General features: G+C 40.1%; 5 protein-coding genes, 1 long non-coding RNA gene and 2 pseudogenes across 14 annotated transcripts; 5 read left to right on the top strand and 3 right to left on the bottom strand.

The window, feature by feature from the left end:
- Positions 1 to 25,377: 25,377 nt before the first annotated feature.
- Positions 25,378 to 33,470, bottom strand: LOC107650036 (uncharacterized). The gene is made up of 2 exons (XR_001624651.2): positions 33,333 to 33,470; positions 25,378 to 27,583 (listed from the first exon to the last, which is right to left on the bottom strand). It is a non-coding gene; the product is annotated as an uncharacterized LOC107650036 (long non-coding RNA).
- Positions 25,822 to 29,763, top strand: PRPH (peripherin). 2 transcript variants are annotated; one of them, XM_001373874.5, is made up of 9 exons: positions 25,822 to 26,357; positions 26,758 to 26,818; positions 27,048 to 27,143; positions 27,452 to 27,616; positions 27,715 to 27,840; positions 27,946 to 28,166; positions 28,383 to 28,432; positions 28,973 to 29,052; positions 29,258 to 29,763. In XM_001373874.5, exons 1-9 carry the CDS (start codon positions 25,822 to 25,824, stop codon positions 29,321 to 29,323), a joined length of 1,401 nt encoding a protein of 466 aa, XP_001373911.2. In that variant the 3' UTR covers positions 29,324 to 29,763. The 2 variants fall into 2 exon arrangements, with proteins under 2 accessions (XP_001373911.2, XP_007502957.1); XM_007502895.3 differs by having other exon boundaries at positions 29,255 to 29,763.
- A 332-nt stretch (positions 33,471 to 33,802) lies between the features above and the next one.
- On the top strand, positions 33,803 to 39,580 carry TROAP (trophinin associated protein). The gene is made up of 12 exons (XM_007502896.3): positions 33,803 to 34,133; positions 34,251 to 34,536; positions 34,659 to 34,792; positions 36,104 to 36,183; positions 36,463 to 36,515; positions 37,048 to 37,166; positions 37,345 to 37,464; positions 37,559 to 37,642; positions 38,139 to 38,450; positions 38,535 to 38,892; positions 39,163 to 39,338; positions 39,458 to 39,580. Exons 1-12 carry the CDS (start codon positions 33,990 to 33,992, stop codon positions 39,488 to 39,490), a joined length of 1,899 nt encoding a protein of 632 aa, XP_007502958.2. The 5' UTR covers positions 33,803 to 33,989; the 3' UTR covers positions 39,491 to 39,580.
- Positions 39,581 to 40,393: 813 nt separating this feature from the next.
- Positions 40,394 to 44,597, bottom strand: C1QL4 (complement C1q like 4). Its single transcript, XM_001364334.4, has 2 exons — positions 43,403 to 44,597; positions 40,394 to 41,269 (listed from the first exon to the last, which is right to left on the bottom strand). The coding sequence occupies exons 1-2, from the start codon at positions 43,934 to 43,936 to the stop codon at positions 41,090 to 41,092; spliced, it is 714 nt and encodes a 237-aa protein (XP_001364371.1). The 5' UTR covers positions 43,937 to 44,597; the 3' UTR covers positions 40,394 to 41,089.
- Positions 44,598 to 61,416: 16,819 nt separating this feature from the next.
- Positions 61,417 to 74,065, top strand: DNAJC22 (DnaJ heat shock protein family (Hsp40) member C22). 2 transcript variants are annotated; one of them, XM_056798322.1, is made up of 4 exons: positions 61,417 to 61,480; positions 62,320 to 63,271; positions 70,583 to 70,614; positions 72,361 to 72,493. In XM_056798322.1, exons 2-3 carry the CDS (start codon positions 62,345 to 62,347, stop codon positions 70,601 to 70,603), a joined length of 948 nt encoding a protein of 315 aa, XP_056654300.1. In that variant the 5' UTR covers positions 61,417 to 61,480; positions 62,320 to 62,344; the 3' UTR covers positions 70,604 to 70,614; positions 72,361 to 72,493. The 2 variants fall into 2 exon arrangements, with proteins under 2 accessions (XP_056654300.1, XP_056654299.1); XM_056798321.1 differs by lacking the exon at positions 70,583 to 70,614 and having other exon boundaries at positions 72,361 to 74,065.
- Positions 74,066 to 82,229: 8,164 nt separating this feature from the next.
- Positions 82,230 to 255,698, top strand: SPATS2 (spermatogenesis associated serine rich 2). Of its 7 annotated transcripts, none has more exons than XM_056798314.1 (14): positions 82,555 to 83,189; positions 114,423 to 114,476; positions 154,571 to 154,883; positions 201,243 to 201,322; positions 216,488 to 216,596; positions 218,216 to 218,265; positions 220,242 to 220,503; positions 222,410 to 222,616; positions 224,896 to 225,031; positions 243,243 to 243,301; positions 244,082 to 244,191; positions 251,203 to 251,305; positions 253,024 to 253,238; positions 254,427 to 255,698. In XM_056798314.1, exons 3-14 carry the CDS (start codon positions 154,859 to 154,861, stop codon positions 254,766 to 254,768), a joined length of 1,698 nt encoding a protein of 565 aa, XP_056654292.1. In that variant the 5' UTR covers positions 82,555 to 83,189; positions 114,423 to 114,476; positions 154,571 to 154,858; the 3' UTR covers positions 254,769 to 255,698. The 7 variants fall into 7 exon arrangements, with proteins under 7 accessions (XP_056654294.1, XP_056654291.1, XP_056654297.1 ...); XM_056798318.1 differs by lacking the exon at positions 82,555 to 83,189 and adding an exon at positions 83,253 to 83,334; XM_056798316.1 differs by lacking the exons at positions 82,555 to 83,189; positions 114,423 to 114,476 and adding an exon at positions 82,230 to 82,330.
- LOC130454813 (U6 spliceosomal RNA) lies at positions 100,333 to 100,432 on the bottom strand (annotated as a pseudogene).
- On the top strand, positions 179,200 to 179,988 carry LOC100014348 (adenylate kinase isoenzyme 6-like; annotated as a pseudogene).
- Positions 255,699 to 288,358: the final 32,660 nt, after the last annotated feature.

Below are 288,358 nucleotides of genomic sequence, written 5' to 3'. Positions count from 1 at the left end.
TCCATACCGTCTCCCTCCCTTCTTCCCTTCCCTCTCCTGGAGATGACAAGCAATTCCCAGATCTATTCTTTTAAGAATAGAAATAAAATCAAGTGGGATAGCTTCTTGTAGAGATTGATACAAATTCAAAACATCAAAAGTTCCAAGGTGATTTCATGATGGTGAGCAACTGATAACAGACAGACAGACAAAAAAACAGACAGAGCACTTACTCTGTTCTGTTCAAGCAAGATAATCCAAGGATCTTGTATTATTTGAGGGGAAGAAAACACACAAAGGGGAGCTTCAAGGGCTGGGGACTTCCCAGCCCAATGGATATAGAACACTACAGAGGACACAAGAGAGGATAATATCAGGATGAACACAAAACAACATGGTATGGAAATAGCTAAAAGCATACTATTCCCAGACCAGTGGAATTCTGGGAATGTAGAGATACAGAGATACAGAGACCAAATAGTTAAATGTTACCTGCCCTCAAGGAGATTGATTCTACAGGAAAAAACTTGTAAATATTTAAGTATGTACAAGATAATTACCTAGTAATTGGAGGAAAGTCATTAACAGTTGGGAGAATGAGGAAAGAACTTTGAGAGACAAGTATGAGGAAAAATGGAGTAGAAGATAGAGAAAAGAATAGATAAGGCTGGGAGACTTGGAGACTATAGCAATAGTCTAGGTAAGAGATGATAGTGGTGGTGACTTGTGATTGAAAAGAGATTTTTAAATGGTGAGCAGGTAAAGAGTTACTGAGTGGTAGAGTAGATACAGCCTGGAGTCAGGAAGACCCAAGTTCAAATCTGACCTTAGACACTTACTAAGTTGTGTGACCTGGGCAAGTCACTTGACCCTGTCTGCCTCAGTTTCTTCTTGTGTATAATAATTGATAGAAGGAAATGGCAAAGAAAGTCCAAGAAAATTCTAAAAGGGATCAAAAATAGTTGGGCATGACTGAATACAGCAAGTAGACCAAAATTTGAAATTTTGACAATTGTGGGGTAAGTTTTATTGTAGCAGAGGGACACACATAGCAAAAACCCTTGGATAAAAAAAAAAACCTTCTTACTGAAAGACATACAAGTCAGCAGGGGCACCTCTCTGGGCAGAATCCTATTTAGTGCATTGCTTCCAATCCTGAACTGTGCTCTGAGTTTGATTGAAAATGTGGGCACATGGATCTGAGGACAAGGGAGGGCTTTAAGGTGTGATTCTACATTTGTTATTCAGTCATTTCCAACTCTTTGTGACCCCATCTGGGTTTTGGGGGACTTGTTTGTTTGTTTGGCAAAGATACTAAAGTGATTCACCATTTCCTTCTCCAACCGCAATAATAAGGACTATTAAGAGAATAGTGGAAAGAACAAGAGCCATGAATGTAGAAGCTGGTCATCCAGATTCCCTTCCAGCTTTTTCAAAGTGTCCTCTTCTATCATGCCTATGCCCAGGTCCTAGAGCAGTGATGGTGAACCTTTTAGAGATGGAATACCGGGTCTCCCCCTTCCCCCCACACACACATACTGGGTATGTCCCACTACAATCCCCCTTACCCTAGACAGGAGAGAGAGGAAGTGTTTCCATTGGGCTACTGGGCAGAGGGGTGGGTGAAGTGAGGAATGTCCTCAGGAACATGGAGAAGAGGAGTTGAACAGCTCTGCCCCAAGTACCTCTGGTTTCTAGTAACAAACTCTGGCAGGTGACTTCAGGCTTGCCCACAGAGAGGGCTCTGTGAGCCCTTATTGGCACATATGCCATAAGTTCACCATTATTGTCCTGGGGGTGCTGGTAAATGTTTAAAAACAGCCTTTCTGGGAGCAAAAAAATGCACATATGAATTAAGTTTCATTTAGATTGCTAACATTTCCTCTCTAACTTTCTTAAGTCCTAGACAATCAACACAATAAACCAAGCCCTGGTTTCTACCATTGGCTGGTTTTTGAGGTAAAAATGTTTACACTGAAAATTAAATTATCAGTTCTGCCAAGATTAGAGCTGGCTCTAGCACATCTCAGCTCAAGTATTTCACAGATCACATTAAACATTCTGAGCCTCAGTTTTCTTGTTGGTAAAATGAGTATTGGAATCCACGATCTCTAAAGCCCTTTCTACCTCTAAATCCCATGATCTTGTGATCTCTCCCTTTACCACTTTGTGCCTGTGTGTAACAGAAGGGGGAACTTTGAAAATGTTGGGAAAGATACAAGGGGACTTTCTTCCATCCTAATTTCTCTTATGACATCAAACAACTCACTCTATGTTAGCTGAGACCTTCTACTCCTCAACACAAACCATCAGTCAAATAATCTACATTAATGAGGATCTACTGGGTTTTCAGGCAATCAATAAACATACATTTAATAAGCACCTACTATGTGCCAGGTACTATGCTAAGCTCTGGGGATATAACAAGAGGCAAAACTCAGCAATCATAAGCAAACTTTGATCTCCTCATTTGTAAAAAAAAAAAAAAGAATATTACCCATAGAGCCTATTTCACAGAGTTCTTGGGAAATTGGATAAGAAATTCTTACAAAAACTCTGGAAAAACTATAAAGCATGGTTCCTGATACCTCCCAGAAATGACTAGGAAAACAGACAATGGGAAAGGAAAGAAAGTGGATGTAAGGTTACAGTTCCACAAATCTGAGTTTCTTTTGAGGAGAAGAGACTTTTAGCCTAGTGTTTCTTCATGAGCCAGGAGAAAAGAAAAGACTAGGACCTCTAAGTAGGACCCATAGGTCACCGTAATACTTTTGTAAAGCCAATGAAATCAGTTAGACTCATCAAAGGACATTATCATTTGTCTGTTAGTATGTGGCTAAGATGGGTACTGCCCATAAGGATGGGCAGGGCAGCTGATGAAACTGGAAGAGGACATTGAGACAGCAGCGACCAACTGGGACAATTCAACTGTCAGTGAAAATAGGTGCTTCAGGGGAAGATGGGAAGAGCCTGCCACTCTGCCAGGTGGGTAGTGGGTAAAGACACCATCTTCTCGAAGAAGCTTTGGATGTATCTCCTGAAAAATAGCTGGATAAGGAAGCAATTAATTACTAGCTGATAATTTAAATATAACAAATTATAATTGATTATAAATAGAATTATAATATAAATTATAATTGATTATAAATTGCAATATAAATTATAAATATAAAAATATGATTATAAAGAATATGTTATAAAATAGAAATTAAATAAACTTTTCCAGCTAGTAAAATTGTACTGTGACAAGGACAGGGAGGGCCCTTCTTACTCTGCCTCAACTCAAGGCTGTCCCTAAAATTTTTGCTGTACTTGGCAGTCCTGGGTTACCCAAGTTTCTATATTCAGACTGGAGAGATTTGGGGGTCAAATCCACCCAGGACCTATGAAGAAGTTCCCCTGAGGCTTAAGAATCAATCTAGCTGAAGGCTCATGAGTCACAGTGGTCTAAAAAGGAAATAAATTGCCAGATATATGAATGGGGCTTCAAGTGATCCCCAATGGCTACCTACTGGCACACTGGGTTCCATCAGGAGGTTTGGAGGGGCAGACTACCAGGAGAGAGGTCTCCTTACCAAGGTAAAAGTAGTTGAAAAAACTTCACTTGAGCCCCTCCCAGCTGTGGTGGCTAATAGGGTGGTTATATTATGGGAATGGACTTTATTGCTCTGGGAGTTTGTATTTACTCGTTCAGGCCCTTCCTGTAGCCTCTGTGTCAATTATTCTGAGTAAGGGACAAATGGAAAACCCCAGAGCAGGCTAAACCATCCTTTCTAGTTTATACCAATTAAAACTGGATCCCCAGAGAGGGATAAAAGGTATTTCCTTCCCAGTGAAGGAAATTAAGGAGATCAGAGTATTTTGCTATAGTATCTGACCCTATGTGATATTGAAATCACTTTAAAAGACTGATATATATTAATTTAAGATTGCCAAGGAATTTAGCTATGTAATTCCTAAATGAAACACTCAAGTCAGCTGCCAACTTTTTTTTATGGTGTTTTAATTACAAACAGGAGGAAGAAAGTATTAGAAGGAGAGAGAGAGAAGGAAAGGGGAGAGAAGGAAAGAGGATTTAAATACCCACTCTGCTCAGGCTGAGCCAAAGTGGGCTTAAGGCCCTGGATAGCCAAGGCAAGGAAAGAGATCAGTCCTTATCACTCATGTGACCAAACTGGAGAAAAAACAGTCCACTGGCTCCTCCAACTCCAAGTACCAGCCTCCAACTGACTCTAGCCCTCCTCACAGGAAGTTCTACAACCCCCAGAGGCTGTTCTCTACCTCACTTCCTGCGTCTCACATGTGCCAATGGTGGCTCTAGCTTGACCTAGGACCACCCAGAGGTCTGTCTTTTTTGCACATGTCTGTTGAAGGCCATATTCTCAAATAATTAAATCTTGAGTTTTGCTGCAGCCCTTCCTATTCTTGTTACCCTGAGTAGAGTGGAGATTGTTGTTTCCAAGACCTGATTCTGTTATTCCAAGTATCTCTATTGTTATTGATCAGGAAATAGCTAAATCCCATCTTCTAAAGAATGATCTGAATAGGGTGGAGTTTTGATATTCACAATCCCCCTGAGGCCCTAGGAAGACTAGTCTATCTGATGGGTCTTGTAAACATACCAGCTATGAAATTACAATACTTAGAGATAAGGGGGAAATAGGAGAGAGAGAGAGAGAGAGAGAGAGAGAGAGAGAGAGAGAGAGAGAGAGAGAGAGAGAGAGAGAGAGAGAGAGAGAGAGAGACAGCAAAACTAATGTTTTGCTGGGCACACTGACAAAAGCCAATTAGGGGGCAGTCCCCTTTGGCATAAGAGTGTACATTCAAAATAAATTCAATCAACCTTCAGTTCAAGCAACCACACCCCAAGGTTCATTCTTGATCTTGATGTAATGTAGGTTTTCTGGCATCTTTCTGCAACAGTTCATTCTCTGGATATAGGAGTTAGTAAGCTTCTTCCTTGAAGATCTTTCTCAAACAAAAAAAAAACTTTTCAAAATCTTGGATTTTTATTAAAATACAATCCCCCCCTGAAGTGGGTATTAAAAAAATCCAGTTCAGCTCAGGATGCATTGTTGAGTTATGGGGGTGTATAAGTCAGTTATTAAAAGAATTCAAAAACAATAAAAACAAAACAAACAAAAAACCAAAACAAAAATATATATAAAGGGAAAAAATATGGAAGAAAGTTAAACTTTTGGGAGAAAGGGAAGAAAAAAAATTCAAAATCAGAATCAAAATACCAAAATCTATGTATAAAATGTTGACTAAACAAGAATATCTTCATAATGGGCCCTTGTAAAGGTCCAATTTAAAGTAATTTCTATCCCACAAGTCTGTAGGACAGAATGCAGTAATATTTCACTTACCCATTTGTAGCCAAGACTACAGGAAGTTGTCATATTATAAGAAGGAAAGGAACTAGAATTCTATTTTGATAGGGAAGAGTCATTCCCTGGTCTAACTTTTTTCATTCTCAGGGATATAGGGAGACAGCATGATAGTCAAATTTTTGTACTTGTATGAGTACTTCATAGAGTGTAGATACAAGGAAGTCCTACAACTTAACGTATGTCAAGCGTTGCGACCTCGAGTCCACATTAGTATTTCCTGTGTGCTCTTTTGGCACTATTCAGGTTAAGTCTGTGCTCCTTGTTTTTATCCCATTTCCTGGAATCAGACACAAACATTAATCATAGTCCCAAAACATTTTATCAATAAATAGCAGATTCCCACAGTCTAAAGATGTTTGGGTATGTTTTAATAATATAGCAAGTATGTCTATTTAAACTTATATTACTGCAGAGAGAGAGAAAAAAAATTAATTGTATGTACCTTTTGTACAAGAAATGAGGAAAGGGGAAAAAATTCAAATATTCAAAAGAAAATCAATAATTAAAAATAAGGGAAAGAGAAGAAAAATCAGGAATTCAATGTGTTTTTGAAAAACAGCATCCACTTGTCAATGGATTATTATCTTCAATGCATGTGATAGGATACAGTCAATCAGTCTCAGCAGAAGATGCTCTCTTTATATGTGAGCAATAAATCTAAGAGTCCTTCTCTCCAACCTTTATAGATGTTGGAGTAGTTAACAATATTTGGAATGGTCCCTCCCGGGAAGGCTGAGTTGCTCCAGTATGCTGGAAATTCTTAATATACACCTTGTCTCCTGGGTTCAGGTCTTGAAGTGAAAAGTCTAGTGGTCCGACTTGTACTGCAGCTCCAGATTCATGAAATTCTCGCAGTTTATGCTGTAATTCCTGTTTATAGGAAGCAATAGTAGTATCTCCCCCTAATAGCGATGTATATGCAGGGGAGAAAGGCTTAGCCTGTATAGGCGGATGACAAAAAGCATCTCAAATGGTGAGATATGTAAGTCTCCTCTAGGCCTGCTTCTAAGATAAAATAGGGCCAGAGGGAGAATTTCAGGCCATTTAAAATGGGCATAATTTGCCAATCATAGTTTTAAGTTCTTTATTCATCCTTTCAACTTGGCCTGAGCTCTGGGGATGATATGGAACATGGAATTTGAGAGTTATCCCCAAACAAGAATATATTTGGTTTAAGACAGAATCAGTAAAATTACTTCCTCTATCTGAATCAATACGTGCTGGCAGGCCAAAGCGAGGAATAATTTTTTTTAAACATTATTTTATTAGGTCATTTCCAAACATTATTCACTGGAAACAAAGATCATTTTCTTTTCTTTCCTGCCCTCCCCCCCCCCCCCCACCTCTCCCATAGCTGATGTGCAATTTCACTGGGTATCACATGTGTTCTTGATTCGAACCCATTTCCATGTTGTTGGTATCTGCATTAGAGTATTCATTTGGAGTCTCTCCTCAGTCATATCCCCTTCACCCCTGCAGTAAAGCAGTTGCTTTTCATCAGTGTTTTTACTCCCACAGTTTATCCTCTGCTTGTGGATAGTATTTTTTAGATCCCTGCAGATTGTTCAGGGACACTGCATTGACACCAATGGAGAAGTCCATTACCTTCTATTGTACCACAGTGTATCAGTCTCTATGTACAATGTTTTCCTGGTTCTGCTCCTTTCGCTCTGCATCACTTCCTGGAGGTTGTTCCAGTCTCCATGGAATTCCTCCACTTTATTATTCCTTTGAGCACAATAGTATTCCATCACCAACATATACCACAATTTGTTCAGCCATTCTCCAATTGAAGGGCATCCCCTCATTTTCCAATTTTTGGCCACCACAAAGAGCACAGCCATGAATATTCTTGTACAAGTCTTTTTCCTTATTATCTCTTTGGGATACAAACCCAGCAGTGCTATGGCTGGATCAAAGGGCAGACAGTCTTTTATCGCCCTTTAGGCATAGTTCCAAATTGCCCTCCAGAATGGCTGGATCAATTCACAACTCCATCAGCAATGAATAAATGTCCCTACTTTGCCACGTCCCCTCCAGCATTCATTACTTTCTATTGCTGGCATGTTAGCCAATCTGCTAAGTGTGAGGTGATACCTCAGAGTTGTTTTGATTTGCATCTCTCTGATTATAAGAGATGCAGAACACTCTTTCATGTGCTTATTAATAGTTTTGATTTCTTTGGCTGAAAACTGCCTATTCATGTCCCTTGCCCATTTATCAATTGGAGAATGGCTTGATTTTTTGTACAATTGATTTAGCTCTTTGTAAATTTGAGTAATTAAACCTTTGTCAGAGGTTTTTATGAAGATTGTTTCCCAATTTGTTGCTACCCTTCTGATTTTAGTTACATTGGTTTTGTTTGTACAAAAACTTTCTAATTTGATGTAGTCAAAATTATTTATTTTACATTTTGTGACTCTTTCTAAGTCTTGCTTGGTTTTAAAATCTTTCCCTTCCCAAAGGTCTAACAGATATACTATTCTGTGTTCACCTAATTTACTGCTCACAAGGTAGACCCTGCAAACCAGCACCTTTGCCTGCTCAGAGGTTCCCACTGCTGCTGGGGGCTCAGCCCTCTAGGTTGTGGGGGAGGGGTCCTGGAACCTTCGCTCTGCCTTCCCCTTAGCCCTGAGTATTCTCGGATTCCAGCTTTTGGGGGGGCATACCTTTTGATTTGAGTCCAGAAGGAGGGTTCCCCGCTTCTGTCCTGTTGTTCAGATTGAATTTTGGTGCCCTAGGAGCATTCAGTCTGTATTGGTAAGGAAGGGTCTTCCACGAGGTCTGAACTTTTGGTGCTTGCTAAGCTGCCATCTTGACTCCACCCCCAGTTTTAAAGTCTTTCCCTTCCCCAAGGAATAATTTCTTTTAAAAGCACTTTAGCAACAAAAGCTGCTAGGGCTCAGGTCGCAAGAAATGCTTCCGGCCATCTGGTCAGTTGATCTACTATGACTAGACAAAATTTATAATGTCCGGCCTTTGGCATTGTTATGAAATCTATCTGTAGGTGCTCAAAAGGTGTGTAAGTCAGAGGATGCCCACCGAAAGCTTTGCCACGAAAGGCGTGTTGGTTATGTCTGGCAGGTAGAGCAGTCTGTACACAATTAAGAGGCTATGGTAGTTATACTGGGGGCTATCCATACTCTCTTAACAGAGTCCACGATACCTTGGGTACCAAAGTGACCATTTTTATGAACAGATTGGCAAATTTGGTGATAGAAACTTCTAGGGAGCAGGGGTATTCCTTCAGATGATACCCATACTCCATTAATCTGTTTTGCTTTAAATTTTTGTTTCCATTTTTCCACTTCCTTTTCATTATAGTAAAGTGATAAATTTAAATCATCAGTGGTTGTTAATATTAAAATTAATCCAGGTCCTTCTATGGCTGTTAGCTTTGCAGCAGCATCTGCTCAGTTATTTCCTCTAGAGACAGGGTCAGAGCCACCTGTATGGGCAGAGCAATGAACTACAACTAGGGCTTCAGGCAGTTTGAGAGCAGAAAGAACTTCATTAATAAGTTCTGCATTAGCTATGGATTTTCCAGTTGAGGTTAAAAATCCTCTCTGGAGCCATAGCATCCCGACTGAGTGACAAATGTCAAAAGCATATCTAGAATACATATAAATTGTTGCCTTTTTATGCTTGGCAATTATACAGGCATGTATCAGAGCTATGAGTTCTGCCCCTTGACTGCTAATGTTAGAGGGCAGTGAAGCTGACCACTCAGTGGCAAATTCTGTGACTACAGCAGCTCTAGTGTAGTGCATGCCATCTCTCATAAAAGAAGAACCATCAGTAAATAAGACCAGATCTGAGTTATTTAAGGGAATGCTCAAGAGATCATCTCGAGGCTTTTCTGCCATGGACACTAGTGTTTCACAACTATGTAATCGTTCGCCCGAAGTTGGTAAATCTGGAAGCAAGGTAGCAGGGTTAAGAATTGCACAGTGCTTCAAGGTAATGTTTTCATTGTTTAACAAGGTTATTTCATACCTTGTAATTCACTGATCAGAAAATGCCTGTGTTCTATGTCTTAGCAACAATGCTTCCACCTCATGTGGGCACATAATTGTTAATGGGCATCCCAATATTAGATCAATAGTTTTTGTCACTAGGAAGGCTATAGCAGCTACTCCTCTAAGACATGGTGGTGCTCCTGATGCTACTGTATCCAGTTGGGCAGAATAAAAAGCAATTGGGTGCTGAGAAGGTCCCAAAGTCTGAGTTAAAACACCTGAAGCTACCGCTCTTTGCTCATGTACATACAAAGTAAATAGCTTGTTGTAATCTGGGATGCCTAGAGTGGGTGCTGTAAAGATTAAAATTTAGGGGAGACTGAGGCAGGTAGAAATTAGTTTCTCTCTGCAAGGAGTATTATTTTTTAGAGGTTTATTTAAGATTGAGAACCTTAGAATATACAAGTAAGAAAAGCATGTGTCTAGCCCAGAGAGAGGCCTAGACACAACCACTCACATCTTGCCTGCTAGGTGGAGAGCCGCATGTGCTCCAAAGCAGAAGTAAAAAGAGGCCGAACCTATTCACAACCAGGTTTAAATACTAGCTTATAATTATTGACACACTGTCAGCTAAGAAAATATAGAATACAAAGCTTTCTCACCAAAAATGAGATCCATTTCCTCTTTATAAGTATGAGGAAATGAATTGAACAAGGTAACATTTTTCAATTTTAAAGAATAGTAGTACAAATATGTAGTTATCAATATCCCCAAAATTCTCAATAGCCCAATTAATTACAATAGCAAACAAACACACTATCATATTTCACATAAGTTGCTGTATGGCATTTTTAAAAACCCTATGAATTGATGGATATTTGTCACAAGTTTTTACAATCATAGCAAATCTTTCAACCTTGATAATTAAACATATTTTTAAGCAAAGTAAAATTCATCTTGGGTTAAGAACATCATGAAGAAATATCATTCTGGTGGAATTAAAATAGTGAACTGAAGAGTATAAATGAGAGGTGCTCCTTTTTTGGAGGCTTTTTAGGGGTACAAATGCCCTGAGATTAACTGCCCCAACTTCCATTCACATATTTATAAATGTGGGAAGGTTGGGGGTTATAATTGTATTTCACTTCAGCTAGAATTGGCCTTACACCTCATGTTAGGGGTAGGCAAAAATAACCAGAGATTGTTTTTAAAAATTACAAAAATCATGTCTAGAAAATCCTTAAAATCATTTGAGATATTTAGCACATTAAATTTTCCAAAGGTTGTTATAGCAATTGTAACCAGTTCTGAAGAAGTCATCTATCCTCTATGTGACAATTTAGAAAGGCAAAAATAGAAAATCTATTTAAAAAATTTTTTTTAAATATGGTCTTAATTACAATGATATTTGTTCAATAGTTATAGGGAAAAAGCAACAAAATTTTAAAACTCAGTATTGAATGCAGTAATATATGAACTTAAAATCACAAAGTTATATCTTAAATAAAACAATCAGGAAAATGCAATAGAATACAGAGTTTTTTAAATAAACCATTGGAGTCTGAAATGCCTTAAAATATATAACCTCCAGTCTCTTTAAAGTTCCTTAGGTGTGTTTTTTTTAATTATTAATTATCCATTTAGATGCCTATTGTCAGAAGGCAGAATGGTAAGGGCTAGGAAATGGGGGTTAAGGGATCCATCCAGGGCCCCACAGCTGGGAAGTATCTGAGGCCATATTTTAACCCAGGACTGCATGTCTTTAGGCCTGGCTCTCAGTTTGCTGAGCCACCCATTTGCCCCTTCAAAGTTGAATCTTTGGGCTGAATCTTTCTTCTGGCACGCAGGTGAAATCAATGAAATTACCAGAACAGTCAAAAGGTATCCTTTTAAATAGCCCATTGCTTTTAAGTTCCTGTTTGGAAAAATCTTTTTCTTCTCCTCTCCCTTTTCTCTCTCTCCTCCTATGATCCACCTACTTGGTCAATACCCCCATCCACGTGGAGGCTTAGCCTAAGGGAAAATTACCCATTCTCCTTTCCCTCTTGTCTCTCCCCTCCTACCACTCGCCCACATGGTCAATACCCCAGTTTTGTTACCAGCTGGTTAGAAATGAGTCCTGAGCGATCTGCTCCAAGGATCTGGGTGATGAGTCGGCTGGGGTCGTGCTCATGGGTCTGGGGTGCAGAAACAGGCAGGCAGGGCCGGGAGATCAGGCACCAGGTGAGAGGCCAGGAGCAGGAGCCAGAGCCCGAGCTGCCAGGGTGGGCAGGGCCGGGACCAGGTAAGGACGGAGAGAGGTCAGGATCCGCAGCAGGAAAAACAGGCAGCCAGAATGAAACAGCCAGGAACCAGGTGAGAGGCAAACAGCAAACAAGCAGTCAGGAAGAAGTGGCTGAGCCGGGTGGGGTGGGAAGGGTTCAAGAAAGTCTGAAAGCCGGCAGGAGCTGATCAAGATGGTTTTCTAAAAAAGAATCTTGGAGAAAACGTGGCTTAAAAAATCATTATCTAGGCTAAAAAATGTGAGAAGTTCTCATCCAATCTAGTGGTCGCCAAAACTGTAACAGTTAAAATTTTAGGGGAGACTGAGGCAGGAAGAAATTAGTTTCTCTCTGCAAGGAGTATTATTTTTTAGAGGTTTATTTAAGATTGAGAACCTAAGAATATACAAGTAAGAAAAGCATGTGTCTAGCCCAGAGAGAGGCCTAGACACAACCACTCACATCTTGCCTGCTAGGTGGAGAGCCACGTGTGCTCCAAAGCAGAAGTAAAAAGAGGCCAAACCTATTCACAACCAGGTTTAAATACCCCATCTCGCTCTCAGCCCAGGTGAGAATTCAGTGAGATTAGAGGGCACTCTGGGGAAGTGGAGCAAGGATTTCTGGGGATTGAAGTCCTGGATTCGAGTCAATTTTTACAGGACAGGCAGGATAGCCTTTTTTAGATCTGATAGAGCTGACAGATGTTCTGGTTCTAATTTGAGGGGTTCAGGGACCAAATCCTTTGTTAGTGCTTTTTAAGGGGGTTAGTAATTTCCCCATAGCAAGCATTGTCTACAAAACCCTGTTGCTCCCAAAATTGCTTTCAATTGTTTTGTAATGGTAGGAGTGCTTAAATTTTGAATATTCTCAATTTGCTTGGGAGAAATAAAGCGGGCACCTGCAGTCAGGATGAACCCCAAATATTCTACTTTAGGGAGGCACCACTGAACCTTATCCTACGAGATCTTATGCCCTCTTTTGTGCAGTTCCTAAAGAAGGTGTTTGCTATCTTCCCGACATGTTTCCACATCTGTTGAAGCCAAGAGTAGATCATCTACATACTTGATTAATTTGCTGTTTTTAAATTTTATATTATGTGTATCTTGGCTCAAAATTTGCGCAAATAAGCTTGGGCTGTCTACGAAACCTTGTGGCAGATGACTTCATGTATCTTTGAGCCCTTCCAGGGAAAGGAAAGATATGCCTCGAGTTCTCATGTATGGGTATGGAATAAAAGGCTGAGCACAAGTCTAGTACTGTAAAGTATGTAGCTGTGCTAGGAATAGAAGAAATAATAGTATTGATATTGGAAACTATGGAGCGTCTCTTTATAATGTGATTGTTCACAGCCCTCAAATCCTGCACGAATCTATAAAGGTGTTTGCCATTGGGCCCTCTTTTTGGTTTTTTAACGGGCAGGATGGGCGTGTTGTATTCAGATTTATTATTCCCTGTGCAATTAATGAGTTAATTACTGGGGTAATTCCCTCAATTGCCTCTTTTGAGAGGGGATACTGAGGAATGGAAGGAGGTGGGCTAGATTTAGTTTTTATCTGCACAGGAACAGCCAACTTAAGTAAGCCTACATTGGAAGAAGATGTGGCCCAAAGAGACTCCGGTATATCTTCAGGTATTGCAGAGGTGGGGTGCTCTTTTTCCTCCTGACTCTCTGAGTGAATTACAGGGAGTAAATTTAAAGATTCCTCAGGTACTTCCAATGATAAGGAAACATCTGGGGAGCAAGTTATTGTGACTCTGAGTTTGCATAGAAGGTCCCTCCCCAGCAAATTTAAAGGGGAGTCAGATATCAAAAGGAAGGAATGTTGTACCTCTAGGGGTCCTACAGACACCATTCTAGGGGGAGACACCATTCTAGGGGGGACTCTTTTAACTCTTTGGGGTATTCCTGATACTCCCATTACATTCTCTGAGTCAACAGAATAACATTGTAAATCAGGTGTTCTCTTTAATACAGACCAAGAAGCTCCAGTGTCTAATAGACAATCATAATAGGTGTTACCCACCTTTAAAGTAACATGGGGTTCATTAGTATGGGGGGTAGTGGATAGGGACAATGGGTAGTAGGACATCAGGGTCCATAAAATCAAAGGTTGTATCCTCTGTTTCCTGTACCCCAGCCCCCACACACACACCTTCATTGTGTTTGGGAAGTTCCTTGGGCACCCCCCTGAAAAGTGCCCCCCTGAAGGGCACCCCCCTGAAGGGCATTAGCACCTCAGGTATTTTTTGGATGAGCACCATTTTTTATATATTGTTGTGGAGTTATTTCATTTGAGTTATCATTTTCCTAATATATATTCCTATAGTCATCATTCCTAAAGTTGTGGTTTTCATTGTCATAATTATATTTATTTCTATAATTATTACTTCTGTAGTTGTTATTAAACTGAGTATTCCTTCCTATAAACTTGATAAAAGCTCTACACTGTACCGTATTCTGGCCCTTCTTCCCACAGAAGTGGCAGGTAATGGATTGATAATTAGAGTTCTGGAGAGGGGCAAGTGTCATTGGTTCATTATCATGTCCACTTTATAATTTAGCTATCTTTTACACATCTCATTTCTTTCTTCATTTCCTCCATGTCATCATTATTTTCTTCCTCCTTTTCTTTGTTTCCCTTTAAAACATATATAGCTGTTTTTCGCAATTCTTCAAGGTCCATCTTGGACAATGTGTTCTAAAATAATTCTTAATCGCTTTGCAAGAGTTATTGACAAAGATCCTTCTAAATTGTCTTAAGCTATTCTCTTTAGTTAGGTCCCAATCCAGGTATCTGTCCCCAAACTCGATTATTCTATCCCTGAATCTGGAGGGTGTTTCTTCCTCCTTTTGCTTAATTTTTTCAAGTTCCATCCACTTATCTGTACTGTCTGCACATTCCCTCATTGATGTAAGGATGGCCTCTCTACAACGGTATAGTTGTATATAATCCTCAGGGTTGTTATAGTCCCATTTGGGATCCTGAGATGGCCAATGTGCTGCAGTAAGCCCCCCGGGTTTTGTTGACAAGAGAAATTATTTTATTTTTCTTACATTCAGTTAAAAAGGCCTGTAGCAAGTTCTCAACATCCTTGTAAGATGGATTATACTGAAAAAATATGTCTCCCACCTTTTTTGTTACTAGAAAGGGATCTTGTTCATATGTGGGGATATTTCGTGTAAATTCATTTATTTCTTGGGGAATAAACAGTATCCTGTGTCTTAAAGTCACCACATCCCCATTCCGTCCTATTTCAGGTACTTCTCTTAGAGGAAACAGGCCTCTAATTGAATTTTGTACCTGTGGGTCAGTTTGACTAGGACAAGTTTCTCTAGGAGGATGAGACCTCCTTTGGGCTGGAATTTGGTTTTCTGTAGGAGAAGGAACATGAGAAACTGGGATTGCAGGGGAAGGGTTTTGGGGATTAAATTCAGTCAAAATTTACACTACACAAGAGAAGCAGTCTGTTAACAGAGCTATAGGGAAGGTGTTTTCCATCTCTATTTCAGGGAAGGAAAATTCCTCATTCAAAGGTTCTGAAACAGGTCTGTTTCTGGTAGGGTGAATGTTTGCCAATTAATCCTATAAAAAAAATTTTAAATTTTCTAATTGGGCTTGCATGTTCTCTTGCATTTTATCCTCAATTTTTTTGGCGTTTTTCTGAATTTCAGCTTCAAATGATCTTTTTATGTTAGCATCTCTAAACACAGTGCTGAGGAATATAAAAATGATATTACCTATTAATATAAAAAATTGGAGGTATTCTACATTCCTCAATGTCCCTAATTCTTCAACCACCATATAAGTGTCAAAGAATGTAGTATTCATTTATATATATATAAATTATTTTTCTAACAGTCTTCACAAAACACGTGGGGAGCAGGACAAAGCCAAAACTTTCCACAGGTTTTTTTTTCCCACTCCTAATCTATGGGAGAAACAGCTCTCCCAGCCAGGACCTCAGGGCCCTGTTGCTAAGATTTAAAATAGCTGTGTTCTATCTAACTATCAGAGTCACACAGCTGGGAAGTATCTGAGGTCTGATTTGAACCTAGAACCTTCTGTCTCTAGGCTTGGCTCTCAATCCACTGAGCCATCCAGCTGCCCCTTAAGATTAAAAGGAAGAAAAAGAAAAACTGCTGATTCCAATTTAACTTAAGGAGAACAGAGAAGAGAGAAGTTTTTTTATACTCACTTGTTCTAGCAGCTGTGTCTTTAAGCTGAGTTAGCTGTTAAAAAGGACTGACTGAATGGGGAGAAAATAGAGTAAAAAGGCAAGAAAATTCAGGAAGTTTGTTGAGGGAACTCATTAGACTTTAGTGGTCAGCCACACTGTGATATTGAAATCACTTTAAAAGACTGATATATATTAATTTAAGGTCACCAAGGAATTTAGCTATGTAATTCCTAAATGAAACACTCAAGTCAGCTGCCAACTTTTTTTTATGGTGTTTTAATTACAAACAGGAGGAAGAAAGTATTAGAAGGAGAGAGAGAGAAGGAAAGGGGAGAGAAGGAAAGAGGGTTTAAATACCCACTCTGCTCAGGCTGAGCCAAAGTGGGCTTAAGGCCCTGGATAGCCAAGGCAAGGAAAGAGATCAGTCCTTATCACTCACGTGACCAAACTGGAGAAAAAACAGTCCACTGGCTCCTCCAACTCCAAGCACCAGCCTCCAACTGACTCTAGCCCTCCTCACAGGAAGTTCTGAGACCCCCAGAGGCTGTTCTCTACCTCACTTCCTGTGTCTCACATGTGCCAATGGTGGCTCTAGCTTGACCTAGGACCACCCAGAGGTCTGTCTTTTTTGCACATGTCTGTTGAAGGCCATATTCTCAAATAATTAAATCTTGAGTTTTGCTGCAGCCCTTCCTATTCTTGTTACCCTGAGTAGAGTGGAGATTGTTGTTTCCAAGACCTGATTCTGTTATTCCAAGTATCTCTATTGTTATTGATCAGGAAATAGCTAAATCCCATCTTCTAAAGAATGGTCTGAATAGGGTGGAGTAGTTTTGAAATTCATACCTACAAAAATCCTGTGGGGCCACTGACTAAGGTAAATGCCACTGAGAAGCTTACAGAGAACTACAGTTGTACAAAGTCATCATTCTCATCTCTTGAGCTGTAGTGGTCCAAGTGGCCTCAGGCCAGGGAGAGTGGGACTGTGTTCTTTGCCAGTGCTTCCCTTCTTCCCACTCCCCTCTGTTTCTGTGACTGAGACTAATTGGCAGCAGGCTGTTTCTACCTGGTAAAGAGTTCAGTGTGTCTTCACTGCCCTCCTCAGGGATACTGATCTCTCCCTCACACTGCCACAGTCTGATGGTCAAGGACTTGCAAAGAGGTCCTACTTCCTAAAGGCAGGAAGGAGGGATGTGCATCACTGATTATTCAGGTTGGATGAAGTCCCATAGTGGCAGAGGTCCCAGATGTGACAATAGCCCATACAGAGGACAAGGGGTGGGGAAGTCCAAGATTCAGCTTTCTCAGTCAAGTGGGAGGGGAATACAGATGATTTTGGATCTAGGCCATAATGCAGCACAGAATAGTCGACTGACACTCATTTTTCCACAGTATAAAAAGAAAGGGCAGAGATTTGGGGGCTATTGGCCTTTAAGAAGAGCCACAACCCCCTCCTGGGTATCCAGAGGGCCATTATTCCCTGAGTTGCTTGCAAGCCCACCTGTGTCAAATAAATCCGAAGAACGGGATAAAACCCTGGAAAATCTAAAGTCTCTTTTGCTTGGCCCTGAGAATGCTATGGGGCCCATGTTTTTGGAAGCCTAACAATGAAGATAAAGATGAGGGGAGCCTTTGAAATGCATCTGTGGACAGCCAGACCAAATGACCATAAGGATTCTGGACCTTCAAACCCCTTTATGAAGTCATTCATTATAGCACTTTTTGAAGTTTCAGTTATAACAAGTCATGAAGGTATTAAAGCTGACTCTAATGAGCAAAGTGCTCATGGACCAGATTTATGGATATATTTCTAATGATTTCTGAAGCCTTAAAATGGGATGGGACTTCAAATTTAAGCCTCTATTATCTGCAGTCTGGAAGCTGGCAGACAATTTGTAAAGATCCTCCACTTACCATCTAAATAAGCTGGGACCGGTGGTCTGGGAAGGAGAAGATTTGGTCAGAGTTGGCAAGGACTTTGAGATGAGCTTCTTTCCTGGGCACCCTGCTGTACAATTGTGTTGATATCATTTCTTTATTGTGTATTTGGTTGTCAATATTATGTTATACTCCTGTTGTTTCACTTGTTTGATTGACATCCTGCACACACACACACACACACACACACACACACACACACACACACACACAACCATCTTTGAAGCCTGTAATAAACAGTGCAGCCTGCTCAGCCCGCTCTCTGGCTCTGGAGCACTGACCTGCTGGCACCACTAAAGTTTTGTCTTTGTGTTCCTTGTCTCTCTGCTCCTTCTATGGCTCACTCTCTCTAATTCTTCATCTTCATCCATTACTTTCCAGTCTTCAGCTTCCCTCCGCAGGCGACTCAAACCCACACAAGAAATCTAGGTAGAGCTGGACTCTACAGACGGCACTTCTGACAGGCTTAATATGGCACCAGGAGCCTCTCGTTAAATCTATGGGATCCATCCAAGACCGTGTTTGCTCAGATCCCTTAGTTAGCAGCAGTCTCTGTGAACGGGTTGCAGCTCTGCCAGAGACCAAAGATCCATTCCAAATCTAGAGCCCTGTTTTCTCTTGAATGAACCTGGAAAGTTGTCCCAGTAGGCTGAGCTGCTGATGTTGAGATGAGGGACAGAGCTGAAGTCTTTACATACATAATTCCTAGTCAGTAGCCATGGGCTTGGCCTGCTGCTTAAGCTGAAGATAAAAGGGCTGAACACCAAAGGCACTCCTCTTTGGGGTGAGGAAGTGGTGTGTATGCCAATGCCTAAGTAGCTAAATGGGGAGCTCAGTGGATTGAGAGCCAGGCCTGGAGATGAGAGGTCTTGGGTTCAAATTGGCCTCAGACACATCTTAACTGTGTTGACTTTGGGCAAGTCACTTAATTCTAAATGTCTAGCCCTTGGAATGGACACTTAGTAGTGATTCTAAGACAGAAGGTAAGGGTTTTATTTTTTAAAAACCAACGCTAAATAGAGGAGTTTATGGTTTATCCTCAGATATTAGGAGCCAGTGGAGTTGAGTAAGGGAGCAGCATTGCCAAACCCGCTTAAGGAAAATTTTGGCTGGACTTGAGTGAAGAGAGTTGAGACAAGGAGAACGACTGAAGCTGTTGCATTAGAAGTGATGAGGGCCTCACTATGGTGGTAGCTGGGTGAGTGGGAAGGGCTAGAAAGAGAGGGGAAAGGAGATGGAAATGGCAAGATTCACCAAAAGATTGGATACCTGGGACAAGGAAGAGAAAGGATAATGCTGAGGCTCCAAACCAGGGACCAGCTCAAGTTGGGGGATCTCAAAGGACTAATCTTCCATTTTGTTTCTACTCTTCCACTTTGAATCTGACCTTACCTGACCAGCTGCCAGCTGTGGGAGGGTGTACGGTCTGTCTGCAGACAAGCGAGATGCTATAACCCTTGCTAAAAACCCACACATGGGCATTAGTTGCCCTGATGAAACCCCTGCTCTGATGACTTGAATGCAGCTCCATCTAGTGGGTAGATGAGCTATTTTACTCCCTCACTGATGAATTTGCCTTTTTGTGCAGGAGCAAAAGAGAAGACAGAAATCTGGGGTGGGTTATAAATGCTGCTCTAAGGCACCTGGGACACCCAGTAGTGCCCTAGCTCAATTCACTACTCATACTAGGGTGCTTGCCTTCATTTGGGCTTCCTCTCTAAATTCACCAGTGTTTCCTCTTCTTTGCCCTCCCTTTCTCTTGTCCTACGACCCCTCATCATGATAAGGTTTTCTTTAAGGAGACAGTTAATCTGACCATCTCTTTGGCTCTAGTTTTTTTTTTGTTGTTGTTTTTGTTTTTTTTTAAACCCTTACCTTCCATCTTGAAGTCAATACTGTGTATTGGCTCCAAGGCAGAAGAGTGGTAAGGGCTAGGCAATGGGGGGTGGGGAGGTAAGTGACTTGCTCAAGGTCACACAGCTGGGAAGTGTCTGAGGCCAGATTTAAACCTAAGACCTCCCGTCTCTAGGGCTAGCTCTCAATCCACTGAGCTACCCAGCTGCCCCCTGGCTCTAGTTTTTGTTCTTCAGTCACATCTGACTCTCAGTGATCCTAGTTGGGGTTTTCTTGGCAAAGATATTGGAGTGGTTTGCCATTTCTTTCTCCAGTTCATTTTGGAGATGAGGCAAACAGTATGAGTCGGAGGTAAAATTTGAATTCAGGCTTCCTGACTTCTTAATGCTTTATCCACTGCCCCGTGACACCGAGCTGACACTGAATGCATGAGAAGCCCTGCAGACCTTATGCTGTTGGGTGTACAGCCAGCTGAAGGGGCTTTAATACTGCCACAAGGAGGATAGTGATCAAGAGTAGGGAAGCAGGGGAGCTGACCCCTGGCCCTGCCACAGCCTCCATTCCCTACCAGTGGACTTGGGAGTAGCTTTGGGAGAAGACGGTAAAACGGCTGCATTGGATTGTTGTCCAGCACCAACACTACTACAGCTGCTCCAACCAGGAGTGAGGTCTTGGTCAGGACTATAGCTGGACAAGAAGTAGGAGGCAGAATGACTGCAGGGCTTCCTGTCTCGCAAGAATGAAGATGCTCCTACCTAGCTCTCCATCCCTAACTTCACTTTAGTTCTCCCAGGGAGCCCATCATCCCCAATCTTCACTTCTGGGGCAATCCGTTCACTTTTCATCTTTTCCACTTTCAAAGGCAGCTAATTTATCTGCCACAGTGTTCATTGTGCATGCAGCCTTGGAGGACTAAATGCAGAAGAAAGGAAGGCCACAGCCAGCCAGGGACACGGAGGGAGAGAAATGGACTCACAAAAACGAATTTATGGATATACACCCATACACACATAAAGCCCTTGCTCACCAAGAGAAAAGAAGAACAAAGAGAATCTGAACCATACCCCCTAGAGCACAAGCCAGCAGTTTTCTGGTGGGAAGAGATTTGGTAAGGGGTGGGGGGGAGTGAGCCTTGTCCAAAGCCGCTTTCCTTCCCATTGCCTCTCCCTTGGCAAGTCCTGAGCACACCCTCCAGAGCTGGCTGAGCTGAGGGTGGTGACTAAAAAGAAAATCATACCTGAAGGGAGCTGCAGGGCTAAACTGAAGGATGTTGTGGCTGGTTCTCCTTAGCCCAAATCTCTCTGTCTCTGTTGCCCGCCCCCTAGCCTCACCTCCCACCCCAATCCAGGGCTAAGTGGACAAATCTGCTTCTCCCACCATCGCCAAGTGAGAAGTACTCAGCCAAGCCCTGAGCCAGAAGGGGAATGTACTGGTGGGCTTGAGTAGGAAGATAATATAGCCCCTTCCTACACAAGTCCACTGAGGCTCAGAAGTCAGGCCAGTGGGAGGAGCTGCCTGGTTGGGCCATAAATTCTCTGTGTCTCTCTCCCTCCATATATATGCAGATATGCATAATTTAGCTTTTTTTAAAAGTGGTATCCTGGGAATACTACCCAAAATATGACTCATCTCCCTTAAAAGATTAATGACCCTAGAACTAAAAAGCTGGCACAGTAATCGAGACATGGAATAAAGGACAAAATTAGGAAGATGACAATAAAAATGAGTTAAAGAAAATAAATGAATCTGAGAGGTATTCAAAGGAAAAATGACCAGGACTTAATGAGAGCCTGAATTTTTGTAGAAATCCAGAATCAAAAGGGATCTCAGAGGCCATCCAGTCTGAGGCTGACGTCACGTCAAAGGTCAGCCAGTTATGGTCATCCATAACAAGTAGGACTCTCCTCCATACTGTTTGTCAATTCAGATAACATTTGTGCAGTATTTAGCACAGAGCCTGGTTTGTAATGGGTGTCTAATAAAGGCTTGTTCCCCTTGTCAGAAGGCAGAAGTCCAAGATGACTTTATTCCCCTTAGAAGACTGGATGAGATGTCATAGACAGAAAAAGGGTGAAAGGGAAGCATGACAATTTTCTGGCCTTGCCCTATTTGTGCTGCATATGAAGAGATGTCCTAGATACAACTGAAAACAAAAATTAGAAGTTGGAGCTAGACATGGGATTTTGGGAGTGCACACATGTGAGTGGAAATGGATGGACTTTAAGCTCAAAGGAGTGGTATTATCAGGGTATGGATGTCTCATGCTCTCTTGAACCTTTCCTAGATTCATTATCTCTCGCCTAGATTACTATAGCATTCTCCTGATTGGTTTCCTACTTCAAATCTCTCCCCACACTGCTGCTAAAATGATTTTGCTTAGATATGACCATGTCATTCCCCTGCTCATTCAATTCCAGTGGCTCCCTGTAACCTGTAGGGCAAAAAAGAAATTCCTTTGTTTAGCTTTGAAACTAGGTGGCAAAGTATGGCACAGTAAGAAATCCACTTTCTGAGTTCAAGTCTGGTGTCAGACCCTTACTAGCTATGTGACCCTGGGCAAGTCACTTAACCCTGCTTGCCTCAGTTTCCTCATCTATACAGTGAGCTAGAGAAGGAAATGTTAAATCACTCCAGTAGCTTTGGCAAAAAAAACCCAAAATGAAGAGTTGGATACAACTAAAGAATAACTGCTTAGCTTTTTAAACACTTCACAATCTGTCCCCAAAACTCTTTCTAGCTCCACTGGACATTACTCCCTTGCCCCTTCAGTTTGATCCAGCAAAACTAGTCATCCATTCCCTCTCTGTGCTTTTGTATGTCTATCCCTCATGCCTGAAGTCAACCCCTTCTTCCTCCCTACCTTATAAAATCCTTCTTTTTCTTCTAGATGAAGGAGCTCAAGCACCACCTTCTAAGTGATGCCTTTCCTAATCCATAGAAGCCAGTACCTTCACTCCCCCAATGGTCTTGTCCTTTATTCCCTCACATTTATTCCGGATAGAGTTATAGATGCACATCTCCCTCACTTGCTCACTAGAAGGTAAATGCCATCAAAGTAGAGATTGTTTCCCTCTTTGTTTTTGTTCCCCCAGCACTTGGCACAGTAGCGGGTACAGAGTTTGCATTTCATAAATGCCTGTTGACTGTTGGATTTCCTGAGGCACAAGGCCTTTCATCTAGGGCTCAAAAAAGGTCAGAACCCACTTTATATACCACACCCATCTCAGCAGCCCCCAAGGTCAAATGTCCCCTTTGCTAGGGGTTACTTCCCTCCCCCAGGCAGTTGTGCCTACCTGATAGAGCAGAGAATTGATGGGAAGACAAGGTGGTGGTTAAGAATGTTCCATCTTCTTCACCCCCAAAGCTCAAGTCTCTCCCCATTTTTGTGCTGGTAGTGGGCTCTGTCCAAGGAGGAATGGACCAAGTAGTAGCCTAGCTCTTTGAAGTCTTTCTTGAGGTAATTAACAATCTGGTTTCTCCCTTCCTAATCTGGATGAATTTCCATTCCTGGTGTCTGAGGTCCCACCTGAGTTAACTGAGAGGCACAGAACCAGGCATCCCTATGGCTGCCATACCCAGCACTGTGACGAGAAGAGAAGTGCTATTTCTTGCCTCCCTCCTCACAGTATGGCTACCTCAGGAAAAAGCTGAGCCTGGGATGCTAGCTCCTTCTCCCTCAACTCTGCAGTCATGGAAGGTTTGGGGGAAAGGGACAAAAGGATTCAGGATGCCTCTCTCCCTTTCCATTTCCCTAGCAACAGAACCAGTCCCATAGTAGAGAGATGTCCATAGCAGCTGTACAGGGAGAGACTAATGCAGGAAAAGGGGGAGGGGGTGGGGACTTGGTGGGAGGGAGAGGGAGCAAGGGATGGAGGGCTGAGCAGAGCTGGGCGTTGGCCTGATCTCCAGGAAATGCAAAGAGCAGAGAGCAATCAGAAGCATCTCACTGTAGCTGGCTGACTTTGGACCATTGAGCCTTGGGATGCTGACCTCTCAGTGAACAAAGTCTATCATAAAACACACACAGAATGGAGAAAGGCCAGGGAGTGATTGGGATGTTTGAAAACCATGTACTTGGGAAAACATCAATCCAAAACCAAAGCTCACTCCTCCCTAAAAGGTTTGGCATTGAGGCCTCCTGGGCAGCCTCATTTGGTGGCATTGCCACAGAGAGTTTAGAGAGGATCTATTCCCAATGGAGGGTGGGGGGAGAGTCATGCCATTTTAGGGGCAGAGCCAGGACTGAGATCTCGGTCTTTGTTTCTTCTGTAGATACAGTACAGCTTGGTATTTAAAGTTGGAAAATCCAAGTTTGAATCCCGACTCCTCCCTCTCCTGGGTGACTCTGGTCCCATTTCTTCTATGTATAAAATGGAGAGAAGACTTTTTTACTGCCTCCTCCTCAGGTCCACTGGTGTAGTGAATACAGCACTGGACCTAGACCTAAATTCAAATCCTGCCTCAGACACTAGCTGTGACACTAGCAAGTCCCTTAACCTTTATTAACTGTTACATCATTTGTAAAATGTGCATAATATGTGGCTGGTACATGATAAAACATATATATGTATATATAAATGTTTTCTTCTGTCTTGTAGGAAAAGCACCATCTAAATTTGAGCTGATTTTATTTCTTTTTCTGTCCCATAATGCTCTTCTTGTTGGACTTAGTTTCTCAGGATTAGAGCTTTAGCAGGAAGGGACCCTAGAAGTCATTGAAACTAATCTGCTCATTTTGGGGGTGAGTAAACTCGGGCCCAGAATGGGGAAGGGACTTGGCTGAGGTCATACAGATGAGAAACAAATTCTGGATTCAAACCCAGGTCCTCTTCTTTAAAGCCAGCCCTCTTTCCCCTGTGTCATAATTATCCATCTGGGGACTTAGCCAGGTCCTTCTCTATTGTGAATGTATTACAAGTATATAAAATGGTCTTGTGGATTCGTGTAGGGATGGATCCTAGAGACATGCAGGGGGTCCCCAAAATCTCTGGGTAGCTCTTAGAGCTTCTGACTGCACCAAGACTTGGGGGATTCCTCCTGTGTGTGGTGTCTCCCTGTCAGCTCAGTCTTGCTCAGTCCCTCCTCTTTCCTGATCTCTGTCTCTGCCCATTTTCTCCCTGTCCAGTTTAGCCTCTTCCTATTGACTGCTCAAGACTGAAAATCAATCTCAACCTCTCTATCTCTTGATGAATGTTGGCAGGAGCTGCCTGCTCCCCTCCGGTTGGGAAGACAGCTGAGCAAGCCTTCCCCTCCCACCTCCCTCCACCCCTTCCCATCCCCGGAATCTCCTCCCATTCCAGTAAAGCCTGCACTCGCTGGCTCAGGGGGCTCAAGAGCAGAGGAGGGAGAGCCTTGGACAGCCTGACAAGAGCCCAATGAGCCCCTGGCTGACCAAAGGCAGCCCAAACCTTCCCTCCCCTCCCTCAGGAGTTTATGGGAATAGGGGCTCAGCTCCTGGGGCTAGACCCATAGAAAAGCAGTGACACAGACCAGGTGCAGCGGCTCTGCGGGGTCTGTGTCTTTAAGGCCCAGAGAGCTGGCTAGCAGCTATGACCAGGCCAGTCTAGTACCCGCAGTGGGAACTGGAGGGGGGGGGCTGGAGGGGTTTTATCCATTAGCAGTGGAGCTGGCGCCAGGCAGCAGGCTTTGACAGGGCCCTGGGGAGCCAGGAGACACCTGCCTGCCCCTCCCCCCACTTCTAATGACTTTACACATAGACACCGAATAGTAAAGGAGAGCTGGGGACCCTTGCACCTCACTCGGACTTAACTTGGACTGCAGAGGGGGAGGAAGGGGCCACCTAGAGCCGAGGTGTCCTGTTGGGGGGGGGGCGGCAGCAGCCCCTCCCATCTTTATTTCAGTGCCAGACACCTGTACAACATTTCAGGCTCATCCACCCACATGCCTTTTCCTTGAGGGCACACAACACAGTGCTGGGCACAGAGGAGCTGCTCAATGCATACTGAGTGGACCACTTTCACCATGAGAAACCCAGAACAAGTGGCTGAAGCTGCTTCTCCCACCAGCCCCGAGGGATAAGGCAAGCTGTGGGCCAGAAGCTGAAAGGAGACAGAGAAGCCCCCTGGCCACACAGCCTCAGCAGTCAGGCTAGTGGGAGGAGCTGCCCCCCCCCCCCCAGCCCAGCGCGGCTATAAAGCAGCCTCTGGATCCCTCTGCATCTCCTCCCCACCCCCCAGGCCTCTCTGGCTCTGCAGTCTTTCCCTGGCTGCCTGCGTGGACCCAGAGTGCTCAGCCATCATGAGCCACTTGTCAGGCCTTCGGACCAGCTCCACTTCCACCTCCTACCGCCGCACCTTTGGGGCACCAGCCTCCCTGTCCCCCGGCTCCTTCTCCTACTCGTCAGGTTCCCGCTTTTCCAGCCGCCTGCTCACCTCCCCATCCCCTGGCTCCTCGGTCCGGCTGGGGAGCTTCCGGGGCCCTCGGGCCGGGGTAGGTGCCCTGCGCCTACCCTCAGAACGCCTTGATTTCTCCCTGGCCGAGGCCCTGAACCAGGAGTTCCTCGCCACCAGAAGTAACGAAAAGCAGGAGCTTCAGGAGCTCAATGACCGCTTTGCCAGCTTCATTGAGAAGGTTCGGTTCCTGGAGCAGCAGAACGCAGCCCTGCGGGGGGAGCTGAGTCAGGTCCGAGGCCAGGAGCCGGCCCGGGCCGACCAGCTGTGCCAGCAGGAGCTTCGGGAGCTTCGGAGGGAGCTGGAGCTGTTGGGCCGAGATCGTGACCGAGTGCAGGTGGAGAGGGATGGGCTGGCAGAGGATCTGGCTGCTCTCAAGCAAAGGTCAGGGAAGAAGAGGGGCCCAGGAGCAGGCCAGGTGGGGAGGGAGAGGGGCTGGGAGTTAGGTGGCTTGGTCCTCTCTGCCACCGCCCTTAGTCCCCCTTTTCAGACGCTGGAGCTGGGAGGGGGAGCGCTCACCCCACCCCCGAGCTACCCCACCTGCACACTCAACCTTCCCTTGCCAGGTCTCCTAGGGCCATTCCTATTCTTTCTGTGCTTCAACCGCTCCTCCCTGCTCCTCCAGCCCTTCACAGACCCTTGAGCGGAACACTCCCATTTCCTCTAACTTTATGCTCCCGGGATCAGAACCCCAAGGCACTCCTGAGGGCCCGTAGCCTGGGGAATGGAGGGGAGGGTGTGTCTGTCTGTCCCTGGGATGCTTCCTCACTATTGTACTGGCCAGGCTGGAAGAGGAGATACACAAACGAGAGGACGCAGAGAATAACCTGGTGCTCTTCCGGAAGGTAGGTAGGGCGTGGCCCCAGGGCGGAGCCTCCAAGCCCATCTGAAATGCCCCAAGATGCTGGCATCACTGTGGGCACCTCTCCTCCTGGCCATTAGAAACGCCCCCCCCCAAAGAGGCAGGGGCTTCTGGGGATGGGGGGGGCGGATCTCTGAGGCAGTATGGGCTCCATCATACCGTTACTGGGTGTGACCGAGCCACTGCCCTGCCCCTGCCCCTGCCCCGCCCAGGATGTGGACGATGCGACCCTGTCCCGCCTGGAGCTGGAAAGGAAGATTGAGTCCTTGATGGATGAGATAGAATTCCTCAAGAAACTCCATGAGGAGGTACAGGGGCCAAGGAGAATGGGGGAAAGGAGAGAGAAGGTTCCCAGCGGGGGTGGGGCAGAAGGGGTCTAGTAGGCGGGAGGGGCCCTTCGGGGAGAAGCGCTCACTCACGCCCATGCACCCCCTGGTGGTGAACAGTAGAACCGCACCCCTGCAAGCCGGAGAGGCAAGGGCAGTTCTGTGCTGTTGGCGCCAGCTCTCCACTACCATGCCTGTGGCATGGGAGGGAAAGGACACAGAGCTGGACCTGCCTACCGTCTGGCGCTCGGGGCTTCCCTGTCTCACGTGGGTGTGGTCGTGGGGGGCAGGAGCTGAGGGACCTGCAGGTGAACCTGGAGAGCCAGCAAGTGCAGGTGGAGGTGGAGGCCACGGTGAAGCCGGAGCTGACAGCGGCGCTCCGAGATATCAGAACCCAGTACGAGAGCATAGCCGTGAAGAACCTGCAGGAGGCAGAAGAATGGTACAAGTCCAAGGTATGAGGCGAAGAGGACCCCGGGATGAGATGGGGGGGGGGGGATGGGGGGACGCGACAGTCTGAATCCTCACTGTGGCTTCTGCGCTCCCAACCCAGTACGCAGACCTGTCCGACGCGGCCAACAGGAACCACGAGGCCCTTCGGCAGGCCAAGCAAGAGATGAACGAGTCCCGGAGGCAGATCCAGAGTCTGACCTGCGAAGTGGACGGCCTACGGGGGACGGTAAGTGCCATTTCGAGGCTGGGGTTCCAGGGGGTTACCTAAACTTGGGCAGCGAGAGACAGCAGCCTACCGGGGAATAAGGAGCGGCTCTCCTGTACTCGGTAGAATGAGGCACTGCTGCGCCAACTTCGAGAGCTCGAGGAGCAGTTTGCCCTGGAGGCGGGGGGTTATCAAGCTGGGGCTGCCCGGCTAGAAGAAGAGCTCCGGCAGCTGAAGGAGGAGATGGCCCGCCACCTTCGCGAGTACCAGGAGCTGCTCAATGTCAAGATGGCCCTGGACATTGAGATCGCCACCTACAGGAAGCTGCTGGAGGGCGAGGAGAGCAGGTGGGAGCAGTGAGGGGCTAGGTGGGGACAGACAGGCAAGGGAGGAGGAAGCAGCTAGGTATTAGTGAAGATGGGAGGGAAGGGAGGATGGGAAAAAGGAAGGAAAGATAGAAGAGAAGATGAGAGGTTTGCTGAAGGACTAAAGAAGGAAGGGAAGGTATTTGGAGACTAGGCAGCCAGAGGAATGCTCTATCCCCAACCTCAATCTTTCCCCAGGATCTCTGTGCCCATCCACTCCTTTGCCTCCTTCAGCATGAAAACATCTGGTGAGTCTGACAGACACACATACATACACTGCCTTCTCCAGGCTCACCTCTATATACCTTCATTTTCCTACCCCAGCAGGTTATAGAATTCATAAGGGACCTTACATAATTGGACAGAAATTCCTCATGGAAGGGAAGTGATTTGCCCAAGATAACAAGGAATACCATCAAGATTCAAATCCAGTTGCTAACCTCAAATCTGAGTCTCCTCTAATTTTTCCAAGGAAACTGAGGCTGAAAGAGATTAAGTGACTTCCTCAGCCTAGTTACCTAGCCAGAAACAAAGCTATGATTCAAACCTGGTTCTCTCAGGACCAAGTTGTGCTCTTTCCACTGTAGCACATTAACTTTCCTCAGTCTCCTAACTTGCAAAACAGGGATAACTATATCTGCACTCTCTACCTCAGTCTTGGGTGGATCAAATGAGAATGTTTGTAAAGTACCTTATAAACCTAAAAATGCTGTGAAAATATAAATTATTATCATTTCCTTTTCCCGTCCCTTCCCCCTCCCCATCACCCAATACTCTGCCCTTTTAAGTGCCTGAGCCTGAACTTTCCTCAGACACCCACAGCCGAAAGATGGTTTTAATCAAGACCATAGAAACTAGGGATGGAGAGGTGAGTTGAGAGGGCTGTCAGGTCCTCAGTTTTATTAGCCTTTATTTCTGTGAATCACAACAACAGGGAGGTGGGGTGGTAGAGATATGGAGTAAAAGCTATTGTTCAATGGGGGGGGGGAGGGGTAAACCCCAGGCTGTAGGATATGGGTGGTAGAGGGAACTAATAGGCCCCCAAATCCCACTAAGCCTATTCTTCCCAGCAGGTGGTGACAGAGTCTCATAAGGAACAGAGGAGTGAAATAGATAAATCTTCTACTCACAGCTATTAAGCATTCAATGAATCCAAGATGCCTACTACCCTTTCCCCCAACTTCCAAATCAGGGGTCTCAACTGGCCCCTTCACCCTGCATGGTGCTTGGGGCCTAGTTCCCACCAAACCCCAAATCCCAAGTAATGTAATGACCCAAATCTGGGCCATCCCTTTAGCTGGTGCTGTGGACGCATCCTCCAATCTTCCTGGCATTCATCAAGCAGCCTCTTCTTCCCACAACATGGTTGTGGCCTCTTCTGGTCCTTTGGCATATCTGTGGCCTAGCATCCAACCTAACTGCAACCCCTACCCACAATGGGTGAGCCCATTGACCTAAAGATGACTTCACGGAGTCTACAACCTGGGAGTATATCAGTCCAGGATCCCTTCCCTTTTCTCTGCTAAATTCCTGCATTTTGCTTTTATCCAAAATAAAACAAAGGTCCAGTCAAAAGAAACTCTTAGCAGAGCCTGATGTGGAATGGGGTGGTGGGAGAGGGCTTTCTGTTCTCTGGTTATGCTACTACCACGCTGCAGAGGGAGTGTGGCTCTTCAACCCAGGGAGCCTGACACCATTCTGGGGTCACCTCCAGGCTAGATAACACCATTAGGGGGTCATAAGATTAACATTTAAAGTGGTCAGACCACAACTGCCCTGTCACTGCCACCACCACCACCACTGGTCAAGGGGAGGAATGCCACAAAAGAACCCTGTGCCAGGAACAACAAAAGGTCATCTGTTGCAATGCCTTCCATGATGTCTAGCCTCAGCAGCATTATGTTCCTATCATCCATGTGTTTCCTTGTGGAGGCTTTTGCAATTGCAAATGCCCATGTTTCTTTGTGAATGTCAACAGGGCAACACAGGAGGCACTGGTAAACAGATTTTTTTCCCCTCAATATTAGAAGCCAAGATCCTCCTACCACCAACCCCAATCTAGGTCAGGTCAATCATATATAGAATCCAAAGAAAAATATGTAACACCTTAAAGCTAAAGTTCTATAATCCTTCCTCTAGAAGAAAGCCCCAAAGCTATTTCACAAAGCAGAATGTCAAGTTAGTTAGCAAGAAAAATTCTTTGGTATCCAGACAGTTCTCCCTTTACCTAAATGGGCATTCTTCAGACTTCTGACTAACTTGAATTTGTCTGTGGACCTGGGGAAGGGAGAGAAGGAGGGAGGCAGAAAGGGGGCTGTCCCCTCCTGGAAAGAGGGGGTTGGCACACCATTGAAGAACAGATGGGGGTTGGGGGTAGAGAAGGGAAAGAGGGAGAGGAACACTGGGGCACTAGGGCCTACCCAAAGGGGAGGGTGCAGACACTTGGGGCTGGACAAGGGAGGATGGATGACAGGCAGGAACATGTGGGGACAGGATACTAGGCAATGGTTGGAGTGGAGGAAAGATCTCTGTTCTGGATGCAGGAGCCAGTCAGGTGGGACAGCTAAAGTAGAAGAGGTCTCTCTGGGTATCCATTTTTCTGCTTTCATGGGACTTTTTTGAGTTTTTTTCTGGGGGGAACAGAAAGTTAACATAGATGTTTGAGGGGAATTTTACATTTAGTCAAATTTTTCTCATGTGAATTTAAGTGAAAACTTCTGTTCTTTGTTTTCTACTTACCTGTGAAATCTCACTATTGTTTAGGTTAGGAAGATCTCTCCCCCTTTCCTAAATTGTGGCATTGCTAGCTCAGCCTAAGGGAAATTTTTTTTTTGTAGTATCCTAGTTCTTGTAGATAACAATTTGCATCATGGGGAGACAGAAGTATGTATCCCATTCCCATTTAGCCATTCACTGCCATAGGATACTTGGGAACTAGATAAATTGGGACCTCTTTTGTATGGACAAAAATGGGACCCTTTTTGTATAATACAGAAACATTTATGAGTCATTTTGGGAAAGGTTGGATGCTCACTCTACCTACCCCATCAGCAGATCTGAGTTAACAGAACTCTGCTGCCTCAGAAAGCAGAGCATAGCCATTCTTCAACACCCCTTCCCCACCAGCACCTTGGAAAGCCCCTTCCCTTCTCCCAATCCCCCCCCCCCCCAACCTGATCTGAAATGACAAGCTCTTACAGTCTTGGGATAGTTGATGGAGAGCCAACTCAGGACACAGACCAGAGAAGGATCTCATTCCTATCAATCCTGAGACCTCTCCTGGCTGCAAAGAACATCTTTCAATATATCTCTAAGATCTATACGTTTTTACAAATGAGACCTGTGTCTTTCTCCTCTCATGGTGGTTAGTTTATTTAAAACCATTCACTTAAAGGGAAATTGCCAATAAATGTAAAAAGTAACTTGACTAGAAGAATCTAATCAATCTTCTTCAGTTACTTTCTATTGACCCTAAAGGTGACCTTGACTCATGTGAGAAAAGGGTTGGACACCAAAATAAACCTCTGATCTTTGCTATAAACTCAGAGCCTTGGTACCCATCCCTTTTCTCTAAGCAGGGTAACTCATCTCTTGGACAGTTCAACTTATTTTTCCCACTCTGAATGGACAGTTCAGTGCTTCTTATCCTCAGCATCTAACCTCTTCATTCCTTTCCTCCTTCACTGTTCTCACAGTAACTCATCTTCTAGCAAGATTTAATCAACTCTGAAACTCACTCCTCCTGAGTATTCCCAGGCCTTGGAACCTCAACCTCCCTCTGACTGGAAAGGCCTGAGGGTAGATATAGAGTTCCCCTCAAATTCCCCATTTAAGGAAGAATCCCAGTGTGAGGACTTCATTATCCCCCTTTTCAGCTTCTTTTTGTTTGTCCCCCCCCCCCCAAATTGTGAGTTCCTTGAGAGCGCAGATGGTCTTTCATCTTTCTTTGGATCCCCAATGCCCTTTGCAGGCACTGAATAGATTTTGATTGACTGATTCTCCAAGGAAGAGCCAGTCTTTCTGCAGAGCTGACCATATGGACCACCCTCACCTGCCTTTTCCCCTGAAACTCTCAACCTTTTTCTCCCTGAGGTTATAAAGCTCGGAAATTATCCCAGGTTTTTCAGACAGCAAGCTCAACCAATGGAACCACCACTCATTTATTCATTCAACAAATGTGAGTGCACATTATGTATCTAGATAGGTGCTACTGGGTGATGTGTGGGACAATTTTACAAGGAATATGATTCTTAATTTCACAAGAGTCTAGTAGTGGAAATAAAACGGAGAGAAATAGCTATTTGTATTAAATACCATGAATGTTGGTATCTTTTGGCAAAGTGGAGAAAGTGCCAGGCCTGAAGTCAGGAAGACCTGAATTCAAATCTGACCTGACACAGAATTGCAGTGGGATCTTGGGCAATTCACTTAACCCTGTTTGTCTCTGTTTCTTCATCTGTAAAATGAGCTGCAGAAGCAAATGGCAAACCATTTCGGTTCTTTGCCAAAGAAACACCAAATGGAGTCAAAGAGTAGGCTCAACTGAACAAAATCCAGAAGGTATTCAGGACAATACAGCTCTGCCCCAGAGAGGATTAAAGCAGTCTTACAAATTCTTTTTCCCTTTGTGGAAAACTGCGGGGTGGGAAACAGCATTGCAAATACAATCACTATAGTTCTAATTCAAAATAGTATGTGGTGAGTATAAGAAGTTTGAACAAGCTGGGAACCCCAGAAAAGGCCAAGTTAAAGAGGTAAGTTAGGATTTTAATGGGAAGTGATAGGGGACAGGATAAAACGAGTTCTGGAAGGAGAAAGCTGATGGGAGGTCGGGTTAACTTTATATCCATGCTCACATCCCTAAAAACCGGCACGGGGCTGGCACAAGATGGTACCATTACTATTTCCCATTGAGGAAATTGGGGGTTTCCTTAAGGGAACTCCCTTAAGGAGTTAAGTAGCGGAGGCAAAGTAAGCCCAAGTATTTGTACAGACTCTTCTACCGCATCATGAAACTTCTCAATGACACAGATACAACATGGACTTTATTCAGTAAACAATAGGGAGCCATTGGATACTTCGGGGCAGGATTGGGACCAATTAGGGTGGTGCACACATGCCCGCGACCCCCAAAGGGCTCTCACTCACCCATTCCTCATTCTCTACTCAGCCCAGAAACCCGCCGGGGACATTTCAAAATGGCTCCAGAGATGATGACGTCAGCGAAGCCTGTAGTCACGCGGTCCGGTTTAGGTCGAACCTTGGCACATCACCCGCATCCCGGCCGCGGGATCTCGAGGGACTTACCCCTACCTCCTTCTTCCCACCGCGACGCCCTGCCCAGGCAGCTCCTTCTCGTTCCCTCCCGCTACCCCAGGCTCCAAGCCAGCGGATAAATCATTGGGATGCAACCGCTGTGGAAGCCGCCCATCCTCTCAGGGCGGGGAGGGGAAGGGAGAGAGGGAGAGCCACAGAGAGGAGGCTCGAGGCCGGGGGAAGCAGGGCAGAGTGCCCCACCCCTTTTCACGCCCACCGACTAGACCCCGCCCACTCGCTGTGGATTGGACGGCGGGGTTCCAGGCCACGCTTCGCACGAGTGAACAGACAGGCCAATCAGAAGCTTTGAATGAGTATTTTACAAACTGAAGAAGTGGCTGCTCTAGTTAGCGGCTGGGTTGGGAGGAGCCGGCAACCTCTCTTCCGTGCAGGGCTGGGGGAGTCGGCTCGTGGATCGTGTGTTGGCGAGGGGAGGAGGGCACCCGAAGGACCGAAGAAGGCCGTGACTTCGGTCCTCTGCCCCACGAGATGACGAGCAGCAGGAGCTTGATGGACACCCCCCTGCAAACTAGCTTTTCCACCCCCAGCAGGATTCCCGTGCTGGCCCGGAAATGCCTGCTTCTCTCTGATGGGAGGTCCCAAGCCTCGGACCAGGAGAACCGGGATCCCAAGGTGAGCATGAGCCAGGCTGGTCTTCTGGGGGCTGGGGAAGAATGGAGGTGCAGAGAGGTTACAACCTCTTCCCGGTGCTCATGCCGCAGCCCAGATTTCTCTTCTCTTTGCCTCAAGGAGAGGATGCAGAAGAAGTTTGGTGCTCAGCTTCCCCAGAGAGACCTAATCCGCCCTGGGCACAAGCTGAGACCGCAGACTCTGAGCCCGAAGGGAACCCCCCGACCCCGGGCCCCTCTGGAGGAAATTAGCCCGTGCCTTGTGAGACAAAATGGGGAGGTGGATTCCCCACCGAGGCCAGGTACTGCTTTGAGGTCCGGAAAGAAACCGTTCTTATCTGTGGACCACTGCTTAGACGGAAAAGAACCAGCCACAGCGAGATCGACTGGGAGAAAGGCAAGACTGAGTGAGTGCTTTGAGCTTCCTTTGAACGCTGTACTTGAGCACATGAGGACCACCCAGAGGCAGGGCACTTCTTCCCCCATGCCTAAACACTGTCACCCCTTTCTTTCACGTTTCTTTCTTCAGTGGACCCTGGAGATTTGGCTACCATGCTGTCAAGTGTGGAGGTGACAAGCAGTGGTCAGGGCTGCCAGGCTGGCCTGGCGCAAAGAGTGCGGATTCGGGAAAACAACCAAAAAGGTGCTTCTTATGGGGCGCAGGTGAGTAAGTAATGGAGGAGGAGGAAAAAAGGCCTTGGCCTTGTGAATACCTGTTGCTTCTGTTCCCAGGTTTTAAAGGCTCCCTCTAGAGTCCCAAAGACCTCTACGGACATAATGGATTCTGTCTAGTTTTCTGGACTCTCATAGCTGCCTCCGGGCCAGATAGTACATTCCCCTCAAGCATTAATTTAAATGTCAGTCTTTAGAGCAGGGGTTCTTAACCTTTTTCTGTCTCACAGATCTCCTTGGTAGTCTGGTGAAGCCCTGGTGGTCCCTTCTTAAGATAGTGATTTAAAATATATAAAATAAGAGGGGAGGGAGACAACATGAATCCTGTAACCTTGGAAAATGTAAATGCAGATTTGTTACTGGAATAAAATAAAGAAGTTTAAAAAAATAAAATGTATAAAATAAAATACATAGGATTACAAAAAAGTAAACCAGTTCTATTGAAATAAAAAGGTAATTTTTTTCCATCTAAATTCATGGACCCCCCCCACACACCTGAAATCCAGGTGAATTTAGTCTATGGATCCCAAGTTAAGAACCCCTACTCTAGAGCCTTAATAGGCCCTTAATATTAGAATCTGGTTCCATTCAATGTGTATTAAACATCTATTATGTTCAAGAGGGGTGGGGCAGCGAGGTGGCCTAATAGATAGAGCACCACATCTGAAGTGAGGAAAACTCATCTTCCTAAGTTCAGCTTTTACTACTACTAAGCTGCTATCTCGGTCCATCTTCTCAAGTTCAAATCTGGCCTCCGACACTTCCTAGCTGGGTGACCCTGGGCAAGTCACTTGACCCCCATTGCCTTGCCCTGACCACTCTTCTGCCTTGGAATCATCCAGTGACTGGGCAAGTCTGGTTCAAAGTGGCCTCAGACACTTCCTAGCTGGGTGACCTTGAGTAAGTCACTTGACCCCCATTGCCTTGCCCTGACCACTCTTCTGCCTTGGAATCATCCAGTGACTGGGCAAGTCTGGTTCAAAGTGGCCTCAGACACTTCCTAGCTGGGTGACCCTGAGTAAGTCACTTGACCCCCATCGTCTAGCCCATGTTGATTCTAAGACAGAAGAGTGGGAAGGATTTTTTTAAAAGTCACACCTCTTCCATCTCCTCCCTCTACCTTTCACTTGCCTCAAAGCCCACCCTTGAAAGGAAGCACATTTCCGTTTGGTCTTCGCATTCCCAGCACTTCAAACATAGTAAGGACTTTGTAAATGGTGAATGTGCTGGAGAGAATGAACTGGGGAGAGGCTTAGAGGTAGACGGTAGATGGGGCTCTTGGCCTGGATCGTTCTGCTCTAGGTCCAGACCTTGGGATGTGGTGCCAAATCTTCAGTCTTCCGCCGTCATCAAGAGTCAACAGAAAGCAATGTCCTCAGCCAGTAAGTAGGTGGGGGGCTGGGGGGCGGATTCCATACAGCAGTGGGGTCCCTGGAAGGAATTCCTCCATGAGTCTGCCCGTGGCCTGGACGTTCCAGTCATCGGAGGCCCTTGGGGAAAGGGTTTGCGGATTCAGAGGCCAGTAGAGGGTGGTCAGCGTCGTCCGACCCTTCCAGAGCGGGGCTGACCGGGGACCAGAAATCCCCTCCCGTGGCCCCGGGAACCTCGCCCGGTTTAGAGGCCGGGCAGTTCCTCAGCGCTCTTGTTCTCTCTGACGTCAGGACCCTGGTGAGCAGCGACTCAGGACGGCCCTGGGCAAGAGCGCATCTACCAGGTAAGGTGAAAATGGGAGCCCTCATTACAGGGGTGAAGTGTCTGAGGCCAAATTGGAGGGTCTTCATCCTGCCAGGCCTGGTGCTCTCTCCACTTCACCCCTAGCTGTCCCACAGCTTGAACCCAGGCCCACATTCAATCACGCTTCCCATCTTTAGTATGTGCGGAGCACTAAAGGAGCTCTGGGGGATCTGGGGAGGGGGATGTCCCTGCTCTCACGAAGCTTCTGTGTCAGCATTTTCGTCTCACGGTGTTGGTGCTCAACAGGTATTTGTTGTATCCATTCCTCCTCTGATCGTGCCGCTCCCTAGGGCTGAACGCCCTCCCCCAACGTCTCCCTCCTCCTCCAGGAGGCCTAGGAGACTCGGGCCGGTCCTGGGCCTTCCCTGATTCTCGGCCCGGCCTGAGGGGCGTCCTCTGTTGGGTGCTTGCAGCGCGTTGCCCCCTCTGTGAGGCCTGCTTGTACCTGCGAGGGCTCTGGCACCATCGAGGGCATAGAATGACTATTGGAGTGTGTGTCCTTCTTCACGTAGCGCCCCAGCCCTCAGGAGAGTCGGCCGGCCCCACCAGCTGCTCCCAAAGCGGACCAGAAGCCCCCAGTCTGGCTCAGCAGGTGCCGCACAAAGGAGCGCCTGAAGCCCCTCTCCCTGCGGTGAGATGGGGAGCCCGGGAAGGAGGCAGGAGCAGAGCATCCTGGGAAGGGAGGACACAAGCGTAGGCTGGGCGGGAGGTAGCTGCTGGAGGCTGGAGGAAACGCTTTCCTCTTTACCTTCACCTCTCCGGGCCATCTAAGGGGTTTTCCATCTTGTTTTCTTCATTCTCCCCCGCAGGATTGTCCTGGCTTCCCTCAGACCCATTCTCCTCTCATTCACGCCACCCCTGGCCACGGGGCCCGCGCCTCACCCTTCGGACTGGCTAGCCGTGTCCCCGTCGCCCATCCTCCGGCCAGGGTTCGTACCTGTTTGGGGTCGGGCTGAAGGAAGGAAGCCCCCCGAGCGGGGTTGTCCAGGCTAGCCGTTCTCTCTCCCTCCGATGTCTCCATAGGCCTCCTACTCTGTGCTGCGACACTTGGCGGTCTTCTCCAGGACCCCTCAGGCCGCCCCTGCTCCGACCCCCGGAGCTCGGCAGGTAAGAGGCCTGAAGAGGCCTGAAGACGGAGAAGCAGCCTCCTCCCTGCCTGGCTCCTGGGGCCAGAGTACTGCTGTGTGGTGGCGGCTGCCTGGACATGGGAGTTGGGTCTAGCCCAAAGTGCACTCTCTGCTTCTGGGCCTGATCTATCCAAAGACACGCTTCCTGGTTTTCTGAGCTGCATTCCTCACTTAACAAAATTCTACTAAAAGTGCCTTCCAACCTTTCCTCGGGAGACGCAACTCTTGGGGATCCTGGGTTGCCCTCTGTCCCCTAACCTGTATTTCAGTTTCCTAGTGAAGCCAATATTGGGGGACAAATGGGATCTCGGGCAGCTATTAGGAAGTGTTTTGGCTCAGAGAAGTGAACTCCCCTCCTCTCTGGCCCCTTTTGGCAGAGGACCCGGGCATCTTCCTAGCAAGTTCTGGGGGTTGGAAAGGTCCTCAGGGCCTCTTTCCATACCAGCGTGGGTTCCCAATTGTACCTTTCCCCCTAGGAGCAGAGTGTTGTCAAACGATTATATGAAGAGAGCTGGGAAAGTGTGGAGAGGGAGCCTGAGAAACCCTCCCCCATAGCTTCTCTCAACAGCATGGCCTTGGAGCAGAGCAGACCCAAGGAGGGGTCTGGGGATGTAGAGGGAGTGACCGTATCCAGCTCAGTGTCTCCGGAACTGAGCCCCACGGATGTCGGGGTAGCCGTTCCATCCAAAAAGATGTCCCTGGATCGGATGGGACCCAAAGAAGGCCTCAGAGATGTTGGGGTAGCCATCGCATCCAACAGGATGTCCCTGGAGCTGAGCAAACACGAGGTGGGTCCCATAGACATAGGGGTGGCAGTCCCCTCCTTCCAGAGGTTGAGAGGTCTCATGACTGCCTCTATGTCTGTCTTACAGCGTATCAGTATCTTGAAGCAGCTGCTGCAACAGGAGGTAGAAGGGCTGGCTACCCTAGAGGAGAGCCACCAGAGTGGCACGTCTCCCCTTAAAATGATGGAGCCCAAACTGGCGATGATTCCAGGCACCATGGAACCCTCAGACCATGGTTCTGAGCTTCCCAACCTCCAGGGACCTAAGCAGCACCCTGATGTTGGGGAACCCATCTCCCCTGGAGGCCCAGGCATTGGAGAACCCATACAGCAACCTAACCACAGTGTGTGCGCCCCAGCTTCCACCACCTTTTCTCAGTGCCCACTCTGTGGCAGTATTCCCCTCCAATCCCTTGGTTCCCTGAGGAGTCCCATGGGCACGATAGGTAAGGAACCAGACATAAGGAGATTGGGTAGGCAAAGGAAGTTTCTCCTGGATTCTTAGGTTGGAGTCCTTCCCTTGAACAAGAGGGTGTCTGGGGCAAATTTCCCTACTTTTCTGTCTGCATCCTACCTTAGTCTAGTCCACTCTACATTGGGAAATGGAAAGGGGGAAATGTTAGGCCAGAATCTGGGCCATCTTGCTTGTGGCCAGCTGTACCTTCCAACTGAAAAGTTGACAAGATCTCTTTTCCTCCATACTCCCCTGCCCCCAGGTCCTGCTGTCTTAGCCCTATGCCAGCAATTAAACGCATGGCTGGAAGCCATCAGACTCCTCTACGAAGGCTGCCTGGATGATGAGTGTGCCTTCTATACAGGTCGAGGCATTCCAGGCCCCCAGAGGATCTGTAAGGATCCTGTGGCCACGTGGCTCGAGAGGCAGGAAGCCATGGTAAGCCTCAGTGGAGGGGGGACTTGTCTAATGCCACAGGCTCTTTGGTTGGAGTGGAATAAGGAAACTGGCCCTGAGTTCAGGAGGTGTCGGACTAACGGGATCTCTTCTCTTTTCAGGATTTTGTTCCAATCTCTGCTCCAGCTCCCTAGGACCATGCCAAACCTCCCCACGCTTCATTTTTATTTATTACACACACACCCCCACTATTTTTTATCTTTCAATAAAATTTCATGCTCAGAGTTGAGCCTTTTCCCTTTCTTTTTAGGGCAGAAAGAAGAGTATTTTGAGCTTGGGACTTCCTGACAAAAATGCTGAAAGTAGTTTTAGGCTGTTGCTGTGTCAGTCATCCACGAGATGGCACTATCAACCTTCTCAAAAGACCTTTGTACTTCTTTTTCTGGCTTTCCCCCATCCCTAAGGGATGATATTTTTGTAGGTCGAAGGCAGTTTCAGGGTCTTTACTCTCTTTCTGGGTGATCTTCCTGGGACCAAAGACCCTCTCTCCAGACCCCATGTACCACCCCCACCATCTCTCCTTTACATCACTTTTCCTTCAGTGTTAGAGACACTGGCCTAGAGAGCAAGGGTTCTTAACTCTTGTGTGTGTCATTGACCTCTCCAGGGCCCCTTCTCAGAATAATGCTTTTAAGATTCATAAAACACATAGGATTACAAAGGAAACCAATTATATTTAAGTAAAATAGAATTTTTCCTCATTGAAGTACATGAACTCTTTGGGAGACCATGGACTCCAGGTTAAGAACCCTTATTCTGGAGGAAGAAACTGGGATCACATCCTGCTCACTCCCAAGTCAAAAGCTCTCTAACATACGGCCTCCATAGTGTTCAGCTGAAACATATATCCACCCACCTATTCCGTGCCAGAGCCTAGGTATCTCCTGGACTGATATTTCCGCTGAGGTTCTGTCCTTTTTCATCCCATAACCTTGTGCCCATTTCCTTAAATTGGTTTGGACTTGGGGATAGTAGGGGTATTTAGAGCGGTAGCTTTCTTTTCACTATTCCTTCTCAGTCCAAGTCACACTCAGCTATGCATGTCCCGAACCTTATTTTATTAGAAGAGAACAGTAACTGTAACCCCTGTCCAACTGTGGGATATGGTAGGGATGGGGCCACGCAATTTGGGTTTAAAATGCCAGAAAATAATTTCCTACTCCTTTAGTTCACTGACCAAAGCTGGATTCAGTTGTATAAGGACTGAAGTGCAGCTCTCCCCAGCTTCTGCCTTCTGGAGATGGGGAAATGGGTAGACAGGAGGGAGAAGACCAGCATCCCAGCCCAAGGCAGAGCCCCATCTTTGGAACACTTCACAGAATCCAGATCAGCTCTGGATTCCCTTCCCTGCACCAGATGCTGGTGCCCAGTAGCTGGTGTTTACTGAATGCATACCACTACCTCCTTTTCTGCCTGTCCTTTCTTTCTTTGGGGAAAATCAGGCTCCAAACCCTTGCCCTCCCTTCCAAGGTAGGGTCAAACCATCTCCAGGACCTTGATGGTCTCCTACCTCTGAGCTGCAATGCTCCAGTCGGCCTCTCTTCCAAAAGGATTACTCCCCAAATTATGCCACTCTGCCACCCCGAGGCTTAGCTGGTCCCCTAGAAGCTTTCATTCAGTCTGTTGGTTGATGTCTGGAGTTGGAAGGAGAAGCAGGGACTGTGACCTGGCAGTCTAAGCAAAAGGAAAAACATATGGGCATGGAACGGCTGAGGGTGGGGTTGGGAGAGGGCTCAGTCCGGGTAGATGATGAAGCCAGAGAAGGTGCTGTACTTGTTGGTGTTCCCTCCGTGGACCTTGCCGCCATCCAGCTTAATGAACACCTCGTCCCCCACGTCCAGGTGCAGGATGACGCTGTTGCTGGCGTAGTCGTAGTTCTGGTCCGCATCCTGGGCGATGGCACTGGCTCGGACCTGGGGTAAGGGGATCGATGTCGAGGACAACCTCAGAAGTCCGGGTTCCTGGCACCTGGCTCCCCCTCCCCCTCAGTTGGCAGGCTGAGGGGCTCAGATTCTTCCTGGGGACCCTTGGGGCCTCGGGTCCAGGCCCTAGCTCTCTCCCATTCCTACTCCCCAAAGCTAACCACACTGGGGACGGGGCAAGACCTCGTGAGTCCCCGGGGCACTGCGGTATCCGATTGGGTTGGCTGGCTCCCCTCCCTGCAACTTATGCTACATGTCAAGGACCTTCCCTTGGCCCAGGGATCGAGAATTTCGGGCTTCAGGGCTCTAACCAGCACTCTCTTCGCTTGGACCTGCCTGATATCCTGGAATTTAGGGCTAAAGCCCGGTGAGCTCAGGCTTAGGCGGCTCTCGCTCCCACCGCACCTCAGTTCTTGAATTGTCAACCACTCCTCCTCTTCCCATCCCCCCCTCCCCCCAGCATTTCTTTTCTAGTCCCGCAGGGGCTGGTTATTAACGCATTAATTATTCATCATTATTCTAATCACTATTTACCGTCCCCTGGGCCGCAGCCTGGGAGCCATCCGCCCAGAATACAGAGTGGGCACCGCCCCAGCCACACACACACACTTTTCCTCAGTTGAAGGGACTGGAAGCCCAGGGGAAGAGGGAGACCCAAAGAAACAGTCGCCAGGCGGTGTGAATGGACTGAAAGACACATGGGCACCAGACAGACCCCAGACAAACAGACACTGAGACAGGGAAACAGACAGCCACAGAACTGACTATGCAGACAGTGGGACGGGAATATGCGTGGCCAGAGACGGGAAGACAGGAACAAGCAAAGCAGACTTGAGGACCCCAAACCCAGGAGTCAGGGCACCCCTGCCAGAATGCTTCAGAGCCACAATCTCCCTTCCCTTGACCCTGTGTTTAAAAGGGGGACGCATCGAAATCCTCTCACATCCATAGGAGCCAGTTTGATGTTGGGAGCTTCTCGACCGAAGCGGAAGGCTCTCCTGCCCTCTCTAGCTCAGGACTCCCTTAGCTACAGACACTGGGAGAGCTGCACTTCCTAGTCCTTGACCGTTGTCCCCCGTGGGATTCTGGACAAAAGGAATCTAAGTTCCGGTTCCCTCAGATCAAAGGCGACAGCAGCCACAGGTACTGGCCACCAGGGTCCTTCCCACACCTCCTCTGCCCTTTTCGGACTCACCCCCTTTGCGGGAACCACGTAATACCGGGGTTCAAGCGGATCTGGGCGAGTTCCAACAGGTGCAGGTGTGTTTGGGGACTATTCGGAAGCGTTGGAACCTGAGGGATACGGGGGTAGTCAGAACCTTAGCCCTCCATACCGCTGGGTTCTTAAGGTCTGGGCGCTGCTCAGCACATCTCTCTCCTTCCTTCCTATTATTCTTCCTCCGAAACTCATTCCTTTGCCACCTCCTAGCCTCTGCCATCCTATCCCACCTCGGCGGCAGCCTCTGGGAAGCTCGCAGTGGCAATTAAGAAAAGGACCAGACCGCTGGCTTTGGCGGTTCTGGCAAAAAGGACCAGGGTGGGGGGCGGAGGAGGAGGGAAATAGTATTTTGTGTTTGAAGAATAAACAAGCAACCCTTTTCTTTGGAATCAGAGCCGAATCGGGTCCGAGCTGCAAACAGGCGCCCGCCGGGCTGCCAGCCGACTTCATTGGGATCTCTAGAGGCGAGCAGGGTCAGGAGCTGGGAGCTGGAACTGAGGAGACTCCGAAGGGATGCCGGCAGAAGGGAACCCAGGGAGTTTTGAGTAAGCAAAGACATTAAAGTACTGGAGTCTGCAGGGACCACCAGAAGGACCTAGGGACTCAGGGGTCGGAAGAAAGGGGGAGGGAAGGAGCCCCTCTGAGGGGAAAGGACCCGGCCCAAAGTCAAGGAAGGCAGGAACTGGATTGGGCAGAGAGACAACGGGTGGAGGACCCTATGTTCTGCCCGAGATCCAATCCAAGGCCTCGGACTCGGGGATGGAAAGAACAAGTGGATGGGGAGTCTCAAGTGGGGAGATTGGGAGTGTCCCTCCTGAGGAGGAGCTCAAGCTAGGATGGTGGAAATGGGAATGGGACGGGCAGGTCAGAGATATTGGGCGGTTGATTGGGGCCCGGTCCCTCACCTGCCCGTTCTTCATCAGATCTGCCCACATGCTGGTGCCGTCGCCGCCGCGCATCAGCACGTGGTAGGCAAAGAAGTACACACCCGGCATGGGACAGGTGAACTTGCCACTGGCCGCCTCGTAAGCGTTGCCTACGTTGGTCACCACGTCGTCGAAGCGCAGCACCTCGTAGCCCTCATGAGGCCGACGCAGCCCAGCGTAGAAGGCGATCCGCGGAGAGTAGGCGGCAGGCACCGCACCTCCCGGACCTGGGCCTGGGGGGCCTGGGGGCCCTTGTCGGCCGGGCTCTCCCGGGGGACCCCTCGGTCCCTGTGGTCCCGGGGGTCCTCGCAACCCGGCTTTGCCCCTCCTGCCAGTCTCGCCTTTGGCTCCTGGGGGAAATGGAGGCACCGAAGCAGGGGACCCATCGGGATCTGGACCGCGGGGCCCGTGCGGGTCGCAGACCATGCGGCAGCGGCCCAGCATCTCGTAGTGCGCGGGCCCGCGGGAGCTGTGCACGAGCAGCGGGATGGCCACAAGTAGCAGCAGCACCATGGCCACCCCGACGGCCGCGCCCACCACCCGCTTGCGGCGGCTCAGGCGGGATGCGGCCAGGGCCAAGAGGTCCTCCTCGCTTTTGGGCGCAATGGTTGCGGCGGCAGCTACCCCGGATTCTCCTCAAGCCCAGGACTCAGCTACCGGGACTGGGCTGGACCTACCCCTACCCGACGGTATTGTCTGGTCCCCCTGCCCCTCCGGGCAGCGGCTCGGAACCCGAGAGTGTCTCTCAAAGCAGCTGCCAAGCGGCTCAGTACCGGGGCAGTCCCCGACGGCTCGGTGCCCACGGATATGGAGACCCTCGGTTCTCAATTCGCTCCGACTACTCGGCACTCACGAATCCCAGATGCCTGGGTCACTGGTTCCTCGAACCACGGTGGATTGCTCACGATTCCTGGACTCCTGGGTTCCCGATTCCCTTGACGGTTCGGTCCCAGCCCGGGTGGGGGCTGCTCCCCGCAGGCCGGGCTCCCCGGGCTCTGCGCTTCGGGAGGCACGATCCCGATTCGAACTCTTCATAGGGCTCAATTGTCTAGTCTTGGGCTGGGCTGACCCCACTCCGGCCCTAGCCCTGACAGCGGCCCACGTCCCGCTCTCCTCTCTCTCACTCTCTTTCTCCTTCTAGCTCCCTCCCTCCCTCCCACCCTCCTGGGGTGGCTGAGCGGGTTGTGTGAGCAGCCGCGCGGCGGGAGCCGCTATAAGCGGCCGGAGGCGGAGCGACCCCTGCAGCTGAGAGCGGGGAGGGCGGGGGCGGGGCGGAGAACTGGCCCTCCCCTTAGGTCTTTTTCTCTCTTTCCTTACCCCAGGAAATAGCTCTAAGGGGAGGCCCAGTTACCCCGTCGCCCCTAACCTGCGAGGTCGGGGCTCCACCGAAAGGTAGCCAAGAGGACCCGGACAGAAGCTAGAAGCCGTATGAGATTTGAAAAAGGCAGAGATGCCGAGATATGTGGACAGAGACACCAGGAAAGAGAGGCAGATACATGAGAGACTTGGTGGAGAGAGAGAAAGGGGACAAAAAAGACAATGGAGGGGGCAAAAAACAATGAGAAAGAAAAAGAAAGGGAAGACGTTGTCCCCACGATGCCTGACTCTGTGCTAACCCAGGGCAGGTGCTCGACATGTACTTGTTGAATTGCATTGGGAAAAAGCAACAGACAGACAGACAGACCGAGTATGAAGCAGGCAGAGAGGTAGAGAAGAGACAAACAACCGGGCAATAAAGGACAAACAGATACCGCTGCAGAGACAGAGACAAAGAACCAGGGAGATACCAAAAGAAAGCATCGAGAGAAACGCAGAGAGGTAGAGACAGAGAGAGTGGGAGAGACAAGGAGCCGAGACAGGTTGACAGATCTAGAGAAATGTAAATGGCGAGCTGCAGAGAGACACCCAGGTCCGTGTGCGGACTCCAATGTGACATATCAACTCTCTGCGAAGGGAAGAGAGAGAATGGGACTGCGTGTGAGAGTCTGTGTGAGACTGTGGATGACTGTGTGAGTGAAGAGGTCTTTCTCTGTGTCTGACTTATGGGTCTGTGCCATGCTCTATGTTTATGTGCCTGCGTGTGAGTTTGCATAATTGTCTGCGATCGTGTGTATGTAAATATGTGGCAGCGTTTATGCATGGCTGTCGTGTGAGTCTGGAAGTGATTGCATTTGTATGGGACTGTAAAAGTATATGATGTCATTTGGAAACCACTGTGTGCTACTGTGTACCTGCATCTCTGTGTTACTCTGAATGTCTATTTCTGTGTGAAAGTGTGGAGGGGGAGAATGTCCTTCCTTTGTATCTATCTATCTATGGGTCTGCTGATTGGGGTACAGAGCATCAGGAGAAATTCATCAGGGTTGCAGAATGGGAGAAGAACAGGATAGAAAAGGTCTGTCTTTAATCCTATCTTCTTTATAAAGGCTTCAGCCCAGCCTAGTCCCACTACCCTTCCTGTCCCCAGTTCTCTCTGGCCTAGTCTCAGCAGTTGCCTGGCACATCTTCTCCTCACATAGTAGGACATAAGCTCTACTATTAACCCGGAAAAAGGAAAATTGTTACGCCTGATCTGAGTTTATCTGTCCCCCCCCCCCACTATCCTTTAAAACTGGTAGCATTTGCTATGCCAAAATGTAAATTAGCTTGTAGATTGAATGTCAGCCTTTGCCCTTCAGTGGTAGTTTATGCCTTTGATTTTTGGAAAACAATGGCAAGGGTGGGGGACTATATAGTTCCCTCCCAGATTAAGGGGTGGAAGTTCTAGAGGAAGGATATCAAACCCATATTTTCTAAAGTCCCAGGCCTGACAAGGGTGAGGTGTTAGGGCCGAGGATAGAGTCAGCAGCCTTGGGGAATAAGAATGGGATAATGAGAGGGAAGAAGGAACAGAGATGGAGTCAGATACTTGATGTCAGAGAGTAGGACACAGGATCTGAATTTTTGAAGATAGGCCTGAGGTAGGATCTGTGGTAGGTCATGAGGGGGTTCACATGTTGCTGTATCATTGGACCTGGGTGGAACAAACAGTCAACCAAGGGGGTAAGGTTTGTGGGACATCATGAGCTCCTTCTTAGGAGCTCAGGTCTTCTTGGGACAGATCTCTTTCTCTCCTCTGCCTTTCCCTTAGACCAGAAGGGAAGGATGGAGGAGGGAGGAGAAGTAAGGGGAGGCCTTGACAGAGGGTCGGGTGGTGGATAGAGACTGTTGATAGTGGAAGGAAAGGGAGGGGCTGGCTCTTCACACTATAAATACAAATTTTATTCCAAGGTCTTTGTCACCATTTGTCTTGGGATGGGGGAGGCTGAGGGCCTCCACAGCCCCTTGCATGTCTAATTCCAGAGCAGATTCCCCCAGGCTGGGATGATGGATGGATCAGAAGAGAGAGAAAGCAGGTCCATGCACATACTGCCTTCCCTACCCCAGCTTCCTCTGTCCTATTCTCTCTCTATCTTTCTCTCTCTGTCCCCCTCCCCTCTGTCTCTCTGCCTCTGTCTCTGTCTTCCCTCTCTTCCTTACTTCCCCTTTTCCATCTTACCCCCGTGCCCCTCTCCAATTCTTGAGTTCATCCCCGACTGACTAAACTGGTTCTTGGTTCTTGTCTTTCACTTCACATTTTCTTTCTCTCTTTCTCTGTCTTCTTGGTCTCTGCTGTCACCACAGAAAATCTGCCTTGGAAACCCCTTTTTCTTCCGGCTTTCTTGTCCTCAAAGCTCTCTTCTCAGTCCCTCTTACACAAACATTGCTCACAAACCTCCTCCTGCTCCCCTTTCTCAGTCTTTCCTTCTCTGTGCAGACATTCTCTCACCTTCTTGCTTCTCTGGGGGTGGGGAGCCAAGCGGTTGACTGTAGAGCTGTGGGAGCCCAGCAGGGCTGCAGCGGGGGAGGGGCATGGAGCACTGTGGAGGGAGCTAGGGGGCTAGCTCCATGAATTTATTCATGCTCTGTTGCACTTTCCCCCTCACTCTGGAATGATGCCTCCAGCTCACCAGGCACTTCTTTCTTCCCCTGCAGCTGTCACTTGACAGGGCTAGGAGGGCCAGGGCCCAGCAGCAGACCCTGGGACAACAAGGTTAAGAGGCTAGGTTCACAAGGGCATGAAGAGCAAGGGTGCAAAAGCAGGAGAGAGAGACAGAACTTGGTGTCAGCTGATCAAGTCAGTCAAAAAGAGGCCTAGCAGGGCTAAGAGATGATTTGTAAATGGTGACCAGGAAGAATCAGGTGAGATTTGGGAAAGGGGCTTAAGCAGTGGATCAGAACAGAAATGAAGAGCAGGGCTGAGACAGGGAGAAAAGGTGGAGGTCCAAGATGAGCGCCCAGGCCTCCTAATTTCAGTCCCAGCAGAATAGAGGCAAGGGGTAGAACCCCAACATTTATCCAGACCCTTTTGAATTCTGGCTCTACTTCTCATTCAAAATCTAGCCAGAACTATAGTAATTCCAATCCTTAACCTACTTCTAAATCGATTCCTAACCCTAACTCCACAGCCTTAACTTGATAACTTGAACCTCCAATGACATTCTCCCAGCCCTTACTTGAACCCAAGGGTTGACCCTAGAATTTTCCCCAGGGCTCCAGCCAGGTGTCACAGTAAGACCATGCTTTTGGTTAGCATATGATTAGCATATAATTTGCATGAAATATGTCTCACCTATTGTTCTCAAGAAGTTTCCATGTTAAAATTTTATGATATCTGCCTTTAAGGTCATCTTTCTTGATTAGTCTCTGTTCCTTCCACATCCTACTAACCTCTTAACAGAAGGAGAGGAACAAAAATCAAAACCAAACCAAAGAGCAGTGTTGGAGTAGTTTTGAGGGCCACCAGACTGTCCCTTGGCCTAATCTTGGAATACACAGCTCTAATTTATCCTTTCAAAACTCAAGGTAGATAGAGAGCTGAAGGGAAAACCCAAGATACTTCAGAACAGGAAAACAGAGAAGGTAAGGAAATGGTTGGGAGACTGAGGAAAGAATAGGAATAGGAGAGAAAGCCACAGGAAAAGCAGAGGGGACTTCAAGGGAAAAACAAAGACAGAAAAAAGGGGAGGGAGAAGCAATAAAAAGTGAGAAGGGAATGAATCCAAGTAGAAAAGGAACTAAGTAGGAAGGAGAAGGAGAAGATGGAAGAAAGTAGCAATGGAAAGAAGACACTGAGTTTGGTATACATGTAAAAAAAGTAAGTAGAACGATGGGAAGAAGGGATCATCTAACTCCACAGGGCCAAAGATTTAATGAGAAAAGCCAGAGAGAAAATAGATGGGGGGGGGGGAGTGTGAAGGAAAGAGACTAAAACCAGGAGGATTAAAAGAAAAGGAACCAAAAAGAGTAAGGTAGAGAAAGCTAAAAGGGATAAAGAAGAAAAAGAAAGGAGAGAAATCTCTAAGGTCCAGGGCATATGGGCCACATCCATGTGGGCCCAAGGCCCTAGCAAACCTAGGAGCAAGCAGAGTTGTGATGTCTTAGGGGTACCCAAAATAGTACATCTTAAAGATCCCAGTGTAAGGAACAGTCATTACCAGGTCCCACTAAGCCTCCAGCTGGCATTGTCCCCATCTACCAGTTGCATTCTCAACCCCAGGAAGAGCCAGAAGTGACAGACTGTCACTTCTGAAGGGAGTTGACCTGCACCTTCAGGGTGCTTTTGTTTCCTGAGCTGATTGGTCCATTGATGGCAAGCAATATCCCTTTCTTCAGCAGCCACTGAGGCTTGATTCTCTCTAGCCTTCCTGCACTTTCAAAGCAGATGAAGTTGTAGCAGATTGGTATGGAAAAGTCTGGTGGCTGTAGAGGCTTCCCATTCCCTCTAGGGAACAATTAGATCTAAGCCAGAAAACCATTTGAGACTGGAGAAAAGATTTCCAACAAGTCAACCCCCTTCCCAAGGCAGTAGAGGACCTAACCCTTGCCTGTTCCTGGGTCTCCTCTCTTCTTTCAACTTCAAAATCATCCAGAGCCCTCTCCCTCCCCACTCCTTACTCACTATTGACTCCCATTAATGAAATGTGCAGAGTAGTAAGTCACAGACAGCTGTCAGGCCCACTGGGCTAATAGATCCCAGAACTGACAGGTGAGCACATGAGGGGATGCTAGGAAGATAGGGCATAAATAGAAAATAGCAGCCTTGGAATGAGAAAGAGCATTTATGGGAGTTCTATTGACTTAAACTTGCCATGTTGTTCATGATCTCTGACCTGGGAAATAGAGGAGGATGTATTAGAAGAAGAGGGAATGCTTAGATGGAGGCGGAGTGGGTGGGTGGGGCAGACCGCAGTGAGACCAGAGGGGGACTCAACCTGCCCAGAGTAGAGCAGCAACAGAGGCTGGGCCCCTCCTGCCCTATGGGCTCTGGCCTCTCTCCCAGGGTCTCCAGGAATCAGTCCTAGGGAGCTGTGCATCCATGGTGGGCTCGAAGCATTGGTTGAAGGGGGAACTAGATACAGACCCATTTCCTTTCCCCTCTTTAATCTCCACCTGCTCGGAAGGCTGCAGGGATCTGGCCTGTTTGCTGCTCATCTATAACCCCGATCCAGCCCTGTTCTGGTCCTGGTCCCGACGCAGACTCTTGACTCCCTAGGCTCTCTTCACTAGGCAGGCTCCCCCCATCCTCCATCCATCCCTGTCAGCTGGGCGGCTCAGAGCCCCAGGGCCAGGGCCCGCCGGGTTCCTCCTCCTTCCATCTTTTCCACACACCCCCCCTTCCTCCTTCTCTCCCTCTCTGGCGGCCTCGGCCTTTATTAGGGATTCCGGGGCTGTCGGTCCAGCCATCCATCCTGTCCGCCGGCAATTAGGCGGCCAGACAAAGAGCAGCTTCGGATGGATGAGGGTCCCGGAGGATCGGAAATGTGAAGGGTCAGCGCTGCCGCCCGCGGGCCCCCCCCGCACCCCGCTCCCTCCTCCGCATAATCACCGCGCAGCCCGTCACTCACTCGGGGCCGTCCGGGGACCTGCTGAAGGCTGAAGAGAGGGGAGGAGGGAAGAATACTTTGGCCCTGGGCCCCAGAAGTCGCAGTCCGGGGGACTGCTGCCTCCCGCGCCTCCTGCGGGAAGCAGGTGGGACTGCGGTCCCGGGACTGCGATTCCCCGGCCCCCACCCCACCCCAGTTCTATAAAGTGAGACCGAATTGAATTGGAGCAAAGCAAGAACTGCCAGGCGTAGTTAGTCAGAGTGGGGCTCAGGGCGCAGCGCTGGAAAGGAGTAGAGGAAAGCCGGGTGGAGCTGAGCAGAGTCGGGGTTTCATTATGTCTTTTCCCCCCGCTGCCCCTCTGCGACCTGACAAATCGACATCTCAATCTGACAATTACCCGCGGTGGCCAGGGGAGGGGGCTCCCTGGTCCTGTCCCTGATCACCCGGCGGAGGGAGGTGGGCGATCCTGGCAGTGATGAACGAGGCGGGGATGGGGGGGGGGGCGCTGGGCCCTGAGCTCGCATTCATTACCCCGACTGACAGCTGGGGAGGGGGGCGCGGGGGCGTACGTGCCTAGAGTGAAGCCTGTAGTAGGAGATGGGGAGCTATGTGTGTGTGGAAGAGTGGTGGTCTGGGCTACAACTTCCTACATGGGTGGGAAGGCCTTTCCAGCTGCCTCTTCTGGGGTTTGACCCCTGTTTCTCCTGCTACCCTCCCCCTCAAACTCAACGCCTTTCCCGGCTACTGCCTAGTGCCTCTGGTTTTTCTGTTCCCTTTTAGGGCGCCCTCCGTCCATCCCCCTTTTCGTCTAGGCCCCGCTGAAGACTGTCTCTTCTCAGGAATCATGGTCAGAGCAGTGGGGTAGTAAAAGCTATTCGAGGGAGCTTCTTCGGGATAGAGCGCCCGAACCTCGGAGGCTGAGGAGGGAGCTCTGGGGCAAGCAGCTGTGTGGGGCACTGTTGCCGACTTCGGGAGAGGTGCCTGTGTGTGAGTACTTGGTCAGTGTGTGTATGTGTGTGTGTGTGTGTGCAAGGGTCAAGGTGATTCAATGTAAGAGCGTCAGGAATAGAGTCTGGGTGTGTATGTGCGATTGGGGCCTTGTAAGTGTGTGTCCCCATGTGTGTCGGTGTTTCTGTCAGTATAAGCCGCAGCCTCACAGTGTGATGGCCTCACCGCTCAGCTGTCAGATCCCTGTCTCTGACTCTGGAGGAAATGGCAGCACAAGTGGTGACAGCTGGGGGGTGGGGGTGGGCACTGAAGAAGGAGGGTCTGTTAACCGTCTGAGTGCTGGCCTAGACCATAGCTCCCATTCCACTCGCTGCCTATCAGGCAAACTTGGATCTCTGCTCGGTCCCTCCCTCCCCATAGCTCCTCTTCTCCGAGCTTCTCAGAGAGTGGAGGAGGTGCTCTGTAGACCCACTCAGAGATTTAGGATCGAAAGTAGCCATTCTCCCAGAACTGGAGAACTGCCATGACACTTCCCTTCCTTGTTGGGGGGAGGGGAGGGGTTTGGTTATAACGTTGGGGCTTAGCTCCAGTTCCTAGAGACAGCAAGAGACAAGGATTGATGGATTTACAGCATCTCAAAATTGGCCCATCTTGGCTAGCTCCTTCCTTTGAGGAAGGAAGAAACAGACTAAGGTCTCAGAGAGGGCTCTAGCCCACAACAGCTTAATGCAGGGAGTGGAGAGAAAGGGGTGCAGCTTGTAGGGAGAAGCAGAGTAAGAGTCTGGCCTGGGAGGAGTTGGGTTACTGGATTAGAAATTCCATCTCTGGAGAATGACCCTAGTCTGACTCTGGACTAGGCTAGATCCCATCACTGGCCCACTTATAAGGGGATGGATAATATAGCATTCCAGGCTAAACTCTCTGTGGAGTCAGTTCCACCCTTCCTAGTTTGCTTGAAGAGTTTGCATGGATCCTTGTGGGAGTGAGTCAGCCTGGCACGTTGGTATATAGAATCCCGGGTTCTGGAGTCAGAGGACCTGGGTTCTATTCTCAGCTGTGCCATTTCCTACCTCTATGACCTTGGGGAAATCACTTCAGCTCTCTGGATAATGTACATAATTTCTGAGATCCCTTTCAGCTCAATTTCATCCTGATTGTACTTCACATAGTGCTGTCTCAATTTTGCACATTTAGAAAAACAGTCTCCTAACAGGCCTTGCATCTCCGCTGGCGCTGGCGGTCTTACATAGCCTGCCTTCTCAGAGCGAGAGGTTTCTGTGCTCGGCCTCTTTTCCTCGGAGTCTCATCCCTTAGGGCCCTGAAAAAGGTGCCCCCGAGTCTCAACTATCCCTTTCCAAATTTCCACTCTTCTGCTTGTATCTCTCTCTCCCTCTGCTTGGGTATTTCAGATCTGCCTCCTACACCTGCCTGTATTTGTGTGGTTCTCTGGGTGCTTTTATGCCTCTGGATTTCGGCTGCCCCCCACGATGATCTTTATACCGGAGGTATCCCTTTTTGAAGATCCCTCAGCCTGGACCTGGGATCCGTTGTGATGGAGGTTGGGGGAGGGGGAGCGAAAAGAAGGGAAAGTGGGAAGCCGGAGATGTAGAACCTCTTTTCCTTATTTTATATCTTTGCCTCTGGCAATAGCCTGGATCTCCGACCCCCGCGACCCGGGGGAAGAGGATGTCAAGGCCGTGGCCAAGGCCGTGGCGGATTCTTATTCCTGGCATAGGCGGTGGGTCGATGCTCTGATGTCTTCTCCTCCTTCCCCTCGTGGGGTCCCCGCCCCCAGCTTGGAAAAGGCAAATTTGACATTTTTAAATCCCGAGCCTTAGAGGGATCGATGAGACCCGAGGGCCCCGCCCGGGGTCGATATTCCTGATTGGGAAGAGGCCGTAGAGCCAAGCCAGAGTGTAAATCACCAGGGCCCGGGGGTGGAGGGAGGATTAAAGGGGGCGGGAGAAGGAATCTGGAATTGGCCGGGAGAATCTGAGGAATCCTGAAGAGACACTGAGTGAAGAGAGAGCCAGAAAAGCAGACCCCGAGACCCCGAGAAAGAAACACAGAAACACGGAGCGAGACTCTCTCGGAGAGAGCAACCTAGGGAGGGGGTCGCTTCCTCCCTCCCTCCCCAGTCCTTCAGCCAGCCTTCGTTCTGCCAACTCCCGAGCTCTGGCTCTGGTCTCGCTTCAACAGCCTCCACCCTCCGCTGCCCCTGGAGCCGCCCTTGGGAGTCCGGTGTCGGAGCCAGCCAAGCAGCGGCCTCGACTCTGGCCGCTCCCGGAGGGGGGGGGGGGGGGGGTTCGGCTGTCACTGAACAGACAGGCAGGGTTGGGCTCTAGGGTGGAAGGTGGGGGTCGGAGTAGATTTGAGAGGGAGAAGGGGAGGCGGGAGGACTGGGGACTAGGGAGCGGATGGTGGAGACATTCGAGGAAGAAGTGCTGGGGCACAGGGGCCCTAACAGCTTTCGGAGGGAAGAGGAAGGTCCGCGAAAGACAGCAGCTGGAAGGCAGAGAGGGAGTCTCGGGGCAGAGAGGAAACCAGGATTGATTGAGTCAAAAGAGAAAAAACGAGTCGGGGAGAGGGCTTCGGATCCCGGGCCACCCTCCACTTCCACTCAGCCAGCTCAGGGAAGAGTTTCTCAGCTTGCGCTCTGCAGAGGAGCAGGGTCTTGCATTTGAACTCTCCTCAAGCTGAGCTAATGCCGAGAACCTGTGGAGGAAGCCAAATGCCTCCAAGCCCCCTAACTTTTAGGGTCCATTTCTCTTTGCAGCAACAACTAAAGGAATAGCAAAGAATTTGGCTTAATTCTTTCAGCGCTGCAGGTTTAACCCATTTTTTTTTTATGAGAAAGATCAGAGACTTCCAGCTTGAGAAGGTTGGGAGAAGCAGAGGCAAGTGCCTGGCACAGAGTAGACGCTTATAGGTGTATAGAAAAGACAAAGATTCATACAAAAGCCCCAAATAAGTGACTAAAATGGAGAAAGAACAGTGATGCATGTTTGTGGGAAAGGGTAAATGGAACTATGACCTTTCCCCAAATGTCTGCTTCCTAACCAAGATCCAAGCTGCCATTGCCCTCTTGATAACTGGATTTTTAATGACTACTGTTCCCTTTCCCTGACTGCTAGGTGGTGCAGTGGATAGAGTCAGGCGAGGCTTGGAATTAGGAAAAATCTAAATTTATCCAATCTTAGTTAAATCCAACCTCAGAGACTATGTGATCGGGGCAAGTTGTTTAAGTGGCTTTTGCCTCAGTTTCCTCCACTGTAAAATGGAGGCAATTAAAGCACCTACCTCAAAGGGGAGTCGAGGATCAAACTAGATATTTCTGAAGTGCCTGCACATAGATGCTAGCCATTATTACAATTCCTTCTAGTGCATTTCAGTATATTGGGGAAATTGAGGCAGGGAAGGAAGAGATGAACCAGGTGGTTTAAAGACAAACTCTATGGTAGGAAAAAGGCAGCACTCTAGTACATACAACTCTTTGAGACTACTCTAGAATCTCTTCCCTGTCTTTTTTCCCTCCCTCTCCCACCCCCGATAATATCCTAAAAAGCCGGAGCCTGGGTTCCCTTCCCAAATCCTGTATTTCTTGCTAGCAAAGTAGCTCCTAGTCTCTTCCCTTCCTCTTCTGTCATCCACCTCCCTCCTCCCTCAGGTGCCTGTTTATAGAACAATTTGGGGAAAACAATCCGAGCTTAGTGACGGGCCATAATTGTGACAAAGTGAGTGCGGGTGGAGAGAGCGAGTGTGAGGGGGAGAGAAGGGGGAGGGAGAGAGGGAGTGTGTGTGTGTGTGTGTGTGTGTGTGTGTGTGTGTGTGTGAGAGAGAGAGAGAGAGAGAGAGAGAGAGAGAGAGAGAGAATGAGAGAGAGAGAGAGAGAGAGAGAGAGAATGAGAGAGAGAGAGAGAGAGAGAGAGAGAGAGAGAGAGAGAGAGAGAGAGAGAGAGAGAGAGAGAGAGAGAGAATGAGAGAGAGAGAGAGAGAGAGAGAGAGAGATTGAGATTATCATAGCATCGCTTCCATCCTTTGGCCTCTCCATACCTCTTTTCTCATTCTGATCACCTCTCTCCCAGACTCTTACTCGCTTTTGATTTCTTTTCCTTCGGTCTATCTCCCATCTCTTCACTTGCTTTCTCATCTTTCATCGTTTTGCTTCTATTAACTACTTCCTTCTCTTCCCCCACACCCTTTCCCATTTGCATCCCAATTTCTCCCTTCTTATCTTTTTCTCTCCTTTGGAGCTCTAGCTTCCTCCTCACAGCCCCCCCCCCTCCTTCTCTACTCCATCTTTCACCAGTTTCTCCATCTTTCTCCCTCAACTGCCTCAGTCTCTGCTCACCCCTCCTCTCCTTTTCCTGATTTTGCTCTGAGACTGCTCCTTCTCTCTTTCCCAAAGATTGCTTAGTGCCTTTTGCCTCGGGTCTCCAGGCTCAGTTTCCCTAAATAGAGTTCCTCTATTGAGCTGGAAAATTCCGCAAGGAGGGATCTCTGAGGACCCTCAAAGAGTAGGGTTATCGCATCCCCCTGCCCATTTCCCCCACTCCCGAGTCCCACTGAGGCTGTGGATGACCAGACCAGGACTGTGGAGTGCAGGATCCGGGAGACCCCAAGCCCAGGTGGCTGCCAGCCTATGCCTAATTGGGTCTCACCCGGCAATTCACGCCCGAGACCAAGATCTCGGGTATCGGAGTGATCCCCAATCTACTTTCCCAGTCCTGCCTCAGTGCCCCCCTCCTCCCCCACCGCCTCAGCGGGTGCGTGCTGGGGCCGTGGTTGCAGAGTGTGAGGAGAGGGCTTGTTTGCCCAACTTCCACCGTCGCCGCCCGGCTTGTTTGCAGAGCTTAGAGCCGCGCTGCACCGCCTCGGCCGCCCAATTAGGGCTCATTCATTATTCAGCACCCTAGCCTCGCCGGCTGCCTCCTGCTACTTGGAATGTTTCTTCCCAGCTCCCTCACTCCTCCAGCTCCTGGCAACTTCGGCCCCTCTCCGAGGGGGAAGAAGAAAAGGGCTTAGATCGAGTCGATTTGGGACAGTGCGGAATTACGGGTTTCGAGTCCAAACATGGCTGCTGTGGTGGGGGCGCAAAGAGATAATAGATGGGACTGGAGAAGACGAGGATTGGCAGCTTTTTTCTTCTAGGCATCCTTGCACCCGAGGTCGGAGGAAAAGAACAGGTCCAAGCTGGCCCTTGTTTGTATTCCTTCAGTAGAGCAGGAGAGCTCGGGGTTGCGTGGACCACTTCTACTCCTGGCCCACGGTAGTGAAGGGGGCGGGGAGGGGGAATCAGGGGCTGCTTTTCCCTCGACTCTCCTTCCAGCATTTTTAGCAAGGTGAAATCAGGCTCAAATAACCAGCAAAGGCAGCCTTAAAGCGAAAAGGGAACTAATCAAAGAGCACCACGAAGCAGGGAGACATGTGCAAAGGTTAGAGGCATCATCAGCTTCGCCCTGTGCTCGGGGCTAGAGACTGGCAGCTGAAGGGCATGTATAGGCCGGCTCAATCAATCAAGCATTTGTTAAGCATTTAATACGGAGGGGTGCGGAGCACTACACGTCCTCGTATCCGTAAGTAGATGCGGTCAATATGCAAGGTGATTTCCGGCAGGAATTACTCTCTGGGGGCTTCGTGCCTTTTTCTCTTCTTAGAACATATTTCCTCCTCAATTGAGCCTTTCACTTCAGAGGTCAGATCAAATGAGGCCTCTTCTGGTTCTCTGTTTCCAATATCCTCTCCTCCCCGGGCCCTAAACAATTCTCGTGGGTTTATTGTATTGTCTATTGTATAGGCCTTGTATTTACGTTATTGTATATACTGTACTTACTGGGTTGGACATGCCCCTTGAGAGAGGAAAAGGGGATCGGCCTTCTGGTTGGTCCCGTGGTCCTTGTAACTAGATGGGGAAGCAGGGAGGGAGGAGGGAAAGGGGGAGAGAGAAGGAGCTGGAGGGTGGGTAGTGGGGGAGTATTGCATTGAAAGTGGTTGTCAAATGACCCAGAAAGAGCCGCCTACTCAGAAGGCTATATAAAGAGAAACATTCTATTCTCTTTATTGAGCATAATCCTGAGCACTGGACGGGATGCTTGGACTTCTGGGGCAGAAGGGGATTTCTCTCCAACCCCACCCTCATCAGTAATGGGGGCTACAGCTGCAGCACATGACCAGGATAATAGGTGCCTGCCTAGACGAGCCTGATATTGGACCTCTTCTGCCTTTCCCTCACCAGGTCACAGAATTCTGATTCTGAGAAATGACTTTCCAGTCTTGATGGCTGCTGCCTAATAAGCTTAAGGGTTCCTGAGTTCCTCAGTCAGTGCCGGCTGCGGCTGCCTGTTGGCTTGGGCTCCCTGCAGCCAAATCACTTCTGGGAGGAAATAGTCACCAACAAGAAGATGTTGCAGCTGAAAGGACTGAAAGCCTAAGCCATGCTCCCGCTAGCTGAACCTCAAACAGGCAGCTAGCTGGGAGTTGAAAGGAATATTCCTCTGCCTTGACATTCGTTTGACTCCCAGGGAGATATGCTAAATGTGCTGAGTTATTATTGTTATGTTTTAAGCATTTGCTAATGCTCACTTGTGAACCTTTTTGTTTTAAGCAGTCCCTTTGTGGTGAAAGAAAGAAATAGCTGTCCTATTCTTGATATCTACTTGGCTCTTTAAGCACATTTTCTGGAATGGACTTTATTCATCTCTTTTGGGGAAGACCCTGATGTGAACCATGTTGTAAAGACTTTCTTTAGGTTCCCAGGTTTGGAGGAGACATAATAATAGCACAGAGAAAGTTTGAGCCTCTCTCTTTGGGGATTAAATCTGTGAGTCCCAAACAGTCACTTTTCTGGGAGGAGACCACCCAACCACAGGTAATATATATATATGTATACATATATCCAGATATACATAAACATATTTTGTTATATTCCTATTCATAAACATATATTCTCCCCTAATTGAAGGTAAGCTCCTGGAGGGCAGATGAGGTTTCATTTTTACTTTTAATTCTCAGTGTCCAGCCCAGCTTAGGTCCCTTGTTGACAATGCTCATTAATAAAGTCAGGAAAAGCCTCCTAGAGGAGGCAGTCTAAGTACCATGTTTTAAAGGAGGCCAGGGACTCTGAGAGGCAGGATTGAAGAGGACATTGCAGTAGACTGCAAGAGAGGACAGCTTTGAAGAGGTAAGGGAGATGTAAGGTTGTATTGAGGAAAAGGAAGTGGGCCAGTCTGGTTGGACTAGGGCATATGTTGAGGGGATCATGGGTTTTAAATGCCACAAAGAGGAGTTTGTTTTTGATACAGAGGCAATGAGAAAGCACTGGAGCTTTATGAGCAGGGAAGGGACATAGTCAGACCAGTGCTTTAAAAATATCACATTAGCAACATGGGAAGAGGATGAATTGAAGAGGGAAGAAACTTGAGACAGGCAAACCAGTTAAGAGGCTATTGCCCAGGCCTGGAGATAGGAGGACCTGGGTTCAAATCTGGATTTAGTCATTTCCTAGCTTTGTGACCCTGTGCAAGTCACTTAACCCCAATTGCATAGTCCTTACTGCTTTTCTGCCTTGGAACAATACTTAATATCAATTCTAAGACAGAAGTTAAGGGTTAAAAAAAAAAAGAGGCCATTCCAAAACATTAAGGTAAGAGCTTATGAGAATGTGGGCTAGATCTGATGCCTTGTAAGTAAAAAGAGGGCATATTAAAGAGGTATGGTAGACAGAGATACAACAAGACTTGGCAACTCTCTCGGGAGGGAGGGGAGGAGGCAAAGAGGAGGTGGGGTGTCTCTAAGGTTGTATGCCTATGTATATGTATGTATATGTCTGCTCTTTTTTTTTTTTTTTTGCATGGCAGACTCACTTCCTTCTTGATTGGTTGCTCCCTTGAGTCACATTCCTGTCTAGCTTGGCTGGGGGTGATGACCCTGATTCACTAGGCACCCCTGGGATCTAGTGCAGGTGAAACTAGATGACCTACTTGTCACTTCAGCATTCAGCCTGTGCCAAGAAGAAGATTCAACCCCTCCGTGCTGGCATCTTTCAGCAAATGGGGCAATTAGTAAGAGGATATTCAGGTCCTCAAATTGGTGGCCCCCAAACATCCTTGATCTCAAACTCCTATCAGTTAAAAATAATTGAGTATATACCTAAGAGATATTTAATATTGCATATGACTATAACTGCTAATCTTTATATATGTAACATTTTAATGTTTGCAAAGGGCTCTACGCATGTTATCTCATGTGATCCTTTCAACAACCATGTGATGTAAGGTGCTATTAAAAGAAAGAACCCGAGGAAATGATATACATGTATTAATACATTAAGTACTTCAACAAACATGTAAAACAGACATTTAAAAAGATGAAATAAAAATTTAAATTTTATTTGGCATACAAAATCCCTTTGTTCTCACTACATTTTATTAAAACAATATTTTTAATGAGAGCAATGCAATTTCATATACCCCATTATTTTTTGAAAGCCTTAGTTATCAAGGCATTAGTACTTTGTGAAACAAGAATTCAAAGCTCGGATTCTGAATTCAGTTTAATATTTTGATGGCTGTCACAGCTTAAAAAACAAAACAAACCTCACCAAAATCTATGTATCCAAATGTAATATCCTTGCTTGTACTTACTAAATCTCGATATTTATTTTGGGGTTCCAACTACCGAGTATGCAAAAATTCAATCTTCCCTAATGTCGATCAGTTCTTGTAAACTAATTGAAAGGTGTTGCTTTTTTGGGGGTATCTATGAAAATTCTTCCCCCAGAAGATTTTGAAGCAGGTTAGAAAATTGTTCCTAAAATTTCAGTATGCAGTTTGGAGTTTTTCTAGGTGACCCCTCATTTGGGGGGGCAACAAATGCTTAGTTTTTAAATGTCTTTCTAACTGTGACGGCTTCATAGGAATGTTGGTTAATCGCTCGAGGCACCGTGTACAATTAGGCAGGGGTTCTTAACCTGGGATCTGTTCATTTGTTTTGTTGTTACTGGATTTCAATGTAATTTTTTCCCCACAATAATGCCAAAAGTCAATAGGCTTTTCCAGGCTGCCAAAAGAATCCATAACTCCAAAATGGATTCTGAACTTCAGACTTTGGTTCATTGTTAACAACAGAGGATAGAAATCCATATTTCAAATAATATTCTAATGAGAATTACAAATTTGGGGAACTGACTTTTTGTCAAATCTGATTAGATTATCATTGTTTTAACTGCGTAGCTAGCACAGAGCTCTCTCTAAAAGTGACAGCTTTGTCCATTTCTTGCCTTTACTAGTGCTTTTCAATATTAGTATTACAATAATTTTTCCAATAATCATTACAATAATAAAACACCTTTCTTTGAGCAAATCTTTTTAAGCTGCTTGTTCATTTCGTGAGGGTTAGTTTAGCTAAAACTAGATAATGTAATCAATAGACCCACTTAACTTAGCTGCAATACTGTACAAATGAAACACAATGAAATCAAATGAATGAGTGAGTGTGTCGCTGTCAACTGTTCTACCATGTGGAACTCTTTCTCTTCCCTTAGGATCATTCATTTACCATCTGTGGCACATGACCATCTGACATACTGGCTTAGTGAGGGCAATCAATAAACATTTATTAAGTGCCTACTAGGTGCCAGGCACAATGCTAAGGGCACCAGTGCCGATCCGGATCTGTTCATTATTAGTAAGGAATAATTTACTATTTTAAACTAGAACTTTTAACATTTTCTTCCCACACTCCCACAGTCAGCTTGCACACTCTGATTAGGTGAATTCTGAGCCTGTAGAGACCACTGCCTTAGATCAAGCTAACTGGCTGAGGTAGTGACAGGAAATTGGAGCAGAGGGAATTCAGAAAGAGAAAGGGAAGATAGGTTGCCAAGTCTTGAGGCAGGTGGGTAGATGGTCAGAGGAAACATGGAATATTTTCTTACATCAATTGGTTTGCAAGCACCCTGAAAAAAATTAAAAGAAGGCAGGAAGAGAAGGGAAGGGGGAGTTCTTAGAGCAAGAAGAGAATGTGGAAGAAGGATGGGAGAGGGAGAAAGGGCAAATTAGATCAGGCAAGAGCCAGGGAATCCAGGGGTAGCCGACCTTTGCCCATCATATCAATCGCCTGAGAGGTACAAAGTCCATCTAGATTGGAGATTTGTAGAGCTGGAGAGTGAATGGGCTGCCATTTCTGTGCCTCAGAAAACGGACTGGTAAGTTGAAGAGAGTCTCAACCTAGACTATGGAATCTTTTCTTGATATATTATATTTTTTACGCTTTTAGTGAAGTGAAGTAGGGAGAGTAGCAATACCTCATCCAGAGGTCTGTTTTCCTAGAGACTTTCTCAGCCTGTGTTTGGTGGGTCATAGCTGCCGGGAAAGGGTAGAGAACTTGAAATGGGGGTAAAGGTTGGAGAATGAGCATGAAGGTGAGCAGAGTGGATCTGGTGAACTGGGTCTAGGTAGAAATGTGGCCATAGTAGCACTACTTTTTCTTCCTACTTCTCAGAGTCCGATTGGACTTGAAGTGAAAGCTGACAAAACTTGTTTAGCCTTTTAACTCAGTTTGATGCTATTAGGTTAGGCCCAGAGTGTGGGAAAATATCCGAATCTGTGGGGAGAGGAACCATAGCCTTAACTATGAGTTAAGGCTTTTAAAGGTGTTTAGAATTTGGGGGAAAGCACTGAAAGATTTTCCTATGTTTGGTGAATGCTTTTGGAGGGTTAAGAAGGCCAAGAGGGAAAATTTAGCTTGGGAACCTGCCATTTAAACTTATTCTTCTTAAATGTGAGCCTTCCTTTACTGAATTGAATGAATTTTTAAATACTTGTGTCCTGGGGTTTGACCATGATATTCAAAACCAAGATTAATAAAAACGAGCTTAGTTTAAAGAATAATAATATGACATGAGGGAGAACGTGGCATTTGGAGAAGTTTAAGAAATCCCAAGCCTAGATTATGGTGGCACTAGTGTTGAGAGAAAAGTGATATGGGTACAGCAAAGAACCTGGTGTAGTCATCTAACTCTCCTACTACCTCTCTTTCTTTCAGAGACTGAGGATTCTTCTCGACTCAGATGGTACCATGTTTCTTTCTAAGAACTCAAACATTACCAACCTCTGAATTATATGAATGGACATGTGAAGTTTTGGAGATCCCTAAACAAATGGCCAAGAGGCTACTTGTAACCTATGCTCTTTGGGCAATAGGAGGTCCTGCTGGGCTCCATCATTTATACTTGAGACGTGATAGCCATGCCTTATTATGGATGCTTACCTTGGGAGGTGGTGGGTTGGGTTGGCTCTTGGAGTTCTGGAAGCTTCCCAGCTTTGTGGCACAAGCCAACCAAGTCCAAGGGCAAAAGAAAAGTCATGAAGAACTGATACCTAGCCTGAGTCCATTGCGCTTTATGGCCCAGATCCTAGTAGGCATCTATTTTGGTTTTATGGCCCTGATTGGCCTCTCTTTCATGACCAGCTTCTATATTGTAGGTCTTCCATTAGCTGTTGGTTTAGGGGTATTACTAGTTGCCACTGTGGGCAACCAGACTTCGGACTTTAAGAGTACTTTAGGGGCAGCATTTTTGACTTCTCCTCTTTTCTATGGACGCCCCATAGCCATTCTACCCATCAGCCTGGCTGCCAGCATCACAGCACAAAGACATCGTAGATACAAGGCCCCTTTGAAGACTGAGACTCTCACTTTAAGACTCTACCGCTTGGGACTTGCTTACCTGGCTTTCACTGGCCCCATAGCCTACAGCACCTTCTGCAACATGGCTAACACTATCCAGCTTGGAACAGAGACCCTTGGCTCCTTCTTGTACTGGTTTACCCTATTCCCGGTCTTCAGCCGTGTCATGGAGTCAATCCTTATCCTACCTTACCAGATCTGGCTTCTGGTGGGGAATCCTAATTCTGGCAGCTTCTCTTTCCAGGAGTGGGAGAAAATATTTGAGTTTGTCAGAAGCTTTCAGAATGAGAAACAGCAGCTAGCTTATCAGGTAAAATTTCTGGGTTATTTTGCTTTTTTTTAATTCACCTAAGTCTCTGCTCCAGAGCAAGGATTTGGATTACTTACTGTCTTTTTAGAGCTGATAATTTTTTTTTAATTTTAATTTTTTAAACCCTTACTTACTGTCTTAGAACCAATATTAGTTCTAAGGTAGAAGAGCAGTAAGGGATAGGCAATGGGAGTCAAGTGACTTGCCCAGGGTCACACAGCTAGGAAGTATCTGAGAGAGCTGATGATTTTTACATGGTAATGTCCTCACATCTGCCAAAATAATTCAGTTCAACAACATTTATTAAGTACCTTCTATGTGCATGGCACTACAAAAATGAAATAATCTTTGCCCTCTAGGATTAGTCTATTGAGGAAATAAAACATGTACACAGATAAGGAAAATAATTGAGAAAGGAAGGATCTTGGGACTTGGGACCTTGGAAGGAGATCAGAAAAGACTTCAGAGAAGAGGTGGCATCTGAGCTAAACCTTGAAGGATGACAAAGTTTGAGAAGTTAAAATGAGGAAAGAATACATTTCAGCAATGGGGTAGAACTTCGTGTGAATAAACCACAAAAGGTGTGTCTAATGAGGAATCTAGTTGAGGTGAGCTCCTAGGAGGGAAGGGTGATCAGTTGAATCTCCCCATTCACTGAATGAAATTGCAGAATGTGCTGGGTAGGTGTTAAGGTTTTGCCCCTTTTGGACTTTGGTTGTATTAATAGCTTATAAAGGGCACAAAATACTGAGGAGCTCACATCCTCATTGTTTTCACAGACTAAGGGTATAAAAGTAGAATTGGCCCATTTGAGCCTTGTAAAAGTTTCAGACTTGATGGGACAGTGCAAAGAACTGTTCCTTTAGGAGGAATAAAAAAAGTTCCACAATCAACTTGGTGGAATTATACAGCTGCTGTTTATTGGCCATCCTTATGATGGCCTTAAAAGCATGAACAAGGCACAACTAAGTGTATCAGTGGGGTGAGAGCCAGGTCCAGGGATGGGAGGTCCTGGATTAAAATCTGGCCTCAAACACTCCTAGCTATGTGACCCTGGGCAAGTCACTTAACTTCCATTACCTAACCCTTACCACTCTTTTGCTTTAGAACCAATATTCACACTATCGATTGAAGGTAAAGGTTTAAAAAAAGCATGAGCAAGAGCAAGAATTAGGAAGAATCCGTATTTGCAGAAGAGAGAAAACATAGTTCAGCTCTTGAAAAGGAAACATTTGTCTACTCTTCCCTCATACCTCTTTCAGACATGGAATAAAGAGAAGAGCTTTCTTTCTCCTTTCCTCATTCAGAGACAAGAGCATCTTATAATAATGCAACTTACTCAGTAGGAGCTGCTATGTACAGCAGAAAGCAGGTCCCAAGAATCTAGCTGGAGAGTCAGGTTGAGTTGTGGAGAGGGGCTGGTCCTTGGAGCCTAGGAGGGTGACCTACCCCAAAGACCATTAGAGGAGAAAAGATGCCAAGGATCGGCAGTGCCAATCAGAGGTGTGAGTTACCTTGGCTGCCTGTTTCTCTACTAGTGCAACGATAGAGATATGTCCACCTTTTTCACTGACATTATATACATTTTTGGTAGAATGTGCCTTAGGTTTATGAAGGATGGGGATGTTTTGTGGCTACTGTTCTTACTATTCTGTTTCAGAAAATGCATTTGTTCTGAGCTAATTATGTCTTCTGGCTGATTATTAAAGGTAGAGGCATTGGTGGGGACTTGTGAGCTATAGTTTTAGGAGTATAGATTAACAGAATACCCTGAACCTGACATCTCTCAGGGGATCCTAGTCTATGAGTGAGAGTTGGCAGATGAGATCATTATGAACTTAACCAATTAGTCAATTAATAAACATCTATTGCTCACTTACTAAGTGCCAGGCACTGTATATGCTCTGAGGATACAAAAAGAGGCAAAAGGCAGTCCTTGCTCTTTTTTTTTTGCTTGTTTTGTTTTAATTTTTTATTTAATTTTTTTTTGGTTGTCCTTGCTCTTAAGAAGTTTACAATTTAACTGGGAGACATCATGCAAACAATTATATACAAAACAAGCTGAGTGAGTGATAAGGCAGTGAGTGATTATTAGCTATAGATGGCTCAAAAGAGTTTAGAAATAAAAGAAATGGAGAAAGACAGAGAGAATAATAGCTTGAGGTAATACAGTATACATTGTAAATAAAGAACAGAGAGAAGGCTAAAAGGATATTCTTATAATGAACATGTTTCCTTATAGGGATGAACATCTCCCTTAATATCAGATTTGAGGAGTTATTGACATCAATGTTTCCCCAAAACAGCATTTTAGAGAGTATTTATTTCTGGATCAAAGTGTATGTGCTATTTTCTAGTCCTTTGGACATGGGTTCAAATTTTTCTCTAGAATGGTTATATCAGTTCACAATTCCCCCCCCAATAGTGTATTAGTGCCTCAATTTTCCCATATCCCCTCCACATTTTGTCATTTTCCTTTTCTGTTCATAATGCCTAATTTGATAGGCATGGGATAGTACCTCAGAATAGTTTTAATTTGTATTTTTTCTAACAGTGATTTGGTGTATTTTTTCACATGCTTATAGAGAGCTTTAATTACTGTCTGTTTATATCCTTTGGCCATTTATCAATTGGAGAATGACTTGTATTCCTATACATTTGACTAATTTTTTAAATGTATTTGACAAATGAAACCTTTATTAGAAAGACTTGTACAATTTTGTTTTCACCATTTTAATTAGCCTCCACCTTATTCTCTCTACTTTTATCCTTTTCTCTCTCCTTTCATTCTGTCTATCTTTAAAAATGTTTAGCTTCTGACCACCATAACCCCCGATTTACCCTCTTTTCTATCAGTCCCATTCCCTTCCTTATCCCCTTCCCTCCTACTTTCCTATAGGGTAAGATAAATTTTTATATCCAATTGATTGTGTATGTTCTTCCCTCTTTGAGTCAATTCCAATGAGACTAAGTTTCAAGTGCTTCTCCCTACTCCTCCCATATTTCCCTCCACTGTAAAAACTCATTCATGCTTCTTTAGGTGTGATTATTTACCCCATTCTATTTCTCCCTTTCCCCTTCTCCCAATTCATCCCTCTTTCTCAAATCTTAATTTTATTTTTTAAGCTATATTTCCATCATATTTAACTCACACTTGTGCCCTCTGTCTAAGTATTTTCCTTCTAATTGCTCTAATAAGTTATTGAATTGTTTTTTTTCCTTTACCTTCTTGTGCTTTTCTTGAGTCTTGTATTTGAGAGTCAAAGTTTCCATTCATTTCTGGTCTTTTCATCAGGAATGTTTGAAAGCCCTCTATTTCAATTGAATGTCCATTTTTCCCCCTTAAAGGATTATGCTCAGTTTTGCTGGATAGGTGATTCTTGTTTGAAGTCCCAGCTCCTTTGCTCTCTGGAATATCATATTCTTGGCCCAGTAGAAGCTGATAAATCCTGTGTTATCTTGACTGTGGTTCCATGATAATTGAATTGTTTCTTTTCAGCTGCTTACAATATCCTTGACCTGGGAGTTCTGGAATTTGACTATAATATTCCTTGGAGTTTTCCTTTTGGGATCTCTTCCAGGAAGAGATCAGTGAATTCTTTCAATTTCTATTTTACCTTCTGTTTCTAGACTATCAGAGAAGTTTCCCTTGATGATTTCTTCAAAAATAATATCTAAATGTTTGTTTGTTTTTTGTCATGCCTTTTAGGTAGCCCAATAATTCTTAGATTATTTCTCCTGGATCTATTTTCCAGGCCAGTTGTTTTTTCAATGAGATATTTCACATTTTCTTCTATTTCTTCTTTCCTTTGACTTTGTTTAATTGTTTCTTGATGTCTCATGGAATCATTATTTTCCATTTGCCCAATTCAATTTTTATGGAATTGTTTTCTTCAGTGAGCTTTCCATTTGGATAATTCTAAATTTTTATGAGGTTTTTTCTCAATGAATTTTTGTACCTCTTTTTCCATATATGCAATTCTTTATTTTAAAGAGTTCTTCTCTTCAGTCATTTTTTTATCCTCTTTTGCCAATTGGCTTATTCCAGTGTTGGTGAACTTTTTAGAGATCAAATGCCCAAACTGTACCTTCAAGCTGTCTGTGAGTCCCTCACATTACCACAGAAAGTGGAGGGAGGTAGTGCTCTCATTGGGCTACTGAATGGAGGGGCAGAGCTTGCAAAAAGTGTCCTCAGGTGTTGTAGAGAGAGGGAAGGGAGCAGCCCCTTCTGACACAAAGGGGCATGCATGCCTTTGCCAACACAAAACTATTCTGTTTTTTCTTCAGTATCTTTTGGGCCTCTTTTATACTGCCTATATGACTCTTTTTTTTAATCTTCCTATATCACTTTCATTTGTTTTCCCAGTTTTTCTTCTATATCTCTTTTTTTTAAAAGGGACTTTTAAAATTCCTTTTGAGTTCCTCTAGTGATTCTTTTTTTGGCTTAAGACCAAATCATATTTTTCTTGGAGACTTTTGATACAGAATTGACTTTATTATCTTCTTCTGAGTATGTTTTTTGGTTTTCCCTGTCACCAAAAATAATTTTCTGTATTGTTTTTTTTATTTGCTCATTTTCTAGCTCTTTTCTCATCTTTTAGCTTTAAAAAACCCCCAACTGTTAAAATTAGGCTCTGCAACTGTGGTGAAGAGAGCACTATTCCAAGTTTCAGGTTCTTCGTGTAGCTACCTTCAGAGTTAACTCTGTGGATATATCAGTTTTCACTTTTTCCAAGGTGGTGTAATCTAAGGAGCAGTGTGTTTAATATTCTTCTGGCCTGTACTGTGGTGTGTAGCACTCTTTTCCACCTTGGATCTGTGTCTAGGGTTGCCTGCTCCCCTGTATCAGCAAGTGCTAGTGTGTGCTAGTACTCCTCCTCATCCTGGGACTGTCACCCTGGACTATGGCCTGGATCTGCATATGAGCAATGCAAGTCCTGTACCCAGAGCCAGCAAAGGTACTTCTATAATTTTCTTCAAATCAGTTGTTTGATACCTCCTCCTCCCACCCCATTACCTTCTTAGTCTGAGTACTCCAGAAGCTATTGCTACTGATTCAGCTACCCCTAAGGCCTGTGCAAGTTTGTTGAGGTTGAACCTGCCTTAGTGAGCTGATCTATGCTCCACTTCTACCCCAGTGCAATAGGTCTTTTGTTCTGATCTTTTAAGTTATCTTGGACTGAAAAAATTGTTTCACTCCATTATTTTGTGGTTTCTGACACTCCAGAATTCATTTTGAGGCATAATATTAAAGTTATTTGGAGGGTAATCTGGTAGAGATTAGGTAGGTCCTTGTACTTTCTCCACCATCTTGGTTCCATCCCTCTCTGATTTTCAATGACTATAATTAATGCAATGATTGTAAATAATAGTGTAATTAATAGAGATCATGTTTTGATGACAACATTATAGTTCTTTTAGAAATTATTTATATTCTTTGGTCATTTATTTATTGAGAAATGGTTCTCGAAGCTATAAATTTATGTCAGTTATTTTGGATATCAGACTTGACAATTATGTAATTGTGAGGATTTTTTTTTTTTAAGGATGGAGGAACTGGACCATGTTAGTAGACAATGTGAAAGGAGCCAGTAAATAGGGAGAGACCAAAGATAAGAGAAGGAATGACCAATGAGATAAGCTCCTGAAGGAGATCTATTCAAAGACACAAGAGGAGGAGTTAACTTTGACAAGGAGAAGGACAAGGCAAGTGAAGATACAGAAGAGGGGTGTAAGGTGTTGTGTGAGGTACATAAAGGAGCACCCACTTGAAGGCCTTGATTCCCTCAATGAAGTAAGCAGAGTTTATCTGGTGAGAGACAGTAATAAGAAAGCAATAAAGAAAGAGAACAAGTTAGGAAGAGCCATTGTGGGACTCACAGTAGCATCAATCAGAGAAAAATAAGAAGATTGTTATGCATTGGTGAGGGCTCAGTTGAGATCAGATATACTAAATTTGTAGTATTTCCAGGTGACCTGACCATGACTTTCCTTCAGACCTAGAAGGAAAACCATTTCCCTATAGTTCCTGAACATAGCCTTAGGTGGAAAATTCCCTTGAGTCAGTTTATTCCTATGAGTATTTCTAATGGGAGCCAGCTTGGAGACTTGAAAAGGTCTATGATAGGACTCCCTTAAATGGTGGGATTGCAACTCATCCTTGCCACCTCCTCTTGTGGGTGAAGGATGAAGAGACTGAGAAGATAAAAGTTTGCTCTTCTGAGCCTATTGATTTATTGGGACCAGGCCCCTTTCTTAGCTTAGGGCTGTACCCCAAATATAGGGAGAGACAGACTTTTATACATTAAAAACATAATCAAACAAGGCCAGTTAACTAAAAAGAAATGGTACAATATTATGTGATCTGATTTCTAACTGGAGGAAAGATCAGGGACTTTTAAGGTAGGAGGGAGAGAGCAAACCAATGAAAGCCCCTAAATTCAGGAAAAGAAATGTCCCACTCCTCATAAGTGTCCATATACCATCAAAGGGACATAGAAACGGTCACTGTATTGGACCAATTTTCAAATAAGATATATGAGTTACTTGAGATGTACCATCATGAGAAAACTCCTGCCTCCATCTTAGGATCTGACTACTTTTCTGGTCAACATAACCTAGGTCCTTGCTTAAGGGTCTCTAAATAGCAGGTATAGTTTCCCAGGCACGTGGGGTGTGGGGCTATGTACAAACAATTTGATAGGTTTCTCCCAATTCCCACAATGGAAAAAAGTTTCTCACAAGATAAATTTGCACAAGACCCATAATAGAATAGAAAGAAAACTGAGCTTCAGAATTGGGTCACAAGATGGAGTCAATGGGATTCATTCAATACCGACAATTAGCCATTTGCTGTCATAATCACCTCGATTTCCTCAAAATCCTCAGAGTAGTTCCATTTAACATCCTTCTTCGACATCTCCTGACATTGTGTTCATAACGGCAAGGCACATAAACTGTCTAGCCCTTGTTCTCACTACATGACTGGAGCAGCCTCCCTCCCCTTTTTTGCAGTCATCCATGACTTCAGTGATCCTTTATGTCATATTTCAGTATACAACTTGTTAATTATCTATCTGGCATGTATTAGGTGCCTACTAAATGCTTGTTGATTGATAAGTGTGGTCTATTCATAAAGATGTTTTAAAATTTATTCTATTTTATTCATTAATAATTAATATTATAATAATTAATAATAATTACATCATTATATTTATTTATTATATATTATATATATCAACATTTCTCTGTTGACCTTTGGATGAACAGTATTAGAGATTCTATCTAGCATTCCATCTTCCACACCTCTAGGTCATCCCTGGGAAAATATGAAGACTGAAAAGGTGAGTCTTTGTTATGTGTCATTAAAAACACTGGTAGTTACCCAAATGCAATCCAGCTCATTCTCTTCTTCCCATTTAATCCTGGGTCCGGTTCTCAATCAAGGCATAACACGGGTCATTGCCTACTTGTTAAAGGTGTTTGCCATTGGCATGTGGGAAGTTCAGCAGAAAACTCACATGGAATAAAGCGAGGTTCTCCGATGCTCCTAATTGAAGGATAACATCTTGCTGATTATACCAGGCCCTGGAACACTGTAGCTTCTCTGAAATGAGCTTCATAATTATTCAAAAGAATTTGTTCACACTATCCACATAGGGAAAACCAAATGATGAAGAACAGCTATAGTCTAGACTGATAACATAGTTATATGGTTAGCCCATAGAACTAGAAACTTAGTATAATAATAATAGCTAATATTTATATATTATGTATCGTACTATGTACCAGGTACCATGAGGAAACTGGGGCTGAGTTAAGTGACTTGTCCTGGGTCACACAGCTAGTGTCTGAGGCCCAATTTAAACTTAATTCTTCCTGACTCCAGAACCAGGTATCTAAACTCTGTACCATCTAAATGCCCCTAAGCTTTCATTTGGGACCTCAATTTTGAGATTTAAGCCCCATCCTTTCCAGAGGTCAATAGCCTTAGGAAAATAAACTTCTAAGAACTAGGATTTTTTCTAGGTATTATCTTCTTATATTCTGACTTGGATATGTACATAGGGGTAGTCAGGTGGCATAGTCGATAGAGCATTGGACCTGGAATCAGGAATACCTACTTCCAAATTAGCTGTGTGGCTGTGGTCAAGTCATTTAACCTTGGTGTCCTCATCCGTAAAATGAGGATAATAGCACCTACCTCCCAGGGTTGTTGTGAGGATCAAAGGAGATAATAAGTTCAAATGATTAAATAAATAAATAAAATTATTAATAATAAATTTATTAATTAAATTTATTTAATAAATTAATAAAAATGATAACATTAATTATAAATTAATTAAATAATTAAATGACTTTAAAGCTCTTAGCACAGTGTCTGGCACATAGTAAGGACTAAATGAAGGTGAGCTAGAATTATCATTTCAAGCTCAAAAACTTTCAAAGGCCCTTCATTGTCCATTGAATAAATTACAGACTTCTTAGCGCAGCATGGAAGTCCCTCCAGCTTCTATCTCCAACCTGCCAGCTTTACTTCACACTCGCTTTCTATATTCTATGTTTCAGCCAAAGAGAACTACATCTTATGTTTTCTTCTTTGTAAGCCTTTGTTAATGCTGTTTCTAATTCTTGGAATTTCCTTCTTGCCCATTTCTCTATTGGTTGACATACTACGCATTCTTAAGGTTCAGCTTAAATGCTACCATCTCCATGAAGTCTTTCTGGATTTCCCCAAGCTGAAAGTAACACATCCAACCAATAGGTGTTTAGAATCAGATAGTTAATTCAGTGATTACTTCATAGTAATTTGATTGAAGCACCAAAAACCATACCAGGCAATCAGGAAACTTTCTAATTGGTTGATGATAACTCTGGGATTGTGGAATGTAGCAACAGGCTCCATCTAGAGAACCCAGGTGGACAAACACGTATTTAATGAAAGAGAAGGGGTTATCTGTCAAGTCTAACACCCACTGTCCACACAAGTGTACTTTGAGGTGTGATCCAAATCGGTCTGTGTGAAGGGATAACAACCATTGCCAACCCATGTGATTCTAGTTTGTCAGTTTCTTTTCTTTCCCCCCAAGGTTTTGGGTCTTAGTGATGGGGCGACATCTGATGAAATCAACAGGAGCTATCGGGAATTAGTGAAGATCTGGCACCCAGATCACAACCAGCACCAGGTGGAGGAAGCTGAGAGACATTTCTTAGAGATCCAGGCTGCTTATGAAATCCTCAGTAAGTCTAGGAAGTCCAGAGACTCATGACAAGCTGGAAAAAGGACGCAATGAAGTATCAAGAAGCCTGGCCTTTGCCATGAGCTCTTCCTGGGAAAATCCATCTCTGTAGGTTTGCTCACTGTGTTTCTCCTGAGAGAATCAAGGGAGGGACTGGTACATGAAGTGACTATTATTTGGGGAGGAAAAGGCTTTACTGGGATTGGGCATGTGGATGTGTGGCAAAATTTTTAATCTCATGGTATTTTTTTCATTATGTTTAAAGCCTAAATAACAATGGGATAAGAGGAATGCTATGAAACAAAGAAAATAATCTTTTTCATGATACATATCATCTACTTTGACCCCCTTCTCCATATTCTGGAGAAAGTAGTTTTCAAAAGGTAAACTCAAGGTATCTATTACCATTTATCCATTTAACAAATATTTATTGTCTATGTAGAGCACTGTATCAGGCACTTTTGGATATACAAAAACAGTTTATTTTCCTCCCAAAAAGTGTATACAAATAAATATGGTACAACACAGAAAATGCCATGTTCCACGAGAAAAATAGAGTGCTTTGGGAATTAGGAGGCAGAAATTAAATCTGTTTGGGAGGATTAGGGAAAGCTTTAGTAATCCCATTACTTCTATATTTCATCCGCCAAATAGAACTATTGATCAACCATTCAGCAAAGATTGATTAAGTGTTTAATATATGTCAGGCAATATATTAGGGGCTCAGGATACAAGGATAAGAATGAAACAATTCTGCCCACAAGAAGCTTACATATGGAAGGAAATACAAAATCCAGGACTATCAAAAGTAATTTTTGGTAGAGGGCTGAAGCCACTACCAGCTTGAGGGATCAATAAATGGACATAATTATGATTATGTAGGACCAGTGATGAAGCAGAGATGTGACAGTTAGGATGCAGAATGAAACACATGTTTTTGCACATGGGCAATGTAGGAATTGATTTTGCCTGATCACGCTTATTTATTACAAAGGTTTTCTTTTCCTTTGTTTTCCAATGGGGAAAGAGGTAGGGGGAAAAAAGAAATAAAAGCTTGTTGGTTTTTTTAAAGGCATTTTGGGAGAAATATCATGGAGTTAGGATCTTGAACAGGCTCTATTATCCTATGGAATTTCTAGGTTGCTTCCTTTCTCTTCCTTTCCTTATGTCTTATTTTTTAATATTGAAAAATATTGTTTTTACATGTAATATATATATATATATATACATATATATATAATACATTTAATATAACAGTAAGGGGCTATCCTATGCATTCCATGGAGCACACTCTGAATTGCCCTTCCTGGTTATGGCCACCTACATTGAGATCTGCTTTGTGCTATGTGCTGATGAAGAGTTAAAAGGCCTGGGTATTTTTCCATGTGTGGCAAACCTAGTCTTTGCCCTTTGCTTCCACCCTGCTCAGTTGTAAATACAAAATAGACACTTTTCAAAAAACACTTTTATAAATATCTCTTGAAAACTAGCATATTGGTTGTTAATAGAAAGATATGCACTTTAATTAAAATAATTGACCCACAATTTTTTGTCTCTCCATGTTTTCTCTGTTTTATTTTTAATCCAGAAAAATAGAATTTGATTCTGAGGTATTATGGTATTATACAATGAATGACCTCGAGAGGTAGTACGGTATTATTGTTGTTAGTCCTTCTTTTTCAGAGTGCCAATGATACCACCAGGCCATACCTTAACTTGCAAGTGAATTGGGATTTCAATGAGTCAGAGGTGTGCCAAGCCCTTGGACTCCTTTTCTCTTCCACAGTAAGGAAAGCCCAGTGGTAAAACAAAAGTCAAGATGGATTGGCAATGGCCCAGGAAGCAGTGGATGCCTGCTTCAACCCCTTTAATGGCCATTGGAATAGTGTTCTCATCTGCCCATTTCACTGGAGGAAGCCTTTACATGCCTGCGGTAGACATCCCACCTAACTCACCAATAGGTTTGGAGCCTGCCAGTCACTCTCAACCTGGTTTAGCTGAGTTGGTTTATCATGGTAAGAATAGAGGTCTAAGGATCGGGATTCAAATCTTGTCTCTACACTTACTAGTTCTACATAATGGGAATGAAGGTATTTGGCATGATGAAATTTGTCATTCAGCGGGACAATTCCCCAGAGAGTGTAAGGGTTAAAATTGGGAGTTTGACAAAATAAGAGAGCAGTTTTTGACAATTTTAGTTTTAATGAGACTATAGTAAAAGGAGAGAAATACAGGAAAGAGAGAGAGAAATTGCCTAACTAGCTACCCTATAGCTGCCATTAAAGAAAGTCCAGCTGATCATCCTTCAGCTCAAATCACCAGATAGAATATATATATATATATATATATATATATATATATATATATATATTATACATCTCTATGGTAAAAGGGCTTCTAGGTCCCCAGTTAAATTAGAATAAAGGGATTAAGAATTCCCTTTTATAGAGAGTAATTTGGATTCTTTCTGAGCTAGAAGTCTGATATGAGACACATATTATCATATAGTCTGCAAGAGAGTGAACTGAGAAGAAAGAGTGGGGCCCACAAGAACTGAGAAGGAATAGTGAGGGAGACTATGTTCCCTGTCCCACGCAAGACTTAAGAAGTGGGGCTAGAAAGAGTCAGTGATATAAGGGCAAGAGGTGAAAGAAGAAAATGAAAAGATTGCTAAGTTCTGATGGGTCTACAGGCATTTGAAACAGAAAACTCAGACTGAAGTTGCTGGTTGTAATCATCCCTTAGACGATTTAGGGAAGTTCTAAAAGGTCTTCTCTTCCTGCAATTTTCCCCTCCATGTGCCTGATCAGTAACAGAATTATAAAATAGGGCAGCTCAGTGGCTTGGTAGATGAAGTGTCAGACCTGGAGATGGGAGGTCCTGAATTCAAATTTGACCTCAGATACTTCCTAGCTGTATGACTCTGGGCAAGTCAGTTAATCCCAATTGCCTCATCCTTACTGTTCTACTTTGGAACTGATACTCAGAACCTAGGACAGCAGGTAAGAGTTTAAAGAAAAGTCACTTCTCTTACCTAATTATTTCCTGTATCTTGATTTTTGCCATAAATTTAAAGAAGCACCCAACTAGAAATGTATACAATTTAAAGTAGGGCAAAGATGTTGAAGTCCCCACTGAATGTTAGAGATTTTCCTAACTGCAGGCTCTCAGCTACTGTAATTGTATTAACAACTTTTTAGTCAGTCAATCAATAAACATTTAGTGTGATATAAAAATGGAATAGCAGAAGGGGGGGGGAAGCAAACCATTGCCCCATGCTAAAACTAATTAACAGTATATGGTTCTTATAGCTTCTGATGTTTGAAAAAGAAAAAGGGGGCAGTGTGGGGAAGGTGAGGATCAGTGAAATTCAGCCTTGCCCCTCCTAGAAGGTAAGAGGTGAGGGAATTGAGGGGCTTAGGACAGTAAGGGGTTAATTGTGGGAACTGAGTAAACCACATTGACTCCATCTTGTGACTCAATTCTGGAGCTAGGTTAGTTTCTAGTCAATTATGGATCTAGTCCAATTTCTGTCCAGTGAGAAAACCTAATTCAATTGGGATAATTGGGAGAAAACCATATTACTTTGTTTGAACCTATCCCCATGTGGTTGGGAATTTGTCCATCTCTATTTATTGCTTAGAGATCATTAAAGTATCTAGAAACCATGGCAGATATGAAGATTGATACAAGAAGTTTTCTCATTATTCATCTTAAGAAATTCATATGTATTATCTGAAAATTGACCCTATAATGATCAATCAGTTATTGTTTTTATGTTCCTTTGATTATTCACAGACTCTGGGGGAGTGAGATATCTCTTCTCTCTCTCTCTCTCTCTCTCTCTCTCTCTCTCTCTCTCTCTCTCTCTCTCTCTCTCTCTCTCTTTCTCTCTCTCTCTCTCTGTCTCTGTCTGTCTCTCTGTCTCTGTCTCTGACTCTCTGTCTCTCTGTCTCTGTCTCTGACTCTCTGTCTCTCTCTCTCTGTCTCTCTCTGTCTCTCTGTCTCTGTCTCTCTCTCTTTAATTTCAGGGAATTGTACCTATTTACTCTCTCCTTCCCAACTTGAAAAGTTTCTAATTTTTCCTCCAATTAGAAATTAAACTACCTAATGTTGTATCCTGGGTAATTGTTCCTTTTTAGTTAATTGATCTTATTTGGTTGTTTGTAATATATAAAAGCCTGTCTTCTCCTGTATTTGGGGTCCAACTATAAGCTGAGAAAGGGACTTAGCCCTGGTTAGTTAAGTGGTTGGCATGCATTGCTTCACAAATTGTAATGCTTAGAAGTTTGAGCCTTTGTTTCCTCAGTCATTTCATCTTTCACCTGTCACAGAGGAGGTAGAAAGAATCTAATGCTTTTATTCAAGGCCATCTACCTGCTATGTATATCACTCGGGCAAGTCATTTAATCTTTTTACACCTCATTTTCTTCATCTATACAATAGGATAATTCCTATAGTCACTGCTTCATGGTATTGTTTAGATCAAATGAAATAAAATATGGAATATTTATGACTAAATCTTAAAGTGCTATATAAATGCCAGCTAGTAGGATGGCTGTCATGAAAAAACAAACAAACCCTAAGGCCCCATTTTTTAAGATTGTCAGACTCTCTCCAGACTGGTTTAGAATACTTATTTATTTATTTGCATAAAACAGCTTATACTGCTGTAGTCTTCAAATTAGGTTTGTTTTTTCATCTGCAAAATCTGTAGGATCCTAAGGTCCCTTCTAGCTCTAATTTCTGTGAAAAAAGTTAATTTCCCCTATGGAGTATCTTTCCTTGTTTGACCCTTTCTCACCCATTCTGAGATAGAATCATTACCAAGTTAAACTATCCCATAAAGGGTATTTGCTCATAAATCTGATATCTTCTGCAACACACTGAACACTTCTGTAAGGAAAGAAAGAAGTTCATATTCAGATCATCTTGGATCTTATAAGGGATGTCTCAATTTCTTCTTTCCAACCGCGAATGCCAGAACTGGAAAGAGTGTTAGAGATCCTCATCATTTTGCAGATGATGAAACCAAGGCCCATAGTACACTAATAAAGCTCATAAACCTAGCTAGTGGCAGAGCTGGGGTCAGAGCCCAGGCCTCCTGAGATTGCTGTTTAAACTCTTTCCATTACACCATATTACCTCTATTTATTTTTTAGTGATAGGGGAAATTAATAATCCCCAGGACATGAACCTGAGGGCATTTTCTCTGAAGGGACCTGAAAATGATAGAAACTTTCCTGGTCTGTAAAGCAGGATCCAACTAAAGAAATATTTAACTCTGCAATTGAAATAAAAGATGCTGGTTCCTTCTTCATCCAATTTGGTTCAATAAGTGTCAGTGTTGATCTGTTGTTGTTTTTACTCAATATTCTTGAACATTAATTCATAATTTGCTTTGGTTGGCACAGGGTCTTGAAGGAAATGGAAATCATGTAAACTGAGGGCAAACTTCTTGAAATAATTGGCTCCACTTCCTTTATATGGGGCACATGCATGTGGGGTGCATTGCATTTCTAGGTAAGACCTGAAGGTGGCACCATAAGTCTGCCACAAATTGTAAAATAGGCAGCTTCACTCCACTGGGATTTGTTTTTTAATGGGCTTCATTTCTAGGATGAATTATTCCTCTTTTGGCTGAGAGAAGAGAGGTGTTGCTGTGAACAAGATTTAGATCTAGTCTGCTTGTCAAAGCAAGTTTCCACTACCTGTTTATTATTGTCATTTGATCAGATTTTGCCACCAATGAAGCTCTTTCTTCTTGGGAACTTTTGAGTCATTTGGCGATACCTTGGATTCTTTCTATTCTGCAATATGTTGATTTTTGCTCCTTGGGTTGGATTTGATTTTCTACCCAATTCCACGCTTCCTTCCTTTCCCTCCTTACAGTTTTGTTTTTAATGATGAGCGAAATTTCTTTGTGGAATAAGAGTGAAAAACAAAACAAAACATCAAAACTTGTCCAGGATGTGTATGCCTTGATCTAGGCAAGTGAAAGTTGTTTCAATTTTATCTCAATAATTATTTAATCTCCATATTTTCTTTTTTAATCACTTTCCACTCATTCCCATGCTTCTTGTTATTGTTGAGTTATGTAGGATTCTGGCCCCATTTGGAGTCTTCTTAGCAAAGATACTCGAGTAGTTTGCCGTTTCTTTCAGCTTATTTTATAAATTAGGAAATTAAGGCAAGCAGGGTTAAGTGATTTGCCCAGAGCCACACAACTAGTAGGGTCAATTTGAACTTAGGAAGATGGCCCTATCCACTGTGCCATGCTCACCTGTTGCCATAAGCAAGGACTTGGAACTCCCTGGTTCTGACAATCACTGGCTAGTTTACCCAGAATCAAATAACATTCTGATTAAGAAGTGACTTGTATAAGTTTAACCCTTTCCATGATCCCATTTTGGGATTTTAGTGGGCTATGGAAATGTGAGTGCCGGGCAGTGGCAGTAAGTTGGTCTGGTCCCTGGAAATAGCATCAAAAAGATATTTTGCTCCAAAGAAGAGAAGCTAAGCCCTTCTAAGAAGAAATGTTTCTATGAAAGAATAGGACCACAGAACAAAATGGCTAGTAGACTTCTCAGAGGCAGTGTAGCTGAAAGGATTAAACATTTCAGAGACTCTTTAATTGACTGTCAGGCTCATCTCCTTACCATTTTTCAACTTAGTTCCAACTTCCTTCCCCTCAACACCTGTTCATCCTGCCTCTACCCTTTACTAATGCTATTTTTCCTACCTAAAATGCCCTCTTCTTCCCTTTCTGTTCATTCAAATTTTATACTTAAGATCTGGCATCACTGAAGTACTTCCTGATCAACTCCACCCTGCAGTGATTGATTCACTAGTTTGTGAATTCCCTGTTTCCTTCCACTAACTTCTAGATTTTCATGTTGTCTTGGAATTGCTCATGAGTTGTTTCAAAGGGCACATCTTGTCTTCTCGTCTTGTCATTTTCTCTGAGTATCACAGAAGCCCTTCAAAACTCATCACTTAATGAATAATTGAATGAGAACATCTGCGAACTGAAATTCTATCAGAAATAGAATTACAACACTAACATCCTTCTTGGCCATTAGAAATGTCCTAGCAAAGGTCAAATGACAGAGACTAGGGTACTGCTAGTCCTAGCTGTACCACTGGCTAGCTATGTAGATGGATGGCAAGTCATTTAATTTTTCTGAGATTCTTTTCTTCTCTGCATAAAGCATATTATTTGGGGTAATAATGTTCTGGTGAGGACTAGTTTTTCCTTCCTTCTGGCTCCAGTTCTTCTATGGGAGGCATTATTCTTTTCCCATATACTCCTTTAACTTCTCTTCTTGGTCTTGGCTTTGTCTCTAGATAGTCCCTCAGTTCTAGTTCCCCAAAGGAATGACTTTCCTTTTAAGACCACTGTGGTAAGTAGTCAAAAGGCCACCTCTCATACCAACTCCAGCTCTTCACAGCTGTCTTCCTACCAAAATTGATGACTCACTTTCTAGGATTGATCCAGGTCTGCATTTTCTCCCTGGTATGGGAAGTTAAACCATATGAATCTACAATTCTTTTTGTTGTTTTTTTAACTGTTACATGCTGTCTTAGAATCAATACTAAGTATCAGCTCCAAAGCAAAAGAGCAGAAAAGGTGAGGCATGTCTATATATAGGCATACAAAGTTCCAGCTCTGGGACTTTTACCTCATTTTCATGTATATCACTCTATTGTATTTCACAAATATTGTTTTTTACAAATTGAAGGTTGTAATAACTCTGTATTGAATAAATCTTTTGGTGCCATTTTCCCAACAGCATGTACTCACATCTTGTCTCTGTGGCACATTTTGGTAATTCTCAAAATATCTTGAACTCTTTCATTATTTTTATATTTGTTTTGTTGATTTGTGAGCAAAGATCTTTGCTATTACTTATGGAATTGTTTTGGGGTGCTATGAAAGGCACCCATATAAAACTTTGACTTAATAGATCAATGTTGCATATATTTTGACTGCTCCACTGATCTCACTCCCTCTCGGAGGGTCTCCCTATTCCTTGGGACCCAATATCAAAATTAAGTCAATTAACCCTATGATGGTCTCTACGTGAAAAGAAGAGTTTATCTATGCAGCAAACTTCATTGTCTTATTTTAAGAAATTGCCATCCAACTACCTATTAACAGCTAGAGAGGCAAAATCAGTGACAAGATTATGACTGGCTTGGGTGATGGTTAGCAAAAAAGAGCTGCTATAAGTGTTTTTGTGCAAACAGGTCTTCCCCTTTTTTATTATAAAATATTTTTTAAATGAGGTATGTACATTTTTTTAGACATAATACTATTGCATACTTAATAGTCTACCTATAGTGTAAACATAGCTTTTATATGCACCAGGAAATCTTGACCTGCTTTAGCTTGAGGTTTGCTTTTATTGAGCCGGTCAGGAAGAGAACCTGCAATAAATATCTCTCAGGTATGCCTGTATGTATTCAGTGGGTGGAAGGTACAGATTCAGACTGGAGGACAGCAAAGGACACAGGACACTTGGGTTTCCACACAGTTTCCTAGTCTGTAAAGGAGCAAGTTATAAGGAGGCAAATTCCGGCTGGTGGCAGAAAAAAACTTCCAACAATCACAGCTAGTCAGAAGTGGAGGTCTTGAGGTCTGGAAGCAAGGATAGGATCTTCACTCTGTTAAGGTGTAGACTAATGTGTAGGGCGAGATCCTATTTAAGGTATCTGTGGTAGATGAATCACTTTGGAGCCCCTATCCAACCCTGAGCTTCCGAGATGCAGGGATTTAAAAACGAGTAAGTATCAAGGAAGTTTCTCATGTGTCTCCTCAAACTCAACTTCTTAGCTCTCGGCTTTTGGAGATTCTTTCCTAATAAGCCACTGACCATGACTCTCAGAACATAATTGTACCCACGGGGGTGGAAGGAAAAATATAAAATAATATAAAACATATTGTATTTTTTTTTCTTTCTCCCTCTACCCAGGGAGCCCAGACTTACTACAGGAAACACACAGAATAGAAACAAATGCTCTCCCTCCTCAGTTCCACTACTGACCTCTCTAGCTCCCTTTAAGTCCCAACTGAAATCCTACCTTTTACTATGAGCCTTCTCCAACTCCTCTTAATTCTAGTGCAGTCCCTGTGTTAATTCTTTCTTTTTCTTTTTTAACCCTTACCTTCCATCTTGGAGTCAATACTGTGTATTGGCTCCAAGGCAGAAGAGTGGTAAGGGCTAGGCAATGGGGGTTAAGTGACTTGCCCAGGGTCACACAGCTGGGAAGTGTCTGAGGCCTGATTTGAACCCAGGACCTCCCGTCTCTAGGCCTGACTCAATCCACTGAGCTACTCAGCTGCCCCCTGTTAATTATTTCTTAATTATTCTGTATAAAATTTGTCGTATATTTATATTTGCGTGTTGTCGCCTCCATTAGATTGTAAGTTCTTGAGGGCAGGGACTAACTTTTGTATCTTTTTTGTATCCCCAACGTTTAGCACTGCGCCGGGAACATTGGAGGCATTTAGTAAATGTTCACTTCGGCTTTACCCAGTTTAGCAGGCATTGATTTGGAAATCCCGCCGCGACAGGATGCCAGAGAGAGCGGAGCAGGAGATCTAGGTGCGGGTAGATTGACCATAGCGGTACCTGACCCACGTGGGGCCCCACGGGCCAGGCCACGCCCCCATCTTCCGGTTGCCGTGGGTTACCAAACATCTCTCTCTCTCTCTCTCTCTCTCTCTCTCTGTCTCGCGCGCTCTCTCTCTTCCCTTCCCTCTTCACCACAACGAGGTTTCAGAGTTAAAAATTGGAGAAGCAAATAAGAGTTGGAGGTAAAGAATGGAACTGTCTGAAGCGCAGGGGCAGTCGGAAGGGAGGAGAAGTCTTGTCGGCCGTAGACTTAGGGGTGGAGCCAGTCCATTCTGCTTCTCCCCGACTCCCGACTTCGGCTAGCTCCGGAGAAAGGTCGGCTTTTTCCGCCTGCCCGTTGGAACTCAGATCCCCGCGCCAGCCGGCGCGCGCCGCTACCGCCCGCTTTTGAGGGCAAAGACGGTTCTGCGCGTGCGCTCGCGACCCCTCCTGTCTCGGTTTTTTCCCTCTCGCCCCTCACTCTCCATCTTCACTGGACTTGGGGCTCCCCTGGCGTGGGGGGGGGTCGGGCTCGGTGCGGGCGGGTAGGGTGAAGTGGCGCCGGGGGTAGGGAAAGAAGGAGGTGGGGCTAAACGGGAGGCGCCCCGCGCCCCTCCCCCGCGAGGGTCTCCGGCGCCTCTCTCCCAGAGCCCCCTAGCCCGCCGCTTCCCCCACTTCCCCAACGGCCTCGAGCTCGGCGCTTCGGGTTCGCGCCGCCGCGGGCACGCGCCCGGCTCCCTGAGCACTGGGGGCGCACGCGCTGACTGAGGTTCTCGGGTGGGGCGGGCAGATATCCCCCCGGAGGGGGTCGGGTTGAATCCGCCGGAGCTCCTGCCCCCTCAGCCCCGGAGGTTATTCCCGGCCGGGCCTCACAGAGGTGGGAAGTGGGGGAGGCGGCAGCGGGTACGAGGAGAGCCGGGGAAGAGCGCGGCCGCTGAGTCGGAGAAGGAGGAGGAGGAGGAGGAGGGGGGAAAGACCCTTCTCTGGTCAGACCCCGGGGCTTCCCGGACGCGGAACCCCGAGCCCACAGCCTGCCGAAGCGAAAGCGGGCTTGGGGGGGAGGTGAGTCTGGAGGAGGGGAGAGAGGGAGGGGGAGGGGAACCCGCGGGGGCGGGTTTAAGGGGGACCATCCCTAGCCGGTAAGAAAATGAGAGCCTGGGGATGCTTCCTGGGAAGATGAGAGGCCCCGGCGGCCGGCGGCGACTGGGTGAGACGGTTAGGGGCCGCCCGAGGGTTTACCGAGGGGGCACCGGGCTGGGAAACAATGGAGTAATAGACTGACTCGGGAACTTGGAAAACTGACGGATAATATAATATAATAATAATAATGTCCATTAAGACACGAGGGAAGACTAGACGAGGGAAGTGAGAGCCTGGGTGACTATGGAAGACAATCAGGCTTGAGTGAGATAAGTTGGAGGTGTCTAAGGAAGTAAAAAGAATTTAAAGAAAATGCCGATAGCATTTTAAAAGAATAAGGGAAAGGAGAGGAAAGAGTGGGAACAAAGAATAAATGACGGGGAGCCAAGAAAAATCCTTAGCGTGGTATAGATGTGATGTGAAAAAGAGAGATAAGTCTAGGTGGTGAAGAAAGGCTATAGGGAGATTTTGGACCCTGGCTGCTTTTGATCTTTTAGGTCTTCCAGGATGTTTGAATCCAGATTTTTCTCAGGCCTTCTATCTCTAACGTGGGAACGCTTTTTTAGAATTTGATGATCATTTATTGTTTATTCTGATAATGAAGCAGTCACATAACATTTTTGCTCGGTAAATTATTACTCTGTGTAAATGACCTGTGGCTAGTGGAGCAGGAGTGGAGGGAAGAGCACTACAGATAAGTCTTTGGCTTTGACTTGAATCAGTTGCAATCCAGCAATCTTTAGCATTGGTGAAGGCCGAGAGTTTGTTTCATCTGTTGTATTTGTTTAAACTACTACCCTCTTAGAACTGTATTAGGCAGGTCTGCTAAAAAGCCAAGCTGGTTTTGCTTTGTTAAGATTATGTTTTCTCATTTCGCTATTGCCCCATTTATTTTATATACAAGATCGATTGATTTCTTGGTTACTTCTCTATGGTGATATTTTTCTTTACTTCCCCCACCAATTTTTCAAGATGCTTTGAAAAGATTATGGGAAAACAATTCTAGTGTAAAATTGATTGAATGGCTAATACTGTTTCTTGCAATCTTGGGTATGGTCAGATATTCATAAATTCAGTTTAAAGTTAAAAGTTTAATGCTTTTCCTCTTTGGGTATATGTGAGATTCTGCTACCTAAGATTGTTGGGAGAATATAAGTTTGTGTTTTAAAGACCAAACTAGTAGTATTAAGCTACTTTTCAACTGTCCTAAACTTCACTTTTATGTGGATCTTTAAAGCAAATTCAGTTGCGAATTTAATTTGCAGTGGCTTAATTAATGACAGTACATACAGCCTTGCTTATTACTGAGACTTGATTGCTTGCTTTATTTCTTATTAATCTATCTAAAAGTTGCAGAAGTAAATAAAGTGAACTGGTTGAAACTCAGGCCTGAGAAAATATTGATTTTGGTAAATTGGGGACATCTCTGAGTAACTGAGGGTTTTGAAAAAAGTCTGAGGTCCCAGACTTTTTTGCCTGTATCTGTGATGCTTAAATTTTTTTTAATCAATTCCTTTTGTTTTTACATGAGCTTCATTTAAGTCATCTCTTGTAACAGACTCTAAAAAAGAAAAAAAATTAGATAAGCAAAATAAACCAACATGTCACCCAAATCTGATAACCTATTAGTACATTAGTAGTACCTTTATAAAGAAGGGAGGAAGGTACATTTTCTCATCTCTACTTTCTAGGACAACTGTGCACATGATTTCATTGGTATTGGGAGATCTTTGGTGTAGAAACTGACTTTACCAATTCAGATCATAAACTGTTTTACAACTTTTAGTCTTAGAGAGTTGTTTGGGATGCTTAGAGGTTAGGTGACTTGACTGTGAACACAGAACTAGTATGACAGGTGGGACTTGAGCCCCAGGTCTGCCTGATTTATGAGGCTAACTCTATCTGCCAGTCTGCTTTGTCTTTTAGTTATCAGGGGCTACAGATATATTGGTTCATATGTTATTAGTGGCTTGCTCTGTTAGACACACCTATTGAATTGTTAGCCTTGTTTACCACTGAAAGGTGGGGTGTTCGTGGTACTTTTTAGGGTAAAGATAAGACTTCTGTGGGGCCAAAACCAATTACCTCAGAAAATAAGAGAAAACAGTGGAGTTTTCTTCATAGTACCTCTTGACTTTTAAATTTGGTACCTAACATTTACCCTAATAGAGAGCAACAGTTGAGGCCTGCAGGTAAAGGGACAGAACAGTTTGGGAATGGAAGGTTAATCTTAATGGATCAGAAGGCTTCTGATTATTTCTGATGAGCAAGAAAGCAATTATGAGCCCTGGGCCATTCTGTGGGAGCCATTTTACTTCAAAGAGGATAAAGTTGACCTATACCTATCCTATCCCACAGAAAGAAGTCAAGTAGCAACTGGAGATTTGATTCCCTTCCATCCCAGAGGACTGGCTTTACCTTTAGAAGGGTAGATCTCACCTTAGCTTCAAGCCTCTAATACATCTTGAGGGTATCTAATGAAATAGCATGCTTCCTATTCTGACTTCTCAGATTGCAAGAAGGGGTCCTAGAGAAGGAACCATACCTGTTATTGGTACTATTTTACAAACTTGAATACTTTTAGGTATGGCTTTTACTATAAAAGAGCCATGGACTTAGAGTGCAGAGGTTTAATCTTTCTGACACTAGTTGTAGAATTCTAGGGAATTTGCCTTTCTGAGCTTCAGCTTCTTCATCTGTAAAATGTGGACAGAGTAAAGTTCCAATGAAGGAATTTATGGAAAGTGCCCTTCGAAACTTAAGTTGTAATGTTGGTGTGTGTACCTGCTTGTATGTGTACATATAGAATAACATTTTCTTTTTCTTTTTAATTTGGTCAATTTCAAACGTTCCTTGGTTACAAGAATCATATTCTATTCCTCCCTCCCCTCTCCTCTCCCTTCCCTCAGCCAAAGTTCAATTCCCACTGGGTATTACATGTGTCCTTGATCAGCACCTATTTCCATGTTGATGTTTGCACTAGGATGTTCATTTAGGGTCTATATCCCCAGCCATATCCCCTCAACCCATGTGATCAAGCAGTTGTTTTTCTTCTGTGTTTCTGCTCCCACAGTTCTTTCTCTAGATGTGGATAGTGTTCTTTCTCATAGATCCCTCCAGGTTGTTCAGGATCACTGCATTGCCACTAATGGAGAAGCCCAGTACATTCAATTGTACCACAGTGTGTCAGTATCTGTGTATAATGTTCTCCTGGTTCTGCTCCTCTCACTCTGCATCACTTCCTGGAGGTTTTTCTAGTTCATGTGGAATTCCTCTAGTTCATCATTCCTTTCAGCCATCACCAACAGATGCCACAATTTGTTCAGTCATTCCCCTGTTGAAGGGCATCCCCTCATTTTCCAACTTTTTGCCACCACAAAGCGCACAGCTAAGAATATTCTTGTACAAGTCTTTTTCCTTATTATCTCTTTGGGGTACAAGCCCAGCAGTACTATGGCTGGATCAAACGGCAGACAATCTTTTAGCGCCCTTTGGTCATAGTTCCAAATTGCCCTCCAGAATGGTTGGATCCATTCAGAACTCCACCAGCAGTGCATTAATGTCCCAACTTTGCCACATCCCCTCCAGCATTCATTACTTTCCGTTGCTGTTAAAATAACATTTTCTAGGCAAGCTGTATCATTGAATACTCTTAACTCAAATCCTGAAATTCTGAAGAAACTCCTAGCAGCAGTACCATCTTCATATACATTATTCAAGAGCTGTTTTAATAACAGTGACTACCACATTTAGGTAGTGACTTAAGGTGGCAAAGCACTTTACATCTATTATTTCATGTAGAATATGCAGCATCCTGGTACAGCACTTAAAGAGCAGGAAGACCTAGGCACAGGTACTGGCTTTGAAACACATGCCTCTCTGACCCTGGACAATTCTCCTAACCTCTCAGGGCTTTGGACAACTTTCTAAGACTCTAAATTGCAAGAAGGGTATCACTTTATTGTTAGAGGGAGTTTATTCATGCAGTGTGTAAGGCATCTGCCAAGGGTTAAAATTCATTTTGACTTGAGTCTCCTTCTGAATCAGTTGGAAAATGTAGCTGGTGCAGTAGATGGAAGTTTCTGTTAAATATGCTGTTTCTCAGCTCAGATTTCACTTCACACCCAGCAAATTGGCAAAGACCTTAAAAGATATAAATGGCTAATATTGGAGGAATTGTGGACACACTAATGATTTGTTGGTGGGACCGTGAATTGGTCTAGTCATTTTGGAAAGCAACGTAGAATTATGTAGTGATATGACTAAAATGTCTGTATTTTTTGACCCAGAGATCCCACTGCTAAACATATAACCCAGGGAGGTCAGAAAAGAAAAGTCTTACATACCCCAGAATATTTATAGCATAACTCTTTGTAGTAGCAAAGAGAAAAAGTAAATGCCCACCATTTGGAGAATGACTAAACAAGTTGTGGTACATGAATGTAATAGGATAAATAAGAATACTAGGAGTGTGGAACCTGGCAAATAACATCAGACTTTTTTCAATATGTTAATTCTTTGGGAGGGGGAGGGTAGTGGGATACATTGGGAAATGTAAACAGTGTTAAAAAGATATAAAGATTTATTTTAACAAATTCATCATCTTTACACATGCTCAGTGTGGAAGGTCCTGTTTATCATACATTGAGCTTTTCAGCCACACCTGCAAATGTGGATACTCTTAGCAAAATCATTTGTATGTATATATTTGAAAAATGTATTGGCAATGTGGAGCAGTCTGTATCAGTAATATGCCTTTGAGGAAATTCAGGAAAGTTTATCCTTTTTCATAAAAAAAAAAAATTCATTGTGTTAGCTGGCTACCATTTCTAATGTGTTTCTCCTGTTCTAGGCAGATGGCTTCATACCGTGGGAAGAACAGGAAGGGAAGTTTGGGGATGTTAACTTGGTCTGTACTGGGCCAGTAACTCATTGCTAAAATCACTTGTTTGACCCTGTCATCTGTATAGCTAAAGTGAGTTATCACACATTGGCAGGCGTGAAATATGCTGAAATACTGTCACTGAAGAGTGACAAAAAATGGTCTCAAGTTGTGCCTAGCCTCCTACTTCATTTTTTTCAAATGCTATAAAAATAATGATCTCTGTTGATTGCTATAAATATAAAGACTTCCCGATGCATCTTCTACATTTTACAGTGTTTCTCTTGCCTCTGGGATGTCTTAAAGTTACTCTGAGATTTTTATTTAGGATCTCCCTAACTACAGTAGAATCTTGGAATTCTACAGTTATCCAGGTAGAGTTATCCTTGAGCCAACCATAGGCTCTCTTTGAGGCAGTGTGATCTCTTAAAGACTGGTTCTGAAATGCCCATTAAGATTCCAGCCAGTTTTTCTGGATTCCTAGGATTGAATACAGGATTAAAAATCATTTGATTCTGACACAAGTTCCTGATAAGATATTAAGTCCTAGAAACTATCTGTGAGTTTGTGGGTATAGCTTGGGTGCCCAGTGACCTAATTTTACCAGTTTGTTAATCAGTCTCTGGCTATACCACTTAGCTTAACAAGGTGAATAGAAATATCTGTTGTCTGCAGTCAGGTGGGCCATTTTATTGGAACATAAATAGTAGCCTTGCATTATTGGGAAGGGAGAGGAGTGTGGAAGCCTTTAATATAAAGTAATGATTATGAAAATGATTTAATTACATTATTTTAGAGGAAATAATAACCCCATCTTTGACAAGTAGGGCTTATAGTAAAGAGTGTATCAGTTAATTATGGAATGAATCAGAATAGATAGGTGAATCTATAATTGCCCCTTTGACTTGAAGATGGTCTAGAATAGACCAATTTATGAAACCTATCTTTTCTGCCTAAATACATAAAGAATAAACTTAGTAGCTAAAGCCAGTTTTGTTTTCAAGCTCCAGCTCAGGATAAAAACCCCAGTATTTTTCCTAAAATTATCCACACTCTCTCTGATTTCAACATGTACTAGTGTGTTACATTGATTTTGATTGTGTATTGTTTTTTTTTTAACCTTATCTTCCACCTTAAAATCAATACTTTTTATTGGTTCTAAGGCAGAGGAGTGGTAAGGGCTTGGCAGTGGGGGTCAAGTGACTTGCTCAGGGTCACACAGCTAGGAATTGTCTGTGGCCAGATTGAAACCTAGGACCTCCTGTCTCTAGGCCTGGCTCACAATCCACTGAGCCTCCCAGCTGCCATGATGTATTATTGTTTTATTGAAATATTTCTGTTGTCTCCAGTTAACCCTTTTTCAGCTCTTGAGCATATTGCCATATTAACTTCTGTTTCACTTTCTTCATGTGCCAGGTTTTGCTGGGGTAGTTGCAGCAAGACCTAGGTAATGGAACCTCTTTATTAAAGTTCTATCTTAATGTTTCATAGAATGTTCTTAAAAGTTGAATATGCCATTGAAAGATCCATGTCTCATAATTGAATTGTAGATCATCCCTTTGATTCTTTTAAGGTTCGATGACTTGTATTGATAGTTTGCCAAATAGCTATGTTTTCTGATGCTATTTTTCAGTTCCTACTGCTTTCATACTGTTTTTAAGTTGGCAATATGAGGTAAAGTTTTGATTTTTTTAGGTCTGTTGGATTCACAGTAATATACATGACTTTTGTTTATAGTCTGAGACCCTGTAATGTGCTGATATTGCAGATCCCTCTACTATGATATATTATGTTTTTGAGTTCTCAGGACACAGAAAACACAACCTGTAATTGCTAAATGTTGCCTTTCCTATAGCACGTGTTAGGAGGCTTTCAAATCCACATAAATAGAATAGGCCCTTCAAAGAAAAGAAATATTTGATAACAAGATCTTGGTTCCTTTGAATTTCAAATCTAGATGTTCAGAAAGTTAAGCAGAATTAGATTAAATTCATGATTTACTCCAATGATGATGGAAAATGGAAATTGGGGAGACAATCTTGGCTAGCTGCTCCATTGTGAAATAGCATTAGGATGACCAGTGTCATTTTAGCTTTTGAAATATTCTTAGTACTAATAGTATCTTTTTAGGATTTGCTTCCATGGACTAAGTTACTCTTGCATTTAATTTTTTTAAATTTAAATTAATTTGTTTAGTCAATTTAGAACATTATTCCTTGGTTACAAGAATGACATTATTTCCCTCCCTCCCCTCCCTCCACCCTTCCCATAGCTGACTTGCAATTCCACTGGGTATTACATGTGTCCTTGATCAAAACCTATTTTCATGTTGTTGGTGTTTGTATTAGGATGTTCATTCAGAGTCCCCAGCCATGTCCCCTTGACCCATGTATTCAAACAGTTGTTTTTTTCTTCTGTGTTTCTACTCCCACAGTTTTCCCTCTGAATGTGGATAGTGTTCTTTTTCATAGATCCCTCCAAGTTGTCCTGGATCACTGCATTGCCACTGATGGAGAAGTTCATTACATTCAGTTGTACCACAGTGTCTCAGTCTCTGTGTACAATGTTCTCCTGGTTCTGCTCCTCTCACTCTGCATCACTTCCTGGAGGTTGTTCCAGTCCCCATGGAATTCCTCCACTTTATTATTCCTTTGAGCACAATAGTATTCCATCACCAACATATTCTACAATTTGTTCAGCCATTCCTCAACTGGAGGGCATCCCCTCATTTTCCATTTTCTTGCCACCTCAAAGAGCCTTGAATTTAATTTTTAAAAAACGTTCAATTGCCAGAATCTGTATTGCCTAATGGCAGTTAAAATTGTTGTTACTCAATTGATCAAGGATTCTTTGTCCTATATTTAATAGTAGTGGGGGGGGGGGCGGGGAAAGATGGAATAAAAATTTCTTGTTGCCAATATAAAACTTTACTCTCTAATCTTTGAATCCTGTTAAAGTTGATAATATGCTATCTAATACACCACAAAGAAGTAAATAGACATCTCAGAAAAGTTGGTTTGTCTTTTTTCAGATGCCAAGGTTTAGGCCAAGTTAAAAATCTCTACATTAATGGTGCCACATAAACTGAAAGATTTAGATCTTTCTCTGTTTTGCCCTCACAAGAAGGTATTTTTCTATAAGTAATACATATCTTTTTTAGAAAACTTTATAGTGGAAGTCTGCTTCCTATAGTTAACGTAATAAAGATTATCGTGCATTTGATCAAGTATTGTTTTTATTCTGCTCATTGTGTATTGACTCTCCTGGGGGCAATCAAGAGAAGAGAGAGGGACTGAGAACAGATCAAAATAATTATCACTTGGAATTGTACCCACTGTCCCTCCAGGGAATTGCACCCAGACCATCTGTCCTATTTTTAGACCCACACACTTAACTGTGAACTAGACTATGAGGAAGCAGCTTTAAGTATAAGATTTTGCAGGAAACGTAAAAAAATGTATAATAGTATAGTTATTTGCCTGGAAATGGCAACAGCAGCATACTAATATGGAATAACTAGAAGTAAATCTCTAATTGAGAAAAAGTGTTGTGAAGTTCCCAAATAGATATTATGGCACACGTTGGCAAAAATCAGTAAACAATGTGTGGCAGCCTGGGGCTTCCAGAACAGGTTCTTGTTGGATCCTCAGTCTCTCAGAACTTTGTTTTTAAACTTTTTAGTTTATGATTCCCCTTACCTAAGTGACTTTTTGTCTAGTCTGTCAGAGGACACAATTAGTTCAAAACAAAAGCACTGAATGAAATAACATAGAAAGAAAATTCAAAATAGTACAGCTCCACCTAAACCCAGGGCATCCTTTCCCACAAATATACATATCAGTGGTGAGACTACATAGCATTAGAGAGTAAACCTATAGGACAGGCTAACCTACATGAAACTTTAGGGCAGTCTGAGGGAGCTGAACTCTACTGAATTTATAGAAAACTTGAGAAAAGCAAGTCAAGCCACCAATACCACATTGACCATTATCTCCTCTTGAACCCATATGTAAACAGCCCAGGACTTTGAACTGAAGAGTAGCAGTGCATCTAGTCTAGTATCAAGTGGTTCAACATCAGAAACTGGTAGGATTTTGTCAGTAAAAATAACATTAAAGAAGCCTTACTACCTGTTTTGTTATTGTACCCTAAGAACTATGAGACCTATTCTTTTGATTTGCAGCAGAAGCTTCCCATATGTATTGTCTTCTTGTTAGAATTGCTCCTTGAAAGCAGAGACAGTTACTTTTCTTTTTGTAGCTCCAACACTTAACATAATGCTTTATATATTGTAAGTGTTTATTAAATGCTTCATTCACACGTGGCCAGGACATTTGTAGGAAGAGGAACCTTTAATACTATAGGACCATTGATTCCTTATGGTGATGTTATTGTACTGCTTTGAGTGGGCCCTTCTCCCTCTCAGGGGTGCCACATCTCTGCTGGGCACATTATTCCACTGGTCTTTTGGTGACTGCTGTGCACATAGTCTCTGCTGGCATGTTGCTCTACTGGTCTCGTTCTTTGTTGGTTCCTGGTGGTCTTGAAGTCACTGCTGGGACTATTGTCTCCACTGGCATGTTCTGCTAGTCCCGTGTGTTTTGGGCACACTGCTTTGCTGCTCCCTGGTGGTTCTCTGGTAACTGCTGGGCATGAAGTCTCTGCTGAGTGTTGTTCTTATGGCTGCTGATTATGCTTCCTGTCACTCAGCTTTGGCCTCATCTGTTTAGTTCCAGCCAAACTGTGTCAGTTTGTCTACTAGGGTATTGTGGCTGAGACTTTTCTTTGGTAAGGCTAAGACAACAGCTGTCTTAGGCACTATATATATATATATATATATATATATATACACACACACACATATTATATATATATATATACACACACATATTATATATATATATACACACACACACATATTATATATATATATATACACACACATATTATATATATATATACACACACACACATATTATATATATATATATATATATACACACACACATATTATATATATATATATATATATACACACACATGCCTACAAATGCTAGACAGGGTCTCCTGTAGCTAAGATTGTATTTTCCTTTAGAACCTTGTGACTGGATGGAAACCAAAGCTGTTATAACTAGTTTAGGTTGACTAGGCTAAGTTTCTCTGATTTAGAATATACCCAAATTTGAGCTAGAACAAAAAGGCAAAGTCATTATTCTTAACCTACACTCTTGTCTTTATTATGTATATTTGTCAATTGCAAAGCCTGGTTGTTGTGGTGTATTGTTTTAGTCATCAATAAAACCTTAGTTTTCCTACAATTTGATTCCACTTTTAATCAAGAGCTAGGCTAAGTATTTCAATAAAGGTCTACAAGGCAAATTTTGAATCTTTAGCCACTTCATACATTGAGGAAGGCTGCATCACTATATAATGAAAAATAAAAAATAGTGTAAATGGGTCAGTAATATTTTTCTAAGCATTATTTCAATTTGTTTATTAGGGTCTCCTTAACCTAAACATTTCCTCATGAAAAAAATAACTGTCTAGATGCCATGCATAAAACTATAGGAACCCATCTGCTTCTGGAACTTGGTTTTGTAACCATCACTTAAGATTTCATAGCAGCAATACAAGAAGTGAAACTATCTTTTTGGGCTTCATTAATCCTTAAATCAGGAATGAGTAATTTGTGACTAAAATTGTTGGTTAGCATGATACCATTTCTTGAGAGAGATTTTTATGTGTGTGTACACATATATATATGTATGTTCATTTGCATGTACAGACATATGCATTTATTCACATATATTTATATATAACTCCTTTAACTTTATTTTTTCATCCCTCTTCTTATTTTTTCCATTACCTTTATATTTTTTCTTTTCTTTTTCTTTCTTCTTTAAAAAAAAAATAAAACTCATACCTTCCATCTTGGAGTCAATACTGTGTATTGGCTCCAAGGCAGAAGAGTGGTAAGGGCTAGGCAATGGGGGTCAAATGACTTGCCCAGGGTCACACAGCTGGGATGTGTCTGAGGCCCGATTTGAACCTAGGACCTCCTGTCTCTAGACCTGACTCAATCGACTGAGCCACCCAGCTGCCCCCTCATCACCTTTATTTTCAATTACTGGTCATAGAGGTCAGAAAAAGAATATTATAGTCCTTCTCTGTCTTGATTCCATCAGGGTTCTTTTGTTCACTTCTAGGAGCCACTTATCAAGAAGAATATGTACAAACTGGAGTGTGTCCAGCTTGATGAGAGGACTAGAGCCCATATCATATGATGATTAGTTGAATAGCCTGGAAAAGTGAAGATGATGGGGACATCTGTCGTCATGAATTTGAAGGTCTTTCATGTTGAAGAAAGATTAGATTTTTTTTTTTTTGGTTACAGAGATATACGTAGGAGCAATAAGGAATGTTTAAGAGAGGAAAACTTGTGCTTACTGTTGGGGAAAACCTTTCTAACAGAATTGTCCAGAAGTGGAATAGAGTACTTCAAGATTAAGTTTCCTATCACTGGAGGTCCATAGCTACTTGGGAATATTATAGAGAGGATTCCTATTTAAAGACAGGCTTGATTGGATGACCTCTGAGTTCTTTTCACACAGTTTCTTTAAATTTTCCTTCTCTCCTGTTGCTTTTTTTTTTATCACTATTGCTTACCTACTCTTATGTCCAGTGATTCTTAAATTATTCCCCTTTTTCTTGGAGAAAACTCAGATAAAACATAGGATCATAGATTTAGAGTTGGAGATCTCCTATTATTTTACATATGAAGAAATTTTACTACTCTCCTTAAACATTTGAAGGGATGTCATATAGAGTAAGGATTAGCCTAAAGGAAGATATTATAGATTATTATAAGAAATTATAGATGGATATTTTTGGCTAGCATAAGGGAAAACTTTCTAATAGTTTGAGTTTTGAAATAGTGAATGCTTTATCTAAAAGCAGAGGCTCAATGAGTATTTTTTAGGAATGTTGTGGAGATTAATGCATTGAGAAGTGGTTGGACCAGATGACCTTTAAGAACTCTTCCAACTCTTAAAATTCTATGACTAGAAGTCTCCTTGAGAGTTAGAGGTAGGTCTGGGGAACAGTAGACAGTAAGAGCCAACTTAACAGATGGTAGATTAGTTTGAGTGGAAAGCTCAAACAGTGACTAGGTTGACCGAGGAGGTATTGACTTGGCATTTACTTTCACATAATTGACATAGATCCCTGAGGGTTCTTGCTGTTATAGACTAAAGACCAAGCCTGACTCAGATCGGTCTGGTGGTTCTGTTTTGGGATTGGAAGGAAATGAAACTCGAAAACCATGTGAGAGTTAACAAAAGAAGGTTTACTTCATCAAAGCATGAAGATATTCAGCCAGGATATAGGGCCATTTCAGGTAGGCACAGAGGTAGGCATCTCCATAGAGAAATGTGTGGAGTCAGGACAGTGTTGATTTAAGGGTCAGACGTCAAGCCTGAAGGGCCCCTGATTCCTCAAGGGCAGGCTTTTTTATGCCTTTAACTTCTAGGGAAGGAAGTTACTTCAGCTGCTCAACTCTTGGCCCTCTGGAGAAATCTCACCTTGTAGGACAGTTTCTGAGTCTTTTAGGAGAAAGTAGCTCATCCTCCTTGACAGAGCCTTAGGAAGTATTACACCTACCCCAGGTTCACAGTCTTTATTTTTATTGGTACACAAGCCCAACTGTTACTGTTCATAGTCTTTTCCAAATAAGAATGGCAGACTATCATTTGGTATTTTATATGTATGTGTGGGTGCGTGTGTATAGTGAATAATCTGCCATATTACTTTTAAGTGCTCAGAACAACCTGGTAGATAGCATTATAATGTTCATATGTTATGTTAGCCAGGCCAGCAGGATCACTGAAATAACAATATTTTATATGTTCTTGTAGGTTTGCAAAATGCTTTCTTCATAATAGCTCTGTACAATGTTACAAGGGAATCACTTTAAAAGACTGATATATATTAATTTAAGGTCGCCAAGGAATCAGCTATGTAATTCCTAAATGAAAAACTCAAGTCAGCCGTCAGCCTTTTTTTGGAGTTTAATTACAATAGGAGCAAGAAAGGAATTAGAGATATATATATAGAGAGAAAGGGGAGAGAAGGGAATAGGGCTTAAATACCCCTTCTGTTTAGGCTGGGCCAAAAGGCCCAAGCCCTTAGATAGCTGGGGCAAAGAAAAGAGATCAGTCCCTTTCACTCACGTGTCCAAAATGGAGAAACAGTCTCAGGGGCCTCCACCTTCGGCTTCCTTCAGAGCAAGCTTCCTCAGAGACCAGAAACCACACCGCTCAAAAAACTCAATCCTCTCCCTCCAGACCCTCCTATCTTTAAGGACACCATCCAAGTTGCCTCCCCTCAGTCCTCACATCTACCAATCACTCTTCATCAATTTCCCTGTCAATGGAGGCTCTCGCTTAGCCCAGGACCGCCCAGAGGTTTCTGGCTTTTGCACATGTCTGTTGAAGGTCATATTTTCAAATGATTAAATCTATACTCCTTTGCTACAGCCCTTTCTAAATCCTGTTAACTTGAGTATGGTAGAGATTGGAATAATTAAAATTTGATCTAGGCTGCAGCCCTTACTCAATCCTATTAGGACTGAATAGGGTGGAGATTTATTCCAAGTATCTCCATTGTATCAATTCTAAAATCAATCAAGACTCAAAGAAATTCCTGTTCTATGCTTAAGCATAGATCAAAGTCCTTTCCATTGTTCAGCAAAGGGTCTCTGTCCTAAAGTAATCTTAAGAAGGGAAGAGAAAGAACCTCCCATGCCAATGGGGTTCCCATTCCAATAGACTATCAGTAAGAAATTTTCCAAGTATGAAATATCCCAATGGTGAAATTTTCAACAATTATAAGTCTAAGGAAATTTGAGGTTTACAACAAGTAGGTGGTAACATTTTTGGAGGAGGAACTGAACCAATGATTTTATTGTTAGGTGAAACTCCCAGTATGGAAACTCCTTTCACTGATCAGTTAAGCAACTTTAGAAAGCTGCCTTTGCCATTAAAAGATTAAAGCTCATGGTGACATGGTATGTGTCAAGTAAGACTTAAACCCAGGTCTTTCTTACTTCAAGAATTATCCTCATTTTACAGATGATAAAACTGAGGCACAGAAAAATTAACTGTGTAATACTGGATGGTACTTAAATAGTATTATATCTGTCACTCTAACTCAGTTCTTTTAGCACACCATGCTGTCAAATGCAACTTCTGTTATGTTATGACAAAACTATCTGTGGGTACATTATTCTTCTGAAACTTAATATTGTGTGGGTTGCCCTAGATAATTAGTTGGTATATACTATTAAGGGTGGGTTGGAAAAAAATTCACATTTGTATATTGTCTTGTGATTTAACATAGATGATTCCAGGAAGCTATGGATATGAAAAAGCTACTTACTGAAAGACTTAATTCCAATTCCAAAAGTTCCAACTAGGCTTAGGGTCAGTTATTCTTTCTCTTATCGTCAGAATCATTTGAAACTGTATTTTTTTTTTCTATGACGCCTAGAAAGAAGTATATGGGTAGGGGCATCTAGGTGGCTCAGTGGATTGAGAGCCATGACCAGAAATGGGAGGTCTTGGGTTCAAATTTGGCCTCAGATATTTCCTAACTATGTGACCCTGGGCAAGTCAGTTAACTCCCCATTGCTTAGCCCTTACCATTGTTCTGCTTTGGAATCAAAACAGTATTGATTCTACGGTGGAAGGCAAAGATTAAAAAAAACAGTATATGGGTATTGATAACTCAGTTTTTCTATAAGAACTATTGCAGTGTTCTTAAGAACTTGTTTTGTAGATTAAAAAAAAATCTGAACTTAACAAATAGAATGAGCATTTTCTTATACAGAATATGACATAAAAGGAAGATTGTACATTGGGACCACAGATCTCTTACACAGCTTGCTTTTTCTTTTACACAATAACTTTTTAACATATAACTTTCAAAGCTGCCCTGCTTGACCATGTTTTCTTCTTTTCTCATCTGTGAATTTAGAAATAATTCAGCAATCTTTTTTTTTAACCTTTGCTATCACATACTATCTCATTCTTTTATTTTTTTTTTAAACCCTTAACCTTCTGTTTTAGAATTAATACTGTGTATTGGTTCCAAGGCAAAAGAGCGATAAGGGCTAGGCAAGGGACTTGCACAGGGTCACATAGCCAGGAAGTGTCAGAGATTTGAACCCAGCCTGACTCTCAATCCACTGAACAACCCAGATGCCCCATCCCAATTAAAGAAAAGAAGACCATTGTAACAAATACAGACAAAACAATTTCCAATATTGTATGGCTCATTCTGTACCTCTAGTCTATCAGCTTTTTGTCAGAAGGTGGACAGCAACTTCATTATTGGTCTTCTGGAGTTGTGATTGTGTATCTAAAAGGTGTCATACTCTTACCCCAGATTACCATCCCCCCCCAACAAAACACCCTCTGGAATGGAGTTATTGGGAAATATATAACATAGATAATGTTAATTTATGGTTTTCTAAGTCTATGGCTTTCAGGAATAGGTTTCTATTCAAATTTGACACCACTGGTATGCAATGATAAAAATTCCTAAGTCTTTAAGTTGTTTTTCTTTACAATGTTGTTGTTATAAATTATTACAGTAAGTTTATTAATAAATTGTACTTTGTTGCAGTTATGTCATTAATAAATTATTTTTTGGGTTCTGCTTACTTTTCTTTGTGTCAATGTATACAAATCTTGAAACTATCCCTTCTTTAAAAAATCACATAAATAATATTCTATTCCATGCATATGCCTCTTTATATGATCAATGGATGATCAATGAGAGAGACATAGTTCTTGATTTTGCTGAGAATACTGATGTATATAAGATTTAACATGCAACATGGATAAAAAATAAGTGCATATTTGCCTGTTTACACTGGAACCTAGGAGAAGTTATTGGTACTTTTTGTTTTTATCTTTAACTACCTTTATGATATTTTATGTTGCTGACTTCTTCCTTGAAACCCTTCTGGGTTATATATGTGTTGTCATGTAAAATATTTCCATATTATCAATTTTTGTAAGTGAATAATCTTATAAAACCAAAACCCCAAAACATATACCCAAATAAACAAGTGACATGATTATATGCTTTCATCTGCATTCCTACTCCAATAATTCTTTCTCTGGAGGTAGATAACATTCTTTGTCATAAGTCCCTCATAGTTGTTATGGATCATTGTATTGCTGTTAGTAGCAAATCTATCACGTTTGATCATCCCACAGTATTGCAGTTACTGTGTATAATGTTCTCTTGGTTCTGCTTATTTCATTTTGCATCAGTTCATGTCGGTCTTTCCAGCTCTTTCTGAAATAATCCTGTTCATTCTTCCTTAGAGCACAATAATATTCTGTCACTATCATATACCACAATTTGTTCAGCCATTCTCCAGTTGATGGATATCCCTTTAGTTTCCAATTCTTTGGCACCACAAAAAGAACAACTATAAGTATTTTTGTTGAAATGGGTTCTTTCCTTTTTTTTCCCTTTTTTAATCTTGGGATTTAGACCTAGTAGTGGTATTATTGTATCAAAGGATATACTTTTTTTTTTTTAATAGCTCTTTGGGCATAATTCCACATTGCCTTCCAGAATTGTTGGATCAGTTCACATCTCCACCAGCAATGTATAGTGACCCAATTTTTCCACATTCTCGCCAATATTTATCATTTTTCCTTACTAGCCACTCTGATAGATGTGAGGTGATACCTCAGAATTGTTTTCATTTGCATTTCTCTAATCAAGAGTATTTAGAACATTTTTTCAATGATTATTGGTAACTTAATTTCTTCATCTGAAAATTGCCTATTCATATCCTTTGACTTTTTGTCAATTGGGAAATGATTTGTATTCTTGGAAATTTGATTTAGTTCTTTATGCATCTGAGAAATTACACCTTTCTCAGAGAAATTTTTCATAAAAATTTCCCCCCAGTTTGCTGTTTCCCTTCTAATCTTGATTGCATTGGTTTTGTTTATACAAATCCTTTTAATTTAATACAATCAAAATTAATCATTTTATATCTTGTAATGTTCTCTCTCTCTTGTTTGATCTTAAAATTCTTCCCTTTTTCATATATCTAACAGGTAAATTATTGTGTTCCCCTAATTTACTTATCATTCTTTTAAAAAAATGGAATGCTTCACAAAATTAGTGTGCAGAGGCCATGCTAATCTTCCTGTGGTCATTCCAATTTTAGTATATGTGCTGCTGCCATAGTGGGCACCCTTGGCTACTTTGAATATTATTCTCCTCCAATTACTCAGACCAGTTTCTTTATTTTCTTCTATAGTTGCTTATTTTGACCTCTAAAAGCGAACATTTCCCAAGATTTTGACCTTGACTTAAATTCTCTACCTGCTCATGGTCAAAGTTCTACATTCCTGTGAACCTCCAGGCTATATCATTAGTACTGACTTGCTGCCTATCTTGCATTTCCAATTAATTATGATATTTAAATTCTCTTATTGATGCCTTTTATTTTTTATATAATTTTCAAATGTAGTATGTCCCACCTGCACTAAGACTTTTGGGAGACCCTATATATATGTTTTTGCCCTCCCTACACACTGAGCTTTCCCTTTTGTCATTGATTAAAAGAAAAAAAAGTTCAGCAAGACCAACTTTTAGTTATTGCATTTAATAATATATGGAATATTCCATACCTCCCAGCTTTGTAATTGTCCAGGTTCCACAACTAGTGCAGACAGAGCCTTGAGGTTCGGATAATTTCTTGAATAAAAACATAGTCAACCTCCAGATATAAACAGCTTGTAAAAGTGGATCACAGGAAAAAATGCAGACAGATGTTGCTAGCAATGAAAAAAGCAATACAAAGAAAACTCTAAAAATGATCCCAGGAGATCCCTGTTACAGTCTTAAAACTGCTTTTTATAAGTTCTTTGCCCAAGGATACACAATTGAGTCTAAAGTCAATCTGCTTGGAGGCAGAGTTTACTAAAGTACTCCAGTTCACATCTAGAGTCTTGGCTTACAAAGGCCACTTGTTTGTGTGGAAATATGGGCATTAACTCAAACTGCCCCAAATATCCTGGCTTGCAACAGCAATGAAATGAAGTAGGAGAATTTTCTCTCTCCCTCTCCTCTCCTTCTTTCCCTATCTCCCTCCATCCCTCCTTTCTTTACCTCCAGGGCAGCTGGATTGATTAAAGCACTTGGCTTGGAATCAGGAAGACCTGAGTTCAAATGCATCAGACATTACTTGTGTGACCCTGGGCAAGTCACTTAACCCTGTTTGCCTCAGTTTCCTCATCTGTAAAATGAACTGGTAAAGAAATAGTAAACCATTGGTATCTTTGCTAAGAAAATGGGGTCACAAAGATTTAGACACAACACATGAAACAACAACAAAACTTTTCCTCCATCACTGTTGATCATATAAATCTTTCCATGTTTTTCTGAATTCTTTATTTTTGTTGCTTCTTGTGGTACAAAACTTAAATATTTTATACTACAGTTATAATATACTTTAAAATTAACCCATCTTGAACTAAATTTCTGTCCCCTCCCAAGCTCCACTTGCATTTCTTCATGATCATAGTTTGTTAGTCCTCAAACAGGGGCTCACTGTGTTCCAAGTTCCTGTGCTAAGTGCTGGGAATACAAATAAAGATGAGGAAAAACATCCCTGCATCCTAGGAACTTCTTAGAAGAGAACTTAGAAGGGATCTAGCATGAAGCCCTCATTTTACAAATGAGAAAATGGACATAGAGCGTCCTTATTTTTGTTAGTCATTTTTGCCCTTTGCCCAATTTCTGAGCCTGGAAATTGGAATCATCTTGGACTTGTCTGAATGTTCTGTTTGTCATTCAGCAAATACTTGGGCATAGTGAGCTATATGTAAGTCACTGTATGAATGTCCTTAGGGAGTTTATGTTCTACTGGACAGCTAAACCATACCCGTATTTAAGTAAAGATGGAGGAGGGAGGAAGGAGTAACCACTGTGGGGCAAAGAAGAAGTGATGGTTCAGAGCAGACTTTGTGTTGGGAAGAAGGGTAGAGGAGGAGGGTGTGCATCCTAGGGATGAGAATGCAGAGAATTAAAGCCCTTGGATTGTAGAGTTTGCGGAGCAGCAGATAGGTCAGTTAGCTAGAATATAGAGTGTATCCGGGGGAGTGGTAAGAATATATCTGGGAAGGTAGGTGGGAACCAGACTGAGGAGTCCTTTAGTAGTTTATCAAAAAAGAGGTATCCACTGGTATTTTTAAGTAGATGAGTGACAGAGCCAGTACTGTGCCTTAATGTCTTTTCTTGATGTCATCCTTGTTTGCATTTCTACTAGTCCTACCCTAATTTAGGCTCTGTTTCAGTATTGAACTATTATTTTCTTCTTTGTCTTTGTTCTTTTCTAGTCTGTTCTGGACACTATTGCTAGGTTAATCTGCTTAGACATTTTCATCATGTTTTTTATTAGAACACTTCAGTGGTTCCTCAGAGGTTAAACTAGCTGCTAGGGGGAAGGCATGATTTGGGTCCAGATCTGAAGGAAGCAAAAGGAACTTGAGACAGAGGTAAGGATGGATAGCATTTTAGGCATGGATGATAGTTGTATCAAATGTAGACTAGGATGAATCTGACCAGAAAGTTTGGTGGTAGTCATAAGCAGGACTGCTATTCAGTCTAGTTTTTCCGACTCTAGTTTTAACCTTGGCAGTGACTTTTTTTTAGGGATATGTGGTGAGAGCAATGCAGCTTTTCAGAATCCTTACCAACTGTCCCATATTTCAGGTTACCCATATGGGGTTCCATTTTCTTTCTTTGGATGACCCTCTTTTTGGCCAAGTTTCTATTTATACCATTCTAGCCACAAAATAAGCACCCTATTTATTAATATTTTTTGCTCACCCTCAGACTAGCACATGATTCTGGGACTTTTTCTCCCCATTTTCCAGAGAATGGCTTATTTTAAGTAATTTTTTCCTATGTTTTATTATAAATCATTATTTCTAGTGTTCTGGTCATCATGTTTATTGCTCTGGTTCTGTTTATTTCATTCCATCTTTTTATATATATCTTTCCATGTTGTTTTTTTTTTCCTAAAGTTCTTTTTTCATAGGATTAGAACTAGAAGAGACCTGAGGTTCCCTAGACTAGTCCCTTTATTTTACAGATGAAGAAACTGAGGCCTAGAGACAATAAGTGACTGAAATATGGAATAAGCGACAAAAGCTGGATTCAGCTTTTAATATAATAATTATTTTTAATATCATTTAACAAATATAATAATAACAAACAGCTTAGTTGCTATTCAGTTGTTTGCAGTCATATCTGACTTTTCGTGACCCTTTTTGGGTTTTTTTTGGCAAAGATATTGGAGTGATTTGCCATTTTCTTCTCCAGCTCATTTTATAGATGAGGAAAGTCAGACAAACAAGGATAAGTAACTTGCCCAGGGTCACACAACTAAGGAGTTTATGTATAGGTTTGAACTCAGGTCTTTCTGACTCTAGGCCTGGTGCTCCATCTACTGAGTCACCTTCCTGCTTGGTTCATATTATAAATTGTGTGTGAGTGAACGTGTTGTGTTATCTGGTTGGATTATATGTAGTAGCAGATTGTAAGAAAACATCTTTCACATGTTCTGCTAAATGATACTTGTCACCAAGTATTCAAATTCAAATACAATTCAGTTGAGAGTATTCATGATGATGAATTGTAGGTGTGTGAGTACAAGGATTTGATTCTCCTCATTGTGCCCCACTCCCAAGAGATAGTCTTTATTATTACCAGTGGTGATACATACCCCTTATCTTATTAACTTTAGTAAAATGTGAGAAAATTTCAGAGAATAAATTCTGAACTATTGTTTTTTATTACAAGCTCAGTTTACTCAGGCATTTTATATCAGGGTCCTTTGTTATGTTTTTATCACAGAAACCACATTTGTAACTATAAAGCTCTTGTACATTGGAGCCTCATAACAATCCCATGAAATAATTACTAATGATATTATCCCTGTTTTACAGATGAGGAAAGAGACTTAGGTTAATTGATTGATTTGTGATTATGCATCAGTGTCAGGGATTCAAATCCATGCCTATCATTTTCTAAAACCAAACTGCTTTTCCATCATCTATCAGTAGTACTACTAACGAATTTGATCAGGTTAGAAAGAAACATGTCTTCTTTTTCCAGATTATTGAAATTGACTTCTAACTAATCTTCATAATTTTTATGGGCAGCTAGGTGGCGTAGCAGAAAAGGATGGACTTGAAATCAGGAAAATTTGAGTTTAAAACCTGCCTTAACGCTTGCCTTTAAAGCCTGTCATTTGTTAGCTGTGTTGATCTTAATCTCCCAGCCTTAGTTTCTTGTAAAATGGGACAGTTATTCCACTTATCTCTTAGGGTTATAAGGATCAGATGAGATAATCAAACATTTTGTAATTAAATACATAATAATCACTACAATGAAAGCATTATGTAAATGTTTGCTACTATTATTATCTTTATTTTATTATTTTTATATATTATTGGACAAATTAGGCTTCTACATTGTCATCAAAGTAATCTTCCTAATACATTAGTATAATGGTATCTCTCCTCCACTCAAATACCTTTGATAGCTCCTCATTGCTTTTAAAAAAAAACTCTTGCCTTCCATCTTAGAATCAATGCTGTATATTGGCTCCAAGGCAGAACTGTAAGAGCCAGGCATTGGTGGTTAAGTGAATTGGCCCAGGGGTCATACTCCTAGGAAGTGTCTGAGACCAGGTTTGAACCCAAGACCTCTCTTCTCTAGGCCCAGTTCTCAATTCATTGAACTACCTAGTAACCCCCTCCCCTTTGCTTTTTTGAATAAATAGGAACTCTGAATATTAACATTCAAGCCCCCCATAACTGGTTTCTAACCTTTTTATCTTTATTTAATATTCCTCTTCAGATACCTTGTTCCAGTCAATCTTTATCACTTTCCAACCCTCAATTTCATTCTCCCTTTTCCCAATGCATCTTCTGCTTTTGTCCAGCGAAGGTCAAATATTACCCTTATTGATTTGTTTCAATTTCCTGGACTCAGATACTCAAATGTACCTTCAATCTCACTGATTTAGTTTCTTTCAAAAATGAGGATTATAACTCATCTATGGCGGCCAATCTCATGTAATTCACATCCATGTCCTCCTGTAAATATGCTACAAGATGTTTATGCAGCATCCCAAGGCCCTCTTTGTTTTCTGACATCTCAGTGGTTTCAGCCATGTATTTCATTTATTTGTTAACTTGTGCCTTTTGATTAGTTTATTTTCTTTTTCAAACATACATTTCCTTGGTGATATCTTTTGCTTCTGTTCCTCAAAGTTCCTCATTTGTTATATCTTATGGATTCCTTATACCCACCATGAATCTCTCCATTTTGGACTTGGTGTTGTTTTCAATTAAATTTTATTTTTATTGTTATGCAAAGCACACTTAATATTGGTCATTGTTGTAAGAGCAAACTCATACATAACCAAAACCCCAAAGTAAAAACCATAAATACACTGATGTGAAAGAGGACTCCAACAGTTCTTTCTCTAGAGGTAGATAGCCCAGAGTGAGACCAAAAGCCTATACCCAAGCCTGAGGCTAGAATTTGAGCTATCAGCATTCTCAGAAATCCAGAAATAAGGCTAAGGGTAGTGTCAAGGAAGGACTGAAGTTTAGAGGATGCCCCAACCTCTTGGAGAACAGAGCCTACCTTTAAAAAGACTGGGAAAATGAGCAGGCATTTAAAAAAAAAAGACAATACCTAACTAGAGAATTTTTATGGAGACAGAGCAAGGCATAGACATAGAAGGGGACAACAGAGCAAGGCATAGACATAGAACAGGACAGTGAAAACAAAGCAAATATACACAAAGTTCAAAAGAAAAATATGAATTGGACTCAGATTCTAGAAGAGCTCAAAAAAGGATTTGAAAAATAAATTAAGAGAGGCAGAGGAAAAATGGGGAAGAGAAATGAAAAAAAAATACAAAAAGAAGATTTCTAGGAGTTGAAGCCAAGATGGAGGAGTAACTAGAGAAAAGCACCGTTTCACTACAAAAATCCTTTCTGACCAAGAATCACCACAAAAATGAATACAGGAGTAAAGGAATCAACAGAGATAGTGAAACAACCCTCAAAAGAGGAGAAACCCAAAAGGTAGGCAGAGGCCGTCTGGGGAACTGGGGTGAGAGGGGAGCGGAGGTAGCAGGAGGCACAAGCAGTAAGTGAAGAGCAAGCCCCCTTCTCCCTTCAGTGCGTCCCCCTCCTACCCCCCCATCTACTTTCACAGGTACTGAGCTTAAGCCCTATCTAATGGGCAGGCCCTGAGATCCTGCTGGGGCAAGTAGTGGTCCAAGTCAACTCACACGCCGTGAAATTTAAAACCTGTGCAGAAGTCTGGAGTCCTAGCCCAGGGCAATATGGGCTGAAGGGGGCCTATCTGTGTGGGCCCAGAGCAAAGCCAGGAATCCTAGTTTGGGCTTGGGATAAGGACATAATCCATGGTTTGGGGTGAGGACATAGTTCTCAGGGGGAGCCTCCCCAGGATCTTTTTGCTCAAAACTAAGGGTAGAGCTCTAGGATAGGGTGTGCCTGATTGAATCAAGAACACCTTGAGATAAAAACAAACAAACAAAAAAACTTGAACCTAAGCCTGGGACTAGAATTTGATCAGCTAGAATTTGACCTGATCAAGTGCAGAGTAAGATCAAAAGCTTACACCCAAGCCTGAGGAAAGTCTTTAATATATCAGCATCTCAAAGGTCAAATGAATCAGATTGGGGAGGGTACTATCAGCATTCAGCCCTGCTAGTAACAACCCAGAAAAGAAACTGAAAATAGTATCAAGGAAGGACTGAAGTTTGAGAGGGTACTCCAACTTCCCAGAAAACAGAGCCTACCTATAATTAAATAGGAAAAGTGAGCAAACAATTAAAAAAGCACCGTTTTAAAGAAAAATAAAGGGAGGAGAGTTTTGTACCTCCAAGGAGAGACTTGGACCCTGAGGTATGGAGAGAGGGGGAAAGAGAGAACCCCCTTCTTTTCCACAAAGCGGGGTACAGGGGAGAGAGCAGATATAACAGGTTGGCTCAGAGAGAGGAGAGGGGGTTTGAAGATTTCCCCCTTCTGCCTTCCCTCCTTAGCTAATGCTGCTCTCCCCAAGTCACTCTTGTCCCTCTTGTCCCCCCTCCACTAATCGAGACCCAAAAGGTCTCCCCTAGATCCGTTCACTCACACTCAGCTTGGGGGAACAGGTAACTTCTAATGTTAACTCGGGTAAAACAAAAGGAATAATGGGCAGGGAAGAATGGGAAAAGGAAAGTGGGAAAATGGGGTCCCTGTCTCTATCTAAACCCTTTCCTCTCCCTTCTTGTATTTGGGGGGAAACTCAGGCCTTGGCAGCCTGAGTCCCCCAAGAGAAAGTCAGGTTGACTCACTCCTGAGCAATAGGAGCTGAGGGTAAAGTCTGCTCAGGTTTCTCTTCAGAAAGTCCCTTCAGTTGGGAAGTGTTAGGGGGAAAGATTTCCAGTCACCAGCAGGAAAAATGGGTAACCCTCAGGAGAAAGTCTTTTTCCACCTTCTCTCTTCAACGTCTCAGGATGGAGAGACCCTCACTGCTCTCCAAGCCAGAGTCTTCTCTCCTCAGGAAATTCACTCCTGGGACCCCTCTCCTGTCAAGGTGATCAATTTCACATACTCTTCAGTCTGGCACTTTTTCTCTAGAGCCAGCCTCTATCACAGCACCTAACTCTAAAGACTTATTATGGAGACAAAGAGCAAGGTGCAGACACAGAAGGGGACAGTGAAAGCAAAGGAAACACATGCAAAGTCTAATAGAAAAATATAGAATGGACACAGAGTCTGGAAGAGCTCAAAAAAGACTTCAAAAACCAATTAAGAGAGGTAGAGGAAAAGTGGGGAAGAGATGAAAGTGATGTAAGAAGAAAGGAAAGGAATGCAAGAAGAAATGGGCCAATTGAAAAAGGAGACTCAAAAACTAACAGGAAAACCAGGTCTTAAAAATCGGAATTGACCATCTTGAAACTAATGATTTAATGAGAAATCAGGAAACAATAAAGCAGAATCAAAGGAATGAAAAAAACAGAGGAAAACATGAAATATCTTATTGAAAGAACAGTACAAGACGAAATGGGCCAAATGAAAAAAGAGACTTAGAAGCTAATGGGAAAAATCATTTCTTAAAAATTAGAATTGGGCAACTAGAAGCTAATGACTTTATGAGACATCAAGAAACAATAAAAATAAAAAAAAAACAGAAGAAAACATGAAATATCTCATTGAAAAAACAACTATCTTATAAAATTGATCCAGGAGAGACAATTTAAGAATTATTGGACTATCTGAAAGCCATAATTTAAAAAAAAAAAGCCTGAACATCATAAAAACAAGAAATTATCAAAGAAAACTCTCTAGATATTCTTTTTTTAAAAATGAATTTATTTAGTCAATTTAGAACATTATTCCTTGGTTACAGTAATCACATTATTTCCTTCCCTCCCCTACACTCAGCCTTCCCGCAGCCAACATGCAATTTCATTGGGTATTACATGTGTCCTTGATCAAAACCTATTTCCATGTTGTTGGTATTTACATTAGAATGTTCATTTAGAGTCCCCAACCATATCCCCTTGACCCATGTAGTGAAGCAGTTATTTTTCTTCTGTGTTTCTACTCCCACAGTTTTTACTCTGAATGTAGAGAGTGTTCTTTCTCATAGATCCCTCCAGGTTGTTTAGGATCACTGCATTGCCACTAATGGAGAGTCCATTACATTCGATTGTACCACAGTGTATCAGTCTCTGTACATTGTTCTCCTGGTTCTGCTCCTCTCTCTCTGCATCACTTCCTGGAGGTTGTTCCAGTTCCCCTGGAATTCCTCCACTTTATTATCCCTTTGAGCACAATAGTATTCCATCACCAACATATACCACAATTTGTTCAGCCATTCCCCAATTGAAGGGCATCCCCTCATTTTCCAATTTTTTGCTACTACAAAGATGAATATTTTTGTAGAAGTCTTTTTTCCTTATCTCTTTGGGTTGCAAACCCAGCAGTGGTAATGCTGGATCAAAGGGGTATGCATTTTTTTTTAAACCCTTACCTTCCATCTTGGAGTCAATACTGTGTATTGGCTCCAAGGCAGAAGAGTGGTAAGGGCTAGGCGATGGGGGTCAAGTGACTTGCCCAGGGTCACACAGCTAGGAAGTGGCTGAGGCCAGATTTGAACCTAGGACCTCCCATCTCTAGGCCTGGCTCTCAATCCACTGAGCTACCCAGCTGCCCCCAGGGTATGCATTTTTTAAAGCCCTTTGTGTATAATTCCAAATTATTCCAGAGGCTGGAACTCCACCAGCAATGCATTAATATCCTGATTTTGCCACATCCCCTCCAACATTTATTATTTTCCTTTACTGTCATATTGGCCAATCTGAAAGGTATGAGGTGGTACCTCAGTGTTATTTTTATTTGCATTTCTCTAATTACTTATTTATAGTTTTGATTTCTTTATCCTAAAACTACCAATTCATATGCCTTGACCATTTGTCATTTGGGGAATGGCTTGATTTTTTGTATAATTGACTTAGTTCCTTATAAATTTGAGAAATGAGACTGTCAGAGCTTTTTGTTATAAAATATCCCCCCCCCCCCCAATTTGTTGCTTCCCTTCTAATTTTGGTTGCTTTGGTTTTGTTTGTACAGGAATTAAAAAAAGATTTATTTAGTCATTTTAGAACATTATTCCTTGGCTGCAAGAATCATATTCTTTCCCTTCCCCCACCCTTCCCATAGCTGATGCGTAATTTCACTGGGTATTACATGTGTCTTTGATGAAAACCTTTTTTCCATGTTGTTGATGTTTGCACTAGCATGTTCATTTAGAGTCTATATCCCCAATCATATCCCCTCGACCCATGTAATCAAGCAGTTGTTTTTCTTCTGTGTTTCTATTCCCACAGTTTTCCCTCTGAATGTGGATAGAGTTCTTTCTCATAGATCCCTCCGGGTTGTTCAGGATCACTGCATTGCCACAAATGGAGAAGTCCATTCATTCAATTGTGCCACAGTGTATCAGTCTCTGTGTATAATGTTCTGTGACAAGGAAATCATTTTAAAAGACTGATATATATTAATTTAAGGTCGCCAAGGAATTCAGCTATGTAATTCCTAAATGAAAACTCAAGTCAGCCGTCAGCCTTTTATAGAGTTTAATTACAAACAGGAGGAAGAAAGGAATTAGAGATAGAGAGAGAGAAGGGAATAGGGCTTAAATACCCCCTCTGTTTAGGCTGGGCCAAAAAGGCCCAAGCCCCTTAGATAGCTGGGGCAAAGAAATGAGATCAGTCCCTATTACTCACGTGACCAAAATGGAGAAACAGTCTCAAAGGCCCCCATCTTCAGCTTCCTTCAGAGCAAGCTTCTCAGAGCACACTCCAACCACTCAGACCAACTCCTCAACTCCACCCCCTGAGTCTTCAGACCCCTCTATCTTTAAGGAAACCATCCAAGTTCCCTCCCCTCAGTTCTCACATCTACCAATCACTGTCCATCAATTTCCCTGTGCCAATGGAGGCTCTAGCTTAACCCAGGACCGCCCAGAGGTCTCTGGCTTTGCACATGTCTGTTGAAGGTCATATTCTCAAATAATTAAATCTTTGATCCTTTGCTACAGCCCTTCCTAAATCCTGTTACCCTGAGTAGGGTAGAGATTGGAATAATTAAATTTTGATCTAGGCTGCAGCCCTTCCTAAATCCTGTTAGGACTGAGTAGGGTGGAGATTGATTCCAAGTATCTCCATTGTATCAATTCTAAAATCAATCACGACTCAAAGAAATTCCTGTTCTATGCTTAAGCATAGGTCAAAGTCCTTTCCATTGTTCATCAAAAGGTTTCTGTCCTAAAGTAATCTTAAGAAGGGAGGAGGAGGAACCTCCCATGCCAATGGGGTTCACATTCCAATAGACTATCAGTAAGAAATTTTCCAAGTATGAAATTTCCCAATGGTGAAATTTCCAACATTTATAAGTCTAAGGAATTTTAAGGTTTACAGTTCTCTTGGTTCTGCTCCTTTCATTTTGCATCACTTCCTGGAGGTTGTTCCAGTCTCCGTGGAATTCCTCCACTTTATTATTCCTTTTAGCACAATAGTATTCTATCACTAACATATACCACAATTTGTTCAGCCATTCCCCATTTGAAGAGCATCCCCTCAATTTCCAATTTTTTGCCACCATAAAGAGCGCAGCTATGAATATTCTTGTACGTCTTTTTCCTTATTATCTCTTTGGGGTACAAACCGAGCAGTGCTATGGCTGGATCAAAGGGCAGACAGTCTTAAGCACCCTTTGGGCATAGTTCCAAATTGCCCTCCAGAATGGTTGGATCAGTTCACAACTCCACCAGCAATGCATTAATGTCCCGACTTTGCCACATTCCCTCCAGCATTCATTACTTTCCTTTGCTGTCATGTTAGCCAATCTGCTAGGTGTGATGTGATACCTCAGAGTTGTTTTGATTTGCATCTCTCTGATTATAAGATATTTAGAACACTTTTCATGTGCTTATTGCTAGTATTTTATTTAAGACTTTTGCATCTATGTTCATTTAGGAGATTGGTTTGTAGTTTTCTTTTTCTGTTTTGGTCTACCTGGCTTTGGAATCAATACCATATTTGTGTCTTAAGAATTTGGTAAGACTCTTTCAAATAGTTTGTGTAGTATTTGGGATTAGTTGTTCTTTAAATGTTTGATAGAATTCACTTGTGAATCCATCTGGCCTTGGGGATTTTTTCCTGGGGAGTTCCTTGATAGCTCATTCAATTTCTTTTTCTGATATGGGATTATTTAAATATTCTATCTCCTGTTCTGTTAATCTAGGCAATTTGTATTTTTGTAAATATTCATCCATTTTACCTAGATTATCATTTATTGCCATATAATGGGGCAAAATAGTTCTTAATAATGACCTTAATTTCCTTTTCATTAGAGGTGAGATCACCCTTTTCATTTATGATACAGGTTCTCTTCTTTTTCTTAGCCAATACTTTAGCTATTTTAATGGTTTGTTTTTTTTAATACCATCTCCTAGTTCAGTAGGTTTTTTTTTTAACTTTCAATTTTATTATTTTCTCCTTTGATTTTAGGATTTCCAATTTGGTCTTTATCTGAGGGTTTTAAATTTGATCTTTTTCATTTTTTTAGTTGCATGCCCAATTCATTAATCTCCTCTTTCTCTTTTTTGTTAATATAGGCATTCAGGGATATACATTTTCCCCCATGTACTGCTTTTTCAGTATCCCCAAAATTTTGATATGTTGTTTCCTTATTGTCATTCTCTTCAATGAAATCATTAATTATTTCTATAATTTGTTCTTTAACCAACCAGTTTTGGAGAATCAAATAATTTAATTTCTAATTTTTGATTTGCCTTTCCATGTACCCTTACTAATTATAATTTTTATTGCATTATGATCTGAAAAAGTTACATTTATTATTTCTGCTTTTTTGCATTTGTTTGCAATGTTTTTATGCCCTAGTACATGGTTAGTCTTTGTGAATGTACCATGTGCTGCTGAATAAAAGATGCATTCATTTTTATCCCAATTTACTTTTCTTCATATATCTATTAACAATTTTCCCAATATTTCATTTCCATCTCTTCTTATTTATTTTTTGGTTTGATTTGTTTAGATCTGATAGAGGAAGATTGAGGTCTCCCACTAATATAGTTTTACTTTCTGTTTCCTCCTTAAGATCCAATAGTTTCACCTTTAAAAATCTGGATGCTATGGCATTTGGTACATAAATGTTGAATATTGATACTTCTTTATTGTCTATACTGCCTTTTATCAGTATGTAATTGCCTTCCTTATTTCTTTTAATCAGATCTAGTTTTACTTTGGCTTTGTCAGATACTATGATTGTGACTCCTGCCTTTTTCTCAGTTGTTGCCCAGTAAATTTTGCTCTAGCCTCTTACCTTTACACTGTGTATCTACCCGCTTCATGTGTGTTTCTTGTGGACAGAATATGGTTGGATTTTGCTTCCATTTATGGGTGAGTTTTTTCACAGTCAGAGTTATGATTACCACCTGTGTATTCCCCACCGTTTTATTTTCCGCTTTTAGTCCTGCCCTTCTTTCATTTCCTTTTACACCAATGTTTTGCTTTTATTCAATCCCTCTTTTCCTCATCCTTATTTTACTTTCCTTCCCACCCCCTCCCTTCTTATTCCCCCCCTTAGTTTTCTTTAAGGTCTATTAATTGCCCCCTCCAACCTTTCCCTCCCTTTTAATACCCCGACCCCAGTACTCCCCTTCATTATTCCCTCTCAACTTTCCTGTAGGGTAAGATAGAATTCTATATCCCAATATATGATTGCTCTTCCCTCTCAGAAGTGATTTCACTGAGAGTAAGGTTGAAGTATTAACTATTACCACTCTCTTCCTCCCCTTCTCATAATGGTATTCTTCTCCCCAAGCTTTTTTTTGTGATATAATTTATTCTATTCTTCTTTCAAGTTTCTCTTAGTACCATCCTCTTCCCCCCTTTTTACATATCATCTTAAATACTTAGTACCACAACCTTTGCCTATGAATAGTTTTTCTATCTGCTATGATAATGAAAACAATTTTTGAGTTACCCACATCATTTTTCCATATAAAAATATAATCAATTTAACTTTACTGAAGCCCTTAAATATTTTTCCTCCTTTCTTGTTCACCTTTTTATGGTTCTCTTGAATTTTGTATTTGGATGTCAAGTTTTTCTGGTCTTTTCTTTAGGAATACTTGGAAATCTTCTATTTTGTTAAATGCCCTACTTTCTCCTGAAAGTTTATAGTTGGTTTTGATGGACAGGTAGGTAATCCTTGGTTGTAGATCTAATTCTCTTGCCTTCCTGAATATCATATTCCAAGCCTTGAGGTCCTTTAGTGTGAAGGCTGCCAGATCCTGGCTAACCCTAACTTGGGCTCCTTGATATCTGAATTGTCTCTTTGTGTCTGCTCATAGTGTTTTCTCCTTGGCCTGGAAGCTCTTGAATTTGGCCATTATATTTCTGGGGGTTGTCTTTTGAGGATTCAATGTGTGTGGGGTGATCTGTGGTTTCTTTCAATGTCTATTTTGCCCTCTTGTTCAAGAATATCAGGGCAGTTTTTTGGGATAATTTCTTGTAATATAATGTCAAGGCTTTTTTTTTTCTTTTCCAGGCTTTCAAGGAGACCAATAATTCTCAAATTCGCTCTCCTGGATCTGTTTTCCAGGTCAGTTGTCTTTTCAATGAGATATTTTGTGTTTCCTTTTATTTTTTCATTCTTTTCGTTTTGATTTATTAATTCTTACTATCTTGTGAGATCATTAGCTTCTACTTTCCCAATTCTAGTCTTTAAAGACTGATTTTCAGTTGTTATCTTTTGATTTCCCTTTTCAGTTTGGTCTTTTCTGCTTTTCATGGCTTCCAGCAGGTCAATCTGTTCTCCAATTTGCTTATTACTTCATTTGATTCCAGTGTCTCTTTTTTCATGTGATCAATTTTGTCTTTTAAGCTGTTATTTTCTTTTTGCATTACTTTAACCCTACCCCCCCCCCCACACACACACACACTTTTCTTCCCATTTTCTTCTATCTTTCTTACTTGGTTCTTGAACTTCTTTTTTGAGTTCCTTGAGAGCTTGTTAGCAATTTCCGTTTTTTTTTTTTTTCAGTTTGGGTGTGTTTGATTGTTTTTCACTCTCTGCTGTTGCTTCTGTTTTTTTGCTTTTTCTCCATAGAAATTATCCAGGGTCAAAAGCATTTTTTGGTGCTGCTTATTCCTTTTGCTACTAGTGGTTTGGGGTCCTGCTTGATTGGTGGACATTGCTTTCTTAGCTTCTGTCTTGCAGGGCTGTGCTTTGGTAGTATCTCCCAGTCAGAAGTCTTTTATGTTCTTTGTATAGCATTGCTTTACACTATTTTTCCCTAAGGCTACTTTTCTAGTCCCTTCTGCCTCTGTTATGGATAGCCTTGTTTCTGCCCAGTCTCTGTGCTCTGCTGCCCAGGCTCTGTGCTTTCATTGAAAGTCTCGCTGCCATGGTTTTGCACTGCCCTCACAGTTAAGTCTGTTGGTGCTTTCAGCCAGCCCTTGAGAATTTAAAGATTGCCTGGGCCCTTGCTCTGACCATGCCAGTGTGTGGTAGGTGATATGGGGGAGCCTTAGAATATTTTTATGTGATTATTGATAGCCTTGATTTCTTCTACTGAAAATTGCTTGTTCATATCCTTTGACCATTTGAGGAATGGCTTGTCTTCCTATAAATTCGACTTAGTTATCTATAAATCTAATAAATTAGACCATTATCAGAGAAATTAGTTACAATTTTTTCCCTGTTTCTTTCCCTTTTCGTCTTGGTAGCATTGATTTTGTTAGTACAAAACCTTTTAAATTTAATATAATCAAAATTACTTATTTTGCATCTTATAATGCCCTCTTGTTTGGTCATAAATTCGTCTCTTCTCCAAAGATCTGCCAGGTAATCTATCCTAATGTTCCCTTAATTTAGTTATGGTATCACTTGTTATATCCAAATCATATATCTTCTGCCATACTGTTTTCAAATTTTCCCAGCAGTTTTTGTTAAAGAATGAGTTTTTATTCCAAAAGCTGGGATCTTTGGGTTAATCAAACATTATGTTGTTGTGGTCATTTTCTCTAATACAAGATTATTTTGATGATTGTTGCTTTATAGTAGTTTGATATCTGGTACTGCTAAGCTACCATCCTTCATATTTTTTTCATTAGTTCCCTAGAAATTCTTAGCCTTTTGTTCTTCTATATGAACCTTTTTATAATTTTTTCTAATTCTATCAAAAAGTTTTTTGGTAGTTTTATAGTTATGGCAATTCATGTTTTTCCAATTGTTTAGATCTAGTTTTATTTGTGTGAAAAGTGTTTTGTAGTTGTGTTCAGATAATTCCCAAGTTTGTCTTGGCAAATAGATTTCCAAATATTTTATATTGTCTAGAGGATCACCTAACTTCTTACAAAATATTGTGAAATATGTTGTAAGGTAGTTTGGTTAACCTTTTCCCAGTTCTAGTGCAAATTCAAACAGTCTGTCATCCCCTTATTATTAGAGAGAGTTGAGAGAAAGTGCTTGCTTTGGGAGTGTGTAATTAGAATTTTGTATCCCAGGATTCCATTTCCCAGAATCCCACTTTCATCTTCACATTACGTTCTTACATTTTGGGGATAAAAAAAGTTTCTGTAACCCTGCCCTGGTGCTCTCTTCTCCTGCTATTGAGGTCGGGAAAAACTTCTCTTTATGCAGCTTTACTTTTATCTTTTTATTTTTTCTACTTCAAGTGGTTTTTAATAAATCTTATATAATATTTTGTAGTTATTGGATATTAATTTTAATCTTACATTTCTGATGAACCATGAAGAGATAGAATCCTTGAATTTTTTTTTTTTTAAGAAAGCCTTTGAGTAAAGGATAGGGAGCAGATAAATTTTGCTCCTTGCTGATAAGCTGCTTTTCTCCCTGGTTTTTTTTTGTTTGTTTGTTTTTTGTGGGTTGTCCACAAGCTATTGCAGTGTGCAAGCTACTGCAGCTCGCACTGTCACTCCTTTCACTTCCGCCATGGCTTCCCTACCACTGTTGTTTGTCCAATGGTCTGAGAGCTGTTTGGAAGCACCCTCCTTATGCTGCCAGATGGGTGAGATCCAAATCCTTTTAGGCTATCCCCTTCTACACCCAGGAGATTTTCAAACCTTTGCTAGCCACTTTTCAGCAGGGGAACACAGCATGGAGCAGCCAATCCATGCTATCCACCCCAACCCCAGCTAACCCCAGGAGGGCTTCCATTCTCCTGGGTTTGGGGGTTGGAACTGTGGTATTACAAGGTTGCTGGTCTTACCCCTGTGGGGGGAAGGGATGGAACTCTTCCCCCAAACATTCCTTGTGAGACTTTTACTCTTAGTTGGTGCATACTAGGGTAGTGCCACCTATGGACAGGAAGTAGAGATTGCAAGCATGGCCCAGTTTCCTACCTATTTCAGACAGCTTCCATTTCCAGAGAGCCTTACTGAGCTCACACAACTTATAGCTTTAAGCTGTTTTCTTGCTACTGTTCCTGGGGATTCTTGTTTTGATAGGATACCTTGTAGTTGATAGCTTGAGTAAGCTTGAGATTCAGAGGGGAGATTCATCTGCCAACTGTAAGGATAATTTAGGGTCGTGACCTAATCTAAATTTAATTTTTGGTCACCAGGGGATATTCCAAATAAAAATACCCAAATTAGTTTGGAAATATATGGTGGTTTAATCAATACATAGGGAAGAAACCAAGGAGAAGAAAGAGGGAGAGGATATAGGATTTCTCCCATCTGGCCTGTGCAAGGGGGAATCCAAAATCCTCCGCCACAAGGTTTCTGAAGAAGATTAGAAGCTTCTAAGTGGATAGTGTTTGGAAGGTAAAAGAGAACGAATCAGCCTAAAACTTCGAGAGATCTCAGAGAAGGTGCCTCACCAAACTAGGTTACTAGGCTTCCTCCAGTATGGTATCAAGGAAAACTCACCACTAAAAACTGGACAATAGCAGCTGCCACACCAAGATGTCGAACTACTCAGCCAGCTGCCACCAGCCGTCAAAGAGGCCCAAGAGAGGGAGTGACATGAAATATATAGATGGTTTTACATCACTTTCCTGCGTCTCACATGTACCAATGATATCTTAGGCTTGACTTAGGACAGCCCAGGGGTCTGTCAGTTGTTTCTGATTTGCCATTTGCTAGCACATGTCTATCATAGGCCATCCTCCTAAATACTTAATCCTTAAGTATGGGTGTAGACATTCCTGATTTTGTTAGACTAGTAGGGTGGTGTAATCTAAAATCACAATTTCCTGATTTTTGTTAGACTGAGAATCTAAAGTTCACACTACACCCCCTTGCTATTTTGGCCTGCCCATTCTCTGCTACACATCTGATATGGAATTCATCTACACTATGTCCAGTGTGCGTATGGGTAACCCCAGAAGTGTGACTAAAGGAATCCAGATGGATGGTGATACTTGGGAGGGGAAGGAACCTTATGAATCTGGAGGTGAATTTTAAGCCTTTTCAGACCCCATTGTCTTATTGATGTTAATTGTGTCAGTTTGTTCCCCTCCAAATACTGAAGAAGGCTGTAATGCAGCTATCAGAATGGTAAAAAAAGGACTCTAGAATTCAGTGCCAGTGTCCTGTCACATATATTATATTTGCTGATTGTTTCAAGATTTAATTTTGTTAAATTCACATATTAATCTAATCTAATAGTCTGCTATTGTGTTTTGGCCATTAGCAATATGTGCTGTTACATTGTCTTTATTTCTACCCATCCCTATGACTGGTCTGGAGAAAATAACATTGTAAAATCCATATAAATGATTTTTTAGATATCTAGTAGCACCACTACCTCTGACTGATGAGTTGTTGGTAACAAAAGGTAAGGGTCCATTTAGTAGTTGAAGTGAAGTGCAATAGTACTATTGTATTCCCCACCTCCACATTTATTAAAAATGTAATGAATGAGACATCTGAAGTGTTTCTCACTATTGTAGTCCTCACCTCCACATTGCAATGGATGGGACATATAAATACATGACTTTTACAGTGTTATAGTCTCATACCATAGGAGGGAGGTTTCCTAAGGAGCTTGGTTATCCTGTGATGGGTTATAATTCCATCCTTGAGGTGGGAAGGATTTTCCAATGGAACCTAGTGGCTCCTGCATGATTTTTTATATTTGTAACTCTTCAGCTTACTCTACCCTTCCACCAGAATGACCTAGATTCTTTTTTCCCCCCTTTTAAACATTTTTTGGAATTAGTCATTTTCAAACATTATTCATTGGAAACAAAGATCTTTTTCTTTTCCTCCCCCTCCTCTCCTACCACCCCTCCCATAGCTGCCACGCAATTCCACTGGGTATCACATGTGTCCTTGATTTGAACCCATTTCCATGTTGTTGGTATTTGCATTAGGGTGTTCATTTAGAGGGTCTCTCCTTAATCATATCCCCTCAACCCCTGTAGTCAAGCAGTTGCTTTTCCTCGGTGTTTTTACTCCCACAGTTTGTCCTCTGCTTGTGGATAGTGTTTTTTCTCCTAGATCCCTGCAGATTGTTCAAGGACATTGCATTGACACTAATGGAGAAGTCCATTACGTTTGATTGTAGCACAGTGTATCAGTCTCTGTGTATAGTGTTTTCCTGGTTCTGCTCCTTTTGCTCTGCATCACTTCCTGGAGTTGTTCCTGGAGAATGTTCCAGTCTCCCTGGAATTCCTCCAGTTAATTATTCCTTTTTGCACAATAGTAGTCCATCACCAACATATACCACATTTTGTTCAGCCATTCCCCAATTGAAGGGCATCCCCTCATTTTCCAATTTTTTGCTACCACAAAGATGAATATTTTTGTATAAGTCTTTTTCCTTATTATCTCTTTGGGGTACAAACCGAGCACTCAATGGCTGGATCAAAGGGCAGACAGTCTTTTATTGCACTTTGGGCATAGTTCCAAATTGCCCTCCAGAATGGTTGGATCAATTCACAACCCCACCAGCAATGCATTAATATCCCGACTTTGCCACATCCCCTCCAGCATTCATTACTTTCCTTTGCTGTCATGTTAGCCAATCTGCTAGGTGTGAGGTGATACCTCAGAGTTGTTTTGATTTGCATCTCTCTGATTATAAGAGATTTAGAACACTTTTTCATGTGCTTATTAATATTTTTGTTTTCTTTATCTGAAAACTGCCTATTCATGTCCCTTGCCCTTTTATCAATTGGAGAATGGCTTGATTTTTTTGTACAATTGATTTAGCTCTTTGTAAATTTGAGTAATTAAACCTTTGTCAGAGGTTTTTATGAAGATTGTTTCCCAATTTGTTGCTTCCCTTCTGATTTTAGTTACATTGGTTTTGTTTGTACAAAACCTTTTTAATTTGATGTAGTCAAAAGTATTTATTTTACGTTTTGTGACTCTTTCTAAGTCTTGCTTGGTTTTAAAGTCTTTCCTTTCCCAAAGATCTGACAAGTATACTATTCTGTGTTCACCTAATTTACTTATAGTTTCCTTCTTTATGTTCAAGTCATTCACCCATTCTGAGTTTATCTTGGTGTAGGGTATGAGGTGTTGATCCAAACCTATTCTCTCCCACACTGTCTTCCAGTTTTCCCAGCAGTTTTTATTAAATATTGGATTTTTGTCCCAAAAGCTGGGGTCTTTGGGTTTGTCATAGACTGTCTTGCTGAGGTCATTTACCCCGAGTCTATTCTACTGATCCTCCTTTCTGTCTCTTAGCCAGTACCAAATTGTTTAGATGACCACTGCTTTATAGTATTGTTTGAGATCTGGGACAGAATGACCTAGATTCTTTGTGACATTTTAAACCCAAAAGGTTTTCATCAGCAGAACAGAGGCTTTCTGGGCTCTCCTACCAAATTTTGGAATGATAGAAGTATTAGACTTTGTTAAAAAATATCCCTACCAAGATTGAAAGATTAGCTAGATCTGGAGAACTTGTGGCAAGTATCTATGAGCTTCAAAGGTTTTTTTTTAAATGTCTTACAGCAACTCATTTGAATCATATGGCTCTTGTGATTTGGGAATTTTTGTACTTCTTTGAATGTGCATTACTCGTTATACTATTGTTTTATAAAGCTGTTATTTAGTGAAAATCATTTGCACTCACTGTGAATCATGGCCAAGTTAAAAAGGAAATGGATCTCATTTTTGGGTGAGAAACCTTTGTACTCTGCCTCTCTTTGGCTGACACAGTGTGTCATTGATTGTGAACTATATATATATATATGTATATATATATATTTGATTATTTAAAAAATATTATTTTTCCTTGTTATGTACATTACAGCATTTCAGTTTTCTTTTTTCTCTCATTTTTTGTACTTCAAGCACATGTTACCATTATTAATGGCTTTTTGATTTTCCAGTATTTAAAATGTCCATTAGCCCTAATGTCAACACCTACCCAAAATCTTTAGATTATGGAAAACTACCATTGACTGTTAAGTATTATGGAACTTGACTCAATAATTGTGTCTGATTCCAGGAGAAGGGATCACAGTGCTAATAAGGAGCACAAAGTTAACCTGCACAGTGCCAGTGAGCAAAAGGTCAAGGATACCAACCAATCCCGGTGGGATTGATGAGATTCTGTGCCAAGACAGGGGACTTGAACTTTGTTGGGGGTTTGAGGAAGTGGCTCTTTACAAGATCAGATGCAGGATTCCCTTGTGACAGATCAACACTTCTACCAAGTACCTCTGTCTAGCGGCCATTCTGTCTCCCATATCCCTAAGAGCAAAAGTAAAATCAGACCAGATAATGCTATTTCTCGCCCGCTTCGAAATCTAGTCTCTTTTCTTTCTTTCACAGTGTGGCAATTTTCTGTAGTCCTGGCTGCTGATTGAGTAAGTATATAATTGCTACTATAGGCTTGTGAGACATAAATCACTTTAATTGGCCCTGATTCAAGGACCTGTTATAGATTTATTTTTCCTTAGAGTTTTTACACATAAGACTTTGATATTTTATCCAGAAGTTATTTTTTTCTTTTTTCTTTGGATTTTTAAAAATGTTTTTTATTTCTATTGACAATTGATTCACTTACCTCATAACTCACCCATGTATCTCCGAGTGATCTGTGTGTTTGACAACACACTCCTGGGGGGCAAGGGGGGGACTATATTATTATCCTATAATGCAAAATTAAAAAATTTTTTTAGAGTAATTTTAGGATAAGAAACTTGCTATCTCCCAGAATCCAGAAAGTGAACTGTTTGGAGAAGGTGCCATGAAGATGCCTGCAGAAACCACACACTGCACAAAAAGATCCAGAATGAACTTTGGGATGTAGTGAAATTTGAACTGTGGGGGGTTGAATGCATTTGTTTTGAATGTACATCCTTATGCCAAATTAGGGGACTGCCCCCTAATTGTTTTTTTGTCCATGCACTTAACAATGGTTTCATTCTTTTTCTCTTTTATTTCTCTCTTATCCCCATATTATTATAATCTCCCCTTAGAGAGTGTAATATTGTATGTAGCTCTAGTTAAAAATCTATAGTTATAAGTTGGTTATGTGAAGTGATTCCATGGGGAAACTAGGCACAGGAGATTTCTACATGCTTGTTTTCCATTGGAATCATAGAGGGGATTGTGTAATTAGAATTTTGTACCCCAGGACTCCATTTACCAGAATCCTACTTTTGACTTCATGTTATGTCATTAAGGTTTGGAGATAAGAAGTTTCTGTAACTCCACCCTTGCACTTTCTTCTCCCGCTATTGAGGTTGGGAAAAACTTCTCTTTATGCAGCTTTACTTTTATTTTTTTATTTCCACTACTTCAAGTGATTATTAATAAATCTTTAAAATATAGTACTTGGAGTTATTGGATATTAATTTTAATCTTATAGCAGGCTAGACAGGGGTGGGGCATGCAAAAATGTCCTCAAACATTAGAAAGAAGGGGAACAAAAGTGCCAGCTGTGCAAACGTGCCACCAGTTTGCCAATGAGGGTGTAAAGTGTTAGTTCACTAATTTCTGCCAAATCGCTTTCCTGTTTTCCTAGCCATTCTTATCAAATAGGGAAGTATTCCCCTATTTATATTTTGAACTTTATCAAACATATCCTACCTTTACCAGCTTTGCTAGCTAATCAAGGGTAAAGGTATGTAATTTATTGAGTTTCCAAGTTCCTTGGGTATGGTTGCAGAAAAATAAGTTGAATAATTTTGGACCCTGTTATACCACCCTGCTTTGTTTTGTTAAACACTTTCAATTATATCACCTGTTACCAATACTTAATATTCAATAATAAAAAACTCTCTAGGTGGTATAGAGGGTAGACTGCTGAATTTCAAGTCAAGTAGACTGAATTTGAATCCTTCTTCAGACATAAACTCTGTGACTCTGGTCAAGTCACTTAATCTGTCTTTTAAAAATTAAAAACACCACCACCCTTACCTTCTGTCTTAGAATGGATACTAAATATCCATTCCAAGGCAGAAGAGTAAGAAGTAAATGGGATCAAGTGACTTGCCCAGAATTACATAACTAGGAAATGTCTGAGGCTAGATTTGAACCCAGCACTTCCTGTCTCCAGGACTCGCTCTCCATCCACAGAGCCACTTAGCTGTCTCTGCTGTTAACCTCTCGTTCTCAGTTTCCTCAGCTAAAATGAGGATAATAATAACACTTGCCTGTTGTGATAATCAAATGAAATAACATTTAAAGGACTTATAATCCTTAAAACACTATATAAATGGTAGCTATTATATTGTTATTGTTTCAAAATATACTCAACTAGCACTGAATTGGTGCTTACTGAAGTGTGACTTCACAGAATCATGGAGGAGTAATCAGCTGCTAAAAGATCAGTTTAATTAGCATGCTTTTAATAAGGAGGTTGAGCAAGAAGAAACTGATAGACTGAAATTCAGCTTTGAAACATTACAGCACTATTGTATGCCAAGAAATATTGGTCAGACTTATGATTCTGTGATTCCAAAATTTTATAGCTATGTGGGAGATGATAATGGAGGCAAGAGACTTGTTGAAATAGGCCAAACAAGATATAGACTTTGGGCTAGTGGATTAGCGGTATAATAAGCAACTGTTGCATAATGTGGGGTGAGACTGAAGAAAGAGGCGAAGGTCTTCATGACTGATTAAATGGTGGTGCCCTTGATAGAAATAAGGATGCTAATAAGAGAGGAGATTTTGAGGGTGTTATAGTGGAAAAAGCATTGAAGACATGAGGACGAAGTTCCATTCCAGACCCTTGGCAAGTCAAGTGGAGCAAGTTGCTGTCTCTGGGCCTCTGTTTTCTTATTTGTAAATATGTGGACTATTCTCTAAATCATTAGTCCAAGCAAATAGGCTCTGTTCACCTTCTTCTCAATCATCTGCCTCATCAGAGTTTTGGTAAAATGTGAATGATACAGATAGTTGGGGAGATTGTCTTGCTCAGCCTCCCAGAACTCCTGGTTTTCTCCTGCCTATTCCAGAAGAGATGAACAAGAATTCAATTGCACTGTACTACAAGAAAGAATACCTCAAAGAGTTTATAATTTGGTGAGAAGGGTGGGGTGTAAGAGGAAAATTCAGTACACTGTAGTGTTTTTTTGGGCTCTCTCTTGGTTTGTTTCCCCTTTTCTTCTTGCTGTTCTTTAATTTGCTGATCACTGCATTCTTCCCTTCTCTACTTTCACATGGAAGAAATAAAGTCAATAATGATGGGCATTATTTTTTTCTTTGTAGTAGACTACATATATAGAGGTATACATTTCAGAGTGTCAACCCACAACATCTCATGATAACATGGAGAATTAAACGGTAGCTTAGATGGTGGAAGGTTAGAGTTACCATCTACTTCCTCCCACTCTGAGAGAGTTTATTTTGGAATGGTGAATTTTTCCATGTAGTGATTCTGTTTTTCTCAATGTTCTTGCATCAGAGTCTTTTCTTGGTTTTCTTAAAACATTCTTGAGTTTAGGGCAATTAAAGAAGTCTACTGGCTGACAAGATTATTGCAGGTTTTTTTTTTTTTAATGTTGGAAAAATATCCATACATGAATAAGATCAGAACTTTTTAATAAAACTGTGCCAAATACTGTCATCTCTCTGATACTACCACTGGTTGCAATGCAGACCTGTATCACCTCACACCTGGACTAATGCAGTAACTTGTTGGTTGATCTTTCTGCCACAAGAAATCTATCATTTGGAATCCATTTCTCCACTCTGCTGCCTAAAAAATGTTGCTAAAGTTCAAGTTAACCATGTCTTCTTCTTCTTCTTCCCTGACCCTAATTACATAGATATCAGTGACACCTTTTCATTTTCAGGATCAAATATAAAATGCTCTGTTGAACATTCAAAGCCTTTCATAACTTCCTCTTTCCCTTGGAATTCTTTGATCCAGTGACTCTGGCCTCTTTGAACAAGACATTCTATCTCTTTAGTGGTAGTCTCTTTGGATGACCTAGAATGACAATTGTCTTTGTGCATTATCATCTATTGAGGTACCCTCATGTGGCTTTGAAGTCCAAAGGCTGAGGCGCACAGTTTGTGGCACATGGGGCATGGGACGCCAGTTGTTACAGGAGGTGCGGTTGTGGCCTGGTGTCGGCGTTCACGTGCAGCGGCAAGACTCTTTACTCTGAGTATTTTTACTGACTGTTCCTCATGCCTGGAATTCTCTCTTTCATCTCTGCCTCTTGGTTTCTTACAAGTCCCAGCTAAATTCATACATATAGGAATCCTTACCTGATCCCCTTAATTCTACTGCCTAAAATAAAATCTATTGTAATTCTAGGATGAAATGTTATGGTATTTGTAAAAAGCACTTAGTATTGATGCCTGGCATCTACTAGACACTTTATAAAACTTATTCCCTCCGCTGATTATTTCTAATTTGTCATCTAATCTGTCTATCTAGCATTTGTGTATAGTTGTTTGCATATTTTCTTCTCCATTAAACAAACAGTGCTTCTTGAGGACAGGGTCTATTTTTTGCCTTTCTTTGAATTTCCAATGTTGAAAATACAATGCCCTGCACATAGTAGGTGCTTAATAAATATTTATAGACTGATTTTATGGTGTGGTGTGACATTGGGAAGAACTAGGAAGAATTTAAAAAAAACAACAACCTAATTACGAGGGCAGCTAGGTGGCTCCATGGATTGAGAGCCAGACCCAGAGTTGGGAGGGCCTGGATTCAGATGTGGCCTCAGACACTTCCTAACTCTGTGACCCTCACAGACCCCATTGCCTAGCCCTTACCACTCTTTTGCCTTAGAACCAATACACAGTATTGATTCTGAGATGGAAGGTATGGGTTTAAATAAAAAAAAAAACCAACTAATTACAGTTACTGGAACCAAACTGTAATTGCCTGGACTTAGTAAAAATGGTGTATGGGATGTTCAGGGAGGGATAGGATAGTATCTCTGGTATGGAGGACTCATCGTGCCCTCTTAGGGCAGCTCTCCAGCCTCTGACCCTCACCTGACACCCAGCTGTCATTTGTGGCTCCCAGTAGCTGCTAGCAGGCGGCAGCGGCCACACCCCGGGCAATGGCTTCAACAGGCCGGCTAAACCTTGTGAGGGTAGCCATCAGGTTGTTGACCCCTGGTGAACCAGGGCTTTGCTCACCCAGCATGTGAAGACTGCTTCGGCGGAACAGGTGGAAGAAACCAATAAGAAGGTTCAATGGCTGAGAGGGCGACACAGCAAAGCACTGTGGAGTGCTTAGGGCATGTTGGAGCACAAAAGACAACATGGCCATCCAATGCAGCTGAGGAAGTCTCCAGGTGTAAAGACTTTTTGTACCACTGGACCCAGGCTTCCAATGCTGAGAGAGTGGGACTGTCTCTGTGCACTGACTTTTCCACTTAAATCTCCTTCACGCACAAGTATCTTTGTGCACACTCATCTATCCTAACCCCGTCCACCCTCTTCAAGACCTGTGGCGATGGGGGAGTGGCGACGCAACAGGTGGAGGTGACTACTGGCAGTTGTAGTCATGATCCTGCACGTAGGCGGCCCACAGACCAGTGGTCGCTCAGCCCTGTAGGGCAGCAGGGACGTTTGGCAGCATCCTGGGTGACTGAGCAGCCCTCTCTAGGACAGCACTGCTCACCCTAATCAAGGGAGGGGTCTAGAAAAGGTGTCCCAAACATTGCCTGCCCTACAAACACCTGGTCAGCACACCGAGGCTGGTGGGTCATCCCTTTAAGCGGTCGAAATCAAAGGAAACAAAATACAAGGAAACTCCTACTAGGAGCATGGAACATCAGAACATTACTTGATAGAGAGAATACCCCAAGACCTGAGAGAAGAACAGCTCTAATCGGTAAAGAACTGGCGTGATATAACATCAACATCACAGCATTAAGCAAAACACTCTTACCAGAAGAGGGATCACTCAGCGAACCCACCACTGGATACACCTTCTTCTGGAAAGGTAGAGCCACAAATGAAGACAGAATCCATGGTGTTGGCCTGGCTATCAAGACCAGTTTGCTCAAACAGCTGCCAGATTTGTCTGTGGGAATCAGCGAGAGGCTCATGAAGATCCGTTTACCTCTCAGCAAAGACCGGTATGCCACAATTATCAGCACATATGCCCCAACACTGACCAGCACAGAGGAGACCATCGAGCAGTTCTACTCTGACCTGAGTGCCGTCCTGCACTCAGTGCCCACAAATGACAAGCTGATACTACTGGGAGATTTTAACGCCTGTGTTGGCCAGGACCATGAAAGATGGAAAGGAGTGCTTGGCAAACATGGCGTGGGCAAAATGAACAACAACAGCCTACTGCTACTCAGCAAATGCTCAGAGTTCGAACTCACCATCACGAACACTGTGTTCAGAATGGCGAACGAATATAAAACAACATGGATGCACCCACGATCAAAACAGTGGCATCTCATTGACTACATCATTGTATGCCAGCGAGACATCCAGGATGTACAAATCACAAGAGCCATGAGAGGAGCTAAAGGCTGGACAGACCACCGATTGGTTAGAGTGACTCCTCAAATGCGCATTGTGCCTCGCCATCCAAAACACGCCCAGACAGTTTGTGCATTTTACAATGTGAGTCACCTAAGATATCCATCTTATTTGCAAACATTCCAGTCCTGCCTGGACAACAAGCTGTCTGCCAAGGGACCACTCACTGGAAGCTCAACTGAGAAATGGAACCAGTTCAGAGACACAGTGAAGGAAACATCAAAGGCAGTCCTAGGCCCCAAACAATGCAACTACCAGGACTGGTTTGACGAGAACAACACTGCTATTGAAGACCTATTGAGCAAAAAGAACAAAGCCTTTATGGAGTGGCAAAATAACCCAAACTCTGCTCCTAAAAAGTACAGATTCAAGTCTCTCCAAGCCACGGCGCAGCGTGAGATCAGGAAGATGCAAGACCGATGGTGGGGAAAAAAAGGCAGAAGAAATCCAGCGGTTTGCTGATATGAAAAACTACAAACAATTTTTCAGTGCCCTCAAGACTGTCTATGGGCCATTAAAACCCACCACCACTCCCTTGCTATCCTCTGACAGTGACACTCTCATAAAAGATAAAAAAGGCATCAGCAACGGGTGGAAAGAACACTTCAGTCAGCTAGCTTCTCAACTGACCCTCGTCAGTCGACCAAAGCGCCCTTGACCAGATCCCCCAAAACCGCACCATTGAACAACTTGACATCCCTCCTTCTATAGAGGAAGTCCAAAAAGCCATTCAACAAATGAGTGCAGGCAAGGCACCCAGTAAAGACGGGATCCCAACCGAGGTGTACAAGGCCTTAAATGGAAAGGAGCTCCAGGCATTCCACATAGTGCTGATCAGCATATGGGAAGAGGAAGACATGCCCCCAGAACTCAGAGATGCCTCCATTGTAGCCCTATACAAGAACAAAGGTGCACGAGCAGCCTGTGACAACTACAGAGGCATCTCATTACTCTCCACTGCTGGAAAGATCCTCGCCCATGTTATACTCAACAGACTCCTGTCATCTGTTTCAGAGCAGAACCTGCCTGAATCACAATGTGGCTTCCAACCAGATCGCAGCACCATTGACATGGTCTTCACGGTGAGGCAAATGCAGGAAAAATGCCTTGAGCAGAACCTGAGTGTCTACATAGTCTTCATAGACCTGATGAAGGCGTTCGACACAGTGAACAGGGACGCATTGTGGGTGATCCTCAGCAAGCTCGGTTGCCCAGCAAAATTCATCAAACTGATCCAGCTCTTTCATGTCGACATGACAGGGGAAGTCCTATCTGGTGGAGAGACTTTCGATCGCTTCAACATCTCCAAGGGCATGAAACAAGGCTGTGTCCTCGCTCTGGTACTATTAAATCTATTCTTCACCCAAAGATTACAATATGCTGTGATGGATCTAGACCTGGGCATCTACATCAAATACCGGCTAGATGGCTCACTATTCGACCTTTGCCGCCTGCCTGCAAAAACAAAGACAACAGAGAGACTCATCCTAGAAGCTCTCTTCGCAGATGACTGTGCTCTCATGGCCCACCAAGAAAATCATCTTCAAACCATTGTGGACAGGTTCTCTACCGCAACAAAACTGTTTGGTCTCACTATCAGCCTCAGCAAAACAGAGGTGCTGTTCCAACCTGCACCAGGGAGGCAACTAACCAGCCATGCATTACAATCGATGGCACACAGCTTTCTAATGTCAACACTTTCAAGTACCTGGGCAGCACCATTGCCAACAACGGGTCCCTAGACCACGAGATTAATGCCAGGATCCAAAAGGCCAGCTAGGCACTCGGGCAGCTGCGTTCCAAAGTCCTCCAACACAGAGGTGTAAGCACTGCGATGAAGCTCAAAGTGTACAATGCAGTGGTCCTCAGCTCGCTCCTGTACGGTTGCGAGACATGGACACTGTACCGGAAGCACATGAAACAGCTGGAGCAATTCCACCAACGCTCCCTCCGGTCAATCATGAGGATCCGATGGCAGGACCGAATCACCAACCAGGAAGTCCTCGACAGAGCCAACTCCACCAGCATCGAAGTCCTGGTCCTCAAAGCCCAGCTACGATGGTCTGGACACGTCATCCACATGGACCCACAGCGAATACCAAGACAGGTATTCTACGGTGAACTGTCAGCTGGACTCAGGAAACAAGGCCGACCAAAGAGAAGATTCAAGGATCAGCTAAAGTCCAACTTGAAGTGGGCTGGCATGACACCAAAACAACTAGAACTCGCTGCCTCTGACAGAAGCAGCTGGCAAACCCACATTCACCATGCCGCCACCACCTTTGAAGATGAGCGACGTCGACGTCTTGCCGCTGTGCGTGAACACCGACACCAGGCCACAACCGCACCTCCCGTAACAACTGGCGTCCCATGCCCCATGTGCCACAAACTCTGCGCCTCAGTCTTTGGACTTCAAAGCCACATGAGGGTACATCAAGATGATAACGCACAAAGACAATTGTCATTCTCGGTCACCGAGAGACTACTACTATACTATAGTGAAAATGGTGATTAATTCCGTAAAAAAAATTTTTTTCCTTAGCTCTAGGATAAGTCACCTAACTTCTTTGAAGCTCCTCTTTCTTCTGTAAAATATGGGAGTTTGACTAGATGACTTTCTAGCATTGAGGCTGTGACCATTTAAAAATGCTCCTTGGAAAAAAGATTTCCTTATATTTTATTTTTTCCCAGCTGTTTGTTCTACTTTGGGCTTATCCCAGAATGATGCATTAAACATGTCTATAAGGGGCTGTGTGGATAGAACAATGTTTTCATGGTCTAAAGTCTGATAATGTTATTTTATTCATCTCCCACTACCAGAGACTATGAAAAGTACAACATCTTTTAGAATATTTTAATGCATTGTTTGCTGCTTGCCTAATGCATTTTTGGAAGCATAATGATAGTACAGTAAAGTGAATTTATAAAAGACATAGACAAATTATCTCTGAATCTAAGTTGTCTCTTTGCTTTCATAAAAAATGATTACCTGTTTCAGAAGTATTTGTATGAAATGAGAAAAGCCTGAGAAAGATTTTGGAAGAATCCGAATGAATCCTCAGTATAGAGATTATTAGTAGTATAATTTTATCCTTTTCCTGATAGCATCAAGGGATTAAACTGATGCTGGAAAAAAAGCTTCCTTGCATAACCCAGAATTCCACTGGGGCGAGTAGTATTAAGAGATGTTTTCAATTTTGTGTTTAGTCAAGAAAGTTTTAACTTTGATATGTTCTGTTTCTCCATGTATTGATATTGAATGTGGTATTGTGTTTAAAACATATTATTGATTTAATCTTTAAAATGTTATTGTCTTCTGATTTAGTTTTTGGAGGGTTCATTGTACACATTCTAAAACAGCTTTTACACATTTAAAAAAATCCTTTGAAAAACAAAAAAGAAAAACCTTGTAACAAACATGTTACTGGAGCAAAACACATTTTCATATTGGCTATGTCCAAAATACATATGCTTCATTTTTTATTATAAGTCCATTGTGCCTTATGTATCAGGAGATGGGTACTATAGTTTACCATTGGTCCTTTGGAATCCTGGGACAATATGATATCATAATTTTAATTTATTACAAATTCCCTTTTTCATTTTTGATAATTACAAATTGGTTTTTCTTTTTTGTTCAAATGAAACAATTTACATTTAAAATTTTATTCAATTTTTATTTAAACCTTTACCTTCTGTCTTGGAACCAATACTGTGTATTGGTTCCAAGGCAGAAGAGTAGTAAGGGCCAGGCAATTGGGGGTTAAGTGACTTGCCCAGGGTCTCACAGCTAGGAAGTGTCTGAGGCCAGATTTGAACCTAGGACCTCCCTGCTCTAGACCTGGCTCTCAATCCACTGAACCACCCAGCTGCCCCCCCCCCATTTACATATTTTTAACTACTACATTTATTCCTCATTTCAGTGGGTTTTGTGTATTCTATTTTTCTCTTTGATTTTCAGAATTCCTATTTTTATGTTTGAGAATTTTTTATTTGTGGCTTTTCTGATTTTTAATACTTGAATGCCCATTATTACATTTATATGTTCTTTCTTTTTTGGAAGAAAATGTTTTAGGGTTGCATTTTTTTTCTCTTAAAGATTTCTTTGGCTAAGTCTTAAAATTTTTGGTTTATTTTCTCCTTGTTATTTTCTTTAATGTAATTATTTTTTGTTTGATCTCTTCTATAATTTTTTAAAAACTCTTACCTTCTGCCTTAGAACCAATATGTATATTGGTAAGAAGAGGGGTAAGGGCTAAGTGATGGGGGTTAAGTGACTTACCCAGGGTCAAAGTGTCTGAGGTCAGTTTTGAACTCAGCCCCTCCCATCTCTGGGCCTGATCCTCAATCCACTGAGCCACTCAACTGCCACCTCTTCTATGACTTAACAAGTTTTTTTTAGGTTTATTTACTTTTAAGTTTGAATCCATCTTTCAAAGGTCCTTTGAGTATAATTGTTATTGCAAAGTGGTCAGGAAAATAAATATTTAATATTTTATTTGTTTGAGGTTTTTTTGAGGTATATGGTCAGTTTTTGTAAAGTTATTATATACTACTGAGAATTTTATATAGATATACACCCACACATACACATTGTGTGGGTATGTATACATATATATATATATATATATATATATATATATATATGTATCCCCATATGTAACTTAAAAAATTTTATTCAAATCCATAACTTCTTAAAAAATTTTTGAGATTTGTCTATTTCTTAAAAGTCACATTAAGGGGTCAGCTGGATAGCTCAGTGGATTGAGAGCCAGACCTGGAGACAGGTTCAAATCTGGCCTCAGACACTTTCTAGTTGTATGACCCTAGGCAAGTCATTTAACCCCCTTTGCCTGATCCTTACCACTCTTCTGCCTTGGAGCCAATACACAGTATTGATTCCAAGATGGAAGGTATGGGTTTAAGAAAAAAAGTCACATTAAATTCTTTAACTATTTTCTGTTCTTTTCTCTCTGTAATTTGATTAACTTTCTCTTATATTGGTACTATTCTTATATATTAAGTATTTATGTTTGTTTTCTGTGGTGACTTGACATTTATTGAATTTTCTTTACTTATTTCTTTTGATCATGTTTATTTTTACTGTGGTTTGTCTGAGAACACTATTGCTATATCTGATTTTTAAAATTTGCCTCATTTAGAATAAAATTTGCTATAGCTCCTATTTTAATTTTTGTGTTTCAAGTGTGCTTTTTAGAAAACATTTTTGGATTCTGCTTTCCAATTTATCTGCTGCCCTCTATAGATAAATCTGGCCCATTTACCCCAAGTCATTTGTAACTGAAGTTGTGATTCTTACTTTCTTTCTCTTTTTAATCCTTCCCCTGAATTCCCCTTGTTTCCCCAAGATCCACTTTCCAAAGTTTGTGTTGCTTGTAACTATTCTCTTCCAGGCTCTATTCTCCCTCTTCTACTCCTCTTCGCCCTTTGTGTCACCGCCTGTTTCTCCAGTGAGTTTATGGTTTATTGAATGGGCCATTCTTCTTAGCTCATTGGTCAATCCCTTTTAATATAGATATCCCTTACTTCCATCACTAGCAACAAGGGACCAACAAAGAGATTGTTTCTTCATCTTTAAGTGCACATCCTTCTGTTCTGAGCCACGTGTATCACAAGAAGTGGTCAAGGGAACTCAGCTTTGCTTTCCCAGTCCAGATGAATTCATGGTGTTGGGCCTGAAGTCAGGAAGACCTGAATTCAAATACTGTGTGTCCCTGTGGAGGTTAATTCTGTCTGCTTCAGTTACCCAGCAGTAAAATGGGATAATGATAGAACCTACCTCCCAGGGTTGTTGTGAGGATCAAATGAGATAATATTTGTAAAGCACTTAGCACAGTGCCTGGCACATGTGGACACTTAATAAATACTTTTTTCCCTCTCTCCATCCCCTCCCACTACACATTATTAAAGCCTAAGTTGCAAGTAGGTTTACAGTTTATTATAATAACCAATACACATTTGTTTCCTGAGAATCATAAGCTTAATTCTTGATTGCCTTTTTGGTGAGTGTTGCCATCTTCTTAGTTGTCCATTTTGCTTCTCATCCTACTCCTGATTTCTAGGATTTGGCCCATTTATGGAGATGGCAAAGGAACCTAAAACAGTGCTTCTAGCAGAGTCTCATTAGGAGATCAGTTGGTATTCTGAATAGGAGGTGGATGAGAAAGTCTCAAATTACAGAAGCAGAACTGATGATAATCTTTTAAAAACATATTACTTATTTATTTTTAGCATTTTCTTTTTTAAGTTTGGGTTCTAAATTCTCGCCTTCCTTCCCACATTTACCCCACCCACTGAGAATGCAAATAGTATATCAAATATACATGTGAAATATGTAAAATTTATTTCCATATTAGCCATTTTTTTAAACCCTTACCTTCCATCTTAGACTCAATACTGGGTATTGGCTCTAAGGCAGAAGAGTGGTAAGGGCCAGGCAATGGGGGTTAAGTGACTTGCCCAGGGTCACATAGCTGGGAAGTGTCTGAGGCCAGATTTGAACCCAGGACCTCCCATCTCTGGGCCTGGCTCTCAATCCACTGAGCCATCCAGCTGCCCCCGGCCATTTTTTTAAAAGCAAGAAAAAGTAAGAGAAAAATTATACTTCTTTTTAGACCCAGGATTCATCATTTTTCTCTCTGGAGGTAGATAACATTTTTTCATCATGAATTTAGTTATTGTATTGAACAAAATAGCCCAATCTTCCACTATTGATCATCATTATAACATGACTATTTCTATGCATAATGATCCCTTGGATTCCATTTTTTCCGTCTTGAAGTCAATAATGTATATTGGCTCCAAGGCAGAAGAATGGTAAGGGCTAGGCAATGGGGGTTAAGTGACTTGACCAGGATCATGCAGCTGGGAAGTATCTGAGGCCAGATTTGAACCCGTCTCCAGTCCTGGCTCTCAATCCACTGAGCCACCCAGCTGCCCCTCTCCCCGGATTCCTTTTATTTAACTTTTCATCAGTTCAGATAGGCCTTGTCATGCTATTCTGAAGTCACTCTCCTCATCATAGCACACTCAGCCATTCCCCAGTTGATTCTTAAATTTCTTTGATATTTTTGGGGTACAGACTAGTAATGCTGGGTTAAAGGGTATGCAGAGTTTGTTAACTCTTTGGGCAGATTTCCAAACTGTTCTTCAGAATGGTTGAACCAGTACCCTATTTCACCTGCTATTCATAATTTGCCTGTTTTTCTTCATCTCCCCAACTTTATCAGCATTTGTCATTTCTGATAGATATGAGGTAAGTACCTCAGAGTTTGCTTTAGTTTGCTTTTTTCTAACCAGTAGTGATTTAGAACATTTTTTAATACTGTAGATAGCTTTTATTTCTTCTTCTGAAAACTACATTTATATCCTTTGACATTTATCCAGTGGGGAATGGCTCTTGTTTTTATAAAATTTATTTAGTTCTATACTTATATTTAAGAAATACGGTAAAGAAAGAATCACAGAAATTTATCTTTAACATTTTTTAATATTACTTCATTGTCTATGCTACTTTTTAGCAAAATGTAATTTCCTCAATTATCCCTTTTAATTATGTCTTGTTTTTGCTTTGTCTGAGATCGCTACCTCTATTAAATTAAATATCCATTCCACTATACCCACAAAGGATTACACTCAGTTTTGCTCAACAATTTATTCTTGGTTGTAATTCTAATTCCTTTGTCTTCCAGAATAATCATATTCTAAGCTCACCAACCCTTTAATGTGACAGCAGCTAAATCTTAAAGAGAAAATACTTTACAGTTAGCATTGTCACTCCACAATATTTGAATTGTTCTTTCTGGCTGTTTGAAGTATTTTCTCTTTAACCCATGAGCTCTAGAATCTTGACTATAAAGTTCCTAAAAGTTTTTATTTTGGTATCTTTTTCAGGAGATGATTATGGATACTTTCAATTTTTATTTTTTTTAACCTTTACCTTCCATCTTAGAATCAATATTATCAATTCTAAGACAGAAGACTGAATTGAACTTAAATGACTTGCCTAGGGTCACAGAACTAAGAAGTGCCCGGGACCAGAGTCGAACCCATGTCCTTCCAACTTTATGCTTGGCTTCCTATCCATTGTGATAGTTGCCCTTCCTAGATTATTTCTTCTTCTTTTTTTAATTCAAAGATTTTATTTACCCAATTACATTAAATAATAATTTTCAATGTATGTTTTCCAAAATTATAAGATCCAAACCATCTCCTTTCCTCTGTAATGGTAAGCAGTTTGCTCTGGACCATATATGTATTATCATGATAGCAAAATACACTTCCATTTTGGTCATTGCTGTAAGAGCACACTCATATAAACCATAAATAAACTGATGTGAAAGATAGTATCCTTTGATCCACATCCATCCAGCTCCTAACAGTTTTCTCTGGAGGTAGAATGCATTCCCCATTATAAATCCCTCAGAATTGTCCCAAATCATTGCATTGCTGAGAGTAACTAAATTTCTTTAGTTTATCATCATTCAATATTGTTGTCACTGTGTACAGTGTTCTCCCAGTTCTGCTTATTTTGTTCTATATTGGTTTATATAGCTCTTTCCAGCTTTTTCTGAAATCATCTTGCTCATAATTTCTTATAGCACAATAATATTCCATCAACAACATATGTCACAATTTCTTTAGCCATTCCCCAATTGATGGAGAGTCCCTCAATTTCTAATTCTTTGCCACTACAAAAAGAGCTGCTATAAATATTTTTGAACAAGTAGGTCCATTCCCCTTTTTTATGATCTTTTTTGGGGATACAGACCAAAGAATGGTATTACTGGATCAAAGGGTATTCACAGCTTTATAACTTATTGGGCATAGTTCCAAATAACCATCAAGAATAATTGGATCAGTTCACAGCTCCACCAACAATGCAATAGTATCTCAATTTTGCCTCCAACATTCCCTCCAACATTTATCACTTTCTCTTACTGTCATAGCTCATTTGATAGATGTGAGGTGGTACCTCAGTTGTTTTAATTTGTATTTCTCTAATCTAGATTATTTCTTAAAATATGATAGGTAGACTCCTTTGATCATATCTTTAAGGTAGTCCAATAATTTTTAAGTTATCTTTCCTTGATCATTATCTGTTTTTGTTTTTCCAATGAGATTTCACATTTTCTTTTTTTTTATTTTTTGACTATGATATTGTTTTTGTTGCTATTGTTGTTTCTTTATCTTTTGGAGTTGTTAACCTCCACTTCACCAATTCTAATTTTTAAGAAATTCTTTTGTTCAGTAAGATTTTGCACCTCTTCTCATTTGGTCTATTTTGCTTTTCAAGAAGTTCCTTTCTTCAGTGAATTTTTGTATCTTTTTAAAGGTTTTTTAAGTTGTATTTTCTTTGGTATTTTTTGGTTCTGTTTTTCTAAGTTTTTATCTTCCCCATCACAATAGCAGCTTTTTTTAATGGTCAAATTAATTCTTTTGTTGTTTGCTCTTTCTTTCAAAACAGTCTATTTCTTGACTTTACTTTATGTAAGAGTGGTGCTCTGCTCACCTGGCGTTGGAGAGGCTATTCAAGCTTTGTTGTGCTACTCTTTTCAGAGCTGATTCAGGTAGTTTGTCAGTTCTTCGTGCTTCCAAAGTGGTATGATTGGGTAAGCGGTGTGGTCTCTGCTCTGTAGGTCTGTGTCCTGGGAACCCAGGAAAGATCCCTGGTCCCCTGCAACCAGAAGAACTAATACCCCAGCTTTGGTACTGTGACTAGGTCCCCTGCTCCATTGTGATTGACCACCAGTACTCCTCTCTAATTGGCAATAGAGATACCAATCAGTGTCAGTTGTACTCAGTGTAATCCCTTTCTGACCAGATGTCCAACACCTCCTTACCATCTCTAAGCTGAGAGCTCCTAAAGCTTTTGTCATGGCTGCTGCTGCCACCACCCCAGACACCTTTGCCATTACCCCTGTGTGTGGGGGCTCCCAACAGATCTCCACCAGACCTCTTCCCCGGTATTATAGACTTCTTGTGCCTAATTCTTTTAAGTTTTCTTAAACTGGAAAAATTATCACTCTGACTTTTTGTTGGTTCTTAGCTCCAATATTGACTTAAGGCATAATTTTAAAGTTGTTTGAAGGGGAATGTTGGGAGATTTTGCCTGGATGGTTGCCCCATATCCACCATCTTGGTGCTGTCCATTTACAATTTATTAATAATTTTATTATTTTAATATTTCTTGTATTATTGAATCATTGTTTTCCACTTGATCCATTCTAATTTTCAAAGAGTTAAATTCTTAGCTAAAGTTTAATACTGTCTGTTCTAAGGTATTCATTCTCCTTGCCATTTTTTCTTCCTGGTTTCCATTTTGTTTAATCTTGTTTAATTTCTCCCAAGTATTCTTATAGTTCTATTGCCCAGAATGTTTTTTTTCTCTGAGACTGTACTTCTGGATTTGCTCTCTGGCATTCTTTTCAGTCCAAAATGTTTCTTTGCTGTGTTCTGTATTTTTCTTCATTTTACTCATATCTCTTAGTCTTTGATTCTGAGTTAGGGGCTTGTGCTCAGGTCCCTGCACTAAGAACTGCTTGATCTGGTTTAAAGTTCTGAGCAGTATCACCTAACAGATGCTAGAAAGGAAGTTTTTAAATTAGAAATTCAATGGACTTTGACAACACATGACCTCAAGTACCCTGCCTATAGTAAGGAGATTTATCCATGTCCTCAATAGAGAGCATGCTCTTGTGAGCAACTTTTGCAGTGACCTGTTTCTTGGACCCGTTATCACCCTTGGATTTAAGAATAGTTTGTGAAGTACAAGCCACATTCCCAAAAAGTTCTTATATATACACCACTTCTCTTTCTAGCTGTGGCCCTCATGCTGGAGAATGAGGGCAGCAGCAATTGTGAACAGAGTTGAAAAATTCATAACACTTTCTTGATGGAAAGAATCAGAACTGATAAGGAAAGCTATTGACTATAAATATATGAGGAATCTAGAGAATTAGTCAAAATAAAGTAGTCAAATCTCATAAAAACAAATATGATATAGTCAGTTTCATAATAGGAAATGATTTACTAATGTCAGATTCACTTCTGAATCTACTATGTACAGTCAGAGCATTGATGACTTAGAACAAAGCTCAAAATCAATAAAATTAATAAAGGTTAAAGATGAAAAGATACATATTTATTTTATATATATACACACATATCCTATGTGACCTGTTCATATAAACTATTGATTCTAGAAAGAGTGAAATGAATAAAGCAAAAAAATTAATGCAGACTGTTACTATTTCCTACAAAAAAAAATTTGATTGATGTAAACAACTTATTTTAACTTCTCTCCCCTTCTCTCTATTCATATATATACTACTCACTCTGCTTCAGGCCTTTGTCATATCTTGCCTGGACTATAACGATAACCTTTTGATTGGACTCTTAGCTTCCAATCTCTCTTCTTCAATCCATGCTCCTTGCAATTGCTAAAATAATCTTCCTTAGTTCTGACCATGCCCCTCTTGATGAAGAATATTTGTTTTTTTCTCTCTCTCATTCTCATTTCTCTTTCTCATTATATAGAATATCTCCAAAGTCCTACTGCCACTTTACATTTTATATGTATACATATACATACAGATTGCAATATGTATACATATACACACAGATTTCAAAGGAAATATTAATGTGATCCCTTCCTATCCCACTTTTGCAAAGAACTCATGTAATATTTGAATTGATTGTTCTTTAACAGTTGATAGAGTTCACTTGAAATTTCATCTAAATTTGTTTTTTTTTTCCTCCCCCATCCTATAGGAATTCCTTTATGGCCTGTTGAATTTGTTTTTTATGAGATTTGACTATTTTATTTTGACTAATTCTCTAGATTCCTCATATATTTGTAAATAGTCAGCCATTTCTAAGTTAACAGTTTTGTGGCATGTTAATTTAGAAAAAATAGTTTATTTCATCTTTGTTTGCTATAAATTCACCTTTATATTTTGCCAGTTGTCGGTATAAATTCGCAATTTAGTTCCCCTCTAATTAAATTAGCTAACTGCTTATTTACTTTATTAGTGCCATCACTCTCTTCCCACTCCCCCTCCCCCAACCAAACCCAGCTCTTTTATTTATCAATTCATTGGGGTTTTAGTTTTAACTTTGTTAATCCCTTTGATTTTCATAATTTTAATTTTAGTGTTTAGTTCAGGTTGTTTTATTTGTGGTTTTAATATATATTTTAGTTTCCCATCCAATTCATTGTTATGTTCTTTCTCACTTTTGTTGATGAAAATTTATAGAAATAGACATTTTTTTCCTAGGAGCTACTTTGGCTTAATTCCCAATGTTTTGGTTTATTGTTTAAATATTATAAGTTTTCCTTGTAATTATCTGCTTCAATGATTTGTTCTTAAAACTCACCTGATTTTAAGGGTTAAATTACTTGGTCTCCAATTAATTTTTAATGCTTTCTTTAAAGATACTATTGAAAATAACTTGTATTACATATAAAGGTACATTTAATATTTCCACATTTTTTGAATTTATGAGATTTTTATGGTCATTTTTTGTGTCATAGATATGTTAAGTAGTTTTATGAGAACTACTGTTTTGTTCCCTTGAATGCAGCATACTATGTAACATTGCAGAGAAAAACTAGAGCTTATGGAGAAAATTTGGGGCACAATCCTCAAAAACTTCATTAATCACACACACACACAAATATAGGAACCTAAAAAAATGGTCCCTCAGTTTTATACATGTTAAATAGTTAAGAAATATGCAATAAAAATGGTAGCTGACCTTGGACTTCAGTGAAACAGATTGGGTTAGTGGAAACTTAATGTCTAGGAGGGTAGGGAGGAGATTTTCCAAGATTCCAACCAGCCTTCCTCCATGTTATCACTCCTACTGCAACAGAAAATATACAAAAGTTATGACATTTTACTTTTATTTATTTATTAAGTTAATTTATTTAGAATATTTTTCTATGGTTACATGATTCATGAACTTTTCCACCCCTTTTCTCTCCCCTCTCCCAGACCTGACAAGCAATTCCACTGGGTTATACATGTATCATTGTTCAAAACCTATTTCCATATTATTAATATTTGCAATTTAAAGCCAACACCCCAATCATCCCCACTGAACCATGTAATTGATCATATGTTTTTCTTCTGCATTTCTTTTCCCTCAGTTCTTTCTCTTGATGTGGATAGCATTCTTTCTCATAAGTCCCTGCTACTAGTAGAAAAGTCTATTACATTTGATTGTTTCCATTTCTGTGAACAATGTTCTCCTGGTTCTGCTCTTTTCACTCTGCATCAATTCTTGGAGATCATTCCAGTTCATGTAGAAATCTTCCCGTTTATCATTCCTTTTAGCACAATAGTATTCCATCACTATCAGATACCATAATTTGTTCAGACATTCCCCAATCGAAGGACATCCCCTCATTTTCCAATTATTTTGCCACTGTAAAAAGCGTGGCTATAAATATTTTTGTATAAACATTTCTCCTTATTATCTCTTTGGGATACAAACCCAGCAGTGGCATGGCTGGACCAAAGGGCAGGCAGTCTTTTAAAGCCCTTTGGGCATAATTCCAAATTGCCTTCCAAAATGGTTGGATTAGTTCTCAACTCCACCAGAAATGCCTTAGTGTCCCAATTTTGCCACATCCCCTCCAACGTTTGTCATTTTCCTTTGCTGTCATATTGGTCAGTCTGCTAGGTGTGAGGTGGTACCCCAGCATTGTTTTGATTTGCATTTCTCTAATCAGGAGGGATTTAGAATACTTTTGCATGTGATTATTGATAGTTTTGATTTCTTCATCAGAAAACTGCTTATTCATATCCTTTGACCATTTGTCAATTGGGGAATGACTTGATAGTTCCTTATATATTTGGGAAATTAAATCTTTGTCAGAGGGTTGTAAAATTTTTTTCTCAGTTTGTTGCTTCCCTTCTAATTTTGGTTGCATTGGTTTTGTTTGTACAAACCCTTTTTAATTTTATGTAATCAAAATCATTTGTTTTACATTTTGTAATATTCACTATTTCTTGCTTGGTCTTAAATTACTTCCTTTCCCACAGATCTGACAAGTATACTACTCTTTGTTCACCTAATTTAGTTATGATTTCACTCCTTATATTTAAGTCATATACCCATTTTGAATTTATCTGGGCATAGGATGTGAGATGTTTATCTAAACCTGATTTTTCCCATACTGTTTTCCAATTTTCCTAGTAGTTTTTGTCAAATAGTAAGTCCTTGTCCTAAAAGCTGGATCTTTGGGTTTATCAAACACCATCTTGCTAAGGTCATTTACCCCTAGTCTATTCCATTGATCCTCCCTTCTGTCTCTTAGCCAGTAACATATGGTTTTGATGGCCACTGCTTTATGGTACAGTTTAAGATCTGGTACTGTTGGACCACCACTCTTCACATTTTGATTTTGTTTTTCATTATTTCCCTTGGTATTTTTGATCTTTCGTTCTTCCAGATGAACTTAAAGGTTTTTTTTTTCTAATTCTATCAAATCTTTCTTGATAGTTTGATAGGTATGGTACCGAGTAAGTAAATTCATCTGGGTAGGATTGCCATTTTTATCATATTAGCTCATCCTGCCTATGGAGCAATTAATGTTTTTCCAGTTGTTTAGATCTAGTTTTAATTGTGTGAAAAGTGTTTTGTATTTGTGTTCATTTAATTCCTATGTTTGTCTTGGCATATAGATTCCTAAATATTTTATATTGTCTAGAATGATTTTAAATGGAATTTCTCTTTCTAACTCTTGCTGCTGAGTTTTGTTGGAAATATATAGAAACACTGATGATTTATGTGGGTTTATTTTATACCCTGCAACTTTATTAAAGTTGTTAATAATTTCTACTAGCTTTTTAGTTGTTTTTTTAAGATTCTTTAAATATTCCATCATATCATCTGCAAAAAGTGATAGTTTAGTTTCTTCATTGCCTACTTTAATGCTTTCAATTTCTTTTTCTTTTCTAATTGCTATCACTAGCATTTCTAGTAATAGAGGGGATAATGGGCATTCTTGTGTCATTACTGATCATATTGGGAAGTCTTCTAACTTGTCCCCATTGCACATGATACTTGCCGATGGTTTTAAATATATACTATGTATTGTTTTGAGGAAGGACCCTTCTATTCCTGTACTTTCTAATGTTTTCAATAGGAATGGGTGTTGTATTTTATCAAAGGCTTTTCCTGTATCTATTGAGATAATAATTATGTGATTTCTATTCGTTTGCTTGTTGATATGGTCAATTATGCAGATGGTTTTCCTAATATTAAACTATCCTTGCATTCCTGGTATAAATCCTACCTGGTCAGAGTGGATAATCCTTGTCAATAACTTGCTGTAGTCTTTTTGCTAGTATTTTATTTAAGATTTTTGCATCTATGTTCATTGAGTAGATTGGGGGGTTTCCCTCCTGTTTTTGGTCTTTGGCATCAGTATTGTATTTGTTTCATGAAAAGAATTTGGTAAGATTCCTTTTTGCTTATATTGTAAAATAGTTTGTATAATATTGGGATTAGTTGTTCTTTAAATGTTTGATAGAATTTACTTGTGAATCTGTCTGACCTTGGGGATTTTTTCCTGGGGAGTTTCTTGATGGCTTGTTCAATTTCTTTTTCTGATATGGGATTATTTAAGTATTCTATTTCCTCTTCTGTTAATCTAGGCAATTTATATTTTTGTAAACATTCATCCATTTCACCTAGATTGTCATATAATTGGGCAAAGTAGTTCTTAATTGCTTTAATTTCCTCTTCATTAGAGGTGAGATCACCCTTTTCATTCATGATACTGTTAATTTGGTTCTCTTCTTTCTTTTTCTTAATTATATTAACTAATACTTTATCTATTCTATTTGTTTTTTGAACATGGCAACTCCTAGTCTTATTTATTAGTTCAATAATTCTTTTACTTTCAATTGTATTAATTTATCCTTTGATACTTAGGACTTCCAATTTAGTTTTTATCTAGGGATTTTTAATTTGTTCTTTTTCTAGCTTTTTAACCCAATTCATTGATCTCCTCCCTCTATTTTGTTGATATAGGCATAATAGGGATATAAATATTCCCCTGGGTATTGCTTTAGCTGTATCCAATAGATTTTGATATGTTGTTTTCTCATTGTCATTCTCTTCAATGAAATCAATGATTGTTTCAGTAATTTGTTCTTTGACCCACCAGTTTTGAAGAATTAGATTATTGTTTCCAATTAATTTTAAATTTGCCTCTCCATGAGCCCTTATTAATTATGATTTTTATCACATTATTATATGAAAAATTGTATTTATTAGTTCTGCTTTTCTATATTTGTTTGCAATGTTTTTATGCCCTAGTATATGATCAACTTTGTATATGTACTATGAGCTGCTGAAAAGAAGGTATATTCTTTTTTATCCCTATTCAATTTTCTCCAGATATCTATTAGCTCAAATTTTTCTAATAATTTATTCACTTCCTTTACTTTTTTATTTATTTTTTGGTTCAATTTATCTAGTTCTAATGGGGGAAGGTTGAGGTTTCCCACTAGTATAGTTTTCCTATCAGTTTCCTCCTTTAGCTCCTTTAAAAATCTGGATGCTATACCATTTGGTGCATATATGTTAAGTAGTGATATTTCTTCATTATTTATACTGCCTTTTATCAAGATGTTATTATCTTCCTTATCTCAATTAATAAAATCCATTTTTACTTTAGCTTTGTCTGATATTGCTACTCCTGCCTTCTTTGTCTCAGTTTCAGCCCAATAGATTCTGTTTTAGTCTCTTACCTTTACCGTTTTTATGCCTACCTACCTCAAGTGTGTTTCTTGTAGACAACATATGGTAGGATTCTGTTTTTTAATCCATTATATTATCTGCTTCCATTTTATGGGTCAGTTCATCCCATTCACAGTTATGATTACTGTCTGTGTATTCCCCTCCATTTTGACTTTCTCCTTTAAGCCTTTCCCTCTTACCTTCCCCTTTAGTGTTTTACTTTTAGTCAGTCTCCCCTCCCTTATAGTAGTCCCTCTCCCACCACCTCCCTTGTTATCCCCCTCACTATAGAGCCTTTTGAATGCCCCCAGCCTCTCCCTCCCTGGTATTACTCCCCTCCCACTGCCCCATTTCTTATTACTCTTCTGCTTCTCTATAGGGCAAGAGACAATTATGTACTCCAGTGGATCTAACTGTTCTTCCCTCTCTGAACCAAGTTCAGTCAGAGTAAGGTTTAAGTATTACCTGTCTCCAGCCTCTTCTTTCCATTGGTCTTCTCCCTCCACCCTAGCCATGTTTCTTTATGTGATATATTTTACTCCATTTTACCTCTTTTCCCATTTCTCTTAGTATTATCCTCTTTTTTTACCCCTTGTTTATATGTATATTATATATATATATTTTTTTTTTCTTTTTTAAACCCTTACCTTCCATCTTGGAATCAATACTGTCTATTGATTCCAAGGCAGAAAGAGTGGTAAGGGCTTGGCAATGGGGGGGGGGGTAAAGTGACTTGCCCAGGGTCACATAGTTGGGAAGTGTCTGAGGCCAGATTGAACCTATGACCTCCACCTCTAGGCCTGGCTCTCAATCCATTGAGCTACCCAGCTGTCCCCAGTTTTTATATTTTTTTGACATATCATCCTAAACAGCTTATCCCACTGCACCTTCTATGTATACTTTTTCTAGCTACTATGATAATGATAACTTTTTAGGAGTTACAGATATCATCTTTTCAAAGAGGAATACATGCCATTTGACCTTATTGAAGCCCTTACATTTTTTCTCTTATTTACTTTTTTATGTTCTCTTGAATTTTGTAATTTGGACATCAAATTTTCTGTTTAAGTCTGGTCTTTATTTTCAGGAATGTGTAGAAGTCTTCTGTTTCATTAAATGATCATACTTTCCCCTGAAAGATTATAGTCAGTTTTTCCTGAGTAGTTGATTCTTGGTTGTAGCCCCAGTTCCCTTGCCTTCCAGAATATTATATTCCTTGTCTTCTATCCTTTTAGTGTGGATGCTGCCACATCCTATGTAATCCTAATTGGGGCTCTATGATATCTGAATTGTTTCTTTCTAGCAGTTTGTAGTATCTTCTCCTTGGCCTGGGAGTTGTCAATTGGGGATTTAATGCCAGATTAATCTGTGGATTCTTTTGATCTCTATTTTACCCTCATGTTCAAGAATTTCAGGGCAGTTTTCTTGGATAATTTCCTGTAGTATGATGTCTAGGCTTTTTTTTTTCTTTTTTTGGGTCATGTTTTTCAGGTAGTCCAATAATTCTTAAATTTGTCTCTCCTTGATCTATTTTCCAGGTCAATTGTTTTCTCAATGAGGTGTCTCATATTATCTTCAATTTCTCATTCTTTTGATTTTTGTTTTAATGTGTCTTGGTGTCTTGTGAAGTCATTAGCTTCTAATTGCCCAATTCTAATTTTTAAAGACTGAATTTCATACACAATCTTTTGATTCTTTTTTTCCATTTGACCCATTCTTTCTTTCAAGTCATTCTTCTCTTCTAATTTTTTTGTGTCATTTTCCAGCAGGTCAATTCTGACTTTTAATGCCTGTGCCTCTGTTTCCAGATTGCCTATTTTGCTTTTTAAGCTACTATTTTCCTTTTGCAATTTTTCTTCAACCTGTCTTACTTGATTTTTAAATTCCTTTTTGAGCTCCTCCATACCCTACATCCAATTTCCAGTTTTTTTGAGGCTTTGCTTGATGTTTCCTGGATCTTGTCCTTGTCCATTGGTTCTGTTCTGTGGTCCTTTCAATTGTAGGGTCTTTTACTTTTACTTTTTTTTTACTATTTTTATATTTACTTTTTTCCCTTGCCCTATGGACTATATAAACTTGCCCTTCTTTTGATTCGTGGAACTAGTGTTTGAGCTGCTATACCCTGAGGCTGAATTTTCTCTTTTCTCAATTCTCTGTTGATATACCGGATTCAGTCAGTTCAGCTAACCTCCCAACCTGTCCTGCCCTGGGGCAAACTTTTCACTGGAGCCAGTGGGCTGAGGATGTCCAGCCAGCTGGTTTCCCTCCAGTTCCTCCCTGCCAACTGTTGTCTGAGCCCTGGACCCCATGTGGTGGGTCAGAGACAAACTCTCATGGCTGCAGTCTCTTCCGAGGACTCACACAGACAGCCTGGTCTTATCGCAGGTCTTAGTGCTTAGCACTGAGTGGGAAAGAGTGTTCAGCCAGCCTGTCTCTCCCTTATCCCAAGAAAATAGACCCAGTGCCTACCTTTCAAGTTGTTTTTGGTAGGAGAGTCTCGTGACTACTTCTTGTTGGGTTTGGATTTCTGTTTTCTTTGAAGTGAGATATAAATACTGGCTTTGAAGGATTGTTGGAGAGGTTAGGTACTTCTAAGCTGCTGTCTTGTCTCTGCCCTCTTATTTATTTATTTTTAAACCTTCTGTCTTATAATCAATACTATGTATTGATTCCAAGGAAGAAGAACCATAAGAACTAGGCAGTGGGGATTAAGTGACTTACCCAGGGTCAGTCACCCAACTAGGGAGTGTCTGAGGCCAGATTTGAACCTAGCAATTCCCATCTCTAGGCCTGGCTTAGAATCCACTGAACCACCCAGCTGCTCCTGGCACTTTACTTTTAAAAAGAACTGACATGTGGTTGTGGGAATAGACATTGAGAGGGTTGCTGTTTGCAAGTGATTGTGAAGTAATATATGCATATCTAACTTCCAAAAATTCTCTTCAGGTTCTTAATGTCTGTTTTGGTTGTCTTTTTGTGAAATTTGTTCAGGTTTGAGTTCTCTGTGTGTTCCCCAAACAATTTGTTTTTATTCAAAGGTATTATTTTCCCAATTACATGTAATACTAATTTTCAGCATACATTATCCAAAATTATAAGATCCAAACCATTTCCTTCCCTCCCTTCCCAGTCTCCACTCAGAGATGATAAGCATTTTGATCTGGTGATCCCCAGATATTAACATTTTACTCTCTAAGTTGCCCTTTAAATATTTAAATGCCACGCCATTCAGTATATGTATATCAAGTATTAATATAGATTGTTTAAGTAAACATAATGTGGTTTTCACTGTTTATTTCCTTTAATCTTGTCTCTTTATTCATGATTTATCTGAGACAAATTAGTTTAGTTTTTCAGTGAAAGATATCAAAAATGTCCTTCAGATTTAATTCACTTAGTGGACTAAGACTTGGGTCAGTGATGTAACTTCTTGTTCACCTGAGTATAAGAATAGCCAGGATGTGAGGGTCTAGAGCTAATCTCTTAAGCTTTTGGACTGAGACTGACAGAGGGGTCTTGCAGTAGAATAGAAGAATTTTGCTTAACTGAAATTACTTATCAAATAGCCCCAGTTCATTCTGATCATTAGCATTCTTGTGGCTATTTTTTCCAGCTTCATGCAACTGGTATTAATTTCCTGTTATTTTGCCTTCTAATTTCTCTACATTAAAATAAAATATCTAAGTTGATTGGTAAGTTCTTATGAATTCACACCTGTCCCTTTAAAAATAAACCCCATTTTTCCTCCTAATGGAATTATTTCCTTTTGTGTCTTCAGAATTTCATTCTTGAGTATCTCCTGTCTTTCCTCACCTATCTATAATATTTACTTTGTGGAGTTTAAAATCTGCTTTATTAAAAAACAAAAACAAGCAACCCCCCCCCAACTTTATCCATCCATTTATTTGCATGCTCTTACATGGACTATCCATCTGACTTTCCTATCCCCCCATGTAAACAATTTTTTAAAAAAATATGCATATTTTAGGGAATAAATTCCCACATTCACCATATCCAAAAAATATGTATCTTATTCTGCATTTCAAGTCCATTACTTAGGAGGTGGCAGGAGGTGGGTGTATTTCATCATTAATCCTCTGGCTCTATTGATTAAAGTTTTTTCTTTACAATGTTGTCATTGTGTAAATGTTTTCCTGGTTCTCCTCACTTTATTCTTTTATCACTTCATAGAGGTCTTTCCAGTTTCCTCTAAAAGGATCCATTTCATCATTTCTTATAATGCAATAATATTCTATTATATGCATATACTGTAACATTCTCCAGTAGTTGAACACCCTTTTATTTTTTTAGTTCTTTGCCACTCCAAAAAAGAGCTGTTATAAGTATTTTTATACATATAGGTCATTTTTCTCTTTCTTAGTAGTTTTGCTAAGTATGGAGTGACTTTTTGAGCATAGAGCCAAAGTGTTTTTCAGAATGTCTAGAACTATTCCCAGTTCCACTAGCAGTCCATTGTCTGTTTTCTAACAGTCACTCCAACATTTTTAATTATTCTCTGATTCTCTTTGACAAATCTAATGGATTTAAGGTAGAATTTCAGAGTTGCTTTAATTTGCATTTCTCTAATTACTGATTCGGAGTATTTTTTCATCTGGTTGTTGAAAGTATAGATTGAAATATGCTTTTACAAAATCTAAGGTTTAGGAATCAATGAACAAGAAATTATTATTTGCTGACTCATATGCCAAGGATTCTTTTAGATGCTGAGGACACCAATACTGTGATATGGAAATCACTTTAAAAGACTAATATATATTAATTTAAGGTCACCAAGGAATTCAGCTATGTAATTCCTAAATGAAAACTCAAGTCAGCTGTTAACCTTTTTAATGGTGTTTTAATTACAAACAGGAGGAAGAAAAGTATTAGAGGGAAAGAGAGGGGGGGGGGGAAAGGGAGAGAAGGGAATAGGGCTTAAATACCTACTCTGCTTAAGCTGAGTCAAAGGCCCAAGGCCCTGGATAGCCGAGGCAAAGAAAAGAGATCAGTCCCTATCACTCACGTGACCAAAATGGAGAAACAGTCTCAGGGCTCCTCCACAACAAGCACCAGGCTCCAACAACCACCTCTCCTCCACACTGGAAGTCCCCAGCACTCCTCAGCTGTCCTCTACCTTACTTCCTGTGTCTCCCCTGTGCCAATGGTGGCTCTAGCTTAACCCAGGACCACCAAGAGGTCTGTCCCCTTTGCACATGTCTGTTGAAGGCCATATTCTCAAATAATTAAATCTTGAGCTTTGCTGCAGCCCTTCCTAAATCCTGTTACCCTGAGTAGGGTGGAGATTGTAGTTTGCAAGACCTGATTCTGTCATTCCAAGTATCTATTGTTATTGATCAGGAAATAGCCAAATCCCATCCTCTAAAGAATGGTTTGAACAGGGTTGAGTAGTTTTGAAATTCACAATACAAAGCTAGAAGGGACCGTAGAGGTCATTTAGTCCAAACCCTACATTTGAGGAAACTGGATCAGAAAAGTTAAGTAACTTGCCCAAGACTCAGTTCTAGTAATGAGCCAGTATGTGAATCCAAGTCTTCTAGAAGATGTACATTGTATTGTACCATGTGATTTTTAAAAGTTTGGCATGTGGATGAAGGATTAGATTTCTGCTTGGCTCCACATGGTAGAGCTAGCATTAGTGACTGGAATTTGTAGGGGCAGATTTAGATTTGATGTGAAGGTAAAATTTCTTATTAGAATTAACCAAAGCTAGAGCCTTAGGACAGAAGTAACTTGGTTCCCTTTCACTTGAAATCACTAAAGTCAACATAGGCTTGTTGAGGATATTATGGTGGCTATGCCTGGTTAGGTTATGAGTTGGACAATTAGTAAACATTAAAAAAAATTTTTAACCGTTATCTTCTATCTTAGAATCAATACTGTGTATTGGTTTCAAGGCAGAAGAGTGGTAAGGGCTAGGCAATGGGGATTAAGTGATTTGCCCGGGATCACACAGCTAGGAAGTGTCTGAGGCCAGATTTGAACCTCGGACCTTCTAAGACCATTTCTAGGCCTGACTTTCAGTCCACATAGCTACCCAGCTGCCTCCAGTAAACATTTATTAATTAAGTGTTCTCTCAGTCCCTTCTATCTCTAATATTCAATGATTGCCTGGGAACAGGGAGTGCTCATGTTGTTCAAACATTATAAGAAACTTTCTTATATATTAAATGCTCAGCTATCAATATTTTGTTAATTTTCCTTAAATTGTTTCCTTTTATCTGTCCAGCTTTATAACATAATGAAATTTTCCCCTAGTCTTCTCCTTGCAATTATCTTTGATCAGCTTAAGAAGAAGGAAATTAAATAGAGAAATTTCTAGAGGGGGAAACCATATAGAGCTGTGTAAGGAATTAAATTAAGGATTTGACTAAAATATATGAGAATTCTAAATAATATAGTGGTCGCTGATTTAAAATATTTTATAGCTCAAGCCAAAATTACCTTTAGTAGCTTTCATTTACAAAATAAGTGAAAAGAGTAAAAGTAGAGAAATACATAAAGAGGGTAGAAGATGTCTAGCTTCCCATACTTAAATTTTGCTCTGGTCCTAGGCTCAGCCTGGCAGGGTTTGTTAACCCTTGACACCAAGGTGGCCTCCTCCAAGAAAGGAGGGCCTCTCTGGTACTAATCTGTCTCCAGAAGCCAGGAAAAGAAAGCCAGCTACTCATTCACACAAGAACCAGTCCAAGAGCCAAGGCCCTTAGTCGAAGCCCAGCTCCAAGCCGCAGGACCAGTCTAAGTTCCTCTAAGCCCCAGATTCAGGCTGAAGACTACCTTAAGCCAAAGCCTTTCTGTACTTTTTATAGTCACTTTTTGTCCCTTTCCCTCTTCACAGGTGCCAATCAAAGCTTCCAAATTGCCTAACTCTGCGGGGGGGGGGGGTGTCTGTGGAATCTACTCACCTCACCCTCTGAAGGTGTCAGCTCATATCAAGGGATTCACAAGTTTCTGATTGATTGGGTTAAAAGGGTGGAACTCTGAATTCTCTTATTTCTTCAAGTAAGTGACTTGTGAACTCTTTTACTTGATGGCTAACAAAGTATTAAATAGGGGTTAAGTATGGGTTAAGTAGATTGATTAAAAATGGACAAAGAGGATAAGGAATTCCCTTTCGCAGCTGGAACAAGGAGACTTATAGGCCAGGCAGTCCAACACCCTTGTTTTGTTAAAGAGAAAACAGAAGTTGAGAGTTGACCATGGTCACATTGCTAGTAAGTGGTGAGTGAGGTCAGGGTATAAATCCAGCTTCTCTACTGGCAAATCCAGTACTTTTTCCATTGTATAATGCTGAACTCTCTATATAGTATGTGGAAGAGGCATAGCTCAACCCTCCTTTTTCTGGCTTCATCTAAGCCATACTTGCTAACCGTGGGTGTTCCATAAGATTCTGTCCTTGACCTTCTGCTCTCCCTTTCCCTCCTTCTCTTTCTCTTACCCTCCCCTTTCCTTCTGTGCTCTTTCACTTGATTATCTTATCAGCTTCCATGGATTCAGTTATTTTTATACTGATGATCATCTAATTATCCAACCCTAACTTCTTTGCTGATCTCTAGTCTCATATCTTCAACCTGCTTATTGGATTTTCAAGCTTGATATTCGATAGACTGACAGACATTTAAACCCTTACCTTTTGTCTTAGTAATAATTCAAAGCTAGAAGAACCAAAAGGGTTAGGCAATCAATGGGGTTTAAGTGACTTACCTGGGTCACAGAGTTAGGAAGTGTCTGAGGTCAAATTTGAACCCAGTTTCTCCTGTCTCCAGGCCTGGAGCTCTATCCACTATGTTACCTAGCTCTCCCTGTCCCATAGATATCTTAGACTCAACATGACTCAAACTGAACTGATTATATTTTCTCCTAAATCCTCTCCTCTTCTTAACTTCCTTGTTCTTGTCCAGGGTTCCTCTGTCCTCCCAGTCAACCATGCTTTCAATCTAGGTGTGATTCATGACTTCTCACCCCTGTCCTTAACCAGTCTGTTGCTAAGGTCTTTCAGTTTTACCTTTGTAACATGGTTTTGTATATGTTCCTTCTTTCCTCTGACACCATCAGGGGGATAAATAAGATGCAGGCCCTCATAATTTCCTACCTGAACTGCAACATTAGCTTATTGACTGGTCTGCTTGGTGCCAGTCTCTTCCTACTAGAGTTCATTCTCCGCTTAGCTACTGTAAAGATAATTTTAGTGTTGTGACTTAAAATCTAAATTTAATTGGTCACTAGGGAAAATCCCAAATAATAAAATACCCAAGTCAGCTGGAAATTTTATGGTGATTTAATTGACATAGTGGAGGAGATTAAGAAGAAGGAAGAAGGAAAAAGAGTAGGATTTCTCCCACCAGGCTAGTACTGGGAGGGAAGATTAGGAGATCTAGAAAGTAAGGTTTTGGAGTGTGAAGGAGGAAGGAGTCAGCCTGAATTCCAAAAGGGCTTAGCCAAGATGCCTGAACATGAATCAGCTCAAGGGCAAACTCACCACCAAACCCAGACAAATAACTGCCACTGCTCCAAGATGTCAGAATGCCTAGTATGCTGCCAGCCAGAGTCGCCTCTCCAGGGAAAGAGGGTGAAGAGAGCCAGTGACATGCCTTATATAGATGGTTTTATGTCACTTTCCTGTGTCTCATCTATACCAATGATATCTTAGCTTGACTTGGGACAGCCCAGGGGTCTATCTGCTTTTTCTGCACATTCCTGTTGAAGGCCAATTCCTCAGATAATTAAATCTTTGATTATGGTGCAGGCATCCTGACCTTGTTAAACTGAGTAGGGTAGAGAAATATAGAGTTCCCAAAACTTGATTCTGTTAAACTAAGTATTATCTCCATTGTTACTGATCAGGAAATAGCTAAATCAGATCTTTTAAAGAATGGTCTGATTAGGGTGGAATAGTTTTAAAATTCACACTACCAAAGTGATCTTTTTTTTTTTAAACCCTTACCTTCCATCTTGGAATCAATACTGTGTATTGGTTCCAAGGCAGAAGAGCAGTAAGGGCTAGGCAATGGGGGTCAAGTGACTTGTCCAGGGTCACACAGCTGGGAAGTGTCTGAGACCAAATTTGAACCTAGGATCTTCCATCTCTAGGCCTGACTCTCAATCCACTGAGCCACCCAACTGCCCCCCAAAGTGATCTTTTTTAAGTGGGAGTCTGACCCTCAGTACACTCCCCTACTTCAATGAGCTCAGTGGCTCTCTTTCACTTCTAGGATCAAGTAGGAAACCCTCCCTTTTCAGTCTTCTTACATCTTACTTCCCTTCAAATAGTCTGTGAAGCATAGTCTGAAGCAGTGACACTAGACTCCTTGTTGTTTCTAACATGAAACACTCCATCTCCTGACTTGACATTTTTACTGATTGTCCCTGATATCTGGAATGCCCTTCCTCCTCATCTCTGCCTCCTGGCTTCCATAGCTTCTTTCAAGTCCCAGCTAAAATGCTGCCTTTAAAGCCTTTCCCAATCCCACTTAGTTCTAGTGTCTTCCCTCTCTTGATTATCTCCAACTTATTCTGTTTAAGCTCATTTTTACTTAGTTCTTTGGATTTGTTGGTTTTTTTTTTTCAACTATGTTTACATTAGACTGTGAGCTCCTTGAGAAGACTGTCTGTATATGCCCATGCTTAGTATGGTGCCTGGCACATAGACATTAAATAAATGTTTATTCACTGGCCAGATAGGTAAGGCCATGTGATGAGGGCAGTAAAATAGATCTGTAAAAAGTAGAGTGAAGTACGTTTCATTGAGATTGTCAATTGTGACCACGTGGTCTGAGAAATTATTTTTTTTTATAGGTGCATGACAATTAGTAAAAAGAAAAGCTGTGTAATGAGAATGAATGTAAAATGGTCTAAATATAAACTGTTTTCTTTTGGGGCAGTGGATGTGGGCAAGGAAGTCCCTTCATCATTTAGATTCTCATTTGTGGTCATTTTCTTTTGTTATTTTAGTTAATAAAGACTTATGAGCTCTCTTCTTTCTCCCTCTAGAATCTACCTAAGGGAAAAAAGACAGAAAAAAGAGACATGAACTTCTTCAGTCAAGCTTCCTGACAAGAAGTTGATATATAGAAGGACGGAGCAATAGGAGCCAGTGAGCAAAATTTCTGACAACTGTAGCCGTCTTTTCATTTGTGGCAAGTGGAACTTGCCATTTCCAACCACATATTCCTATTGTTTACTTTCAAATTGAAGACAAGAATCAAATTCTACAAACTAGACCTCATCCAAGGCAAAGGGATATTTTTCTACTCTCTTGTGGGAAGCAAAGAGACTACAATGTCTAAGAAACAAAATCAAAAGGGTAAGAATGCATTTGAGTATAACTTGTTCAGGGTATATTTGTGGAGTACTAACCACTAACAAATTCTGTAACTATTCAGGAACTATTCTTATTTGTTAATGCTTTTTATTTTAATAATTATGCTTTTATAGATCTCTAAGTTCATCTTTCTGTTATTACTGCTATGATTTTAGCAGAGTAAACTACCTATTAGCTCTCTGTGTGAAAATCAGATTATAGATCTTTGTTTTACTCTAATTGCCTGAAAATTATTGATTGGAATAGAATGTTCTAAGAAATTAGAGAAAATTCTAGTGTTGAGATTCAGTTTCATCAAAGTAAGAGTTATTTCTTTATTAAATTAGAATGTAAGCTGGGATGTAAGAATCATTGCATATTTTGAAAAATGTTTTTTAATCTGGAGGTAGGCCATAGGCACTTGTTGGAGGATGGAGACAGGACACACACACACACACGAAAAGTAGGAACTTATACTCATAGGTCTTTGAGGTCTCTTTGGAGACAGGCAATGGAGCAGGAAATGCATTTTTTTAATGTCCTTTTGCATTTCCTCTGGAATTGTCTTTCCTTTTGCACAGCAGGAGTCAGGCAATGTCAGGAGTAGGCTGTATATAGGGAGTGGAAAAGATTTTGATCATATGATCATATTACTAAAACTTTCCTTGAATATGTCATATACAAACTTTAAAGAGATTTTATATTGCAAATTAGGGTTATCTATTCATAAGAAGAAAAAGCGGGGATATATTAAATTATTGGAGTCTGTTTCTCATTCAACATTTGAACAACTTATTATTATTTGTAAGGTATTGTGGTGGTTTAATTCACAACACTGCTATGTACATCCAAGTCTTTTGTGTTGGGTGAGGAAGTATCTCTAAATGCTCGGTTTATTATGTAACCATTAAATTTTTTTCCCAAAAAGCTGATTTCATTTTGGAAGGAACCTAATAACTGAAATCTGTTTTTTCAGAAATAATAGAAATGATGAAAACAAACTGACTTCTCTTTTCTGATAGAATTTTTCCATATCAAATGTTGATTTTATTCAACATTTGGTTTCTCTTTGGTCATCAATAATTCCATTTTCTTTGTCAGTTATACTAGAAGCATTATGCAAGACACTTTTCTTCCTGCAAGTGGAAAAATGCCTTAAGCATTATTTCCTAGCCAAAATCCAATATAGTTAGTGGTTTTATTTTTTCCCCACATTTTACTTAGTATTTAAAAGCATTCGTTATTGGGAAATCTTATCAGCAGCAATGAATGTTTAAATTTTTTTAAAAACTTATGCCCTTTGTACAGATGGAAAATTTTCAACCCCTGAGCTACATTCCCAGCATCCTTTTAAGTTATGTCCTCATTTTATGTAAGGATGCTTAGGAGATAAATTTGACTGAGACCCATGCTGCGGGGCTCTTTTCGGAGCTTTTGCTTTTGGTAAAGTGCTGCAGGTGTGAGTCTGCCTCTCTTTGCTCACTTGACTAAAAGAACTTGTTTTTCCTCTCCCCTCTCTTTTGATTATTATTAAAAATCCTACACCTTGTAATTTCACACTCATTTCCAAATATATCCTTCTCTCTTCCTTTATGCAATAAGCCCAACCTTCAAAAAAATTTTAAGAAGAAAGTGAAAGAAAAAAGCATTTAACAAAACCAACCAATACACCAATTGTATTTGGCAGTATATGAAATAGTTCATATCTGCCTTTGTAGTGAAAGAAAGGAGATTAATTTTTTCATTTCTTTTCTAGGGTCATATAATAGCATTCAGTTTTGGTTTTTTTCTTTCCATTTACATTGTTGTCACATATATTATTTTTCTGATTTTTCTTACTTCAATCAGTATCAGTTCATATAAGCCCCCTCATATATCACTAAATTCTTCATATTCATTATTTCTTAGAGTTGAATGATGTTCTATTTTATTTATGCACCACAATTTGCTTGGCCATTCCTCAGATGATGGTCTTTGTTTCCAGTTCTTTGCTACCACATAAAAAGAAAAGCACCAAGTATTGATGTATTATTTTCTGGATGGGTACATTGTAAGCAGTATCTGTAAGGAAACCCCCTTAGTCTGCTTTGCTGCTTAAATCCAGATGGTCAGACAAGTTCCTCAAGGTGATTTTTTTTTAACCCATTGCTTGATTTCAATGTTTGACTAGCTCTCTTGGGAAGGTCAATTTTATTGGTATATTTATTTTTAAAGCTGAATAGGAATTATACACCATATCTAACAGAACAGGGGATAGAAAAAAGTATCAAAAACAATTATAAAACTAACACGTCTATACACATAAATTATTGCAATGCTTTATCTGAAAACCAAGAAGTATGATATTCCCTAGCACTTTCAAGGCTCCATTATCTCACAAGGTATATTTTCTCTTTGCTTCAAGGTATTCTTTTTCATTCTCTATGATGATTATCCCTGACTTCCAAAAGAAGTCTTTATTTATCTGCTAAAGACCTTCTTCTAGATCTTTTAACATTTTTTGGGTACCAGTGCAGAGTGGCTCATTTTCTTTTCTGGCCATATGTCTCCTGAAAAATGTCCATTACTTCATATCTTGAATTTGTTATCATTTTAAATTTGCTATAGCTTTTATACCCACTTTGTGCTTCCCTATTGCTCTTTGGATCACCAACAGTTTTGATTCTTCAAAGAATATGTTGTCCGTTATTCCCTCTGGGAAAATACCGATGTTTGTTAAAAGATAGTGTGTGTGTGTGTGTGTGTGTGTGTGTGTGTGTGTGTATGTGTCTGGGGTCATTGTAGTGACAATCTTGTCTATCCATTTATATAATTAGTAATTTACTCTCAGATTCTTTTAGAAACATCAGTTCTAGTCATTTTAGCATTAGCCAAATAGAACTATTAGATAAAATATCTATAAGTAGTTTGGTTAAATCCCTTTTTATATGATGACATTCTGAGATATTTTCATGTCTCCAGTAGACTCATGAATCCACATAACATAGGTTACTGAATATTTGAATACCTGATGTTTCCTCAGTAATGGTTTCTGTTGCAAAATAATTTTGCTGGAAATAATTCTATTTTAAAACCCTACCTCACCTTAATAATGAAAAATATTGTAAATAATATAAAATGATTTAATCTTTTCATTTAGATGTTTGAATTTTTACTGATATATATGTGTGTATATATATATCTTTATAGAACTAAGGCAGATACTTTGAAATTAATTGCTGCATGGTCTGGGGTTCAACTAAGTATTCATTCAGTATTGGTGAAGACATGGAACACCTGCCCTGGTGGCACAGAGGGGGCTGCTCTTTTTCCCCTTTCCACTGCACCTGAGGACATTTTTTGCATGCTGCGTTCCTCTGTCCAGCAGGCCAATGTTAGTACTTCCTCCCTCTGCTCTCTGGGATAGTGCAGGGGGCTCACAGGTGGCTTGAAGGTACAGTTTCGGCACACAGTCTCTAAAAGGTTTGCTAATGCTGTTCCAGATCATAGTTTTTTAAAAAGCAAATACATGAATCAGTTCTATATTCTGGTAGTTTTGGAAATGTTTGCCCTATGTAATTACATGTGTTCTATTTGCTTACTATCTAACAGTAGGCAAGAAGAAAGCTCAAACTATTAGTTTGGATAGAATTTAGTGTTTTAGTTGTGGGTAGCATGAATACAAATTTATTGTTACAGAGCTTCAGAGTGGAAAAGATCTCAGGGACCATTTAGTTGAACCCACCCCTGAAAAACTCAGTTATTATAACCTACCCCAAAAGTGATCAGTCCAGTCTTTGCTTTGAAGACCTTCAATGAGGGGCAACCCATAACTCCAACACAACAATCCTACTTTTGGATTCTTCTAATTGTTAGTAAGTTAATCCTGATATCAAGTCTAAATTTGCAACTAAAATTGTAGTTCAAAAAATGTTGGCTCTGGAGTTAGAGAATCTGGGTTCAAACCATGCCTCTGACATTTATACCTTTTTGACCTTGGACAAGTCATAATCTCCCTAAAACAATTTCTTCATCTATAAATTGAAGGGGTTGGATTAGATTACTTTTATTTTCTTTCTTTGGATGTATGAACTTCCTATCATTCTTGATCACACTTGATAGCCCTTCATAGAGTTGAAAGCAACTATCATGTTCTGGCCAAGTTACAGGAACATACAGTTTGGCTTGGGAAACAAGATATATGTGACAATTAAAGTACAATGTAAGACAGTATGTGATTTGCCAAAATGACAGAGTAGGTTCATAACAGAAAATAAATTTGGATTGAAGAGGATAAGACCTTTTATAGAAGTGCCATTTGGTTAGGATTTGAAAGGCAAATGACATGGAATGGTATTCTGCTTAAGGAAAGCAACATAAATGAAGCTTTAGAATCTGGAATAGGCATGGCATGTTTGGTATATATTGATACACCACTTAGAGTAGAAGATTCTTAAAGGGGGCTAGTGGAAGTTGAAGTTGTGAATTGGATAGCATTCTATATTATAGAAGGTCTGTAATGCCAAGCTTGAAAGTTTGATCTTTACCTTGTAAACAGGACAATCATTAAAAAATGCTCAGTAGGGGCATGCCATTGTCAACATGGAATCTAGGAATGCCAAACTTGTGGCCTAAATGGGATCTGATGATCAGATCCCATTAGGCCACAAGTTTGGCATTCCTAGATTCCATGCTGACAAAATGAAAAATTGTTATCTTAAAATCAGGCTGGGATGTACAGGATGAACTGTTAATTCATTGTTTTCTTTTCAGTTTGATTAATTCTTTTGATTTTTGGCAGTTCTGTTTTTCTGTTTAATTGAGGTTTTTTCTTGTTCAAGGATCTCTGGGCAGTTTTCTTTGATAATTTCTTGTAATAGGATGACCAAGGTTTTTTCTTGATCATATTTCAGGTAGTCCAACAATTCTCAATTTGTCTCTTCTAGATCTATTTTCTAGGTCAGTTGTTTTTTCAGTAAGATATTTCATGTTTTCCTCTCTTTTTTCATTCCTTTAATTCTGCTTTATTGTTTCTTGATTTCTCTCAGCCACTCCAAACTATGTACTATGTCCTTATCCCAAGCCCAGACTGGGATTCCTGGCTTCACTCTGGGCCCGCATAGATCAGCCCACTTCTGCCCAGACTACTCTGGGCTGGGACTCTGGACTTCTCCACAGGTTTGAAATTTCAAGGGCTGTTGGTTGGCTTGGACCACTATTTGCCCATGCAGGATCTCAGGATCTGAATGTTGGCTTTATCTTAGGTTCCAAACCTGGGACAGCAGATGTGGGGTAGGGGTTGTGTGGGGCTCTTCCCTCCTTGCTACAGCCTCTTGCTGATTCTGCTCTCCTTTCACCCCTGTTCCCCAGATGTTCTCTGCCTACCTTTGGGGTTTTTCTTTTCTTAAAAGTTGTTTTACTCTGTCTCCTTGTTGGTTCTTTCACTCCTGTATTCATTTTGTGGTGGTATTTTAATCTTGGTTGGGGAGGATTATCATGGTGACAGGGAGCTGTTCTGGTTTACTACTCCATCTTGGCTCCGCCTCCAGAAGTCTCAAATATCTTAATTGAGTTTTAAAATTTTGTTGATGAAGGAATAGAGAAGCACTCAGTCAAGCTCTCCAAAATTTCTGTCCAAACACTGCCTCATAATAAAAAATAATGCCTCAAATCTAATTCTGGAGTTTTATAACTAACAAAAGATTGTGTGGAACAATTTTCTCTCCCAAGACAATTGAGAAGATTGGCAAGAAAGATCTATCTCACAGGTTGGGAGTCAGGCCTGAAGTGTAGTGCAGACCTTGTACCACTAGGCCTTGGAGGCAGCTACTTTGGTGATGGCAGCAGTTTCAAGAACTTCTACCCCACAGGTAGGAGTGAGGGTTTAGACAACTAATCAGGAGATTACAGGGGACACTTTGCTAGGGCTCAGTTTAAGACCTTCTTGCATTGCCTATCTGTAGTTTCATGTCATAGTCCCGAGGCCAAAAGAAGCCATAGCACTTCTAGCTGCAGGGAATTAGGGACTCTAATCAGCGTTTGGGGGAAAAGAGGAATGGTTGTGATCACTCACTGGGAAATAGAGATCCTGGTCTCAATTCCTAGACAGAGGGGAACACTAGCAATTGAGGGTACTGCAGAGCAAGGGACCTGGTCACAGTCCCAGGGTCCAGAAGAGTGCTAGCTTTAGTGACTAGGTCCCTTCCTGAGTAAAGACCAGAGCACAGGCTATGAGAGCAGTGACCTCACCTCTCCTTATATCATAATGCTTTAGAAGTTTCAAAAAGCTACAAGCCCCCATAGCTAACTCTGAAAGAAATCAGCAGTACAAATGACCTGAAGCTTGGGACAGTGCTTCCTCCATCCCAAGAAAAGAATCTAACTTTGACATAAAATTAAAAGTCAAGAAATAGGCTGGAAAACTAAGCAAACAACAACAAAAAAGAACCTGACCATGACATGTTACTATGGTAATGGGAAAGATCAAGACACAAACCCAGAAGAAGACAAATGTCAAAGCAGCTATAAGCTAGGTCTCAAAGAAAATTGGATATAAACCCCACAAGAATTCTTAGAAGAGTTCATTAATAATTTTAAGTCAATTAACAGAACCAAAAGGAAAAATAGTGAAAAGAAAGGAGTGATATAAGAAAATTATGAAGAGTCAATAGTTTTGAAAAAGAGGCCCAGAAATCCACTGAAGAGAAGAATTCTTTAAAAAGAATTAGTTAAATGAAAAGAGATTTAAAAAGCTCACTGAAGAAAATAATTTGTTAAAAATTAGAATTGGGCAAATAGAAGTTAATGGCTCCATGAGAAACCAAGAAACAATAAAACAAACCCCACCATTTTTTAAAATAAATATGAAATATCTTATTTAAAAAACAACTGATTTGGAAAATAGATCTAGGAGAGATCATTTAAAAACTGTTGAACTACCTAAAACCCCAATCAAAAAAAGAACCTAGACATCATCTTTCAAGAAATTATCAAGAATAATTGCTCTGATAGCATAAATCCAAAGGGTAAAATAAAAATTGAAAGAATCCTTTGATTACTCCTTGAAAAAGATCCCCAAAATGAAAACTTCCAGGAATATTAAAGAATAGATGAAACTTGTGACTTCTAAGAACTTTGTCATTATTAGGGCAGTTAGGGTATACATACGCAGAGGACACAATTGTGAGTTAGCTATGTTAGAAAGATTTAAATTAGAGGTAAAAAAGAGGGATGCACTGGGAGAAAGGAGGAAGAGAGAAAGAAACAGGGAAAAATTTCTCACACATAAGACTACCTGAGGGGAAAGCTTTGGGACTTTTTGGGATGGCCCTGATATTGCCACTACATTTATTGAGCCATTGGAATCAGAATTAAAATCAAGTGTATTCATCAATACAGATCCAGAGGCTCCCATGTCCAAGAGACAATCATAATAAGTATTTCCAACTTTTTAGGGTTACATGAGGTTCATCACTATGGGTGGGGCAGTGGATAGGGTAACTGGCATTAAGACATCAAGATCTGGGAAATCAAAGGCTCTACCCTCTGATTATAGTGCCATAACCCACCTTTCATACCTTCATAAAGATCTTTGGGTATTACTTTGGGCTCCTCCATGCTGAGGGACATTTTCACCCTAATTATATTGTGGATGAGCTCCACTTTGTATATATTGTCATTGGGTATTTTGGTGTGAGTTATTGTTTACCTGATTTGGACTATTATTTCCATAATTGTTATTATGTCTAAAGCTGTTATTTCTAATTGCTTATTTCCAGTTCTTACAGTTCATCATTATGTGTCCCCTTTTTGCACAGAAGTGGCATATAAGTGATTGATTTTGGGATTCCTGCAAAGGGGCAATGGCCACTGCTTGACTTTCATTCTCCTTTTCTTTTTTGGTCAAATCTTTAAGTTAAAGATTTTTATTCCTTCTCTAATGTTTCTACAAAGTCATTGGCCTCCATATTTTTCTGTTCATGACCTTTTGATACATAAACTGTGACCCTCTTTAATTCCTCAAGGTACATATTAGGCCAGTTTGGGCAGTTTGTCTTAATTAATCTTGGACCACTTTGTAGCAGTTATTTACAAACTGTCTTCTAATTTGCCTGACATCTCTCTCTTTGGAACGGTCAAGGTCTATGTATTTTCCTCCTAGCTCAGTAAGTCTATCCATAAACTGGAAGGGTGTTTCATCATCTGATTGCTTAAGACTCTCATACTTGGTCCATGTACATGGCCTATCAGAGCAATCTCTCATTTCTTTTAGTAATGCGTCTCTAGCATGGCATAGTTGTGTAAAGATTAAAATTTAGGGGATACTGAGGCAGGAAGAAATTAGTTTCTCTCTGCAAGGAGTATTGTTTTTATGAGGTTTATTAAAGGTCAAGGGTTAAAGAAATTACAAGCAAGAGAAGCACGTGCTAATTTCACTCACATCATGAGATGCGTCTGTTTGCCAGCAGAGCCAGGAAAAGAAGAGAGCCTGCGGTGGGTGGAGACCCTTTAAATAATGATTTTGTTCTCAGCCCAGGTGAGAATTCAGTGAGATTACAAAGCATTTTGGGGAAGTGGAGCAAGGACTTCTGGGGATTAGAGTCCATTTTTACATCCCTCCGTTTGAGCCTCTTGGGAAGAAGGACTTCCCCAAAGGATCATAAAAACATAATCAATTTAAAGATTACAATAATTTGAGGATAAGAGGGGAAAAAAAACCAAAACCAATAATTGCTGGACACATTGACAAAAAGCCAGTTAGGGGGCGGTCCCCTTTGGCATGAAAATATTCATACAGATAAATGTTCAATCAACTACACCCAAAGTTCATTTTTGTGCAACTTGTGGTCTGGAGGCTTCTTCATGGTGTCTTCTCCAACAGTTTAGTTTCTGGATTCAGGGAAGTAGCATCTTTCTTTACCTAAAATTCTTCTCAAAAGGAATTTAAACTTTGCAATTTAAATAATGATATTTTTTACATTCCCCCTTTAAGAGGGTGATTGAAAAAATACAGGATCACTTAGGGATGCATGGCTGAGGTATGACCTATATGAATCAATTGGCAAGAGATATTAAAAAGACATCAGAAAATCCAAATAAAAAAGAAAATACTGATGAATATATAGACTATCAAAGTCTTATGTGTATAAAAATTCCAAGTAAAAGAAAAACAAATATATAAAAGGTCCTTGAATCAGGGCCCAATCAAAATGATCTAAACAATGATGCATTTACCCAGTCAATAGCCAGGACTACAGAAAGTTACCATACTATGAAAGGCAGAAAAGAAAGGGACCAGATTATAGAAGCCAAGTAGGAGCCAAGTTTGGGGATACTCATCTGTGAGTATTTTCAGAGTGAGTGTGGACACATGGAAAGCCTATTTCATAACAAATGTTAAGCACAGTAACCTCAAGTCTTCACACTAGGTTCAAGACCTTTGTATTGGCCTAGAAGTGCATCAATCCATCCTGGATTGGCTTTTCTTTGGCTCTGTGCAATGGCTCTTTTGTGTATATCTTGTCCTGGAATCAGACAGAATTATTAAGTAAAGTCCCATAATTTTTTAAATAATTAGTGGCATCATTTTTATAGTCTCTAGCTTTTTAGGGCATGCATTAGCAAATGTATCTTAAACTTATAGTACTGAAAAGTAAAAAAGTTAAAGAAAATCTTAATGCTGGTGACATGTGCTTCAAATATAAAAAAGAGAGAAAAAAATTTAAAAAACTGAAATAGTATATTGCACGTGCAAGAAAAATATAATAAAAGAGTTTTAAAAATTCAAAAATGTAGCTTATAATCATTGACACTCTGTGTCAGCTAAGAAAATATAGAATACAAGGCTTTCTCACCAAAAATGAGATCCATTTCCTCTTCATGTCTGGCCATGCTCCACTGTGAGTATAAGCAATGAATTGAACAAGGTAACATTTTTCATTTTTTAAGAATAGTAGTACAAATATGTAGTTATCAGAATCCCCAAAATTCTCAATAGCCCAATTAGTTACAATAGCAAACAAACACATTATCATATTTCACATAAGTTGCTGTATGGCATTTTAAAAACCTATGAATTGATGGATATTTGTCACAAGTTTTTACAATCATAGCAATCTTTCAACCTTGGTGAATAAACATAATTTTAAACAAAGTAAAATTCATTTTGGGTTAAGAACATAATCAAGAAATCTATATATCACTCTGGTGGAAGTAAAGTAGTGAGCTGAAGAGTATAAATGAGAGATGCTCCTTTTTTGGAGGCTTTTTTAGGGGTACAAATGCCCTGAGATTAACTTCCCCAACTTCCATTCACATATTTAGAAATGCGGGAAGGTTGGGGGTTATAATTGTATTTCACTTCAGCTACTAGAGTGAGCCTTACACCTCGTGATAGGGGCAGGCAAAATAACCAGAGATTGTTAAGAAAAAATTCCAAGAATCATATTTTAAAAACCCTTAAAATCATTTGAGATATTTAGCACATTAAATTTTTCCAAAGGTTGTTATAGCAATTGTAACCAGTTCTGAAGAAGTCCATCTATCCTCTATGTGACAATTTACAAAGGCAAGAATAGAAAGGCTGTTTTTTCATATATGGGCTTAATTACAATGATATTTTTTCAACATATGGTTATAGGGGAAAAGCAACAGAATTTTAAAACTCAGTACATTAAAATCATTCAGTGTAACAGAATAATATTGAATGCAGTAATATAAGAATTTAAAATCACAAAGTTATATCTTAAAGCAAGCAGCAAAATGCAATAGAATACAGAGATTTGTATAAACCATTGGAGTCTGAAATGCCTCAAAATTATAACCTCTAGTCTTTAAAGTTCCTTGGTTATTATCCATTTAAATGTCTACTGTCCGAAGGCAGAGTGATAAGGGGTAAGCAATGAGGTTCAGGCGATCTGCTCAGGGCCACACGGCCATGAAGTGTTCCAGGCCAGATTTCAACCAGAGACCTCCGGTCTCTGGGCCTGGCTCTCAGTCCACTGAGACACCCAGCTGCCTCCCCAAAGTTAGCTAAAATGAATGCAGGTGAAGTCAATAAAAGGATCAATGCAATTAAAAGATATTCTTATAAAATAGCCCGATCCGCCCCCGTGGAGCCCGATCCGCCCCCGTGGAGCCCATACCCCATTTGTTACCAGCTGGTAGAAATGAGTCTTTAGTGATGAGTGATCTACTCCAAGGCTAGAGTTTGTTGGACAGGCAGGTCACCAGGTGATCGAGATCTGTGTTAAACAGGGACCGGGTGGGCAACAGAGAATACCGGGGTGGGCAGGTGAACTGCAATCGGGTCAAACAGCAAACTGGTCTGGAGGGGAGGCTGCAGGCAGGCAGGGAGAAGCGGCTGAGCCAGTGGGAGGGAAGGGCTCAAGAAAGTCCGAAGTGGATGGCTGCCGGGAGGAGCTGATCAAGATGCTTTTCTAAAAAAGCATCTTGGAGAAATGTGGCTTAAAAAAATTTCTAGACTGTAGCTATTAAAGGCTGAACTAAAGATCAGTAAAGAAAAGAATCAGAAGATTGAGAGTATTTAGTTTTCCCGTTAGGTGCCAACTGTAAAGATTAAAATTTAGGGGATACTGAGGCAGGAAGAAATTAGTTTCTCTCTGCAAGGAGTATTATTTTTATGAGGTTTATTAAAGATCAAGGGTTAAAGAAAATACAAGCAAGAGAAGCACATGCTAGGTGGGCCATGAGGCCCACCCAAATTTCACTCACATCATGAGATGCGTCTGTTTGCCAGAGGAGCCAGGAAGAGAAGAGTGCCTGCCATGGGTGGAGACCCTTTAAATAATGATTTTGCTCTCAGCCCAGGTGAGAATTCAGTGAGATTACAAAGCATTTTGGGGAAGTGGAGCAAGGACTTCTGGGGATTGAAGTCCTGGATTAGAGTCCATTTTTACAGTTGTAAATATTCTCCTTCATCATTAACATCCTATTTTGGGTCTTGCTCAAGCCAGTGAATTGCATTCTTTTCCCGGTCTTTAATAACAAGAGAAATAATTTTATTTTTCTCCCTTTCTTTCAAAAAGGCTTGGAGCAAGTTTTGTACATCTTGGTATGCAGGATCATATGTATGAAATATATTGTCCAGGGTTTTAATGACCATGATAGATTCATCCTCAGGATAAGGGACATTTTGTTTGAATTTCTTGATATCTTGTTGAGTGCCTTAAGGTCAATACTTCCACAACTCTATTTAAGGTGGGCACTTCTCTTAAGAGGAAAAAACCTTTAACTGAATTGGTTGTGGTTCTTGTCTTGACTGGATGTCTGTGTTGATACAGAGAAAGTAAGGATAGGAGTGGGAAGAGGGGGAAGGGGAGGAGCTGGTGAGGTGAGAGGGCAGGGTTGGTCTGGGGATGGGCAGTACTGAGGGCTGGGACAAGGGACAGGAGAGGGCAGGGTGCTGGGAGAAGGGACAGGGGAGGAGGGCTGGATGGCCAGGAGCTGTAGAAGATGAGAGAGGAGAAATTCCATCTGAGGTATAGGTGGGGAGGGATCTTCCTTTTGCATCTGGAGACTAGGTAAGAATTTTTTTTAAATCATCCATTTGGGTCTGCATCTTCTTAAGAAGGCTAGCCTTTTGTTGTTTAATGTTGAGGGCAATGAAAATAAAGCCTCCTAGGAATATCAAGAGATAGAGCCAGTCTGAACCCCTAAGGTTTTCCAATTGTATAAAAACTGTTGAAGACAAAAAGCTTTCTTTTAAAGTTGTAAGCATGGTTTGCAACATCCTGTCTCCTCAGTTTTAGCTGAATGGCAAAAAAAAAAACTTTTACTTGTAGGCAAGGAATTTTAGGGTGGCACAGGAGACTCCCCTGTGTGTGCTGAGTTGTCAGACATAACCCCCCACCCCAGGCAGGAGCCTAGGGACAAGGTTGGGCAGTGGGTGGAGGAGGAAGGTAGAGGTTTAAACAGCAGGGGTGGAGAATGACATGACTGGGCTGTGTTCCCGCACAGGTTTGAAAACCCATGTGGGTGGGAGGTGGGATTGGCCACAGCCAGAAACAGGGGCAGTAGCAATGGTCACTCAGCTAGGGGGACCAGGAAAATAACTGATTGTGAGAGCACAGCAGCTGTAGAGAAAGCGCAAAAGCCACAGAGCTAGGGGGTAGGGGAAAGGATTAAAACTTCACCTTCTGAGTAGGACCTCTGGGGAGGCTGGTGTAGGCAGAAGCAGCTTGTTACTGGAGAGTGTGGAGCACAGGGAGCCAGGGGCCAGGTTTAGTATTTCTCTTTCTAATTCTTGCTGCTGAAATGGGTTAGAGATATATAGAAATGCTGGTGACTTCTGCAGGTTTATTTTGTATCCTGCAACTTTGCTAACGTTGTTGATTATTTCGAGTAACTTTTTGATTGATTCTCTAGGATTCCTTAAGTAAACCATCATATCATCTTCAAAGAGTGATAGCTTGGTCTCCTCGTTGCCAATTTTAATACCTTCAATTTCTTTTTCTTCTCTAATTGCTACTGCTAGTGTTTCTAGTACAATGTTAAATAATAGAGGTGATAATGGGCATCCTTGTTTTACTCCTGATCTTATTGGGAAAGTTTCGAGTTTATCCCCATTGCAGATGATGTTTGCTGATGGTTTTAGATATATACTGTTTATTATTTTTAGGAAAGGCCCTTCTATTCCTATACTTTCTAGTGTTTTCAATAGGAATGGGTGTTGTATTTTATCAAAGGCTTTTCCTGCATCTATTGAGATAATCATGTGATTTTTGTCAGTTTGCTTGTTAATATGGTCAATTATGTGGATGGTTTTCCTAATATTGAACCATCCTTGCATTCCTGGTATGAATCCTGCCTGGTCAGAGTGGATGACCCTTGTGATGACTTGCTGGAGTCTTTTTGCTAGTATCCTATTTAAGATTTTTGCATCTATATTCATTAGGGAGATTGGCCTATAGTTTTATTTCTCTGTTTTTAATCTGCCTGGCTTTGGGATCAGTACCATGTTTGTGTCGTAAAAAGAATTTGGTAGAACTCCTTCTTGGCTTATTCTGTCAAATAGTTTGGTTAATATTGGGATCAGTTGTTCTTTGAATGTTTGATAGAATTCATTTGTGAATCCATCTGGACCTGGGGATTTTTTCTTAGGGAGTTCTTTGATGGCTTGTTCAATTTCTTTTTCTGATAAGGGGTTGTTTACGTAATTTATTTCTTCCTCTTTTAGTCTAGGCAATTTATATTTTTGTAAGTATTCATCCATATCACCTAGATTGCCATATTTGTTTCCATATAATTGGGCATAGTAATTTTTAATGATTGCCTTAATTTCCTCTTCATTGGAGGTGAGGTCTCCCTTTTCATCTTGGATACTGTCAATTTGGTTTTTTTCTTTCCTTTTTTTAATTAGACTGACTAGTACTTTGTCTATTTTATTTGTTTTTTCAAAGTACCAGCTTCTAGTTTTATTTATTAAATCAATAGTTCTTTGACTTTCAATTTTATTGATTTCTCCTTTGATTTTTAGGGATCTCTAATTTAGTCTTCATCTGAGGATTTTTAATTTGTTCACTTTCTAGTTTTTTAATTTGTATGCCCAATTCATTGACCTCTGCCCTTCTTAATTTGTTAATGTATGAACTCAAGGATATAAATTACCCCCTGAGTACTGCTTTGGCTGCATCCCATAGATTTTGAAAGGATGTCTCACCATTGTAATTTCCTTCAATTAAGTTATTAATTGTTTCTACGATTTGTTCTTTAACTAGCTGGTTTTGGAGAATCATATTGTTTATTTTCCAGTTAATTTTTGATTTATCTCTCCATGTACCCTTACTAATTATTATTTCCATTGCATTGTGGTCTGAGAAGGTTACATTTATTATTTCTGCCCTTTTGCACTTGTTTGCAATGTTTTTGTGCCCTAATACATAGTCAATCTTTGTGAATGTGCCATATGGTGCTGAAAAGGAGGTGTATTCCTTTTTGTCCTTGTTTATTTTTCTCCACATGTCTACAAACTCTAATTTTTCTAAGATTTCATTCGTTCTCTTACGTCTTATTTTTTGGTTTGATTTATCTAGTTTGGATAGAGGAAGGTTCAGATCTCCCACTAGTATTGTTTTCCTATCTATTTCATCCTTGAGATCCTCTAGTTTCTCCTTTAGAAATCTGGATGTTATGACATTTGGTGCATACATATTGAATACAGATATTTCCGCATTGTCTATACTGCCTTTTATCAGGATGTAATTATCTTCCCTATCTCTTTTAAGTAGATTTATTTTTACTTTGGCTTTGTCAGATATCATGATTGCGATTCCTGCCTTCTTTTTATCAGTTGATGCCCAATAGATTTGGCTCCACCCTCTTATTTTCACCCTATGCATATCTACCTTCCTCATGTGTGTTTCTTGCAGACAGCATATGGTAGGGTTTTGGATTCTAATGCACTCTGCTATTCGCTTGCATTTTATGGATGAGTTCATTCCATTCACATTCAGAGTTATGATTACTAGCTGTGTATTTCCCAGCATTTTGATTTCTACTCCTGGTCCTGCCTTTTCTCCTTTCACTGTTTCCTTCTACACCAATGTTTGTTTATAATCAGTCCCACTAGTTCCCACTCTTATTTTACTTCCCTTTCTACTCACCTCCCTTCTTATTCCCCCCCCTCATTTTCCCCTGTAGTTTTTTTAAAACTGCCCCCCCTCCCTCCCTTGTACTTCTTCCTTCCTCACCAGTCCGTTTTTTTACCCTTCTACTACCCTATAGAGCGCAAATCTATTCTCTGCCCCAATGGATTGGATTGTTCTTCCCTCTTTGGGTCAGTTTCAAAGCACCTAAGAGCTGAGTTTCCTATCTCCAACCTCTTTACCCTTCCAGTGTATCGCTGTTCTCCCCCCTTCTGCCATGAGCTACTTTGTGACATATCAATTTACTCCCATTTGTTTCTTTTCCCATTTCTTTTAGTATTAATCTTTTTTTTTTAGCTCTGGTTGTTTGTGTGTATATATATATATATGTTTATGTGTGTGTGTGTGTGTATATGCACACACGGATATGTATTTATGCATGCATATATCTATATAACTATTTATGTCTTCTACTTTCATCCTATACAGTTTGTCACTGTTCCCTCTTAGTGTAATTCTTCTAGCTGCCCAGGTGATAATAACAATTTTTAAGAATTACCAGTGAACTCTTTTCTTATAGGGATACATATTATTTTAAATTATTGAGTCTCTTAAAAATTTTTGTTGTTGTTTTGTTTTGTTTTTCTTTTTTCCCTCTTTTTTAATTACCTTTTGATGATTCTCTTGAGTTCTGTGAGTGGACATCATATTTTCTGTTCAGGCCTGGTCTTTTCTTTACGAATGCTTAGAATTCTTCTATTATGTTGAATGACCATACTTTCCCCTGTAAGAATATAGTCAGTTTTGATGGGTATTTTATTCTTGGTTGTAGACCTAGTTCCCTTGCTTTCCGGAATATCATATTCCATGCCTTTTGGTCCTTTAGTGTGGATGCAGCCAGATCCTGTGTTATCCTCACTGTGTTTCCGTGGTATCTGAATGGCTTTTTCTTGGCAGCTTGTAATATCTTTTCTTTGGTCTGATAATTTTTGAATTTGGCTATAACTTTCCTGGGTGTTGTCAGTTGGGGAATTAAACACAGGAGGTGATCTGTGGATTCTTTCAATCTCCACTTTCCTCTCTTGTTCTAGGATATCAGAACAGTTTTCCTGAATAATTTGCTGTAGTATTATGTCCAGTCTTTTTCTTTTGTCATGGTCTTCTGGTAGACCAATGATTCTTAAATTGTCTCTTCTGGAACGATTTTCTAAATCGTCTGTTTTGTGAATGAGATGCTTCATATTTTCCTCAATTTTTTCATTCTTTTTGTTTTGTTTTATAGTCTCCTGCTGCCTTGTGAGGTCACTTAATTCCAGTTGTTGTATTCTGGTTCTTAAAGACTGGATTTCATCTCTGGCTTTTTGGTCATTTTCCTTCTGGTCTGATTTTCTTTGGAGGTCATCTTTCATCCTCTTTATCTCGTCTTTCATCTCCTTTGCCTCATTTTTCATTTCCTTTTTCTCAATTTCCAGCTGGTTGATTTTGGCTTTCAAGACACTATTTTCTCATTTTAGTTCAAATGCCTCTGCTTCCAGATGACTTATCTTAATTTTTAAGTTCTTTTCTCAATTGTCTTCAGCCTCCCTTAATTGTGTTTTGAGTTCTTCCACAGTCAGTATCCAGTTCGTTGGGATTTCTGATTTATCGTTTGCTGATCTGTCCCCCTCTCTTCTATTTGCTGAGTAGAAGCTGTCTATTGTAGTTTCTTTCTTCTTTTTCTGTTGTTTGCTCAAATTCACCCCTTCTTTACTCCCCATATTTGTCTGTGCTCTCCTCTCATTTTTTTGGGGGGGGGAAGGGAGCTTATGTCAGTCTGTCCTCTTGGAGCTTTAACAGGAGATCTCTTGGTATAGTATGTGGTGGAGGTTTGTTGGGGTTTGAGCTTCCCTGTTCTCTGGAGGCTTTTGATTGGATTAAAATCCAGCAGTCAATGAGTATGGGTGTGGAGCCTGGGCTTCCCTGAGTTCTGGAGACTTTTGATGGGATTAAATTCAGCTTAGTTGGGCTGGGTGTGCTGTGAGTCCAAAACTTCCTGGAAGGCTGGAGCAAATATGGAGGATCTCCACAGCTCTGGCCAGGCTGACAGGTCTATGCTCCCTCTCTAGCTCCTTCCCCGCCGTGTGTGTTAGACACTCTGAACTTATCACAGCCCTGGTTGCAATGTACACCCTCCAGACCAGCACCTTTGCCCTCCCAGAAGTTTCTGCTGCCGCTGGAGTCTGGAAGTCTTAGTGCTCTGGATGGGAGGGGGGGATTGGTCCTGGGACCTTCCTTCTGTCTTCTCCTTAAACCCAAGTGTTCTTGTATTCAGGCTTTTTGGGGGACGTACCTTTTGAATTAAGTCCAGGAAGAGGGTTCCTTGGCTCTGTCTTGTTGTTAAGTTTGTTCTTTAGTCCTCTGGGAGCAATCAGTTTATGATCGGTTAGGGAAGGGTATTCAGAAGTCTAAACTTCTGCTCCTTCTAGGCTGCCATCTTGACTCCCTGGAGTTTTCTTTATATAGAATTTTCCTTTCTATACTAGTGAGGGAAAAGATGTGTTTTATTTGTTCTTTGTTACTGCATTGTTTTAGATTTTGCATTTTGACTTTGTAGTTGTATCTGATTTGCATTTGGACTTCATACCTGTATTTGATTTGCATTTTGCAAAGATTTTTCTCTATTTTCTTTTCTTTCCTGACTATGAATAGATAAGTTTAGTTCAGTCTAAGAATAATTTAGGAAAGCTTATAATGCTATAAGTTTATGGTAATGGTTTTATTTGGGGTAATAGTATTAACTTAGGTATAAGAAAGTTGTCTTTATTTGGGGAGAAAATGAATTTTCTCCTAAATTTCACACAGGGGGATTGTAGTAGGATATTTGGTAATTAGGAGTTAATTAAGTAAGAATTCATTAAGACATGGAGATAAATAACATAAGTGATTTATAAATGCATAAAGAGAGGTAAGTTAGGTTTCTTTAAATGGAATTTTGAAGAGGAATTATGGGGGAGAGAATTTTCCCAGCATGCCTTTGGAGACAGTTACCCACCTGTCTTTGCATTTTGGGACTGATCCTGTGATGATAAAGAGATCTCAAAGGTGGCTTGACAAAACCTGGGAAATTCTCACTAACTTTGCTATAACGAAATTCATCTAGCAAACCCTACATCGAAGCAGATTGCATGTAGAAAAATCATTGCCAGCCCAACTGTTTGTAGCTAATAAGAAAGACTAACTTTTCTTTTGTGAATAAGTTAAAATTTAGTTTTCGATAAGATAAGAATAGGTTTTGGGGGAATTTAGATAGAGAAATATATAGAGTAGCTCCAACTTTGTTGGAGACTGAAGAGATCCTTGCAGATCAGAGGGGTTTGGGCTATTGGGTAAGATTATATTCTTTTCTACTTATTTCATTTTCCTTTCCCTTTTCCTTAGGTCTTTTTTTTACTCATAATAAATGTATTTTTATACATTCCTGCCTAATCCAGAATTCTTAAAACTGCTACAAGAAGCCATCTTGCTTCAACAGTCATAACATACAGCCTATCCATCAGGATAAACTATAGTGATACCGCACTATACAGATTATCCAGTAAGGGGTAATAACTCCTTAAAACAACATGACCTTTTCCCAACCATAAGTAGTCCAATCTTTGTGTTATGTTGCCTGTGATAAATGTTCTTTCTTCATAGTAACTATTATAAACTTTAAAACCAAACCAAAAAAAAACTGGTTTTCTTGTTGTTCTTCCAGCTCCTAGAATTCTCTTGACACACTGTAGAGAACTCTGTTAGAAGTCCTCCAAATGCCAGGTCTCTTGAAATTCTTTACTTGCTTAATTTTTTTTTAACCCATACCTTCTATCTTAGAATAGATACTAAGTATTGGTTCCAAGGCAGAAGAGAGTTGATAAGCAGCTGAGGTTAAGTGCCTTCCCTATGAAGTGTCTGAGATCAAATTTGAACCCAGAGGCCAGGCCCTCTATCCACTGAGCCACCTCGATGCCCTCCTGCTATTGTTTTTTTTTTTTCATTTTCATTCCCTTTTTACTCTACTCCTTATAGAGCCTGTTGCTGATTTCATCATGCTCATCAATGATCCTTTAAATGCTTGATTTCACCACACCAACAGCTTCTACAATATCATTATAATGTGCTCTTTAAAAGCCAAAATTTTTGTGCTTTTCTGTGAATCAATTATCAGTTCCTAAAAAACATATAATTAAAAACAGTAAAAGAGCAGTGAAGCAGATATGGCATGAAGTCTAGCACAGGTAGGGGGAAACATGCATTCTAGTTTCATCTGGTCAAGGTCAGGCTTAATGTTAGTAGAAACACACTGGCACGACTATTGCTGCCACAAAATAAATTCTTATGAAAATTATTACTTGTCCCGAGTAATTATGAAGTGCTCCAGAATTCTAGTCCTTTCTTTCTAGCAACCTTCTCTCAACAACTGATATTGTTTATAATGAAATAGTAAAACTGTAACACTATCACATTAGTACAAATCCAATTATTTTTATTAGGAAATCTTTGGTGGAAGAAAGGGTGATTTGAAGCAGTTTTTGAAAGAGGTATAGAAAAGAAATTGCGAATTTGATAGAAGTGAGAGGGGATCATAGAATCTTTCACCTTTTTATATGCTTTTCTTTTTCAGGGTTTATCATCACATCCTGAGAACTTTGTATGTTCTAGTAGCTAAGGGTATTAATTAAGACAAAAATTAAGCTTTAACGAGCACTTAGTTGATCATTATGTTGAGTGACATCTTTTTATTAATTTAGGTATAGAACTTTTTTTTCAAAAAAATGTCCATGTGGAGACATTTCAACAGGTGTCTGGAAAAATGTTGGTTATCCAGATAAGTTATTGGTCAGTATCAAATTAATTGATTTCTTAGAAGATTTAAACTAGCTAGACTGTGTTGTAAAAGCAAAGAGGAGAAGTATTAGAGAGAGGTTCAAACTATGTTTCCAACTAGAGTAGGGCCTCATTTTCACAACCAAAATGTTCCAAGATCCTTGTGTAAGTTGAAAATTGCACATAATAGTGAACCTCATTCATTAATAAGTATTTCTTATATGAATATACCTAAGCACTTAACTTTTCTTAAGCTTATCAGAGCTTCCAGCATCACTGTTCTTGTATTTTGGGGCTATTATTAATAACTAAATAGCATTAATGAAACAAAGAGAAAGAAAGACTACTTTCATATGAACAGAACTTGTTACAAGTGGGATAAAGACTGAGGAGGGAACTAATGTTTGATGTAAAACAGTGTGAAGATCCTAGTGCTTCTTAGAGCCAGAATGAGAATGACTGGGCAAATTGCTGAGAGACTTTACAACTCTTGAGAAAATAACTCAAATTTAGCATGTAATTAGCATGTAAATGTAAATTTTAAAAATTTATTTTACATATTTTTCTGCCTTTATATATTACTAAATAGCTGGCATTTTTATAGTGCTTTAAAAGTTTACAAAGTATTTCATTTGATTGTATAACCTTATGAGATTAATGTTACACATCTTATTATCCTCATTTTGTAAATGAAAAAAATGGAGGTTCAGTGAGATTGTAACTTGACTATATATTCACAAGCTCATATATGACAGAAAGTGTTATTTGGACCCAGGCCTCTCCAGACTACAACTCCACAACACATTTTGTTATTGCTCAGTATCTCCCTGAGGTTACAACAAAATTTCAAAGAACGAAATAAAAAATGGTAAGATGTTTTAGATCAATAAATGATCCGTGTTTATTGCAATAATTAAAGATGTATGAGGTTGTTTTTATTGTTGTTTTTAACAACCAATGACTTTCAGTATTTCCATTCTCTGCCTTATGGATTGTTGGGATTAAGTATTTCCCTTGAAACAGCTGATGAGATTCAGAAAAACCTGAAAGGAAAGGAAGTTAATTTTTTTTTATCTGTAAGGATCATTTCATATGTGGGAGAACTAACCCTTAGACTGATGAAAGATGGCACTGAGACAGAAGAGTTTGGACATTAAAATCAATACCATTGCCTCCTAGCTATTCTCTGGAGTCTATTACTGAGAAGGTTTGTAAGAAGTGGTCTGACTCTACTATCCAATCAGCAATCACAGAGGAATTGGCAGAATTAATGCTGGAACTAGCAAATCCTTTAAAACAGTGAGACCCTCAAGACTTCTTAGAGGTTAAATTTCTGCAATAAAGGCTAGCAGCTTATTCTGTTGCACACACTGGAAGCCCAGGGGAATCTTTTGGTGTGGTTGGACTGAGAAGAAGGGTAGGTAAGATAGTATTTAATTGCTTATCTGTATCCTTAATAAAATGCTTAGATGCTGGGAGGGGGAGGGGTGTCAGAATTCTATCCTAGAATTGGAAACTTCCCAGTGTAAATGCTAGTTTAAACCTGTCTGAAAAGCGAGAGAAATAACATCTTCCAAGATATATCCAGGGAGACACTGAAAGGAGCAAGAGCAAAGAAAAAAATCAATCATCAGTAAAGAATATGTGCCAGATGAAAGTAAAATTAACAGAAGAGCCAAAGACCCTTGACTGCCTGCATATCTGCATTTGTTGAAGATCCTTTTAAAAGATTGACTGTTGTCTTGGCCTAGTCTCCATTGCCATGCATTTGATATAGCTAGGGAAAACCAGTTTATAAAGACCTTACTTATAGAGAAACTAGTGGGTTCTACACTGGTTCTTTGTTACATTCCAGATCAAAAACAAAATCCTCTGTTTAGCTTTTAAATCTATTCATAAACTGTCCCTTCCTTCATGCCAATCATTTTGCCCCTTCATATTTTGCCTCCCAGTGAGATTAGCTTCTTCCTGTTGTTTAACAAAATATTCTGTCTCTGAAGTCTGCATTTTCATTTGCTATCTCCCATGCCTGGAATTGTCTCTCTCATTTTCCTGGTCTGATTCCTTAATTCTAGCTACTATAAGGCTTTCTTGAGCCCTCTTAATTACTGTGAGCTCCTGGAGAGCATAGAACTATTTGTTTTGTTTCATTTTTACTTCTTTGTATCCCCAGCACTGAGCCCAGCACCTGTGTCTATAGTACTGATGCTCAATGTTTGTTGACTGACTTCCATTTAGTCTAGGACTACACAAAAAGATGGCTAGAATCCTGCAGAAGTTCTGAGGAGAGGCATGCCAGGACTGATATAAAACAATTAAACAGTTAAAGAAGGCAGACCCAGCCAATTGTCTTGCTTTGAGTCAAATTGCTTTCCTGTTTTGTCGGTAGTTTTTCATTAATAATAAAACTCCAGCTCAATAGCTAAGATCTTAAGGTTTATCTAGTACTCTGCTACTATGTTCATTTATGGTTATGTATCTAATCTTTTTCACTCATTGACCTCTCTATTTTTTAACTAGAGCCAAATCATTTTGATGATTTCTCCTTTATAGTATAATTTGAGATTGGGTACCTCTAGGTTCCCTTTCTTCACACTTTTTTTTTTGCTTTGTTTCTCTTGAAGTTCTTTTCTTCTATAAAATAAAAAATGAATTTCATAATCATTTTTTCTAGTTTAATAAAGTAATCCTTTGGTAATTTGATTGGCATGACACTAAGTAAATTAGATATTGTTTATGTTATGTTGGCTTGTCTTTCCCATGAACAGTTAATTATTAATCTAATTATTTGGATCTCTTTATTTCTAAAAAGAGCATTTTGTAGCTGCATTTATATAGTTCCTCTGTGTGTCTTGGTAGATAGAGTCATGGAATTTTTATCCCCAGTTAACTATTTCCCTTTTAATTTTGACTGAATTGAGTTTGTGTAAAACTTTTCTACTTTATTCGCTTTGATCTGCTTTATCCCTTGCCTTGAGATGAACTTGCTGCTTTTCTGTCTTAGAATTGATAATAAAATAGAAGATAAAGGGTTTTTTAAAGACATCATGAAGAACTAGAGAAAAAATGTATATTAAAGAAATATGAGTGAAATAGGATGAGTTGGTCATATGGTAGAAGTGAGGTGTAACTGAGAGCTTATATATTCCTTTGGTGACCTTAATTACAATGTCATAAAAATGGAGAAAATCTCCAGCATGTTGGAGGAATGCTTTGTGGTAAATTTAATGGGAGGACATGGGCAAAAATTGAAAAAGATGAAATCTGCATTGTTAGGATTACTCACATTAGTGAGGTCAGAGATATGTTTGATTATCTCCCCCCAGAGCTAATATTGTTGCACATAGCATACATGTTTAAATGAGTGAATAAATTAGTAAATGAACAAAAGGTTATTCTTCCTGTAGACATAAGTGCATCCCATCTTTTTCCCTAAAGAGGTTTAAAAGGTTGATTCTCTAGCTTCTGAATTAGCCATGCTTCTTACATGATCTTACTTAAAGCAAATATCTCTTTGGGAGGGAAGTGAAAGTAAAATGTAGTCATTTGTTTCATTTAACTGTTCTTTAGTAATTTTGAAAGGGTTGGATGGGAAAATAGTTCCTAACATAAGATCTTAAATTATCTGGGATTTTCATTTACCCAAATTGTCTTTTTTTTTTTGGTATTAGTATGTAAAATTGGAAGTAAGCTGCATTATTTGAACCTCTAGGTCATAAGCTCTTAGCCTGGGGGATCCACAGAAAGATCCTAGAGAATCTGTAACTTGGCAGGAAAAATATTTTGTTAACTATATATCAAAACTGCATTTAAAAACATTGTAAGAAAAGCTTTACCAGATTGGGGAAAAAAAGACTAGCTAAATAAATAAATAAGGATTAAGAATCTTGTTCTGGACTGCGACCATGAGGCTGCCCAACATCCTGTTTACGGGTACACCAGGGGTTGGAAAGACCACACTCGGTAAAGAACTTGCATCAAGAACAGGACTGAAATACGTTAATGTGGGTGATTTAGCACAAGAAGGACAGTTATATGATGGCTTTGATGAAGAATATGTATGTCCCATTTTGGATGAAGACAGAGTAGTTGATGAGTTAGAAAATAAAATGAAAGAAGGTGGAGTTATCGTTGATTACCATGGCTGTGACTTCTTCCCCGAACGATGGTTTCATATAGTTTTTGTACTTCAAACAGATAATTCTGTATTATATACAAGACTTGAAAGAGGGAATACAGTATAAAGAAACTACAGGACAATGTTCAGTGTGAAATTTTCCAAATTCTTTATGAAGAAGCCATGGCCTCCTACAAGCCTGAAATAGTACACCGGCTGCCCAGCAATGTACCAGAAGAACTAGAGAGTAATTTAGATCAGATAATTAAATGGATTGAGGAGTGGATAAAAGATAATAATTGAACCTTGAGGGGAAAGCATGGATTCTCGAGGCTTTCCACATAATGGTTACAGATTTTCTTGATGATCTCTCCCTCCCTATACAATAGAAATTAAGACAACATACACCGGATTTTACTATCCAAGATTGTGTTGTGGAAGTAACAGGTGGGCAAAATATAAGGTTGAGTTATGGCTGAATTAATTTTTTTTTTCTCCATGAGAAAACTGAAAACCCTGAAATAAATGAATACGGCATTAAGGACTTTTTAAGTTTAGGAAATACCCAGCATTCTCATTTAATTTGGTAAACTACTTAAGAGTAAGTGAATTTGAGAAAATAGGTGAAAATCTTTACTTAACATGTAAAAGAAAATGAAGGTGAAGAACTGCTGCTGACTTAAAAGTAAAAAAAAAAAGTCTAAGAATAAAGCTATAAACATAACATATTAAGGGGCAGCTAGGTGGCACCATGGATGGAGCGCCAGGCCTGGAGTTCAAATCTAGCTTCAGACGCTTCCTTGCTGTGTGACTCTGGGCAAGTCACTTAACCCCAATTGCCTAGCCTTTGCCTTTCTGTCTTGGAGTCTTATTAAGACAGAAAGTAAGGCTTGTTTTTGTTTTTTTGATGACATTAAGTGTTCTTTTAGTGAATTGCTGGGGGTTTTTGTTTTTTTAATCTTGGAAGTTGGGTAAAATTAGGATAGTCACAAAGTAAATGGTGAGATTTTTGAGAAAATAGCATTTAATTTCTTTTTTTTTTTAAGTATAAGAGTTTACTGAGCTCTTTTGCCTATAAAGTCACTGCTGATCCTAGCACTGATATTTGTCTCTTTGGAAGAGTAAGCCAATCACATTTTCCATATGTAAACAGGAAATAGCACCCATGGAAACTGTAAATATTAATTTATTGGTTGACTAATTTCAATCTTGCTAAATTCCATGAAAATTCATGTGATAATGCTTTGCTACCTTATAGGTGGTGGTAATTAGATAAAATTTCAACATATAAAAAAAAAAAAAGAATCTTGTTCTGGTCTAGATGCTTCATACTTATTCAACACTGATTTTATGATTCTCTAACCTAACTTTTCATTTAAATGGTAGCCTCAAAACTAATATTATTATAAAAGATTTAGTCTAAATTAATTCATAGTTGATTGGTAACAGAGCATAATTCTCTTTTTTTTTTCCTCCAGTGTTAGCTCTCATGTTGCCATCATGCCATCACTTGAGCATTTAAACTTGTAAATTTTATAATTTATGAGTCTTTTTCCATAGCAACAAGGACACATTTACTTTTTTATTATTATTTTTTAAAACTCCCTACCTTCTGTCTTGTTTCCAAGACAGAAAAGTTGTAAGGGCTGGGCAACAAGAGTTAAGTAACCTGCCCAGGGTCACACAGCTAGGAAGTGTCTGAAGCAAGATTTGAACCCAAGATCTCCTATCTCTGGGCCTGACTCTCAATCCACTGAGCCATCTAGCTGCCTCTGACAAGGACACATTTAAAAATACAGATTAAAGAGTAAAGTGTTGAATGCAACTATGAAAGTCTTTAATGCAAAACACAACTTAAGTATTTTTAGTTATATTTTTCTTTAAAGACTCCAAGGATTAATGATTCCTTTGCTTTGGGTGTTTCCTTCATTAATCCAAATCAAAGTCTCTTTTATGACTTAGTAGATAGTTGTTTTGAGTTGCTATGGCTACAAAAAATTCATCACCTGGTAGCCAGCCCTCCAAACTTAGCTAGACTCAAAACTTTTCAGGTCTTTAAAACTTGGTATAGGGGGTTGGCTGGGTGGCTCAGTGGATTGAGAGCTAGGCCCAGAGATGGAAGGTCCTGGGTTCAAATTTGACCATAGACACTGCTTAGCTCTGTGACTGTGGGCAAGTCACTTGACTTCCATTGCCTAGCCCACACCACTCTTCTGAAAACTAAGGAATTAAAAAAAAAAAAACTTGGTGTAGGAACTGCCAGAACTTTGTATTGCCCTTGTATGACCTTTGAGAAGCCAAGGTCATCACTACAAGCATCAGATTTTTAGTTTTTTGAAGAAATTAAAGATATTTGTAACACTTGCAAAGAAATCTGAATAAGCAATAGAAAATTGCATGTGTTTTTAAACTCCCTCTCCCCACCAAGTTTCTTCTTTTAAAGTATCCTTGCCCTGCTAAAATGCTAATCCAGGAATTGGCAAACTACTGGCCAAACTGGCCAAACCCAGCATGCTGCCTATTTTGTATGATTCTGAGAGCTAACAATTCTTAATCTCAAAATTCTAATTCATTTCAGAGGAATTACGTTTAAAAAGAAAAATTCTTGTTGGTTTCACCTCCCTTCCCCCAAATATTGATATCCTAGAGATTTATTTTATGGTTTCATGTTTTAAATAGCCCTATCTTTACACCTGTAGAGAGGCAAACATATCTGTGTGAGACAGACTTTTCCCTGTTTTGAGGAGAGTTCAAGTACATGGGATTACATAGGGCAATGGTGTTGTTAAAGTTGTAAGATTAATTTGGAGTGTTGATAATTCTAATGCCACAGTGAAAATTGTATAACTTTCAGTATTTGAGAATGTTAATTTAGGGAATACACAGGTATGACAAAATCACATTTGCTTTTGTCTAAACCTCTTCCTGACCTTTCCAAAAGATCACAGGTTGAAAAGCATTTGTGGCATACCTATTGATGGTATGTCTTAATGTTAATATTTCTCTTTGCAGAACAAAATAAGGCTCTACTGTATACATAGCATTGTATAGTTAGAAAATGTTAGATGATCTGTAATTATGATCTAGTGTAAGAAATAAGACATCCTGGTCCTTGTGATATTCAGATTTTTATCTAAGATAACATTTAAGAAATCAACTCTAAAGTTATGTGAAAGGGAAGAAGCTAAGGGGAAAAATCTGAGACCTTTTTATTATCAAAAAAGAGGTGAATGAGTAAATATTAATAATTATTACTCTATATGACTACTTTTCCAATTTCTACAGAACTTTTACGAGGATAATCCACAAGCTCAGCAGGGACAGACATGCAAGTTTTTACAAATGATAGATATTCTAGAGCAACCTTCAATTTTATAATTAGCAGTTGACTGAATGGTGTAGAGAACTCAAAATACTACTGTGCTTGTTATTTGCTGGTCTTAAAATCCTTCCCTTCCCAAAGATCTGACATATGTATACTATTCTGTGTTCACCTAATTTACTTATAGTTTCCTTTTTTATATTCAGGTCATTCACCTATTCTGAGTTTATCTTGGTGTAGGGTGTGAGATGTTGATCCAACACCAATCTCTCCCATACTACCTTCCAATTTTCCCAGCAATTTTTATCAAATAGTGGATTTTGGTCCCAAAAGCTGGGATCTTTGGGCTTATTCATAGACTGTCTTGCTGAAGTCACTTAACCTAAGTCTAATTCACTGATCCTCCTTTCTGTCTCTCAGCCAGTACCATATTGTCTTGATGACCCCTGCTTTATTGTATACTTTGAGATCTGGTACTGCAAGACCCCTTTCCTTCGCATTTTTTTCATTATTTTCCTGGATGTCCTTGATCTTTTGTTCCTTCAAATGAACCTTGTTAGGGTTTTTTCTAATTCAGAAAAACAGTTTTTTGGTAGTTCGATGGGTATGGCACTAAATAAGTAAATAATTTTGGGTCAGATGGTCCATGAGCAGTTAATGTTTTTTCAATTGTTTAGATCCAGTTTTAATTGTATGGAAAGTGTTTTGTAGTTGTGTTCATATAGTTCCTGTGTTTGTTTTGGCAGATTTTATATTGTGTAGGTTAGTTTTAAATGTACTTTCTCTTTCTAATTCTTGCTGCTGAGATGTGTTGGAGATATGTAGAAATGCTGATGACTTATGTGGTTTATTTTGTATCCTGCTATTTTGCTAAAGTTGTTTATTATTTTGACTAGCTTTTTAGTTGATTCTCTAGGATTCTTTAAGTAGACCATCATATCACCCGCAAAGAGTGATAGTTTGGTCTCTTCATTGCCAATTTTAATACTTTCAATTTTTTTTCTTCTCTAATTGCTACTGCTAGTGTTTCTAGTACAATGTTAAATAATAGAGGTGATAATGGGCATCCTTGTTTCACTCCTGATCTTATTGGGATTGCATCTAGTTTATCCCCATTGCAGATGATGTTTGCTGATGGTTTTAGATATATACTGTTTATTATTTTTTGGAAAGGTCCTTCTATTCCTACACTTTCTAGTGTTTTCAATAGGAATGAGTGTTTTATCAAAGGCTTTTTCTGCATCTATTGAGATAATCATGTGATTTTTGTTGGTTTGCTTTTTGATATGGTCAATTATATGGATGGTTTTCCTAATATTGAACCATCTTTGCATTCCTGGTATAAATCCCACCTGATCATAGTGGATAAACCTTGTGATGACTTGCTGGAGTCTTTTTGCTAGTATTCTATTTAAGATTTTTTGCATCTATGTAGTGTTCTTTCTGTTTTTGACGTGCCTGGCTTTGGAATCAGTACAATATTTGTGTCATAATTTGGTAGAACTCCTTCTTTGCTTACTCTGTCAAATATTTGTATAATATTGGGATTAGTTGTTCTTTGAATGTTTGATAGAATTCACTTGTGAAATCCATCAAGCCCTGGGAATTTTTTTCTTAGAGAGTTCTTTAATAACTTGTTCAATTTCTTTTTCTGATATGGGATTATGTAAGAATTCTATTTCTTTTGTTAATCTAGGCAATTTATATTTTTGTAAATATTCATCTATATGACCTAGATTGCCATATTTGTCGCCATATAATTGGACAAAATAGTTTTTAATGATTACCTTAATTTCTTCTTCATTAGAGGGGAGGTCTCCCTTTTCATCTATGATACTGTTCATTTGGTTTTCTTCTTTCCTTTTTTTAAATTAGAGTGAGCAGTACTTTTTCTATTTTGTTTGTTTTTTCAAAATACCAGCTTCTAGTCTTATTTATTAATTCAATAGTTCTTTCACTTTCGATTTTATTAATTTCTCCCTTAAGTTTTAGGATCTCCAATTTAGTTTTCATCTGGGGGGCGGTAATTTGTTCTCTTTCAAGTTTTTTGACTTGCATCTCTTATTCATTGACCTCTGTCTTCCCTAATTTGTTAATATATGAACTCTAGGATATAAATTTCCCCCTGAGTACTGCTTTGGCTGCATCCCATAGATTTTGAAAGGATATCTCACCATTGTAATTTCCTTCAATGAAATTATTGTTTCTATGATTTATTCTTTAACCAATTTCATAGAATCATATTATTTACTTTCCAATTAATTTTTAATTGGCTCTCCATGTACCCTTACTGATCATTATTTTTATTGCATTATGATCTGAAAAGGTTGCATTTATTATTTCTGCTTTTCTGCATTTGTTTGCCATGTTTTTATGACCTAGTACATGGTCAATCTTTGTGAATGTACCATGTGCTGCTGAAAAGAAGGTGTATTCTTTTTGTCCTTGTTTATTTTTCTCCACATGTCTACTAACTCTAATTTTTCTAAGCTTTCATTCACTTCTCTTACCTCTTTCTTATTTATTTTTTGGTTTGATTTATCTAGTTTGGATAGAGGAAGGTTCAGGTCTCCCACTAGTATAGTTTTTCTGTCTCTTTCATCCTTGAGCTCCTCTAGTTTCTCCTTTAGAAATTTGGATGTATACACCATTTGGTGTATACATATTGAGTACAGGTATTTCCTCATTGTCTATACTGCCTTTTATCAGGATGTAATTACCTTCTCTATCTCTTTTAACTAGATTTATTTCTTTTGGCTTTGTCAGATATCATGATTGCGACTCCTGCCTTCTTTTTATCAGTTGATGCCCAATAGATTTGGCTCCACCCTCTTATTTTCACCCTATGCATATCTACCTTCCTCATGTGTGTTTCTTGCAGACAGCATATGGTAGGGTTTTGGATTCTAATCCACTCTGCTATTACGTTTTATGGGTGAGTTCATTCCATTCACATTCAGAGTTATGATTACTAGCTGTGTATTTCCCAGCATTTTGATTTCTACTCCTGGTCCTGCCTTTTCTTCTTTCACTTTTTCCTTCTACACCAGTTTTTGTTTATAATCAGTCCCACTAGTTCCCACCCTTATTTTACTTCCCTTTCTATCCCCCTCCCTTCTTATTCCCCCCCTTATTTTCCCCTATAGTCTTTTTATAATTCCCCCCCACCCTCTCCCTCCCTTGTACTTCTTCCTTCCCCACCAGTCCATTTTTTTTACCCTTCTACTCCCCTATAGAGCTCAAATCTATTCTCTGCCCCAATGGATTGGATTGTTCTTCCCTCTTTGGGTCAGTTTCAAAGCACATAAGAGCTGAGTATTTCCTATCTCCAACCTCTTTACCCTTCCAGTGTATCGCTATTCTCCCCCCTTCTGCCATGAGCTACTTTGTGACATATCAATTTACCTCCATTTGTTTCTTTTCCCATTTCATGTAGCATTAGCCTTTTTTTTTTAGTTCTGGTTGTGTGTATGTATATATATACACTGTTAGATTTAAAATAGTTTTGAGTGTTAAATAGTTGTAGATAAGAGAGTGGGAGCCACAAACTGATAATTAAAATGTTTTGGGAGCAAGAGAAATATATAACAATTATGACCGCTGAAATATGTTTTCTACTGTGTCTTGGTTTTATATAAATATAAGATGGTCGCCAGGGAATATATTCCCAATTTATGAATATGCCCAAGCCAACTGGGTTTTATAGAGAAATTTAATTTATAATACACTGATTAATCAATAGAAAAAGAGAGAAAGTAAGAAAGGAATAAGAATGAATAAATCAGTCAGTTGGTTTTATCACTTACCCAAGATTTCTCTAGGTAAGGCTTCTCATGCCAACCTCAGGCTCCACCTTCAAGAGAGCCTCCTTTCAAGAAATGTTTCCAGAGAATTCTCCTCCTGACTCCTCCTGAGTTCTCCTTCCACAGCCTCCTTCAAGACCTCTCCAGCAGCTCTCCCTCCAGGACCTCTCTCCTCTCAGCCCTCCTCCAGAGCATCAACCTCCTCAGAGCAAAAAACCTCCAGGATCTCTCTCCTCTCAGACCTCCTTCAGAGCAAAACCTCCTCAGTCCTCCTTCAGAGCAACTTCTCTCAGTCCTCAGACCCCTCTATCTTTAAGCAAACAATCCAAGTTCCCTCTTCTCAGTTCTCACATCTACCAATCACTGTCAATGTCTCCCCTGTGCCAGTGGTGGCTCTAGCTTAACCCAGGACCACCCAGAGGTCTGCCTCCTTTGCACATGTCTGTTGAAGGTCATATTCTCAAATAATTAAATCTTGATCTTTGCTGCAGCCCTTCCTAAATCCTGTTACTCTGAGTAGGGTGGAGATTGTAGTTTCCAAGACCTGGTTCTGTCATTCCAAGTATCTCTATTGTATCAATTCTAAAATCAATCATGACTCAAAGAACTTCCTGTTCTATGCTTAAGCATAGGTCAAAGCCCTTTCCATTGTTTAGCAAAAGGTTTCTGTCCTAAAGTAGTCTTAAGTAGGGAGGAGAAGGATCCTCCCATGCCAAGGAGTTCACATTCCAATAGAGTTCTTACTATCAGTAGAAAATTTTTTCAAGTATGAAATTTCCCAATGGGGAAATTTCCAAATTCATAAGTCTAAGAAATTTTAGGGTTTACAACACACACATACACACATTTATATATATATATACACATATGCATATGTATTTATGCATGCATATATCTCTATACCTATTTATGTCTTGTCCTTTCATCCTATACAGTTTGTCACTGTTCCCTCTAAGTATAATTCTTCTAGCTGCCCAGGTGATAGCAACAGTTTTTAAGCATTACCAATGACCTATTTTCTTATAGGGATACATATTTCAACTTATTGAGTCTCTTAAAAAATTATTTTTGTTGTTTTTTTTGTTTTGTTTTGTTTTTCCCCTCCTTTTTAATTACCTTTTGATGATTCTCTTGAGTTCTGTGAGTGGACATCAAATTTTCTGTTCAGGTCTGGTCTTTTCTTTACAAGTGCTTGGAATTCTTCTATTGTGTTGAATGACCATACTTTCCCCTTTAAGAATATAGTCAGTTTTGATGGGTATTTTATTCTTGGTTGTAGACCTAGTTCCCTTGCTTTCCAGAATATCCTATTCCATGCCTTTTGGTCCTTTGGTGTGGATGCAGCCAGATCCTGAGTTATCCTCACTGTGTTTCCATGGTATCTGAATGGCTTCTTCTTGACAGCTTGTAATATCTTTTCTTTGGTCTGATAGTTTTCGAGTTTGGCTATAACATTCCTGGGTGTTTTGTCAGTTGGGGATTAAATACAGGAGGTAATCTGTGGATTCTTTCAATCTCCACTTTCCCCTCTTGTTCTAGGATATCAGGACAGTTTTCCTGAATAATTTCCGGTAGTATTATGTCCAAGATTTTTCTTTTGTCATGGTCTTCTGGTAAACCTATGATTCTTAAATTGCCTCTTCTCGAACAATTTTCTAAATCATCGGTTTTGTGAATGAGATGCTTCATATTTTCCTCAATTTTTTCATTCTTTTTGTTTTATTTTATTGTTTCCTGCTGCCTTGTGAGGTCACTTAATTCCAATTGTTGTATTCTGGTTCTTAAAGACTGGATTTCATCCCTGGCTTTTTGGTCATCTCTCTCCTTCTGTTCTGATTTTCTTTGGAGGTCGTCTTTCATCCTCTTTACCTCGTCTTTCATCTCCTTTTTCTCATCTTTCATCTTCTTCACCTCATCTTTCATCTCCTTCACCTCATCTTTCATCTCCTTTTCCTCATTTTCCAGCTGGTTGATTTTGGCTTTCAAGACACTATTTTCTCATTTTAGTTCAAGTGCCTCTGTTTCCAGATGACTTGTCTTAATTTTTAAGTTCTTTTCCCAATTGTCTTCAGCCTCTCTTAATTATGTTTTGAGTTCTTCCACAGCCTGTATCCAATTCACTGGGATTTCTGATTTATCTTTTGCTGATCTGTCCCCCTCTGTTCCATTTGCTGAGTAGAAGTTGTCTATTGTAGTTTCTTTCTATTTTTTCTGTTGTTTGCTCAAATTCACCCCTTCTTTACTCTCCGTATTTGTTTGTGGTCTTGCTCCTCTCATTTTTTTTTGTTTGGGGACTTCTGTCAGTCTCCCCTCTTCGAGCTTTAATAGGAGATCTCCCAGTGTAGTCTCTGGTGGAGGTTTGTTGGGGTTTGAGCTTCCCTGTCCTCTGGAGGCTTTTGACTGGATTAAAGTCCAGTAGTCAATGAGGATGGGTGTGGAGCCTGGGCTTCCCTGAGTTTTGAAGACTTTTGATGGGATTAAGTTTAGCTTAGTTGGGCTGGGTGTGCTGTGAGTCCAAAACTTCCTGGAAGGCTGGAGCAAATATAGAGGATCTCCATAGCTCTGGCCAGGCTGATAGATCTATGCTCCCTCTCTAGCTCCTTCCCCCAGTCTGTGTTGGAGACTCTGAACTTATCACAGCTCTAGTTGCAATGTATGCCCTCCAGACCAGCACCTTTGCCCGCCCAGAAGTTCCGCTGGGGTCTGGGAGTCTCAGAGCTCTGGGTGGGAGGTGGGAAGGGTCCTGGGACCTTCCTTCTGTCTTCCCCTTAAACCTGAGTATTCTCGGATTCCGGCTTTTCTGGGGATTTACCTTTTGAATTAAGTTCAGCAGGAGGGTTCATTGGAACTGTCTTATTAAGTTTGATTTTCAGTCATCTGGGAGCATTTAGTTTAGGATTGATTAGGAAGGGTATTCAGAGGTCTGAACTTCTGCTCCTTCTAGGCCGCCATCTTGACTCTGCCTCCTCCAATTTAAATTCTTAAGGAGCTTGCAGCCAATTTCCATTTTTTTGGAAAGTTTTGATGCATTTATTTGTATTTTCTCTTCTACTATTTCCTGGATTTTTCCTCTGTAAAAATTATCCATGGTCAACCCCTTCTTGTTTTTCTTGGTATTGGGAAGTTGTTTCTGGGTACTGTTTGCCATCACTATGGTGGTTTTTCCTTCCCTTTCCAGTCAGAAATCTAAGTGAGGAATGTAGGTTCTCTGTGTATGGAGCTAAGGAGTGCAGTTTTTGCCTGAAGCCACCTCTCTAGTCTCTGCAGCTTTTGCTCTTTGCTGCCCTTCAGTCTGCACTTTTCAGCCTACTGGGATTTCAGGTTTAGTTACTCTCAGGGATAGGTCTTTGATGGTCTTAGTCAACTGCCAAGGACCTAGAGGTGCCCCTTGCTAACTCACAGATTCTAGCGTGTGCTGGCTCTGACTCTGGCTCCATAGGTGGGGTGGGGGAGGATTGATTAGCTCATGTTTTGGTGGAAGCTTTTTCAGCCCCTTATGATGTGGAAATGCCCAAATCCCACATACCTTCAATGCTTCACCCTACTGTAGAGTCCCTTCGTTCATATGAACTTGGTTTTTTTGGCCTTTTGATGTAGTCTATATAGGTAGGTGGTAAGGAGAGGAAGATTCCTGTGTCTAGACTGCCACCATGTTTACTTGTAAGTCTGCATGTATTTTTAATACACGGGAATGTAATTTATTTGGGTCAGTGATTTGAATTCATCAAAGGCATAACTAACTGCTCTTTTTTCTATTTCTTTCCTTGTCTTGGCTATTTCCTCTTCTTAGCTATTTCCTGCCATTTTCTTTGTACCCCCAGCACTTAATATAATGCTTGCCACATAGTATATATTTAACATTTGTTAACTGATTTGTTTGTTCTGATATTACTAGTTCTCCTTGGCAGAAAAAAATACTCAATGCCAAAGATGTCAAAAATCTATAAAAGTATCATTATATCTAGGTAAGTGGTTTAGATTCGAAAGAGAGATTACTGTGGACTGAAATGATTAGGGTTATCTTCTTGGGAGATGTGGGCATTAAGCTAAAGTTTGAAGGAAAGATTTGGTTAAGTGGAAAGAAGGGGGAAGACATTAGGTATTGAGCTAGACATAAGTAAGTCATGTACAGTAAAGTCTGCGTGACGAATCTGAGGATTTCTCAATCAGTTACCATTTATTAAGTACCTTCTATGTGCCAGACATTGTGCTAAGCTTTAGGAATAAAAAGAAGAGTAAAAGGTCATTTGTGCTGGCTAGGAGCTCATATTCAAATGGGAGAGATAGATAGCATGCAAACAACTACATAAGTATAAGATAGATGACCGACAGGATAAATGGGTAATTTCAGAGGGAAGGCCCTAGTAGTGTGGGGTTAAGGGGAGGGAGAGAAGAGATTGAGAATTGGAGCTGAATCTTAAAGGAAAACAGAGGGTACAAGTGAGGAGGAAGATCACTCCAGGCATGAAGAAAGATATGCATGGAGTCAGGTTTCTTGGAATAGCAAGGAACCCAGTATCACTGAGTCATCAGATATGTGGAGCAGGGAGTAAAGTGTAAGATTAGAAAGAAAGGAAGGGGCCATGTTGTAAAGGACCCTGGAAGCTGAACAGATTGTATATTTGATCCTGGACGTAATAGGGAGACACTGGAGTTTATTTAGTAGAGGCGTTGTTGACATGGTCAGACCTGCCCTTTTAGAAAGATCACTTTGGCAGTTGAATGGCAGGTAATCTAGGGTGTGAATGGAGTGAAATAAATGTATTTGAGAGTTGTCAGTACATGAGCAGTAAGGCTTGGCAACAGCTAGCCTGCATGTGAGGAGTGTGGGTGTGAACAGAGGAGTCAGGAATGACACTAAGGTTACAAGCTTGTGAGGATGGTGGTACCCTTTAACAGTGACCAGCACATTTTGAAGAGAGGATTTGGATGAAACACAAGTTCTATTTTAAACATGTGGAGTTTGGATATCTTTGGAACATCCTGTTCGAATTGTACAATAAGTGATTTTAGACTGGAGATGAGGTAAGAAGGTAGTGCTGGATTAATTGACCAAAAGATTGAATTCATGAATGATGATGATGAGATCACCAAGTAAGATAATGTAGAGGGAGAGAAGAAGGGGATCCAAGACAGATTTTTGGAAACACCTCTAGTTAGTTAGCATGACTTGGAGCAAGATCTAGTAAAAGGAGACAATCAGGAGAGAGCAAAGTCATGAAAACCCAACAGAGGTGGTGATCCACAATGTCACAGGCTGTGGGGAGGCCAGTAAGTTTGAAGTTTGAGAAAAGGCCATTATGAGGTCACTGGTAACTGGATAAAGTCATTTCAATTGAGTGATCTTTTTCTGTTTCATTTGAGATTTAGTAACCAAAAATGATTACATTTCTCACAAAGGTAAAATAAAACAAACAAAATTTGGCTAACTTCATTCTTTTCCCATACATTCCCATCTTCTCATATAGGCTATCATTACCACCTGCTCATTCTCTTGAAAAAGTTTCCCTTTCAGCTTCCATTCTTTGCACTGACCCTCCCAGATCAATTTACCCTTCACAGAAGTACTTCAGTAATCTTTCTTATACCTAAATCTCTCCTCCTATCAAAGCCCATCAGTGGTTCTCTGAAGACTATTGAGTAAAGGTCAAATTCCTGTGCCTGGTATCATTCCAGGCCTGAGTGATAACTTTTGAAACAAGACTGCGGAGGGTTTAGAAAAGAGAGAGAGGAGAAGAACTAGAGGCCTGAATGTAGATAACTTCCTCAAGTTTAGCCACAAAAAAAGATGAGAGATCTAGGAAAACAGCTAGTGGGGACAGTCAGGTTAAATGAGAATTTTTTAAGGACGGTGGGGACAGGAGGCATGTTTGTAGGCACCAGGGAAGTAGCCAGGAGAGAGGTCTTTGAAGATTGCTGTGACATTAGAGAAATTGGTGAGGGAAATCTGCTAGAGAATAAAGGCTACAGTGGGATTATATATGTAGAAGTTTTCGCCCTTAGCAAGGAGCAAGGTCATCTGTTCATGTGAGGCAGGGATGAAGGAAGAGACAGGAAGGGAAAGCGAATGATTTGAGATGAGGAGGAAGGAAATTCTTTAAGACTGGCCTCATTTTTTTGAAATATGAGGCAAAGTTTTTACTGAAAGTGTAGAGGTAAAATAAGAGATTGGAGGTATGTAGAGATTTCAGAATAACTAATATGAGAGAGAGAGAGATCAAGGAATTTCAGTTCATGAATGTGAAAGTGGAATATTTGTGGGTTTAGACAAGGTCAAGGGTATGGCCATTTCTGTGGAACTGCAGTGAAATGGAGACATATGTCATGGGAATTGAATAGATTCACTTGAGTTGTTTGAGGAGGTATGAATGTTGGAGTTCCCTAGTGTGAAAACTGGAGTTGGAGTGGACAAAGCTGAGCCAAGAGCTGAACTCATTAAGAAAGAGTGTCTTGGGGATTAATAATAGATAATCGTTTCTAAAATCTTGATTGTGTGGTAAATTTAGAATGCATGAACTTCTAAGGAGGAAGAGTTTGGGAGTGATGATGGAAGAAAGAATTTTTAAGTAAGTGTGGATAGCAAGAAATTCTTGAAGTGGAGTGACATTTGTTGGAATAGAACTGAGGGGAATAAGGAAGCAGCAGAGCAGAGATATTTTGAAAAATTGCAGTAGATAAGTTTTGGAAAGATAGATTAACCATTAGATGTCTGGCTAAGAGATTTGGACTTTAAAAGCCTATCAGCTTTTGGGAGCCTGAGCATTTTGACTTGTTGAAAATAATGTTTTAAAAAGATTAAGTAGTGTAAACCTTAAAATTCCTTAGACTTATAAATGTTGGAAATTTCACCATTGGGATATTTCATACTTGGAAAATTTCTTACTGATAGTCTATTGGAATGGGAACCCCATTGGCATGGGAGGTTCCTTCTCTTCCCTTCTTAAGATTACTTTAGGACAGAAACCTTTTGCTGAACAATGGAAAGGACTTTGACCTGTGCTTAAGCATAGAACAGGAATTTCTTTGAGTCATGATTGATTTTAGAATTGATACAATGGAGGTACTTGGAATCAATCTCCACCCTACTCAGTCCTAACAGGATTGAGTAAGGGCTGCAGCCTAGATCAAAATTTAATTATTCCAATCTCTACCCTACTCAGGTTAACAGGATTTAGAAAGGGCTGTAGCAAAGGAGCAAAGATTTAATCATTTGAAAATATGACCTTCAACAGACATGTGCAAAGCTTCTGGGCGGTCCTGGGTTAAGCTAGAGCCTCCATTGGCACAGGGAAATTGATGGACAGTGATTGGTAGAGGTGAGAACTGAGGGGAGGCAACTTGGATGGTTTCCTTAAAGATCAGGGGAGTCTAGGGTCTCGAGGTGGTTGAGGAGTTGATCGGAGTGGTGGCAGTGGACTCTGAGAAGCTTGCTCTGAAGGAAGCTGAAGGTGGGGGCCCCTGAGACTGTTTCTCCATTTTTGTCACGTGAGTAATAGGGACTGATCTCTTTTCTTTGCCCCAGCTATCTAAGGGCTTGGGCCTTTTGGCCCAGCCTAAACAGAAGGGGGTATTTAAGCCCTATTCCTTTCTCTCCCTTTTTCTCTCTCTCTATCTCTAATTCCTTTCTTCCTCCTATTGTAATTAAACTCCATAAAAGATTGACTGCAAACTTGAGTTTTCATTTAGGAATTACATAGCTGAATTCCTTGGCGACCTTAAATTAATATATATCAGTCTTTTAAAGTGATTCCCTTGTCACAGTAGCCAGTGATATGGACTTGAGACAGGACAACCATTTATAGTTGAGGGCCCTTCATGACAGTGTGGTTCCAGTTGAAATAAAGAATGATTAGGAAATAAAAAACAGTGGAAACAGGTGAGTCAAAGATGACTTGTATTTTGTTTACAGGTGATAAGGAGTACAAAAAGGAGCTGAAATCATTAGGTTCCATTTGATAGTGATGCATTGACTGGATTTGATCAGTGAGCAGTTGCAAAAACATGACTGGAGTTTCAGTGAAAAGACAGGACTGAAGATATAGATCTGGAAGTAATTAGCATAAAATGATTGTTCAAAACACTAAAATACCACATTGAGCTAGAGAAACAAAAGACCAACGAGATTTTAAGGAACTTTTAACCTGAAAAATGAGACTTAGTAGGAACAAATATTTTAAAGATTGCTGAGTAGCAGAGGGATTATAGACATCCTGTTCAGTCTCAGAGGACAGAATTAACACCATTGGATGAAAGTTACAAGCAAACACACTTTGGTTCAAAGTATAGAAAATCTTTCTAAAAATGAACTAACTGTTCAAAAGTCCAGTGGATTATTTTGGGTATTAGTAGCAAGACTATTATTTATCAATCACGTGTAACAGAAGATGTTTAAATGGAGGCTCCTTAACCAGTTGTTTGGGATATTGAAGATGTGATTCATTATTTGGGTAAGGGATGGAATAGATAACCTCTTTCTTTCCAATTCAGGCCTTATATGATTTCACAACCACCTTAATTTCAGGCTAGAGAGGAAAAAGCTATAACAAATAAAAATAAGAACAGTAGTGGTTTAGAGAGGGACAAGAAGCCCAAGCCTAATATTTGCTTACTAATATCTAATAGTCTAATGTCTGCTGACCTCATTAAAAATGTTATTATGAATTTAATTTACCTCTTCAGAACCATACCAATCAAACTATCTAAAAATTATTTCCTAGAACTAGAAAAAGCAATAGAATTCATCTGGAAGAACAAAAAGTCAAGAAAATCAAGAGAATTAATGAAAAAAATATGAAGGAAGTAGGCCCAGCTACACCAGATCTCAAACTATATTGTAAAGTAGTAAAAATCAAAACAGTTTGGCTAAGAAATAGAGTGGATTAATGGAATAGGTTAGGAAATCATCACACAGTAGTTAATGACCATAGTAGTGTTGGATAAACCCAAAGATCAAAGCTCTTGGGAGAAGAACTCACTATTTGACAAAAACTGCTAAGAAAACTGGAAAACAATATGGCAGAAATTAGGCATTGATTAACATGTCACACCATACACCAAAATAACATCAAAATGGATACTTGACCTAGAAATAAAAGGGCATTCCATAATCAAATTAGAAGAGCATGGAAAACTTTACCTATCAGGCTTTTGAATAAGAGCAGAATTTCTGATCAAGCAGGGCATAGAGAACATTACTAAAAAAGTTCATAATTTTGGTTACATTAAATTGAAAAGTTTCTGCACAAACAAAACCAATACACCCAAGATTAGAAGGAAAACAAGTTGGGAAGACATTGTTATAGCAAATGTCCCTAACACAGGCTCAATTTCTCAAGTACATAGAAAACTAAGCCAAATAAGAATATGAAGCATTCCCCAATTGATAAATGGTTAAAAGATTGAACAGATAAAGAAATTAAAACTGTAGTCATACGAAGAAATTCTCCAAATAATTTTTATTAGAATTAAAACAACTCTGAGATATCACCTCACACTTATCAGATTGGCTAATATTACCAAAAAGGAAAATGATAAATGATGGAAGGGAAAAGACAAAATTAGGACACTAATAAACTGTTGGTAGAATTGTGAATTGATACAATTATTCTAGAAAGCAATATGGAATCATGCCCAAAGGGCCATAAAACATTTAATCAAGCAATACCACTACTTTGTCTCTATCCAAAGAGATCTAAGATAAGAGGAAAGGACCTACTTATAAAAAAAAGTTTTGTTTTGTTTTTTAGCAGCCCTTTTGGGGATGGGAATGGGAAACTGACTGGGTGTCCATCAATTGGGGAATGACTGAACAAGCTGTGCGATATGCTTGTAATGGAAAACTATTGTGCCATAAGAAATGATGAACAGGATAAGTTCATGATACAAACATTCTGGAGGGCAATTTGGAACTATGCCCGAATGGCTATAAAACTGTGCATTTCCTTTGATCCTGTAATACCACTACTGAGTCTGTATCCCAAAAGGATTATAAAAAAAGGGGGAAGGATGAAACAAAAATATAGAAGCTCTTTTTGTGATGGTAAAAAATTGGAAATTATGGGGATGTTCATCAGTTGGGGAATGACTGAACAAATTGTGGCATATATTGGTGATGGAATATCATTGTGCTAAAAGAAATGAGAAACAAAATGGTATCAGAAAAAGCTGGAAACATCTACATGAATTGAAACAGTAGGATAATCAGAACTGGGAGAACTTTGTACACAATACCAGCAATATTGTACGATGATCCAGAAAGACTTAGCTACCCTCAGCAATACAGTGATCTGGGACAATTTTGAAGGGCTCATGACAAAGAATGCTATCCACCTCCTAGGAAAGAACTGTTGGGGTGAGATGCAGATGAAAGATTATGATCCTTTCACATTCGTTTATTTATGGTTTTATTTTTGGGGTATGGTTTTATGAGTATTCTTTTACAGAAGTGACCAATATGGAAGTATGTTTGGCTTGATAATAATACATAATCCAGGTCAAATTGTTTACCAAATATGAAAGGAGGGAGGGAAGGGACAGAGAAAGACAATTAGGATCTTCAGAAAACATTGAAAATTGTTATTGCATGTAATTGGGAAAATAAAATATCTTTGAATAAAATTTTTTTTAGAACAGGATGACATGTTCAAGGGACATGAATAGGCAGTTTCCACATGATGAAATCAAAACTGTCAATAAGCACATGAAAAAGTGTTCTAAATCCTTCGTGATTAGAGAAATGGAAATTAAAACAATGCTGAGGTACCACCTCACACCTAGCTGACTGACCAGTATGGCAGCAAAGGAAAGTAATAAATGTTGGAGGGGATGCAGCAAAATTAGGACACTAATACCCTGCTGGTGGAGTTGTGAATTGTTCCAACCATTCTGGAGGGCAATTTGGAATTATGCACAAAGGGCTTTAAAAGACTGCCTATTCCTTTGATCAAGCCATACCACTGCTGGGTTTGTACCCCCAAAGAGATAGTAAGGGAAAAGACTTGTACAAAAATATTCATAAGCCGCGCTCTTTGTGGTGGCAGAAAATTGGAAAATGGGGGGTGTTCCTTGATTGGGAAATGGCTGAACAAATTGTGGTATCTGTTGGTGATGGAATACTGTTGTGCTAAAAGAAATGATGAACTGGAGGAATTCCATGGGAACTGGAAAGACTTCCAAGAACTGATGCCGAGTGAAATGAACAGAACCAGGAGAACATTGTACACAGAGACTGATACACTATGACACAATTGAATGCAATTGACTTTGCTACTAGCAGCAGTACAGTGACCGAAAGCAATTATGAGAAACTATCCACATCCAGAGAAAGAATTGTGGGAGCAGAAATGCAGAAGAAAAATATATGATTGATCACGTGGTTCAGTGGGGATATGATTGGGGTTTTGATGTTAAAAGATCACTCTACTGTAAATATGAATAACATGGGAATGGGTTTTGAGCAATGATACATGTATAACCAAGTGGACCTGCTTGTCAGCTCTGGGATGGGGGACGGAAGAGGAGGTGGGAAAAATCATGAATCATGGAACCATTGAAAAATATTCTAAATAAATTTTAAAAAAATAAATAAAACAGGATGAGTTCAGAAAAACCTGGAAAGACTTGCATGAAGTGATACAAAGTGAAGTGAGTAGAATCAGGAGAATGTTATAAGCAGTAGTGGAAATATTGTACATTGATCAATTGGGAAGGGCTGTGAAGTATCATCAAAACAAAGTTACAAGATAACATCAAGGGACTCAGATTTTTTTTAAAAAATGCTATCCAGAGCCAAAGTAGGAATTGTTGGAATCTAATTGCCGATCAAAGCATGCCGTCCCTCACTTTATTTCCTTTGTGAATTTTTTATTATATATGTGATAAGTGTCTTCAGTCACAACATGAGGAATATGGAAATATGTATTGCATGAAAGCACTGATACAGCCTATATCAGACTATTTACTTCCTTGAGAAGGGCAGAGAGGGAGAGAGTCTGAACCAAAAAAGTCAGAAAATTATTATCAAAAATTGTTTCTACATGTAATTGAAAAAAGAGAATGTTCAATTAAAAAAAGAGAAAAGTTTTAATATATTTAAATGTTTATTGAATTGAGAAAAGTTATAAGTTGTTTACTTTTAGTACCAAGTCTAATTTGAAAATAAAAATAATTTCTAATATGCTAAGATCCCAAAACAAAAAACTTAAAAACCTTTAGATTGGAAATAAAATATGTTTGACTATTAAATAACATATGCAACCTAATTACCTTATCAAATTTTATGTAATTTTAGCAATTTGGTTTTTTTAATGTGAACTTTTTTTTTAGTTCTTAACTACTTTATAATTATGCCTTTGAGCTATTTTCACATTTTGTTCATTGCATTTGTATTGGAAAATTGTTTGCTTGCTTGCCACATTAAAATTTGACGCAATTGTTTTGAAGCATCTCATACCATATGCCAAGGTAAATTCAAAATGGATACGTGATTTAGAAATAATGGGAGATACCATAAGAAAATTATGGGAGGACAGAATATTTACCTGTCAGAACAATGGATAAGTGAAGGATTTATGACCAGATAAGACATAGAGAACATTACGAGATGTAAAATGGATAATTTTGGTTACATTAAATTAAAAAGATTTTACATAAACACACCAAGGTTGCCAAGATTAGAAGGGAAACAAAAAAACAGGAAAAGATTTTTATTTTACTCCTTTTTTTTTTTTACCAATCACATGTAATATCTATTTTCCATGCAAGTTTTCCTAAGTTATATAATTGACCTTAACTCACTCCCTTCCCTTCCCCTTCCTGGTGCTGGCAGGTGGATTGATCTGGGTTATGCAGGTATTATTATGCAAGACATATCTCCATATTCTTTTTCGTGAATAATCTTATAAAACCAAAAGTCCAGAATATAAATCTAAATAAACAATTAAAAAATGGTATATGCTTTGATCTGTATTTTGACTCCAGCAATTCTTTCACTGGAGGTGGATAAGCATTTTTTGTCCTAAGTCCCTCAGAGTTGTCCTGGATCATTGTATCACTGATAGTAGTTACATCTATTACAGTTGTTCATTCTACAATATTACTATTACTGTATACAGTGTTTTCCTGGTTCTGCTTATTTCACTTGTATCAGTCCATGAAGAAGGTCTTCCTAGCCCTTCCTAAAATCATCCTGCTTATAATTCCTTACAGCACCATAGTATTTCATCACCAATTTGCTTGTCCATTCCCCAATTGATGGACATCCCTTTAGTTTCCAATTCTTTGCCACCATAAAAAGATTGATTGATCTAAACTTTCTGGAGAGCAATGTGGAACTGTGCCCAAAGGTCTACAAAGTTTTACATACCCTTTGATACAGCAATACTTCTACGAGGTCTGTATCTCAAAAACCCTTTATACAAAAATATAGCAGCTTTGCCACCATTTTGTAGTTGGAAATTCAGAGGGAGTCCATCAACTGGGGAACGGCTGAATAAGTTTGTGGTATATAATTATAATGTGGTCCTGTTGTGGCATAATAATAAATGATGAGCAAAATGAGTTCTAAAAAACCTGGAAAGATTTACATGAACTGATGTAAAGTGAAGTAAGCAGAAACAGGAGAACACTGTAGAATGACAACTATTATCAGCTTTGCAAGGATCTACAATTCAAAGCAACTCATGATGCAAAATGCTATCCACAGCCATAGAAGAAACTGATGGGAGTCTGAATGTAAATCAACACATATCATTTTTCACTTTTAATTCCTTCATGAATTTTCTCTTGTATGTGGAATATGTGTCTTTTGCAATGTGACAAATACAGGGTGGGGTGAAGATTATTTTAAGCATCTGTTCCAGTAAGGCAGGTAAAATTAGAGATTTCAGGGCACATCAGACCAAAAAAAAAAATGGAGTAAACTGTTTAAGACATTATATTTAGTATTTCTCAACAACTTAAGAATATTTCTATCATAATCAAATTGTATAAGTTTATTCCTAAGTGTGCAGCTAGAAGTAGCTACTTAGTAGTTTTAGGCATATAATACAAATTTTAAAATGCAGTTTGTTTTAATAGGAGAGTAGCTGGGTTTTTTTTTCTTTTAAGTACTTTATTGATGCTTTCCCCCCTTTTTTAAATCACTGTCAATTCCCATTGACTTCTTTTTCTGCCCCACAGAACCTTTCTTTATAACAAATTAAGTAAAATCAAGCAAAACAAATCCATCGGCTATGTCTAAAAATGTATACCTTATTCTATATGTCAGAGGCATTAGACCTCTGAAATTATGATTTACTACATTGAACAGATTCTGAAGTCTTTAAATGTTTTCTTTTACATTGTTGTTAATCATTATATAATTTGTTATGGTTTTGCTTACTTTGCTCAAAAGCAGTCGACTAATTTTTAAAAATATATTGAAAAGTAATAACACTAGCATTTATGTAGCATTTTTAAGGTATTTTTAAGGTAATACCACTTTACAATGTAATTTTTCATTTAATCTTCTCCAGACCCTGTGAGGTAGGTGCTATTATTGTCCTCATTTTATAGGTAAGGAAATTGAGTCAGTTAGAGGTTAGGTTATAAGCCCAGGGTCACATAGCTAATAAATGCCTGGGGTTGGGTAAGGTCTAGCACTCTGTCCCTATGTACTAGCCTAATAAATTTTTCCTTTTCTCATTCTTACAGATCCATCAGGATTCATTTTTGATTTGCAGTCCAATACTGTACTGGCCCAGGGAGGAACTTTTGAGAACATGAAGGAGAAAGTAAGAGGGGAAACTGTATAATCAACTTAAATCCCTTTATCTGAGCAAACAGAAGGAAAAGTTAAAACATTAAACAAAGTTTCAACTATGTACCAACCAGTTTAATTACATTAGCCCTTGAAAAGGTAGCAGCCATTCTTCTAGAGTTAAAGTCACATTATCTCAGTCTTTCAGGGAACAAGCCAATGCTGGTAATCTGTGGAATATACTTGGTTTAGAAGCCAGGTCCTGAATAATTGTGGGTGTAGGGTGTTATGAAGCATGGATAAAATCTTAATGCTAGACATGGAATGATTGGCGGTCTTAGTTCTTTGCAGCATGACTGTTATGGAATTGACAAAGATAGATGAAAGGATATTTCTGAAGGGGATTCACTTTCATCAGAGATGCTGAAAAGTTCTATTAATAATCTCTTGCTTTAGGGAACCAAAGACACTCAAGGACCTGTCCAGAAATATATTCAGAATCACACAATCCCAGAATTGGAAGGTATCTCAGAGGTTCTTTAGTCCAACCCTTCCCTAAACAAGAATCCCCTTTATAGCTTGTCTGATGAGTGTTTGAATTTTTATTTGAAAACCCCTAGGGAGGAAGGGATTATTATTTCCCCTAGACAGTCCACTAAACTTTATAATTAGTAGGAAATATTTCCTTATATTCATCAAAATTTTACTTATAATTCCTACCCTTTGGGTCAAAAGAAACTTATTCCCTCTTTTATATATAATAGCTTTTTCATTCCTGACAGCTATTCCCCTTGTAGTCTGAAGACCTTTTTGCTGTCATGGTTGTCCTTTCCAGAATGCAGTTTCAAAAACTGAACACGGCATTCCATATGTGGTCTGATGGGGGTATAGTACAGTTGGACTATCACTACCTAGGCCTTGATGCCTCACTGAATGCAGCTAAAATTAAATTCGATTTTTTTCTTGCCATATCACATTGCTGACTCATTGAACTTACAGAGTTCACTAAAACTACATGATCTTTTATCATGAACTGTTATTGAGCCAAGGTCACTTTTTGGACCCAAGAAGAAGTCCAAACATCAGTTATTCATTCATCACCTACTATGTTCCAGAGTTTGTACTAGGTACTAGAGATACAAGAACAACAAAATTCTAATAGCTGATAATATAGCCCTTACTGTGTTCTAGGTATGCCAAGGCCTTTATAAATATTATCTCATTTGATCTTTAGAGCAATCCTGGGAGATAGACACTATTGTTATCCTCATTTTACAGATGAAGAAACTGAGCCAAACAGAGATTAAGTGATTTGCCCAGAGTCACATGGTTAGGAAGTATCTGAGGCTGGATTTGAACTTAGGTCTTCTTGACTCCAGGTCAATTGCTCACTTCACTCCACAGCACCAACAGCTGCCTAAGAAAGGAACAATCCCTGTCTCATGGAAAAAGTTTTCTATCCAGGGGGACTTATTTATGAGTATACTAAATAAATATAAAGGGAATAAATACAAAATAGTTGGAGGGGAGGGCACTAGTGTGGGGATCTGGAAAGACTTCATATAGAAGGTGATACTTGAACCATGTCTTGAAGAAAGAGAGAGAACCAATAAGGCAGATTACATTCTGTTCAGGGAAGCAGCAAGTATATATTCAAGTATATACATCATAAGCCTAAAGCAATTAAATGCAAATATATACAAATTAATTAAATACCAGCTGGTTTGGGAGGTATGGGATGTGTATGTATATGGTGTCAGGAAAGATTTCATGCAAAGATAGTGCTTGAGCTGCATCTTAAAGAAAATGGTGCTAGGAGTTGGAGTGCAGGAGGGAATGCATTCCAGGCGTAAGGGATGGCCAATGCAAATTCATGGAGTCTGGAGATAGAACATTGTGTTGATGAACTGTCAAAGGGCAGTTGGGCCATGTTGCAAGGTGCAGGGGTGAAGTAATTTCAGTTGAAGCTAGAGAGATAGCCTAGGGCAGTCATTTATTCAGTAAGGCTTTATTTAAAAGGCAGGGAGGCTATTGCCATGACTTAGGTGAGGGGTGCCTGACTCATAGTCTTGTCTCAACTCATATTTTAGGACTTTAATAAACATATTGATGTCCCCTTAACCGCCCTCCCCCCCGATCTTCTGATTCCTCAACTCTGAACTCCAGTGATCTACATCTTCACTTTACCATAGAATGCCGCTACTTTAGATCTGATAACTGTTTCACTTCTATGATCAGAAACCCTGAAATTCTCTTTTTTGGTCACATTCTCTTTTTTTTCCTTTCTTCTCTTTGCCTTAATGACATTACATTTGTTTTGTCTTGATGATCTTTTTTTCCTATTTTCTCTTTCTTTTCTTTCTCTTTATATAGAGGGTCATTTCAAGTAAAAACTATCTTCTCCTTTTAAATCCCCTTGAATCCTACCACCATTTGTGCCCTGGTTACCTCTACCATCTAATTTCTTTTTATTATTATACTACTGTCACCCAACTGTTAATAATGTGTATCCACTACAAATTCAGGTTATCTTTTTAAATCATATTTTTATTGATTGTTTTTGTTTTTAAATCACTTTCACTTAACAGATATTCCTTCCCACCCTCCTTCCTTAGGGAGTCATTCTTTGCCACAGATTTTTTTTTTTAAACCCTACATCTTAGAATCAATACTGTGTCTTGGTTCCAAGTCAGAAGAGTGGTACGGTCTAGGCAATGGGAGTTAAGCGACTTGCCCAGGGTCACACAACTAGGTTGTGTCCAAGGCCAGGTTTGAACCTAGGACCTCCTGTCTCTAGGCCTGGCTCTCAATCCACTGAACCATCCAGGTGCCCCCTGCCACAAGTTTTAAAAGAGAGGAAAAAAATAATTTAGGAAAAAACAAGTTAGTCCTATCTTAAGATGCATATAATATTCCAGATTGATAGCCTCCCATCTATGTGAAGTAGCTAAAGAGGTATGTTTTCCATTCTCCAGAACCAAATGCCTTGTTTATTAGAATTACACAGCACTTAGTTTGTTTTTCTTCCTATTTACATTGTTGTAATTATGGGTATTATTTTCCTATATACTTCATTCTGCATCATCTAATATGTTTTTATATATTTCAGTTCTTCATGGTCATAGCTTCTTCTAGTAGTGTTCTATTACATTTAAGTACCACAATTTATTTTAACCTTTATCTAGTAGATAGTTGAAAGACAATGATCTACTATTGATTTCAAGTTCTTTATGCCCAAGTTGCTATAAATATTTTGATGTGTATGACACCTTGCCCTCTATCCTTAAGCTTCTTGGCGTATATGTCAAGCATTGGGATCTCTGGATCAAAGAGTGTAGACATTTGTTACTTTTTATAGCAGCATAATTCCAAATTTTTTTCTGTGTGGTTGAACTTGTTCACAACTCTGCCAAAAATATAATTGTTAATATGTCAGGCTATCTACAGCTCTTCCATTATTGACAGTTTCTTTTCTCATTTGGCCAAATTGTCCTGAATGTAAAGTGAAATTTCAGTTACATTTTGTTTTTTGTTTTTTTTTGGTCAATAGTAACTTGGAACCTTCTTTTGTATGATTTTTGATAGTTTGCAATTCATATTTTGGGAATTATTTGTTCATATCTTTTTGCCATTTATCCATATAATATCAACGGGGACCTACCTAGAGCATTGCAGTCTTATTATAATTGTTCCCAGGTATACTTTTCTGAATAACTGTTCTTTATTTTCCCCTCAGTCTTCTATAGTTCCTTCAGCCCATACTTCTCAGCAGGCGACCTTGCCTACTACACTTTTTACCCATTTTATTTACTTTGTTCTAGCTTCCAAGGAAATGATGGCTCATCTTCTGAAGAAAATCGGTCCTTTTACTTAAGTCCTTTATTCTACCTTCCTCTCTCTTTGAGAATTTGAAATTCCTCCTTTTCTAAACTTCAACCTCTTCCTTTCTCTTTGCTTCTTTCTGGACTTTTATAAACATGCCTAGCTTTCTGCCATCCTTAAAGAACATTCCCCTCAAGCTGTCATCCTGTATCTTTCCAGCTCTAGTTAAGAGTTATTTATGGCTGCTGCCTCCAGCAGGCATTCCTTAAAATTAGGCTTCCAAGGCCATCTCTGAACTGAATCTATTTCCTCCAAAGTGGTACTAGTGACTTCTCTCAAAAAAAAAAAAATCCAACAACAATAACTTATTATTGCATTTTGTTTGCCTAAATTTTTCTCCTGTGCCCCTCTCCCAGAGAACCATCCCACAAAGCAATGATTTTTCATTTTTAATTTTATTTAGTCAATTTAGAACATTATCCCTTGGTTACAAGAATCATATTCTTTCTCTCCCCTCCTCCTATCCCTTCCCATAGTCAATGTGCAATTCCATTGGGTTTTACATGTGTCCTTGATCAGAACCCATTTCTTTGTTGTTGATGTTTGCACTAGGATGATCATTTAGCATTTACATCCCCAACCATATCCCCCTCGACCCATGCAATCAAGGAGTTGTTTTTCTTCTGTGTTTCTACTCACATAGTTTTTCCTCTGAATGTGGATAGTGTTCTTTCTCATAGATCCCTCCAAGTTGTTCATGATCACTGCATTGCCACTAATGGAGAAGTCCATTACATTCGACAGTGTGTCAGTATCTGTGTACAATGTTCTCCTGGTTCTGCTCCTTTCACTCTGCATCACTTCCTGGAGGTCGTTCCAGTCTCCATGGAATTCCTCCACTTTAGTATTCCTTTGAGCACAATAGTATCCCATCACCAACATATACCACAATTTGTTCAGCCATTCCCCAATTGAAGGGCATCCCCTCATTTTCCAGTTTTTTGCCACCACAAAGAACGTGGCTATGAATATTCTTGTACAGGTCTTTTTCCTTATTAGCTCATAAAGCAATGATTTAAAAAAGAACAACATAACCTATCAATACATAAAATAAAAGTCTGAAAATATATGCAGTGTTCCTTACCAATGGTCTTCTCACCTTACAAAGGAAAAGAGGATAAAAAGTACATAGTTTCTCATATCTCTTTTGGGACTGTGTTATTTTGTAGCGTACATTTTTGAGGGGTGCCGCTTTGAAGTTGTTCTTTGCATTGTTGTAGTCATTTTATATATTGTTGTCTTAGATTTGCTCAGTTCATTTTGTAACAATTCATGTAATAAGTTTTTCTATGCTTCTATATATTCATCATTTTCATTGTTTCTCATTACATATTACTCTTACCACATTCAGGTACAACAGTTTGTTTAGCCATTCTCCACATACTATCACTATTAAACTTTTTATTAATGGCCTTTGTTTAAGCTACTTAATTTCCCAGCACATGTTCAGTAAAACCAACCAAATTACCAACCATATTTTGACCTTATATGCAAGGTTCTACACCCATAGTTCCCTATCTTTGCCAAAATGGAAGGAAACAAACCCCAAAATCTGTTGATTACAAAAAAATACTTTTGAAATGCAGAAATTCACAGAATAGAAATGATGAATTGAGAAAAAATCATGAGAAAAATTCAAAACAGAAGGATTTGCAGTCATGCTAACAGACAAAGCAAAAACAAATTATCCAAACCATAAAAAGGGTGAATGGGAAAAGTTCATTATACTGAAAAGAATCATAGACAACAAGCCAATATCATTATTAAATATATGTGCTCCAAATGCCTTGGCATTTAATTTCATAAAGGAAACATTTACTGAAGAAAACATAGTAATACAATAGTGACAGGATATTTCAGTGTCCCTTTCTCACTTTTGGATAAATCTAACAAAGATAAACAAAAGAGAAAAATAACTAAAATTCCTGGAGAAACTAGAACTGAAAGACTTAATGATATCTTTTCTAAATGTGACTGCAAAAAAACAACTTTTATTTCTTAACACCTCATAAAAATTTACCATTTATTAGGGAATAGAAAGTTTTTAAATGCAAAAAAGGCAGAAATAATTACTACATCCCTTACAGACCACACAATAAAAATAGTAGTTTCTTCAGAGACCAAAGAACAAAATGGAGATATACCAATGAATGGAAACTTATCAGTAAAATCCTAAAGGAATGGATCAAAGAATAAATCTTGGAAACAATAACAGTTATGTGAAAGAAAATTATAATGATGAAACAACATAACAAAATTTTCTGGGATGCATCAAATGTCTTTTACTAATAAAATATAAAAAGAGAATTAATGAACCAAATAAACATTTTGAAAAAAATTAGAGCCAACAAACAAACCCAAAATAAATATAGAAACTGGAGGAGAAATAGATACGGTAGAAATTTTTTAAATCTTATAGAAATATTAAATAAAACTAAAATCTTTTTCTTTGAAAAGACTAATGGGGGAGAAAAAAGGGGAGAATCATGAATCATGGAACCGTGGAAAAGTATTTAAATTTAAAAAAAGAAAAAATAAAGAAAAGACCAATGAAATTGATAAACCTTTTAGCTAATCTGATTAAAAGGAAGACGAGAAGAAAGTTGAATCAACAAAATAGCAAATGAGCAAGGGAAAATCACAGCATAACTAGAATAATCAGAACTTATCCGTTATTTGTTTTAAAAAACAAAACTGAAAACATAGAAGAAATAGACAAATACTTTCAAAAATACTCAAACTGACTGAAGACCAGAGATGTTAGATAAGTGAATCTCAGAAAAGGAAAACAACTATATGTAAAAGAACTACCAAAGATGGTCCTGGTGAATTCATAGAAGAATTCTATACTTATATTACACAAAGTATTCTAAAAAAATTGAGAAAGCACCCAAATGTGTTTAAATGTATTTAGAATTAAAAATTCTAAGAGACTAGCTTCTAGGTAAGAATATCAGTTTATTGATTAGAATCTAGCATTAACCAGTTAATTAATTGGTTAGTGATCTCTTTTGGTGATCAAAGACCCCAAAGTTTTCTCTCACATTCATAAATAGACACTTTGAGAGTACATTATATAAGCCCCTCCCTTGGGCTTCCCAAGACCTCTCTAATTGGTAAATAACCAATGGGAAGGTGGTCCATTAAAACAGTTCACCCTCTCCTTGTCCCCTGGGGGATGATAGGCAGTCACATACATATGTTAATAATAATTCCTGGTCTAAACCAGTTCTTACTTACTGAGCAAGATGAGTTTTATTATCTCCCCTTTCTTTTTATTATCTGGGGAGAAAGGGGGAACATTCCTTAGAGTCCCAATGATGGGGGCAAGGCAGATGATTTGTTGGTCCAAACTGACTCCATTTCAAGGAAACAAACTTTATTATAAAAGAATAGTAACCGAGTAGCTGGTATAGTAAGTAAGATAATGTAAGAGGGTAATGCTTTTTATCTTGATTCATTACTAAGGAAGGGGTCATCTGTTTGGTCAGTTGTTGCCTTCTGATTCCAAAAAACTGATATCACTTTGCTCATAGACCCACTTTGGTCTTATTCAGTCTATTTCAGGGTAGAAAGGGGGGAGGAAGCCTCAATATAAATGAGATGCTAATGATAGGTCAAGTTTTACTCTTTTCTGGGCAGACTCTAGGGAAGGCAGTGATTGTAGAAATTGAGCTTTGTTTGAAACTAGTCCTGTGTGACTGGGAAATTGGACCTCTGAAATTACTGTTCAGAAACTCTAACCAATGGATTTTGTCATGTCTAAAGATTGTGAAGAGTTTTCTCATAATTATGAATCTAAGCAACTCATCTGTCTTTCTGAAAGGTAGCCCCATTCTAATCAACTAGTTATTGTTTCCATGTTCTTTTTTTTACTAATAGTTAACAAAACCAATTTCTAAATATTATATGTAGCATTTTAATTATTACATAGTACACTTATTGTCATTATTAAAGTATATTACATATATGTGTAATTTAAAAGTAAATTATTGGTTGGTCTCTGTGCCTGAAGGCTCTCCCTCCCAGTCTATTCTCACCTGTCAAACTGATCTTTCTAAAATAATGATCTGACCACATCTATCCCTCATTCAATAAACTCTAGTGGAACCCTGTCACATCCAGGACCAAAGTAAAACTGTCAGGAAACATTTCCTGGACCCTTTCTACCTTGAAGTCTTTTTACACCTTAAACCTACTTTGTGCTTCAATAATACTAGTTTCTTTGTTGTTCAGACTCCAGAAATTATTACTGTCTGTTTCTCATACCTAGAATGTTCTCCCTTCTCATACCTGTTTCCTGGATTCCCTGACATCTTTCATGACCTATTTAAAATCCTACTTTCTATGAGAAAATTTTCCTAACCCTCTTAATAAAAGTTCTTTTCCCCTAGATGTCCAATTCATTGTGTATATATCCTGTTTGTACATAATTGTTTATATGTTGCCTTCTAGCATTAGACTGAGATATCTAAGAACAGGGACTATCTTTTCTCTTTCTCTGTACCTCTAGAATTATTTTTTGTACTACTTTGTTTTTTTCCTTTTAAACATTATTTTATTTGGTCATTTTCAAACATTGGGAAAAAAAGATCATTTTCTTTTCCTCCCCCCCATGTTCTTTTGATTGTATATAGCATCATGGCAAGGTTTGTGGGACATTTCAGCCCACATCACTAAGAACAAAAGAAGTTGTACAAAGGTCAGAGAACTGATTCGAGCCTCTTAATTCAAAACCCAGATAATAGAAATAATTCATTCTATGTTAAAAATAAATTCTCTCACAATTAAGATTTTTTTAAATGAAACATAATGTAACTGGGGAATGATGAACTATAGGAGTACTATAAACCAATATCAGGGAGCAGCTAGATGGTTCAGTGGATTGAGAACCAAGCCTACAGATGGAAGGTTCTGGGTTCAAATTTGTCCTCAGAGACTTTCTACATGTGTGGTTCTGGGCAAGTTGCTTAACTTTTACTGCCTAGCCCTTACTGTTCTTCTGCCTTGAAACAAAATTTGGTATTGGTTTTAAGATAGAAGTTAAAGTTTTGGGGTTTTTCTTAATTAATGAATATCAATTTAGAAATTTTAAATGAAATCCTATCAAACAGATTTCTAAGAAATCATTCATTAGTATATTGGTCCCACCTATACCAAAATATTTATACCAGTATTTTTTATAGTAGCAAAGAATTGGAAAAGACTCCTTTGGGGCATATACCTTACCAGTGTGATCTCTGGATTAGAGTTATGGATAATTTTAGTCACTTTTTGAAAGCATTTTTCCAAATTACTTTCCAGAATGATTGGACCAATTCACAGCTCTATCAGTCATGACTTTCTTTTTGCAGCTTCTCCAATGCTGTTAGTAATCTCTTCCTCATACCAATTTTTGACATTGTTGACCACACTTTTCCTAAGTACTATCTTTTCTCCTGGTATCTGTTGTTTCTTTTTTTCTCCCTCCCTTATATTTTACCAATCCTTTTCAGTTTCCTTTGATGGTTCATTAGTCATCTCTTGCTCCCTAAATATGAATATCCCTCAAGGATATACCCTGGAACTTCTTTTCTTCTCCGTAGCCCCTCTCCTTGGTAATTTCATACTCTGCCATGAGTTCATTTATCATTTCCATGCATTTATTGTTGTTTCCACTATGTCTGACTCTTTGTGACCCCAGGCTAGATGCACCGCCTGACTGCCCCAAGATATTTATTAGTCGACTATATTTTTCTTGGGCAGCTAGTGGCTGGGAGTTAGGAAGATTCATCTTCTTGGATTCATAATTGGTCTCAGACACTTACTAAATGTGTGACCCTGGGCAAGTTGATTAACCCTGTTTGCCTTGGTTTCCTAATCTGTAAAACTAACTGGAGAAGAAAATAGCAAAACACATTGGAAGTTTTGGAAAGAAAACCCCAAATGGAGTCATGAAGAGTCAGACACAACTGAAAAATGACTGAACAACAATATTCTCCTTGGGGGAGAGATGTACTCTAAATTTTGTGCTTAAATTGAACAAATATTTTAAGTGCCTACTATGTGCCAGACACTGCTGAACACTAAGGATACAAATTTTTAAAAAAGGAAGCTAGCCCTTGACTTCAAGGATCTTAAAACTAATGGGCTCAGTGGCTCAATGGACAGAGCACACCAGACCTGGATATGGCAGCCCCTAGGTTCAAATCTGGTTCAGATATTTCCCAGATATGTGACCCCGGGCAAATCACAGAATCCCAACTGTCTAGCCCTTACTGCTCTTCTGCCTTGGAACTGATACTTTGTATCAGGCTTTAAAAAAATGTCATGGGGAAAGCAACACACAAAAGGAAGCTAAAAAAGAGATGAATATGATGTTCAAAGTTAAAACCAAGTTGAGCTGTAGATGGAAAATAGAGAGTGTGTATGTATAGGCTCATCTCTTTTCCTTTACTCCAGTCTTGAATTGTCAGCTGCCCATTAGGTATTGCCATTTGGATGTCTCATCAGTATCTCAAACTCAGTCATAGCCAAAGCAAAATTCAATATCTGCTCCATACCCCAAAACATGCTCTTCCCCACATTTCACTTTTCAACTTCAAATTGATGACAATGTAAAGATCCTTGCCAAGTCCACCAACCAAAAATTCAAAGGGGAACCAGATGAAACAATGAACAGAAATAGTTGAAGGAGAGCACTATTAAAAGGAGAGTAAAGTTGGGAGGGAATAATTATCACCAAAAACAAACAAACCCAAACAACAAATTTCAAATTCAAAGAGTGGGAAGTATGGATGTTTGGGAGAGGGGGGAGTGATTTTGAAACCAGTGCCTGGAGTATAGGTTAAGGTGCCTGGCAACATGGAAGATACTTCATAAAAGCTTATTTATTGATAGGTGCTGATTACATTCTTTTTCTTTCACTACTTTCTTCTTTATAAAGAAAGAAAAATTGTAAGAGGATGTTGTGGAAGGAGAAACATAATTAACAATCATATCCGCGAAGGACATAAAGATAGAGCTAAATATTTAGGGAAATATTAAATTGTTCATGATTAAGTAAAGCCAACAAAATAAAAATGACAATAATACCAAATTCTTCAATGCCAGACCAAATTACCAAAGTATTGTTTTATAGAACTAAGTAAAATAGGAATGAAATTCATCTGGAGGAACAAAACATAAAAAACCTTAAGGGTCATATTGAGAGAAAAATCAGTAATTCTCAAAATGATTTGGTATTCATTAAGAAATAAGTAGTCAGGGGAAAACTAGGTGGCTCAGTGGATTGAGAGCCAGGCTCTGAGATGAGAGGTCTTGGGTTCAAATATGGCCTCTGATACTTCTTAGCTGTGTGACCCTGGGCAAGTCACTTAATTCCCATTGCCTAGTCCAGTGATGGTGAACCTATGGCAAGGTGCCAAAGATGGCACACAAAGCGCTCTCTGTGGGCACTTGGCTGCCCACCCCCAAATTCAATACTAAAAAGGCAGAGGGACTCAGATGGATGGAGCTATTCCCCTCACCCCCTCTCCACCACATCTGATGGCATTTTTTCACATCACTCACCCCTTCACCCAGTAGCCTAGTGGCAGCACACAGGGGTTAAGATAGGCGGCTCATAGGTGGCAGAGCTGGAGGGAAGCAAAGCACTCGGGCCTCTCCTCTCCCCCTCTCCACACACTCTTCTCATTACCTACCCCTCTGCCCAGCAGCCCAATGGAAGCTCTTCCTCTCTCCCCTGTGTGGAATGAGGGGGAGGGGGACAGGGTTCTCATGGCTGCATGGAGGGGAAGCACAGCATGCAGTTGCTAGGGGGAGCTGGCACTGAGAGTGGGGGGGCAGGACCCAGCACTCCATCTCCAAAAGGTTCACCATCACTGGCCTAGTCCTTCTGATTTTCTGCCTTTCTGCCTTCTTCCAATACACAGTATTGATTCTAAGACAGAAAGTAAGGGTTGGGGGGAGAGATAGAGAGAGAATATACAGTGACCATCCATGATTCCAGACAACTCAAGATAAATAATGATAATAACAATAATAGTTATATGAGAGCTAGCCTTTATATAACCCTTTAGGGTTCACAAAGCATTTTACATAGGTCAATTGATTTGATCCTCACAACAACCCCTGTAGGTGCTATTATTGTTTCCATTTTACAGAATGAGGTTACTAATAAAATGCTACCTACTTCTTAATCAGAGAGGTGATGGGATTGATGGTTTTTTTTTTAGTCTGGCCAATTTGTTTGGTTTGAAAGTTCTCCAAGTTATTAATATTTAGAAAAATGGCAAAAGATGACAAACAAGGAATATGACATACTGTAGGTTCATTAATACCCTGTTGATGTAACTGTGAACTGGTCCAGCCATTTTGGAAAGTAATTCAAAACTATGCTCCCAAAGTTACTAAACTGTATGTTCCCTTTGATATAGTAATACTACTACTAGATCTGTACTCTCAAAGAAATATAAAGAGAAAAGGGACCATGTATACAAAGATCATTCTAGCAACCCATTGTGTGATGGCAAAGAACAAAGCTGAACAATTTCTGGCATATGGATTCAGTTGTGCTATAAAAAGGGATGAAGGGGACTTCTGGGTCATGTGATCACAAAATGTTAGACTGGACATTTTCTCTGATCCATTCCAAATTTTAGAATAAAGCTGTCTCTATGAAATCATGGATATCTACAATCCAAAAGAAGATGAAAATTTAAAAAAACCATATACTAACTAATGTACTGAGTTTTTTGGCACTCTATCTCTCAAGCCATTGGTACCAAGGCTGCACTAGCTAACCCAAGGATTTAATATATGACTATTTTTAATATAATATCTATCTAAAACAAAAAGCAAGCAAGGATGCCAACTCTCCCCATTAGTATTTGATACAGTTCTGGAAATGCTAGTAATAGTAATTAAGACAAAAATTAAAGGCATAAAGTTAAGTAAAGAGGAGATAAATTATTCTTTTGAAAAATCCTGAGGAATTAACAAAGATACTCATTGAGAAAGTTGCAGGCTACCAGATAACTTTCTACAAATAAATACAAAATACATAAAATATCTGGGCATTGACCTACCAAAGCACACAAAAGACTTGTATAGATTCAATTATAAGTGCTCCTTAATGAAATAAGGAACAACTTAAATAACTAGAGGAATATTCAGTGCTCTTGGCTAAGTCATGCCAATATAACAAAAATGATAATACTTCCAGTGTTAATTTTTACTTTTTATGATTTACCAATCAAATTACCAAGTAATTTATAGAATTTGATAAAATGAAGATTTCATATAACAAAGGAAATGATAAAGGAAATAGAAACAAAAGAGAAATTGCACTTTGAGACCTGAAACTCTATTATAAATAAAGTCATCAAATCCAGGCCTGTCAAACTCAAAGAGAAATAGGTCTTTGTTGAGCTTGTTGACTTAGAAAATCATACATCAAAATTATCCTTACATTGTATATTTTGTAAAACATTACCTAAATACGTTTTTAAAAAATAACTCTTACCTTCTGTTTTAGAATCAACACTAAGTTTCAATTCCAAGGTAGAAGAGTGGTAAGGGCTAGGCCAGTGGGGTCACTTGCCAGGGTCACATAGCTAGGAAGCGTCCAAGTTCAGATTTGAATCCAGGACCTCCTGACTTCAGACCTGGCTCTCCACTGAGCCACATAGCTGCTTTACCTTCTTACATTTTAATCTGCCTTGGACTTCATTAAGTTTTGCTGACCATTTTGACATCTCTGATCAAAAGCATCTCATGTTGGATAGAGAATAGATCAGTCAATGGAACTGACTAGTCACTTAATCCTATTTGCCTCAGTTTCTCATTTGTAAAATGAGCTGAAGAAGGAAAATGCAAACCATGCCAGTATTATTATCTAGAAGACCCCTTCCCCCAATGCATTCATTCCTATTAACTATTCTTCAATTCTCTTAACTTTTTAAACTTCTTTTGAGATTATCCAAACCTATTAGAATCATAGAATCAGAAAAGATATGTATCTTTTGTTTTGTTTTTTGCAGTTTTCTTTTTTCTTAAAAATAATTTTCATATGCTTCTATGTATATAAGCATGTACATATTTTCCTCTGTCTTAATTACTTTTCCTCTAAGACCCTCAATTATGATAAAGTTCTATAGAGTTACATGTCTCATCTCCTCCTTAAGGAACATAAACAATTTAACCTTGTTAAATTTATGATTTCTCACCCAGGTTTACCTTTTAGTGGGATGTCTAGCCCAAGGTTCTGTCCTTTTAAATCTTCCTGTTGCTTTCACAGCTCAGCTTAGTAGCCTATAATTTTTAGTGCTCTCAGATTGGTATGATCTAGGGAGATATGTTTACTTTCCTTCTGGTTTGAGCTCTGCAAGTTCCTGACTTAGCTTTGGCTCTATGCTAATTGAATTTAGATTACTGATGGACTCAGTCACTGATAGCGTGCTGGGAGATCTGCAAGTTTGGAGCCTCTGAACTACTGTCTCCCTTTTGGTCTGGGCCTTCTGCCCTGATTATTCCACAGCAGGATTAGACACTGGGCTAAAGACCAGAACTGAATCCCTGCTGCTCTGCTCCTAGGCTTAGAAACTTGGGCAATGAGTGAAAAATCTGAGAGACAGCTCCTATTCCTATACTCAGTGCTAGTTCAAGGATCCTTGGGTTTATCCTTCTGCCCAAGTGGTTTCTGCCTTTCTCAACTCTCTTTTTGTCCCTGGGCTCTAGCATGCTCCTGTCAGCTGCTGCCATGCAGTACTCCTTGGCAGCTCCTACCCAAATTTCTACAAACCTGTCTTTCTAAGCTTTCCTGGGCTGAAAAAATAGCCCACTGTGACTTTTACCTGGCCTTCTCCATCAGAATTCAGGTTGGTATGTTTCCTAAATTGTTGTGGAGAAGGTATACTAGGCAAACTAGACAAACATTTCTCACTTTTCTATCTTGATTCCTCCCTCTCCCCCCCAATCCCCATTCCTTAATGGTTATTACTAATATTTCTCAACTTCAACTTCTGAAAATTAGAAAAGTTATTGATACTGAACATTACTTGATTAAACTTGAGTTCCCTTCCTTTCAGAAAAGATATGTATCTTTTGTTTTTTGCAGTTTTCTTTTTTCTTAAAAATAATTTTCATATGCTTCTATGTGTATGAGCATGTACATATTTTCCTAACGAAATAATATGCACTTTAATGCTAAAGGATTATAAATATTAAGTAAGAAATGTCACTTTTTTTCCAGAACCCTAAGTAATTTGCTGTTACTCTTAGCAATTCAGCTTAAGAGGCTAATTAGCAAAATGACCACTTCCTAATGTTTTCATAGATCAATGCAGTACGTGCAATAGTCCCCAATCGGAGTAACAATGAAATCATCCTAGTCTTGCAGCATTTTGATAACTGTGTGGACAAAACAGTACAAGCATTCATGGAAGGTAAGCCTACTTCATGGTTTTTAAGTGTAATGAGGAGTTTCAGTCAGTCAATAAATATTTATTAAATTCTAGAGATACAAATATGAAAAAAAGAAAGACAAGTCCCTACCTTCAAAGAGCTTACATTTTCTAAGGGGAGAAGGTGACACAGAAAAGGAAGCTGAAAAGCAGGAGGTGTGGGGCAGGGCTGGGGAAGAAAGTACATAGAACCCCAGTCCATACCGTTGGGAAAGGAAAAGCTGACTGCTCTGGAAACCATCTTTAAATGGAAGCTTTAGAAGTCCTTTGCCATGCCTCCGGTCAGAAGGGCAAAAGGTACTGAGGGTACTGATATGAAATGAGTACAAAAGCTGATACAATCACTCCATATGAGGAGTTTCCTTGAGGGGTTTTCCTGTGGACCTGGAGTCCAATCTAAGGAACAGGCTTTTTTTTTTTTAAACATTCATTCAGATAGCTATATTTCATAGCTCATTTAGCAGAGCCTACTCTTAACTGTAGCATCTTTCTTCATATAAACTATCATATCATTTTATTTCCCCAGGAAGACTTATTTCTTTCTCTCAAAATATATCTTATTGCCATTTAAGAAAAAAAACACAGTGCCCATTTCCCAAGTATACAATCAATTTATGGGAACTACTCAGATTTGGCCTTGATCTCCTTCTTTGATCCTCAGTTTCTTCAATTGAAAAAAGAGTGAAATTAAATACTTCTCCATGCCCTCAAAGGAAATGCTAAAAGAAGCTAGCTAGCAAGACTTTTCTATCAGATCACATAACCATGTGGTTTTTTTTTTTCTGAAATTGTAGGAATGGGTTAGAAAAGTTAGGTCACTGGCAATTTTTCCTTTCCCATCTTCATTTATTTTCCAACTGAAATGAGTATTTAATTCATGTGACTTGGGATATGAAACTCCACAATAATGTGATGGAAGCTAACTGGAAGCATATGAAATAGCATGGACTGTGGATAAAACAAATAATCTTCACGTTTTGTTTAAGGTACAAAGTGAAAATATCTCCTAAATAGCTATAGCAGTAAGACTTGACTATATTAGGCTTTTTTTTTTTTCTTAGAAGAGTTTTCTGAAAAAAATTTAAAGGAGAATCATTTGAAAGAACTCTGCATATTTAACCCAGAAAGGGGAGACTTAACAGGACATGATAGTGCTCTTTAAGTATTTGAAAGGCTCTCATGTGGGAGAGGGATTAGATTTGTTTTATTTAGTCTCATGGGGCAGAACCAGAATCAGTAGGTAGGTGGAAGTTGAAAAGAATCTTGGTGTCAGGAAAAACTCATCACTTTTAGAGCTGCCCCAAAGGGGAATGGTGGGTTCTTCTCCTTGGAGAGTTTCAATCAGAGGCTAAATGACCCCTTGTCAGGTATGTTATACTGGAGATTCCTTTCATGTAAGAGTTGGAGTAGCTGTTTATTGAGGTTCCTTTTAGCTCTCAAATTCTGTGATTCTGTCAATCAGCAGGCTTCCCAAAGGCAATCATGTTGAAACTTAATCTTTCCCATTATAAGCTTTTGGAAATTCTCCAAATACTGCAAGGCATAACTATATTAGTTCCTAATTAATTGTAGGAGAAAAAAATGTTGTTTTCCTCTTGCAGGAAATGCCAGTGAAGTACTAAAAGAATGGACAATAACAGGCAAGAAAAAGGTAACTTGAATGAAATTTAGTATTGTGTTTTTGATCTTTATACTGCCAAAAAAATGACATGCCAATAAAAACTTACTGAAAAGATGGATCTGTGATCATTTTCATGAATAGTTTTAAATAATGTCCACTTTCTTCCACCAATGAGATGCAGCTATATCTAAAATGAGGTAGCAGATCCATGTGAATGCTATATAAAGGTTTAAAACAGGAAACAGATAGCTTTACTGTTTTGTATTTGCTATGGGGATATAGATTTTAGACAGAAAGTGAAATTGTAGAGCATGTCAGGGAAAGCAAAGCTGATCTCTCCAATGGTTTTCAGATCATTTGTGTCCTGGGTCAGTTAGAAGGTTTTTTTTTTTCTTTAGTAGCTGCTTCTACTACTCACCCATCATGTTGTGGATCCTGAAATTAGAGAACTAGAACTCAAAACTCTCTGAATGGTTTATATAGTGGTACCCAGAGAAGGCTTTCAGCATTATACCTCAGGGGATAATCAGTATATGGATCAAACAGGGCACCTTACAACCAAAAAACAAAGGTCCTTTTGGAAACTGGTCAGAATAGGTGAAAGGGTCATAAGCCATTATATTAATATCAATTCTAAAATATTGATATTAGTGGATCGTTTTGTAACTAGTTTATTATACCTTTAATTAAGCATTAATTTTAATTAGCTAGATAATTAACATCTTTGTGGCCTTCCATATCATTTTGAATTTATGGATCTGTTTTTGCATGTTAGTAGGCAGGATAGTCTGGTGGTTATGTATTAATATCAGCAGGTCTGTCTATATGGAGGAAATAGATCCATCTTGAACTTACTGAATGAATCAGTCAATCAATAAGTATTTATAATACACCTACATGTTAGGTGCTGAGGATAGCAACACAAAGAATGGCATATCCCTACTTGAAACGAGCTTACATTCTAATGATTATTCTAATAATCAGCACCTTAAAGAAGGAAACCAAACTACTTCTTTTTGTGCCCCTTTCTCTTCCCTCTCTGTGTTCTCTTTCTCAATTTATGACCATATCAGCTTCCTTGGATTTAGTTCTTATCTGTATGCCAATAACTGCCCCATTTGTCTGTCCTGACTTAGTCTGTCTCCAGACCTACATCATTGACTACTGGCTATTTCAAACTAAATGTCCCAGAGACATCTTAAAAGTCAATATGTTCAAAACAATTCATTCTCTTTCCCCAAAATCCACCCTTATTCCCAACTTTCCTGGACTCTTTTTATTGCTATCTTATTCAGATCCCCATTGTTTCCAATTCATTATACATATAACTGCCAAAGTGCTTTCCCCTTTTAATGTGTACATCTGACTGTGTTACTGGCAAACACCAGTGTCCCCCCTTTGCCTCTACAAACAAATATAAACTCATCTATCTGGCTGATTAAGGCCCTTTACAAACTGGCCCCAGACTACCTCTTCAGCCCAATTATATACACAAACTCTTTATTTCCTTTCTTGCATTCTACAGTTCAAACTGGTCTTTCTGTTCCTCACACATTATATATATTCCATTTTCCATTTCCATACCTTTGTACTGACTCTTCCACATTCCTGGAATGATCTCCCTCTTTACTACTACCTTTTAGAATTTTTTTTTAACTTCAAAATTATACTCCAGGCACCTACTACATGAAACCTCCCCAATCCCTTCCTAGATATTTGTGCCCCTACCCTGACAATGTACTTTCTAGTTATTTAGTATTTGTGCTATCTCTACTTAAATACATACATGTTATCTCCCCATTAGAATGTAAGCTCCTTAAGGGTACAGGGTTTTAATTTTTTTTTGTATTTTCAATCCCCACCTTAGTACCTGGCACTTAATAAATGCTTTATGATTGATTCAGTTTTATAAGTTGCTAAAGATTTTAGTAATTAAACTTTCTTTTTGCATTGTGGGGTGCCTTTTTCTCTTCCCACTCCTATCCTCCATCTTTAACAACCCTTAGAACAAAAAGAAGAAAAGCAAACCAAAACCTGCAGCAGAAGCAAGTAACAATCTTCCAGACACAAATAAGCTGGCATCCACTCAAGAGGAGCAGTCTGCAGCTTCTTTGGATAAAGGTGGGATTAATGGTTACCATGTCAATGGTGCAGCCAATGATACCGAGTCTGTGGACTCTCTCAGTGAAGGCTTGGAGATACTTTCAATAGATGCCAGAGAACTAGAAGATTCTGAATCTGCTATACCAGACATGTCTGATAGAACAGGTGAGCTATTTCAAGTGTTTGTTTTGTTTTTAAATAGAACTTGATTGAAAGACAGGGGCTGGTGTCTGAGGTAGTAGTTAAATAAATTTAATCTAGTTGGTTATCTTTTTGTAACTTCTTAAGTAAGAAGGCCTTATGGGGTATCTTGTAATAATGCAGGTTTCAAAGAAAATTCAAAACTCATCCTCAGAACTTATCTTTGTCTAATTTAAATGAGATAATATCCACAAAGTGCTTTGCACAGTACCTGGTACATAGCAGGTGCTTAATAAATGCTGGTTCCCTTCTTTTCTTCTCTTGCAGAAATCTTCTGGTTTCATAGCACATGATGTTAACTTATTAGTACCTAGATGCTGCTGCTAAGTGGTGGGAAGGAAGGCAGAGAGGAGGCAGTACATATAGGCTATTGTATAAAATAGAATTAAAATAAAATAACTTTGAAATGTGATTAAATTGATAATGCTGGGAAAGGGGGTAGGGGAAAAGAATCATATATAGGTATATATGTGTACCTATATGCTTTTTCATCTGTTTAATGCACAGTTCAGAATATAGAAACGAGCATAATAACCCTGAAACAATATCATATAACAGAAAGAGTCAGAACATGGAGTCAGAAGAGTTAAATTTGAAAACAGATTCTCATACTACCTATGTGACCACAGTCAAGTCATTTAAGCTTACTAAACTCAGTTTTCTGTGAAATAGATTATAATTCTGTTACCTCTACTTCACCCAGTTGTTTTGAGGTAGGCATGTTGTTAGAGCATCTCATGAATGTGAATCATTACTAATTTTCTTTTTCATCTAAACCACATTCTTGGTTTTTGCAAATCCCATGTGTTTTCTCTACTAGGATTCAGAACTAGGGTTCTTTCTTTTTGAATGATTTAGTTAAAAATTTTTTAATTAGTATTTTACTTTTTATATTGCCCTCATTTCCAAATAGATTCCCTTCCTCTTCCTCTACCCACAGAACCATCCCTTATAACAACAACAAATTTTAAATAGTTTAGCAAAACTATGTCATTAAATTTGTTGGTGCATGTTGTGGTTCCCCAACACTCCAAAGAAGAAAATAGTGTGAATTTTCTAAACTGTTCTCCAGGGCTAAGCTAAAACACTGTTGAGCTTCTATTTTTGTTCTTTCCTGTTATATCGTTGTAGCCATTGTATGTGTTGTTGTCTTGATTCTGCTTTCTATGTTTTCTTAAGCTTTTCTGAATTCTTCATGGAATAGTTTAATTTTTATCACTTTTATTAACCCATTTTCTCTTTCCCATCTATCAGTGGTTAGCAAATGTAATAAAAATAACAGAATTCTGTTTTCTATGAACATGTCTAAATTTGTTCTTTGTTGCTCTTTTATTGATTAACATGTTAGAAAAAGTTGAAGAAAACAGTGCTTTAAGTTAAACCCTTACTAAGCCATATGATCATAAAAAATTCTTATTTTCCTTGGGTTTCCTTTTCTTGTTAAAAACCAAATTTGGACTCTTTCAACTAGCAGATATGGTTCCTGTTTTTCTGGTTCAGTACAAACTTCTCCTTTCAAGATACCTTATAGAAGCTGGGAGGAGCTGGCAACATATTGGCTCACTCATTTCCTTACCACTCCCCTCCCCAGACAAGAGAATAAATGAAGTAGTTAGAAATTGGGCACCACATTCACCTGCTTTTTTTTTCCTTTAAGGGATCACTTATCATGGTAAATGGGGAAAGGAAGGACAGGAGCAACTCATAAGTATCTCTACCTAAGCCTACATTTGATTAGACCTCTTTATTTACAGCCATTTGAGACATTATTTTCCCCTTAACATTTTGACCTTTCCTGTTTTTCCTTAGAACAATTAAGCTAAATTTTCCCCAAACTTGATAATGTAACTTTCTCCCTTTTCTTTGGCAGTGTCAATGCTGGAGAATGGTGTTTCTGATTTTGAGTCCAAGTCTCTGATCATGAATGCCACTCAAACTTCTCAACAATCTCTGAAACATGAGTCCAGGAATCCTACCAAATCTCTGTCTAGACCCATCCCTGGCTCTCAGTTTTCAAGCCTGGGCTCTCTCTCTACAATAGAAGACGTTCCACTCTCCTCTACTAACAAAAAACTAGGTAAAGTAGAGCTTTTCTTTGAGAAAGAGATAAAAACAATGCCCTTGAGCAAGAGATGGAAAATTACCTTTATGGTTTTACTGATAGGATAGAAAAGCAGTTGGTAGTACAAACTTGACTCTCTTTTCTGTTCTTTAGTCAGTTACTACTAAGTCTCATTTCTCTGCTTCCTTGTGCACAGTTGGAGTCTGACAGCAGTTCAGATACGGTGTTTCACACTGTAGTCTTGTTGAAATGACAGTGAACCTTTTTCTGAAAAGCAGTCAGGCTCCACTGCTAGGATATCTTATATGCTAACATTAAGCAGCTCCTTTGATTTGCCTAACTACAAGACTTTTCAGCTCTTATGCTGTTTCCTTTGCATTTTTTCTTTTGGTTAACCATTAAAAGCCATAATTTATGTGATACCCAGTTTAAAAAGAAGCCTTTACAATTTTCTTCAAAATCTAGTTTTATCTACTTTTTAAAAAAAAAATTTTTTTTAACCCTTACCTTCCATCTTGGAATCAATACTGTATATTGGCTCCAAGGCAGAAGAGTGGTAAGGGCTAGGCAATGGGGGTCAAGTGACTTGCCCAGGGTCACACAGCTGGGAAGTGTCTGAGGCCAGATTTGAACCTAGGACCTCCCATCTCTAGGCCTGACTCCCAATCCACTGAGCCACCCAGCTGCCCCCGTTTTCTCTACTTTTAATAAATCTCTACCTTTAAGATTCCAGCTTTAGATACTGTTTTCTGAGAAGCAATCATTTGGTAGTGATGACTTTTTTACTTATAAGGATCATTATGACAATCAGCCAATAATTTAACATGGTAACATGACTGTTAGATATAGAAAACAAAACACTGAAAAACTGAAAATAAGTATCTGAAAGATAACATTGTAACTGTGTAGGATATATGTGAGTGAGCTATAACATACAACAAATAAAAAAAGAACAATAGTAAAGAGTGTCATCAGGACGGGAAGGTCACATAGTGAGGGTGAGAAATAACAGATGAAGAACCTGACTATTCCACTGTTATTTTAACAACATGAGAGGAAAATTTAAAAGGATTTTAGTTTGTTAGGTGGGCTTTCCTTCTGTGACTAACTTATGGGGGTACGTTGACAAGACTTGCAGGACGAATAGACATCAATGCCTTGCAATCTCTATAATTGGAGGGAGTATCTAAGCTAATGCGATGGCAGTAGAAGCATTTGATTAGTAACTGTGGTCACACTTTTTTTGTATGTGGTTGTCTACTTCAGTGTCAGGCTCAGAGAGAAACAGGGACCACCAAACTCTGTGTGTGTGTGTGTACACACATGTATGTATATAAAACCTACTGGCTGCATATTGACTTAGAAAACTACATATTAACATTATGAGTGCTCTATTGGATATTTATTTAGTTAAATATTCCCCATTACATTTAAATCTGGTTCAGGCTGCACTCAGAAATGTTGCAAGGTAACTTGTGTTTGATAGCTCTGGTCTTCTTTATACGAAGTGTTAAAAGGTACTTAGAATATGCAGAATATATTTCTTTAATTAAAGTGTATGTTTCCTTATCCTTAAATTGGGATTGGCTAGGTAGGCTACCTCGGTGGAGCTCTAACAGACACAGATTTGTTTCTTTTGATGGGAGTTTCCCTTCATCTATTGCAAATAAAGCAATAAGGGTAACTCATAATATGCATGTTTTATTTTTACTTTATAAATAAAACCGATCAGGCAAATTAACATAGATTCATTGGCCTAAGGACTTAAGAGAAATTTAGATAGGCACAAAAAAGAGAAATCAGACTAGGACAAGAAAGAATTTAAATAAAAATAGAAAATCTATAGCATGGCATTATACAGTGTTTCTGTAGGCATATGAGCCTCATCATTAAATGCACTAAAACTCTGATGCTAGTGAACATAGTAAGAGCTAATAGAAATTTTGCCAGATGATTAAAAAAAATCTTGGGCATATTTCTTTCATTTACACACAAGGTAAATCTATATGCAGCCAGCTTTTCAGTATTAGTAGTATAGAGTATAGGATTCAACTGTCCAACTAAATTTAGTCATTTTGGGATGGTTGGGAAGATTATGGACATTTAAAGAATCTGTAGTTTGTTTTCAAACTACTGATAAAACCATCAGCAATTTTTTCACTTTGAGGGGGAAAGTGGTGACTAGTTGGGAAAAATTCTTAATTCAGTGTGAGTTGTCATGTTTAGGTTTCCATATTAAACTTTCAAGAAACTTATGGACCTCTCACCATCACTTCTTTCTGCTTCTTTTCCAGGTTCTAATATTGAAAAATCTGTGAAAGACCTACAACGTTGTACAGTTTCTCTTGCACGGTATCGGGTGGTGGTTAAAGAAGAAATGGATGCCTCCATTAAGAAAATGAAGCAAGCCTTTGCTGAGCTTCAGAGTTGGTAAATTAAATTGTAGGATAGAGATGATACCTAAGGGGGAAAAGCTCAAATGTTCATTTGGGCTCCTGTTATACTACTTCACAGTGGAAATACTGCTTTGAGAGTTAGATGTGGTCTAAAGACCATGTCTAAGTGTGAACATGAGTTAGAAAGGAATGTTGGGGAGTGGTTGTAAAATAGGGCATGTGTGGTTCTGAGACTTGGACTGTTTGTTTTTTTTCTTTTTAAACCCTTACCTTCCATCTGGGAATCTGCTTAGTATCAGTTTCAAGGCAGAAGAGTGATAAGGGCTAGGCAATGGAACTTGCCCCAGGTCACACAGCTAGGAAGTGTCTGAGGCCACATTTGAACCCAGGACCTCCTGTCTCCAGGCCTGGCTGAGCCACCTAGCTGCTCCCTTGGAATGTTATTTTTATGGGAATTCTCTAAATCAGACATTAACAACCTTTGTTGTTTTGAAATTTTTCCTCTTTTTTTCTTAAATGCTATTGATGCTTTTTTTCCTATTTGTACCACAATGGATTCCTAATATGTACATGTATGTAAGTGAACAACCCACCATTCAACAAATGAACCAACAAGTAATATATGCCAAACACTGCACCCTTCATCTACTGTCACCGTACCTCAGGGGCAGTGCATGTTTCATTAACTTTTCCCAAGGACCAATTCTGTATTTAGTTTCCCATTAGTGTTGTTTTCATTTGCATTATTGTACCCATTATGTGTACTGCTCTGAGTCTACCATCAGTTCAACAAGCATTCCCATTTAAAAATAATTCCTCATGTTCCATTGCTACTTTTTGTTTGTTTTAAACAAGTTTTTATTCTGTCTTTTAAATCACCATAGTATCCCAAATATCTGTTGCCCTCCGCCTCTCAGAGAGCCTTTCTGAATAACAAACCATATTTTTTAAAATTAGAGAGAGGGAAATAAATCAGCCCATTAATCATTACATTGAAAAAGTCCAAAACTATATGCAATATATAACGCCTGCCCACCTCCACTCAAGACTAGGTTGGGCGTGTCTTTTCATCTTTTCTCTCAGGTCATTTTTGATGTTTATAATTTTGTCAAATTTACTTTCAATTTTTTTAGTGTATAGTTCTTTCCATTTACATTTCAATAGTCACTGTTGATATTGTTTATTTTCACTTTGTTTTACTCTGTATCCATTCATGTGGATCTTTGTACTTCTCTGTAGTTATCATATCATTTCTTATGACACAGTGATGTTCCATTACACTTATGTACCACAGTTTGTTTAGCTATTCCCCAGCTGATGAGCATTCTAATTTGTTTACAATTCTTAGCTATCATAAAATGTACTGCTTTAAATATTTTGGAGTCTATGAAGACTTCCTTCTTATCATTAACTTCCTTGGAGTAGAACCCCAGTAATGGATTCTCTGGTTCAAAGGGTATGAACATTTTATTTGCATAATTCTAATTTCTTTCCAAAATGCTTGTATCATTTCATAGCTTCACCAAAAATGTAAGTGTGCTGGTTATTTCATAATCCCTCCAACATTGACTTGCCACTTTTTGTCAAATTTGCCAATTAGAAACCTCAGTTGTTTTATTTTGTATTTATTAGTAGTGATTTGAAGCATTCTTTTATGAGATTGTGAATACTTTAGAATTCTTCTTTTGAGAATTGTTTGTTCATATTCTTTGACCACTTATCTATGTGGGAAATGGTGATTAGTCTTATTTGTATTTAATTGTTGATATATCTTGGACACCAAAATTTGATATGAAGATTTTTTTTTATCATGTAACCACTTCTCTTTTATCCTACATGCATTATTTTTGACTGTACAGGAACTTTTCAGTTCCAGGTAATCAAAGTTCTCTGTTATTTGCTTTGTCTCTTTTTTGGTTAGGAATATATCTCTTAGCCATAGCTGTGAGAAGCATATGGTCTTTTTTCTCTTCTAACTTTTTAATGGTATGATCTTTTACATGAAAGTGGCCTATTCTTAGAATGTATTGAGGAATATGATTTAAGCCTAATTTCTATGGTAATTGGGAAATGATTAACAAAATAAATAGAAATGTGGATATTACATTTCAATCTGATTTGGACCTTAATTGGGAGTCATCTAGTATCTGGCTGATGTTACTATTTTAAGCTCTTGGGAATGGTGCCATTTTTTGTATTAGTTTAATTGCTATAATGTAGGCCTTGTTTATAAGTTAGCATTACCGTCCACATATTCAGAAAACTTTAGAATGAATCGTTTCCCAAAAGTTTTCTCTTTTATCTCATATGTACACTGGCATATTTATGGACTTTTAAATATAAAATAAATAAAAGAATAAACTGGAAGCCAAAGGGGCTCCCATTGATTAGAAAATGGCTAAACAAATTGCCATGTATAAAAGTCATGGAATACTACTGAGCTATGAGAAACAGTGACTACGAATGATTAAGAGAAACACTGAAAGACTTTATGGAGTGATACAGAATTAAATAAGCAGAACCAGGAAGCACTATTTATGGTGACTACATTAATGTAAGCAAAAAGAATATAATGATGAGGCTGGAGGCTGTATAATTAGAATGACCCAAGAAGAGATGAGAAAATGCATCTCATTCTTTTCATTTGAGGGATAGGGCATTGTGAATTTAAAATGTTGCATATGCTTCAGACAAGCTTAGTGATATAGGTGGTTTTGCTTAAACTTTATTTTCTTTGTTATAAGGGAAGGAGTCGTAAAAGGAAGAACATGTCTGAAAATGACCATTATTTTTTTTTAAAAGTCATCAGTAACACTTTTTAAAATATTTTCTTTAAAAAAGAAGACAATTTTTGGAGAAACATAAATTTACCCCAGTGAATATAATTTTCCCCAAAACATACAAAGGAAGTGGAGCATGACCTTTTTTTTTTCCTGCCATAGTGTCCTATGCATTTTACAGCCCCAGGGTTGGTTTTACAGATTCCATAGCTGTCATGTGAGAATTGTATCTAAGCTACTAGAAAAATGGACCTGTGTTACTATTTCTCCTTGCATTAGCCAAGCTGATAAAATCCGTTTAGTTTTCCCCCCCTTAAGTCCCCCTACCTTTTTTTCATAGAAAATATCTTCAAATACTTGAAAACTTTGCTATTTTAAGTATTTTTTCTTTAGGAGTTATCACTAATGCCCTTTGGTCAGGATTATCACGTCAGACCTTGGCATTACTTTTGGAAAAGGTTAAAGATCTAAGTGTAGTTCAACAATATTTGCATTGAAAAGTTTGTAGGATACACAATTATAGGATTCAATTCCATTAAAAACCTTTATGAACCAGGAAGTATAGTTCTGTGAGGTAAGCTTATAAGTTCCTGATTATAGCTACCTTGATGCAGAGACAGGGGCACCTCCTTCATAAATACCACATGTAATGGTGTCCTGTTAGGGAACTTTATATTTAGGGTTGATTAGCAGGTATAATTAGCAGGTCAGTTTAAATTGAGAAAAGATATTAAATAAATACCCTTTCCTGCCCTGCATAGCTCTTTTGTATGGTTGAATATAGTTTAAACTGCCTTGTTTCAATGCCCTTTGTCTTTGTTACTTCAGGACATAATTGACAGGTAAATTAACTCCTTTTGGTATCAAACCAGAGTCAAGTTAATGTCACTTAGGGAGCCACCTCTACAGTGGTTTGTCTAAAAAGAAGGCAATGGGGGGGGCAGCTGGGTAGCTCAGTGGATTGAGAGTCAGACTTATAGACAGGAGGTCCTAGGTTCAAATCTGGCCTCAGGCACTTCTCAGATGTTGACCCTGGGCAAGTCACTTGACCCCCATTGCCTAGCCCATACTACTCTTCTGCCTTGGAACCAATACACAGTATTGATTCCGAGAAGGAAGGTAAGGGTTTTTTAAAAATAAAAAAAAAATTTTTTTAAGTAAAAAGAAGGCAATGGATTCCAGCAGAAGGACCCTCTGACAGGACATTGGGAAAACTGAACAACAAACTTGACTTTTCTTTAATGTCATATGAAAATTGACTTGTTACCTGCATGAGAGAAAAAAACACAAAGCCTTCTAGTTGTTCAAACGCCAAATTCACTAGGAAAATAATCATGTTCAGATTCAAGTCAACATTTAAAAAAATAAAGTCTGTTGTCTTTGTTCTATTTAAGTCATCAGCTAATTTAAGTCTCAGATTAGCTTAGAATTAGAGAAGAGCTAGGATTTTGAGGAAGGGGTGGAGAAATGGGAGGCTACACAGATAAAGGCTAAAAATCAAACTCATTTGTAGTCAGAACATAGGAGCTATGAGATTGTATTTCTACTTGCATCATGGACTTTCCATTGACCTTGGAAGAATTTTTACATTGTCAGAATTTCTTTTAGCTTCCTCTCTTAAAAGCAGCCTACTAGTAGCCTCTTTTGGTATTTTGAAGCCCTATCAAAGGCTCCAAAGATTTAAGCTTCTATTCCTGCTTTGTGGACCAAAGTATTTTTTGGAATATCTATAAACCACAAGAATGAGAGACTGATGTTATGTGTTATGTGTGACTGATAGGTGATACTTATCAAGCATGAAGTATTGTGTAAATTATCTAGTTTGAGAATGTAAATTCATCACCTTCTTTAATAAGTGCTTTCAAAGTAGTTGGAGTGCTTTGTTTTCTAATCTGATCTTTTATGAAGGAAAACTAGAGAGAAGGAAAAGACCAATAAACTCGAACAACATAAATGTATTGCATTATATACCATAAAACAGCATGTAGGAAACAGACTAAATTTAGTTAGATAAAAGGGACTTATTCATAAAATAAATGTATGTAGTTTCATTTCACCCTCAAAACAACCCTGATAAATCAACCAGGCTGATGTTACTGTCTATTTTGAAGGCAAACACGGAGCCTCACTTCTCTTAAGTGACTCACTACATGACTAGTTAAGATTCAGATTGAGGACTCCAAGCCAAGTCCTCTACTACCTAGTTATTTCTTATATACTTATAATGGCAACGGTGTGAGCAAGTGTTAAGTGCAAATAAGTTTTGGGGGTATCAACAATAAAACACAAGATTGCGGGGTATACTAGGATTTTTCAGGGAAAGTTTCTAGAACTGATTTTTTAAATGAATTTCAAAAGAAGTATGGAATTTAGATTTGCCTAGGGTAGGGGGATAGAGAATCCAAATGAAAGAAAAGCACACAACAATATACTTTAACAGAAGAAAAACAAGAAAGTCGTTATATGGTAAAGAAATAATCTTTCTGGACAGAAGCTTTGTGTGGTAAAACAGAGAAAGGGAAAGGGAAACATGGCTTTGTATGCCAAACTCATTAGAGCCATAGTCTCTTAAAGTTGCTCCAAATCTATAATCTTGTGTTTTTGTTTTTTCTAAACCTCTGCAGTTGCCTACTTTGTATGTGCATACGTAAATATTCCTAAACACTGGACTTGGAATGTGTACTTATCTACAAGAACTGACTTAATGACTTTACAAGATGAATGCTGTACTGAGACTGTGGAATCATAATGAGCATATCAGTGTCTTTTTTTTCTTTTCTTATCTTTTTATCTCTCTTTTGTTTCTGCTCTCCATTTTTTCCTTCCTCACATATCTTTCCCTTTTTTAGAACTTTATAGATTGGGATCATAACCATTTCATAGAAGTAACTCATAAATTGAAATGCTGGCAATTCTAACCCCAGAAATCATAATTTCAGAGTGTGGTCAGCTACTTGTCATAAGGTCTTCACAATTTTGCCTATAGCTTCCCCATCTAGAAAATTGAAGAATATAGTTTCATAAAACGGATGACCACTTGGAAGCTATGCTTTCTTAGGTAAATTACAAAAGAGGTGGCTATTACTTATTCTCTTCATGTAACCAGTGTAGAATTTCTTAATTCTGTGATTCATGTGCCTATGATTGTTGAAGAAGAACAAAGAGCAGGACAACTTTATTTAGTCCTTCCAGAAATGATGCCACTGTAAATATTTTTGTTAAGCAGACTTCTTTTTGTTTTATGCCTTGTTTGATATCAATAATTAAAAGATGATTGAACTAGTAAAAACAAAAAAAGAAATGATGCCACTGGATCCTTAGAAGCCATTCCGAGAGTATTCAAACCTGGAATTAAGAAGACATGTATCTACATGTACAGCAAAAGCTTTGTATGCAGAGATTCTCCAAAATATTCATAGCACTGGATATCAGATCAGTTATCCAATTTTCTCATTAGGAGATGGATCCTCATTATCTTTTCCTCTGGGTTCCTCCCCATTTCCTGCTTTCCTTATTACAGTAGAGGGTTGCACCACCCTCTGGCTTAACATCTGGGATTTCTCAGCTCCACTCTTTATCTTTCACTCACATATCCAGCCTGTTGCCAAGGTCTGTCAGTTTCACCTTTCCATTTGCTCCCTTCTCTTTTTTGACACCGCCACCACCCTAATGCAAGCCTTCATCTCCTCATGCCTGATCTGTTGCCATAGTATGCTGGTGGCAGCTTACAGTGAGATATTCTTAATGGGGATTTTAAAATAGTGAAAAGCAGCATAAGAGACTCTCCTCTTTCTCAGTATGAGAGGTGGGGAAGGAGGTAAAAATATTTTTGGGCCTTCTTTAAAAAAAAAAAGTTAATCTAAATATTCAGTTTCTCTAAGAAACTTTTCCTGATTCTACCATATAGCAACAGATCTTGTTTTTAGTGTCAAATTCCCACAAGACTGCCTCAAGTCTCTCTCTGTGCTAATTCATCCTCCATTCAGCCATCAGAATGATTTTCCCGAAGCAAGTCCATTTGTGTCACCCTTACACTCAGTAAACTCCAGGGGTTCCCTGTCACCTCCAGGATGAAATACAAAATGGTCTGTTTGGTGTTCAAAGCCCTTATAAACTAGCTCCTTCCTATCTTTCCAATCTTCTTACATTACTTCCTGCTATTTAATCTTCTATGCAGTGACACTGGCCTTCTTTTTTGACCCATAAATAAGATGCCCCTCTGGGCTCCAGACATTTTTTCTGACTGTCCCTTATCCTTAGAATGCTCTTCTTCCTCTTCAACTATTGACTTCCTGGCTTCTTTTTAAGTCTCAACTAAAATTCCATCTTTTACAGGAAGCCTTTCCTAACCCCTTTTAATTCTAATGCCTTCCTTCTATTGATTATTTCTTATTTGTTCTGTATATAGGCTTACTTTGTATATATTTGTTTTCATGTTTTCTTTCCCATTAGGTTGTAAGCTCCTTAAGGACGGTGACTGTCTTTTGCCCTTTTTTTTTTTTGGTATCTCCAGCACTTAGCACATATATTTGGCACATAGTGGGTACTTAATAAATTTCAATTGATGTAATTGTTTACCTTTTTTTTTAAGTCCATTTGGATATGGTTTCTTTGTTAGTTGGATCTTGGAGGAAAAATTACTCCTAAGGACAAAATGATGTTTTCATTATCTGTCCTTAGGTTTCTAATTTAATTGACTAATGGAAATTCGTCTTAAATGGGTGTTAGGTTTACAACAAATATAATCAAATACAAATATTTTCAAAGAAATTCCATCAAATGGTTTCACCATCTTTCCTGAAATAATTAACTATGGGATTACCATCATTGTTTCCATTATTCTCTTGTTTTCTAAAGCAAGAACCTTGAACAAATAGGAATTGACTATCTTTGGCACCAAAGTTTTAATAAATCTGGAATCAGAAAACTATTAATCCTTCAACTGGTGGCCAGAGTTTTGAGTAGTGGCCACAAGTCTGAACAGTTAAGCCATTGAAGGAATTTTAAAGAAGGTGAGTAAATATTAAGATGTTAAAAAAATTTTTTTTAAACTACAGAGGAAAGGGAAGCCAATTATGTATCAATTGTTTAGCTAATCACGGAGGATACAAAGATAATAGTGAAACTATGTCTGTTCTTCTGTCAGGAAAGCCAGTTTAATTAGACTATGATGTGCATGAAGGGGAGATTATAATGTGTTATAAGGCTAGGACCAAGTTTTGAAGGCCTTTAAACATAGGCATATCGTAAAGATCATAAAGACCATTGGAGTTTGAGTAGGGAAGTGAAATGATCTGAATGATCACTTTAGAAAAATGTGCTTTATAAAAATCTCTTTTGCAGCTGTGTGGTGGCTTGGAGTAATGCAACACCTGAGCCTAGCAGACCAATTAGGAATCTTTTGCAGTTGTTCAGATTAGAGACACTAAAGGCTTGAACTATTGAATTGATTTTGTGAGTAGAAAGGGACAAGAGATTGGAGTTAGAAATGGCAAGATTTGGCAGCTGATTGAAATATGTGGAGTGAGGAAGAGTGAAGAGTCCAGGATAAGAGAGACTGTGAACTTGAGTGACTGGAAGGATGATGGTGACCATAATAGAAATGAGGTAAGTTAGAAAAAGGATGAGCCATGGGAAAGAAACAGTTTCATTTTTAGACACACTGAGTTTGAAATACCTGTGAGACATTCCATTTGGAATATTCAGTGGACATTTAGCAGTGTCTTTTACCTGGCACTCTCCAATGCCAAGATTGCTTTCTTTCTATCTCCTCTTGGCTCTCATTTTCTGAAAGAGGCCTATTTGGGTCTTCCTCACTCCTGGTGCTTTCTCTCTTAAGATTTCCTCCCTTTTACCCTGTATATATTCTATACATAATTGTAACTCCATTGAAACGTGAACTTCTTGAAATAGGGAGTGTGTTTTTGCCTTTTGTTTGTGCCTTTGGCCCTAACACAGTGTCTGACACACATTAAGCACTTAATAAATATTTGGTGATTCTCTCCTTTACCTTTATTGAAAATATCCTGTGATACTCTGCATTTCAGCTTTCATCCTGGAGATGACAGTAAGTCAAGAAGCTCACTTGTTTGTTGATGTCCTCTAACAAATATTTTACAAGTTTTATCTGAGAGGCAAAATTTGTCTTCTGGTAGGAACAGTATCTGCAATGTGATTCATTAAGGGGAATAGGAGCATCAGACTGGCACCTTGGCTGCTATTGGTTAGATCTCCTAGATTATGACACAGTTCGTTGTAATTCTTTAGTGTAAATGGATGGTCTTAAGAATTCTTATATCATTTTGCAAAGTGTCACTAACCTCAAAGTAGTCAGGTTTATGCCTTTTTCTCCAGTTTGGAGTAGAGTTTAAAAAATCACATGCTTTATAACAAGGGTTTATTTTTTGCTTTGGGATGGGTTGTTTTTTTTTTACATTTATTGATAATCTGGTATCTTACACACACACACAAAAAAGAGAGACTTTAGCTCCTTGATGGCAGAGACATTCCCTTAATCTCTTTTCTATTTCTTATATTCACTCAGATAATTTTTGATAAATAAGCTCCTTCAGTTTTTTCTATGTTAGGAAAGTTTTAAATATGGACCCAAAAAAACAGACCAAGTTTGTTAACCAACTTGGCTAGATATTGCAAAATTGATCATATGATCATAAGTTTATTGCTAAAAGATAATAATAATAATAAAAGATAATGAAACTCTGGGCCAGAGTTGTTAAGCAACTAACCCATGGTCATAGCTAGTAAATGGCTAAGGTAGGATTGAACAAATATCATAGAGCAGAGCTTCCATTCAGTTATGAATTGGCAACCCATGAAACAAAGAAACATACAAAATGGAAGTCAGTCTGGTTTTCTTCCTCTTCTGAAGTGCTGGTGTCATACTGATAGAAAAAGGAGCAGAAAATGCTAAGAATCACAGTTTTTAGATGATTTATAAATTTCATATTATATACATACATATAACACTTGTTATATGTTAGATCTTTATCTAATGACCAGTGAATAAACAAACTACTAAAGATCTGAATAACATGTCTTAAAGTTTCTCAAGAAAAAGACAACCAGTAAAAAGAAGGAAATAGTAGCTAAGCAGAAAAATTGGCTTACAAAGTAAGCCTGGAACAAGCCAAAAAATTATTTGTAAAGCTGATTATGTATTGATTTCTGAGGATGAACAGGTAAAAAAATCCTGCAAAGAACTTAACAAGACTCTTCCAAATTAAATTATACACTCTGATTTTTAGCAATTTCATTGTAAAGATAGGAAAAGGTATAAAGTAGGTGGGAAAGTGTGGTTCAGGAAGATGGAATGAGAGAAGTAAAAGACTTGTAGACTATCCCACATCATTCTATCACCATTTTATTTGAAAGAAGGATCCATAGGTGTTAGTCATGACAATCACCAAATAAAATCTTGCACAAAAATAGATATTTTAATGGACAGGAAAAGGCTAGTTATTGACAGGAAAGTTAACAGCTATCTCTGTATAGTGAACACCAACTTACCAGAATAAAGATTAGGATAACTAAAAAGCAAGAAAAAAGAACAGTGATAATTGGGAAATGATACAGCATATAATTTTAAAAATTAAATTCTTTAAAGAAGTAATTGACAATGAAAATGGACAATAGAAATGACAGTGACATTGATCATAATACTTTTTACAGTATTTTTATATAAATTTGTTGACAAAACTAGATCACCAAAGATCCCAGAAAGTGCCTCAGTCAGCAAACTTCTGACTTGCTCACCATAAATAGATGGCAACTGAAATAAGTTAATTGTTTGTGATAAAAGGTTTCGATCAGAGTTGAATAGGGTTTTAGCTGGTAACAGGTTACAGGCCCAGATGGTAGGCCTCACTTCCAGTAAGATGGTTTGAGATGCAATCTGACTGCTTCTTGATGATATAAAAAACAGTAATTTGGTTTATTTACCTTCTTTAACTCAGGAAGGGATGGAGGACCAGGGAAAAGGTGATCCTAATCTTTTTCCTCTAAATCTCCTCCCCCAGAATCTACAGACCCCTCACGGGGTCCTCTTCTTGATCTTGATGCTACCTCAATTCCACTCTCGGACTTTTAAAAAATCCCCCTATCTAACTTTTTGATCTAACTGGTCCTCCAGATCAATATTTGACAAGTTATAGTTCATCAGTAGCAGATAGAGTGAGGTAACTGAGGAATTCACCCTTTTGGGGCCTGAGCCAAAATGGCTTCGACCTCACTCTCACAGACAGGACTCTGGTAGGGATCTTCTTAGTTGCCACAAAATCCCTTATGGCACCGGATCTCAGGAACTCAATTGATGACTAGGAGGCTGGATCACAGAAAACAGGCACCACTGGCTTCCCCAGAAAGTCGGGTAACTTTCCTCTTGGTCAGACCAACGGCAGGAAGTGGTCCCTTCAAACTCCTTGAAGAGACAGGAACACTCCCCCCATTAACTTTCTGTGAGTTTCCTTTTAGATCTTCCTCACACACTGGAATCTCTCTCTTAGTTCCGTGCGTGTGCCAGGCCCTTGTCTGCAAAGTCTTACATTTTACATCTTACAAAGTCTTTCTTTTCTCTCTCTCCTACAACCAAAGGCAACACCTGTTTAGAACATAAACTTATTTGTAAAACCTTTAAAAGAAAGATATGATCGTATATAGAAAATATTGACTTATAAAGCAGAGAGAAGCAGTATAGGGTGAAACCAATTTAAAGAAAACTTGTCAATAAAGTTTATGAAGCAAGGTCATTCCAAGGGTATTGAAGAATGAAAAGAGAAATGGAAGAAAATGGTAAATATAGAAAAGACTACATAAATTATTTTCAATCCCAAGGAAAATGGAGCTATCACACTTTGATTTTTAATAGCACAATCCACAATCCTGGATATACCTATAGAGGAGATGGAAATGGTACTAAAGACAATAGGAACAGGAAAAGAAGATTATTTTAAACACTTGTATATACTATAAAGGACATCCATCCTGCAAAACACAGTTTTAAGAGAAATATGCCAAGTTTCTAAAGATATATAAAAAAGTGTAGAAAAAAATCTTGGACCTTCTTAATACCAAAAAAAAAAAAAGCAATTGAGGAAATAAAAACTACTGAACTATATGCTTACTTTTATCCCACAGAAAATCTTTAGAAAAGTCCTCTATATATGAATTGAAGGTATCCTTGATGAAGGTTTTAATAAGCAAGAAGTAAAGTTTTTTAAACCTGTACCTGTTATCTTAGAATTAATACTGTGTATTGGTTCCAAGTCAGAATAACAGTAAGGGTGAGACAATGGGAGTTAAATGACTTGCCTAGGGTCATACAACTGGAAAGTGTTTGAGGCCAAATTTGAACCCAGAACCTCCTGTCACTAGACCTGGTCCTCTATCCTTTGAGCCACTTCCTTGTAAGCAAATTTTTGGTAGTGATATTCAGCAATGGACTCCATCTTTACCGCTTTTCTGTTGACTAAAAAAATATAAAGGATATAAGATGAATGAATGAAATGAATGAAAGAAAAGGCACTTATTAAATACTTACTATGCAAAGAAAGGATTGTGCTAAATGCTGGAGATAGACTAGATAAAAGGCAGATCTTCTCAAGGAATCCAATATTCAGATGAGGAAGACAGTAGAAATAGGTCTCAGTAGCAAATCAGGTGGGAAAAGCACCCACGAACCTTATAGTACACTTCAGAAAAAACACTTTGGGGATTATGCAAGGGATAGGTTGGAATGGGAAGAGATTTCAAAGCAAGGAGACCAAATTACAGTGATTCAAATGAGAAGGGATGATATCCCAAATCTGATTTACTATGTTGGGTAAATGAGTCAGTTGAGGATGACAGCAGGGTTGTGAACCTGAGTAATCAGGATGGCCCTTGACAATAATAGGAAGTTGGGAAAAGAGTTGAGTTTGGGGAGCAAAGAGAATGAGTTCTTTTTTGAATGTGTTGCCTATGGGACATCCAATTTGAAATATCCAGTAAGCAATTGGTGATATATGGGACCAGCTCACACATGAAAATAAGACTGTATATATAGATCTGGGCATCACCTGTTTAAGGATAATCATTGATCCTATGTGAGCTAATCAGGTCACCAACTGAGAGTCTAGTGAGAAGAGAGCCCACAATTAGTAAACATGACATGGATGGTGATCCAGCAAAGGAGACAGAGAAGGTACAGCCTGACAGGCAGGAGGAAAGTCAGGGGAGGAGAGTGTCATGAAAACCTAGAGAGGAAAAAGTGGTCAATAGTGTCAAATGCTATAGAGAAGAATGAGGATTGAAAAGAGGCTGTTAGATCTAGGACAGTTCTGAAAGACTTATGACAAAGATTGCTATTCACCTCAGAGAAAAGAACTGTTGGAGTCGAAATACAGATCACTTTAGTTTATTTGAGCTTTTATTTGGAGGGTTTTATTTTACATGAGTATTTTCTTACAATAATGACTGATATGGAAGTAAGTTTTTCTTCATCATAATACATATATAATCTAGTCCAAATTGCTTACCATCTCTGGGAGGAGAGAAGAAAGAGAGGAAGGAAAACAATTTGTATTTCATAATTTCAGAAAGCATATTGAAAATTGCTATGCCATGTAATTGGGTGTGTGTGTGTGTGTGTGTGTGTGTGTGTGTGTGTGTGTGTGTGTGTGTGTAAAGAAAAATCATTCATAGCTTTGGAAAGAAGTTTCAAAGTTGAGTGATGAAATGGGAAGCTTGATTGCAGAGGGTTTGTTTAAATGAGCATGGAAAAATTCCTTCAAAATAATGGAGGCTACAAGTGTAGCCTTTTTCAAGGACTTTGAGAAGGGGAAGAAACATAGAACAATGACAAATATCTAGGTTAAAGAGGAGTTCCTTTGGATTGTGAGATCATCTTCTTTTCCAAATAACATCAAGCCCTAGGACATCTTTGAGCCTCCTGAAAGAGAACCATAACTACCTATGAGTTAGATGAGGAAAAACCAACTGAGTAAAGAATATCTGTTGTCCAGATTGACATTCATTTGGATAATCAACCTCATGGTTGCCAATATGTTAAAGACTTACAAGTAGGCAGTGAATTGGCACCAGGGTTGATCAGGAAGATAACATGGCATATTTCCTTTAGGAAACTGTAAAGTTCTTTTAATAACTCCAAATTTCCTTCATAAACAAAGGCTTAAATTTTTAATATTGAATTTCTGTTAATGTTGCTATATGAAAGCAAGACACAAATACAACAGTCTCTGAAAAATTCTAAAAGAATTTATCAAAGAGGCCAGTGCAAAAGCAGTCAGTAGACGTGGGCAGCCTATAAAATGTGACCAGTAGCAACCAAATATTCTAGAAAGCAATTTGGAATTAATCTAAGAAAGTGACTAAAGACGTTTCACTACTGGGGTATACCCTAAAGAAGTTAGAGATTAAAAGAAAAATCCATAGTTAACAAAATGTGAATAGCAACAGTTTTGTAATAGCAATAAGCTAGAAACAAAGTAGATGTTAGGGAATTATTCAACTAAATGTGGTACGTGCATGTTGTGGAATATTACTATGCTATAAGAAACAATGTATTTAATGAATACAAAGAGGCCTGGAAAGACTTACAAAGCCAATGTTCTGACTTGTAAAGGAAGCGTACTAAAAAAAAAGTATTGTCTGTAAACAGAAAAAAAACTATTGGTTTCCCTCATGGTTCTCTGAAAAATTAGAGTATTGCAAATGAAAATCCTTGCGTAATTTGAATCTGTTGCCCTAGAAACTACAGTTCCCAGCACCCCACTCTCTTCATGTTCCATGCTGACATAGAGAGGATATAAATTTGGTGTAGCCCTGCCTCTCACTCTCTTCTCTTCCTGTCCTGGTTATGGTGGAGCAGGCTTTTTTTTTTTTTAGTCAATTTAGAACATTATTCCTTGGTTACAAGAATCACATTATTTCCCTCCTCCCCTCCTCCCACCTTTCCTGCAGCCGACGTGCAATCCACTGGGTATTGCATGTGTCCTTGATCAGAATCCATTTCCATGTTGTTGGTATTTGCACAAGGATGTTCATTCACAGTCTACATCCCCAGCCATATCCCCTTGACCCATGTATTCAAGCAGTTGTTTTTCTTCTGTCTTTCTACTCTCACAGTTTTTCCTCTGAATGTGGATAGTGTTCTTTCTCATAGATCCCTGCAGATTGTTCAGGATACTGCATTGCCACTAATGGAGAAGTCCATTATATTCGATTGTACCACAGTGTATTAGTCTCTGTGTACAATGTTCTCCTGGTTCTGCTCCTCTCGCTCTGCATCACTTCCTGGAGGTCGTTCCAGTCTCCATGGAATTCCTCCACTTTATTATTCCTTTGAGCACAATCGTATTCCATCACCAACATATGCCACAATTTGTTCAGCCATTCCCCAATCGAAGGACATCCCCTCATTTTCCGATTTTTTGCCACCACAAAGAGCACAGTGGAGCAGGCTTTTTAAACAGGCAAGGAGAACTTAGTCGTGTGGTCTCACTTTTGTTAAATAGGTGGGTTTTTTTTAACTTCTATTTCCTTTTTATTCCTTCTACTTCAAGTGATTATTAATAAACTTTATAAAAATTAGTATTTGGAGTATTGGACATTAATTTAAATCCTGTATTTTGGATAGAGAATCTCTGGTGGGTCCATTCAAGTGCATGGAACTCCCTAAGTATATCTAAGATGAAATGCCCACAGAGTAACACTTCCTCTGAGCTATCCATACAACTCACACCTGCAGGTTGGCTTCCTTGAAGGGAGTGGGAGTACAGATAACTACCATAAGGTTCTCCGTGTATCTGTGATTCTAAAACTACAGCTGGGTGGCACAGGGGGATAGAGAGCCAAGCCTAGAGATGGAAGGTCCTGATTCATGTCTGGTCTCAGACACGTTCTAGCTATGTTAACCTGGGCAAGTCACTTAATCCCTACTATTGCTCTTCTGCTTTAGAACCAAAACACATTTATAACAAAATATGCCCCCTGTGGTGCATCTTTCTACAACTACACACAGTGTCGGTAAGAAGAGGGGCCACATGTAGAGTAGTCTGGTAGAGGCTCAGGCAACTCAGATAGTCCTGTATTGTAAGCTCCTAATTTCCTTTCTTTACTTATGTTCTCAAGCTACTCCCAGCTTACACATCTGGGCTTCATAAGTCGATTTCTTTCTATACCTCTCTTCAGCTCATGCTGTTTCTCCTGAATTGCACTCTAGGCACTGTTTTGCTTTAAAAGATCACCAGTGGCATGGTTAAACCTTTAGGTAGTAAGGGCTAGGTGCCCTTTAATTCCATCAAATTTGATCAAAAAACTTCTTCACAGCTGGCAAAGAATATTGACTTCATTGAAAATCTAAACACCTCCCTTTCTTGATTATTTTCCCTTTATATGCTGCAATTTCATCCGGTGGGTATCAAGACAGCTCTTTGAAATGTTTTTCATGAAAGCAACACAGTAGATATTTTGATTCCTGATTTTTAAGGGCCAAAATGCCTTTCACCAAATCCTTTGGTTTGATGAAACTGTTAGTGTTTCACAAATACAGACCCTAATTTGGGTTGAATTTTCCATGCCCCAACATGGTATTGTCTGCTAAGATTTTATTTAGTAGCAAAACTGTCACATTTCTTCACTAAAATATAAGATGAAAAATGTGTGAGGTGCATGTTGAATTTCCACAAGGACTTTGCATTTGAGTGTAGTTTTAAGATGTTTTGAAGTTTTCTACTGCCATCTTCTGGTAACAGTGACTTAAGGATAGGATGGGACTTCAGAATGTCTTCTGCTACGTCAGTACTTCAAACAATTTCATTAGTTCATTTTTTAAAAATCTTTTTAAAATGTCTCCTTTCCCAAAGGGGGAAGGCCAAATCTTTAATATAGTCTATTTAGCATTAAATATATGTAAGTATACCAAATCATTAAAGTTGTGTTTCCTCACTGTTGCCCATTCATTGAGAGCAAGGGATAAAAAAAAAAAAGAAAAAATTAATTTGAAAAATGAAAAGTTTGATAAGAATATATCTGAAAAGGGGATTTGGATTTCAGGAGCATAGCCTTAAATATGCAGATGACAGATTCCTCACCAGACATGGAGTACATCTAACAAAGACTGGTAAAATATATTTGTCAATTGTAGGGACTTTTAAAAGGTTGTCGGGGAGAAATGACTGTCTCTTCATATTTCCAAGCTTGATACATAGTAGAAAGAATAGGAATTGAAATATCTAGAAGTTCACAGAAGCCAAAAATCCAATAAAAGAGCCAGTAGTAAAACTCTAGCCTCAACTGTTGAAACACAAATACTCGATGTTTAGGCAACAAACAAAAGATATTACAGCTTCTGATGCAATCAGATAAATTTGACTTCATAGGTATTATGGACTCTTAATGGAATGAAATCCATGACAGGACCATGGCTCTGGACAGATACACCTTATTTAAAAGTTTACACACACAAACACAAGAGGGACAAACTATATTAACACTCCATTAAGGAAATCATGTCAAAAGTCTCAGGAATAAGAAATAAAAAGAGTGAGGGAGAGCTTTGGGTAAAGGTCAGTGGAGGAAGAAATATAATTTGTTTTGTTAGCATAGACTAAAGACTAGTTGCACAGAAAGAAAAAAAATGGTCATTTAGCAAACATCCAAACAGAGGAACCATATTTTTGTGAATCTCAGTTACCTAGACATCTGTTAGAGTCTCCTTACTCTCTGTCTCTGGCTGATAATTTCTTGACTTGTCTTAATGATAATTTCATCCTTCAAAAGGTAGAGGAACCCGTAAGGGGGAAATTCTGATTCTCAATAAAAGAAAATAATTTGTTGCTGTGGTGGAAGTTATGGGAACCTAAATGGGGAAGTGGCCACTCTCTCCTAGAGCTTGTCATAGGAAAGGAAAGAAATTTTTTATGTAGTCTGGCATGCACTGTAGATTTCAGAGAGTCCAGGGGGAAAGGCAAGCAGGATTCCATAGAGTAAAATGCTTAAGAAGAAAGTAAACTCAGGAGAATGGGAGATTTTCAAGAATGAAATTCCAAACAACACAAAGGGAAATAATTCCAATGAGGGGGGGGAAATGGGGTTTTTCTGAAGAAATCTATATGGACCCAGGAAATGTGACAACACACTTAGAATTTTGTTTTTTTTAAAGGAATGTACAGAGGCTGTGACATGGGCCTATAAAACTATTGGTAGGAATGCTAAAGTTTGGAATGAGCAGAGGCTGGTGAGGGACACTAAGAAGAGCTAAAAGAGTTTGTTTCATTTTTAGTATTGGGAGAGTAAGTACAATCTAGTGGATAAAAAGGAGGTTTCCATATTTCTTTTGTGTGTGGATTACCAAATCCTGTGAGATCTATCAGCTTTTGGCAAAATCAGATAAAAACAGCATACTATTTTCTCTAATCAAACCTTTTCCTCTGTTCTTTCATTTCTTAGCCTAATGGACCGGGAAGTGGCATTGCTAGCTGAAATGGACAAAGTAAAAGCTGAAGCAAGTAAGTAATTTTAAATTAATACTTTCAAAAACTACTACTGATAAGTAGACGTTACATTCTTAGCGTACAAAAGTTAAATAAGATTTCACATTGAGGTTTTATATAGTTTAGTGGATCTTTAATCTCATTGGAGAAGGATGCTCCTTCCAAAAGTGTAAGTTACAAACCATCCCCATCTCAACCCAGACAGCTCATGTCCATGCCCTTCCATAAAGCCTGAACAGGGGCAGGAAGTTACTTAGGATCTGCCCTGCAATTGACTTTTCTTTCATGTTTTCTCCCCCAATTTGAGTATGAGTGCCTTGGGAGCAAGGACCATCTTGCTTTTTCTGTTTGCGTTTCCAACATATAGTGCTTGGCACATAGGAAGAAATTAGTAAGTGCTTTTTCTTTTTCTCATTCACCTAGCTTGCTAATGGTCTTCCTGTAGATCACTTACGTGAGTACCAGTCAGACACACAGGCTGTCCATCTGCTATATCTCTCTTATAAAATTCACTCTCAGGTATTGAGTGAAATTCCTTTAAATTTAGTTCTGAGCAAAATTTAGGAGGAAATTTTAGTCTGTATTCATATTTACTTAGTATCAGGTTTGAAGACAAAGAATTAAAACCTCTACCATCAAAGGCCTTTCAGAAGGGCTAGTAGGGACATTGGATCCTTCGGTACCAGTGTTTCAGTTTAGATGCATGCTAAGCTTTTGATTATTGTATATTGTATTGCAAAGAATCAAATTTCTAGGGTTCAACCTTCTAGCAAACTAACTTTTTTTTTTCTCCAGTGGAAATATTGCTTAGCCGACAAAAGAAAGCTGAAATGCTCAAGAAGATGACTGATGTGGCTGTTCGAATGTCAGAGGAACAATTGGTAGAGCTTAGAGCTGACATCAAGGTAAAAGCTACGTCTCCTTTTTGCCCATCTCATAAGTTTCTTTAATTTATTAGTAATAATTATAATAGTATGTTTACAGTACTTTAAGGTTTGCAAAGCCCCATATATATATCAAATTAGTTTATATATATGTATATAAACTAATTTGATCCTCACAACTCTGTGAGGTAAATATTATGTATTATCCCCATTTTATAGATGAAGAAACTAAGGCTGAGAAGTGAAAGTGACTTGCCCAGGATCACACATCTAGTAAATATAAGGCAGGTTTTGAACTATTGTCTTCCTGACTATGTGTTTTAACATTCTACCCTAGCTTCCTCAAATAGTTTATGCAAAAATATGTGATGTGTTTTGTGGATTTTTTTAGTTCCAACTTAATGGGAAAAACTAATATTGAAAAAAAAAGTCTGATTGTATATCTTGTTAACTAATTTGTTTATAAAGATCACAGGTTCTGTGTTCAGGGTTCTTCCTTTCTTAGTTCCTTCTTAGAACAGTGCTTCTCAAGTCTAGGTATAAAAGACTAAGAAAGTCGTGTGAAAGTTCCTTGCTCATTGTGGAGGCAAACTCTCTAAATAACTCTAGCAATAATAACAACCAGTTGTGGAACATAGAAACAGTATGATTTTACCTTTTTCCTGTACTCTCTCCTAACCCTTGAGATTTATTGAAATATTCAAAAGGAAGATTATTGCTTTGGAGACTTTGGAATAACCCCTGTAAATTAAAATACAAAGTGGTAGTCTGGGGATGAATGTTATCTCTCAGGAAATTAGTGCCATTCCCACTTCTGACAGAAATTAACTTAATTTTGCACCTTTTCTTATGTAACTAAAACCACAGTGCAAATTTTGCAAAAAATCTCCCACTCATTTGTACATGTTAGTCCCATTCAGTTCTTTGGGAGAAGATGGAAACCCCCTTGGAATTGAATAGAGATATCTGGCTTTGGTAAGGCTTCATCTGTTTCTCCTCCTACATAGCTGAAAAGCTTCTGGAAATATTTCTGCAGTCTCACTAAGGATCTTTTTCTCTCCAAATTTTTAGTGTGCTGAAATAGGTGCTGTGCAATTAAGGTTTTTAGAACTTTTAAGTTGAGCTCACTTTATTTTCATTACTCCTGCTAAATCTTTTGCCCAAACGAGTACTAGAATTTATTTCATAATTATAGGAATGATAAGAAATTAGTCTAGTTTCAAACTACCTCTTGGAAATAATATTATCTCTTAATTAAGCCTGATACACACCATCATGAGAAATGTGGAGATTATCCCCATTAACTGATTTAATTTTCCTCCTGGTCAAAATATAAACTTCTTTGGACTTTTAGAGCCTTTTGTTGTTTGGCCCAACATATATTTCCAGTCTTATATAATATCTCTCTTCTCATATTCTCAGTCTAGCCAAGTTGGCCTTCTTTCTGTTTCTCCCGTGTGTTACCCTATATCCCATCTCTGTGCCTTTGCAGTGACTATACTTAGAATGGAATCCCTCTGCTTTTCTGCCTCACTTTCTTCAAGGTGTAGTTTAAAACTTATTCTCCACCTTTCAACAATCTCTAAGTTCCCTCACTCTCTGTCATTTTGTGTATTTAATATTTATTGTATACATATTATTTTTATTGTTGTCACCAAAAATTACCTTCTCTTTCTCCATTGTTTCCCCCTCCCACTTGAGAACAAAAGAAAAGTAAAATCCAGTTGTGAATGTTTATAGTTGAACAGAACAGATTTCTTCATTGGCCATATCCAAAAAAAAGTCTTCACACTCCTCCAAGTCCTTCACCTCCCTTATGAAGCATTAGGAAACATGCTTTGTCATTAGTCCTCTGGAATCTGGAATGCACAGTTGGTCATTACATATATCAGTCCCTAATTGTTTCATAGTAGTTCATTTTTACCATATGGTCACTGTATAAATTACTTTCTTGGTTCTGTTCACTTCATCCTATATTAGTTTATATAAGTCTTCAGATTTCTCTGAAACCTTCACCTTCATCATTTTCTTACAGCACAATAGGTATTCAATTAGATTCCCATTCTTTGACACTTCAAAAAGAGCTATGAATATTTTTGTGTGTCCTTAGAGTTTGTTTTGCTTAGGACCATGCCGCCCTTAAATCTATCTTCCCTCTCATTCCTCTCTCTTTTTGCATGTGTCTCTTATTTCCCTGTTGAGTGAAATGAATTTTTGTACCCTGCTATGTCTGAATATTTTGCTCTTTAAAAATTTTTTTAATTTATTTTAAAAATATTTTTCCATGATTCATGTTCTCTCCTTCCCCTCTACCCTCCCCTTTCCTGGAGCTGACAAGCCGTTCCACTGGATTAAACATGTATTATCATTCAAAACCTGTTTCCATATTATTCATTTTTGTAATAGAGTAATCTTTTAAAACCTAAATCCCAAATCATATACCCTATATGTACCCATACCATAAATGATAAATCATATGTTTTCCTTGTGGGTTTCTACTCCCACAGTTCTTTCTCCGGACATAAGTCCCTCAGAATTGTCCTGGATTGCTCTTAGTAGCAAAGTCTATCTCATTTGATCATCCCACAATGTGTATAGTCTCCTGATTCTGCTTATTTCACTCCACATCAGTTCATGGAGGTTTTTCCAGTTCATATAGAAACCAAGCAGTTCATCATTCCTTATAGTCCTATTCCATCACTATCATATACCACAATTCAGCCATTCCCCAGTCAAGGAACAAACCCTCATTTTCCAATTTTTTGCCACCACAAAAAGCACCACTATAAATATTTTTGTACAAACAGATCCTTTCTCATTTTTTTTTATCTCTTACAAACCCAGTAGTGGTAGCGCTGGATCAAAGAGCATGCATTGTTTTGGGCATACTTCCAAATTGCCTTCCAGAATGGTTGGATCAATTCTCAACTCTACCAGCAATACTATTTTGCTCTTTTTGACCAGTTCAGATAATAATGAGGTTCAAATAACAGTCATGCCCCCAACTTTGAATATATGTCTACCTGTACACCCTGATTTTGTGAGACAGTTTCCCCTAACCTTCCTTTCCATTCCCCCATCCTTCACTCCCAGTGTATTCCTCTTTTCTAAGACATAAGAGAACCATTCCCTGGCACGTTTAATTAGTCTGCTTCTATGTCTCCTAAAAAGGATTGGGTTCAGATGGGGGTACATGAATCATCTTCCCATATTAGCATTTAAACAATTTATCCCTTATGATTGTTTAATTGCAATTACCTTTTTTAATTTCTCATAACTTCCTGTGCCTGAACTTTGTATTTCCTACACAGTTCGGTTCTTTATTTTATTAAAGGTTCATTTTCCCCCCATGCGATTATACATAGCTTTGCTGGGTAAATTATTCTTGGCTATAACTTCTATAACCTTTGTCTTCTGGAATGTCATATTCTAAGTTTTCTGCTCCTTCATGGTGGTGGCTGCTAAATCATGTGTCTCCTCAGTACTTGAATTCCTTCTTTCTGGTGGCTGCTTACAGCATTTTTTCTTTGACCTGGCAGCCCAGATTTTGGCTTCAGTGTTCCTGGGAGTTTTCATTTTGAGGGTTTCTTTCATGAGTGGTTGGTTGATTCTTTCTATTTCCACTTTGCCTTCTGGTTCAAGAGATCTGTAGTGTTTTGTTTTGTTTTTTTTAATATTTCTTAAAATCTGATTCTTTTTTTGTTCTTGATGTTCAGTGGTTTTTAAATGTTTCCTCTTCTCTTTCCAGTTTAGTTGTTTTTTTGCCTTGCAGTTTTCCCAGTCTGTTTTCCTCATCTTTTGACTTTGTTTTAACATTTTTTGTTGCTTGTGGAGTCATTGATTACTGGTAAGTCCAGTTTAATTTTAAATGATTGGGTAAAATTTTATACGTCTTGTGCCAAACTAATTTCCTTTCCAATTCTTTCATAGCTCTCATTTCTTTTCAGTTTTTTCCTTTAATGCTTTCATTTAATTTGTTTAAACATTTTTAACCTTAAAGCTTTTATTTCATCTCTTCTAGAAATTCTCATTGAATTTGTACACAATCTGTGTTTTTTGCTTTGAGGGTTTCTTTGAAGATGTTTTAGAGTCATTTTCTTCTTCTAGGTTTGTGTATTGAGCTTCCCTGTCACAACAGCTTTTTGTAGCAAGATTCTTTTTTTATTTACTTGTTATTCTACTTCCTGACTTTGGACTTTATGTTGATTCTGGACTATATGAACTTCTGGAGGGGAAAACTGGGATTGCTAATTTCTTGGGATATTGAGAGTTGTATTATTCTAGTTTCATAAATAGCTCAGGCTTAGGATCTATCTACAATATTTCAAAATGGTCTGATCCAGGGCAAAGTCTGATCACTACTCCCTTGATCTAATCTCTGCAAATTCCAGACCTGAGTTTTGGTTGTATATCTTGTCTCTCCTAAAGAGATGTAAGCTCTTTGAGAGCAGGGATTGTTTCATGGCTTTGTATGCCTAGTGTCTGTCATAGTACCTAATAGTAGATATCAGCAGGAGTTGCTTAATAAATGCTTATTGATTGGTTTAATTAGCCTGTCATATTGCCAGGTTTAGGGCTCCATCACAAAAGAGCTGTCACAGAATGTCCTGAAGCTTCAAAGATTCAAGGCATTTCTCTGCTGAAAGCACCTAAAAGCTAAGCCCGACATGTCAATGGCCATTTGTCCAACCCTTTTTGATGCCAGTCTGCTTCTAGGCTTCACCCAGGTTGGAAGTAGCCCTACAGATGAGAATCTGTGCCATTCATGAGAGTGTGGATGAGTACAGCATTTTTGAAGCACCATCATTGTGTCAGGTTGGTTGGGTATGTTGTTACCTGCTTCTTTGGGAAAGAAAGAGCAGAGCAATAGTATCCTTTGGAAGCTGGTCTGTTCCACTTATGTGATTGTCTCCTGTTTGGGATATAGATTTTTTCCTGTATCCTTTTTGAACCTTTTCATCATTTAAGTCTGAGACTAAATTTTATAGCAAAGATTGCCAGGAGACTAGTTTGGTTTTGATTTAGGAACTGTCTTGAGGGGTTATCTTTAGTTCCATCATAATGCAGACAACCTAAAACAATATGTTGAAATGGAATATCAAAGCTTACTTCTCAAGTACCATTGAGTTTCCATAGGGCTATAGCTGGACCAAAGGAATAATCTTCTGAAAGGATTAAATTACTTGTAGCAAAAGTTGTACTAGTTTACAAAGTGACTTTTTTTGAACAAATAATTTACCTTCTCAAAAAACCAAGGCTTTGTGAACCATGGCTTGTAGAGAGTAAAAGTGAGACCTAATTTGATAAAGTATTCCAAATAACCTCTAATGGGACTGCTTCTTGTGGCTAATTGCTTGCCTGCTTCTCAGTTTATTTTGCTGCATGTGTTTCCCATGGCTGCCTTGTTGCAACTGAAATTCAACAAAGGTAGACTGGGGTATGTTCTCTCCCAAGAAAGAAAATAGTTTATTAACAAGGCAAGAATCTGTTAATAAAGGAGTTTAATGGCTACTTCAGTTCATAGCCAAAAGACAAAGAATGGAAGTTGCAACTCACTTTTATAAGCATTGGAAACAAAAGAACAGAACAGAATCAGTGAGATGATACAATTGGTTTATAAGGTTGTCAGCATCGTGGAGGTAAGGACAGCATGATTGGTTCCAATAAGGAAAGTGGGCACACACACATGGAATCAGGACTACTCTTCTCTTGTCTTAGAGGAATGCTTTGTGGATTTAGGGGAGCCAGCTGCATCCTGGGGCTAGATTTTTAAGGCAAGGATAAACAGAGATGGTTCCTGGTTGGCTTGTGTGGTTTCAAAAATGACACACAATGTGTCATGGAGTTTCTCGGGAATGGAGGTTATAAAGGATAACAAGCTTCCTTGACACAAAGTAATTTGCAAGAGGTGCTAGGATAACAGTTGCCTTAGAATTAGAGTGTTTTATGAAAGTATTGAACTTCTGAACTTCAGTTCAGAGTTTTTCTTTAATTAATAGGGAAAATAAACTGTGGTATCGAACTTGTGAGAGAAAAAATTGAACTTTTGCATTCATAGCTTCACTTAGAGACAAAGAAGAAGGTTTCATATGTAAAATACAGGATCAAACTTACAAAATAAAATCATTTACAGAGTAAAATCAAATAGAAAATACATAATCAATGTATGATTTTGATACCCTACATAAAGTAGAAAAATAGGAGGTGACCTGTAGTGGAAAGGCAGTCTTAGATCTCATCTTTTTTCCTTTCCCTTTTTGTTATGATCATATTGAGAATTTCTGACCATCATATGTAATATTTAGTTCCATACAACTTCCACGCCTATTGCCCTCTGCCCACATTTTAAGCTATTACCAAAAAAGTAGGCAAGAACTTCATCTTTTTTTTTAACCCTTACTATCCATCTTGGAATCAAAGACTGTGTAAGGCAAAAAGAGCAATAAGAGCTAGGTGAGAGGAGTGGCATGACTTGCCCAGGGTGACACAGCTGAAGTCAGGTTGGAACCCAGGACCTTCTGTCTCCAGGCCTGACTGTCAATCCTCTGAGCCACCTAGCTGACTCCCTAAGAACTTAGAAGAATTTTGCAAAATGAATGAGTTCACTTACTTCAGACCTCCAGTAGTCATGAAACATACATTTTTGGACATGGCCATTATGGGATTTTGTTTTGCTTAACTATACATATTTGTTACAAAAGAATTGTTTTTGAAGCTATACGTTGAATCTAATTATTTCAAAGAAGAGCAAGATCTACATAATGGAGATTGGCATTTTCATATACAGTCCTCACCTGTTCTATAGTGTATATGGAAATGCTATTTGTATTTGATGTTTAAGTTCATGATTAGAAAAAGAAAAGAAAAAAGGGCTAATAGAATTATTTCCTATTTCTGCTAAAGACTGTAAACTCTAAAGCAAAACAGAAAAAGATATAGTAAACAGAATTTAATGATGCGCTTTATGTGACAATGTATAAGTTCTCTTTAAAATGTTTATCTCCTGAATATTTTCCTTTTCCTTCTTTTCAGCACTTTGTTAGTGAGCGTAAATATGATGAGGATCTAGGACGGGTAGCCCGGTTCACATGTGATATTGACACGCTGAAGATGAGCATTGATTCATTTGGACAAGGTATTGGTGCTGACAGGGCTTGGGGATTAGAGAAGAGCCCTCTAGTAGAAGGAGGGACAAGGCATAAAGGCCTGGCAATAAGGCACTGACATCCTCTTCACTTAAATATCTTCAGCTATAAAATGAGCTGTGAAGGTCAACCACAACACAATGGAAAGAACTAGATTTTGATTCAGAGGAGCTGGGTTCAAATTCAGGCTCTGCCATTTACTTCTTCTGTGACCTTGAACCTGTCATTCAGTTCTTTGGACCTCAGTTTCCTCATCTACATCAAACTCTCTACAAAATGTTGTTAGTGCCTCCTCAGATGTCTTTAATAAATTTTATTTTTCTCTAAGTCATTTGCTTCTATGTAAAGAATTCTATTTGATTGGAGATTCTTTTAGATGGTTTTTCTTAATAATAATAATAAATAGCTAGTATTTGTATAATGCCTTCTGTGTGCCAGACAAAACACTTTACAAATATCTCACTTGATCCTCACAACAACAATTGAACTCATTTTTCAGTTGAGGAAACAGACCTATAGAGGTTCCGTGACTTCCTGCAATCACACAGCTTAGTAAACATCTGAGGCCAGATATGAATCTAGCTCCAAACCCAATATGCTACCTGCAAGGGTCACCTAATTATTCCTAAAGGTAAAATATTGGGGCACTATTGAAGGAAGAGACTGCAATTTAGGCCTGATACTGAGGAAACTGAAACCTTTGGGTTGCTTGAGTTCAGAAATGTGGTAAAGCTACACAGTGTCTGACCCCCTGGGGAACAAACGCTGCCAAACTACAGGAAGAGGGGCAGAGTGATGCTGCACTTCCATCCTAGGTAAGATAGGAAGGATCTTCCTATTAGCCCAGTATCAGGGAAATTTTCAAACCATTGAATAAAATGTTTATTTCTCTTTTACTTGGAACTTGTAGTCATTTTTGTAAAGAAGGAAAAACTTTGGGAAGAGATACAAGAATTGTGAAGATGATTTCTTCCCAGCTCTAACTCCTCTGTCTTGTTCCTCCTTTGTAAAATGGTGTCATTTAGGATGTTCCTCGGTTAGGAAGTTTTAAAAAAAAAACTTAACCATTTTTAACATTCATTTTCTTAAAAAAATTTGAGTTCCAGATTCTTTCCCTCCTCCTGCCCCTTTGAGGGGCACCCAATAAAAAGGCAAGTAATATAATATCAATTATACACGTTAGCCATATTAGCCATGTTCTTTCCTAGGAACTTGAGCAAATTTCCTAAGTTCCTATTTCCAGGTTCAGTCAGGTCCTAGAACTTAAAACCACAGTGGGAGGGGAAAAAGTATCTGCCAAAAATCACCAGTCAAATAAGAGAGGGGGTGGGAGGAAAGATTAATACTGTTCTCAAGTCTGTTCTTTGGTCCCGGGAGCTCCTCCTCGGTATTATAATTATTATTTATTCTCCACAGAACAGTGGAGTGTATTCATCACAAGGCTTTCTTACCCATACTCCTAGGAGGTATATATAAGGAAGACAATTCAATTCTAAAAACAATTATTAAATACCTATCATTTGGGGAGGAGGCAAAGAAGAAGTTATTCCTGAGGATTGAGGTTTTTTCTTTCATACCTCAAACTGTGTTTCATATAAAATGTCAGCAGGCAGGGCTTTTTCCCCCTTAATTTTAAACTTCTTGTTGAGAAGAGAAGGACGCGTCCTCACTTTTGTCATTGAACTTGAGCTCCTGTGTTTCCTTTTAGTGTCCCATCCAAAGAACAGCTACTCAACCAGATCCCGGTGTAGCTCGGTCACGTCCGTGTCGCTGAGCAGCCCTAGTGAGGCCGCTGTTCTCTCGACTTCCACCTGTGCCTCTGCTCCCAGCCTTACAAATGCCACCAAGAAAAACCCACCAGCAGGAGAGATGCCTGCAGCCGTAGTGAGTCCCGGCAGCCGGCCCTACCAGCCTCAGAGAGAGGTAACTGGATGTTCCCCGTGGAGTTTGGATGGAAAGCCACTGCATTAAAGCGCCGGCCGACGGAGAGCTCCAAACCTGCCCCGGTCTAGCACGTGTTTAGCTTGATTCCCTCCCTGCTCACGCCCTTTTGAACCCCTGAAGGCCCACGCAGTTCCAAGGCGCGTTGGGCGTGTGCTCAGCCCCGCCAGCCTAGGCTGCCCGTTGCCAAGCACTGCTGCACCTTTCATCTTGGCAGTGAGCCTAGCCGTTGTGGGCTGAACTGCCCCATTAATGACTCGCACCCAAGGGCGCAGCACGAGACGCCTCCCTTGGATGTGTCTTCTGAGAGGGGCGCCTCCCGAGTTAGGCCGGAAACACTCTCGAGACCAAAGTCACTGTCGTGCTTGGCATCAAAGCAAGGCTGAGCTCTAGGCGGTGGGGCTCAGGGGAGGGAGAGGCATTCTCCGCATCCCGTGCTTGTGCACCTAGCGTGTACAGGCCACATATCCAGCGGGACTTGGTAGGAGTTTTAGTTCGTACCGAAGGCCCTTTCCAAACAGGCCAATGGCGTGACACCCATGCTTGTGGACAGGGGCAAATGCTACACGTGTTTGCGTATGGCCAGAGGAAAGGGATTCCAGAAGAGTATCCCTGGGACAGAGCGAGGGTTGCAAATGGTAGAGAGAGATCTACAGGTTAGGGCGAGTGATAGTGTCAACGTGGGACTCCAGGGATCCCCCATTCACTTAGTTTGAGGGTAGAAAGCCCAGGGTGTGAGCTTGTCACGGGAGTTTCCCCTGAGGGAAGGCCCCACTTCCCCAGACAACAGGCATCCACTTCCGGTGGGGGGCAGACCCCATCGAAGTCAGGTAGCTCTTGTGTCTCCAGAAGCCTCTCCCAGCATATCACACCCTCCTTGTGAGGATCGAACTCGGGACCTTCAGCTTGTGAGACTGACTGACACGCTGCCTACTGCCCAAAGCTGAAGTGGATGCCTGTTGTCTGGGGAAGTGGGGCCTTCCCTTGGGGGAAACCTCTCCCGTGACAAGCTCACACCCTGGGCTTTCTACCCTCAAACTAAGTGAATGGGGGATCCCTGGATTCCCACGTTGACAATAGCTTCCTGTTAAAAAAAACAGCTGGAGACACATCCCCGTTCCAAAGTAGACGTCCCTAATTCTATCCAAGCCTGTTTTCTTTGTGTCCTAGGTCTTGCAGGGGAATAGAAGAGGAGGCCAGGGCTACCGTCCCCAAGGCCAGAGGTCTAATGGCCCCACGAACCAAGGGCGACACGACAACGTGGGCCGTTACCGAAATGGCTCCTGGTACCCCTCCGGATCCAGGTATCAGAACGCTCCACAGTCTCCAGGAAACACAAATGAGCGGGGCCAGGCCCACTCAGCAGGGACCAATGGAACTGCACCCATCATGGAACCAAGCCAGCCCAGCCCCTCGTCCAAAAAGGGGCGTTCAGGCCCAAACACCACTGAAAACAAGGGGCTCCCTCAGCGCAAGCCCAGGGCCTGCCAGCCTGAAGCAGTGAACTCCTGAGGGGGATCCCATTAGGCTTCTCTCCTTTAATGCAATTCAAATGGATAACTGGACTATAGGAAACTTGTAGTTAGGTTTAATAACAAAGAGAAGTTTACATTTATCATTTTTGTGCCACTCTAAACACTTTTTGTCTCTTCTTCCCTCCTCTTTTCCCATTCCCTCTTCACTTTTTTCAGAAGGGAAGCTGTTTTCTCCCTTGTGTTATCAGAGTAAGATGGATCCATTCCGCTTGGTCGTTTTCAATCGGGATCAGAGGCAGCTGTTGTTAGGTCTGCCTAAGAGTAGCATTCTCCTTGCCCAACACCCCGTGTCTTCTCAGTTCTCTTTAAAGGCCTAGAACATGGATTCCACTTGGGGGGCTGGATTCACAGGGGGGTCTAATCAGACCGGGTCCTTGTTGTCTTTCCAGTCCAGGCAGAGATCACAAATGCCTCCCAAGATTTCCTCGGAACAGGAGTTTGTAAAAAGAGGCTGGGATACATATGTGAATAGGGTTAGCTAAAGGCGGGAACATTTTATTGGTTGGTTGGAAGAAGAGGAATCTAGGGCACATTGGGGAATCTGCCTCTGCTCCCACAGTGCACTAGAGACCCAAATTGGGTTTTCTGTCTTGCTTGGCACTATAAACTAGCCTGTAATCTCTTTTCCAAAGCGAAAGCCTTTCTTCCTGTGATCTGAAGACTATAAACCAGGAGGCTGATAGGAAGGCATCTGAGTAAAGTTAAAAAAAGAGAAAAGAAAAAGTTTCCCTGTTTTAATGGGGGTGGGGGAATGGTAATCTTTTTTCTTCTCCTTTCCTAAATCTTCTGATCCTGAACTAAATTTATAGCAGTATAATTAGCAGTGCTAATACAAGATGTTACCCATCAAAAAATTGCTACTGTCACTCTTTATAGTTGTATAAATAAAAACAATAGCATAAATGTTCTCACATTTGGTACTTCATGACAGCAAGCGACTTCATTACATTATTTCTTTTCAGACCCGCTGGTGTGGAAGTCTTTTACATGATTTGTTCTAGGCTAAAACGAGAGGTGACTCCGTGTCACAGATGTAGGGCCACAAGGGATCTTTGAAGCAGTCTTGTTATCTCCAAAGGAAAAGGAGGGAGGATTTTAGCCCAGGTCCTCCAAACCCAGTACTCTCGCCATGGCCCTGCACTGCCTTGTTATAAAATACTCAAAAACCAAGTTAAAATGTTAAAGCTAAAATAAACAAATCCAGTTGTTCCTTGTGGAAAACGTAGGGGGGGAAAAGTAAAGATGACTTTTCAAAGGAGAACTCGCCATGTTAGGGAAAAATGCCTCTGCAGGCATTGCCAGCTCCCCAGTTGGCAAACATTAAACCCTTACTGTGTGCCAAGCACTTAGCTAAGTTCTAGGGATAGAAAAAAAGGCAAAAATACCCCCCAAAACAAAACCAATACCTGCTTTCAAGGAGTTCACATTCTAGTTATGGAGACAACAAGCAAGATAGACACAGATGATCTGTGAGGGAGGCACTAAGATAAGGAAGCAACTTGCCGCCACACTGGCCACTGTTCTTCATAATGATTGCCATAGCATGCGGCAGGAAGCTGTAGAATCAGGGCCTCTTGGTGCCAACAGGACCTTAGGAGCCACAAAGCTCTATGGCCAGAGCTAAGCCACTGGGGTCACGGTTGGTTGAGAGGTGTGTGTGTGTGTGTGTGTGTGTGTGTGTGGCAGATAGGTGTGTGTGTGAGAGAGAGATAGGGGTGTGTGCGTGTGGTAGATAGGTGCGTGCGTTCGTGTGTGTGTGTGTGTGTGTGTGTGTGGTAGATAGGTGGGTGTGCATGCATAGAAAACTAGTTTTTGTCTCAGATTGACTTTAGATCATAGGAGTAGCATCGCTTCAAGTTGCAGATAATTCAATGTCTATCCCATGAGCATAGCAACCTGCTAGGAAGCAGGTAAAGACTTTCCTCCTTTTCTGAATACTTAAAAGGACAATCAGAGAGAGTCTGAGCCAACCTTGAGGGATTGTGTGGCTTCTTTATCACCTGGTCTGTGTCATTGCTAACGAATGCACTTGGACAAAAGACTATCCAGATTTGGTTTGGTTTTTCCAAGTAACCCTTTAGGTTGAAATGCCTTTTGTTCTTTTTCAGAATTATGAAAACCAATTTAAAATGAAAACCTAGCTCATCTAATGTCATATCCTATGATTTTGCCCTCAGTAAAGATTTTAATTTTTAGAGAAAAGCATGAAATTCTTAATGGTTTAGAATAGCAGTTCCTAAAAAAGGAATGAAAGCAGATTCTAGATACCACCCAAAATCTTTCTTTCCACTAAGGAAGGAAGAAGAGAATAAACATTTATATAACACCTTACTACATGCCAGGCACTATGCTAAATGCATTTTACAAAAATTATTTGGTCCTCATAATCCTAGGAAGTAGGTGCTATTATCCCCATTTTTCAGTTGAGGAAACTAAGGCAAACAGCAGTTAAGTGGCTTGCCCAGTCATGGCTAGTAAGTGTTACAAAGATTGGATTTGCACTCGGGATTTCCCAACTCCAGACCTAGCTCTCTAGCCATATACCACTAGGGAACTTTGCCTTAATGATCTATAAACTTTCCAGTCATAGACCTTGTTGTCCACTGCCCAGAGCATCCAGGATCAGAGTAGAACCAACATTGGACAAGTATTTCTACATTCCTGTCTGATAACAGTGTTGGGTGATAGGGATGGCCCCCCCAAAAAGGAAAGAAAAAACCTGGAGGGAGGGAAAAATGCATGTGAGGAAAGCGTGCCAAACAATGTATCTGAAAAGGAATAACATGAAATAAGCCAATCACCAGCCTAAGAAGAGCTTTTACACACTGAGCTGAGGAGTTTGTGATGAGAGAAGCAGTCAAAATCCACTGAAGATTGGGTGGGGTGGGTCAGGGGGAGGGCAGAGGCAGAGACCTGTACTGTGAAGGACAGACTGGAGAAGGGAGCCATGGAAGAGGGAAGAGGACCAGTGAAGAATCACCAAGGAAGAAGCGATGGCGGCCTCTGGGGACTGAGCAAATTATCTGAAAGGAATGGATATAAAAGTTGGGATAAGATGGACAGCCAGTCAGTTGGTTGACTATAGGAACAAGGACGAAGAGCTGAGAAGAAATTAAATTACAAATCTTGGTAACTGGAAGGGGGTGGTCCTGACAAGAGAAATGTAAGGAGCAGAAAGAAAGCCCAGGACAAAGACACTATCTGGCCGGAGGAGCTCCATGGCTATTCTACCTCTGCCCAGTGGAAGGGGCTGAATGAACATTGTGTACTGGGAGGGGGTGTATACTTCATACTTGAAAAAAAATATAAAATTTCAGGGGCTGGTGAAAATAAAGGTGAATCTCCCCCCCCCCCCATTCGAGTTCAGACACCCCTGAAGTCTATCCTGGTGAAAAAGTCCTACATCCAATGTCACCTGGATCCCTCCTTCAGCATCTGCCCAAGGAGATCCCCAGAGAGAAGAAACCTGCTCTCTCGAGGCAGCCGGTCGCCATTTTGAATCACTCATTGTTGACGTGTTTTTCCTTTCATCAATCCTCTACTGCTTTTATTCCTAATTCTGCCTGTTGGGGTCCATCAGAGCAAATCTAATTCTTTCATACTGCAGTCTAGTTTCCCTGCTAAAAGAAGTCTCAAGTTAAACCTCTAGGAAGCCCTTCAGCCTGTTGGCTGCACTCCTCTGAACCATCTGAGCTTTACAGACTGCTCCCAAAAATTTGATTTCCAGACTTGAACGCAATCATCCAACTGGTTTGACCACAGAAGAAGATAGTGGGACCATTAGTATTGAGTAGTTTTACCTTTTTTTTTTTAACCATTTACAAAACACTATTATTTCTCTTGATTCTCACCACAACCTTGTGAGGTAGGTGCTAGTATCCCTATTTTGCAGATGAGGAAACTGAGGTGTTAGGTGAAGTGGCTTGCCCACAGTCACACAACTGGTGAGCTTTGAAGGCAGAATTCAAACTCGGCTCTTCTCCCAATCCAATACTGCCTTGCTCCACCTCCATTACCTCCCTTAGTCTGGGCACGGTATCTCTCGTTGCATTTGGTTTGGAGCTGCCAGAACACTATTTGATAGTCTCCAAAACTTCCCACATATTTTTTTCACATGAACAGCTTTCTAGTTAATGCCCCTACCTTGTTTTATACTTCTGAAATGGATTTATTGAACCCGAGTCTAAGGTTTTTCATCATCCCTTTTAAATTTTATCTTTAAACATTCCTCTTATTAGATTGAGCCCAACATCATAGGCGAAAGAAATCTTTTAAGATCTAGACATCTCATATGCTATCTGTAAACTGGATCATTGTGTCTTCTCTGTCACTGAGTGATTGAGAACAATGTTCAGCAAGACCCCTGGGGCCCACCACCAGAGACCTCCTTCCAAACGGACACAGCACCATTGACTTCTCAGGGTTTGGCCATTTGGGAGTTTTAAATCTACCCAACCGTGCTACCATTGAACCCACATCTCCCCATCTTTTCCCTAAGGGCATTAGGAGATGCTGTGCTCCCCGGATCCTTCCTGAAAACATTGCATCCCCAGCCATCCTCTCCCTCACTGCATGGACCTTCTCTCCTGCAGCTGGGTCAGCCCAGTGTCACCATCCAACCAGCCAGGACGGGAAGTGGACACGATGCTCCAAAATGATCCTCCCTGTTCTTATCCAGGTCCTCCCTGTCCACTTTGCTTCCTGAACTCTTCCTCTGGTCCTAGTGGTCATTCCCTGCCAGCCCAAGCTGATTCTCCCTCCTCTGGAGTTCAGGACTAAGCAAACGGTCTTCTTTTCTAGACTGATAACACCTTCCTTCAGACTTCAACTTTACATGTTGGCGTCATTTCAACTATCCTCATTTCCCAACTGGTCCACTTCCTCCACTTGGGATCTGCACCTTCCCTCAATTAGAGGCAGGGACGTTAACCATCCTAACCTGTTTTACCATCTCTCCATGGCTTGCCTGTCCTAATCCTTGACAACCTCCCTGCAAGTTCCACTTAGCCTGCTCCTCCCCGCTCTCCCTTTCCTACCTTCAGGATCTTGATCTTTTAGGCAGTCACTCATCTTTACATTGTTATCCACCCTTGAATCTCCTACCAAATTCTCTCACTAAGCTTCCCTTTCAAACCCCAACCCTGAATTACTCCCACATCTACCTCTACTACTACTGCTGTCATGTCGAATGCTGTTGGGCACATTTATACAATTGTGCTGTCTGGATTCTCATTTGGGCTCTCACTACTGCACAGTAATCCTTTTATTCTTTCTGGATTTGGCATCGAGCTGTCTGTAGTGGCTATTCTAATTCTCTTCTCTTATCTCCCTCCTCTCCTCAAGATACATACAGTCTGTCTTCCTTCTCAAAAGAGACCCTTACTTTATAATTCACTGAAAAAAAATGTGGCCAGTCATTGTGAACTCACTCTCCTCCCCAGTTTCTCCCTTCAAAAATGGTTTCTTAAAACTTCCCCATTCTCTTCTTCTTTGCTTCAGACTCAGCAAACAATGCGATCCTCATTGATGCCTTCTACTTATTTTGTTTTTTTTCTAAGACCTCCTTTATATATGTGTATGTATTTATATATTCCCAATAATATGTAATAACAAATTTCCACACATTTTCCTAAGTTTTTTTGGTCAAACTTATCCCCCCACCTTCCCCTCCTCCTGGTGCTGGCAGCAATTCAGTCTGCAGCCCTTCTACTTATGAGCCCTGGAACACTCCCTCCCCTATCTTGGTCAGTAACTTGAACCTTCTGTCTTCCTCTTTTTCTCATTTTCAGCCTCTTGTCACCCACTGCTGCCTACAAACATGCTCAGATCTTCCTCATCCTTAATCGACTTTAACTTGATGTTGCTACTATATATTCAAACTCACATCCAATATCTTCCCCCTTTCAACCGAGCATTTTTATACTTGTATATTTTTATATATTTTATATACTTGTATGTTATTTATATATTTTATATTTATGTATATTTTTTATCATGTGTTGTGCTGGGGATGCAAAAACCCATGTGAAAAAGTGTCTGCCTTCTAGGAGCTGATAGTATGGCCAAGGGAGACGTGTACACACACACAATTGTGTTTGCACACATTTCCATGCATGCCCAATGAGATCATGGAGTGGCCCGATGACCATATTTGTTCTCATCTCCCCTAGTTCCAGGGAAATACAAGGGTATGTTCAGATGTTTCTTCATTAATTATCTAAATTACATTATCTCTAGCACTGATCAGTTCAGAGCCCCAACACCAGTTTACTGTTCATTTAACAAACTGGAGAAACTTTTTTGCCAAAAGTGGTTGTTCCTATCTCCTCAAAAGCCTTAGCACGTAAATAAATCATGTTCAAGTTAGTGAATATATGACGCTAACAATCTAATAACACAAAGACATAAAGAAATGATCATTTACAATGTTTGATCTCTGCGAATGATCACAGCCACCTCTAGCCTGCAAATGACCTCTCCTAAAAACCGAGTTCCACCATTCGTTATACTCAAGGTACCATGCAAAGTCTCCTTTCCAAAATCTTGTTTGTCATCATCACAAGATAATGGAATAGCTTTATCTACCAGCAATTATTAAGTGTTTACTATGTGCTAGGCACACCGTGTTAAAGTTGAACATACAAAGAAAAGCAAAAACAGTCACTGCCCTCAAGGAGCCAACATACTAACAGAAGAGACACCATGAAAATAAGTACACATAACAGAAGATTCTTCCATCTCTTCCTCTCTCCAGTTTCCCGTCTAACCTTGATATTGGAGCCACTTCTTCAGCTCGTTTCCATCATCTTTTCAGACTGGAGGTTTCCACATCATTCCATTTGGCTCTTAAAGCTATAATAACAGTAACTATGGCCAGTATAATAATATAATAACAGTAACTACACAAACTTTTGAAACGGGTATTACGTAGGAATATGTAAAACATTTGCCAGTTAATTTTGAAGGGGCAGGCGCGAATAGATGGGAAGATGCTAAGCCAAGAAGGTGTTTTGAACCAAGTCTTAAAGAAAACTAGAGATCTAAAGGATGGAGACCTGGAGGGAATGAATTTCAGTAAAAAGTCTATAAAAATGGGAGAATTGGATGAAGACCAGGAAGGAACTCAATTTGACTACTCCATAGTGTACATGAAGGCAAAAAAAAGTGTGTAATCAACCTGGTACTGTAGGAATGGGGACAGATTATAAAATTTTAAATGAGAAACAGAAAAACTTAGATAGGACCCTGGAGATAATGAGGAGCTGTAAGAGTTTCTGAGTAGAAGAGTAAAACTTTTGCTTTAGACTCTGACAGCTGTATGGAGAATAGATTGAACTAGGAAGGGAGACAAATCGGGAGACTATAGAAATAGTCTGGACAAGAGATGAATTTTTAAACTATAATGGCAACTATCAGTGGAGAAAAGAGGGCAAATGCAACATTTTGATGGAGGTAGAAATGAGAGGATTTAGCAAGTGGTAGGTTGGATGATTGGTGGATCAAATATGGCGAGAGGTGGGAGGAGTCAAGAATGACACCAACATCTTGAAATTGCATGATCAGAAGGATGGTGATGGAAGAGTTTGTGATGCCTGTGGGATATCCAGATCCAAATGTTCTCTAGGCACGTTGGTGATGTGAGATTGGAGGTCAAGAAAGAGACTGGGGCATATAGATCTGATAAAGATGGCACTTAAAACCCACTTGAGTTGATGTGCTCACTAAGAAAGGAAAAGAAAGCAGCCCAGGACAGAATCTAGAAGTATAACAAAGGTATGCTGAAACCAGCTCTAGAGAACGAACTGAAATTTTCAGTAGAAACATTTTCACCTCAGAAATTGCCAAATGCTACAAATGAGGGCTTGATTTGTTGTTTTATTATTCATCTAGACTTGAGAAAGAAATGGAGAAAATGTTAATAAAGCAGATTAAATTTAAAAGGATGCTGTACCACCACACTCCTAGGGTACACCCATGGTTAGGAGGTATGATGTTCATGATCAGCAAAGGAGACGAAGGAGTGGTCAGACGGGGAGAAGAACTAAGAGCAGAATCATGGAAATCCCAGGACAGAGTATCCGGGAGGAGAAGCTGGTCTAAGATTTGTCAATTCATTAGTAATTTTGGAAAAAGCCATTTCAGTAGGAAGCTGCATTCCAAAGGATTGATAAGGAAGTGAAAGGAGAGGAAATTGAGCCAAGAAGTGTAGTCTCCTTTTTTCTACAAATACGGCTTTTAAAGGGAGAAAAAAATATACATATATATTGACAATTTGAAGGGGTGATGGGGTCTGGTGAGAATTGTGTTGTTGCTGTGTCATAAGGACAGGAGAGGATTTGTAGACAGCAGGAATGGAGCCAGGAGATGGGGAGAAACTGAAAATGAGAAAAAGAGCATAGTTGTGGGGACAATATGCCAAAGAAAATGAAGGAATGGGAGCAATGATAAAAATAGGCCTTGGTGAGGAGAAAGGCCAACTCTTCATCAGAAACCAAAGTAAAGGAAGAGGCAAAGGGAGATGTCAAGGGCTTGTAAGATCATCAAAGAGAAAAGAGGGAGCCACAGGATACAGCCTCAAGTTTCTCAGTCAAGTATGAGACAAAGTCCTCCGCTGACAGTATGGGGAGTGGATGGTGCTGGAAGCTTGGGGAGAGAAGAGGTTTGGAATGGCTACAGAGTTCAGTGGTGTAAAGAAAAAAGGAAAAAGTTAAAGAATTGCCTTGCTGTGGTGAGGGTCTAGTTGAGATTAGATAACATATATTGTTAGGTTATCTATCCAGTCAACATGGATATATTTGACTTTCTACACCTTTGTTCATCAGCTCCCAAGTAGGATCAGAGAAGATGGGAATTATTTGTTAAGGGATGAGTGATAATAAGATAGGAAAGCAAAGGACAGCATACAGTTTAACTGATTGATTAAGTGGTCCAGATTGGATGGGGAGGAAAATAAAATCAGAATAGAGATGATGACCTAGAAAAGTACTAAGGAACAGAGGAATTGGAGATCACACTGAGTGAAGAATAAACCTAGGAGAAAGATATAGGGAGAAATGAAATGATAGGAGGTTATGATCAGATAAGGAATTTCCGAGTTTTGATCTCAGAAGCGTAACATCCACGTGGGTAGAGGAGATAGAAAAGTAGGTCAAAAGATTGAGTAGAATGAGGGAAAGATCGAATATGATGAGGAAGTAGAAATGGAAGGCTTGAAGGAATATCATGAACTGTATAACAGATTTCATTAATGGAAGGACAAGAGTTGTAACAGAAAGGAAAGGAAAATTGTGATTCAGATATTAAAATCCTAGAGAAAGAAGGGAAAATGACCTGAGGACCCGCCACCAGGGTCTGGATGAAGGGACAAATCTGTATACTGGAGGAGAGGTTGGTGAGGGAAAAGTCAGTAAGGAGAAAGTCAGAAATAATAATGGGAAGCAACAAGTCCTCCAAGTGTCCTTCTAGGATCAGTGTGTTGAGAGTTATAAAATAAGTTCTTTCATCCATTCCAAAACCAAACTTCTAGAAAAAGCTTTCTGAATTCATTGTCTCCACTCTTTCACTTCACATCTACTTGTCAATTCATTCCAGAATGGCTTTTATCCCCTACTACTCCAATGAAACTATTCTCTCCAGGGTCACCAGTGATCTCCATTGCTAAACCCAATTGTATTTTCTCAGTCATTCTTGCCTTATTGGCAACATTTGACACTGCTGGCCCTTTCTGGGTACTTTCTTCTCCCTGGGTCTTAATGCACTACTTTCTTCTACTCGTTCAATCCTTCTCAGGCTACTTTGAAGGGTCCCCATGTCCCCACACAATTCTACACAAAACAGAGGTGTGCCCCAATTCTCTGGGTATCTTTGGGGATTTCTCTCTCTAAACTCCTAGTGATTTCATCAACTCTCATGGATTCAACTATCACCTCTGCAGATGACTCCCAAATCTTCGTACCTATTCCTCATTGATCTCCTGGGCTCCAGTCTTTGAATCTCCTACTCAGACTCAACATGTTTAAAACAGAATTCATTATCTTTCCCTAAAATTTATCCCCTCCTTATTATATCAAGGGCACTACTGTGCTTCCTTTCCCCCAACTCTGTAACCCAGGAGTGTAGTGAAAATTCTATTAGCAGATGCCAAAAAAAATTTTAAAAAGTCTCCAAGCAAAAAGAAATGGGTTTATTGAGTGGGCCAGTCTCGCAATAAAGCTGGACTCTGGTCAAGACCAAAGACATTGAGCTTTGTGAATGGACTCATATACCAAACCGATGCTTCAAATGATAGGTTTATGTCTGTAAAAAAAAATAAGCATAAAAAGTACAGTATCTTGGGAAAGTGTGACTTAAATATGGACAGAAACTGAAAAGGCCTGGTATACAGAAAGTACAGTATCTGGCCTTAAATAGTGGTCAAGAATGATGCTAAATCAGCTGAAAAGGGGGTGTACCAAGACTATAAATATGCAGAATGTCACTATGGGCAGTAACTACTATATATTTAGGGGTTATTCTTGCAATAATCTCACATTCATTCCTTAAAGATGCTAGAATTGTAGTTTTGATGAAAGCTAATAATAAAAATAATCAGAAATAATCGGTAGGGGATTTTTCATTCACAGGATCCATCTTCTATTCTTATTGTCTTAATTTCTCTCATGCTGTCATGCTTTATTGGTTCCACCTCCTCAACATTTCTTATACTCATATAACAATCATCTTACTTTATGTCTTTTATACACCTAGAATATCTATCTTCCAGTCTTTTCTCTCTCCAATCTATCCTCCACATAGCTGGCAAATTGATATTCCATTGGTCTGATCATAACACTTATCTACCCAAAAAGCTTCAGTGACTTCCAATTGCCTCTGGGATAAAATATAAATTCCACTGTTTGGTTTTGTTTTCACCTTTTAGTTTTTTAATTTAATATTTTATTTTTCTCAAATACATGTAAAAGAAATTTTCAATATTTTTTTAATTTTGAGTTCCAAAATTCTCTCTCTTCCTACCCTTCTCCCTCCTTAAAGTGGCATTCCCATATTAGTCATGCTGTGAAAGGAAATATAAACAAAAACAAGAAAAATAAAGTTTTAAAAACTATGCTTCTGGAAGTAATCATTTTTATCACAAGACCCTCAGAATTATCTTGAGTCATTGTATTGCCGAGAATAACCAAGTCATTCAGAGTTGATCATTGTACAATGTTGCTGTTACTGTGTATAATTTCCTCCTGGTTCTGCTCATTTTACTTTGTATCAGTTAATGTAAGTCTTTCCAGGTTTTTCTGAAAGCACTCTGATACAGCAATATTCTATCATAAACATATGCCACATGTTCAACCATTCCCCAAATGATGGACATCCCCTCAATTTCCAATTCTCTGCTACCACAAAAAGAGTTGCTATAAATATTTTTTGTACATATAGATCCTTTTCCTTTTTTTTTAAACCTCTTTAGGATCCAGACCTAGTAGTATAGTATTGCTAGGTCAAAAGGTATGCATGGTTTTATAGCCCTTCAGGCATAACTCAAAATTGCTTTGATTGTTTGAATCAGTTTACAGCTCCATCAACAATTCATTACTGTGTCAATTTTCTCATATCCCCTCCAACACTTATTTTTGTTTTCTGTCATATTAGCTAATCTGATAGGTATGAGTGGGGTGGTACCTCTCAGTTGTTTTAGTTTGCATTTTTCTAATCAATAGTGATTTAGGACTTTTTTTCCAATGACTCAAATAGCTTTGATTTCTTCACCTGAAAATTGCTTGTGCATATCCTTTGACCATTTATCATTTGGGGAATGACTTGTATGCTTGTAAATTTGATTCCATTCTCTGTGTTTGAGAAATGAGGTCTTTTTCAGAGAAATTTGCTAAAACATCTTTTCACAGTTATGATTACTATATGTTTTCCTCTATCTTATTTTCTCCTGTTTATTCTTCTCTTTCTCTGTCCTTTCACCTTATTCTTCCTCAAAAGCATTTTACTTCTGACCACCATCTCTCCCAAACTGCCCTTCCATCTATAAGTCCTCCCACTGTTTCTTATTCCTTTCACCTCCTACTTCTCTGTAGGGCAAGATTGATTTCTATAACAAACCGTATATGTGTATTTCCCTTTGAGTCAATTTGGATGAGGGTAAGGTTCAAGTGTTCCCTTCCTCCTCCCCTGTTTCTCCTTTTACTGTAAAGGCTCTTTCATGCCTCTTTCATGTGAGATAATTTATCCCATACTATCTTCCCTTCTCCCTTCTCCCAGTGTATCCCTCTTTCTCACCCTTTAATTTTATTTTTAGATATCCTATCTTATTCATTTCACAATTGTATGAATATGTATACTCTAACTGCTCTAATAATAAAGTTCTTAGGAGTCACAAGTATCACCTTTCCATGTAGAAATATAAACAGTTTAACCTTTTTAATTCTTTATAATTTTCTTTCCTTTTTACCTTTTTATGATTGTCTTCAGTCTTGTATTTGAAAGTCATTTTCCATTCAACTCGTCTTTTCATCAGGAATGCTTGAAAGTTTTCTGTTTTATTGATTATTCATTTTTTCCCCTGAAGGATTATTATCAGTTTTCTTGGGCAGATGATTCTTGGTTGAAATCCTAGCTCCTTTGCCTCCAGAGTGTCATATTCTAAGCCCTCAAGAAGTTGCTAGAGCTTGTGTTATTCTAACTATGGTTCCACGGTTTTTTAATTATTTCTTTCTGGCTACTTGCAATATTTTCTCCTTAACCTAGGAAGTCTGGGATTTGTCTATAATATTATTGGAAGTTTTAATTTTGGGATTCCTTTCAGGTGGTGATTGGTGGATTCTTTCCATTTCTATTTTTTTCCCTATGGGTGAGAATATCAAAGCAGTTTACCATGATAATTTCTTGAAAGATGATATCTAGACATTTTTTATCATGGCTTCCAAGCAGTCCAATAATTCCTAAATCATCTCTCTTGGATCTATTTTCCAGGTCAGTTGTTTTTGTAATGAGATATTTCACATTTTTTGCATTCTTTTTATTTTGTTTTATTGTATCTTGAGGTCCCATGGAGATATTAATTTCTACTTGGCTAATTATAATTTTTAAGAAATTATTTTCTCTAGTGAGCTTTTTATCTCCTTTTCCATTTGGTCAGTTCTACTTTTTAAGTTCTGTTCTTCAGTGAATTTTTGTACCTTTCTTCCACTTGGTCAGTTCTGCTTTCTTTTTTTTTAGAAGGTTATTGCCTTCAGTGAATTTTGTGCCTCTTACCATTTTGCCTATTCTGTTTTTAAAATGTTATGTTCTTCAGTACTTTTTGTGCCTCCTTTACTAAGCTATTGACTCTTTTTTCATTATTTTCTTGAAGCACTCTCATTTCTTTTCCCAATTATTCCTCTACCTCTTTGATTTTTAAAAATCCTTTTTGCACTCTTCTAGGCATTCTTTTTGAACCTGAGCCTAGGGTGGAGGATGAGGGGGTAGCTTTAGATATAGTGGTTTTGACTTTGTTCTCTTCTTCTAAGATTAGTCTGAGTTTTAGGTCCCTAGGTGTTCTGTGTTCCTTCCCTGGACACAATCAGCCTTGGAGGTATCCTTATGAGTTCAAGAGGTCAGGAGATCCTGGGTCTGTCACTGTGAACTGATTGACAACACGAGTGTTCTTCAAGAATGTCCACCAGAAGGAGCTATAAACCAAGGTCTGATCTGCATTGCTAGAAGACATGGACCCAAAGGGAATTGTCTGGACAATGTAAAGCTGATATGAAGAAAAATGCTTCCTGTTTCAATATTTTAAGTCTTTTTCAGAAGAATACAATGGTAGTTTGAAGTTGCTACTGCTTGCTAAGTTTTCATTAATGTGTGCTTCTGAGTCTCTCGTTTCTTTTGAATGGAATTTGAATTGAATTGAAAGAAATTGGGCAATTTTTTTTGAATGGAAGAAATAAATAGCTTTCCTATACCTGATTTGCATTATACATTCAGTACCTTCTTATTCATCCTTCCCCACCAATCCCCCCTTCTCTCAATACTCTCTTCCATTGGGAAGATCCTAGACAGGAATCACACTTAAGCCTTCAGTGGTATTTCCCCTGTAGTTCTCAGATTATATTGTATTGAGCCAAAGAATTTAAGAAAGAGCCTGATGGTACTGATTCCAAAACCAGGCAGATCAAAAACAGAGAAAGAAAACTATAGACCAATCTCCCTAATGAATATAGATGCAAAAATCTTAAATAGGATACTAGCAAAAAGACTCCAGCAAGTGATCAGAAGGGTCATCCACAATGATCAAGTAGGATTTATACCAGGGATGCAGGGCTGGTTCAACATTAGGAAAACTATCCACATAATTGACCATATCAACAAGCAAACCAACAAAAATCACATGATTATTTCAATAGACACAGAAAAAGCCTTTGATAAAATACAACATCCATTCCTATTGAAAACACTAGAAAGCATAGGAATAGGAGGGTCGTTCCTAAAAATAATAAACAGTATATATCTAAAACCATCAGCCAACATCATCTGCAATGGGGATAAGCCTTCCCAATAAGATCAGGAGTGAAACAAGGATGCCCATTATCACCTCTACTATTTGACATTGTACTAGAAACACTAGCAGTAGCAATTAGAGAAGAAAAAGAAATTGAAGGCATCAAAATAGGCAAAGAGGAGACTAAACTATCACTCTTTGCAGATGACATTATGGTCTACTTAAAGAATCCTAGAGATTAAACCAAAAAGCAAATTGAAATAATCAACAACTTTAGCAAAGTTGCAGGATACAAAATAAACCCACATAAATCATCAGCATTTCTATGCATCTCCAACATAGTTCAGCAGCAAAAACTAGAAAGAGAAATCCCATTCAAAATCACCTCAAACAAAATAAAATACCTAGGAATCTATCTCCCGAGACAAACACAGGAACTATATGAAACCAACTACAAAACACTCTCCACACAACTAAAACTAGACTTGAGCAATTGGAAAAACATTAACTACTCATGGGTAGGACGAGCCAATATAGTAAAAATGACCATCCTACCCAAACTTATCTATCTATTTAGTGCCATACCTATAGAACTTCCAAAAAATTTCTTTAATGATTTAGAAAAAACCATAACAAAGTTCATTTGGAATAACAAAGGATCAAGGATATCCAGGGAAATAATGAAAAAAAATACAAAGGAAGGGGGCCTTACAGTCCCAGATCTCAAACTATATTACAAAGCAGCAGTCATCAAAACAATTTGGTACTGGATAAGAGACAGAAAGGAGGATCAGTGGAATAGACTTGGGGCAAGTGACCTCAGCAAGACAATATATGATAAATCCAAAGATCCCAGCTTTTGGGTCAAAAATCCACTATTTGATAAAAACTGCTGGGAAAACTGGAAGACAGTGTGGGAGAGATTAGGATTAGATCAATACCTCATACCCTACACCAAGATAAATTCAAAATGAGTGACTGACATGAACATAAAGAAGGAAACTATAAGTAAATTAGGTAAACACAGAATAGTATACATGTCAGACCTTTGGGAAAGGAAAGACTTTAAAACCAAGCAAGACATAGAAAGAGTCACAAAATGTAAAATAAATAATTTTGACTACATCAAATTAAAAAGCTTTTGTACAAACAAAACCAATATAACTAAAATCAGAAGGAAAGCAACAAATTGGGAAGCAATCTTCATAAAAACCTCTGACAAAGGTTTAATTACTCAAATTTACAAAGAGCTAAATCAATTGTACAAAAAATCAAGCCATTCTCCAATTGATAAATGGATAAGGGACATGAACAGGCAGTTCTCAGCCAAAGAAATCAAAACTATTACTAAGCACATGAAGAAGTGTTCTAAATCTCTGATAATCAGAGAGATGCAAATCAAAACAACTCTGAGGTATCACCTCACACCTAGCAGATTGGCCAACATGACAGCTATGGAAAGTAATGAATGCTGGAGGGGACGTGGCAAAGCAGGGACATTAATTCATTGCTGGTGGAGTTGTGAACTGATCCAACCATTCTGGAGGGCAATTTGGAACTATGCCCAAAGGGTGATAAAAGACTGTCTGCCCTTTGATCCAGCCATAGCACTGCTGGATTTGTACACCAAAGAGATAATAAGGAAAAAGACTTGTACAAGAAGAAAGAGCCTGAACCTTCTGTTTAAAGTCAGGTTCCCCAAGGACTGAAGCCAGTGGCACATGTGGGCCCAGAACAGAACTGTCCTTTAGAAGGATAGGAAGAGAGTAAATGTCTTAGACCCCTCCTGCCCTAAGCCCAGGAGTGGTTTTAGTCTTCTCCAAGAAAGATAAAATCATCATTAAGTAACATTATTAGTTGGTTCTACAATTATCCACTCCTCTGTGTCAGGCTTGTGATGTATTGACTAAATGCCTCCTTTATCTCTTCTTTCAGTTCAATTGGTTTGGACTACATCCCAAACATTCTACGAATTCAAATAGGAACTTGGGCTACCAAACCATACATATGAATCTCTGTGGACTGCATGAAAACCACATGTTAATGTTATTTATGTTCTAGGATATTCTTATTTATTTTGTTAAATATTTTCCAATTAACATTTTAATCTTGATGGGGGCCTATTGGGGAGTATTGTAGGCCACATGTGTACACTTCTATTCACCATTCTTCTCTCCACTGGTTCCTGGTTTTCCCAACATGAATACATTGTCTTTATATACAATATTTAATATATCCCTTGTTTGTTTATTTGTTTATTTTAAAGCATATCATCCTCCAGCCACTACCTAACCTGGAGGATGACCAAGGTCCAGGAGGCCCTCTGTTTGCCTCATATACCAACTGCTCTGCTCTCACCTAGTTCAGCAAAGCAGCACAATGATTCTGCAGAATGTATTATCCCCATAGAGACTACAGCAATACAATGATGTGAAATATAGAGGAGCCCAGATCTCCCATACACAGAGCAACAAATATCTGAAATGGTCAGAAGGTAAAAAATAGTGATAAGGAAAAACAAAGAGAAAGAGAAGCTAGCTCCTTCATGTACCTTGGAAGCCAGTTATATTAATAAATAAATCTGTGAATCCTGGGAGAAGAGCAAAGCCAAAAAAAAAAATGAGCCAACAGAAGAAAATATTGAAGTCGGTAATATTATAGGTTCACAGAAACCAAAGAAGTAAACCAGGCAAAGATAACTTTACAATAAGTATAAGCAGACTCAGAAAGAAAAGTGACTTGGTCCCAAGTTCTGTGAGAATGGCTGGAAGAAATGAAGCATGAGTTAAAAACAAAGTAAAATTTTACTTGAAATAAGACACCTGGAGAGAATACTTAGAAGGAATATAAATAATTAAGACCAGAAGGTCTTAGTAGTGGAATAGTGAACTCCCTGAAAAATACAAAAGAAAGAGAATTCAATAATTCCAGAAAACATCTGAGATGGTCAAAGGAGGGTTAAACCCTTTCCAAGTGTGTTATGTGGCTCAGAAGAAATAATGAATGTAAAGCACTATGCAAACCTCAAAGAACAATATAAATGCCAGTTGTTTTTATTGTTGTTGTTGTCATTATATATTATCTCACAGGGACCCAATGTCCAGGCTAGTGATGACTGCTACTGCACTCCTGCTGAGCTCATGCAGTTTATAGCGTAATATAGGGGTGTGCTGGTGAATTTAAAATATCTGGACTCTTTGTAGAGGGGGATGTACACTTTAAGTTAGCATGATTAATACTTTCTTAAGTCTAGAAATCAACAAAATGATAAATCAAGCTGTGATTTGTAGGAATTTTTTTCCTGAGGTGAAATTTTTTAACTCAAAATTTAACAATTGACTCTTAAAAGTGGATAGACCTGACTCTAGAACATTACCCTCATACCTCTATGCATGTAACATTCTGTCTTTATGTTCGTCTTTTATACACACACACACACAGGGAATCTGGTATGAAAATACATACAAGCAACAAAGAAAGAGAAACAGATATGGAAAGGGAAGAGAGAGAACAGACTAAGAGAAGGAATAGTCACAAAGGAAGATGTGTCACAAAATGGGAGACAGACAGAGGAAGGAAGGAAGGAAGGAAGGAAGGGAGGGAGGGAGGGAGGGAGGGAGAGAGGGAGGAAGGGAGAGAGGGAGGGAAGAAGGAAAGAAGGAAGGAAGGAAGGGAGGGAGGGAGGAAGGAAGGAAGGAAGGAAGGAAGGGAGGGAGGGAGGGAGGGAGGAAGGGACAGAGGGCGGGAGGAAGGAAGGAAGGAAGAAGGAAGGAAGGAAGGAAGGAAGGAAGGAAGGAAGGAAGGAAGGAAGGAAGGAAGGAAGGAAGGAAGGAAGGAAGGGAGAGAGGGAGGGAGGGAGGGAGGGAGGGAGGGAGGGAGGGAGGAAGGGAGAGAGGGAGGGAGGAAGGAAGGAAGGAAGGAAGGAAGGAAGGAAGGAAGGAAGGAAGGAAGGAAGGAAGGAAGGAAGGAAGGAAGGAAGGAAGGAAGGAAGGAAGGAAGGAAGGAAGGAAGGAAGGAAGGAAGGAAGGAAGGAAGGAAGGAAGGAAGGAAGGAAGGGATTTGAATTCCCTTGCTTTGGTACTCCACTCCCATGTCCCTATCCAGCTTTATCTACTTCTCATGTTCTCCGAGGTCATTAACACCAGAGGAATTTCCCTAATCTTTCCTAGAATGGTGAGAAGTCTGAGAGTTCAATCTTACACTACTTCTCGGGCACATTCCACATCCTACTCATGAAAGGAGACTATGATTGTCTTCTTGCTAATGTCTCAATCACTCCTTTGGAACCAGGGAGACCCCCCAAACCTAATTTCTCTGCATGTGCTTCAGAGGTCGAAAGTCCAGGGCTCTTACACTGTTCACTATGATGACCTGACTTTATCTTCTATAGGATTCTGCACAAGCTGCATGGATCATCCTAGTATATAAGTGTTGAGTTCCAATCCATGGTTGACAGGGTTCTGCCTGCACACCAAGGTCGCACAGCTAGTAAGTGTCTGGGGCCAAATTTGAAATTGGGAAGATGTCTTCCTGATTCCAAGTCCAGTACTCTAGCCGCCATACCACCTAGCTGCCCGCCCAAGCAAGGCCAAAGCATGGGCATATTTGCCACCATGTAACAGAAGGAATAGCCACTTTCTGGATTTTTTAGGATGGTGAAGTCCCTGTAGGAGGCCAACTTATCTTAAATTCCTTTTTCTTACTAATTTTCTGGGTGGGATAAATTTGTCCATGGTCCCATCTTTCCCCATAGTTTCTATGAATTTCTTTAGCTGAGTCACCTCTTCGGGGCCATTTTCCTGCTTAGTTCCCTTGTACCACAAGTAGGAAAATGTCTTCGAGATACCAGAGCCATTTCTTTCTAGATTTCTTTCTAGACTGATCTACATAACAAAAATGACACATCCTCTACCAGTTTGCATAAAACATAATCATATAATAATGTTTTATTATTTTGGTTTATATGAAATACATAGATGTAAAATTTGAATTGTGAATAAATTTGGAAAAACATGAAGTCCAAATATCAGTTAATAGTCAAGTTTCTGGGGGCAGCCGGGTGGCTCAGTGGATTGAGAGCCAGGTCGAGAGACGGGAGGTTCTAGGCTCAAATCCTGCCTCAGACACTTCCCAGCTGTGTGACCCTGGGCAAGTCACTTGACCCCCATTGCCTAGCCCTCACTACTCTTCTGCCTTAGAACCAATACATAGTATTGCTTCCAAGATGGAAGGTAAGGGTTAAAAAAATAGTCCAGTTTCTGTCCTCGAGGGGTACAGTCATTCACAGCAAGAGCCTCCCTAGGTGGTTGGCTACCCTCGCTAGGAATTGGGGTGGCAGTTTCCCCCTCTTCACTTAATATTTTTTCCAAACACCATCTGTGCCACTGCTGCTGTTTAGCCAGGGCTGTTGGCTAATTCACATATGCAGTCAAAGTATATGAGTTCACAGTTCCATTTCACATGCTTGGCAAAGACAGGCTCTTTAAGGCTTTCCATTAAGCTGTGCATCTTGTCGGGGTCAGAGGCCCACCAGTCCTATGATAGTCCTGCTGCATGCCAGATCCAGTCCTCCATGAAGACTTCCTCAAGGGAGCTTCCCTGGAAATGTTGCAGGACTGGGTTTATCTTCTCTGTTTAGAACAATGTACATATTCTGGGATCCGTCTCCAGGGGAAGTTTCTCTGTGGCCTTGTAGGGAGTGTTCTGGTCACTTCATCTACATTATTATTATTATTTTTATAGCCCTTGCCTTCCGTCTTAGAATCAACACCAAGTATTGGTTACATGGTAGAAGAGCCATAAGGACTAGACAATTGAGGATAAGTGACTTGCCCAGGGTCACACAGCTAGGCGGTATCCGAAGCCAGATTTGAATTGTGCCACCTAGTTGCCCCTTAATCTACATTATTAACATTATCTTCTTCACTTTCTTAAGTCCAGACAATCAAAAAAACAATAAATCAAATGAGAATTTCCAAAGACTGAAAATATAACTATCAGCAGGAGCCCATCTAAGCTAACTCCAACGCACCCCTGGGATCTAGCCACATACTGGTGAGGTGACTGTCCAAATTAATTCATCTTGGGGTCTTATAGATCTGTTTTAAAATTAGTATTGTGTTGAAACTCCCCAGCAGAATTAAAGAGAAGAAAGGAATCCACAGAGCGGACCTTTATTTTGCACAAAAAATTATAGATGCAATCATAATCATTCAGAGCCCTCAATTGGGAAAATTCCTAATGGTTAGGCAGAAAATTGGTCCTCTGCCTTAATTTCCTGGATATCTCTTTCTGGTTAACCCCTGGCCTCTTTGGGGATGAGGAAAGATCTAAGTTTCTCAGAAATATTCAGGTAAGGAAGCAGAAGATTATATTTTGGTGTCCGTGGGCAGAGAGGACCTGGGAAGGGAGCGTGAGAAAAGCGCAGACCTTCTTTTAGAATGTCCCTTAGTCCTGGAGTAGATGAATACAACTCAGGGCCTCAGTCGGAATCTTCTGCTCCAAGATACCTCTGAGACTGAGGGCCATTTCCCCTTTCTCACTTCTCCACCACAACTCAGTCCTTCTCTTTCTCCCTTTTTTCTGCTCGCCCCTGGACAGCAAGTTTGTTATGATTCTGTTTGGGACGATTACATTCCTTCTCTGTTTCCAAACCCTCCAAATCTACATCTAGCTCTGCGAAAGCTTTTCCTGTTGATACAAGTTCCTTAAAGCATGGCCAAGTTCTCCCAGGCAATGGCTTTGATTGACCAACAGGAGGTGTACAGACCTTGAATTCATCTAGTTCCAACCCATTGATTTAATCAAGTTTTCTCTGAAGTAGTGTGGGATCACTGGATCCCAAGGAGATTATGGATTATGACTCGTGGACCCGGAATCTATGTGACTGGAAGACTGGTGGTAGTTTCCAAAATGTCCAAATAAGCTAGTTAGGAAGGTAAATGATAATAAATTCAATTTTGGACACGTTGAGTTTGAGGTGCCTTTGTGCACTTGTCAATAAAACACTCTATCAATAAACATCTATTTAGTGACTACTGTGTGCTCAGCATTGTGCTAACAGCTAAGGATACAAATACGAAAAAAGATGGTTCTGGCTCTCAAAGGACTGAGAAAGACAACGCACAAAAGGAATCTGAAAAAACGAGAAGAGAGCATAGGGAAGTCTGAAACGTTTCAAAGGTGTGCATCCAGCTGGAAGTCTGCCTTGACTCCATTCCTTGGAGGTTTTGAAGTTCATTTGCACCACCCTCCAAACGGAGGGGCAGAGGGTAGATCTTAAAGTAGGTTGAGAAGGTTTCCCAGTGATGAAGGTCCTCAGACATGATGGAAAAGCCAAAGAAATCTCCAAGTTGTGTTGGTGAAGGGAGAGCTAAGTGGGGCAGTGGATAGATCCCTGGGTCTGAAGTCAGGAAGTTCAAATCTGGCTTCAGACTAGCTGTGTGACCCTGGGCAAGTCCTTTAACTCTGTTTGCCTCAGTTTCCTTATCTATAAAATGAGCTAGAGAAGAACCTGGTAAACCACTCCAGTATCTTTGCCAAAAAAACCCCAAATAGGGTGATGATGAGTTGGGCATGACTGCACAACAACAAAAATGCTAGTGGAAATGTCAAGGAGACATTTGGAGGTGTGGGATTGGAGATGAATATGGGATATGTAGATTTGGGAAAGATTTGCCTAGAGATGAGAGTCAAATCCATGGAAGCTGAGGAGATCCTATGGAAAGACAAGATCATGAGGATTCGGCCCAAAGCTGGGACACTCGGGATTAATCATTAATTAATAATAGTCATGAATAATTCTTATTTATTGGCCAGTAGGAAAGGATTTAGGGAAATGGCTAGAACAAAGTCTTCCCAATGGTCTAGACTTGCCCATAAACCTTGATCACACTGTCCCAGCAAAGTGTCTGGAGGGTAGCAGGGACACAAGCTTCTGGAAACCTAGCAGGGAAGTATATGACTTGAGGAAGCCTGTGTGTCTGTGTGCCTAGAGCGATTCCCGCTTCTGAGCTGCAGGCTTCGGTGTTCCAGGTCTTCATATGTTGGCCCGTTTGGGGAAGGCCACTTTATCTTGTCCTTGACTCCATAGCCCCCAACAAGATTACCCAAAGGGAATTTTTGAGAAAAGCCAAGTTAAAGTCTGTTGGGTGCTGACATTTTTTAGAGTGGACAAAATCAAGTTAAAATTAACATCGAGGATAGCCTGGGAGGGGGAAAAACAAGCAAACGAGCCCCGGGAAAGTAACATAAAGCCTGAATTTGGGAGGGCAGAAATGGAGAGGTCAGTACCGACCTTTTATATTGGTGATGGTGACACAACAGAATGCGTATATGGGATGTATGCATACATCCGAGCCTCGGTTTGCAGAATAATTTCCTTCCAATTTTCCAGCATTTCTTTCCGTGAATTATTACTAGTTGCCTCTGAATCACCGCCCAGAAACACCTCATCTACAGGTCTAGGCCTGACATCAGGGAATTACTTGGCTTTGGGCCCAAGTTTTTTCCTTTGAAAAGACCTTGGGGAGAGAGGGGAGAAAGACAAGTGAGGAGTGTTATTTGGAGAGATTGTCTCAGATCCAACCAGTCCTTACAACAGAAAGGGCAGTTCCAAAGGTCATCTCCTGAAACAAACCCCATTAGGGCAGTTGGGTTTGCTAGACAATCTTCTACCACTTCCTTGACTCGATGAAGACTCATACTTGGTGCAGAGCCATTTTCCAAGGGTTCCTCCTGGTCATTTTGCCAGTACAACACAGAGGGGAGAAATCTGATTTCTACATGTTGTAGCAAGGGCATGGCTGTGAGTGGGAGCACTCCAATACCCAATCCTTTTCTCTGGGCCAAGTTGGTTCATTCACCCAGTGGGCACCCATGTTGGCAGGTTGAGGACTTTGTCCGAGCACTCGAAGTAGCCCTCAAGTGGGGAAGCTATGCATTAAAACTCATAACTATGGCTCTTGAGCTCCCAAGACAATACCAAACAGAATGCAAATCAAAAACCATTGCAACATGGTAGCCTTGATCACACCCTCCCAGCAACGCAAAGTGTCTAAAGGGTAGAGCGGACATAAGCTTTCGGACACCTAGCTCCGAGGTATCTGAGTAAGGGAACCCGCGTGCTTGGGCAGTTCATGCATCTGGACTGCAGGCTTTGGTGTCCCGGGTCTTCACAAAGAATAGCATGCACCCCAAATCCCTTAATTTAATGAGGCCTCTAAGGTACTCTTGGATGCTCTTTTGGCAAAAGCGCTTCCCTTAAGCCTGGAAACTACCAAGTTATTAAGTCAGCTCTCTAGATTGGGCTCTGAGAGCTTTCTTCTTCCTGAGCAAAAAGTAGGAATAATAAAACAAGGCAAACTCTTGAGAGGTTTCCCTTCTCTCAAGCCCTAGGTGGCGTAAAGGGCAAAGCAGACAAAGGTCTCCTTTTCCCAGTGAACTGCCAGCCAGCCAAGGTTGGTCCCAATAGAAAGAAAAGCTTGCTCTCCCATCAGCAACTAGCAGTGAAGCTTTTTCTCCCACTAGGTTAGCAGTGGATGTAGAACTTAACTTCTTCCAGTCAATCATTTCATCAGGGGCCAAAAATGCAAGCTCTACATTCTTCTTTCCCCCCAGATGCTTTCCCATGAACCATCTGCTCAGCTGCACTCAGCTGGGCTCAGCTCTCTTCCAGAGGGCAGTCTAGTTCCTTGGTTTTTTCTATCTTTCTTTATTCTGCTGGGTTGATTAGTGACCGAGTCTCGCCTCAAATCATGCTCTCCTTAGGCAATTCCCTTAAGAAACTGGGAGAGAAGCTCAAAGTCACATTTCTGTGACCTGCCACAAATAGGTAAGATACCTTGTCCCACAGTAACCAAAAGTCCTAATGAGCAAAGGTTTCCAAACCTCGACCTAGTAGACAAATTAGATTGTCTACTACTGGGCTACTGGGCTACTGGGAAATAAGATTCTCTGGCGATTGCCGTCTTCTCCGAGAGGGTACTGTCTCTGGTTTTCTAAGAATGGGCTGTTTCTTCCCTTTCTTCCCCTTTCCACTAATAAAATTATCCAAGGTGGAAAGGCCAGCCCTCTACAAAATAAAGGGCAGTGAGGGAAGTATTGCCATAAAATGGAATTATTCAGTATAAGAGAGAGGGTAATGACTAAATGGTGATATTCAGATCTACGTGGAACAAAAGATGATGACAGACTCTTCTCCATTCCTACTAAAGCAAAATAATTGTTAAAAAGGGAAAAAGTTAGCTTTAATAAATAATTCCTCATAGAAAATTATCTGAGTCACTCCACTAGGTGACCAATGAAGGATCTGGCTTAGAACTGGCCAAGAAGCATTTATGGAGGCAGCTAAATAGTACAATGAATAGAGAACCAGGCCTAGAGTTTGGAGGATGTGGGTTCAAATCTGACCTCAGATACTTCCTAGCTGTGGGACTTTGGGCAAGACACTTAATCCTAATTGTCTAGCCCTTGTTCCATTTCTGCCTTGGAACTGATACTTGGGATTGATTCTAAGGCAGAGGGGAAGGAAGGAAGGAAGGAAGGAAGGAAGGAAGGAAGGAAGGAAGGAAGGAAGGAAGGAAGGCAGGAAGGCAGGAAGGCAGGAAGGCAGGAAGGAAGGCAGGAAGGAAGGAAGGAAGGAAGGAAGGAAGGCAGGAAGGAAGGCAGGAAGGAAGGAGGGAGAGAGGGAGGAAGGAAGGAAGGAAGCAAGGAAAGAAGGAATCACCACAACTGCTTCAAATTATAGATGGGGAAACTGAGGCATACAGTAGTTAAGTGATTTGCCCACTATGACATAGTAAATTAGCAAAAGAGCTAGGGCTATCATCTACGTTTCCTAATACCTTGTCTAGGGTCCTCTTCAATTGAAAGCTTTAGAATCTAAATTAATGTAATTGCTAATTTAAAAAAAACAACAAATTAATAAGCTAAATTAGTCAATGTCTTTTTTTTAAAACCCCTACCTTCCTTGGCAGAATCAATACTGTGTATTGGTTCCAAGGCAGAAGAGTAGTAAGGGCTAAGCAATTAAGTGACTTTCCCAGGGTCACACAGCTAGGAAATATCTGAGGCTAGATTTGAACCCAGGCCTGGCTCTCAATCTACTGAGTCACCCAGCTGCCCCATCCAATGTCTTTTTAAAGAAAGAGATTTGGTCCTCCTCCTCCTCCTCCTCTTCCATTAGTTGATATAGGAACAAGAAAAAATTGGCCCTGCCCTGTTATTTCATGGGTATAGGAATCTCCAAAGTAAAGGAATTCCCTCTACCAGTTCAAGTTGGCACCGCCTCTGAAAAGCCCTGGTGTCCTGCCTCATCACTACCGTCCCTAGGTTCAGAGGGTGGAGCCGTGAACTTAGAGACTTCTGTTTCAGGAGGGAGCTCAGCTCAGAACTCCTCGTCTCTCACCTGGCTGTCCTCTTTTAGGATGTCCCAATCAGCCCCTTCTGTCTGGTACTTTCTCTGCCCTCCTCATCTCAGCATTTCTGTGTGTGGCATCTTCCCTCATTGGACCGGAAGGTCCTTGAAGGTGGAAACGGTCTTTTTTTGTCCCTATTTGTATTCTCAGTACCTAACAGTGGCCAGCACAGAGTAGGTGCTTCTGATTGACTTAGAAAATTATCTGGAGTACCAAAAGATTAAGGGAGGGGGCCACTCTCACAAGTCAGTGGGGGGGGGGGGACTTGGCCCCAGGTCTTCTTCTCTTCCCACACTTTCCCAGAAGAAAACACCCCATCTGGAAGCTGGAGAGGCATTTTCAAGGCTTCTGAAAGGGGCAGCAAGATGGAATAAGTCTAATGTGCCTGGGCCAGAGACAGACAGACAGACAGACAGACAGAGGAAATGGTTTCTCAGCATCACTTCAGCTCTCGGACTTCCTGTTTCTAATACAACATTCCCATAAACCTCGAAAGCCTGGATTTGAGCTGTGTGTGCGCCTAAAGAGCAGGACGGCTTTGCCCCGCTGCTGGAAGATGACACAGACATCTCTAAATGCACCTTCTTGCTGTCTCTTGCCCACCCCCATCTCTCTCTCCTCTTGAGATCCCATCAGTCCAAAATCTGTTATCTTATAACAACAAGATTGAAGGCCGCATAAAAGTCTGAGAATTCTAATCAACACAAGGACCAACCACAGTTCTAAGGCAATGACAGAGCACCCAAGGGAGAGGCGGATGGCCTCAAGGTGCAGGAGATAGAAATCTTGGGGCATTGCCAACGCAGATGTTTGTTTTGTCTGACTGCGTATTTTTTGTTGCGTGTTTTCTTTTGCCAGGAAGAAAGAGAGGAATGTTATTTGGTTGATTGAAAAAAATTCTATTTAATTCTTAAACAAGAAAAAGTCAATTGTCTTCACGTTTCAAATTGGCCCTGCAGCCTTTTACTGCTCTCTGTCAGACAGTGTCTTAGCCTTCCTTCCTCTAAAGATGTGGCAGTGAAGGGCAGCTGGGCAGCACAGTGGAGAGAGTCGGGAGGAACCGAGTGGTTCCAAGGCAGGAGGGAATCGTCTACTTGAAAAAATCACAAACACCAGATGCGTCAATTTACTTGTTCCTGGGAGGCAGTTAGTTACAAACAGTATTATTCCCGTCATGCAGCATTATTTTTTCTCCTGTTAAAGAAGAGGAAGCTGAAGCTCAGACAAGCTGTCCTGAAGAAACTCCGTACCCTTAAGAGGGCAGTAACTGTGATGCTACAACTCCACAGAGACATACGGTGGGCGCCTAATACAGAATACTGGGTGACAACCGAAATTACAACTGTTATATTTTCTGTGTTGTTTACAAAAGCATTTTTTTAAAAGAACATTGGATCTGAAACCAGGGAATTTGGGTTTGAATTCTTGCTGAAACTTGTCTGGATTTCACTATAAATCATTAGACCTCAGTTTTCCCATCTTTAAAATGGGAATGTTGGACTAGATGGGAAATCTTTTTTGATCTTTTCCTAATCTAGACCCTATAGTCTCTCTGACAATTCTTCTCTAAGTTTTCCTCTTTCCTGGTTTTCTACCTGTCAGACACTTCCTGCTCAGTCTCCTTTGCTGGATCTTTTTCCAAGTTATGCCTGATAGCCTTGGATGTCCACCACCACTCTTTCCTGGGCTTTCTTCTTTTTTCTCTGTTGCTTGGTGATGTCATTAGCCTCAATGGATTCAATTGTCCTATATGCTGACAATTCTCAGAACTATTTATCTAGCCCTAACCTCCAGGCTCACATCTACAACTACCTATTGGACGTCCTAGCTGTGTGACCCTGGGCAAGTCATTTAATCAGGATTGCCTAGCTTTTGCCACTTTTTTGTCTTAGAATTGATACTAAGACAGAAGATAAGAGTTTTGGTTTGACTTTTTTTTAAACTCCCTATTGGACATATTGGGTTTGATATCCAGTTGTTTTGGGGAGGCGTGTCTGTGTCCCACTCTATGTGACCCATTTGGGGTTTTCTTGACTAAGATACTGGAACAGTTTGCCATTTCTTTCTGCAGCTCATTTTACAGATGAGGAAAATGAGGCAAACAGAGTTAAGGGACTTGCCCAGGGTCATCCAACTATTAAGTATCTGAGACTGGATTTGAATTCAGGGGACCCAGACTCCAGCTGCACACCTCACTGCCTGACTACCTCATACTTGAACTATTAAAATAACTTTCTGGTTATTCTTCTGTCTCAAGTGTCTTCCCACTGCAGTTCATCTAGCTTTCAATTAGATCTTTCTAAAGTGCAGGTCCAACCATGTTAACCCTTATTCAATAAACTCTACTAGCTCCTTACAACTTTTTCCTTTAAAAACTTTCATCTTCTATCTTATCAATACTAAGTATTGGTTCCAAGGCAGAAGAGCAGTAAGGGCTAAGTAGTTGGGATTAAGTGACTTGCCCAGGGTCATACAGCTGAGACATGTCTGAGATCATATTTGAACCCAGGACCTCCAATCTCCAGGTTTTTGAATTCTCTTTTTTACTTAGAGAAACAAATATAAAAATCCTTTTGGCTTTTAAAGTCCTTCATAACCTGGCCTATTCCCACTTTTCCAATCTCCTTTTACTTTCCTTCCTCCCCTCACTCAACTTACTCCAGGAATACTGGTCTTCTCGCTGTTCTTCTCACAAGTGCCTCCATTTCCTAACTCTGGGTATTTTCATTTCCAGGCCCACACCTGGAGTGTTTTCCTTCCTTACCTCCATCTCCTGGCTTCCCTAGCTCCCTTCTAGACCTAGTTAAAATACCCTGTTCCCCAGAAATTCTCTCCTAGTTTCCCTTAACTGCAGGGCTTTCCCTCTATCAATTATATCCAGTTTTTCGTATTGTTCATGGGGTCTCCTCTTTTCGACTTTGAGACCCTTGAGAGCAGGGACTCCCTTTGATCTTCCCTTCTGTCCCCAGAGCTCAGAGCAGAGGCTTCGTAAATGCTTGCTGACTGATTCTGGCCCTTGACTCAAGTCCTCTGATGTCAACAATTCTAGATCCCTGCTTGCTCTGATGTGGGGTTGATTCATCCTCCTTCCATTGATTCTAGCCCTTCCACACAATATTAGAGGCCCATTGCCACCCATCTGCGGAGATGACTAAACTTCTTTCTTGCTCACCGGAGTGAGCAAGTGTTCTTCCATTTTGAGCTACATTGGCCCTAGCCCAGGGACGGATTGTATCTTCCTAGCTCTGCGCTCCTACATGTGGCTTTCTTCCCAGCCCTAAGAAGGGCAGATTGGCACATGCATCATGGGGGCCAGGTGCTCTGCATATTAATCAGGCCCTACAACCTGTCTTCCAGAAGCTTATACTCTTTAGAGCCTCATATAGAAGGTTCCTGTCTATGCTTTGGAAAGGAAGCAAGCATTTACAAAATACCTATTATATGCCAGGCTAATGACTTTATAAATATTGTTTCGTTTAATTGCCACTAACCACCCAGGGAGGGAGGTTCTATTATTATCCTCATTTTACATTTAAGAAAATTGAGGTAGACAGAGGTTAAGTGACTTATCAAAGGTCACACAGCTAGTGTCTGAAGTCAGATTTGAACTCAAGTTCAAAATTACCAGTTAGTCAATAACTATGATGGGTTAAGCATGAGAGAGAGTAGAATGGGGAGAAGACCCTGAGAAATCAGTTTCTTCCTGTGGGGACCAGTCCATTCATCAGTCAAGATGATGTGTATGGGGATGATTTAAAAGGATGGTGCTTGACCCTATTTGCCTAGCCTTTGCCCTTCTGCCTTAGAGTTCTAGGGTTTAAAAGGTAAAAGGAAGGTGCCACTCCATCTATGGCGAGACTATATGCCCAACTCTTGCACAATAGAACAGGGCTCCATTATTACCCACCCTTGAAACAACCCTGGGGGATTAAGGAAGATCTTTTAAGCACTACCTATCAAGTAACTGAATAGGGCAGCTAGGTGGCATAGTAGATAGATAGAGTGCTAGACCTGGAGTCAGGCTGACTCATCTTTCCAAGTTTGAATCTGGCCTCAGATATTTACTAGCTGTGTGACCCTTAACCCTGTTTGCCTCAGTTTCCTCATCTATAAAAGAAGCTGGAGAAGGAAATGGCAAACCACTCCATTATCTGCCAAGTAAACACCAAATGGGGTCACAAAGAGTGGGACACGGAAATGATCAAAAGGCAATAATAATTGAGTGACTGAAGATTCAAAAGAAATTATCCTTCATATTTTCAAAGCCTGAGCTTCCCAACTTTTGGAATTTCACTCCCTCCACTGAGACCCAAAGCCATTGACTTCCTTTCATACTTGGGATTCTCTCCCTCATCTCTGCCTCCTGACTTCCTTGAAGACCCAGCTACAACCTGCCCTTCTACAAAAGCCATTCCGAGTGATCCCCCTTCATATTAGGGCCCTCCCCTGAGAACGCGTCCAATTTATCCTGTTCGATAATGCTATTGGCACACAACTGTTTCCAGATACTCCTCCATTAGACTTGGAGCTCCTTAAGATGGTTTTGGCCTCCTTTTTCTTTTCCCCAGGGCTTCAGCACCATACCGTTCACACAGTAGGTGCTTAATGTTTGCTGTCTTGAGGTAAAGGGTAAGGATGGGGCTTCAAGAACCTAGCCCTTTTCACCATTGTAGGTCTCCTCCCATGAGCACCTAGAACATGAAACATGGACTTTGGAGAGTTACTGTTTCCTTAGACAATATACAATAGGAAGCCCAGGCTTAGGGTCCTTCCAACCTGAGAGAACCTGTCAGAACTTATGCTCCCTGGCTAAGCCTTCATGCAGGCTAAGCCTTTAGAGGAGGTAGGATTTGAAAATGCAAATGTCCTGGGCTCAGGTGAACTTAACCCATAGAGGTCTTAAGGGCAAGCCAAAACAGAACCTTGCCAAGAGCTTGTGTTAACCATCCAGGAACATTTCCTAGGAGCTAACTAAGTTCCAGGTGTTGGAGATAAGCAGAGGAAATTCTCCCACTGGGGGCTTCTAGCTAAGACAAGGAGAAAATTTATATAGGAAGAGTTAGATAATGTTGTGTACAGAAGGCTTTCCAAAAAATTCCTTTCTGGAAACCACTGAGGGAAGAGACCTTTATTCCTCCCAGAGAACCACATTCTAATCATACCAAGTTATTAGAAATGCAGACCCAGCCATAGAAGAGGGAAGGCCTGGCCAGGGTCCTGATATGTAAATTGCTTCTCCCTACTAGCTAGACTAGTCTGGGCTGGGAAGAGCAGAGAGGAGGTGAAAGCAAGATGAGCAGAGAGGAGTCCCAGCTCTGTTCCTCGACATCCACCTGTTCTCATCCCCTACACATTGTCTGACTGCTTGTTCTGTGATAGGGGAGCTTTTTTTTTTTTTTTGGTCTTTTGTGTCTCGAGGTTTTCTCTGCTTTGCTTTCCCCCTCACAACCTCCCTCCTTGTTCCTTTTTGTAGATAAACTCCCACGGGCCTCCCACAGCAGTTTCAGAATATAGTCTCCTGGGTTTGTTCTTGTTGACAAAGACTTGCAGTCCTTCTTTGAAAAAGGCTCCCCCTACCAAAATAAAACCTCTCTTCTCTCAAGGAGTCTTTGGAGAGACAAGCTGTAGTAAGGTCGGAGCTCACCTCCCCTCGGTGGCTCATTCTGCCCTTCTCCGGGTTTCTTTCCTCCCTGTCCTGTGTCTTTGGGATCAGCACCCAGCGTGCCTTGTGAGGAGGAAGGTGGACGATGGTGGGTGGGGCCTGCGGACTTTTGTCCATCCATAAAGCCCCAGGAGAAGATTGGACCCTGAGGCTCATGGGGTATTCCCCACTCTCTTCTCCCATCGTGCTATTTTGGGTGGCAGTGGGAAGGAGAGTTTTCACAACCTAAAACAGACGAATGAAAATCAGTCCCAGAACCAGGTCTCATCTGAAAAGGCCTTCCTCCCCCAAGCAGGCTCCCATAGAGAGACAAGGTCTGTCCCGGCCCGAAAACCAGTGGCTTTCCAGGGCCACCCAGAGCATCTGAGGACCACCTGGGCTCGGACACTGCCAGAAGCAGCGGCCACTGGCCTTAAGCAACCTCAGCCCAGAGAGAGGAGGTCCTACCCCGCGGGCCCTTCAGCGGGGAGTTCCCCTCCTCTGCTGGAGTCTGTCAGAGGGAGCGTTTATTAGTAGTATTATCGTTATTATTTGGCACTTAGCTAACTGGCGCGGGCTACTTATTGGGGAAGGATAATCCTCCCGGAGCCTTCTCTCACACCAGTTCTTCCGGGGAGATGGAGCAGGTGAGAATGAAGGGGAATCGGACTTTCCCCTCGTGCTCTTTTGCTGAGGGGAATGAGCTCCCCGGCTCATTTAAATACAGGTGGCTGTGGCTTTGATGTGCTCCATCTGGGGCAAGAGGGTGGGGGAGCTAGTGTGTGCGGTCCTATAGTTTAGACTGCCGGCCTTCCCCCTCCCCCTCCCCAGCCGCCCCCGAGCCCGCTGGAGAGGGTGTGGGGTAGGTGCCGTGCTCAGCATTAGCTTCAGCCCGAGACAAATTGCTGTTTTGGCCCCAGCGGCTCAGCTCCGCGAAGGCGGCTGCTGTGCTCAGTGGCAAACAGTGGGAGGGGGGAGGAGTCGGGAGCTGGCAGCTGGGGGCTGGGGGGGAAGAGGAAAAAAATGCCGGGCTCGGGAAGGCGAGGAGGATGCGGGAGGGCAAGGAAGAGGCAGGACCCGAGAGAGTCTGGAACCAGAGGTGGGGAGGCAATTAGGAGCCGGCAAAACTCGGTGTAGCTGGCTTTGCCTAGAGGTTAGGCAAAGGTCAATCCAACTGTCCTCCCGAGATAGGACTAGACAAAGGTCATTCTGCTCTTTTTCCGTGTCTGAAGGCCAGTGGAGGGGTTCTCCCCACCCGCAACCTCCACTGCCTTCTCGCCTTTGGTTTAAAAAAAAAGTGATTCCGTATTTCCCGGTTTGGAGTCAGAATCTTGTTCAAATCCTGGCTTTCCCATAGACTTCTGGTACAACTTTGGGCTAGTCGCTTAATCTCTTAAGTGTGTGTGTGAGAGAGTGTGAAGTGATTCCAGAACATTCTAGAACCCTCTCTAGCCATACCCCAGAAGGTAAGGTTACTCCTTCCCTCCTCCAGCCTCTTCTGTCCAGGGTACCGAGGCTCTGACTTTGCCACGGCTTCCCGGACAGGGAGATGAGACGCAAAGTAAATCTGCGGCAGGAGCCCTGAAATGGGGTCCTTGGACTGTAAATGTTTTTGATCAATAGTTCCCTACTGTCGGTCTCTTTGGCAATCCAGTATTTCCTGTTTAGCGTTTACAAACACTCCCGAAGCCTCCATCTAAAGGGTTTCTCTATCCCTTAACAGCCCAGGGGCAGCCTTCAGAGCTCGTTTTGCAGAACCAGATCTCCTCCTCCCCTCCTGGAGCTGCTTCTGGAGTCCTTCTGCCCTACGACTCCCAGCTAGTTCGGTTCAGTTCCTAGAAAGACTAATTGGGAGCCCAGAGTAGGCATCCTGTTTCCGAGGTCGGAAGGTCGTGCCCTAAACCAACTTTACAGCGGTCCTCTCTGGATTTAGGCATCCCCAGCCCTATTCGTCTACAATTCCTCCACTTTCCAGAAGACACTGGGCCTCGCCTGAGGGGCCTCTGACCCCTAGCGCTCCCTCC

Source organism: Monodelphis domestica, chromosome 5, assembly GCF_027887165.1.
Source record: "Monodelphis domestica isolate mMonDom1 chromosome 5, mMonDom1.pri, whole genome shotgun sequence".
NCBI classification, from domain to species: Eukaryota; Metazoa; Chordata; class Mammalia; order Didelphimorphia; family Didelphidae; genus Monodelphis; species Monodelphis domestica.
This window is presented reverse-complemented; position numbering and strand designations above follow the sequence as displayed.

Excerpts from the sequence above, each read along its gene's own strand:
- PRPH (XM_007502895.3), top strand. The coding sequence starts at position 25,822 with ATGAGCCACTTGTCAGGCCTTCGGACCAGCTCCACTTCCACCTCCTAC. Across the intron at positions 27,617-27,714 it reads AAGAATGGTACAAGTCCAAG|TACGCAGACCTGTCCGACGC; the intron begins GTATGAGGCGAA and ends CTCCCAACCCAG. Across the intron at positions 27,841-27,945 it reads TGGACGGCCTACGGGGGACG|AATGAGGCACTGCTGCGCCA; the intron begins GTAAGTGCCATT and ends TGTACTCGGTAG.
- TROAP (XM_007502896.3), top strand. The coding sequence starts at position 33,990 with ATGACGAGCAGCAGGAGCTTGATGGACACCCCCCTGCAAACTAGCTTT. Across the intron at positions 34,134-34,250 it reads AGGAGAACCGGGATCCCAAG|GAGAGGATGCAGAAGAAGTT; the intron begins GTGAGCATGAGC and ends CTTTGCCTCAAG. Across the intron at positions 36,184-36,462 it reads GAAAGCAATGTCCTCAGCCA|GACCCTGGTGAGCAGCGACT; the intron begins GTAAGTAGGTGG and ends CTCTGACGTCAG.
- C1QL4 (XM_001364334.4), bottom strand. The coding sequence starts at position 43,936 with ATGGTGCTGCTGCTACTTGTGGCCATCCCGCTGCTCGTGCACAGCTCC. Across the intron at positions 41,270-43,402 it reads ATCTGATGAAGAACGGGCAG|GTCCGAGCCAGTGCCATCGC; the intron begins GTGAGGGACCGG and ends CCCTTACCCCAG.
- DNAJC22 (XM_056798321.1), top strand. The coding sequence starts at position 62,345 with ATGGTACCATGTTTCTTTCTAAGAACTCAAACATTACCAACCTCTGAA. Across the intron at positions 63,272-72,360 it reads AACAGCAGCTAGCTTATCAG|GTTTTGGGTCTTAGTGATGG; the intron begins GTAAAATTTCTG and ends TTTCCCCCCAAG.
- SPATS2 (XM_056798316.1), top strand. The coding sequence starts at position 154,859 with ATGTCTAAGAAACAAAATCAAAAGG. Across the intron at positions 244,192-251,202 it reads AGCTTAGAGCTGACATCAAG|CACTTTGTTAGTGAGCGTAA; the intron begins GTAAAAGCTACG and ends CCTTCTTTTCAG. Across the intron at positions 251,306-253,023 it reads CATTGATTCATTTGGACAAG|TGTCCCATCCAAAGAACAGC; the intron begins GTATTGGTGCTG and ends GTTTCCTTTTAG.